This window comes from Eubalaena glacialis, chromosome X (genome assembly GCF_028564815.1).
Source record: "Eubalaena glacialis isolate mEubGla1 chromosome X, mEubGla1.1.hap2.+ XY, whole genome shotgun sequence".
Lineage (NCBI taxonomy): Eukaryota > Metazoa > Chordata > Mammalia > Artiodactyla > Balaenidae > Eubalaena > Eubalaena glacialis.
This window is the reverse complement of record NC_083736.1, coordinates 35227695-35499936: the sequence shown is the minus strand read 5'-3', so window position 1 is coordinate 35499936 and position 272242 is coordinate 35227695. Positions and strand designations below refer to the sequence as shown.

General features: G+C 40.7%; 2 protein-coding genes across 6 annotated transcripts; both read left to right on the top strand.

The window, feature by feature from the left end:
* The first annotated feature begins 25862 nt into the window (after window positions 1-25862).
* On the top strand, window positions 25863-89585 carry RPGR (retinitis pigmentosa GTPase regulator). Of its 4 annotated transcripts, none has more exons than XM_061177998.1 (17): window positions 25863-25988; window positions 27766-27891; window positions 28331-28423; window positions 29882-29944; window positions 32366-32524; window positions 33255-33404; window positions 36722-36877; window positions 40935-41090; window positions 45886-46010; window positions 48155-48340; window positions 49288-49459; window positions 57467-57564; window positions 57961-58026; window positions 71846-71989; window positions 74031-74088; window positions 75368-75444; window positions 89048-89585. In XM_061177998.1, exons 1-17 carry the CDS (start codon window positions 25961-25963, stop codon window positions 89255-89257), a joined length of 2067 nt encoding a protein of 688 aa, XP_061033981.1. In that variant the 5' UTR covers window positions 25863-25960; the 3' UTR covers window positions 89258-89585. The 4 variants fall into 4 exon arrangements, with proteins under 4 accessions (XP_061033981.1, XP_061033980.1, XP_061033978.1 ...); XM_061177997.1 differs by having other exon boundaries at window positions 36719-36877; XM_061177996.1 differs by lacking the exon at window positions 25863-25988 and adding an exon at window positions 26372-26483 and having other exon boundaries at window positions 36719-36877.
* A 40987-nt stretch (window positions 89586-130572) lies between these two features.
* Window positions 130573-235928, top strand: SRPX (sushi repeat containing protein X-linked). 2 transcript variants are annotated; one of them, XM_061177999.1, is made up of 10 exons: window positions 130573-130704; window positions 178377-178436; window positions 183119-183310; window positions 185257-185433; window positions 197270-197396; window positions 200392-200513; window positions 201177-201356; window positions 202834-202967; window positions 219858-219979; window positions 235453-235928. In XM_061177999.1, exons 1-10 carry the CDS (start codon window positions 130614-130616, stop codon window positions 235634-235636), a joined length of 1389 nt encoding a protein of 462 aa, XP_061033982.1. In that variant the 5' UTR covers window positions 130573-130613; the 3' UTR covers window positions 235637-235928. The 2 variants fall into 2 exon arrangements, with proteins under 2 accessions (XP_061033982.1, XP_061033983.1); XM_061178000.1 differs by lacking the exon at window positions 178377-178436.
* The last annotated feature ends 36314 nt before the right edge of the window (window positions 235929-272242 follow it).

The window sequence follows — 272242 nt, the reverse complement described above, 5'->3', positions numbered from 1 at the left end:
ACTCGGGGAAAAATCAAGAAGTGTCTGCCGTGGTGTGGTGGGGAATGTGGGCAGCACTGCTGAGATGCCAAAGTGACTCATAAACCCTCATCATTCTAGGGAGGTGAGAGCTCAGTTCCCCAGAAGGGACTAAGAAAAACTTACCCCCCCCCATAACCCCCAGAGAGATTGCAAGAGAGGCACCGTACCACAAGTGGGATGAGCTTAAAGGTAATTTCACTAAATCTCAAAAGACAAACTATCTCAATGGACATCTGGGTTACAGGTGGAAAAACACCATACAGGGTTTTCCATTAGTCCTCAGAATTTGTCCAGGTGCTCTTATGGACCTGCCCCATGACTCCTTTCATTCCATTTCAACTGCCTGCTTTGGCTCCCGACCTACTTTCCTTTGTTCACCCAGCCCTTCATTTACTCATTTTTCTCTGCCACCAACAACAGTAGGATGGGGCTCTGTGCTGGGCAGGCTCTGGGGGATAGAGTGATAACCAGCAATGGTGAGTCCTTTCTCACATGGAGTTCGCCATTTGGAATGACTCCGGAGCACAACTTCTGTCTCTGTCCCCTGACCCTGTGCATCCTAACCAAGAGGGTAGGGCTTGTTCCCTGCTCCCTTGCTTCAGGCCCTATGGGACCTCCAGCTTGGAGTGTCCGTCATCCAGCTTCCATCAGTGGGGGTTGGGGATTAGATGGGGCTCCTGAAGGAAGTGGCACTGGTCCTTGATGAATTGGGAAGAATTAGGGAATTGTCAAAACTGGAGGGGGTTACAAACAATATTACAGCAAAGGATAGAAGCTGTGAGTAGACCCAGAGGAAGGAACAAATAGGGTGTGTGGGGTAACAACATTTGGAGGGGTGGATTCACTCTATCATTGACCATTTAAATGAAGCCCTGCCACCACCAAGACCACTATGAAAAGCACAAAACCATGAGTGTCCATGTCCTGTCTGTATCCCCTTGGCATTTGGTCTTCACCTACATACCTGCCACTTTTTTTTTTTTTTAATTTCCTACATAAGGGACTTCCCGGGTGGTGCAGTGGTTAAGAATCCACCTGCCAATGCAGGGGACACGGGTTCGAGCCCTGGTCCAGGAAGATCCCACATGCCGTGGAGCAACTAAGCCCGTGCACCACAACTACTGAGCCTGCGCTCTAGAGCCTGTGAGCCACAGCTACTGAGCCCGCGAGCCACAACTACTGAAGCCCACGCGCCTAGAGCCTGTGCTCCGCAACAAGAGAAGCCACTGCAATGAGAAGCCCGCACGCCGCAACGAAGAGTAGCCACTCGCCGCAACTAGAGAAAGCCCGCATGCAGCAACGAAGACCCAACACAGCCAAAACTAAATAATAAATAAATAAATATATATATTTTTAATTTCCTGATATAACACTTTATTCAAAATAAGTCTACAATTGGAATACGATGTTTTTGTTTTGCTTTTTATCCCATAAATAATGATTATTATTTTTTATTACATTTACATACAGTAAGTGATTATTATTATGGTGTGATTTTAGGTACAAAATCCTTCCTGCCCCAAAAGATTTTCTTCTACCTAAAAGTTTCATCCATAGTATCATTGTTTGGGATTAAACATTAGTTCAGATGAAATTTATTATGTAAAATACATAAAACAGCAACTGGCTAGGATTCGCAATAAGACTGGCATAGAAATAAGTTTAACAGATCATTTTTCAATGTTTCCTAGGACAGAAATCATGGTGAGAGGGTAATGACTTTTGTTGTTGGGGAAGCATACCTGCTACTTCTTTCTTTTTTTTTTTTTTTTTATAAATTTATTTATTTATTTATTTATTTATGGCTGTGTTGGGTCTTCGTTTCTGTGCGAGGGCTTTCTCCAGTTGCGGCGAGCGGGGGCCACTCTTCGTCGCGGTGCGCGGGCCTCTCACTGTTGCGGCCTCTCCCGTTGCGGAGCACGGGCTCCAGACGCGCAGGCTCAGTAGTTGTGGCTCACGGGCTTAGTTGCTCCGCGGCATGTGGGATCTTCCCAGACCAGGGCTCGAACCCGTGTCCCCTGCATTGGCAGGCAGATTCTTAACCACTGCGCCACCAGGGAAGCCCATACCTGCTACTTCTTAATGCCCGTGCCCACAGCTGTCTGGCTGAGGGTAAACTCCACATACTCCTCACTCCTGTGTGGGCGACCATGAGGCATGTTTTACACGCTCCTCCAAAGGTCCCCAGTGGGACTGAGCCTCGATTGCCCACGGTAGTAAACTGTCTATCAATTCACCCTCTATGAGCTGCCTTCCCTTCCCTGTCTCACTTCCCTCACACCCCTACCAGTGCTTCCTGGGATCATCTCCCAAATAAACCACTTGAACCCAAATACCTTTCTCAATGTCTGCTTCTGTGGGAACCCAATCTTTGCCCAGGTCTACCTTCTCAAATATTTTTCAATGCTCTGCTTCTTATTCGTTTCCCCCAGGCCCTCCCATCTCTGATTTGGGCTTTTAGTGTCAACATCTTTGTATCCTGCATACCATATCGAACACTCACTCTTAGATTTGGTCCTGGTTACCCTGCAACTGGTGGTGTTCTGGTAAATATTTAATGACCAGCTCTTCAGAAAGAGGAAAAAGCTCTGATTTGTGGCATTGACCAATTTGTGTGGTATGAATGCTCCCACCATGGACAGCTTCAAGCTACCAAAGTGACATCGCTGAACACAGAGTTGGGAAGAGAGGCTAAGATTGGCTCTTGCAAGCCATTGTGAGCTGGCTCAGGTACACCACTGCCAACGACTCCCACCCAGAAAGGAGGATTCTCTCAAGATTGGAAATGAATAATGGAACCAGATTGTTGAGGGCCTTGAAATCCAGATTATGGAGTTAAGAATTTAATCTATAGTCAAAGGAAGATTATTAAAGTTTTAGAGCTGGGGCAGACGAAGGGACATATGTCATTATCTGCATTGTGTCTTGAAAACCTTAATCCAGCACCACTGTGTAAGAAGTGCAGTGGGGAGAAAATGGAGGCAAAGAGGCAGAAGTCACTGTGTTATAATAAGGGCCTGAGAGCATACTGGGGCTGTGGAAATAGAAAAGTAGGGATGGATGCAAGAGAGATTTAGGAATTAGAATCCACCTATTGGGACAATTGGTTGGATGGTGAGGGAAGGGAGATGGAAAAGTTAACGATTTCAAGTTTATTCTATCACACTTGAGTCTAAAATTCCAAATAGCCAAATGTCACCATTGGGGATATAGAAAAATGTTCATTTTCTGACATTTAGAGCTTGTAAACATCATATATGAACTTGCAATATTTCTTTGAAATTGCTACTGTGGTTCCCTAGTGAAATCTAAGCACTGAAGAGGGAATCAATGTTATGTAAAGGAAATGGGAAGGACGTTTGAAGATCAAATGGGATCTCCGGGGCTTCCCTGGTGGCGCAGTGGTTGGGAGTCTGCCTGCCAATGCAGGGCACACGGGTTCGAGCCCTGGGCCGGGAGGATCCCACAAGCCGCAGAGCAACTGAGCCCGTGGGTCACAACTACTGAGCCTGTGCTCTAGAGCCCGTGTGCTGCAACTACTGAGCCCATGTGCCATAACTACTAAAGCCCCTGCTCCACAAAGAGAAGCCACCGCAATGAGAAGCCCGCGCACGGCAACAAAGAGGAGCCCCCGCTCGCCGCAACTAGAGAAAGCCCGCGCACAGCAACGAAGACCCAACGCAGCCAAAAATAAATAAATAAATTTATAAAAAAAAAAAAAAAATGGGATCTCCGGCTGAGTCGCTAACTGATGGTGAATTGGCCAAGTGACTTGACTCCTCTAAGACCCTCAGAGTCCTCATCTGTCCAACTAAAGGTTTTATAAAAATGGGCTATTACACTGCTTGGGAAACTTTAACATGCTAACCAAACATGAGGTAGTGTCTAAGAGCCTTGACATAGCTATTGCCAAGGATCTAATGCAAATTTGAGCTCTGTACAAATAAGACATATGGCTGTTACTGCAGTGAGAAGCTCTGTTTATTTCAGAGTGTTACTAATTACATAAATACTTCTTATAGCTGGTTGTCTGGAGTCTTTAAGATGCTAAGAAACCACAGCATTTGCATGCAGTACACACATTAGTTACAAGCTCTGTGGGATTGTTGCCGGTAGTCTGTCTTCCACTGGATATGAATAAAGAAGCATGTGTCTCTGTCTGAGACCAGTAGCCATCCTGTGACCGTGAGGAGAAGCAGCCTTAGAATGGAACTGTGGTTTGGCAGAGTGAAAGAAGGAAGGAATGTTAGTCATTTATTACATAATTGAGTTGTAAAATCAATGAACCTCATGACCCTCCCTACCACTGGACACCTTGTTATGTAAAATAATAAATGTTCTTTTTGTTTAAGTCACTCTAAATTGGGATTTTTGTTACTTGCAACCAAATGCATGCTAACTAATACAAAATTTGGCTTAGGTTTTTGAAGGTTTATTTCTCCTGTAACAACAGGGAAAGAATGATGTATTTCAAAGGTGTGGGTTCTACTTCAGAACCTATCATTTATTGGTTGAATGACCTTGGGCAAGTCAGTTTCCTTATCTGCAAATGAAAACAATATTCTTTTTCTTCCTTTATTTTTTTTCTTTTGGTTAAATGAATACATATGATATGCTTTGTTGTTTTTAAATTTTTTAAATTAGCATACAGTAAATAACTTTTTTGTGTGTATGGTGCTATGAGTTATAACACATGTATAGATTCGTGTAACCACCACCACAATCAGGATACAAAATAGTTCCATGTCCCCCCAGAACTCCCCCTTAAATCCTTTTGTAGTCACACCCTCCTGTCACCCCTAATTCCTGGCATATTGATCTTTCTCCTTATACTTTTGCCATTTCCAGAATGTAACATGATTGGAATCGTACATTATGTAATCTTTTGAGACTGGTTTCTTTCATTCAGCATAATGCCTTTGAGGGTCATCTGTATTGCTGTGTTTATCATTAGTTTGTTTCTTTTTATTGCTGACTAGTATTTCATTGTGTGGATATGTCAGTTTGTTTATCCATTCCCCATTAAGGGACATTTGGGTTGTTTCCTGGTTTGGGAACTTATACACAGAGTTGCTACAAGCATTTAAGTATGGGTTTTTGTGTGAATGTAAATTTTATTTCTAGGGTAAATATTTAGGAGTAGAATGGCTGGATTATATGGTAAGTACATATTTAAGTTTTGAAAAAACTGCCAAAATATTTTCCAGAGTTGCTGTGCCATTTTGCAGTTCCCCCAGGAATGCGTGAGAGCTCCAGTTGCTCTGCAGCCTTGTCAGCACTTGGTATTGTCTGTATTTTTCATAGTTGCCACCCAGATGGGTATGTAGTGGTTTCTGATTGTGGTTTTAATTTGCATTTCCCTAAATGCTAATGATGCTGAGCATCTTTCCATGTGCCATACATATATCTTCTTTGGTGAAATATCTGTTAATACTTTGGTCTACTTTATTTATTTATTTATTTATTTATTTATTTTAAAAATTTTATTAAAGTATAGTTGATTTACAATGTTGTGTTAATTGCCGCATGGCAAAGTGATTCAATTGTACATATACATATTCTTTTTCATATTCTTTTCCATTATGGCTTATCACAGGATACTGAATATAGTTCCCTGTGCTATACAATAGGACCTTGTTGTTTATCCATTCTATATATAATCTGCTAATCCCAAACTCCCAATCCATTCCTCCCCCACCCCACCTCCCCCTTGGCAACCAAAAGTCTGTTCTCTCTATCTGTGAGTCTGTTTCTGTTTTGTAAATATGTTCGTTTGTAACATTTTTTTTAGATTCTGCATATAAGCGATATCATACGATATTTCTCTTTCTCTGTCTGACTTACTTCACTCAGTATGACAATCTCTAGGTCCATCCATGTTGCTGCAAATGGCATTATTTCATTCTTTTTAATGGCTGAGAAGTATTCCATTGTATATATGTACCACATCTTCTTTATCCATTCATCTGTTAATGGACATTTAAGATGTTTCCATGTCTTGGCTATTGTGAATAGTGCTGCTATGAACATTGGGGTGCATGTATCTTTTCGAATTAGAGTTTTGTCTGTGTATATGCCGAGGAGTGGGATTGCTGGATCATATGACAACTCTATTTTTAGTTTCTTGAGGAACCTCCATACTGTTTTCCATAGTAGCTGCACCAATTCACATTCCCACCAACAGTGTAAGAGGGTTCCCTTTTCTCCATACCCTCTCCAGCGTTTATTAGCTGTAGACTTTTTAATCATGGCCATTCTGACTGGTGTGAGGTAGTTTTGATTTGTATTTCTCTAATAATTAGCGAAATGAGCATCTTTTCATATGCCTATTTGACCTACTTTATTTTTTAAATGGGTTGTTTGTTTTCTTATTTTTTTAGTTTTGAGAGTTCTTTATATGTTCTGGATATAAGACCTTTATTGGATATGTGATTTGCAAATATTTTCTCCCAGACTATAACTTGTCTCTTCATTCTCTTGCAGAGCAGAAGTTTTAAATTTTGATCAAGTTCTTTTTGTGGATTACACTGTTGATGTTATATCTATGAACTCTTTGCTAACCCAGGGTCACAAAGAGTTTCTCCTATGTCTTCTGAAAATTTTATAGCCTTACAAGTTACATTTAGATCTATGATCCATTTTGAGTTAAGTTCTGTCTAAGGTATGAGGTTTAGGTTTAGGTTTTTGGGGGGCGGTTGAGGCATAAGAATGTCCAATTTCCTTTTTCTTAAGAGCTCTCTATGTCCTAGGTCATATCTAATTTGCTGAAAACTCAAAAAAATCCTTTTGTATTAATGTCCCTGGAGTGCTTCATAAGCTATAAACCTGCATCCTGTTGTAAGAATGTATTCTTATGTGGCTTGGATCTGCATGGGAATTGGCAAAAGAAAATAAATTAGAATTATGATAGTGAAGTAAATCACCCATCAGCTGGCTACTATTATATTCCTCTCCACTTGTAAACATGTCAACTACAGAGCTCCTGATAATCTGAAAATTACTTTTTAATTAACAGATGGTGATGGGACTTTGTCAAAATATTGATTCAGGGGTGTTTTCTTGCTATGTCACTGCTAAGTATTAGTTCAAACATTCAGGCCCTAGGGGAAATTGTGAAATCAGTGAAGACTACCTCTGATCCCCTCTCCACCCCCTTTCCCACCCTACCCTTTCAACTGAGGCATATGAAGAAGGTAGACGGGGTCCTACATGAAGACCAAAATCTGAACTAGAGCGTGAAATGCTGATCATCACATTCAAGGGTAATCTCTCTTCTCTGTTGTCTTATAAACCACGTTTCCATCGAAGTCATTCTTCTGTTAATCATTTACTCTGGCAGCTGTTGATTTTAAGCAGAGCCTAGAATTTTTCAGAGCTTAGATAGGGACAAAAATCTCAAGTTTTCAAACCTGAGGCTTTTTATTTTGTGTTCTGGTAAATGTCAGCGTTAGAAAACAAGATTGGGAAATTCACACACAATTTAGGAGGTAGAAAAAGGGTAAATAAATATGATCCAACCTTTATGTCAGAGGCAGATGAGTTGCAAAAGACGAGGTTATCTTTCTTGAGTACACTTTTGTTTGCTCAAGCTCCCACCCAGAATCCTACAGCCATCTCTTCCCCCATAGGCTGATTCCAATCCCTCCCCTTGGAAGCACAGAGGTCAAGCTGTACATAAAGGAGATTTATTAGCAGATCAGAGGCTATCAGGCATTAAGCAAACAGGGAAGTCACAGAGGTTCAAAGTTCACCACTGTCTCAACAATCATCCCTGATGCTCCCTAGGACTGCCAGATACTTCTAGAGTCTGAGTGACGTGAGGGCCCTGTGAGGCTGTGGGCATCGTTTACTGCTGCCCAGGGCTTGGTTTAGAAGCACTGTCCCAATAATAATTTCCATAGCAATATTTTCCCCTTGAGCTTAGGACACATATACTGTATGTTCTCAAAAATCACAGTTTAGTGAATGCCTTTCCTGCTCATTTCTAGTTCTTGGTGAAAGCTACAATCATCTTTGTGGTGCGTGCCTCTCTCTAGATACTACTTGGAAAGGCCTCTTGACCTGCTTATGATTGTTGTATTTGACCACATCTGCTAAGCAAGGGCTCTGCCCTCACCTTAAGCAAATAGGAAAACACAGCCTTCTTCTCTTAAGGCTGCTCCACTGGTAACAATTCTATGGCTTATAAAGATGGGACCTACTCAGGGTCCAGAAGATAAACTATGGGAATCTTGTCTCCAAAACAAGAGAGAAACAAGCCCTTTTCCTGGAACTTTTCTGAGTATTTGGAGTCTGGGTCGTGCGGACTGGGCATTCACCATTACCAATTTCATCCTCCGGCATTCTTTAACTGGAGTTCGGCATCCTTTCTTCCAGAGAACCAGGGAGTTCATGGATTCCCAGGTCATCCTCAATTGTTACACAGTGTGTTACTATTAAGGAATAAGCAAATCACCTGGAATGCAATAGAAGACTGAATCCAGCGATGTGGGAGTCACTCCATTACTGTTTATTGTGAGCAAATTCCTCAGCCTCTCTAAGCCTCAGTTTCCTCTTCTTTTAAATGGTGGTACTAGCAGCCCCTATCTCATGGCTTTGTTGTTTAGATGCAGTGTGGTAATGGATATAGAGTGCTGTAGCACAGTAGTTGGCTCAGTGTTCAATAAATGTTAGCTTTTATTAGTTACTAGCATCAGTACACATGGTGAGAGCCCCCATGCTTGTCCCAGTTGTTGGCTTATTATAGTCACTTTCCTAGAAATAGAAGTGTTGAGGTGCCCTGCTTTTTTCATCATTGTCCTCTAAGCAGAATTAAGAAAGAAACAAAAACAATGTTTCTCAGTGAGGACCTATGATGTGTTTTCTTCTCTCTTTTCCTTTTCCCCCTAAATGATGGAAAAACCAGGGACTTATTCACCCTCAGTACTTCAACTGCCTAACTTTTCAAGTTTCTAATCTTTTATTGTCTGATTGTATTTTCCTTCTGAAACCCTGCCATGCTAACCAACCTATCTCATTTGAGATGGAAACGAGATAAAGAAATTAATGATTACTAAGTGCTTTGAAAATACAAAGGACTCTATAAATGCCAAAAGTCATTATTGCCTTTCAGTATAACAAAACAGTATAATAAAAATTGATCATAAAATCTCTCTGCTACTATGGTCCCTATTCTTTTTGCAAGTTAAAATTTACAACTATAGCCTGTTTGTTCAAAGCCACGAGGGACATGAAAACAATCCAATCATTTTCTAAAGTAGGTGTCCCTAATCAATTGAACATAAAACGACTCCGGAGACATGAGCAAATCCATTTTGCAAAGTCCATATGAGAATAACACATCATGATCATCTTCTAATGATCATGATGATATTAGTAATGACATTACTGACTCTTCCCTCACCTGCAAGCTCTTTGTCTGCAATGAATGTGCTGTTCACATCTCTTCTGCATGTATTTGTTAGTTTATATCACTACCCAGTGTTTGTTCCTATGCACCCTGCGTCATAGCAGCAGGACACTGGACAGAGAGGATAAATAACCCGGGTAACCTTGGGTTAGGGAGAGGCCAAAGAGTAAATGCATTATTGAGTTTAGAAGAAACTGTTTAATCAACTTAAAGCAAAAGCTATTTGCTAGGACTTCCCTGGTGGCGCAGTGGTTAAGAATCCACCTGCCAATGCAGGGGACATGGGATCGGTCCCTGGTCCAGGAAGATCCCACATGCCGCGGAGCAACTAAGCCACCACAACTACTGAGCCTGCATGCCACAACTACTGAGCCCACGTGCCACAACTACTGAGCCCACGTGCCACAACTACTGAATCCTGCGTGCCTAGAGCCCGTGCTCCTCAACAAGAGAAGCCACCACAATGAGAAGCCCATGCACCGCAACGAAGAGTAGCCCCCGCTCGCTGCAACTGGAGAAAGCCCGTGTGCAACAAAGAAGACCGAACGCAGCCAAAAAAAAAAAAAGCTGTTTGCTAGTTTTCCTATTATGATTCCATATAGGACAGCATTTTTTTTAAAAAAATTTATTGAAGTATAGTTGATTTATAATGTTGTGTTAGTTTCAGGTGTACAGCAAAGTGATTCATATACATATATATATTCTTTTTCAGATTCTTTTCCATTATAGGTTATTACAAGATATTGAATATAGTTCCCTATGCTCTACAGTAGGTCCTTGTTGGTTACCTATTTTATATATAGTAGTTTAAACTAGCCAGGTATAACTGCCATACCTGGAAGCCCACCTATTTCTTTGTGTTTGGGGAAGCCTGGGGACTTTAGTAGGATTCTACAAATGAGTAATAGATATGGAGTGATTCAAAGAATTGGGTTTCCATTAGAGGGTCTGAACATATTCACGACCCAGGATACAGGGTTGTTTTGAAACAAAATTCATATAAAAGTGTTTAACAATTTTGAAATTGACTACAATTTTCAAAACATTCTGTGATTTTTTGTTTTTATCCCGACACTGCCCTTTGATTTGACAAAGTAATGTTGGCACCTGACACTATTCCTTAACTTTATTAAGTAAGGATAATTAAAAGTTATTTGCTTATCTGCTTCTTTGATTGTGCTTTCTCTTTTCATCAGTACCAATTTTAGTTTCATTTAATCAAAGTGTTGAAATAATTAGATAGATAAGAGATTTAAAGTAAAACTGATGCATCAACCTTGATAAGACCCTAAGGCCTCTTGGAATATTAACTTCCTTTATCACTGTTCTCCCTATGGTTCACCTTGATTTTTATATGCATTTTAACTTAGTGGGCATGGGTACTGAGGGAGCTGTTGAAATCAACATGAAATGTCAAAAGGCAAGTAAGGTCAAAATACTTGAATATCTAATATTATGGGAGGAATTCCATAAATATTATAATTTGCTGACATATGTAGAAATTTCATATACAATGAGAAACTGGGTCAAAAATGATCATTTAAAATTACTCATTAGAGAAAAGGAAAGATGTTAGATTCTGCATTTATTAAACTTTTAATGTAAGCATAATACCTTTCTTACTAGATTCTTGAGAGGTCTGAGATCATAGAGTGTTAGACATAGATGAACCGTGAATATCTTAGTCCAACTCTCTCCTCCAGAGGACCAGAGAGGTACACTGATTTTCTCAAAATCTGGTAAGGGAGGGAGTAAAGAGAGAGAAAGCAAGTGAGGGAGTGAGAGATAGAAAATAGCTTCTGGACTCTTAGTGAAAGCTCTTTCCATGACCGATTGACAGACAAGGAGGGGTTTTCACTACTCAGCATCCCAAACCCTCTCCAGTTCTCATTGTGTGAGTATTAGTGTAGAGCCTTAGTGTAAAAACCTTCCCTCCCTCTCTCCACCCCCTGCAAAAGCCAGGTCATGGGCACATGATCCAGCAGATGCTCTCACCTGGGGCTTTGAATCTTGAAGGACTAAAGAAAAAGAGCCTGGGAGGTGAGATTTATAGTGCTGTAATCTACCAGCATTTCTGGCTGTGTCCAGTGACTAGTACACTCTTGCCATGGTGACTAGGCCCAACGGTGGCTGCCTTGCCTCCCTACTTTCCCTACCTTATCCAAGCATTCCTCTCCAGACTGTCAATTCTATGAGTTTCCTGATGATTTCCCACTGTCTTTTTTTTTTACCCCAAGAACTCTGACTGATTCAGAAATTGGTACCACAAAGTGAGCTGCAGGCAACTGACCCTCAGGAAAAGTGATAAAATTGGGAATGGTTGAATGACATTAAAACTCCCCCTTAGAAATACAGTGGCAAAACAGCTGCTTAAACCATTGCTTATGGTCACCTCGAATGCTGATTGAGAATATGATTTAAGGAGAACAGTATGAAGGGCATTAAGAGTTCAGTGATGGCCAATGAGATGGCTGCTTCTTATAATGAATAGCTTAATGGTGAAAAAAGTCACCTGCCTCAGCTGATCTGAGACGGTCAAAGATAAACTCAGACTTTGGTCTGATCCTGTGTGCTGATGAATTACAGTATCAGTGGTATTCACAACCCTGACAGGTTTTTTAGGTGCATATTGTGGCATTATTGGGTTAGACTGAATGCTGGAAAATTGACATGGAAATATATGAGAGGATTTAGAGGACCCTAAGAATACTGAACCCTTAAATCTCATTGAATCTCCCTTGCCAGCTCAAGAAATCTTTCCTAGCTTGTCTAATGAAACTGTCCTTTTCTTGATTGAAGATGCTTTTTCACTTGAGGGAGTTGCCTTGCCAGATGAAGCCAGTTCTCTTCATCCTTCCCCACCAATCCCCAAGATTGTCAGATTTCAGCATGACCCTGGGAGGGGGCTGGCAATGACAAAGTCAAAAGCCAGAGAAGGCCAAAGAACTCGTGGATTTCTAGTTTATATTGGAAAAACTCTGGGAAATCTGTGTGTGAACAGAGTATAAGGATGCTTGATCGAGGATGAGAAATGTAATTTTGGATTGGTCTGGATCCAGTAATGCAAGATTCACTGTAGATTGAGCAGCTATACTGAATCCAAGGGGTGAAGAAGGGAAATGCTCCCAGGAGGCAAAACTTCAAGCCTTACACCTCCCTGGCATTTGACCTGGAGGGAGAGAAGCCCTGAGGCATGGGTCTATGCCAATTCATGAGCAGTAGTTAATGGTACGGCCAGATGATTAGGGGCATGGAAGGAACAAGATTAAAGACTGGAGACAAGGAGGTTTTGAGAAAAATGTGAGTGGGCTTCTCAGAGGAAATATTGATGTTCTTTGTGAATGCACACCAAAAAGCACAGTGTGCAGAGGCTTCTTATGTCTGTCTCATTTATTAATCTATCCATTAAAAAATGCTACACTGCATTTTACGGACATAAATATAAACACTTCCCATATAAATAGCAGCTGCAAAAACAAACAAACAAACAAAAAAAAAACACCCAACATTGTATTGAGAGAAATACATGCTCAACGAAGTTTAGGTATTAACAGCCCAAGGGGTTCTATCAGGAAGACATTGATTAGGGCCTTCTCTTGGATGGGCTGATTATATTATTTGGCGGCCCAACAGTTGAACCCTCGACTAGATTTGAGAATCTTAGTCCTGCTTTCTTGTATAAGGATCTAGAGAGGGACTTCCTTGGTGGTCCAGTGGTAAAGAATCCGCCTTCCAATGCAGGGAATGCGGGTTCGATCCCTGGTCGGGGAACTAAGATCCCACATGCCGCAGGGCAACTAAGCCCGTGTGCCACAACTACTGAGCTCGCACGCCTCAACGAGAGAGCCCACATGCTGCAACTTAAGACCCGATGCAGCCAAAAATATAAAGAAAATAAATAAATAAACAAGTTAAAAGAAAACTTAAAAAAGATCTAGAGAGATAAAGGGACCTTCCTAAGATCAGGAAATGGGGAAGGAAGGAAATGAGAGAGAAAAGACAGAGAACTGGAAATAAAAACCAAATCTCTGTACTCTTGTCTGACGGTCTTGCTGTTGCAGATTATAAAGGATATTTAGGAGGATACTTGTTAATGGAGATTTGTCTTTTTTTAGAGGAGACAGAAAACTGCCTTGTCTTTTTTTTTTAATTTATTTGTTTTTTGGCTGCGTTGTGTCTTCGCTGCTGCGCGTGGGCTTTCTCACGTTGCGGCGAACAGGGCCTTCTCTTTGTTGTGGTGTGCTTCTCATTGCAGTGAAACTGCCTTGTTTTTGAGCTCTTTCTGAATATCTAGAAATCCCCAAATGTGCGAGTCTTAAAAGAAGGTAGCAGCCCAGTTCCCATCAGGGAAGCCAAAGGAGGCAATATTTCCTGTCCCCACCCCTTGGCAAAGAGGGTAAACTAGGAAGTGAACTAGCCTCAGCCAATTGGATGCTCCCACCCAGGACTTTGCTCCCAAGAATGTAACCGATGTGGCATGGACAGATACACACTACCAAATGTAAAATAGCTAGCTAGTAGAAGCAGCCACATAGCATAGGGAGATCAGCTCGGTGCTTTGTGACCACCTAGAGGGGTGGGATGTGGGGGGAGGGAGACGCAAGAGGGGATATATGTATATGTATAGCTGATTCACTTTGTGATAAGGCAGAAACTAACACACCATTGTAAAGCAATTATACTCCAATAAAGATGTTAAAAAGAAAAAAAAAGAATGCAACCGAAAGATGAAGGCACGAGATTAGAAGCATAGTGAAAGCAGGGCTTCCATCCAGCAGTGGCGTCCTGGTCAGATTGCTCCTACTGGGTAGCTTTCCTTGATCTCTGCCTTTTTTTTTTTTTTTAGCATCTTTATTGGAGTATAATTGCTTTACAATGGTGTGTTAGTTTCTGCTTTATAACAAAGTGAATCAGCTATATGTATACATATATCCCCATATCTCTTCCCTTTTGTGTCTCCCTCCCTCCCACCCTCCCTATCCCACCCCTCTAGGTGGTCGTAAAGCACCGGGCTAATCTCCCTGTGCTATGTGGCTGCTTCCCACTAGCTATCGGTTTCACATTTGGTAGTGTGTATATATGTCCATGCCACTCTCTCACTTTGTCCCAGCTTATCCTTCCCCCTCCCCATGTCCTCAGTCTCTAGTAGGTCTGCCTTTTTTAATGAGCCTCATTCCCCAATCTTCCCACTGATTCTCTGCACCAGCTGATAGCCTCTAGTGTGAGATATCTACCCAGGAAAGTTGCTGTGCATGGGCTTCATCAATGAGCTCCCATGTCTTCTAGCTTCTGGTTGGATTTGGCCATTGGAATCCCAGCTGGAGAATGGAGGGAGGGAGTAGAGTGAAGTCAGAAGATTTATTCTCCTGGTTTCCCGTGAGGTTGCCTTGGGCGGGCTGTTCTTTGATAGAAATTCACTGCCCCTGTCAAGATGGCCTACTTTACACAACTCTCCTTCCAAGTTGTAATGAACCCTTCATCTCTTCGGACCAAGGGAGAGCAACAGTTCCCCTGCTGTTAGCCCTGGGTCCTTGCACTGTGCCTTGTGGTTGTGCCCCAACCCCCTTCCAACCCTTTGAAATTTGTTCCTTTGTAAACAAACTCTTTTCAAATTATCCTAATAAGAAGATGTTGTCTGTTTGTCAGAAATCTGACTGATATGCCTTCAAGTACATTTATTTTCTGGTTAGCTTTGTGCCAAAGAAACCCAACGGTCTTAGCATTCTGAGAGGAGGGGAAAGAAGAAACAAAAGCCCAAAGTTGGGGTCAAAGGTGAAATTTTCAGTCACTGGCAATAAATGAGGCTGAAGTAGCCAAGGAACCCTGTTAGGAAAAAGTTACCTGTGGAAAGGCACAGATAAAAATAGTTCAAAATACACTTAGAGTCTTCAAGCCCAATTCCAATCACAAAGGGCAATGGCAAACACCTCATGTAAAAGGGAACTTTTGTTCACAGACATACGATTGCTGAACAGTCAGGCCATTCATTTTTTAAGTGTCTGGACAGTCATTAAGTCCTCCCTTCCTCCCAGTCCCTATAGTGTTTTGCACAAAGGAAAATGTACATTGGTTCTTCCCCATGTCTCCACAGTTTTCTTTGCTGTCAGAGACACACAGCTGCACCGTGTTTGGAATGATGCATGAAAAAGCTATTAATCTAGCGCCACCTAGATGCACCAAGTCAAACTGCAGGGCTGCCTCCAGCTTCATTATAGGAGTACGTAGTGAAATTTTAAAAACACAGACCAAGGGACTTCCCTGGTGGTCCAGTGGTTAAGACTCCGCGCTCCCAATGCAGGGGGCCCGGGTCTGATCCCTGGTTGGGGAACTAGATCCCACATGCTGCAACTAAAAGATCCCGTAGGCAGCAACTAAGACCCGGCGCAGCCTAATTAATTAATTAAAAAAAAAAAAAAAGCAGACCATGAAGCAAATAACGGGAATTTTAAATTATGAGGGAAAGTAAATCATCTGGAAGAAGACTGCTGAAAGCCAGGCCCTACAGGTTCTGTACACCTCATCTCATTTAAACCGCACAATCCTGCAAGTTAGGGGTTATTATCCTGATTTAGCAGATGGAGAATCAGAGGCAAAGAATAAACAACTTGCCCAGATGACTCAGGTAACAAGTGGTAAAGCCAGAATTCAAAACCATGTTATTCCAAGCCTATTTTCTAAATTGAGGTGCATGACACACGCCCCCAGGGGATGCTCAAGACAATCCATCTTGTTAGTTATGTTTATTCTTTATCTCATCATTTTAAATCTTCTTTTTGTGTATATTTTACAATATGCATAATACATTGGTACAGTAGTACATGCATACAAACATGTACATACACACATATTGCTTCTGCTGGGTCGCTTTTCTCCATCTCTGCCTTTATTTTTTTCTGAACCTCATTCCTCCAACTTCTCACTGATTCTGTCACCAGCTGAGAGCTTCAAGTGCTAGGTATCGACCCAGGAAAGTTGATGTGCATCTGCTTCATCAGTGAGCTCTTATGTCTTCTGGCTTCTGGTTGGTTATGAATGAGGATATGTGATCTACAAGTTTGAAGACCACTGCTCGATGCTCTTTCAAAAGGCAGTATAGTGTAGTGATTTGGAGCATAGATTCTGGAACTAGACTGCACGTATTCCAACCTCAGCCCTAACACGTTTTAGCTAACTTTGGGTAACAACTTCTCTGTACCTCAGTTTTCTCTTCTGTAATAGGCAAATTTAAATAATTGAGACATAGAATGCTTGACCAATGTCTGGCACAAACAAGAGTATAATAATCTAAGCCATTATCATCACATAACATGAGCCTTAAAAGTAGTCATCTAGGAAATTACCTAGTCATACAAATACTGCCAAATACCCCTCACAACTCTTCTTTTGGAATTGTCTCCTGAGTTAGTGAGTCACCGGAGATCATCAAATCCATGTCTTTATAGTCAACTCTTTGTCACCCCAAATCATATTTTTTTCTTGAAATTCTTTCATATTTTTCATCAATTTAAGTTCCAAATTATTCTTCAAAACAAATCTATTTTCTAAATCTAATACAAGTACAAAGATTTAGGATTTTCCCTTCCATGGTTTTTTACAGGAACATACCTCAAGCTTTGGAGTCTCTTCCAAAAGAGTCAAAGCACTTTCCCAGCAATTTCAGCAATGCTAGACTAAGTGACCTCCCAAAGAAGGAGAAATTTCATTTGGATGTCAAAGTTCTGTCTCACAAAAATAATGCTCATATTCCTGCAAAAATAACCATTTTGTTAGAACATAGTGTAACGTAGGGATTCCAGTCACCAGTGTCAAATAAAACTAAGTTTGATTCCTGGTTCAATATTTGCTAATAGAATCACTTACAGATCAATAACATCTAAAAAGTGATTTAATGATTCCTTGTTTGTAGGTTTGGGATGGGAGATGAGCTCCGTGAGGTAGAGAGCCAGATGATGTAGGCTATTGTTAGGACTTTGGCTTTTATTTTAAAAAAGAAGGGAAGCCATTGGAGAGTCTTGAAAAGGGGAAGGCATATCATGCCCTTAAAAGGATCATTCTGTTGTGAAAACTGTTAGAATTGAAGCAGGGGCACCAATTGAGAAGTGATGGAAGTACTCCAGGTGAGAGGTGATGGTGTTTTGGAGCAGGGAGGTAATAATGGAGGTGATGAGACATGAGGAGTTTGCAGATATATTTTATAGCCAAAAGGGATAATGTAGGTAAAAGGCCTCAATCAGGTATCTGGTATACAATAAAACCAATAAAGAGACACAATCATTACTACTTTATGCTTAAAACTTATATGGATAGCCAGTTTGTTCAGGAATGTTATGAACTAGGATCTGCTAACATATACTCTTCCTTCCTAACATATTTTAATTTTTCCTAAATAGGCAGATGGCATAGTCCCAAGAGTTAGGGTCTTGTAGCCAGACAGGATGGGTTCAAATCTTGACTCCACCACTTACTAACTGATCATAAGCATGTTACTTAATCTCTCTGTACCTCAGTGTCTTCATCTGTAAAATGGAGAGACTCAATAAAATATACCGTAGAGAGTTTTGTGAGGATTCAATAAGTTATTGTATGTACTTAGAAATATGCCTGCCACATCATAAATACGCATTATATGTTAGCTATTATGGTTGTCAGCTTCTATTAGTTTTTCTGTTTATTATTTTTCATTTCAAACCTTTTTGTTTTGATTGAAAAAGCAAACTGTGTTTATTATTAAAAAATTAAAGCCATATAGATATGTATGAATTAGAAATTACAAGGCCCCTGTAATTCCACACCCCAGAGGTAACTACTACTGCATAGCACAGTAAAGGTTAGTCCATATTTTTACCTATGTGTATATCAAACCTATCCATGTATTCATATCTATTAATTTACTTTTATATAGTAGAAAAATGCTCTGCATATTATTTTGCAACTTATTTTTATCACTTAAAATTTGATCTTAGAAATCTTCCCATACAAGTACACGTAAAACTATTGTACTGATTTTCATGGTTGCATAGTATTCTGTTGTATGTAAGGGTGATAATTTACTTATTCGTTAGCTTACTGAAGTCATTTAGGTGTCTTTAATTTTTTCTTAAACAATGCTGCAATAAACATCCTTGTACATATTTTTGGTGCAAATCTGTGTATTTCTGTAAATTCTGTAAAAAAAAATTTCTGTAAAAAAATTCTGGAAGCACTTATCTACAGAAGTGGTTATGATGAGTAAGAATTATATGCCTTTTAAATATATATATACATAATTTATACTGCCAAATTGCCTTTTGAAAAGGTCATACCTTTTCGAATTCCCACAGACTGTAAATAAATGTGCTTTTTTCTCCTGCTGACTAGATACTGGCAATCTTCTTGATCCTTGCCAGCCTAATAGGCAAAATAAATAAATAAATTTTATTCTTTTATTTGCATTTTTAATAGTAAATTGCCTTTTCATATGTTTAAAATTTGGATTTTTTTTTTGTACAAGCTCCCTACTTTTGTCCATTGAGGGGGGTCTTTTTATTTTTTTTTCCTTTTCTTATGTTTCAAATTTGAAAAAGACAAGCCATAGGCGGAGAAAAAATATCTGCAATACATAAACTGACAAAGGACACTAGATGTTTACCCAAAAGAAGTTTGAGCATTTGTCCGCAAAAACCCCACGAATATCCATAGCAGCTTTGTTTTTTAGAGCCCCAAACTGGAAATGACCCGAATGTCCATCAATAGGTAAATGGATAAATAAAGGTATATCCATAAAAATGAACAAATTACCGATACACACAACATGAAATAATCTCAAAAACATTATGCTGAGTGAGAGAAACCAGACACAAAAGAAATTGTACAAAAGACAATACTAATCTATGACCGATGAAAAATCAGAATGGCGGTATTTTTCTAGAAGGTGGAAGTGGGGGAGGGAAATACATATCTGGCTTAAGGCGGTGGTTAAATGGTATAAGGGTATATACATCTGTCAAAGCCCATCAAAATATACACTTAAAATGTGTGCATCTATTTTATGTAAATTATGCCCCACTCAAGTTGACTTAGAGATAAAAAAATAGTTTTGTTTCTAACTAAAAACATTTTCATTGTGTATTAAAGTACAGAAAATAGTATAATAGTCACTCACGCACCACCACTCATTGAAAAGATGTTAACATTTTGCCATATTTGTTTGAGATCTCTGTTCTTTTGAAAGAAGCAAACCATTACTGATACTTACGAAGTTTCACTGTTCATCCCTCACCCTTCCTTCCTGTTCCAGAGGAAATGACTCTCCCTAATATGATGTTCATCATTCCCATGAATGATCAAATTGTATATGTGTATGTCTTTATACAAATATTTTATTTATCATGTATTTAAAACTTTTAAGATAAAATAGCATCATAGAGCACATTTTTCATTTTTCTCAACATTAAGTTGTTGAGAATTCCTCATGTCCATACATGTAAAACTGGTTCATTTATTATAACTGCTATATGATATTCCTCTGTGTGAATAAACAGTCTATCCATTCCTCTACTGATGGACATTTAGGTTATTTCCACTTTTTTCTTTCCTCTACTGATGGACATTTAGGTTATTTCCACTTTTTTCTTTGGGACAGGTTATCTTTTCAACTTTAGTTTTGGCAATTTTTTTTTTTTTTTTGGCCACACTGCGCAGCTTGTGGGATCTTAGTTCCCTGACCAGGGATTGAACCTGGGCCACGGCAGTGAAAGCACCAAGTCCTAACCACTGGACTGCCAGGAAACTCCCTGGCAAATTATTTTCTAATGTGATTGTGCTGATTTACACTCTCAGTAGCAAGTTGCCTGTATTCCTAAATACACTTATTAATGTTATTATTTTTGCCAATAATGTGAATATAAAATGTTATATCATTATTACTTATTTTGCATTCTCCTCATTTCCAGTAAGGTTAAACATCTTTTTATATGTTTACTGGCCATTTGAATTTTTATCTCTGTTAATGCAATACCCTTTGCTCATTTTTTATTTCTTATATTTTTGTCTTTTTCTTATTGATTTGTTGGTATTCTGTGCATGTCCTGAATACTAGATCCTTTATCCATTAAATTGTCCATAATTACATTTACCAGTCTTTTCCTTTACTGCTTCTATAAACTACTTATGCTTTTCCATGAGTTAATCCCTTGCTACACAGAGTGTGATCCATGCACCAGTAGCATCAGTATCATCTGGGAACTTGTTTTAAAAATGCAGATTCATAGGGCCCCCTCTAGATCACTAAATTAGAATCTGAATTTTAAAAAGACCAGTAGATGATTTGTATGTGCATGAAAGATTTTTAAATACCAGATTAAATGATTAAGAAAAATGCAAATTTTCTTCCTGGGGTAATAGCCCAGTAATCCCCACCTGCCTTCTGCTTCTTCTTAATAAATAAAACTTCCACTTTGGACCTGTATGTCCTCAATTCATATATCCTGGAGCTGCACTACAAAATTTCAGAAATCAAAGAAGCTATTAGAATCTGATTTGTAAATTTGGATGTTTATGGGATTTCATAGAGAGGTTTTCAAAGTGGAGACATACCTGTTTATCTGATTCCAAAGAGAGAAATAAATAGCGATGGCAGCCGCTTTATGATACAATTCAAAATGCAAGCCTTGGAAATTTTGCTGAATGCTGTCAAGAAAGGAACTAGTTCAGCTAGGATGCATAATCCATCAAATGTCTTCCTTGTTCATAGATGCCTCTCTTTTTAGTTGACACAAAATGCTCCAGAAATGAGTAACAACAAGAATTAATAGGGGAAATTGCCAAGAGTTGTATGTGTTGTCAGACTGTGATGATTTCTGTATATCAACATGATTTCCTGAGGCACGTATGAGTGGTTGGCCATGTACGAAGGGGGCACCAAAGAGCACATGACCGCAGTCATAAAATTTTACTTTCGATTTCCCTGCCTTCAACACGAGGGAGGTAACTCCACAGGTTGAAACCATCTGGCTACAGGGATGTGGCAGAGGTATTTCCTACTCACTGAATGTCAGGGGCGTTCTCACATTCCCCTACCACCCTGCAGTGCTCAGGAGCACAGAACACTAGATCTGGCCAATGGGTTGTAAGGAGGAGAAACGTGTCCCCGCTGGTCTGAAACATTTAATTCCCTGCTTCCGCTCCCTCTTGACCTGCTACAGCCACTGAAGAGGCCAGGAGTCACGTAGGGTGCAGCTACAAGATAGTTGAATTAGTAGCCTGGGTCCCTGAATGACCAGCTGGAGCACACACACCCACCCACCCCGGTCACTGACCCACATTGGACATAACCCATGAGTGAGAAAGAAACTTTTTTGTGTTAAGCCACTGAGACTTGGGTGTTTTTTGCATTGCAGCATAGCCTGGGTTACAGTAAGCATAGCCTGACTGATACAGTAAGCATAGCAGACTCTGCCTTATTAACATTGTTGCGTGTTACTCTATACCAGGCACCAAGCAGTAAGTTCTACCTGTTACCGAGCCAAGCTTGCTCTGCTCGCTGCACAACAGGCCAATAAATCGGAGACAAGGTGTTGAGGCAAGGAATACAACTTTATTAAGAAAGCTAGCAGACCGAGAAGATGGCAGACTAAAGTCTCAAAATAACCATCTTATCGGGGTTTGGATGTCAGTTTCTTTTATAGCACAGAGAGGGGGAGGAGATGAGGAAGTAAAGTAAAAAGGCCATAAGTTTTGCAAATATCCCCTGGAATCGCCAGCCTCCGGGAGGGGATGTGTTAATTTCTTCTTTCTTGCAGCCATCCACAGGTGGAGCAGGGTCCAGATGTTTTCCTAAACAAAGGCACTTTGGTTTAACATTCAGGCAGAGGGGCAGGGTTCCCCGAGGCAGGTCATTATGTATAGACAGTATCCTTTTAGTGAACAAAAGCAGTAGAAAGCAAAGGTTAAAGTAAAAGAAACAGATCCAACATGGAGTCCGATTTGGCTCTTCCCTGTTACATACCTAGTATCTCACAACAACCTTCTGAGATAGACAATAGTATTATCCTATATTACATGACATATATGATAGATAGCTATATCGTATGTATCAATAATATATAGATTATTGTCTCTATGTAGATGTAGATATATATATATATATATAGCAGTAGTATATTGTGAAAGGACGCTTTCTTCCTTTCCTCTTGTTATGCTGGAAGTAGTGTCTCTTCTTGCTAAGGCCAGTCCCTCCACATGGGATCTGGATGCCATCTCTTCCTCCCTTATGTTAGTGATTATTCCTTCACTCTCCTGAATCTGTGTTTTCTCCTCTTCTATTCAGTTTGCCCCTCAGCATTCCCAAGTCTCTCCAGCCTTTGTGAAGGCCTTCCATCCGCCTCCCTTCCTCCTCCAACTGCTCTCTCCCTCTCTCCTCTCCCACCTCTATCTCCTGTCTCTGAAGTGTTCACCCGCACTTCTTTCCCTCAGCATTCCCCACTCTGCAACTACTATCCATACAATACGGTTCTTCCTCCATCAATCTACCAAACAGCTATTTTCAACACCACTGATGATCTCTGTGTTGCTAAATTCAGTGGACAGTTTTCACCTTACTTCATTTCTCAGCATCACTTGACAAGATTGCCCGCACCGTCCTGTTGAAACCTCATGCTATAGGCTTTTCCCCTCTGGTCACTGTCTCCTTTTCAGCTTCATCATCTGTTCCTGGGTGATTACATTTTAGCCTTCATCACAACTCATCCTAGCCTCTCTTTTCTTCTCATCCTATAGTCACTTTGCCATCTTTCACCTAGCAGTCTTTGCCAAAGCTGCTATCACTATGTACACCCAGACATCCTCCAAATGGATCCCTACACCTGGAGTTTCTGCTCACCAATTGCCTGCTCAGTTCCGTGCCTCCACTTTGATGTCTTAGTGTGGGCAAGGCTGGACTGTCAAGTTCTCTCCCCTCTACTTACTTAACTTCAACCCCTCCTGCTCCTTCCTCTGCGTTCCCCGTCTCAGTAGACAGGGCCACCGTCCGCCTATTTGCTTATTTTGGAACCTGGGAATAGGGTTGCATTAATCCCTCTGGGAGTCCTCAGCAGGAAAATGTGCTTAACTATATTTTGAAATAAAAAACAAACTAAAGCATATCATAACTAAAGTAAGTCTTTTAAATTCTGATTTTCCCACAGTGACTATTATGATGCTTTAAAAAAGAATATCAAATCCTCTCCAAAATAATCTAGGGCCCCTTCTTTTGCTGTTGCTCCAAGAGCTCCTGCCCTGCGTAGGAGTCAATAGTCAAGACACCATTTCCTGTTGATTCTCCCTCCCAAAATATTTTCAAATCTGTCTGCTCCTCTCGGGCACCAATGCACTGTATCTAAAGCCAGCGTGACGCTTGTCTGAATTTCTGTAATAGACTCTGAACCCTCCTCCCTGCTCCAAACTCTTTTCCACAAAGCAGTCACGCAGAATGATTGCAGGAATACACATAACTGTTCCCATCAATCCACTGCTTAAAAACCCTCAGTGGCTTCCCATTGTCCTCAGGATAAAATCTCAGATTTGTAACAGGCCCAAGATCCTGCCACTTTGCCATGAGCCAGTGTCACCTCTTTGAGCACCTGGAAGAGCCAAGCTCCTTATGTGCCTTTGCAGGTGATTTACTCTTTGCTCAGAGCTCTCTCACATCTTCTAGCTTCTGTCTCCTCAGTTCTTAGATTTAATGTCCTCTCTTCAGATAAGCTTTTCTTAACCTCTCACATCAGGTCTATGCTCCTTGTTAAAACACTTTCTTAGTAACCCTCACTTGCTTTGTAAGTAAATGATTATTTGTATATTATTGGATAGTTTAATCTCCCCTCCTAATTTGAATGTAAATTCCCTGAGGAAGTCAGTACACACTCTAGTACACACAGGAATTCAGGGATCCTTGAATCCAGCTTAGTCTGATTTTAGAGCCCATGCCCACAACTACCATGTGTACATATATCTACTCATCCTGGAAGATGGCATTTTGCCTCTGTTTTATGACGGCCAAGTGTTGATGCACGGGAAACTAAGTGTCAACTGAAAAATAAATAAATAAATAAAGCACAACCTAAAAGTTGAGAATTCTGTTTTATTTGGCGGACAAAACTGAGGACTTAAACCCAGAAGACAACCTCTCAGGTAGCTCTGAGGGACGGCTCCGAAGAGATACTGGAGGAGCCACGATATATAGGAGTTTTGCAATGAAAATCAAAAGATTAAGTAGACATCTCAAGTTACTGAATTTAGCTCTTTTCTGTGTATGGGAAGATGCAAGAATCTGGGTTCATTGAAATCATTCCTTTGATTTGCACCTTAGCTACCTAGGGCCAGCTATTTAGGGGCCTTTTCTTTCCCATCTTGAGTCCCCTCGGGGTGCACCTTTGGGGGTGGCTGCAGTGGCTGAGACCTTGGCAGCTGGCGGCCCCTTTGTCTCCATTCTGAGTTCCCTCAGGACTCACTATTGGTGCCTGCGGGGGCTGGTAGTGCCTGATGGCTTAATGGCCATCCTTTGTTTGTTAATATGGCAGGCAATATTTTTCCTTCAGGTAAGAAACTAGAAAAATGTAACATCTCTGGCCGAATTCTAGAACAGTGATGTTCTGGTGTTGGTGAATCTCTTTGTGCAAGTTCCTGTCTGTAGCAGATTGCACACCTCAGCCTTCTCTTTCTGTGGAAGGAGGGGCGGGGGTCTGAGGGGTGTTCAGATTACCGGCAGGACTGGCTAAACTGGACCCCGGTTCTCCCACTGTATAATCTTCACATCCATAAACGGGGGTAACATTAACCACCTTGCAGGGCTGTAGCAGGACTCATTCATCTAATACGTATTTAATGGGTATCTAGTATACGCCAGGTTTTGGGTTGGATGATGGGGATACATATATGACTTAGGATGTTTAGCAGAGTGCTTATCTCATTTAGTTATACACGGTCACTGTTACTAGTATTAACACAGTTGTGTGTTGACGTTTGCCTGTGTCACGTAGCTTGAGTGAGAGGGGATGTGATATTTGTGACGTTCGGCACTATCCGGACGCGGGACCTGGGGGGCCTGGGTCTCCACCAACGTAAGCGCGTACACTCCGGGGACATTACCGCGCGGCGTGGCTGCCCCTCCTATCCGGGCCACCAGAGGGCGCGCGGCCTCTACCGCAACCGCCCCCTGCGTCTGCGTCTGCGTCTGCGTCTGCGTCTGCGTCTGCGTCTGCGTCTGCGTCTGCGTCCGCGCCTGCGCCTGCGCCTGCGCTGCGCCGGCCGCCCGCCCTCCGCTCCTCTCCCGCAGGCGCCCGCCCCGCCTCGCGCTGGAACGCTCCGCCTCGCTCTGGAACGCTCCGCCTCCGTTGCCCCTAGCGGCTGTTTGTTGACTTCCGGGAACGCGGGAGTCGCCGATGCTCAGAGGGTCGCTATGGGGGTCCAAAGGGGATCCAGGGCCCGCTTCGGGGCTGAGGCGCTGCCTTAGGCCCCACCGAGTCTCCCTCAACCCCTTCCCGGCCCAGGCGCAGGCTCCCCGTAGCGCCCTTCGGCATGGCGGAACCCGAGGAGGTGGTGCCCGGTGAGTGCACCCGCGGCGGTGGCGGCGGGCCGGGAGGGAAGGCCCGCGGGCGGGCGGGCGGCCAGGCCCCGCCTCCGGGCCGGCCCCGTCGGGGGACAGGCCCGGGCCGCGGCCGCCTGACTTTGGTCGGAGCTCTGGCCGCGCCCCCGTGGGAGACTGAGGGGAGAGGAAAGAAGGGGAGGGACGGAACGGGGGACTACGGGGAAGGGGATGCTGGTCTTTCGTCTTCTAATTCTTTTAAAATAAGTTTTCGATGAGTTTCTCGAAGGCAGGGGAAGTTTTTACCTCTCTATGAGTTTCCCAAAGTACTTCCTTCGAGGTCCTCAGAACCCGGTTGTGTATTGAACGCAGTAAAGAGTGAGTGACCAGGGGGAGTGGGGTAAAAGAGGATGGGGAAAACGACTTGGAGAAAGGAGGGAGCCGTTAGCGAGTGGTTTTTTAAGACGTTTCCTCTGAGCTCCAGAAATAACCTTTGGCATTGTGACCCGGTACCGCGTACGTATTGCGTAACAGAAATAGAAGTTTCATGAAACAGTCCTTGCTGTAGATGCGCTCAGATCTTTTCTATAATACATTCCCTTAAAAACGGTCATTGTGACCCACTAAGTTGATTTTCTGACCCACCGATGGGTCACGACCAACAGTTTGAAAAAACACTGGATTAGAGCAGAATCATGTATTCACTGAAATATGTATTGCGTTTCTGCCATGCTCTTGGGCTCAAACATGGTTAAATGCCTGCCTCAAATTCACAGCTTAGTGAGAGATACAAGAAACTAAACAAAATGACAGTATCGTTTGACAGTAGTTGCCAGGGGGCCAGAGCAGAGCCACCAAACCTTGGCTTGGGGTGAAGGTAACGGGGAAGGCTTGCTGGGAAGCCAGAGCAGGACAAAACAGTTAAAATTATTCATTCTATAAAAACTCAGAGCCTGTTCGAGAACCTGGCCTGCTAAATGTCAATTATCAGTTTGAACAGACACACCTCACAATTGTTCTCAGGTTTTCCACAGTGGCTAGTCTCTTGAGCGTTAATATTTATTATTAATACTTGTGTTTGCTATGTCTTTCTTTCTGGTACCCATTTAGTTTCTTTATGTGTGATCATCCTCCTTGAGATTTCCTCAAAAGCTGGATCTGGCCTCCTATTTGGAGGTGTGTGTGTGTGTGTGTTTGTGTGTGTGTGTGTGTGTGTCTGTGTGCGTGTTTACATAGTTACTGGGATCTAGTAGGAGTTTTTGGTCTCTCTCCAAAATGGTACTGGACTAAAATAGTTTTGAATACTCCTCCCATCAGGTAGCATTTAATGACTTAATTTAAGAATGTAAAAATCTCAACATCCTGTGTCCTCACGATGTTAATGATGAAACTCAATACTGTCCTGTTTCTGTGTGTGGAGAAAAGCCCTCAGTCAGGGGCTAGACCATGAGGGGTTCACCAGCGTGAGTGGGGCATTGAGTGTATCAGCTCATTCCAGGGAATAGATGGTCCACCTCGTGACAGCAGGACTCTTAGTCACTGTGACAGTATATTTCTTACTTTACACCAGTAAACGAATAATACATAATTAATTTATTAGATTTCATAAATAAAACTAGAGTGAAGTCTGAGGAATAAAACTGAGTTAAGATGAAAGAAGGAGAGCATAGACAGTGCTGGAGCGGAAGCCAAGCTGTCGGGAGACAAGGGATCTGTATAGATAAATTACTGGAAAAATATTTTAGTTAACAGGCAACATAATAAAAGTTGTGAAATCCAAACTCTCATATATTTGCAGATTCGGGTGCTGTGTTTACGTTTGGGAAAACTGAATTTGCTGAAAATATTCCCAGCAAATTCTGGTTTAAAAACGATATACCTATATATCTTTCATGTGGAGATGAACATACTGCTATTATTACAGGTAAGTGTTAAAATCTTAAATGAAGATAGTAATACTTAGAGAATCCTAAGTATTATAGATGTGCTGTGTTTGAAACATGTTGAAGATATACAGAAAGTGGATGTTTTTTACTTTGCCAGATAATTCTTGACAAATTGATTTATCAAGAGTGACTTCTAAGTTCCCTTAGTATATTTAAGTGTGATTTTCTATACATATTACTTTCTTAGAATAAATCTATTTGAATTTATCTATATAATCAAAAAATTATTACTGTAGAATCTTAGAAACTCTTTACACCTAACAGAATATGGCTATAGGTAGATGGGCAAGGGAGCCTGTTTCACACAGAAAAGCAATGACAGTGTTTAAGTACAGCTTTTTTATTGCTTTGTGACGACTTCATCTCACATTATGTTGCAAATGCTTCGATTTATTATTTCTTTTTCCTTCCCACCAGGAAATAATAAGCTTTTCGTGTTTGGCAGTAACAACTGGGGTCAGTTAGGATTAGGATCAAAATCGACTGTTAACAAGCCAACGTGTGTCAAAGGTTTGGGGTCTTTTCTTCTTTATCACTTTAAATACTTAAAGTATATAAAGTACTTTTATATTGATTGTGTAATTCTTTAATATCATATTATAAATAATAAAGTCTTTAGTTCTTTATTTTCTGAGATTTACTTGAATATTATTGGCATTTAACTTTATTTTTCATGTGATATTCAGAACTAGTTTTATATGTTAGGGTCTAAAAATCATACTGATTTTAAACCCAGAGACCACAAAGGAAGTAATGATTCTACAGTATTGCACTTGAACATCCTTTTTTTTTTTTTGGCCTGTTTGTAAACCAACTTAAATATTACTGTTACTGTATATACAGAGAACAAACAATATGATATGTTAGGATTTCGAGCTCTGTCTCATTTGTTCGAGTTGTGGACATCATGGTTCTGTTGGTTTTATAAAACACACTTTACCCTGCTGTGTATAGTTAGCAGCTGTGCTGAAGAAAATATTAGAACTAGGAGTTGATTAGTACTAGTGTTCTTACAAGAACAACAGGACAAAATATTTCAAATCAGGATTGTCCCAGAAAATATGAGACATATTACATCTTTACAAAGCTTTCTCGCCATTATGTGCAAAAGCTTCTGTTTGGTTATAACCTATGAACATCAGCTATACTTGAATGGTGATGGAGATTCCTTGGGATATGACAAGAGCAGGATTCTTTATCTTTGTAGCCAAATTTTTAATTTCAGCTCAAAATTTCAGTGTAATTTATCATATCCATGCTATTTATAGATATTGTTGTGGAACTGTTAAAGTATTCCACTCGGTAAAAAAGTATTTACTGAGCACAGTCTGCTAAACCCTTGGGTGTATTTACAGTGCCTATGATCCTTACTCTCAAGTATCTAATCAAGCTAACAGGATTGTCTAGACTATGAGATCCTTGAGACCAGGGACTCTGTCTTAGTGATCTTTGCAGCCCCTATGCTAAGCGCTTAGGAGATGTTCTGTAAATGTTTTTAATATGTAAATGAATGAATGAAGAACTTGAACATAGGTGTATGCCTATGAATATTGGACTTAGTGTTTTGTTGCGGCAGGTAGAAAGTAAGCTTGATGATGGTGATGGCAGATTAGGGAATAGATCAGGTTGGTGAAGAGGCAGCAAAACAATGCAGTGGATCTCAGCACGTGTTAATTACTTGTGGAGTTTTAAATAATATATAGATGCCTAGGCTTTACCTCAAACCTACTGACTCAGATTCTCCAGGGGTGGGGCTGAGCTATTTGTATTTTTTTTCAAAGCATCATTGGTTATTATGATGCACAACTCCTTGCAAAAACTTTTGATTTATTAGTTATGAACATTGACTTTGGAGTCAGACAAGCCTGGGTTTAAATCTGTTCTACCACTTGGTTATCATTTGACCTGGATTATTTGTCATTTCCATAATCATAAAATATCTTAATTGTCATATTTTTATATTTTTAGCTTTAAAACCGGAAAAAGTGAAATTTGCTGCCTGTGGAAGGAACCACACCCTAGTTTCAACAGGTATAGTATTCAATCTGTATGACTTCCTGCCCAATTTGAGGACTGAGGTCTCACTCCAGTAACAGTTGTGACTTTGTAAAATTAATAGAAATGGTAACTTGGCAACAGTAAGATTAGGATTTTTAAAAAAGGTAAATGGTTAGTACACTTGTTTGCCTATGAAAATATGCAGATAAATGTTAAGTGACTGAAGAAAAAGCTTCTTTTCTTGGATTATGTCAAGGGACAGCATCTCCTTACCTGGGTGCACACCTCAGGGGCCACTTGCTCCTGATCTTGCTCTTCCCTCTTCTTTTCTGAGCGTGAGTGGAAGCCCTCCCCAAAAGGCTATTGATATGAGTTAGCACAATTCCAATCAAAATCCAAACAGGGTGTGTGTGTGCGTGTAGAAATTCACAAGGTGGTTCTAAAGTTTATATGGAAAAGCAAAGGACCTAGAATAGCCAAAACAATTTTGAAAAGACCAAAATTGGAGGACTAGCACTACCTGATTTCAAGACCTACTGTAAAGCTACAGTGGTTAAGGCAGTGTGCTAGTAGTGAAAAGACAGACAGAGATTAATGGAACAGAATAGAATCCAGAAATAGACCCACATGTTTATGCCCAAGTAATATTTGACAAAGGTGCCAAGGCAGTTCAGTGGAGAAAAGGTAGTCTTCAACAATCCTGCTGGAACAATTAGACATCCAGGCCCTGACCACCGAGCAGTCTTTCCTACTTCCTTTCCCACAAACACAGCTTCTTCTGTCTTCAGGCTGTTCTCACTGCTTCGGCCCCTGCCTCACCTCTCTGCCCTCACTCATACTTTTCCTTTGCTGAAATGTCTTTTCTCTTTCTCTTACTCAGATTCTTGTCTCTTAAGATCCAGTATAAGTCTTACTTCATCCATGGAGCTTTTTGTGACTATTCACCTTTTTCCTTATGGCATTCTCTGAACTGCTTCAGCATACCACCAACTCTGGTTTGTTCCATATGTGTTAAATTGTGTGGTTCAATTCCATGTGGCCTTGTAGTATCTTCCATTTGAAACCTAGTCTTATTTCCTCAATTAGGTTTCATTTTTTCTAAAATAATATCTAGTTTTAAATTTTTACTGATTCAGAATGATTTTGTCCTAAGTTTCCCCTGTAATTTAGTGAGGCTTTAATTCCATGTGCATTTTTATGACAGATATAACTAATTTTAATAAGTATATTTTTTTTAAAATAAATTTATTTATTTATTTATTTTTGGCTGGTTGGGTCTTCGTTGCTGCGCGCGGGCTTTCTCTAGTTGTGGCGAGTGGGGGCTACTCTTTGTTGCGGTGCGTGGGCTTCTCATTGCGGTGGCTTCTCTTGTTGCAGAGCATGGGCTCTAGGCATGTGGGCTTCAGTAGTTGTGGCACACGGCCTCAGTAATTGTGGCTCTCGGGCTCAGCAGTTGTGGCTCGCGGGCTCTAGAGCGCAGGCTCAGTGTTGTGACGCACGGGCTTAGTTGCTCCGCGGCATGTGGGATCTTCCCGGGCCAGGGCTCGAACTCGTGTCCCCTGCATTGGCAGGCGGATTCTTAACCACTGCACCATCAGGGAAATCCCAATAAGTATATCTTTATGTATCATTACTTTAGAGCTTACTGGCAATGTTTATTATCTAGGAATGATATACTTCTTAATGTGATTAAGAAAATTGTTAACATTTATATAGTGCTTACCGTGTGCCAAGTGCCATTCTAAGAATTTTATAAATGTTAACTCATTTAATCTTCATAACACCTCTATGGAGTAGGCACTATTATTATCCCATTTTACAGATGAGGAAAATGAGACACTGAGAGGTTAAGGATAGCTTGCCCAAAGTTACACAACTGATAAGTGGCAAGCCAGAATTTGCACCCAGGAAGTCTGGTTCTGGTGTCCCCTCTCCTAAACACAATGCTATACTGGCTTCCTATTTAGCTAGAAAATTAAAATAATTACACAACATAGAATTTTCACGTTTCTAATTATATTCTTCTTGTATTCGCCTCATTTTACTTATTTGTTACCTATTATGTCTTAGCTTTCATGGGTATGGAAGGTAAAATTAATGAACCACATTTCTTTTAAAATAGTTTGATTTGGATTATAAACTAATTTGGAAATTACTTTCCTCTTTTTCGCTCTGAATTAATAGTTCTGCATTAGCAAGAAAATACATTCCACACATTCTGTGCATTTCAATTGCTACTTAAACTCTAGAATGATTTATAAAATCTCACAAAAATGTGGAGCCTTGCTTGTTTTGCTGTATTTTTGACACCGAAGTGAAGTTGTTCACCAAATTGTAGGATAATGCCAGCTTTCAGCTTTCTTCACTGGTAATAGAGGAACTGTCTGATATACACTGGTCTGCCTCATAAAGATGGTGACTATGGTATACTGATGTTTTCTTTTCTATGTGCAGAAGGAGGCAAAGTATACGCCGCTGGAGGAAATACTGAAGGACAGCTGGGACTTGGTGATACTGAAGAGAGAAACACTTTTCATCTAATTAGTTTTTTTACATCCCAGCATAAGATTAAACAACTCTCTGCTGGGTCTAACACTTCAGCTGCGCTGACTGGTAAGACTTTTTTCCACTCCAAACTGGGACATATCCCTTTTTTTTAGACCAGAATATACCAAGTCAGTAAACTGAAGACAGCAATGCTGTTTAGTTTTCTTTCATTGACCATGTGTTTTCAGAAGACGTTTAAAATAGAACTTAAAATCATGACATGTACTACAACTTTATGCTTACATACGTTTAGAAGGTAATTGTTAAATAAATTCGAAGCTGTGCTATCGATCTGTTCCTTTAGATATTCTTAAACATTATCTTCATTGTGTGTTCTGAAAGTTATATTTCAGCTTTAATGAAGTTGCTGTCAGAAACATCCTAGAAATCTGTTGGATATATGTTATTAAAATACAGTTTGTAATGGTCATTGCATCTCTCTGCCCTCCCTATCAAAAGCCCATATGAGAAATTTCTTTAAAACTTGGAGCCGAGATAAACGTGTCTCACCGAAGAAGCTGCTGGTGTGCTGCTTCGTTCCAGTCCGGAGAGCTGTGTAACATGCGGTGTTAGAGAAAGCCTGCGCGCAGCAACGAAGACCAAACGCAGCCAAAAAAAATTTAAAAAAAAAGAAATTGTACTAAGTAGCTACCTGGTATAAATGTCTTAGTAGTACTTTTCTTTCAAGATGCATACTTTTTCTAAATTAAAAAATAAATTCTCTGTTGGAAGTATAATAACTTGCCGTCCCTGCTACCTCTTAAAACCTTTTTTCCTCTTTGTGTTTTCTTTATAGAGGATGGAGAGCTTTTCATGTGGGGTGACAATTCTGAGGGGCAAATTGGTTTACAAAATATAACTAGTATATGTGTCCCTCATCAAGTGACCATTGGAAAACCTATCTCCTGGATCTCTTGTGGATATTACCATTCAGCTTTTGTAACAAGTAAGACAGAACAGTTTGGATTTCTCATGTTATCTCCCATTTCTAAGTTATTACTAAATAATAAAATGTCATAACATTCTACATTTCTACAGAAATATTGCCATGGTATTCCATGTAACGAAATAATTTTGATCTGTTTTAGGTCACAGTATTTCTTCATTTCAATAATGAGTGTTTATAATTTCAAACTATCTGACGTGTTAACTTTTTTTTTAAATATCGATGGTACTATTTTATTTATTTTTTAATTAATTTTTAATTTTTGTCTGTGTTGGGTCTTCGTTGATGCGCACGGGCTTTCTTTAGTTGTGGTGAGCAGGGGCTACTCTTTGATGTGGTGCGCAGGCTTCTCATTGCGGTGGCTTCTCTTGTTGCGGAGCACGGGCTCTAGGGACGCGGGTTTCAGTAGCTGCGGCACGCGGGCTCTAGAGCGCAGGCTCAGTAGTTGTGGTGCACGGGCTTAGTTGCTCCACGGCATGTGGGATCTTCCCAGACCAGGGCTCGAAACCATGTCCCCTGCATTGGCAGGCGGATTCTTAACCACTGCGCAACCAGGGAAGTCCCTTAACTTTTTTTAATGAATGTTAGGTCTATTAGGAAAACAAAATTTATGCATAAGAAACCCTTCTAAATTTTGGCTCTCAAACTTCTTAGACTCTTTGGCATTAAAAACAAGACCTGTGAGCCTCTTTTCTCTGGATCCACGTGTCTCTGTACTTTGACCTACTCTATTCTTGTCCTGATAATTTGCTCTTACTGTTTCAGTACATGAGTCATAGATTTTCATTGTAGGAATAGGGATGAAGATTAGATGAAAAAGGAAGGGAGTTCAGTATGGGATATGCTTTCCTTTGTTGGGACTTTTCTCAGGATCCCCCATTTCTCCTTTTCCTGGGCTCACTGGCAACCTTCTCTACCTTAGTTAAAATATTTTAAACGTTGGACTCTAACTGTTATAGCCTACATCTACACTGGTAGTAATACCAGAAGTATGATCATGGTTTTCCATCTTATTTATGGTTTTCCTAACAGTAAAAACACCCAGCAGAAATAGTTCTGTGGACCCTCTTAGATATCTCTCTAAATATTTGTTTTATACATTTACTTCCTATTCTGTGCACCTCAGATTCAGGTTTAGAAAGTGCTTATTGACCTATCCCAGTGCCCCCCAGGTTTACCAATGAATTGGTAGCAACTTGGTACCAAGAAAAGGCAAACTCTGACTTGGCTGGGTTTGTTCACTACTGGGTCAGTTTGTGTCTTGAAGAAACAATATTTATTCAATCAATAAATATTGTTGAATGAGGAGGTGAGTGAATGAATGATACATTGACTGTGTTCCTTGGGGCAATACCACATACCAACTTATTTGCAACTCCTGGGGTTGGTATAGTCTGTACTCACTTTGTTTATGAAACAAAAAACAGGGAAAAAAACACACGTGCAAGAACAAATAACCAAAAGCATTGTCTTATATTTGGGCCTTAATAAAACTCCCGGAATCAATTTTTATTTACTACTGCTTTAGCCAGTAGGGAAACAAGTGGAATTATTCGTTTTAACCAATAGGCATTACATTGAACTTTTTTGTTTTGTTTTCTGGTTTTATGCCTTTTTTAAAAAACAGCTTTATTGATGTATAGGTCACATACCATACAATTCACCCATTTAAGGTGTGAGGAGCAGCAGGAATTTATAGACAGTAGTAGAAAGAGACTTATCTGGACTTAGTAACTCCTTTCATATGAGAGGCAAGAAGCATGGGAAAAGGGGGAGCGTGCCGACTTACTGAGCACTTCTGTGCCAGTGTTTGCCGAATACTTCAGAGAAAACTGTGGTTCAGAAAACTTCATTTTTTGTACAGATCAATCTAGAAAATGAGTATAGCTGTGTTTGCAGTATTTGACCAAGTTTTAAGTGGCACATACCATGTGTGTTAGATGTCATACAACTTCCCTAAGTTCTGATTTGCTAGAAGGGCTCTCAAGCTTCAATAGCTGATTATACTCGTGGCTTAGTTTTATTACAGCAAAGGATACTGAGCAAAAGCAGCAGGGAAGATCTGTGTCCCCCAGAGAGGTCCAGTATGCGCTTCCTAGTCCTTCCTATTCCAAGGCCCCACAGGACATGTTTTCTCTTTGGCAGTGAACTACAGGGATGTGTGTGTAATGTCTCTGCTCAGGGAAGCCTACTCTATTCTCAGGGTCTGAGGCTTTTGTGTGGGTGGCTGGTGTCATGTAGGCACATCCTGCTAGCAACTAGTCATGGCAACTGCAACTCGGGTCCCTCAACAGTGAAACCAGGTGTACATCATCAGTGTTGAAGTTTGTGCAAAGCAACCCTCTCTTAGGTTCTTGCTAAGCTGGCATAATTCATTTCTCCAGGTGTACATAACAAAAACATCAATCACCAACATAAAGAACACTCCCAAGGGCCACATTCCCAGGGGTTGGTCAACAGTCAGTCAGTCAGTCAGTCATGCTTCTCTTGGAGACATGCAAATAATACAAGAGGTGCTGTGTTACCTCTTTCCTCATATCAGTGGTGATACGTTCTGTGTCATAATCTTTGGATTAGATTATGTATTTACAACAGTTTTTAAATTCCTGTTTTATAGAACTCAGTTCAGTTCATAGAAATGAATAAAAAAAGTTCCTGCTTTCAAGAAGCTCATAGTATAGTGTGGGAAGTGTGATAACAGAAGCAAATCAATAGTATTGGTATGGACAAGGCAGTGATTAAATGTCATGAGTTCCTTAATAAGAGAATCTTTCTGGAAAAAGTGCCATCTAACTGAGTAAAATCTGCTATCTTTAGTCTCACTCACCATATTTACCTCACACATAAATGGGTTTTCTACAATAAGTTTCATTAAAAGCAATTATTTATTCACCAAGTATTCATTAAATGTTTAATGTACTAGACACACTGCTAAGTTCTTGCAATACCGTAGTGAGCAAGACAAAATCCATGTCCTTATGGGGGTTTAATGTCGAGTCATTTTGCTTTATTGAAAGTAGGTAGAAGTAAGATCATCTTTTCTATGTATTGTGAAACAGGTAAAATAATTTTCTAGTTTTTACTAGTAGTGCTGGTCGTGAATTCTTCAGGAAGATTTTGGATTAGAATAATCAAGGGGAAGGGAAAATCTACCTTTATTTCCTTACCATTCAGTAAAAATATCTCAAGAAAGGTCAAATTTATTAAGTTGAGATTTTCTACATTTTTTTATCAAACGTGAGAACATGTACCAAAAAGACCAGTATTTGTTCATGTCTGTGTCATCATCGATCACTGTCCTTTTCCTTCAATAGCAGAGGGAGAACTGTACACCTTTGGAGAACCTGAGTATGGGAAGTTAGGTCTCCCCGAGAAGCTGCTGATCAATCACAAAGTGCCCCAGCTGGTGCCTGGAATTCCTCAGAAGGTGATCCAAGTAGCTTGTGGTGGAGGGCACACGGTTGTGCTCACAGGTATGTGTGCGGCTCCGTTCCCTGCTTTCTTTGGTAGCTAATGAAAAAAGCTTTTTTTACATTCATTTATTTTTATTGTGGTAGGAACACTTAACATCTGATCCATCCTCTTAACGGATTTTTTTGTTTGTTTGTTTTGTTTTGTTTTTTTATTAATTAATTAATATATTTTTAAATTATTTTTGGCTGTGTTGGGTCTTTGTTGCTGTGCGAGGGCTTCCTCTAGTTGCGGCGAGCGGGGGCCACTCTTCATCGCAGTGCGCGGGCCTCTCACTGTCACAGCCTCTCTTGTTGCGGAGCACAGGCTCCAGACGCGCAGGCTCAGTAATTGTGGCTCACGGGCCTAGTTGCTCCGCGGCATGTGGGATCTTCCCAGACCAGGGCTCAAACCCGTGTCCCCTGCATTGGCAGGCAGACTCTCAACCACTGCGCCACCAGGGAAGCCCCATCTTAACAGATTTTTAAGTTTACAATACAGTATTGTTATCTATAGGCACAATGTTGTATGGCAGGTCTCTAGAACTTTCACCTTTGCATAGCTGAAACCTTATACCCATTCATTAGCAGCTCCCCTCTCCCCCTACCCCAGCCCCTGGCAACCACCATTCAAGTCTCTGCTTCGATGAGTTTGACTGTTTTAGATACTTCATGTAAGTTGGCTTTGCATCTTTTTCCGTTAAGATCCCCACCTTTTGTTCCTATAGTTAATAAACATTTCTGGCCTGTGGAAGAAATTTTTAAGTAGAAAAAAATGAATCTTGTTGAATTATTTTTGCTAACATAATTGACATTTTCATGATCTTAACACGTTTAATGGCAGCAAATAACGTTTTTTAGCTCATTTTCAAGAACAAATTGTTTTCCTCATATATATGTATTCCATATTTATTTAAAATTGACATTATTTTTTCTGAAATACCTTATTTTGGAGAAGCTCCCTGTTAATACTGTTTTCTACTTGTCATTGATAATTCTTTTTGATAGTCACAATGTCTAACTTGGTGATTTCTTTGTGATTTTTATGTTCTGTTATAGTAATTCATTAAAAAGGGTTAAGATTTTAAATTACAGATAATAAAAAAAAGTTAGAACTTTAATAGTAATGTCACTTTTGGCTTCTGAATTTTGTATTTGGTATGACATGTGACTTCTCAGGATTCTAGTCAGTATAATTAAAATAGACTTACTACTTGTTAATATGCTTACTAAATTGATGCTCCCAAATTTGTTCAGCATTAGATTTATTTTAGATGAGTAGTATAGAGGTAATGCAGTTAGGTAGTGAATGATTATGATATATTTTGGTCAAAAAGAAATAAACAGTTTCTGAAGTCACCACTTAATCTTCAGTAACCCAAAGCTAGAAGTGTTCTAGACAAATTTTAAGTAATATCCAGTTCTCAGATGATAATGCTTAAATGTTGCAAGGTGATTAAGCAATATTTTATCTTTAGATTTTCCTCTCTTACATCGCTTTTCCTTGACTTCCTATTCTAGTCCCAGTCATGCGTATAAAGCTATGGTTTCCCAGAATTACAATTTCCAGATGGAATCTTTTCAAAGTGAGAAATAATTTTTTTCCAGGCCTCAACTCTAAATTTGGAAATAATTCTGAGGTTTAAGTTTTTTTTTAAACTTCTGCTGATAAAGTGAATTTTCATATAATTTCTAAAAGATTTATCTTAGTAATTAAACTTCAAAATTAATCTATAAATTATCTGAAAATTTATTCTATAGGCAGAAATGCAACTTATTCTTCATGTGTTATGTATTTTCTCCAGTTTATACAAAGATTGTAGAAAGAACTAATTTATTGGGTGATTGAAGGTTATTCTGAAGGACACAAATGTTGATTATATAATAATAATGTCATTCAACCATACATTATAAAATATTTTCATATAAAATATTTTCACCAAGATAATCCATGATTCTTTTAATTATACTTTAAAAATGTACCTAATGATATTTTCTTGCAGTATTATACTCATTTAGCTTTCTGTGGACTTTGTTTTGAAGTTAAAAACCATGCTGCCAGAAATTGATTGTTTTCTTCAGATTTTTGCAGACTTTGGGATCTCACAGACCAGTAAAGTTTTTATATTTTAAGTTTTTAATTTTATAAACAGAATATGAAGACCTAGAGATGGTTGCCAACTTCCAGTTTGCATTTGGCTAAGTATGGATGTTGCAAGAAAAATGCAATCTGTTTTTACCATTATATCATAAAATAAGGGCCATTTTCGAAACAAAAATTTATAAGCTCTTAATTTTATAATAAAAGACATCCCCTTAAATTGTAAACATTTATCTGTATGGAAAATTCACTGCTTTGCCTATTTTTTAAATTTCTCCATGGACCTTTGAAAGCTTTTGTATGAGCCAGTCCTGGTGAGAAACCTGTGTTCTGGAGCAGTGTGGACAGAAATATTAAATATTAAGTCCTAATTGATGAAGAAATGGACCTGAAGAGTGTATTGATCATCAGTTTGACTAAGTACTAAGTTAAATACCTAAGAGTTACAGAATACTTTGCAAGACCTTAAAGCAAAGAATAGCTAACCGTCTGTTCTAAATTGTTCCCTTCATTAAAGGAAAGGGCTTGGCCAGCTAGAGATAGACAGTTATCTTAATTTACCCAACATCCTCCTATTAAGCTGAACATTCAGAACTTGAGATATGCTGTGTGATTATTAATTAAACTAAGAGATAGTATTTTTTACACTAAAATAAAGATCTGTTTGCCATTGCCTCAGTGTGGCTTCATATCCTTGATGTACCATATTTTCTTTAAGAAGTAATATCTATATGTCTTATTCATGAAGTAAACATTAGACAGAAAAAATGTAAAACTATATGACAGTAGTTATATGTTCTTCAGTATCCTCTGTTGTCAGAATAAGGTTGAGTTGATTAGATAATTACTTTTTAGAAAAATGTCCTTTTACAACTGAATGTCCCACTGTTTTAAAATCTTCCTGCATGTTTTCTCATTTAATCGTCGCAGCAGCTCTATTAGATAGGGATTATAGCATTAGGGAATTTAAGTAGCTTGTCTACTTACCACAGCTAGTAATAATGAAGGTTTGGGCTTCTACCTGAATCCGAAGCTCTTGCTCCTGCTGTGCCTCCTAAGGCAGGGGCGGGGGAGAGTCGTGTGTCTAAAGGACGCTTTCATCACCACTCGTTTATCCTATTTTTGTGCTTTTCCGTTTCTCAAGACTATGTGAGCTAATATTCACTGTTATTGGAGTTCCTTTGGAATCACTTCAAAAATATTAATATAATATAGTATGGATAAACAACAAGGTCCTACTGTATAGCACAGGGAACTATATTCAATATCCTGTGACAAACCATAATGGAAAAGAATATGTAAAAGAATATATATATGTATAACTGAGTCACTTTGCTGTACAGAAGAAAATAACACAACATTGTCAATCAACTATACTTCAATAAAATTTTTAAAAATTTTTAATATTAATATACAGGAAAGGTTTTTCCCCTCCTTTGATTATTATTGCATTTCCTAGTAAATGAGCTTTACCTGTGAATAAATCTAGCATGTCTGATGTAAGTTTTCATTCTCATGCTAATTCTCCTCTGAAATTGTTTTCTAAAATAGGTTATTCCATTAAACTACTGTTAATAAGTAAGGACTTCTGTGGGAAACACTATTCGTTTATTTAGGGCAGTGAAAGGAATTAGCTTAATGACAATTGATGCTTTTTAACAAACTGAGTGGTAATTATAGGGACTTTTTAGGTAGTAGTTCACCGACTTTTGTGTCTTTAGCAATTCCTTCTATGGTTATATGTAAAAGATAAAATCAGGCCCATGCCATTATTGTTACAATTGTGTACCTTGTCATTTTTCTCTTCCTTTATCACTGAGGAATGTATACGTAAGTATTAGGTATTCTTATATGAGTATTTCTTTGAGAGGCCCTTAACCCTCATTATAAAAGGTGGAATATCACCATTTTTCTAGATATAATGGTGACAGTGCCTGTACCTCTGAAATCCTTTTCTTGTGTTTGCCCCTCCCCTTTCAGAGAACGCCGTGTACACCTTTGGGCTGGGACACTTTGGTCAACTGGGTCTTGGCACTTTTATTTTTGAAACTTCAGAACCCAAAGCCGTTGAGAATATTAAGGATCAGAAAATAAGTTATGTTTTCTGTGGAGAAAACCACACAGCTTTGATAACAGGTACAGATCAAAATTTCTGTTAATATACTTATGGAACTGGGTATATTTTATTACAAAATAAATACTATATGGAATGAATGTATCTAACTTAAGCAAAGGAAATAATAACTGAGAAAATGGAATTCTTTGTTTAATATGCCAACGTGTAAAGTTGTAAACTCCTTTTTCATATTTTAGTTTAATTTAAAATCAGTGTAAATGATCCAAAGGTTTAGAGCCTCAAAATGTGTCAATGCTATCAGAGGTAAGACCATAGCATTATACTTTGGCAGAAGTATAAAAAGTAAAAGGCTGGAATCTTTTCGTAATTGTATCAATTTGAAGGCTCTGAACTCTGCTCAGGCCAAAGGGAAAAGTCTCGTAAGAAAGAACTTATTTTAAAATATTCTCCCTCTTCAGTCTGACAGCTACATTCAGGCTGAGTAAATTCTTATGATGCTTCTGCCACCGGGAGGCGTTTTCAGGAGTAACTCTTTCATACTTTCTCCACAGTGGTAGACAGAAAGGTACCCCAAAGACTATTAATTAAATGAATACCTGGGTCCTCTAGCTCTTCTGCTCTGTAGTTTCTCCTTTATCCGGGGAGATGGTGCTATGGGTCTACTTCTCAACCTCAGAAACTAGGTGCTGCCAATGTAGGACTCAATAAAGGTACTTCCCTAAAATGACTGACTCACCTATAGATAATTAATATGGAGCTGGAGGAATCAGGCTCCCTGATTTCAGACTATACTACAAAGCTACAGTAATCAAGACAGTATGGTACTGGCACAAAAATAGAAATATAGATCAATGGAACAGGATAGAAAGCCCAGAGATAAACCCACGCACATATGGTCACCTTATCTTTGATAAAGGAGGCAAGCATATACAGTGGAGAAAAGACAGCCTCTTCAATAAGTGGTGCTGGGAAAACTGGACAGGTACATGTAAAAGTATGAAATTAGAACACTCCCTAACACCATACACAAAAATAAACTCAAAATGGATTAAAGACCTAAATGTAAGGCCAGACACTATCAAACTCTTAGAGGAAAACATAGGCAGAACACTCTATGACATACATCACAGCAAGATCCTTTTTGACCCACCTCCTAGAGAAATGGAAATAAAAACAAAAATAAACAAATGGGACCTAATGCAACTTAAAAGCTTTTGCACAGCAAAGGAAACCATAAACAAGACCAAAAGACAACCCTCAGAATGGGAGAACATATTTGCAAATGAAGCAACTGACAAAGGATTAATCTCCAAAATTTACAAGCAGCTCATGCAGCTCAATATCAAAAAAACAAACAACCCAATCCAAAAATGGGCAGAAGACCTAAATAGACATTTCTCCAAAGAAGATATCCAGATTGCCAACAAACACATGAAAGAATGCTCAACATCATTAATCATTAGAGAAATGCAAATCAAAACTACAGTGAGATACCATCTCACACCGGTCAGAATGGCCATCATCAAAAAATCTAGAAACAGTAAATGCTGGAGAGGGTGTGGAGAAAAGGGAACCCTCTTGCACTGTTGGTGGGAATGTAAATTGATACAGCCACTATGGAGAACAATATGAAGGTTCCTTAAAAAACTAAAAATAGAACTACCATACGACCCAGCAATCCCACTACTGGGCATATACCCTGAGAAAACCATAACTCAAAAAGAGTCATGTACCAAAATATTCATTGCAGCTGTATTTACAATAGCCAGGACATGGAAGCAACCTAAGTGTCCATCGACAGATGAATGGATAAAGAAGATGTGGCACATATATACAATGGAATATTACTCAGCCATACAAAGAAACGAAATTGATTTATTTGTAGTGAGGTGGACGGACCTAGAGTCTGTCATAGAGAGTGAAGTAAGTCAGAAAGAGAAAAACAAATACCATATGCTAACACATTTATATGGAATCTAAGGAAAAAAAAAAAAAGGTCATGAAGAACCTAGGGGTAAGATGGGAATAAAGACACAGACCTACTAGAGAATGGACTTGAGGATATGGGGAGGGGGAGGGGTAAGATGTGACAGGGTGAGAGAGTGGCATAGACATATATAGACTACCAAATGTAAAATAGATAGCTAGTGGGAAGCAGCCGCATAGCACAGGGAGATCAGTTCGGTGCTTTGTGACCACCTAGAGGGGTGGGATAGGGAGGGTGGGAGGGAGGGAGACGCAAGAGGGAAGAGATATGGGAACATATGTATATGTATAACTGATTCACTTTGTTATAAAGCAGCAACTAACACACCATTGTAAAGCAATTATACTCCAATAAAGATGTTAAAAAAAAAAAAATAATGAGCGTAAAGCTTCACAAATACATCAACAAATTTAAACTATTATTGACACATTAAACAAAAATATGTAATTTGAGAAGAATAAAAATTAAGTGAAATATATTTCATTTGAATTACAAAAATATATATATATATACTCCATAATTTTAATTACTTTGGAATAAAAGGCTCTGTGATTTCTCTATTTGTAGCTCACATTTCTATCTAAAAAGTAAAGCATTAAAAAGTCATAAATCATATAGTATTTTGAAATAATCTAGATACTGGGATTTCTTCATTTTTCCCCTTCTTTTACAAGTTTCTGCTACGATGGACCTCATCTAATGGTATCTGCTTAGGGGAACTAGGGCTCAGCAAATACAAGGTACTACTAAGTACTGTCCCTTCTTCCCCAAAGAACTTTTCAGAGAGAACTACCTGCCCATTTTCAAGTATCAGTGTCCTTATTAATGTAGCATGAAATTGAACTATATAGAATGTAAAGAATTACTATTCATTCACAGTCCCAGAAGAGTTGTTGATAGGTATGCCTTACTGCAAGTCTTAAGCTCAGTTTCTCTGTCTTTACTGCCATTTTCCATCAACTCTAAATTGCCACTGATAGTAAATACACACTTTTTATGGATCATTTAACATACAATTAGGTTATTTGGTTAAACTTTCATAATACCTTTACTCCTGATGAAAGAAGTTATAGCACAAATAATTGAACATTAACTTTATTTGACTTTTTTGCTCATGAATCCTCCCCAGGGACAGGTGTTATGAATTTTTTCTTTGTCCAGGACTAATGAGAGATATGTAGTGAGTTATCTGTAAGTTCTTGCCAGTTCCCCATTATAGCCAGTGGCTTATGTTTTAAAAAGCTCTCTGAGGTTGGAAGTGTGATCAGGCAGCTTGATCAGAGTTTATTTTTTCTGGCTAAAGATAATCAGGTTTTAAAAAAAAAAAAACCGTAACATTTTGAATAAGGATATCAGGGTCATAAAAAGGAGGAGGAAAACAAAAAGATGATAAGGAGTATATATAAAGAAAGGAAATAAATACCTAATAGTAAGAATTATAACAATCTAAATTTAGAATCTAAACGCTGGTTATTGCTTATTTATAGGGAATCTATTTGTTTTTAATATATTAATTTTTGAACTTGCCACTTTAGTGAATTATGTTATTATTTCTAATTTTTTCAGGCAGTTCTCGTGGCTTTTCTTACTATACAATTACTTTGCCATCTTAAAGTACAAGTCCCCATATATGATCTTGTCATTTCCCAGCTTAAAACCATTCATTTAGCTTATTATTGTTCTTAATATAGAGTTCAAAAATGCTTAATATGAGCTAATAAGATCCTCTTTCATGTGATTCCTTCTTCCCTCTTCAGGCTCATCTCATACCACTCTCACCTTTGTGCTCCAGACACATTGGTTGCCTTTCGGCTTCTTGACTGTGCTGTGTTTTCTCTTGATTCACAGCCTTTGTATGTACTGCTGGCCTCTGCCTGGAAGATTCTTTGCTCCCTTCTTCTTGTAACTAAACCCTAATCCTTTCAGCTTCAGTTTAAAAGCCTTTCCTAATCTCCAGGCTGGAGGGAGAGCCCCTCCTCTGCACCTATACTGGCACCCTTTCCTTTCCTTCTGCTTCCATGGCACTTACCTCACTTGAGATGGAGAGTATGAAAGAAAGGCTTGAGGAGTGAATGTACAGAATACCTGCTATGGCAGTGGGCAAACGGATTAACTGGAGAGAAGCGACAAAATTACTCATCATCATCTTGGCCCAGCTATATAGGGGACCCCAGTATTGATATAGGGACCAGCAGCTTGGTTGGTTTATGGCATTTCCTTCAGCAGCTTTCCACAACCCTGAAGCAGAAGTAAAAGAGACAGTTGGATTGATCTAAACTAGTGATTTTGTCTCCACAGGGGACACATGGCAATGTCTGGAGATGTTTTTGATTGTCACAACTGCAGAGGCAGGGTATTCTATGGGAATTTAGTAGGCAGAAGCCAAGGATGCTGCTAAACATCCCACAATGCACAGGACAGACCCATACAACCAAGAATTATCTGGCCTCAAATGTCTGTAGTGCTGAGGTTGAAAACCCCTGACCTAATCAATGACCTGAGGAAAAAAAAAAAATAGATTGTATTGGGATGTAGGAGGTCAGAATACAAAAATCTCCTTCTTGAGATGATGGTGTGCATCACAAGATCTCATGCTGGATGGCTGCTGCTCCACACAACACCTCACACACCTGGGTCTCAACTTCACAAGCCACCGAGAGCTCAGTGAGTTATTCTCGGGGTATCTATTGCCTAATGTTATGTGTGGACAACAGAAACCATAGAGAGTGTGGAAACATCAGTGGAGCAGAGTAAATTTAATGCAGAATATGAGGGGAAAATTGCAATGTAAGTTACTGTATTTGTCTGTTTACAAATAGATCCATGAAAGTAACACTTTTATAATTCTCTCTTTTTTTTCGTTTTAGATTTAGGCCTTATGTATACTTTTGGAGACGATCGACGTGGAAAATTAGGACTTGGACTGGAGAGTTTTGCCAATCAGTTCGTTCCCACTTTGTGTTCTAATTTTTTGAAGTTTATAGTACAGTTGGTAAGGGCATCACATTTCCCTGTTTACATGTTCATATTCCTATATTTGAGTCTTTCAGTATTTCATAGAAAATAAGTACTTTTCTGTTTATATGAAATATCATGGCTATATCTAGTAAATATACTTGTGTCCTAAAGGCCAAATGTCAGACATCATGGCACTCTGAAAATCTGTCCCTTTTCTAATGTTCCTCCTTTAACATCTTCCTTTTTGCCCTAATCTTGACTCTTCTACTTCATTTTCATATGTCTCTTGAGAGCCAAGACTGTGCCATGCCTGGAAGCTTTGTGTTTCCTGTAGCTCCCAGCAGAGTGCCTCACTCACAGTGGTCATCTGTAAATATTTGCTGGATTAGATATCACTAGGACTCTCAAATCCTGCACAAGAAAAATATCTGATAATAAATGAAGAGTTTTGAAATTATGTTTAATTGGTTAACTGTTATTTGGATAAGGTGTTGTTTCAGTGACATCCCCATCAGGCACCGTATCTCTGTTGTTTCTAACGCTTTTGCCAATTAAGAACTATAGACTTGAAAATTTTGTTTACTCGGTGATGATAATATCACTTGGAATTTGTTCTCCAAAGGCTCAGAGCCTCGTACTATGGAACACTTCCATTCCTTGATTTGACACCTGTTTAATGAATGCCTGCTTGGTACAAGATACTGGACTGAGGATGAGGAATACAGAGCATGCAGTGATGAGCACAGTGACCAGATTTTCATTGACTAAGCTTATAATCTTATGGGGAAGATGGTTTTTAAAAAGTGCTATACAGAAAACATATCAATTTTAACTTTGAACATACGAAGGGAAAGGTTCAGAGTATGCTCTTCTATGCCATGTAGAACACTATGAAGATACCAGAAGTCTGTGTATTGCAAACACAATGTTTTTTTAAGCATTTTACTGAAAATCAGTTATTTCTCAAAATCGTTTGGATGTTGATTTCCTTTTTCATTGTTCTATCATTGTGCGTGCTTGCGTTTTGCTCTCAGGACTTTTAAGCATTAAACTTAAAAAATCTTCATGTATAAAGACATAATTATCCCAAGAGACTGATTTATTCTTGGGTCCCTTCTTTCCAAATAGAACTTGTCTGAGTAATTTTTTCAAGTTGTTAGCATTGCTCCAGGATTAAAATAGCATTTTCTAACTTGTAAAGAGAAATATAATGTGCCAAATAGGTTTTTTTCTCTATACTGTATATTCAGTTGAAAGTAAAATGGTATGTTAAACTTGTTCTAGTTTTCAATAATAGTGTTGAAAGAATATATTGTAAGGGCTTCCCTGGTGGCGCAGTGGTTAAGAATCTGCCTGCCAATGCAGGGGACACAGGTTCGAGCCCTGGTCCGGGAAGATCCCACATGCTGTGGAGCAACTAAGCCCGTACACCACAACTACTGAGACTGCGCTCTAGAGCCCATGAGCCACAACTACTGAGCCCGTGTGCCACAACTACTGAAGCCTGTGCGTCTAGAGCCCGTGCTCCACAACAAGAGAAGCCACTGCAATGGGAAGACCGCGCACTGCAATGAAGAGTAGCCCCCGCTCGCCGCAACTAGAGAAAGCCCTTGCGCAGCAATGAAGACCCAACGCAGCCAAAAATAAAGAAATAAAATAAATTTTTAAAAAAAGAATATATATTGTAATTCACGTGTGTGTGTGTGTCTGTGTGTGTGTGTGTGTTGAGAGAGAGATTTCAGTCAGTCAGTCTAGGAAGTCTGCCGCTAAGTTAATGTTTTGTAGCTGAAAACTGTTAAAAACCCATTCGTGGGGCTTCCCTGGTGGCGCTGTGGTTGAGAATCAGCCAGCCAATGCAGGGGACACGGGTTCAAGCCCTGGTCCGGGAAGATCGCACATGCCGCGGAGCAACTAAGCTCGTGCGCCATGACTACTGAGCCTGCGCTCTAGAGCCCACGTGACACAACTACTGAAGCCTGCGTGCCTAGAGCCGGTGCTCTGCAGCAAGAGAAAGCACCGCAACGAAGAGTAGCCCCCGCTCGCCACAACTAGAGAGAAGCCGGCACACAGCAACGAAGACCCAACGCAGCCAAAAATAAAAATAAATTAAAAAACAAAACAAACCCATTTGTGTTTGAAGCCAGTGTCAATTAATTTTTCTGTGAATTTATGCTGCAGGTTGCTTGCGGTGGATGTCACATGCTAGTTTTTGCCACTCCACGACTTGATGTGGCAGAAGACGTTGAGTTAGATGAAATAAATGATTGTTGCTTACCTTCAGCTACATCTCTGCCCATCAGTGATCTGACTTCAGGAAACGTACTGCAGAGATCTTTATCAGCACGTGTGCGGCGAAGAGAGAGGGTACAGTTGTGGTCTATTCTATATAATAATGTTGTCTAGCACTGTAAAGAAAACAAATTTATTTTCTTTTTAAACCAAAGAAAGGTCTTCTTAGGTAAATTTACTAAATAAAATGATTAGAATTGACAGCTTACAAACTTTTAAAGCAAACTCAGAATTAAACTGGTAAACACACAAACTAGAAAATTGAAATGATCATGGATAACCTTTGCTTGTAGACAGTGGTACTTACCGCTATCTTATCACCTCAGATTGAATGCTAAATTGTTTTCTCAACCATCTGTGGATTGACTTTTGCTTTGCTTTCATCTTGTAAAGCTAATACCTCATGAGCAATGAAAGGTTATATATATATTATAACTAATGAAAGGTAGAAAACAAAGAAATAAGGGCTTTATTTGAGAGAGGGAATGTTCTTTCTCAATTAAATTTAGAGATTCTCATTCTGTGCTTTAAAATTATTCAATGACACTTACATTTTAAAAAAATAAAATGCCAAATAATTTTTAGAGACATTCCTTTTTTTAAAAAATTGCTTTAAGTTTCAAAATGTATTCCTTTAGTGGTAAAAAAAAGTTAAGTTTGATTTTTTATTATGAAAAAGTATATATGGAAAAATTGAGAAATATCCCATAAGTATTTGGTAGTTGTTGTTGGTTTGTGTCTCCTGAGTAACTTTTTTTTCCGGGAAGACAGAGAAAACACACACTTTTCCCCATCTTGTGAAAAACAGACTTCCAAATTGACAATTTAGAGCAACTTAGATACAGAGGCAACAAAACAAAACATTTTTGAGCCCTTGGGGATTATTAAAAAGTGAATGTTGTAGGACATTGGCCAACTTTGAAGTCTCTCTCTTCAATATTTTTAGCAACCTCAGGGTAGTTTATATCAATATTAAGTATATAACATTATCTAACAGTTTATTTAACCTGTTTGTTTTAAAGGAGAAATCCTCAGACTCTATTCAAACGACAGGAACACTACCTCCAATTGCAGGGACTCTCGTACCACCTGTTTGTTTTTCGCCTTGTTCAGTTCCTTTCTGTATGTCTACAACTAATCTGCTAGAGAAAATGATGCCTGATAAAGAGGGCCCTATGCCGCCAATGGAACCAGGTAACAGTTGATGCTCTGCCTGCTCTCAGAAGAAATGTACCATTTATTCCATTGTTTTCATGTTCATCTTAAGATGTTTTCTCTAACTAAATTGTTTTCTTCCTAGTTAGAGACTGACATCTCTCATTTGAACTCAAATCCAAGAATACTCTTACTAATAGAAAGCATCTTTGGTGACCTTAAAAATCCCATGTAATGACAGCAGCATATCTTTATAAAGCAGTGTATAACATACATATCACCTTCTCTTACATTATCTCCTTTAAACCCAGAAGCAACTCCATGAAATTGGTGGGAGTTATATTCTTCATTTTTGTATATGAGAAAAGCAAGGCTTGAAGAGATTGAGTGACTCAGGTCACTCAGTTTTGTAAGTGAACAGGATTTGAATGCAGGTCTTGTAGACCTATGTGAAGTTCTGCCTTTAGGCAATATAGCATCGTGGTTAAGAGCATGGGATATAGAGTCAAATTGATCTGGGATCCGATGCCAGCTTTGACATTTATTAACTATGTGACTGGGTTTGGGAAAGTTACTTAATTTCTCTACACCTCAGTTTCCATGTCTTTGAAATAACTTTAATAATACCTACTTTAGAGAGTGCATGACAGTTAAATGAGATAAGGCATATAAAATACTTAGCATTGAGCCTAGCGCCCCCAGAAACCTCTTCATAAATATAGGCATAGTTATTATTAACACCTCTGCCCCACTGCCTATTAGATACAGATTTCATGTTTTAAATTGTAATTCCAGCTCTTTAGCCATTATACACCTCTTCTAAATAGTTTTGTTTACAGACATTTGTGTATCTTAGGAGTGTGTTTATGTTACTACAGGGCATGTACTCAGATGATAGGGGCAGAACAAGAAACTAGGGTAGGAAATCAGAGTAAGCAGTAGGTTTGGAATTAAGAAGAAAATCTGGGCATCTGGGGTTAAGAACTGTGGCACAGATAATTTTAATATCTTTGGGCTCAGGAACCTAGATAAAAGGTTGAGGTAACAAAGGATCAGGAACTCAGTCAAGAATTGTGGGCCATGGGAATGGAATATTGTCTACATCTAAGACCTTGATAATGAGCTGGGTTTCCTACATCTCACCCACAAATTCTGTATGTTTCCTTTGGAGATAGGAATCACTGGTGCTCTTCAGCCCTGTACATGGGAAAAGTAGATTCTGGCAACAGTGTGTGCAAGGAAGAGAGAAGTTTATGGTTTGGGGCAAGTTGTTTCCCACTTCAAGAGATATGAACGTGAAGATAGAACTTTGTAGCTAGAGCAAAAGGAAAAGCCATCCCGTATCTTTTTGTGACTGTTTGCTAAAACCAACTTAATAAAAATATCTGGAAAGTTGTATCCAGCATATAATGTGACTTTTTCTAAATTATTTGCAGACTTCAGTATTTCTCATGGAGTGAAGGAGGTCAGGGAAGACATGACTGAGGAGGTGACATTTAAGCTAAAACATAAAGGATAAAAAGTAGCCACACAGAGAGAGAAGATGTGTATATCACAGGCAAAGAAAATAATGTAGGTAAAGGTTTGGAAGCAGTTTATAGGAAAAGGAAAGAAGATCATTGGGCTCAGAGAGTGAGGGAAAAGGCAGGACAAGATGGTGTTGGAAAAAGAGACAGCAGAAAAAATATCCATGGTTTTATAGGCCATGAGAGGCCTATTTGATTTGAGTGTTTTTCTTAAGTGTAATAGAAAGTCATTAAAGCGTTTTAAACAGTGGAGTGATGTGCTCCAGTGCCATTTATATTTTAAGATGATCACTTTTGCCGGTGTGTGGATGTAGGGATGCCAGACTAGAGGTAGGAAGAATACTTAAGAGCCTTTTGCAAGAGATGATGGTGTTTGCAGATTTGAAATACATTTTAGTCATAGAAACAACTGAACTTGCTCATTAATGGGTCACACATAGATGTGTAGGCAGGAGGATGGTCGACTGCTTTGAGAAAAAAAATTAAAAATTAAGCTTGAGATACCTGTGAGACATCCAAGCAGAAATATCAAGCAGGCAGTTGAAAATGAAAGAATAACGTTCAGAAGATAGGTGTGGACTAGAGATAGAAATTTGGAAACCGGCAACATAGAGATGGTATTGATAATCCATGGAAGTTGGTGAAATCACCTATTAGAGAGTAGAGTAGCAAGAAAAGAGGGCCCAGGATTTAGCCCTGAGAATGTCTAACACTTAGAGGGGAGGAGAGGAAGAGCCCACAAAACCACCTTCCCCAGCCTCATCAGCCAGTAGGGTAGGAGGAGGGACACGAGGAGGGAGTAGGGTCATGAATTCAAAGTACTGCTCAAAGGTCAAGGAAAAGGAGTTCAAAGAAGCATCCCATGGATTAAGCATCATGGAGATTTTTGGTGATCCTGACAAGAGCAGTTCCAGGGAAAGATCAGAACAGAAGGCAGAGTGTTAAAAGTTGAGGCATGAAGGGGAAATGAGGACGTGAAGAGGAGATAGAGTGTGTAGATAGTTCTTTTGCCTATTTTGGTCCTGAAGAGGAGCAGAGAAATGGGCTGGCAGGAGAGGGAGATGTGGAGTCAATGGGAAATACTAGAGCATATTTGTGTGCTAATGCAGGGGTCCCCAAACTCCGGGCCACGGACTGATTCAGGTCTGCAGCCTGTTAGGAACCGGGCCTCACAGCACAGCAGGAGGTGAGCGGCAGATGGCGGGCAAGCAAGCGAGCGAAGCTTCATCTGCCACTCCCCATCGCTCGCATTACCGCCTGAACCATCCCCCCACCCCCGGCCCGTGGAAAAACTGTCTTCCACGAAACTGGTCCCTGGTGCCAGAAAGGTTGAGGACCTTGGGGACCGCTATGCCTAATGGACATGAGCCAGTAGTCCCGGAGAGATTGGTAGCACACGAGAGAGAGGATATGACCAAAGGTGCAAAGCTCTTGAGAAGACAGGAGGAGCTGGCATACAGAGCAGTCTTTGTTAAGAGGAAAGACACATCCTACATTTTAACAGGAAAATGTAGGTAAATTTGTACATTTGTTGGTGAGAAGATAAAGCAGATCAGCTCTGACGACTTCTGTTTTCTCAGTCAAGCATAAGGCCAAGACCATGAGCTTAAATGATATACTATCTATTTTCCAAACCTCCTTTCTCTGCCACCTCCAATCTCTCCTGCTTAGTACTTTTCTATTTTAATCTCCTTCAGGTGCACTTTAGTTCCCATCTGCTCCAATGTCTTCAGAGGATCCCTAATATTTTTTTTAAATAAATGTAAATTTCCCCATGTAACTCCCACCTGCTTTTCTAGCTTCATCTCTCAGCAGCCTTTTTCTTATAACCTTATAACCTTAATTTAGGTCTCAAGTCTGCAGGCTGTGGCCCATGGGTCAAATCTGGCCAGCAACCGGTTTTTTTGTTTTTTTTTTTAACATCTTTACTGGAGTATAATTCTTTACATTGTTGTGTTAGTTTCTGCTATATTACAAAGTGAATCAGCTCTACGTATACTAATATCCCGATATCCCCTCCCTCTTGCATCTCCCTCCCACCCTCCCTATCCAACCCCTCTAGGTGGTCACAGAGCACCGAGCTGAACTCCATATGCTATGCGGCTGCTTCCCACTAGCTATCTATTTTACATTTGGTAGTGTATATATGTCCATGCCACTCTCTCACTTCGTCCCAGCTTACCCTTCCCCCTCCCCGTGTCCTCAGGTCCATTCTCTACGTCTGCATCTTTATTCCTGTCCTGCCCCTAGGTTCTTCAGAAACATTTTATTTTTCTTTTTTAGATTCCATATATGTGTATTAGCATACCATATTTATTTTTCTCTTGCTGACTTACTTCACTCTGTATGACAGCCGCTAGGTCCATCCACCTCACTACAAATAACTCAATTTCGTTTCTTTTTATGGCTGAGTAATATTCCATTGTATATATGTGCCACATCTTATTTATCCATTCATCTGTTGATGGACACTTAGGTTGCTTCCATGTCCTGGCTATTGTAAATACAGCTGCAATGAGCATTGTGGTACATGACTCTTTTTGAGTTATGGTTTTCTCAGGGTATATGCCCATTAGTGGGATTGCTGGGTCGTATGGTAGTTCTATTTTTAGTTTTTTAAGGAACCTCCATACTGTTCTCCATAGTGGCTGTATCAGTTTACATTCCCACCAACAGTGCAAGAGGGCTCCATTTTCTCCACACCCTCTCCAGCATTTATTGTTTGTAGAACATTTGATAATGGCCATTCTGACCGGTGTGAGGTGATACCTCATTGTAGTTTTGATTTGCATTTCTTTAATGATTAGTGATGTTGAGCATCCTTTCATGTGTTTGTTGGCAATCTGGATATCTTCTTTGGAGAAATGTCTATTTAGGTCTTCTGCACATTTTTGGATTAGGTTGTTTGTTTTTTTGATATTGAGCTGCATGAGCTGCCTGTATATTTTGGAGATTAATCCTTTGTCAGTTGCTTCATTTGCAAATATGTTCTCCCATTCTGAGGGTTGTCTTTTGGTCTTGTTTATGGTTTCCTTTGCTGTGCAAAAGCTTTTAAGTTGCATTAGGTCCCATTTGTTTATTTTTGTTTTTATTTCCATTTCTCTAGGAGGTGGGTCAAAAAGGATCTTGCTGTGATGTATGTCATAGAGTGTTCTGCCTATGTTTTCCTCTAAGAGTTTGATAGTGTCTGGCCTTACATTTAAGTCTTTAATCCACTTTGAGTTTATTTTTGTGTATGGTGTTAGGGAGTGTTCTAATTTCATTCTTTTGCATGTAGCTGTCCAGTTTTCTCAGCACCACTTATTGAAGAGACTGTCTTTTCTCCATTGTATATTCTTGCCTCCTTTATTAAAAAAAAGGTGACCATACGTGGGTGGGTTTATCTCTGGGCTTTCTATCCTGTTCCATTGATCTATATTTCTGTTTTTGTGCCAATACCATACTGTCTTGATGACTGTAGCTTTGTAGTATAGTCTGAAGTCCAGGAGCCTGATTCCTCCAGCTCTGTTTTTCTTTCTCAAGATTCCTTTGGCTATTCGGGGTCTTTTGTGTTTCCATACAAATTGTGAAATTTTTTGTTCTAGTTCTGTGAAAAATGCCATTGGTAGTTTGATAGGGATTGCATTGAATCTGTAGATTGCTTTGGGTAGTAGAGTCATTTTCACAATGTTGATTCTTCCAATCCAAGAACATGGTATATCTCTCCATCTGTTGGTATCATCTTTAATTTCTTTCTTCAGTGTCTTATAATTTTCTGCATACAGGTCTTTGGTCTCCCTAGGTAGATTTATTCCTAGGTATTTTATTCTTTTTGTTGCAGTGGTAAATGGGAGTGTTTCCTTAATTTCTCTTTCAGATTTTTCATCATTAGTGTGTAGGAATGCAAGAGATTTCTGTGCATTAATTTTGTATGCTGCTACTTTACCAAATTCATTGATTAGCTCTAGTAGTTTTCTGGTAGTATCTTTAGGATTCTCTATGTATAGTATCATGTCATCTGCAAACAGTGACAGCTTTACTTTATCTTTTCCTATTTGGATTCCTTTTATTTCTTTTTCTTCTCTGATTGCTGTGGCTAAAACTTACAAAACTATGTTGTATAATAGTGGTGAGAGTGGGCCACCTTGTCTTGTTCCTGATCTTAGAGGAAATGCTTTCAGTTTTTCACCATTGGGAATGAGGTTGGCTGTGGGTTTGTCATATATGGCCTTTATTATGTTGAGGTAAGTTCCCTCTATGCCTACTTTCTGGAGAGTTTTTTATCATAAATGGGTGTTGAATTTTGTCGAAAGCTTTTCCTGCATCTACTGAGATGATCATATGGTTTTTCTCCTTCAATTTGTTAATATGGTGTATCACATTGATTGTTTTGTGTATATTGAAGAATCATTGCAATCCTGGGATAAATCCCACTTGATCATGGTGTATGATCCTTTTAATGTGCTGTTGGATTCTGTGTGCTAGTATTTTGTTGAGCATTTTTGCATCTATGTTTTATCAATGATATTGGCCTGTAGTTTTCTTTTTTTGTGACGTCTTTGTCTGGTTTTGGTATCAGAGTGATGGTGGCCTCGTAGAATGAGTTTGGGAGTGTTCCTCCCTCTGCAATATTTTGGAAGAGTTTGAGAAGGATAGGTGTTAGCTCTTCTCTAAATATTTGATAGAATTCACCTGTGAAGCCATCTGGTCCTGGGCTTTTGTTTGTTGGAAGATTTTTAATCACAGTTTCAATTTCAGTGCTTGTCATTGGTCTGTTTATATTTTCTATTTCTTCCTGGTTCAGTCTCGAAAGATTGTGCTTTTCTAAGAATTTGTCCATTTCTTCCAGGTTGTCAGCCACCGGTTTTTATAAAGTTTATTAGAAGCTAGTCACACCCATTCATTTATGTATTGTCTGTGGCTGCTTTCACATTTCAGTGGCAGAGTTTGCATAATTAGGACAGAGACTGTATGGCCACAAAGCCTATAACGTTTAACATGTGGCCTTTGACAGAAAAAGATTGCTGACCCCTGATTTTAATCAAACTGAGCTCTTCGCAGTCAGACTGAGTGGAAAGGCTGTGAAGTCAAGGCAGACTTGAGATTGACAGTTGACACCAAAAGAGTCACTGAACCTTAATTTATTCATTTGTGAAATGGGGATATAACACTTAGCTCTCTTATTGTCATGACATTAACCTGACATGTATAAAAGCATATGTTCCAAGTACACGGTAAGCCTTCAACACAAGCCATTCCACAGCTTCTTTTAGCACTAGGCTTATTTTCTTCCCCATCCACCTCCATCTCTGCCTCCCAGAATTCTACTTATCCATCATTCCCTGTAACTCCTTAGTGAAACGTTTCCTGATCCCCAACATTTGGATGTGATTTCTCATTCCCCTATATAATATGTTTTGTATTCCCTTCTAGACTATAAGTTCATTAAGATTTAGTAGTTACTTAAGTTGATATCTCCTACATAATACCTCACATGGAATAAAGACAGACTGATTATTTGTTCATTTGAATTGAATGAATTTACAAGGGAGAGATCACTGTGGACTGGCATTTTTAGTGAAGACTTCATTAAGGAGCTCCTCTCAAATAAGTATATGTGTGCTACATGTGGGTATGATAATTGAGAAAAATGTGAGGTCAAATAAAGCTTGTAACTTTTAATTATCTGCTTTATGATGTAATAACCTTGCAGTTTTCTATAAAAGTTTCCAGATCCTTGTGCTAGTTTTCTGTTGCTACATAAGAAATGATCCTAAAACTTATGTTAAAACAACAAACATTTACTATCTCACACAGTTTCTAAGGGTCGAGAATCCAGGAACAGTCTAGCTGAGTGGTTCTGGCTCAGGGTATTTCATGTAGTTGTAGTCACATTGTCAGATGGGGCTGCAGTCATCTGAAGGCTTGACTGAGGCTGAAGGATCCTCTTTCAAGCTCACTCACGTGGCCATCAGCAGGAGGCTTCACTCCCTCAGCACATGGGCTTCTCCCTGGGGATGCTCACGACATGGCTTCCAAGAAAGTGCGTGGGTGTGCTCTCGAGAGAGAGAGAGAGAGAGAGGGGGGGGGGGGAGAGAACTGAGACATAAGCCACAATAGCATCAATTATATCTGCTTTATTTTATTGGCCATACAGACCAACCTGGTAAAATGTGGAAGGGAACTCCACAAAGGTATGCATAGCAGAGGATGTGGGTTGTTGGGGATCTTTTTGGGGTCTGGCCATCACAGTGCTTGATACCTGGGTAGTATTTACCCCAAAGGAATAATGTTTGCCTGTTCACATGAATGAAGCAATTGTTATCTCATCAGTGTCATAGTTTTTAAATTTTCAAAAAGATTTTAAAACCTGTTATCACTGTGAATGAATTCTGTTCAGTTCCCTTAATATGAGGTTAAAGGACCTTTAGTAAAATTATAACTGTACTTTTATATTACAGAATAATTTCTGTTTATTGTCTAGTTGTCTTTCACTTTTCTGTTGAAATCTTGTTTTCTCTTCTCTCTTTTAATCATTCAGATTATTTTCAACATAAAATAACCAAAGGGAAAGAGACAGACGGTTTTTCAGCAGAGGATTCAGAAAGCCTTGGAGAAACTACTGATGTCTTAAATATGGTAATGGTTTTCCTATTTATGTGATATAAAGTTCCTCATGTATTTGTATGTGTATGTCTGTGTATGTGTATGTCTCTGTATATGTATGTCTACTTCCTAAGCCGTTATATACATAGAAAAGCTTTTGTTTTGGTTTTGGTTTCATTCATTATTTTAAAATCAGCTTTATTGAGGTATAGGTTACATACAGTAAAACTCATTTCAACTCTCACATTATTAGTATGCAATTGAGAGTTGATTATATGACTATATGAACTGTTTTGTGTTAATTTCATTTATAATTTTTAAAAATCAATATATAATCATATATATAAATATATAATCATATGTATAAATATATAATCATATATATAGCCTTTATTCTTTTTAGAACATATTTTTTTAAATTTATTTCAGACACATATGATGAGCCTGAATTCCAATGAAAAATCATTAAAATTATCGCCAATTCAAAAACAAAAGGTATAATATAGAGAGTTATTTTCACTATGATGGGTAAGAACAGTTTAAATTATTTATATTTTTCTTGAAAGGTTTCTGGAAAGAACACAAGAAAGGTAAGCATTCACTTACTTTAGGATTTAAAAGACGGGGATACAATATATATAGCCTCAATTTGGGCTTGTTCTGTTGGTGTGTATTTTCTGTGATGCAACAAGAGTGGCAGAATTTCACTGCCGAAATTTGCTCTTTGGAGTCACTAACAAGTGACGATAGTCATACTTTGTTACCGTCAAGGCAAAAGATTTGTATTACAGTTCTTAAGTATCGGAAGAGGCTACTGTTTATGAGTGCCTCTCACACTTTGGTTGAGTATGACTTTGGGTGAGTTACCTTGCTGACCTTGCAGGATGATATTAACATCTTTTCTAGCTCTAAAATTTTGTGGTTTTAGTTGAAATATTTGGTAATTGCTTTTACAATGTTTGGAATAGGCTTTAATTTATTAAGGAATTGGTAGCATAAAAACAAGATTAGACATTTGGAAATTAGTCAGAAACTATGTGTGGGTGATAAAGAGAGACCTTTAATGAATAACAAATGAATAGCAAGAGGAAGGAATATTCTGGTTTTCACAACCCTGGAGAGATAAAGGCCTGTCCTGAAATCATTTGCTTTTTCTGGCTTTAAGGACCAGTGATGTGAAAGGACGAAGGGTTGAAGATTAGAAAAATAAATTGGAGAAATGTAAATTGAAGGACAAAGGCTGCAGAAAACATTTAATTTCTATTTCTAGTGCCTTTGCCACATTGTTAAAATAAAAATCCTTAAAATCAAAGTCACTGAAATCCAAGAGAATCTTGCTAAATTATAAAAATTTAGTGCCAATCCTCATTAGTCCTATCTATATTTTACTGAGAGCCATGGTGAATAACAGCATTCTTTTTGAATATGAGAGAGCTTTTCTCCTAACACAGTTATGGAAGCTCAGTGACTGATTTATTGACTTGACTATATTTCCAAACAGACATCTTTTGTATGTCTTTCCTTCCTCTTAGACTCTGGGCTCTGCCTCTTCTGTGCTGCTTTATTGTGCTAGGCACATACATTTAGAAGTTATTTCTGGCAGCTGGGCCTCTGTCTCTCTTAGGGCTCTTGAAAGAATCATGACTTTTTAAAGAAGACACCTAGAACAAACAGAAAAGGAAAGCACTTTCTTTTAAACTGACATATATTTTATACTTCACATAGTCCTTTTAAGTGGAGGCCCTACCAAGCCTAGGTATTTTTAGTGAATAAAAAAAGATTTATTATAGTATTTTTTATATATTAATTTTTAACTTGTGCTGTTTTAATAATTTACTTAGCGAAAAATGACCTCTTCCTAGACCTAGAACTCATCACAATTTATAAAACTTGATTTAGTGAGGTTTTACTATCTAGAGACCCAAATTCATCGACTATTTCAATCCATTAGCTTGTAGAATTTAGGTCAACAATTTGATTTTTGCCTTATTTTATCCAGCAGGAAATTAATTTCATATTCTTAATGTATCATTAAAATCTCAATGTTTCATTATATGTTTTTTATAAAAGTTTATAAAGTTTTTATAAAATCTTATATTTTACCTTAAGTATTTTTTTCTCATAGTGTTTTTTATGTATGTAAATTATTATAATTAAAGAATATAGTAGATAAAAGGAAGAGGGTCAAAAATTTGAGAACTCAAAGGATTTTGTTTAGAAAATAAAAATATATTCATTATTATCTAGTGTATTGATAAAAACATTTCATTTGTAGTTTTTTGTTGTTGTTGTTTTTTGGGGTTTTTTTTGTATTTTGGCCGTGGCATGTGGGATTGAACCTGGGCCTCTGCAGTGAAAGTGCCAAATCCTAACCACTAGGCCATCAAGGAACTTTCTCATTTATAGTTTTCATTTCAGATTTTTTTCTTCTAGAAATAAGCTATTCATGATTTCAAATTTTTAAAAATTTCATATTTTCATTTATTTTCTTTAATTTTGAGAATGTCATGGAATCAAAAGACCAATCAAAATTTGACAAAATGATAGGGAAGGTAGAAAACTGTACATTTTTTAGCAATATTTTGCAAAATCAGTCTGGAAATATATTTAAGAATTGATTCAGATTAAGAAAATGGGCAGAGAATAAATATTGATAGTACTGTGCATAATGGCAAAGTTAAGGCAGGTGGTAAATTTGAAAGTTAAACACAGATATATGTTACTAAATCAAAATTAGATGTTCCACAGACTTATCCCCCCCCAAAAAAAAAAATCTGAGCAAAACGTCTGATAAAACTGGGCATTTTTATTCTAGTGAAATTTATAATAATGCAAAATCTTGGGAGTATTTTGTAATAGATAAGTTACCTTTGTCAACTAATAGTAGTATGACGATTACTTCAAAAAATTTACAGAAACAAGAAACAATTGAGAAACTGAAGCAGCATACAGCTCATACTGAAAATGATGGTAGTAATGAATATGAAAGTGAAGAGATGTCCAAAAAGACGAAAGAAGGGAAAGCATATAAACAACTTTTGGCAAAAGGAATGTACATGATGCAAGCAGCTGTGACTATGGAAGCATTTTCAGATGAGGACGTAGGTAACGACTCAGGCCAGCAAAGGCCTCAGGCCAACACCAGTGCAGAGAGTTTGCAAAAAGGGATATTTAGACATGAAAATAAGCATGGTGTCTATCCACTTAATAGTAAGGAAATAGAAAAGGAAAGTGATGAAGGACAAAGTCAGAAGGATTCAGAAGTGGAAGAAATAGTCTCTAAGAAGGAAACTGGTCTGGTGAAAATGACAGGTCTGAATGATATAAGAAAAAGTGAAGAGAATAGAAAAAATATTGATACATTCCTTGACGACTTACCAAATAGAGACATGAATATTGAGGATGAAGAAAATAAAAACTTTGTTAGGGAAAGTAAAAGTAACAAGCAAGATATGATCTTTGACAGTGAAAGAGAATCTATAGAGGAGCCAGACAGTTACTTGGAAGGTGAAAGTGAAAGTCAGCAGGGTACAGCTGATGGATTCAAGCAGCCTGAGTCAATAGAATTTAGCAGTGGAGAGAAAGAGGATGAAGTGGAAACTGACCAAAACTTGCGGTATAGCAGAAAATTTATTGAACAAGGACATGAGGAAGAGATCGAACACAGAATGTCCAAATACATGGCAAAATATGGTTTTAAGGGTGACCACATATCAGAGGAGCAGGAAGGAGAAGATGATTCAGAAGGAAGAGGAATAGAGGAGCAAGAGATAGAGATAAATGAGGAAGTGCCTGGAGAAAAAGAGGAGGAGGAAGCAAAGCTCCTGTCAGATGACCTTACAGACAGAGCAGAGGTGAGTGAAGGTGAGGGAAAGCCAGGGGGAGAGGCAGAGCACATGCCTGAAGGCGGAGGTGAGGGAATCGGGAAGGAGGGTAATTCAGGAGTGGAACAGAGGAGTGGAACAGGAAGTGAGGAGGGGGAGGAGGAGAAAGACAAGGGAGGAGGAGAAACGGAGAGCCTGGGTAAGGGAGAGAAAGACCTGAAAGAGGAGGAGGAACGGGAGCAAAAGGAGAGGGAACAGGGCCATCAGGAGGAAAGAAACAAAGGGCTGGAGGAAGGGGAAGGGAGCGAGCAAGCAGGGGGGGAAGGAGAGGAGGAGGAAGGCAAGGAGGAAGAGGGGGGAGAAGGGAAAGAAGGAGAGGAGAAGAGAGAAGGGAAAGAGGAAGAAGAGAAAGGAGAGGGGGAGGAAGAGCAGGAGGGGAAGGGGGAGGAAGTAGAAGAGAGGGAGGGGCAGGAAGGAGAAGAGGAAGGGCAGGAAGAAGAGGGGGGAGAGGAGGAGGGAGAGGGAGGAGAGGAGGAGGGAGATGAGGAGCAGGAGGGAGAAGGGGGAGCGGAGGAGGGAGGAGATGAAGGAGAGGAGGAAGGAGAAGAAGGAGAGGAGGAGGAAGGAGACAGGGAGGGAGAGGGGGAAAGAGAGGGGGAGGAGGAAGGAGGAGAGGGGGAAGGAGAGGAGGAGGAGGGAGAGGGGGAAGGAGAAGAAGGGGAGGAGGAGGAAGGAGAGGAGAGGGAAGGAGAGGGAGAGGAGGAGGAAGGAGAGGAGGGGGAGGGGCAGGAAGCAGACGGGGAGGGAGAAGAGGAGGGGGAAGAAGGAGGAGAAGAGGAAGAAGGAGAGGGGGAGGAGGAAGGAGGAGAGGAGGAGGGAGAGGGGGAAGGAGAAGGGGAGGAGGAGGAAGGAGAGGAGGAGGGGCACGAAGCTGAGGGGGAGGGAGAAGAGGAGGGGGAAGAAGGAGGAGAAGAAGAAGGAGAGGGGGAGGAGGAGGAGGGAGAGGGAGAAGGAGAGGGGGAGGAGGAGGGAGAGGGGGAAGGAGAGGGAGAGGATGAGGGGGAGGGGCAGGAAGCAGAGGGGGAGGGAGAAGAGGAGGGGGAAGAAGGAGGAGAAGAGGAAGAAGGAGAGGGGGAGGAGGGGGAAGGAGAGGGGGAGGGAGTGGGGGAAGGCAAGGAAAGGGAAAAGAAGGAGGGGGCAGTGAGGGAGAGGAAAGAGGAAGAAAACAGCAGGAGAGAAGGGGAGAAGGAAGAAGAGGAGGACGATGAGGAAGAGGAGGGAAGGTACCAGGAGAGAGGCAATGAAGAAAGTGGAAGGCAGGAAAGACAGGGTGGAGGAAGAGAATCCAGCAAAGTGAGCAAGATGAGAGGATCTGTGAAATATGACAAAGATAAAACATATCCAAAAAAGTTTATTACTAACAGGGAAGGAAAGGGGAAACAGCATGAAGTACAGAGGTTCAAAATGCCAGTGCAGTCAAAACAACTCCTAGAAAATGGGCCACCAGGTTCCAAAACATTTTGGAATAATGTATTACCACATTATTTGGAATTGAAGTAACAAACTTTAAATTTGACCTGATTATGTCCAGCCAAACAACTTGAACACATGAAGAATAGGCACTCATTCTGTTATATTGATTTTATGTCATGGTTACCTTACCTGTGGTACGATAGAAACTGATAAAGATAACTTGAGGCACTGGTAAATTTTGGCTTCTCTTAAACTAATATTTTGGTGTATTTTCCCCCGAATTATAAATATATAACTAGAAAATATCAAAAGATCATGGTATATGATTAATATTATTATTCCTCATTAAAGACAGTTTTAGGAAACAGGAGTATATTGTAAAAGTATTTTGTGTATACAAGTAAGTCCCTTTAAAAATGGCACAGATCTTTAAGGGTTATAAAAACGTCTAATTTCTTATAACTATGTTAGCATAGTTTTTTCAGTCTATGATTACAGTTTGCCTACCGTATAGAATAATTTTATAAGAATGGGTGGTATTCTAAAGCTAAAATGAGGAATTCACATTTTTTAAAAAAATAGTGCTGTCTTTTCACCTTTTATGTGTCCTTTTTGCAGCAATCTACAAAGTGACAGCTAGGTTCAGAGCTTAGACTCTAATGTCTCTTTTAGTTACTGTTTGGTAAATGACAGAATATCTAATGAAATGGAGATGAACGTATATTGTAAAAGTATGGAAAACTTTAAATATTTATTGCCAGGCAAAGCTACTCATTGGGCTTCAGTTTCCTTATCTGTAAAATAGAATGGATTAGATGATATGATAACTATAGCCCCTTGTAACTCTTAGATTCTTTCATTCTAACGTGTTTGTTATTTGCATAAGAAAATTTTTTAAGGAAGAAAAATTATACTTTACAATTAATCTAGTTTTCTATGAAATGTTCTTTACTCTTAAAAAATTATGACAGCTTTAATGTCTTTTGTCTCCCGTAATTCTGTGCTTCTAAACTCCTGTCATTTCTGAGCTTTCACTGTACTGTCAGACCTTCATTCCCAGTACTGCCATTCCCAGTGTCTACTACTTACCTTCAATGTATTCTTCATTCACTATTCTGTAATTCTCTGTTTGCTGTTTGTCAGAATGTTTCAAGTAAAATAAAAATTAAATGTATACAGTCAGTGGTTGTCTGTGAAAAGAGAAACTAATATTAGATATTGAATTTTAGAGAGGCTAGATTTCCACTAGAGTAATTCCATTGTATGTAGTGCAGCTAGTTTGTTTCATTATTGTTTATTCATAGCTTTCCTTCCCCAGTCCTTTCTATATCTTAGACATGAGGAATTTCTTATACTTTCTTTTATCAAGGAGGACTGTGATGGTAAACATCCTGTGAATTTTGTGTAGTCTTTGCACATTTGATTTTTCATGAGTGAGAAAGAATATGAGGAGAAAGACTAGGATAGGAAGTGAAGAAATTCCTAGGAGTAGTTATAAATTTTGTCTTAGCTGCAAGGCTCTCTGGTAGCTTCCACTAACTAACCAAATATGCGGATTTGGCATTGCAGTGTTCTAGCAAATTCTACCACATTCATTAGTGTTAGTACAATTGAATTAATACTTTGATTAAAATGTATGTGCTGTGTGGTTAAATCTAGTGCAAAACGTGGTTATCTTAGAAATAGACTTAAGATTAAATAAGATGGATGACAGAAGTGGAGTTCATAAAGGAAAAACCTCCAAGGAGATGAGAAACTCTTAAACTCAAGTTACCAGTGTTAAAGGTATGGGCATTCATCTTCCACTGAAGAGATAATCAGCTGGCAATACTGAAATGATGTTCTTAAAATATGTGCATCTCAGAATTTGAACCAGTCTAGATAACCAATTGTAAACAGCATTTCTTACCCATTTCTTCACATTTCCCTGGCCAAAAAAAATTTTTGTGCTCTTTTAGAAGCAGTAATTCATGCGTGCCTGGTACTCTGGTCAAAAGAGCACTGGCCTAGTCATTTTCAGACCTGAATTAATAGTTGGTTAAGTAGATTGGAATAACTAGTTCCTTCTTTATTGTCCCCATCTGCTGGTTGATCATGCTTTTACTGTAGTTTATCAGTGATCATTTTTGAGGCAAGTGTGAGTTGTGTATGTAGAATCCATTGAATTACAGTTTCAAGTGAGGACTCTGGCAGAAAAATAAGGTAAGCTGCAAAGGAGTACCACAGAAACATCTGCTGCTGCTGACCAGCAGCACTCCAGGTGAGTGCAACTGAAATGTTTTCTATTATTTCACTATAGAAATAAATTTGCTGTATACATGTAGATTAAAAATAAAATGCTACCACGGAGAAAGGTGCTGTAATTCCTCCCTTCATTCTTTCCATTGTGAAAGTTAAATGTGATATTATATGCCCAGTACCTGACACATAACTTATAATTGGTACATATTATTCAGTCAACAAATATTTATGTACCAAGCACCAAAAAGAGAACAGAAGCTACCCCGAATCAGGTGGATCTCAAGAAGTGAGGGCTGCTTACAGTCAACTTCCTGTGCCCCTCTAACCTACCAGGGATGTTAGGTAGGTATATATTTCTTGAAAGAATACCAGGTAAAAAGAGTTCCTATGACTCTGCCTTAACTGTTGCTTATCAGTGCCCTTATATTTCCTGATACCCCCACGTTATTAGCCAAGACTGCCCAAAGATAAAAATATGATTTGAAAACAAATCTATGGCTTTCCTCCATTAAATCCCTTAGTTAATAAGAAGAAAGTGCTTTTTATAAGATATGGCTCCTGATCTCAAGGAACTCTTGGCTGTTTCTACAGGCTGACCAGAAAATTTACCAGCACAGGAGGGTGCTTCAGGGGTGGCACTTCAGCTGCCACTGGGAAAAACAAGGAAAGGGCTTCCCAGGAGTGATGGTGAAACTTGAACTGAGTCATGAAAAGTAAAACCTATCCAGGCAAAGAGGGGGCAGGGTGATGAGAGCCAGGCTGATGGAAGCCAGGAGAGTGTTTCAGTGTGACTGCAGCCTAGAGTATCCTTTGACCTGGATAGAGGGGCACAAGACCTTCTGTGTTTGTAAAAGATGTTAAAAAAGAGTAAGATGATCACGCTTGGGCTTTTGTAGCGTCATTCTGGCAGCAATATGGAGGGTGGATTAGAAGGGAACAGGACCAGGGTCAGGGATAGCAGTCAGAAGGCAGTTACAGTAGACCAGGCAGAGACTGAAGAGGGGCCGGACTAGGACAGTGGGATGGAGAGTTGCGGACATGTATTACTGACAGAGATTTGTGGATAGAATGGAGAGCTTAGTAAGGATATGGAGCTTGGAGGGAGGTAAAGTCCAAGCTTTTCTTATTTCTGGCTTGGAGAATTGGGAAGAAAGAGTGCCATTCACGGAGACTGAGAACTGAGGAGTAGGGGCAGATTGAGGAGACTGCTTGGGGGCTTGTTGATCCAGGAGATGTTCAGCAGGCAGATACACATCTGGGTTTGGAGCTCAGGGAAGATGCTAAGTATCAGCGGCTTATAAATGTAGTTAAAACTGTGGATTTGAATGAGAGGCAACATTTGTAATGTGAGAAGAGAACTGAAGAGAATTCTGGGAAACATCAGTAGGTAAGGGGAGGTTGAAAAAGGGAAGCCTGAGAAGGAGGAAGGGTAAGAACACTTTCTAAGAAACAGAGGGGCCCCCAAAGCCAAGGAAGAAGGAGCAGTGGAGGGCTGCAGAGAGGGTCTGGGGCAGGGCCCACGTTGACATCAAAGAGTGAACTCCAGGAAGTCTACTTTTCAGAGACATAGAATCAGAACTAGATTTTGAGAAATAAATATCAAAGAGCTCTACTGGCATATTTCTCAATTTAGGAAGGGAGATGTATGTTCCAGAGACTTTGGTGCTCTGGGGGGAAAAATTCTAAATTTTTATTTGCTGTTATTATATACGATGGTACATAAGAATAGGGTATTGCTGAAGTGAGCTTATCAACAAAAAGGAGGAGTATGCAATGCTTTAAATATCAGTGGGTGGGGCGGGGTGGTGAGGAAACAACTCTGAGGGCAGCCATTATGGTCTGCAAATTATTTGGGCAGAGTTGGTTCAGAGCATGGGCTCTGTAGTCCAGTAGGGCTGAGTTCCAAACCCAGCCCTTCACTGATTAGCTGAGTGGACACCTGGAAAAGTTTCCTTTTTTTTTTAACCTGTCTGAGTCTTACATCCCTCTTTTAGTAAAGGGGGGGGGGTCTTTTGATACTTACATTAGTTAACACATGGAACATGTTAGGGGTACTCAGCAAATGCTAACCTGCATCACTCTAACTATCCTCTCTGATCATACCAAGTCAGGTACAGTGCTACCCTCATGCATCTCCAAGTCACTGGCTGATGTGCATGAGTTTAATTTAGTTTCATGTGCCTGTAAACCTTACTTTTGGTTAAATACAGCGTAGCAACCCCCCAAAAATTAGCTTATGGAGGTAGATCCATGGGAATGAAATGGATAATGATAACCCTTAAATATGGGGTAGAGTGAAACTATCATTACAGACCATACATGGGTCAAATACTGCCCCTCAACATTTGAACCATGACGAAAGGCTGATGGTACTCACATGGTTAGCCTAAATTTAGATATTAGTGCTGTCACGAGACCACAGATTTCCCTCTGTATCCTAATGTTTTTATCAAATAGTTAAAAAATAATTCACACATAAAGTGTAATCATGGATCATGCATTTGTTTAGGATAAAGAGGAAGATAAATCATCTAAGGAAAAAGAGGGGGAAAAATAGAGTAAAACTGAAAACAAGAATAAAACTGTGAACCAGCAAGATGTTCTGTACCCTGAGCACTACATTCATTTTTGCAGGCCACTTATCAGAGTCAAACTGTAATATATTTGGTGATAAAAATACAGGATTAGGAATGAAGTAAGGGATTGGCACACAGAAAGAAGGGAAAGTTTAGAGATTATAAAGTAGTGTCATTAGAAGAGAAGAATTGGGAAGTCACAACTGGCAGCCCATGGGTGCAGTCTGGCCTGCAGACTTATTTTGTTTGGTGTACATAGTGATTTTTTAAACATTTGAATCAGATGTCAACATTGAAATACCAGGAGATTTTACATTGAAAAAAAAATGTCTTTCCGGACTTCTCTTGGAAAACCTGAGGGTCTAGGAATATCTTGCCCTGTGGCAACACTGGCCTATAGCCCGGCTGAGGCCACCCCCCACTTCCCTGCCGTCCAGGGGCTGCTCCTGACAGGCGTCCACCTTCTTCCCTCGCTTGCTCTGGCTACCAGGCACCTGGCAGAGAATAAAGGGATGTGTACGAGAAGGTAGAGCAAAGAAGTGTACATTTTAAGTGAACTATTTTCTATTGATAAGATCTGGGACATGGCAAAAAGCATCCAAGCTTCTTGTTTTTTGACAGTCCTCAATGCATACTTGGGATTCTATCTTTTTATAGAATGGCCTTTATAAAATCACTTACATTTATATACAAATACTTATTGTTTGCTCATATTATTTTCTCTGTAAACAATCTTTTTCATCTTGATGCAAACCCTCCTAGGTAGGTGTTGCTAATGTCATTTTTCCATTTTACAGATAGACTGAAATACATTAAGTAGGTACCTTGCTCAGGCCAAGAGTAGTAGAGCAAGGCTTTGGAAAACAGTGTTTAGGTCTTTGTATTTAGTGCCCTTCCCACTCTCCACTCCTGCCTCAGTGATGTCTAGTGTAGTTAAAACTGGAACTTACATGTTAGCTCTTCTTGTCCTAAAAAGAAAATACCTTGAAATTGAGATTTTAAAATATACACTTTCCACCCGATGACTTAGATATGAAGTTTTATGCTCTATTTAACTTGTTTGGAAAACATTTTCTACCCAATGTGACATTGAAGCATGTCATGAATCCAGAATTGTAGCACAAAATTTTACACTTTATAGTCTTTTTTTTAACTTGAAAAAAAAATTCTTTTGACGTTAATACATAGACAAGTATATATCTCATACATGTATAGCTCAATGTATTTTCCACAAACTGAACACACCCATATAGCCAACATCCAGATCAAGGAAAAGCACAGTGTCAGCTCCCTAGAAGCTCCCCTTCAATCCCCTTCCAGCTATTTCCCATCCCCCACCCCCTCCAGGGTGACCACTAGGCAGACTTCTGATAGCAATCTCTAGTTTTTAAAGCGTACAGCATACAATGTAATTGTTTCTTTTTTTTTAACATCTTTATTGGAGTATAATTGCTTTACAATGGTGTGTTAGTTTCTGCTTTATAACAAAGTGAATCAGTTATACATATACATATGTTCCCATATCTCTTCCCTCTTGCATCTCCCTCCCTCCCACCCTCCCCATCCCACCCCTCTAGGTGGTCACAAAGCACCGAGCTGATCTCCCGGTGCTATGCGGCTGCTTCCCACTAGCTATCTATTGTACATTTGGTAGTGTATATATGTCCATGACACTCTCTCACCCTGTCACATCTCACCCTTCCCCCTCCCCATATCCTCAAGTCCATTCTCTAGTAGGTCTGTGTCTTTATTCCCGTCTTGCCACTAGGTTCTTCATGACCTTTTTTTTTTTTTAAGCAAACTGAAACCTCATGGGGAACATTTGGTTTCTTGGTATTTCCCATAAGAAATGTAAAAAGTGTTGCCCTGGGCCAGACCAAAGACTGCAGCTCCCCATGCTGTGTCTGACCAATGAAATAAGGGTCCTTTGGTGGAAGCCAGGCCCATTCACTTCTTCGCTGGGGTCCTAACACCAGATGCACTTCCACTGACCACTCCAGATTACCTCTTTACATCATATGTGGTTCTGGTGACAAGAATGTATTTAAACTTTATCCTTTCTTTTTATAAAATGACAGTATTCTGCCAGTCTCTCCTAAATTGTTTCAGTTTGAAGGTAAGTGCTGTATGTGACTTAAAGTAGTTGTCCAGATATATGTAGATTAATTTTAAATGTGCTTAATTAAGTGCAAAGTGTCATGATTGATGATGTGATTTCTACTGCAGATGCCATTTTCTAAGAGCTTTCTCAAACTTAGAAAGTGATGTAGTTTATTGTTGATATAGATTTACATGAAGTTAATGAGTAAAATTGTAGTGCATTATAAAAGAGATGTTTTGCTTATTTCTAAAATAAGCTATAACTCCATGTTTCTTTTTATAATAGCATGATATCCTATGGTTACATTAATACCTTAGTAAACTAGCACAACTGGAATTGACCCAGGTCCTAGATTAGCCAAACTGTCCAAGTAATGAGGACTTTGATAGAATACAGCTCACTGACCCTCCCTCTGGGAGATAAGTGGGCAGAGTCTGAAATTCTCTGTCTCGGGAGCTCTGTTCTTTCTAGTTGGCCTTCATATATGTACATTTATGAATACATCTGTTTATCAGGCCTAAGTCTTAAATCTAGTAATCTTGCTTCCCATTCCCTTCCAAAGTAAAATGATCTCTGATCATTTTAGCTACCCGTAACGTGCATTTGGCTAGCCATGATATATGTCACTTAGAGGGGAAATCATGCAGAAGAAAAAGAAAGCTTTAGAAGTTCTTGGTAAATGGTAGCTACCTTGTTGTTAACCCTACCCAACCTAAACATGTAGCACATCCTTTAATGTAACTCTCTACCCTGGTACCCTGTTCCCTTCTCCCACATTCCCCTCCTGAGTGCACTGCCTCATGACCTTGATTAACCTAAGTTAAGCCCTCCCAGAGTAACTTCTGAAACTCTTTCTTAAATCTCAAGGCTTCACTTCCAGATTGCTTGTCCTCAGTGGGAATGCTATTAGGCCGTACCCTTAGCGCTGTTGGCCTGAGGATGCCACTTACATGTTTTACTAAGGTGTGAAATACAAACACGTTCTCTCCCTAGCCTGAACTCTCACAATTTGTATTTTTGCCAGAAAAAAAGGTGAGTTAATGATTAGAGACATTCTTTTCAAACCACCCAGTAAAGATTCTGTTGGGTGTCAGGCTTATCCTTAGCCAAATAGCCACTAGGAAGGTGACCATGAGAAGCTAGTTACAGTGTTGAAGGGATATAAAGGGCATATATGGTCTCAGGCAAATATGGCTAAGGTGAACTTTGTAAAAACATTCTTCAAGGGAGTGAATGGCACAGATTGCTTACTGCGTCACCTATTTTAGGGGTCATTATGCCTTTAGTGAAGTGCATAAATGAAAAGCATAGGAAAAAAAAAATCCAATAAAGAGTCCAGTCTCTTAATGACAGTAAATAAACAGTTTTCCACCCAAAATATGAAATGGCAAAAAAAAAAATCTCTGTATAGAATAAAGGGTAAAACTAGTATTTTCTGCCTTAATAAGCATTACATGATTTATTACCAGTCTATCAAATCCATAGACAGGCTGTTTTATAATTTGGATTAGCTGGACAGGAACCAGATGGACCAAGTTCTCCCTCTGTCTGGTTTTCCATCTGCTTTAAATAACCAAGAGCAAACAATTTAAAGCGCCTGTGTCCCTTTATCCTTTTCCCAGAATGTAAGTAATTATAGTTACCTCTATCTTGTGAATATTGGTGAATTGTACTTCTGAAGTGATTTTAAATCCTTATGTTTTGGAAAATGAACATAATATATACATATGATTATGTTATAATGCTACAGTAGGTAGAAAGCTTTTTAACTTCTCTAATATTTAAAAGCATTCTTTTGAGACAGCCCAGAAAGCATTTTGTTTTTCCATTTTAACCTTACCATAGGTGCTAAAAAGAACTTTGGGAACCCTAGTCATTGAAAATGTTGAAATAGAGTAACATGCATGAAATCCTTGGTAATATAGTAACTTGATATGCAGCATGGATTATTCAGTATTTTATTTCTTTGACTTTAATATTTGAATTCATAGTCTATATGTTCTTTGAGATGGTATAAATTACTTACGACAGCAATATCAAATCTCTGTTTTTTAAAGAAGAAAAATTTAACTCTTCCCTGATCATCAATTTTGTCACAGGATCACGAATTTTCAGAAGATGATGAGCCAGAAGACGTGCATGAGGAAATTAAGGAACATCTAGAAGGCGAGAAGAAAGCTACAGGAGACAATAAAAGTGTTCCTGCAGACGACCACAGTGAAACCGACAACTCAGTTAAAAAGGTATTGACAGCCATTGAAAAGGTATGATGATAAGTGCTTAAATCCCAAGACCCTGCCCAAGAGAAAGCATATGGGTCCCCTGGTCTCTGCAGAGGGCAGATTCCAACTTCCTTGGAGAACAGAAATATTTCCATGAATAACTTTGTTCATGTGCTATAGGACAAGCTTTGACAAATTTATGAATCAGACACCCTTTTTTCTCTAGCATTCTTTCCACATTTCTTGGTAGCATTCTGTTCTTCAAATGAATGGAAATCAATTGATATGGGCCAGTTTAGTACACTCTTGAGAAATTAACCAAGAAGTTCAGCCCCAGGTCCTTGAAATGATAAAATTACAACATTAGCAGCCCAGTACTAGTGGCAGAAATGGGATGTGTACGTGCACACATACGTGTGTATATTTACATGTACATGGACAAATGAAAGTTGTTCACAGCAGTGTTTGAGGTTGTGATCAGTTCTGCAGAGGTGTGGTATAGAAGAAAGTATTCATAGGAGGAATGGGAGGAGGCCTCACTGAGGAAGAGAAAGTCATCCTGAAAGTGGAGCTAGGGACGCCAAAAACATCTCTTCCATCTGGCAGATATACCTAAGAGTGACCCTGCTAGGAGACAGTTGGTAGGTTTGAAATCATTCGTTTGCTAGCACTACTCTGGATTCATTTCAAGAGGTATGGAATTCAGAAACCCAAACTGAATGATACTGTATTGATTCATTTTCATTTCATTTTTTGGACCTCTTGCAAAGAGCTCTGAGTTAATCCTGCCTTCTCATTGATGAAACACTATCATCAGTGGTCTGTGCAAGGTGCTTCTCTCTTTATTTAAATTGATTCCCTTTGAGCCTCATTCCCCTTTTCCCTAACATAGCCAACCACTGAAACATGCTTGTCCTTTTATTTGAATGTGTAATTGTAAAACATGTGTTGTTGTTTTTTGTGTATTTTTTTTTAATTTACAAAATGGTATTGTGCTAAAGAGGTCATTCTCTTCCTTGCTTCCTTCTTTTTCCAAGACTCCTTCCTCTCACTGAGGAAAAAATATGTTCTAGCAGTTATTGTTTTCTTTCCGAGGGAGGGAACGATGGGACTTCCCTGGTGATGCAGTGGTTAAGACTCCACGCTCCCAATGCAGGGGGCCCGGGTCCGATCCCTGGTTAGGGAACTAGATCCCACATGCAAGCTGCAACTAAGGAGCCCACATGCCGCAACTAAGGAGCCTGCCTGCCACAACTGAGACCCAGCACAACCAAATAAATAAATATTAAATGTTAAAAAAAAAGAGGGAGGGAAAGATTCTGTTTTATAAAGAACATTTATGAGTTCCAGTTATGGTGGTCCCTGAAATTCTTTAGCATAGGATTCATTAAACTCCAATTTGACATTATAAAATGTTGAGCTAATTCCTATACCAATTAATGTTCCTGAATCTTCTTTGAGTAGAATTCTTAAATATACAATTCTTGTTAATTATACGATTTTTTTTAAGGGAACTTTATTTATTTATTTATTTTTTAATCTATGGCTGAGCTGGGTCTTCGTTGCTGCACAGGCTTTCTTTAGTTGTGGCGAGCGGAGGCTACTCTTCATTGTGGTGCGTGGGTTTCTCATTGCAGTGGATTCTCTTGTTGCGGAGCACAGGCTCTAGGCACACGGGCTTCAGTAGTTGTGGCACGAGGGCTCAGTAGCTGTGGCTCGCGGGCTCTAGAGCCCAGGCTCAGTAGTTGTGGCGCACGGGCTTAGTTGCTCCGCGGCATGTGGGATCCTCCCAGACCAGGGCTCGAACTCGTGTACCCTGCATTGGCAGGTGGATTCTTAACCACTGCGCCACCAGGGAAGGCCTAATCATGCAATTTTAAGCTAGGAAAGACATTAGCAATCACCCAGCATCTAAGTCAAGAGTCCTGCAAAGGGAAGTAATTGTCACATGTTTATGTTGTTAGCTAGAGACTGACTCTAGAACCCTGCTTAAAACCAAGACTAGGTTTTCTAGCTCAGCACGAATATGTTTTTTATTATATTGTTTCTTTATTGTTTATAGGACACAAAAGCCAACCAAAAGGAACGGGCCATTCACGAATACAGTGAAAATCCAAAAGGTGTGAGCACATTTGACTTCAAAAGCATACTTTTAAAAAGGCTAGATACATAGCATACTACGTTCATATGTACATACAGATATTTATGCATATATGTGCTGTAACTAAGGAATTATGACTTACACGTATGTATTCTGTTTTACACTTTTTATTGTCACATGACCCTCATAATAAGCTATGAAATATGTGACACAGGCTTATGTGTTCTCATTGATCACCACCACAGCTTCTTCATGGCTGCTCATGTGTCAGTGTTAAGTGGTTTAGAACAGCCTTTTTACTACTTTTTTTTTTTTTCAATCAGTATTATTAAATTGGACTTTTGTCCCAGATCTTGATATATATGTCTGGTGAGCACTGCCAGACCCCATCGCTGATGTCCAGGCTGGTCTAGAGCCACAGCAGGCCATCCAGTTATTTCCCCCCGAGCCCAGACCTGAGTCTTTGATCTTACCACAGGCGTTTCAGAGGAGTCCTTTCCCAAGCCTCGCTGTTGGTGTCAGCGAACAGGTGCCACGGAACAGAGGAGACTGTGACTGCCCTTGGGACCTACAGTTTCTACACCCAGATCATTGGTGCTTTTGCTGTATGACCCCTATATTATGTTTCCACACCATCACATCACAGGGGGCCTTTTGCTGCGATGTCATTACAAATAACTGTCTGTAGTAGTGGATATCTGTTCAGAACTTAAGCAGAAGAAGGAATAATTCCCTTAATACATTTTTCCTTCTAACTTCTGCAAAAAGAGTAGTAAGTTTTAGAATATTTTAAGCAAAATGTTAAAATATTTGTCATCTCTGAGTATTCTTAGCATATAACCTAAAGTGTTAAAAAGAAATTAAATGTAAGATTTAAGTTGTTGATAATATAAAATTCGAAGAATGCATATGCTTCATGAGTCTACCTTAAAGATCATTATTCAACTATATAACATGTGGATTAATTTGGAATACCAAAAACATGACATGTCCATTTGGGTACAAATAATTTCATTACAATGAGGTTAATTTTTTTAAAAGGTAATTTATATTTTACAGAAGTCGTCCCTAACATTTACTGTTACCTTTGCTATACTTGGTACTGGTCATCTAAACATTTACAACATTGGTCAGGTCATTCTGAGATTTTTGCCTTAATTTTTCAGGAAATATGCAGTTGTCCACTACTCTTTAGTATTACCCCATAATTCATGGTTGATAGAGTTTCACTGAAAGCCTCAGGACTTTTCTTTTTCTCATTAGTTAGAAAAAATATTTCTAAATATATCCTATCATAGGAAATATGCATGATCGTGCAAAGGGCAGTTCTTCAGAAATCCTGGAAGATAGTAAATCAACAAAAAAATCAAAGAAGGTAAGTGAAATGAATTTTTCATTTTAGTGTTAAGGCTAAAGTATTGAATCGCTTCTACTACTTTCTATATGGTGATCCACATAATTTAACTCTCTTAATATGAGTTTTGATGACTCAAGAACATGTGACGAATTTCAGGTGATGTTTCACATTTTTAATGTGCATATTTACTTATTGGATTTTAGATTATGATTCAGATTGCTCTGCAAAAATGTAATAGCATGTTCCTTTCAATCATCCCATGCATACTGATTCATCATACAATAAAAGATATGTAAAAGAACTCTACTGCTTAAATTATAAGAGTATAGTATCCTGAGAGTCTAGAAGAGAGTAAGGCAAAGCCAAGAAATAGGATGAATGAAAAAATAAAGATGACTGTGCTTAGAAAACATTACAACATGCTACTCCAGTCTCTCCTAGTACCTGTTTTGGAGTTGTTACAAGTCTGATGGATACATTTCTTCTTCTTGGAAGTAAATTACTCTTTCCACTTGCAGAAAAACTTTATTTAATCATGAGATCACATTTCCAGTTAGAAGTGTTAGGAGGTAACATGGAAGACAAGAAAAATGAAAAGCCTCGTTAATTCTTATTCAACCTAGGTGTCAGCTTAAATGTCATTTCCACACAGAGGCCTTTTGTAACCAGCAGCACTTATATAAATTATTATGTCCCATTATTATTCTCTCACAGAGCACCCTTTTCTCATACTTCTTAGTATTTGTCACAGTTTGCAATTACATAGTCATTTGTATATTCATTTACTTTATGTCTGTATCTCCCCACTGGCCTTCAGCTCCTTGGGGACAGAAACTATTTTCTGTTTTGCTTTCTAGTGTATCCTTAGCACTTATCACAGTTCCTGGTACATGGTAGATGCTCAGTAAATATTTTTGGTTGACAATGAATTGTAAAATGGGAGGGGTAAGAAAGAGGAAAGGATGAAGGTAAAACCAGGAGCCGCCCTTAGGGTAGTAAACAGCCTGTCTTTTGCCATCTTTGTAGGTATATGCCACTCTGAAATTCCTTTCAGAATTACTACAGAAATTTCAGAAGTTATTTTAGCCCAAATCTCCATATTGTTATCTTTTACTAAAAATTACTTCATGACCATTTTTATCTTTATAAAATTATAAGTTTGGATTACCATACCCAAAAGATGTCTGTGACCTGGCTCAAAGGACACTTCAGAATTATTATCCTTCTTAGAATTATAACATGCATCGCTAGAACATTTCATCAAGGTTTAGGAACTTTTTAGATTCTCCGTCTAGTAGAACAGAACATTTAACAGATATCCCACCAGTATACTTCATAGTGTTCCTGTGAAAACTTTTTTCAGTTACAAAGAGCTCAGGGAAAGAGTCTGGAAAAGAAAATCAAATCTGAGGGAGAAGGATGAAAAGTAAAGGAGTCAGGAGACCTAAGAACCTAAGGGGAGGAAAAGTGAAATGAAGCAGCAGAAAAAAATATTTGAAACACACCTCTGACCAAATGAAAATGCATATTGTAGAATACGTGGTCGAGTTTAGGGAATTTTTCAGGCTCTCCCGTCTTCAGCATTGTCCATAGTTGGTAGGATTTGGATACGCAGGACAGGAGAGGCCGGAGCCAGGGAAGGCATGCTGTGTGGCAGGCACCTACTGTAGCATCAGGAAGCCCCGCCAGTCCATGGGACAAAGGTGAGGCCAGGCCAGGATACAGAGTGCCAGGCTGACAAATTCAGTCTTAGACTTTGATTCTGCTTAAATTCTCATTTATACCTAATGGAAAAATATAATTCAGTAAGTATGCATTTCCTTGGATAAAGAAAAGAAAAAGTATTGAAAATTATATTTTAAAAAGTCAAGCAGTAATAAATGTATTTCCTACTTAAAGAATAGTCTGTTATTCTATATATTTTAAAAAGTCAAGCAGTAATAAATGTATTTCCTACTTAAAGAATAGTCTGTTATTCTATATATTTTAAAAAGGAAATAGATGATTTAGATGAGATTTTTTTCAATCATTCCCACATGATATATTTTAATCTACAATGTCTCTAACCTATTTATACCATCTAAGCCAAACAAATCAAACTGTTTTGAAAACTTGGAAAATAAATGATGCATTAACTCATATGAAGATAAGCATGTGTTTGAAATTTTACATCCCTTCCCTTAATTAGACAGCCACTCCAAAGGTAATTTAAAGAAAAAAAAGAAATAAGTACACTCTTGGTCTCTACAAGACAGAATTCACCATTGAATTTTGTTTTGATGATTTTAAGTGTTTCAGATAGCCAGGTTAGGACCCATAATTTTAATTGGTGGCAGAGATCTTTTGATTGTTATATTTGGAAATCGCCAAATATTGCTTTTCCAAACTGTAGCAAATTTGAATCCACAGTTAGCCGCTAAGAAAAATGTGTTATTGGCTTAATTTCCACCTAAGTAAGCTACTGAAAAAAGCAGTAAGCTTTTAGGCTATTAATAATAATTTCTTCCCATCATGGAATTAGTTTATTCATGTGTTTATTTAGCATATATTTACTGGGTGCCTCTTATGTGCCAGGCACAAGGCTAAAGGCTGCAGATAGAGAGGTTAAAAATCCAGTGCCACCCCTTAGAAACTAGCTAGAATATGGCAGATTCCTGGATAGTTCCCCATGCCAGTTCACAGTCAATAGATTTCTTATTCATTGTCACTACCATAAATATAAGAGGCTGAGATGAGAATTTCTCCACCAAAAATTATGCCTGTGGATTCTTGCCTTTCCTGACGGCTTCCTTTTCTCTGATGCTAAGCTTTATTCACCATGGCAGCACAACTCAGCACGTTTGCCCCAAGTACACAGTTAGCTTTACTCTATTGTGAGGAAAATCTGAGGTCAATTATACATATGGTATCCTGTTGCTGTCAGTTTTTTCAGGCTTAATACCTGAGACTATCTCTTTCGGACCCACCCAATAATTACTCCCCTGCTTTTTAAAAATAGCTTTATTTAGGTATAATTGACCTATAATGAACTACACATATTTGAAGTATATAATCTGATTAGTTTTGACATACATATACAGCTGTGAAAGCATAATCACAATCAAGAGAGTGAACAGTGCCATTATCAGCAGAAGGTTCTTTGTGCCTCTCTGTGATCCCTGTCTACACCCCACATCCCCTTGCTGTACTCAGCAAATAACTGATACTGTTTTGAGATTCATCCATGCATGTATCAATAGTTCATTCCTTTATATTGCTGAGTGGTATTCTATTTTGAGTTAATTTCTTATATGGTAAAGGTATGGATTGAAGTTCTTTTTTTTGCATATGGACATCCCATTGTTCTAGCACCATTTGTTGAAAAATATTTTAAAAAGCCTGTCCTCCTCTACTGAATTGCCTTCATACCTTTGTCAGAAAGCAGTTGATTTTTTTATGTGTGAGCCTATTTCTGGACTCTGTATTCTGTTCCTTCGATCTGTTTATCTTGTGCCAGTACCACACTGTCTTGATTACTGTAGCTTTGATATAAGTCTTGAAATCAGGAACTGTTAGTCCTCCAACTTTGCTCCTTTTCACACTTGTTTTGGCTATTCTAGACCCTTTGCACTTCCATGTGAATTTTTATAATCGGTTTGTCAATTAGTGAAAAAAATGCCTGCTGGGATTTTGATTTGGCCTTGTTTTTGAATCTACAGATAAACTTGGGAAGAATTAACATTTCAACAATATTAAGTCTCCTAATTCATGAGCATGACACTTCTTTTCATTTATTGATGTCTTCTCAAATTTCCTTTAGCAACATTTTGTTGAATGTTTCTTCACATGGAAGTTGAGATCACTGATTTGAGACCTTTCTTATTTTCTATAATAGGCTTTTTGTGTTATAAATTTCCCCTGAAGTACTTGATATGTTGTGTTTTCATTTTCATTCAGTTCAGAATACTTTCTAATTTCCCCTTTGATTTCTTCTTTGACTCATGGGTTATTTAATTTCAGTGTTGCTGGAGATTTTTCCAGTGATCTTTCTGTTATTACTTTCTAACTTAATTACATTGTAATTGGAGAACATACTTAGTATGAATTGATTCCTTTTAAATTTATCGAGACACATTTTATGGCCCAGAATCAAGTTTATCTTGGTAAATGTTCATTTGAGAAGAAGATTGAGAAGAATACTGTGGTTGGGTGGAGTGTTCTATCAGTGACAGTTAGGTCAAGTTGGTTGATAGTGTTGTTCAAGTCTTCTCCATCCTTCCTGATCTTCTGTCTACTTGTTCTATTATTGAAAGAGAGGTATTAAAATCCCTGACTATAAATTGTGGATTTGTCTAATTTTCCTTGTGCTTCTATTAATTTTTGCTTTATGTATCTTAAAGCTGTTATTTGTTTCTATCATGTTTAGAATTGTTACCTGCTCTAATTAATTGACCCCTTCATCATTATGAAATGACCTTCTTTATACACAATGATAGTCTTTGCTCTAAAATCTACTTGATCTGATATTATATAGCCACTTTAGCTTTCTTTGGATTAGAGTTATCATCTTTTAACATACTTTTACTTTTAACCCATTTGTGATTTTACATTTGAAGTGCATTTGATTTAGGCAGCATGTAGATGGATCTTGCTTCTTTTTTTTTCTAATATCTTTATTGGAGTATAATTGCTTTACAATGGTGTGTTAGTTTCTGCTGTATAACAAAGTGAGTCAGCTATACATAAACATATATCCCCATATCTCCTCCCTCTTGCGTCTCCCTCCAACCATCCCTATCCCATCCCTCTAGGTGGACACAAAGCACCGAGCTGATCTCCCTGTGCTATGTGGCTGCTTCCCACTAGCTATCTATTTTACATTTGGTAGTGTATATATGTCCATGCCACTCTCTCACTTCGTCCCAGCTTACCGTTCCCCCTGCCCATGTACTCAAGTCCATTCTCTGCATCTGTGTCCATCCACCTCACTACAAATAACTCAATTTCATTTCTTTTTTATGGTTGAGTAATACTCCATTGTATACATGTGCCACATCTTCTTTATCCCTTCATCTGTTGATGGACACTTAGGTTGCTTCCATGTCCTGGCTTATTGTAAATAGAGCTGTGATAAACACTGTGGTACCTGACTCTTTTGAATTATGGTTTTCTCAGGGTATATGCCCAGTAGTGGGATTGCTGGGTCGTATGGTAATTCTATTCTTAGTTTTTTAAGGAACCTCCATACTGTTCTCCATAGTGGCTGTATCAATTTACATTCCCACCAACAGTGCAACAGGGTTCCCTTTCCTCCACACCCTCTCCAGCATTTATTGTCTGTAGATTTTTTGATGATGGCCATTCTGACTGGTGTGAGGTGATACCTCATTGTAGTTTTGATTTGCATTTCTCTAATGATTAGTGATGTTGAGCATCCTTTCATGTGTTTGTTGGAAATCTGGATCTCTTCTTTGGAGAAATGTCTATTTAGGTCTTCTGCCCATTTTTGGATTGGGTTGTTTGTTTTTTTGATATTGAGCTGCATGAGCTGCCTGTATATTTCGGAGATTAATTCTTTGTCAGTTGCTTCGTTTGCAAATATTCTCTCCCGTTCTGAGGGTTGTCTTTTCATCTTGTTTATGGTTTCCTTTGCTGTGCAAAAGCTTTTAAGTTTCATTAGGTCCCATTTGTTTATATTTGTTTTTACTTCCATTACTCTAGGAGGTGGATCAAAAAAGATCTTGCTGTGATTTATGTCAAAGAGTGTTCTTCTTATGTTTTCCTCTGAGAGTTTTATAGTGTCCAGTCTTACATTTAGGTCTCTAATCCATTTTGAGTTTATTTTTGTGTATGGTGTTAGGGAGTGTTCTAATTTCATTCTTTTACATGTAGCTGTCCAGTTTTCCCAGCACCACTTATTGAAGAGGCTGTCTTTTCTCAATTGTATATCCTTGCCTCCTTTGTCATAGATAAGTTGACCATAGCTGTGTGGGTTTATCTCTGGGCTTTCTATCCTGTTCCATTGATCTATATTTCTGCTTTTGTGCCAGTACCATACTGTCTTGATGACTGTAGCTTTGTAGTATAGTCTGAAGTCAGGGTGGCTGATTCTTCCAGCTCCGTTTTTCTCTCTCAAGATTGCTTTGGCTGTTCGGGGTCTTTTGTGTTTCCATTCAAATTGTGAAATATTTTTTGTTCTACTTCTGTGAAGAATGCTATTGGTAGTTTGATAGGGATTGCATTGAATCTGTAGATTGTTTTGGGTAGTATAGTCATTTTCACAATGTTGATTCTTCCCATCCAGGAACATGGTATATCTCTCCATCTGTTTGTATCATCTTTAGTTTCTTTCATCAGTGTCTTATAGTTTTCTGCATATAGGTCTTTTGTCTCCCTAGGTAGGTTTATTCCTAGATATTTTATTCTTTTTGTTGCAATGGTAAATGGGAGTGTTTCCTTAATTTCTCTTTCAGATTTTTCATCATTAGTGTATAGGAATGCAAGAGATTTCTGTGCATTAATTTTGTATCCTGCTACTCTACCAAATTCATTGATTAGCTCTAGCAGTTTTCTGGTAGCATCTTTGGGATTCCCTATGTATAGTATCATGTCGTCTGCAAACAGTGACAGCTTTACTTCTTCTTTTCCGATTTGGGTTCCTGTTATTTCTTTTTCTTCTCTGACTGCTGTGGCTAAAACTTCGAAAACTATGTTGAATAAGAGTGGTGACAGTGGACAACCTTGTCTTGTTCCTGATCTTAGAGGAAATGGTTTCAGTTTTTCACCATTGAGAATGATGTTGGCTGTGGGTTTGTCATATGTGGCCTTTATTATGTTGAGGAAAGTTCCCTCTATGCCTACTTTCTGCAGGGCTTTTATCATAAATGGGTGTTGAATTTTGTCAAAAGCTTTCTCTGCATCTATTGAGATGATCATATGGTTTTTCTCCTTCAATTTGTTAATATGGTGTATCACGTTGATTGATTTGCGTATATTGAAGAATCCTTGCATTCCTGGAATAAACCCCACTTGATCATGGTGTATGATCCTTTTAATGTGCTGTTGGATTCTGTTTGCTAGTATTTTGTTGAGGATTTTTGCATCTATGTTCATCAGTGATATTGGCCTGTAGTTTTCTCTCTTTGTGACATCTTTGTCTGGTTTTGGTATCAGAGTGATGGTGGCCTCGTAGAATGAGTTTGGGAGTGTTCCTCCCTCTGCAATATTTTGGAAGAGTTTGAGAAGGATAGGTGTTAGCTCTTCTCTAAATGTTTGATAGAATTCGCCTGTGAAGCCATCTGGTCCTGGGCTTTTGTGTGTTGGAAGATTTTTAATCACAGTTTCAATTTCAGTGCTTGTGATTGGTCTGTTCATATTTTCTATTTCTTCCTGGTTCAGTCTCGGCAGGTTGTGCATTTCTAAGAATTTGTCCATTTCTTCCAAGTTGTCCATTTTATTGGCATAGAGTTGCTTGTAGTAAACTCACATGATCGTTTGTATTTCTGCAGTGTCAGTTGTTACTTCTCCTTTTTCATTTCTAATTCTGTTGATTTGAGTCTTCTCCCTTTTTTTCTTGATGAGTCTGGCTAATGGCTTATCAATTTTGTTTATCTTCTCAAAGAACCAGCTTTTAGTTTTATTGATCTTTGCTATTGTTTCCTTCATTTCTTTTTCATTTATTTCTGATCTGATCTTTATGATTTCTTCCCTTCTGCTAACTTTGGGGTTTTTTGTTCTTCTTTCTCTAATTGCTTTAGGTGCAAGGTTAGGTTGTTTATTCGAGATGTTTCCTGTTTCTTGAGGTAGGCTTGTATTGCTATAAACTTCCCTCTTAGAACTGCTTTTGCTGCATCCCATAGGTTTTGGGTCGTCGTGTCTTCATTGTCATTTGTTTCCAGGTATTTTTTGATTTCATCTTTGATTTCTTCAGTGATCTCTTGGTTATTTAGTAGTGTATTGTTTAGCCTCCATGTGTTTGTATTTTTTTTTAAACCAGGGTCTTGCTTTTTTATCTAATCTGAAAATCTCTGCCTATTTATTTATTTATTTATTTATTTATTTATTTATTTATGGCTGCATTGGGTCTTTGTTGCTGCTGTGTTTGTATTTTTGACAGATTTTTTTCCTGTAATTGATATCTAGTCTCATAGCGTTGTGGTTGGAAAAGATACTTGATACGATTTCAATTTTTTTTAATTTACCAGTGCTTGATTTGTGACCCAAGGTATGATCTATCCTGGAGAATGTTCCATGAGCCCTTGAGAAAAAAGTGTATTCTGTTGTTTTTGGGTGGAATGTCCTATAAATATCAATTAAGTCCATCTTGTTTAATGTATCATTTAAAGCTTGTGTTTCTTTATTTATTTTCATTTTGGATGATCTGTCCATTGGTGAGGGTAGGTTTTTAAAGTCCCCTACTATGATTGTGTTACTGTCAATTTCCCCTTTTATGGCTGTTAACATTTGCCTTATGTATTGAGGTGCTCCTATGTTGGGTGCATAAATATTTACAGTTGTTGTATCTTTTTCTTGGATTGATCCCTTGGTCATTATATAGTGTCCCTCTTTGTCTCTTTGTAGTGTCCTTCTTTGTCTCTTTATTTACTATAATAAAATATATAGTCTTTTTTTTAAAGTCTGTTTTGTCTGATATTGCTACTCCAGCTTTCTTTTGATTTCCATTTGCATGGAATATCTTTTTCCATCCCCTCACTTTCAGTCTGTGTGTGTCCCTAGGTCTGAAGTGGGTCTCTTGTAGACAGCATATATACGGGTCTTGTTTTTGTATCCATTCAGCCAGTCTGTGTCTTTTGTGTCTAACATTTAATCCATTTACATTTAAGGTAATTATCGATATGTGTGTTCCTATTACCATTTTCTTAATTATTTTGGGTTTGTTATGGTAGGTGTTTTCCTTCTCTTGTGTTTCCTGCCTAGAGAAGTTCCTTTAGCATTTGTTGTAAAGCTGGTTTGGTGGTGCTGAATTCTCTTAGCTTTTGCTTGTCTGTAAAGGTTTTAATATCTCCATCGAATCTGAATGAGATCCTTGCTGGGTAGAGTAATCTTGGTTTTAGGTTTTTCTCTTTCATCACTTTAAATATGTCCTGCCACTCCCTTCTGGCTTGCAGAGTTTCTGCTGAAAGATCAGCTGTTAACCTTATGGGGATTCCCTTGTATGTTATTTGTTGCTTTTCCCTTGCTGCTTTTAATATTTTTTCTTTGTATTTAATTTTTGATAGTTTGATTAATACGTGTCTTGGCGTGTTTCTCCTTGGATTTATCCTGTATGGGACTCTGCGCTTCCTGGACTTGATTGACTATGTCCTTTCCCATACTAAGGAAGTGTTCAACTATAATCTCTTCAAATATTTTCTCAGTCCCTTTCGTTTTCTCTTCTTCTGGGACCCCTATAATTCAAATGTTGGTGCGTTTAATGTTGTCCCAGAGGTCTCTGAGACTGTCCTCAATTCTTTTCATTCTTTTTTCTTTATTCTGCTCTGCGGTAGTTATTTCCACTATTTTATCTTCCAGGTCACTTGTCCATTCTTCTGCCTCAGTTATTCTGCTATTGATTCCTTCTAGAGAATTTTTAATTTCATTTATTGTGTTGTTCGTCATTGTTTGTTTGCTCTTTAGTTCTTCTAGGTCCTTGTTAAACGTTTCTTGTATTTTCTCCATTCTATTTCCAAGATTTTGGATCATCTTTTACTATCATTGCTCTGAATTCTTTTTCAGGTAGACTGCCTATTTCCTCTTCATTTGTTTGGTCTGGTGGGTTTTTACCTTGCTCCTTCATCAGCTGTGTATTTCTCTGTCTTCTCATTTTGCTTAACTTACTGTGTTTGGGGTCTCCTTTTTGCAGGCTGCAGGTTCGTAGTTCCCGTTGTTTTTGGTGTGTGCCCCCATTGGGTGAGGTTGGTTCAGTGGGTTTTGTAGGCTTCCTGGTGGAGGGGACTGGTTGCCTGTGTTCTGGTGAATGAGGCTGGATCTTGTCTTTCTGGTGTGCAGGACCACATCCGGTGGTGTGTTTTGGGGTGTCTGTGAACTTATTATGATTTTAGGCAGCCTCTCTGCTAATGGGTGGGGTTATGTTCCTGTCTCGCTAGTTGTTTGGCATAGGGTGTCCAGCACTGTAGCTTACTGGTCGTTGAGTGGGGCTGGGTCTTCGCGTTGAGATGGAGATCTCTGAGAGAGCTTTCACCATTTGCTGGAGCACCAGGGTCTTACTTTTTTATCTAATCTGAAAATCTCTGCCTATTTATTTGTTTATTTATTTACTTACTTATTTACTTATGTATTTATGTATGGCTGCATTGGGTCATTTGCTGGAGCACCAGGGTCTTACTTTTTTATCTAATCTGAAAATCTCTGCCTATTTATTTATTTATTTATTTATGTATTTATTTATGTATGGCTGCATTGGGTCTTCGTTGCTGTGCGCAGGCTTTCTCGAGTTGTGACGAGCGGGGGCTACTCTTCGTTGTAGTGCCCGGGCTTCTCATTGCAGTGGCTTCTCTTGTTGCGGAGCACAGGCCCTAGGCACACGGGCTTCAGTAGTTGTGGCATGAGGGCTCAGTAGCTGTGGCTCGCGGGCTCTAGCGCCCAGGCTCAGTAGTTGTGGCGCACGGGCTTAGTTGCTCCGCGGCATGTGGGATCTTCCCGGACCAGGGCTCGAACCCGTGTCCCCTGCATTGGCAGGCGGATTCTTAACCACTGCGCCACCAGGGAAGGCCCTGCCTTTTTAATTGGAGCATTTAGACCAGTTTTATTTAATCTGATTATTGATGTCATTAGGTTTAAGTCTATTATCTTACCATTGGTAGTATTCTTCTTTGTTCCTAAAAAAGTGCTACTTTATTTGATCGAATATTATCATAGCTATACTAGTTTTCCTATGGTTAGCATTTTCCTAATATATCTTTTTTCTTTCTTATACTTCTACTTGTACTTTAGATGTGTCTCTTGTAAATGGCCTCTAAGGTGGATTCTGACTTTAAACTTTTTAACATGTACCTAAAATCTAAAGCTAATCAATGTACCTTTTTCCCAAATATTACCAGGGTCTTAGAAGAGTTTTCTCTGCTATCACTCGTTTTTTTCCCATTTTACATGTTATTGTATCGAGTATTCTATTAATTTTTTTAACCTCATCAATCAAATATCATTATTTGTTATACCACTTTCTTTATTCACCATTCGTTTTCACATCTCAGATGTCCCTTCTGGAATGTTTTTTATTCTTCCTGAAGAAATCCTTTGGAAGTTACTGTCATAAATTTCGTTCTGAAGTTAATTTTTGCAATTGCTACTCACTGGAAAATTAATGGTGGTATGGCTGGTTGACAGTTATTTTCTTTTAGTATCTGCTCCCATTGTGGCTATTAAGAAATTTGCTTTAGTATAATTGCTGGTAACTTCACATATAATCTGTCATTTCTGTCTGGCTGCTTTTTACATTGTTTGTTTGTCTTTGATGTGCTTCATTTCACTATGAGTTGCCTAGATGTGAGGTTTTTTTATTTTAACTTTCTTCTAATTCGTTATGACTCTTGAATCTGAGAATTCATCTCATTCATCATTTTAAGAAAATTCTCATCCATTGTATATTTGAATATTTCCTCTCTCCTCTTTGGAGCTCAAATATAATAAAACTTTTTATTCTGTTATCTGTGTCTTTTAATTTTTACTTTTATATTTTCTGTATCTAAGTGATATTTGGGGAAATTTCAGAGCTTGTCTGTTTCATAGTGTCTTTTCATCTGAGACTAATCTGCTATTTAACCTCCTTATTGAGTTTTAATTTCAGTTATGTTTTTCACATTTTGAAGTGAAATTCTATTTTGATTCTTTTTCAAATCAATCTGATCTTTTACCTCGTTTTGTTTACCTAGTACCTTGTTTTGTGCTCCTGTTTTTTATTATAGTCCTTTAAATAATTTAAGCAAACTTATTTTATATTCTGTATTTAGTTATTCCAATGTCAGACATCCTCCAAAGTCTAAATCTGTTTGTTGCTTTGGCTGGCTTGCTAATGGTGTCTTGTTTCCTTCTGTGTTTTGAAATTTGGATTGTAAATTCATGTTCAACCAGGACCTTTTGTGGAAATCCTTTAAAGCTTAGATTACTGTAAGTCCATCCATAGAGAATTTGTATAAAATTCTGTTAGCTCCCCTGGGTGTTACCATTTCGGGATGGCTTTCAGTCAATGTCTCAGCTAAGGGTTTTCCACCAGTACTGTACATGTGAACCCCAAACTGACATTAGGAAAACATTATTAGGCTGAGAGAGACATGTTATTTTGTTCTCTTCCAATGTTTGTAGGTGGACTTACATTAAAGGCCTAGTCCTCAGAGGGTCCCCACTTTACATAGGAGTCTCAGTTCCAATTCTCTATATTTTGTGAGATCAAATCTGTTAAAATCCAAGAGTTGAAGTTATGAGATCAATAAAAGCTATTTCAGTACTCAACTCACCCCTGAGGCTTCCTGCTCCCTCTTTTTTCGTCCCACAGGGATTTCCTTTCATTTTATGTGAGCTTACCTACACATTATAAAATTATATTTTGTATACTTCTTCAGCATTTCTTGGCATTTTGTAGTGGCAGAATTTTTCAAGATGTGTATTCCTACGCAATAGCAGGAACAGGAGTTCTCCCATTTTAGTTCATAGACTCTTTATCTAGACTGACTTTTTGGGTTACAACTTTTCATTCTAGTTCCTCCATTCTTTAAGGCTAAAGGCAAGCTATTATTATTAGCACCATTTTAATTTCTGAAGGAGCCAGATCTTCAGCTGTTCTTTGGTTTTGGCATCTTGTCAAAACCATTATTTGGGTTGTCATTCTTTAGGAATCCTGTTTTCTCTCTGGCTAAATCCTCAAAGGGCTTAAATCATTTGGAACTTTTCAGTTATCATCTTCCTTGATGTCTCCTGCATGTGCCTTGTTGGCAACTCTCTTCTTGATATTTTCCTCCCCTGACTTCTGAGTTGCCTTTTTTTCCTGATTTTGTTCCTACAAAACGCAGTCCCCAGTGCTGGCTCCTCTTCCTCTGCCTACCTTTCACACTTGGCTTTTCCTCAGTCTCTTTTCTTCTGTTTTCTCTTCTGCCCACCTGGAATCCCTGGGTTATGGGGTCTACTTTCGTCTCTTCAGCTGTTATCTGCATTCTGCCTGTCCGCAGCCCTGGCCTCCCTTGAGCAGCAGGTCTGTATATCCAACTGCCTACTCAGACCCCTGGGGCTCCCACCCCCATCATTTGGCAGCACTAACACTTTGCCAGAAGTTCTGATCTACAGGAATGGGGAGGTATGTCCTCTAGAAGATGCTGGTTTTCATCTTTTTCTCTTATAACAAAACAAAGTGAAATACTAAATTTGTTCTTTGAAGAAAAATGTTAACATATGACCAAAGCACTGATAGTGTTGAAGGGTAAACCCTGAAAGGTCTTGTTTTAGGGAAGAATCATGATTGCAATTGGTCAAAGAAAAAAGGCTGGTGGATGCTAAGAATGTACCATTGTGGTGCCTCATAAAGATGTGATGAAATAATGTTAAGACTTGTTGAAAATTATACCCCCTAAATACTGTTAAGTGACTGTTTCACTTATGAAATGAATTCTCTGCGTGTGTGTTTTTTTTCTAGATTTTCCTCTTTAAAAGGATGTCATTGACGAGCCAGAAAAGTAAAAAGCAGAATAATAATGAGCCACTCCCAGAGATAAAATCAATAGGAGATAAAATAGCTTTTAAAAGGAATAAGAAAGATGCCAACAAGAACCACATGGGGCAAAATCATCAGGATACCTCACCCCCAAATATGGAGAGAAGGTCAAAATCTTGTATAATACTATGAATATATGTTTATGTTTTCATGGTCACCAAGCCCATTGTAATTTATACTTGAAAAACATTTGAGTTCTGACGGAAAGTTTCTAATAACAAACTTTTAAAGATATAACTTAAGAATATGTTTTATTTGGTTTGAATAGTACGACCAGTTTTGATATTTATTTAAATGCTGATATTTTTGACAAGCAATTTCAGAATATGTGTATCTCAGACTCTCCTTCAAGTGTTGTGGCCTTAACTGTTCAGTGTTGCAATATGAAATATACTTTTATATGTGAAACAAATTAAGATATTTCATAGTTTTTACTAAATTTTACTTCTTTATAATTTTATAAGGCAATATTTGCAATCTCATGACACAGTTTTTAATGTATTTGCAATTTTCAAAAACTGAGTCAAAATTGTTTTTAATGAACATATTTTAATAAACTATAGCTGGTCGGTTCCACTGTTTAAATGGGTGAATATTAATAAAATTTGGAGGTACTTGGAGTTATCAGTTGACAAAACAGGGGCAAAAGAAATCTCATTTTAAAATATTGAAAGATGCAAAATGCATTTACCTTTGAGTAAAGAAAGTATCAGGGCAACTGTATAAACAGGACATCTTTGTGGAGAAACTGTGCTGAAATTTCTTTGCTTCCCGCTCCTCTCTTTAGGGAGGTGATTTGACATGAAAACATTGCAGATTATCTGCACTGTTTGACCATGCCACAGATCACCAGTCTAGGAGAACCGGACACAGCCAGACTGGCTCATTGCAGCTGTCTCTAGCATTGACAGTGGTAACTAAGGTTGGCTGTGTCGCACAGTGCTCTGCCACAAGGAATAGGAAGGGTAAAGCTGCTAAGTCTGCTCTACTAGAAACATTGCTTTCCTATGCTCACAGATGCTACTTATTTAATTGATCAAACTACCTTCATTTTTCCCATTCTAACTTCTGACTAAAACATTTGCTTATTCAATCACAGTGACCATTGCCCCATTTAAACAAAACAAAACAAAAATACTCCATCTTTGTGTTTCACGTACAAGGGCTGTAAGGATGTTAGTCTAGAATAGATGTGATTTTGAAATCTTACAAAATAGTCTCCTATATTACATTTAGTGGAATACTAATTTTATTAAAGGTAAATTTAATAAAAATTTTTGCTATTGCCACTATAGTACTAGTACAGTATTGTAAAAATACTTTGCCAAAATATAAACTATAGAAGCCAAGTGGAAGTGAAACTCACAGTAATACTAAGACATGCCAGTTGTGATAGGCAGGATCCTAAAATGGCCCCCAAGGTTCCCGCCTGCTGGTATACTTGCCTTGAATAATCCCTTCCCCTTGAGAGTAGGGGAGACCAGTGAATATGATGAGCTATCACTCCATTGCTTATGTTATATTATGTGGAAAAGATGAAATATTTTGCAGATATAATTAAGATTCCTAATGAGTTAACTTTAAGCAAAAGAGAGATAATCCCAGGTGGGCCTGACCTAATCAGGCGAGCCCTTTCAAAAAAGATCTAGATGTCAGAGTTGGAAGAATTCAGAGCAATTCAAAGCAGTAGAGATGCTCTCCTGTTGGCCTTGAAGAAGCAAACTGCCATATTATGGAGAGAGCCATGTGCCAGGGTGAGAAGCCTCTAGGGTCTGAAGGCTTCTACTCTACAACTGCAAGGCACTGAATTCTGCCAACAACCAGTGAGCTTGGAAGAGGAACCCAATCCTCAGATTAGACCATAGCCCTGGCTGACACCCTGATTGCAGCTTTGTGAGGCCCTGAGCAAAGGACCTAGCTAAGTAGTACCCAGGCTCCTGACCCATGAAAACTATGAGATAATAACTATATGTTGTTCTAATCCACTAACTTTATGGTAATTTGTTATGCAGCAGTAGAAACTAACATCAGTTTTATTCTGGGAAAGGGCCTCTCTCAAATCAGAAAGTTGGAAAGTCTTCATCTCAGGAATGAGGGGATATTTTATTAAATTTAACAAAAAATACATTTAAACCAGGGATCGCATAACTGAAGTATTTTCAGAGGCTAAACAGATAAGCGTAATGGAGCTGCTGCCAATCTGTTCTACCTGGTAATTGCTGTTTCTCAATACTGGGCCCAGTGTTGCCAGACCCTCAGCCATTTTAAGAGTCTCATGCTCTACCAACTGAGCTAGCCGGACGGCTTCCCCTCAGCCATTTTAAAAAGAAGGTGGAAATGCGGGTTTTTATATAGACAACTCATTCGTGTACATGTCCATATGTGCATGCATGTACATAAACAGGGAGAGCCAAACCATAGCTGCAGGCCCAATTTTGCCCACAAAGGGCAAATTGTGACCTCTGTTTTTTTTTTTTTTTTTTTTAAATATACACAGGCAAGCCTGCACTGTTAAGAGCTTTTTTTAAAAAAAATTTATTTATTTATTTATATTTTATTTTTGGCTGTGTTGGGTCTTGGTTTCTGTGCGAGGGCTTTCTCTAGTTGCGGCAAGCGGGGGCCACTCTTCATCGCGGTGCGCGGGCCTCTCACTATCGCGGCCTCTCTTGTTGCGGAGCACAAGCTCCAGACGCGCAGGCTCAGTAGTTGTGGCTCACGGGCCCAGTTGCTCCGCGGCATGTGGGATCTTCCCAGACCAGGGCTCGAACCCGTGTCCCCTGCATTGGCAGGCAGATTCTCAACCGCTGCGCCACCAGGGAAGCCCCTGACCTCTGTTTTAAACAAAATACATTATTTTGGCAAGAGAAATTTGTTTACAAGGAAAACATGTTGAAATAATTAATTAGGCCCTGGATTCATCTCAATTGTAATCTTCCCTAGTTTGGCCTCAGATTTTAAGCAGGAAATGAGAGTTAAAGGATTAATTAGAAAAGAGATGATTCTACTAAGAAGGTAATTTTTTTGTTGCATACAAATTCATACTAAGCCTTCTTGGGAGTGTGGGGAGTTGGGGGAGGATGATGGAGTATAACTATATTGAATACAATAAAGTAAGATGTTTCTGCTGGAAGAAGCTACATTAAAGTTAAGAGACAACAGACAAACAGGCTTAATAGCAGTCCCTCCAACAATTGTGACGGATGACTACTTTGGCATAATGTTAATACACAGTCCTAATCACTGAAACGTCAGGAAATGTTATCCTAACCCTAAAATTATTTACGAAAACTACAGCAGGAAATTTTATCTGACCAGGCCAAGCTGCATTCCCAAATAGTTCCATTTGCTTTCATTTTCATCTGGTATGTATAATATATATATTATGATAAATGAGATATCTTAAAGGTAAGGTTAGCAGTGGACTAGAGAGCTATATCTAACTTTAAATGACATTAATATGTTTTTATTTTAAGAAAAATCTTATCTGATTCGTGGTTAACATCTATCCCAAGATGAAACAAAAAATTTTTTTATATTCGAGAAAAGCTTTTGAAGTTTCTCAGAAGTAATCTTTACAAGTACTTTGTTTAGAATTTGTCTAAATAGTAGCACAGTACTTCTAAAAGTTACAGAATTTTCCCTATGAGTGTGTTTATTACAACAGAAGTTTTCTATTATAATGTCTCAGTCTATCAATTGCTTAAAATCATTAAAGTTCTGTACATAGGAATATTTGATTTTATATTTTTAGGTAACTTATAATTTCCAACTTAGCATCAGATTTATATTAACTCCTTAATTGGTATAATTATGTAATTTACTGCATATAGTTATTAAGAATTACAAAAATTATATAAAAGCATAAACTAATTTGGGAAAACTTTTTAATTAAATTGAAACTTTCATTTTTGAACTGAATACTGATTTACAATAGTGTGTTAGTTTCAGGTTTACAGCAAACTGATTCAGATATATATATGTGTGTGTGTGTGTGTGTGTGTGTGTATTTTAGATTATTTTCCATTATAGGTTATTACAAGATATTGAATATAGTTCTCTGTGCTTATAGTAAATCCTTGTTGCTTATCTATTTTATGTATAGTAGTTTGTATCTCTTAATCCCATACTCCTAACTTATCCCTCCCCTTCTCCCTTTCCCCTTAGGTAACCGTAAATTTGTTTTCTAGGTCTTTGAGTCTGTTTCTCTTTTGTATATAGGTTCATTTGTATTATTTTTTAGATTCCACATATAAGTGTTATCATATAGTATTTGTCTTTCTCTGTCTGACTTACTTCACTTAGTATGATATTCTTTAGGTTACTCCATGTTGCTGCAATGCCATTTTTTCATTCTTTTTTATGGCTGAGTAATATTTTGTGTGTGTGTGTGTGTGTATGTGTGTGTGTGTGTGTGTATAAGAAGATACATATATCTTCCTAAACCAGTCATCTGTTCATGGACACTTGGCTTGTTTCCATGTCTTGGCTATTGTAAATAGTGGTGCTATGAACATTGGGATGCATGTATCTTTTCAAATTAGAGTTTTCATCTTTTCTGGATATGTGTCCAGGAATGGGATTGCTGGATCATATGGTAGTTCTATTTTAACTTTTTAAGGAACCTCCATACTGTTCTCCATAGTGGCTGCACCAATTTATATTCCCACCAACAGTGCAAGAGGGTTCCCTTTTCTCCACACCCTCTCAGCATTTATTATTTGTAGACTTTTTGTGTGTGTGATATACTTTTTTTTTTTAACATCTTTATTGGAGTATAATTGCTTTACAATGGTGTGTTAGTTTCTGCTTTATAACAAAGTGAATCAGTTATACATATACATATGTTCCCATATCTCTTCCCTCTTGCATCTCCCTCACTCCCACCCTCCCTATCCCACCCCTCTAGGTGGTCACAAAGCACCGAGCTGATCTTCCTGTGCTATGCGGTTGCTTCCCACTAGCTATCTATTTTACGTTTGGTAGTGTATATATGTCCATGCCACTCTCTCACTTTGTCCCAGCTTACCCTTCCCCCTCCCCATATCCTGAAGTCCATTCTCTAGTAGGTCTGTGTCTTTATTCCCGTCTTGCCACTAGGTTCTTCATGACCTTTTTTTTTTTTCCTTAGATTCCATATATATGTGTTAGCATACTGTATTTGTTTTTCTCTTTCTGACTTACTTCACTCTGTATGACAGACTCTAACTCCATCCACCTCACTACAAGTAACTCAATTTCATTTCTTTTTATGGCTGAGTAATATTCCATTGTATATATGTGCCACATCTTATTTATCCATTCATCCGATGATGGACACTTAGGTTGCTTCCATGTCCTGGCTATTGTAAATAGAGCTGCAATGAACATTGTGGTACATGACTCTTTCTGAATTATGGTTTTCTCAGGGTATATGCCCAGTAGTGGGATTTCTGGGTCATATGGTAGTTCTATTTTTAGTTTTTTTTTAAGGAACCTCCATACTGTTCTCCATAGTGGCTGTATCAATTTACATTCCCACCAACAGTGCAAGAGTGTTCCCTTTTCTCCACAACCTCTCCAACATTTATTGTTTCTAGATTTTTTGATGATGGCCATTCTGACCGGTGTGAGATGATATCTCATTGTAGTTTTGATTTGCATTTCTCTAATGATTAATGATGTTGAGCATTCTTTCATGTGTTTGTTGGCAATCTGTATAACTTCTTTAGAGAAATGTCTATTTAGGTCTTCTGCCCATTTTTGGATTGGGTTGTTTGTTTTTTTGTTATTGAGCTGCATGAGCTGCCTGTAAATTTTGGAGATTAATCCTTTGTCAGTTGCTTCATTTGCAAATATGTTCTCCCATTCTGAGGGTTGTCTTTTCGTCTTGTTTATGGTTTCCTTTGCTGTGCAAAAGCTTTTGAGTTTCATTAGGTCCCGTTTGTTTATTTTTGTTTTTATTTCCATTTCTCTAGGAGCTGGGTCAAAAAGGATCTTGCTGTGATTTATGTCATAGAGTGTTCTGCCTGTGTTTTCCTCTAAGAGTTTGATAGTGTCTGGCCTTACATTGAGGTCTTTAATCCATTTTAGGTTTATTTTTGTGTATGGTGTTAGGGAGTGTTCTAATTTCATACTTTTACATGTACCTGTCCAGTTTTCCCAGCACCACTTATTGAAGAGGCTGTCTTTTCTCCACTGTATATGCTTGCCTCCTTTATCAAAGATAAGGTGACCATATGTGCGTGGGTTTATCTCTGGGCTTTCTATCCTGTTCCATTGATCTATATTTCTGTTTTTGTGCCAGTACCATACTGTCTTGATTACTGTAGCTTTGTAGTATAGTCTGAAGTCAGGGAGCCTGATTCCTCCAGCTCCATTTTTCGTTCTCAAGATTGCTTTGGCTATTCGGGGTCTTTTGTGTTTCCATACAAATTGTGAAATTTTTTGTTCTAGTTCTGTGAAAAATGCCATTGGTAGTTTGATAGGGATTGCATTGAATCTGTAGATTGCTTTGGGTAGTAGAGTCATCTTCACAATGTTGATTCTTCCAATCCAAGAACATGGTATATCTCTCCATCTATTTGTATCATCTTTAATTTCTTTCATCAGTGTCTTATAATTTTCTGCATACAGGTCTTTTGTCTCCTTAGGTAGGTTTATTCCTAGATATTTTATTCTTTTTGTTGCAATGGTAAATGGAAGTGTTTTCTTAATTTCACTTTCAGATTTTTCATCATTGGTGTATAGGAATGCAAGAGATTTCTGTGCATTAATTTTGTATCCTGCTACTTTACCAAATTCATTGATTAGCTCTAGTAGTTTTCTGGTGGCATCTTTAGGATTCTCTATGTATAGTATCATGTCATCTGCAAACAGTGACAGCTTTACTTCTTCTTTTCCGATTTGGATTCCTTTTATTTCTTTTTCTTCTCTGATTGTTGTGGCTAAAACTTCCAAAACTATGTTGAATAAGAGTGGTGACAGTGGACAACCTTGTCTTGTTCCTGATCTTAGTGGAAATGGTTTCAGTTTTTCACCATTGAGGACCATGTTGGCTGTGTGTTTGTCATATATGGCCTTTATTATGTTGAGGAAAGTTCCCTGTATGCCTACTTTCTGCAGGGCTTTTATCATAAATGAGTGTTGAATTTTGTCAAAAGCTTTCTCTGCATCTATTGAGATGATCATATGGTTTTTCTCCTTCAATTTGTTAATATGGTGTATCACGTTGATTGATTTGCGTATATTGAAGAATCCTTGCATTCCTGGAATAAACCCCACTTGATCATGGTGTATGATCCTTTTAATGTGCTGTTGGATTCTGTTTGCTAGTATTTTGTTGAGGATTTTTGCATCTATGTTCATCAGTGATATTGGCCTGTAGTTTTCTTTCTTTGTGACATCTTTGTCTGGTTTTGGTATCAGAGTGATGGTGGCCTCGTAGAATGAGTTTGGGAGTGTTCCTCCCTCTGCAATATTTTGGAAGAGTTTGAGAAGGATAGGTGTTAGCTCTTCTCTAAATGTTTGGTAGAATTCACCTGTGAAGCCATCTGGTCCTGGGCTTTTGTGTGTTGGAAGATTTTTAATCCCTTTTCAAATTCAGTGCTTGTGATTGGTCTGTTCATATTTTCTATTTCTTCCTGGTTCAGTCTCAGCAGGTTGTGCATTTCTAAGAATTTGTCCGTTTCTTCCAGGTTGTCCATTTTATTGGCATAGAGTTGCTTGTAGTAATCTCACATGATCGTTTGTATTTCTGCAGTGTCAGTTGTTACTTCTCCCTTTTCATTTCTAATTCTATTGATTCGAGTCTTCTCCCTTTTTTTCTTGATGAGTCTGGCTAATGGTTTATCAATTTTGTTTATCTTCTCAAAGAACCAGCTTTCAGTTTTATTGATCTTTGCTATCGTTTCCTTCATTTCTTTTTCATTTATTTCTGATCTGATCTGTATGATTTCTTTCCTTCTGCTAACTTTGGGGTTTTTTTGTTCTTCTTTCTCTAATTGCTTTAGGTGCAAGGTTAGGTTGTTTATTTGAGATGTTTCCTGTTTCTTAAGGTAGGATTGTATTGCTATAAACTTCCCTCTTAGAACTGCTTTTGCTGCATCCCATAGGTTTTGGGTCATCGTGTCTCCATTGTCATTTGTTTCTAGGTATTTTTATATTTCCCCTTTGGTTTCTTCAGTGATCACTTCGTTGTTAAGTAGTGTATTGTTTAGCCTCCATGTGTTTGTATTTTTGACAGATCTTTTCCTGTAATTGATATCTAGTCTCATAGCGTTGTGGTCGGAAAAGATACTTGATACGATTTCAATTTTCTTAAATTTACCAAGGCTTGATTTGTGACCCAAGATATGATCTATCCTGGAGAATGTTCCATGAGCACTTGAGAAAAATGTGTATTCTGTTGTTTTTGGGTGGAATGTCCTATAAATATCAATTAAGTCCATCTTGTTTAATGTATCATTTAAAGCTTGTGTTTCCTTATTTATTTTCATTTTGGATGATCTGTCCATTGGTGAAAGTGGGGTGTTAAAGTCCCCTACTATGATTGTGTTACTGTCGATTTCTCCTTTTATGGCTGTTAGTATTTGCCTTATGTATTGAGGTGCTCCTATGTTGGGTGCATAAATGTTTACAATTGTTATATCTTCTTCTTGGATCGATCCCTTGATCATTATGTAGTGTCCTTCTTTGTCTCTTGTAATAGTCTTTCTTTTAAAGTCTATTTTGTCTGATATGAGATTTGCTACTCCAGCTTTTTTTTTATTTCCATTTGCATGGAATATCTTTTTCCATCCCCTCACTTTCAGTCTGTGTGTGTCCCTAGGTCTGAAGTGGGTCTCTTGTAGACAGCATATATACGGGTCTTGTTTTTGTATCCATTCAGCCAGTCTGTGTCTTTTGGTGGGAGCATTTAATCCATTTACATTTAAGGTAATTATCTATATGTATGTTCCTATTCCCATTTTCTTAAATGTTTTGGGTTTGTTATTGTAGGTGTTTTCCTTCTCTTGTGTTTCTTGCCTAGAGAAGTTCCTTTAGCATTTGTTGTAAAGCTGGTTTGGTGGTGCTGAACTCTCTCAGCTTTTGCTTGTCTGTAAAGGTTTTAATTTCTCCATCAAATCTGGATGAGATCCTTGCTGGGTAGAGTAATCTTGGTTGTAGGTTTTTCTCCTTCATCACTTTGAATATGTCCTGCCACTCCCTTTTGGCTTGCAGAGTTTCTGCTGATAGATCAGCTGTTAACCTTATGGGGATTCCCTTGTGTGTTATTTGTTGTTTTTCCCTTGCTGCTTTTAATATGTTTTCTTTATATTTTATTTTTGATAGTTTGATTAATATGTGTCTTGGCGTGTTTCTCCTTGGATTTATCCTGTATGGGACTCTCTGTGCTTCCAGGACTTGATTAACTATTTCCTTTCCCATATTAGGGAAATTTTCAACTATAATCTCTTCAAATATTTTCTCAGTCCCTTTCTTTTTCTCTTCTTCTTCTGGGACCCCTATAATTCGAATGTTGGTGCGTTTAATGTTGTCCCAGAGGTCGCTGAGACTGTCCTCAGTTCTTTTCATTCTTTTTTCTTTATTCTGCTCTGCAGTAGTTATTTCCGTTATTTTATCTTCCAGGTCACTTATCCGTTCTTCTGCCTCAGTTATTCTGCTATTGATCCCTTCTAGAGTATTTTTAATTTCATTTATTGTGTTGTTCATCGTTGCTTGGTTCCTCTTTAGTTCTTCTAGGTCCTTGTTAAATGTTTCTTGCATTTTGTCTATTCTATATCCAAGATTTTGGATCATCTTTACTATCATTATTCTGAATTCTTTTTCAGGTAGACTGCCTATTTCCTCTTCATTTGTTAGGTCTGGTGTGTTTTTACCTTGGTCCTTCATCTGCTGTGTGTTTTTCTGTCTTCTTATTTTGCTTATCTTACTGTGTTTGGGGTCTCCTTTTCGCAGGCTGCAGGTTCGTAGTTCCTTTTGTTTTTGGTGTCTGTCCCCAGTGGCTAAAGTTGGTTCAGTGGTTTGTGTAGGCTTCCTAGTGGAGGGGACTGGTGCCTGTGTTCTGGTGGATGAGGCTGGATGTTGTCTTTCTAGTGGGCAGGTCCATTTCTGGTGGTATGTTTTGGGGTGTCCATGGCCTTATTATGATTTTAGGCAGCCTCTGTGCTAATGGATGGGGCTGTGTTCCTGTCTTGCTAGTTGTTTGGCATAGGGTGTCCAGCACTGTAGCTTGCTGGTCGTTGAGTGAAGCTGGGTCTTGGTGTTGAGATGGAGCTCTCCGGGAGATTTTTGCCGTTTGGTATTACGTGGAGCTGGGAGGTCTCTTGTGGACCAGTGTCCTGAAGTTGGCTCTCCCACCTCAGAGGCACAGCCCTGATGCCTGGCAGGAGCAGCCCTTTCATCCACACGGCTCAGAATAAAAGGGAGAAAAGGAAGGAAGGAAGGGAGGGAGGAAGGAAGGAAGGAAGGAAGGAAGGAAGATAAAATAAAGTAAGATAAAATAAAATAAAGTTATTAAAATAAAAAATAAAAAATAATTATTAAGAAAAAAAATTTTTTTAAGTAAAAAAAAACGTACAGACAGAACCCTAGGACAAATGGTGAAAGCAAAGCTGTACAGACAAAATCTCACACAGAAGCATACACATACACACTCACAAAAAGAGGAAAAGGGGAAAAAATAATATATCTTGCTCCCAAAGTCCACCTCCTCAATTTGGGATGATTTGTGGTCTATTCAGGTATTCCACAGATGCAGGTACATCAAGTTGATTGTGGAGCTTTAATCCGCTGCTTCTGAGGCTGCTGGGAGAAATTTCCCTTTCTCTTCTTTGTTCGCACAGCTCCCGGGGTTCAGCTTTGGATTTGGCCCTGCCTCTGCGTGTAGGTCACCTGAGGGCATCTGTTCTTCCCTCAGACAGGATGGGGTTAAAGGAGCAGCTGATTCGGGGGCTCTGGCTCACTCAGGCCGGGGGGAGGGAGGGGTACGGATGCGGGGCGAGCCTGCAGCAGCAGAGGCCAGCGTGACATTGCACCAGCCTGAGGCGCACGCCGTGTGTTCTCCCGGGGAAGTTGTCCCTGGATCACGGGACCCTGGCAGTGGTGGGCTGCACAGGCTCCTGGGAGGGGGTGTGTGGATAGTGAGCTGTGCTTGCACACAGGCTGTTTGGTGGCGGCAGCAGCAGCCTTAGCGTCTCATGCCCGTCTCTGGAGTCCGCGCTGATAGCCGCGGCTGGCGCCCGTGTCTGGAGCTGCTTTAAGCAGCGCTCTGAATCCCCTCTCCTCGCGCACCAGGAAACAAAGAGGCAAGAAAAAGTCTCTTGCCTCTTCGGCAGCTCCAGACCTTTTCCCGGACCCCCTCCCGGCTAGCTGTGGCGCACTGCCCCCTTCAGGCTGTGTTCACGCCGCCAACCCCAGTCCTCTCCCTGGGATCCGACCTCCGAAGCCCGAGCCTCAGCTCCCAGCCCCCACCCGTCCCGGCGGGTGAGCAGACAAGTCTCTCGGGCTGGTGAGTGCTGGTCGGCGCCGATCCTCTGTGCGGGAATCTCTCCGTTGCCCTCTGCACCCCTGTTGCTGCGCTCTCCTCCGTGGCTCCGAAGCTTCCCCGCTCCGCCACCCGCAGTCTCCGCCCGCGACGGGGCTTCCTAGTGTGTGGAAACCTGTCCTCCTTAACAGCTCCCTCCCACTGGTGCAGGTCCCGTCCCTATTCTTTTGTCTCTGTCTTTTCTTTTTTCTTTTGCCCTACCCAGGTACATGGGGAGTTTCTTGCCTTTTGGGAGGTATGAGGTCTTCTGCCAGTGTTCAGTGGGTGTTCTATAGGAGCAGTTCCACATGTAGATGTATTTCTGATGTATCTGTGGGGAGGAAGGTGATCTCCGCGTCTTACTCTTCCGCCATCTTCTCCTGACTCCGATATACTTTTTTTTAATTGAAGTGTAGTTGATTTACAATGTTGTGTTAATTTCTTCTGTACAGCAGAGTGATTCAGTTATATATATGTTCTTTTTATGTTCTTTTTTATGTTCTTTTCCATTATGGTTTATCTCAGGATATTGAATATAATTCCCTGTGCTATACAGTAGGACCTTGTTGTTATTTGTAGACTTTCTGATGATAGCCACTCTGACTGGTGTAAGCTGATACCTCATTGTGGTTTTGATTTGCATTTCTCTAATAATTAGTGATGTTGAGCAGCTTTTCATGTGCCTGTTGGCCATATGTATGTCTTCTTTGGAGAAATGTCTATTTAGGTCTCCTGCCCATTTCTTTATTGGGTTTGGGTTTTTTTGATACTGAATTGTATGAGCTGTTTGTATATTTTGGATATTAACCTCTTGTCAGTTGCATCGTTTGCAAATATTTTCTTCCATTCCATAGGTTGTCTGTTCGTTTTGTTGATGGTTTCCTTTGCTGTGCAAAAGCTTTTAAGTTTTATTAGGTCCCATTTGCTTATTTTTGCTTTTATTTCTTTTGCCTTGGGAGACTGATCTAAGAAAATATTGCTATGATTTATGTCCTAGAATGTTTTGCCTATGTTGTCTTCTAGGAGTTTTATGGTGTCATGTCTTATATTTAGGTCTTTAAACCATTTTGAGTTAATGTTTTAATATGGTGTGATGGAGTGTTCTAATTTCATTGATTTACATGTAGCTCTCCAGCTTTCCCAATACCACTTGTTGAAGGGACTGTCTTTTCTCCATTCTTTATTCTTGCCTCCTTTGTCATATATTAATTGGCCATAGGTGTGTGGGTTTATTTCTGGGCTATCTATTCTGTTCCATTGATCTCTGTTTTTGTGCCAATACCACGTTGTTTTGATTGCTGTAGCTTTGTAGTATTGTCTGAAGTCTGGAAGCGTTATGCCTCCAGTTTTGTTCTTTTTCCTCAGGATTGCTTTGGCAATTCTGGGTCTTTTGTGGTTCCATATAAATTTCAGGATTATTTGTTCTAGTTCTGTCAAAAATGTCATGGGTATTTTGATAGAGATTGCATTAAATCTGTAGACTGCTTTGGGTAGTATGGCCATTTTAACAATATTAATTATTCCAGTCCAAGAGCATGGGATATTTTTCCATTTCTCTGAATCATCTTCAATTTCCTTTATCAGAGTTTTGTAGCTTTCACCATATAGGTCTTTTACCTCCTTGATTAAGTTTATTCCTAGGTATTTTTTTGACGCAGTTTTAAAGAGGATTGTTGTGGGTTTTTTTTAAACTTTCTTTTTCTGGTATTTAATTGTTAGTGTAAAGAAATGCAACAGATTTTTGTATATTACTCTTAGATTCTGCTACCTTGCTGAATTCATTTATTAGTTCTGATAGTTTTTGTTTGTTTGTTTGTTTTGGCCATGCCACACGGCTTGCAGGATCTTAGTTCCCCAACCAGGGATTGAACCTGGGCCACGGCAGTGAAAGCACCAAGTCCTAACCACTTGACCATCAGGGAATTCCCTAGTTCTAATAGTTTTTGTGTGGAGTCTTTATGGTTCTCTATATAGAGTATCATGTCATCTGCAAATAGTGATAGTTTTACTTTTCCCTTCCAACTTGGATACCTCTTATTTCTTTTTCTTGTCTGATATCTGTGGCTAGAACTTCCAATACTGTGTTGAATAGAAGTAGTGAGAGTGGGCATCCTTGTCTTGTTCCTGAATTTAGTAGGAAGGCTTTCAGCTTTTCACTGTTGAGTATTATGTTGGCTGTGGGTTTGTTGTAAATGCCTTTTATTATACTGAGATATGATCCTTCTACCACTTTGGTGAGAGTTTTTATCATGAATGGACGTTGAATTTTATCAAATGCTTTTTCTGTGTCTATTGAGATGATCATGTGGTTCTTTTCTTTTGTTAATGTAGTGTATCACATTGATTGATTTGCATATGTTGAACCATCCTTGCGACCTTGAAATGAATCCAACTTGGTCATGGTGTATGATCCTTTTTATGTATTGTTGGATTTGGTTTGCTAATATTTTGTTTAGTATTTTTGCATCTGTATTCATCAAAGGGATTGGCCTGTAATTTTCTTTTTTTGTAGTATCTTTGTCTGGTTTTGGTATCAAGGTGATGGTGGCTTCATAGAATGAATTTGGGAGTGTTCCTTCCTCTTCGATCTTTTGGAATAGTTAGAGAAGCATAGGTATAAGTTCTTCTCTGTATGTTTGGTGGAATTCCCCAGTGTAGCCATCTGGTCCTGGACTTTTGTTTGCAGAAAGTTTTGTATTACAAATTCTATTTCACTTCTAGTGATCAGTGTGTTCAAATCATCTATTTCTTCTTGACTTAGTTTTGGCAGAAACTTGTTCATTTCTTCTAGATTGTTCAATTTGTTGGCATATAACTGTTCATAGTATTCTCTTATGATTCTTTTTATTTCTGCGGTGTTGGTTGTTATTTCTCCTCTTTTTCATTTTTTACTTTATTTGGGTCCTCTCTCTTTTCTTCTTGGTGAGCCTGGCTAGAAGTTTGTCGGTTTTGTTTATCTTTTCAAAGAAAAAAACAGCTCTCGGTTTTATTGATCTTTTCTATTGTTTCTATATCTCTTTTATTTATTTCCTCTGATCTGTATTATTTCCTTCCTTCTGCTGACCTTGGGTGATTGCAGTGGGTTGGGGTAGGAGGAGAGTGTGACTACAAAGTGATAGTAGGAGGCAGTGTTTTTGGAGTGATGGAACTGTTCTGTATCTTGATTTTGGTGGTATTGCCTAAAACTATACATTGTAAGAACTGTACACCCAATAAAGGTCAGTTTTATTACATTAATTTTTATAATACCATTGAATATACTTTTTAAAAAAGCCAATTCAGTCAAATAAATTATATGGACCTAAGACAATGAGACTTGAAAATCTAACTTTTGATCTAAAGGTAAAATTTGGGTTATCTTAGAGTAGTAGTTCTTAGCCAAGGCTATATGTAAAACACAGGGAAATTTTTCAAACGTAACTGCCTATGACCTACCTGGTTCTGATTCACTAGGTCAAGGCTAGGGCTGGTCATATCTTTTAAAATAGCTTCCAAGGTAATTGTGGTATAACATCAAGTGGAGAATAATTTATTTGAACTGACAAATTACTACAAAACTTCAGAATGTTGTCTCTCACAAGCAAACTACTATAATAATTAGAAGAAATTTCCACATTGTTTTCTCTGAAAGATACTAGTTGTATTAGTCTAGGTAGATTAACTTCTGTAACAAAGACTCTCCAAATCTGAGTTAACTGAGTATTTATTTCTTGGACATGTCAAAATACACCAGTGGTATCTACATACCACTTGTGTGACCTTCCTCCACACAGTAATTCAGGAATCTTGTCTCTTATCATTTGGTGGCTTTAGTATTCCCTTGGAGTCTTGCCATCCTCCAGGCCTGGAAGTTGTATATATCACTTATGCCCACATTCCACTGGCATTCAATGGCATGGGCCCAACTTACTGTAAGGAAAATTGAAAAATGTAGGCTAATTGTAAGCCTAGGAAAACAAGGGCTCAACACAATTGAATATACTTACTCTGTGTGCCAATGGAGGGCATATCCATGTACTTTCACAATTAAGAGTGAAGGAGTATGGAATACTTTATACTTTTTATAATTTAAAACTCATTTTAAGACATTGCCAACAGCACAAAAAGCCAAGTTTCCAAAGCATAGTTGTGTGTTACTAAGAATACTGGAAAATACATAAAAGTTTAATTTGGGCTTTGGAGGCCTCCCACCCTATTCTTGCTTTTGATCACAAGGACCTGCTGACATCACCCCTGATTGTTTCCCTTGTACCCTAGTGAATGGTCTTGTCCTCTAGGTTTTGTTTATCACCTCTGTTCTTCTCCAGAGTATTCAGTGAAGATCCACACAGGTGTGTTTCCTCCCTTCCTACTTCCCACACAGATAGTCATATAGACTTGAGAAAAATTCACTCATTACACATTCATTATTACAGTGTATAAAAATATTATCCATAGCCACAACATGTGTACCATATGTCTTAGCACATATGATAAATTGGATGTGGTCAGTGGGATGAGCATCACAGAGGTACTCCAAGAAGAATGCACATATGGAATATAACCTTATCCCATTCTTCATTCTCCACTTAAGTGCTAGAAAAGTGATTCTTTGGCTTGTGTGGTAGTGATGGCAGCAGCATTTGTACATGTGGGAAGAGGTAGAAAAAGGAGAAACAGAAAAATAGAAAGTGTCAATGATCTACTGATACAGGAATTTATCCCCTATTTTCGTAGAAGGGCCTAAACATTAAACAAATGAAATAATCAATACATTTTGTCTGTTTCCTATGTTTGTAACAGACTGTATTTGCATTGATTTGAAAGCAAGTTTTGTTTCCAAGAAGAGATGGCTTACAAGGGATTTTATGCCTCCTCTTTCCTGAAAAGCTATTCAGTAACATAATTGGATAGTATTTTGGCCATCTTTCACAATCATTAATAAAGGGATTACTCCAGCCACAAAGGCATCAAAGTAAGTACTTTCAGGGGTCAGAAGAGAAGGTACTCCAAAAGACCACACCTCTGTCTTCAGCATGAGGTCAGTGTCAGAACTCCATTGTAGGGTTATGACTTCTTAGTAGCAGGATTGTTTTATTTAGAAAACCAGCAAATTCTTTACTTCCATCAAGAATTGAAATATAAGACACAGGGCTCAGACAGTTTGTGGGTGAAGCAATAAGAAAAGGAGTAAGAAGTATGTGTAAACTGATAAAATCAATGTCAATTAGGCAATGGGTGTTTAGTTTCCAAGCCTATATGTCACTTGTTCCCTAAAATTCCCAATCCTGTAGATTTTGAATCCTCAAAAGGAGGCCTAGCAGCACACTTTCCTCAGGATTGGTATCTAATACTAAGGGGAATGATCATAAAAGAGAAAATTGAGAAGTTGGAAGAAATGTGACATTTCATAAACCATAGGAGACAGTAGAAAGAGGCCTTGAAGGGATTGAAGTAGCCAAGGTTGAAAGAGAAATGGAAACCCAAATAACACAGGGAAACATGGACCCTCCCTCTGAACTATTTGGATTTAAGCATAGCTGAAGAAGCTGAAGGAATTTGGTTTTGTAATACAAGCACAGTACATTTTCCTTTGAGCAACTACCTGCCATGTTTAAGTTTCTGAAAATAATATAAATGATTTTATCAATGATAAAATAGCCTACCAAACCCTCTAAATCTTGGGGCAAAAATCTGACCTCCCAAAAACCACTGCCAGAAAATTTCTTCGTATATTTGTGTAAGGCTCATTGGAAGTTGGCAAATTGTTTTAATATTTCAACAATTTGTTATTAACTACCTCAAAAGTTTCCAGAGAAAAAAGGAAGTAGAAACATAAGCACCATTGGAAAATAATTTTCTCTGCCTTTTAGAAATTGTCTATGTTTTAGTAGGAAAAGACTAATAATTTATCCTCTCTAACTACCAAAAAATAGAACTTAAAGAAATTGACTAAACTGATATTTTAAACAGCTTTGTTAAATTTTTCATTTCAGTTATTGTACTTTTCAACTCTAGAATTTTCATTTGGTCCTTTTTTATGATTTTTATTTCTCTATTGAGATTCTCTATTGACTCATTATTAACATATTTTCTTTTAATTCATTAAACATAGTTTCCTTTAATTACTTGAACAAATTTATAATACCTACCTTGAAGACATTCTCGGCTAAATGCAATATCTGGGTCCATTCAGAGTCAGTTTCTATTGACCACATTTTTCCTGAGTCTGGGGTACACTTTTCAGTTTCTTTGTATGTCCAGTACTTTTTGGTTTAAAAGTGGACATTTTAGATAATATTTTATATAATATATTCTAATAACTCAAGATTGTTTTATTTTTCTGGAAGTTTTTTTTTTAGAATTTTATTTATTTTTTTATACAGCAGGTTCTTACTAGTTATCCATTTTATACATATTAGTGTATGTGTGTCAATCCCAATCTTCCAATTCTGGAAGTTTTTTTATAGTTGTTTTATTTGTTTGATGTTTAGTTACTTGTCTGAACTTAAACTGCAGAATCTGTCTTCACCCACCTCCAACCCCCATCCTCCCACCTCATTCCCAGTATCCAGCTGCTGATGTCTCTGTTCAGATTTTTAATTAGTTTTGTATTTTAGCCCAACTTCCTAAAGGTTGCCTCTGTGTCTGAATAGCTCAGTTGGTTAGCCAGTTAATTTGGCTGAAGTTGTGTTCAAACAGTTGTGCTCATAAGGCTTCCACCCTCTGCTGATTGAACTGTGCATAGTTAAGGAATGCATTCAAACTTGCAGCCAGTTCTTATGTTTCCCTTGGCTTTCACTTTTCCCCAGGATCTTTTGAGTCTCCCTCATGTTTTTAGTTTAGCAGTCCATGAGCTTGGTATGGACTTATCTCAGCACTTCTCTGGTTCAGTGGTTTCAGGATCTCCCCATTAAATATCTGGCTATAATCAACCTCAACCTAGGACCTCAGCCTTGGACTAGCAAAGCTGGGAGGGTTTCCCCCTTCTGTTACAAACCAAATCCATCACTTCTGTCTGGCAAATCTGTGGGTTTTCATCCTCTCCCCTTTATCCCTCACAGGTGTTACCCCCCCAATAAATATCCTACACATCTAATTCACATTGGCACCTGCTTTCCACAGGACCTAAACTGACACAATGGGTGGCATAGTTAAATGGGCCATCAACTTTGCAGTTTTCATTGAGGAGGTGTTTAAACTAGAATTGGATGATCCAGAACCATCCTCATTCATAAAACTGAGACTGCTCTGGAGCAAACAACTGGTCTCTCTGCAGGTCTGCTAGCTGAAATCAAAGATACCGCTCAATGCTTGAAGGAACCCAGGGGTTAAATTACTTATTAGAAAGGAATGAGGCAATCATATAGGAGAGGATTCAATAGCCATTGGAATTTAGTCAGTTGTCACCAACCTGAGGTGAGAAAGCTAGATTAAGAGCTGAAGGAGGATCCACCGGGGGTACCATCCTGGCAAAGACCTCAGCCAGGAGGTAAATAACCTTCTAAGTTTTCCTAACTGTATCAATATTTGCATTTAAGTACTAGTAATAGAGACCTGAATATAGTAGCTAAAAACACAACAGTTTATTCTCTTGCATAGAACAAGTTCACAGGTAGACAGTCTTCAATTGTTATGACAACTCCACAAAATCATCAGGGATCTACAATCATCTTAACTTTTGCTCAGCCATTCTCACCATGTGGCTTCTTCTGTCCTTAAGGTCACCCCATGTCCCAAGGTAGATGCTGGAATTCCAGCCATTACATATGTAGTCTAGGAAAGAGAATGGAAGAAAAGCAACCCCAACTGAGTTAGCTCCTTTAAACAACTTTTCCCAAAGTTGCTTACACCACTTCCGCTAAATCCCATTGGCTAAAACTTGATCATATTTCCACAACAAGGGGTTCAGAGGCAGAACATGTAGTTCTTTATTCTGGGAAGCAATGTGCCTAGCTAAAAATCAGGTTTCTGTTATTAAACAAGTCTTTGCCACAGTGATCCCTCAGTTTAAAAAAATCCACAATTGATCTAGGTTAAGTTGAACAGTGTGGACAGAAAGAGACAGGAACTTGGGGAGATATTTTTCCTTACGGGCTCCACTAGAGACAAGAGGACAGAGTCAACCCCTTTTGTGAACCGTGGCATGGAATCATCCATAACCACCAGGTACTAGAGAAGAGCCCTGCTCACTACCCTGGAAAGACCCCAGACATGAGATTCATTAGGACGCAACTCCATGATATTTTATATAGCATTAGAGACTTCTTTGGGCTAACAGAAATTGGAAAGGCTCAGCCACATCTAGGTTACAAAAAGGAGAAGGTTTTATATAAACTTTCTTAACCAGTTTGGTCTTGCATAATCATGCCTCCCCAGGCCTTCCTCCCAAAAGGTACTGACTGTTTTAAAATAGCAAAATAAAATCAACCAAATTGGCTGTGAAAATCTACTAAATATAAACTCTGATTTGGTAACAGCCTCACACACACACACACACACACACACACACACACACACAAGTACACACATTCTAGTGAAAATCATCCCAGGTCCAGAATTGAGTCTGGTAAACTGCAGTTGTACTTGATTGTTACTTTGACTTTACCTGAGAAGTCTTCACTGAACACACAGGGAAGATTTTAGAAGAGTTTTTTTTTTTAAGTAGACAGTTTTTGCCTTCTCTCTGATTATTCATGGAATGAATATATCATTTTCCTATGTCAGAACTCCTCTGTTGATGAGATATATAAATATATAGAAGTGATAATAATTCATGTTAATGAGGTATATAATATAACAGACACTTTCTTGAATGGGAAGCATTCAGCAAGAGAGAACTGCACAGTTGGTTTTCTCCATTCTGGACACCAGAATCTTGCCTACAGCTGTCAGGCAGAGACTCCCATTCCAAGTATCTACCTTCCATAACACATGGAGGAAGCAATTCATTGAGAACTTCATGAAGACAATGAGAATCATAAAGGTATATATTTCATTACAAAGTTAAAGCATGATTATATACAATAATTATAACAATAACATTTAATAAGCATTGATACACCACACACTGTTCTAAGTGCTTTCTCTTTATTAAGTCATTTAATCTTCACAACAAGCCTATGAGAAGAGTTATTATCCTAATTTTCAAATGTAGAAGTGAGTCACAGAGAAGATAATGAACTTGCATCAGAACACACAGCTTGGGCTTCCCTAGTGGCGCAGTGGTTAGGAATCCGCCTGCCAATGCAGGGGACGCGGGTTCAAGCCCTGGTCTGGGAAGATCCCACATGCCGTGGAGCAACTAAGCCCATGCGTCACAACTACTGAGCCTGCACTCTAGAGCCCACGAGCCACAGCTACTGAGCCTGCGTGCCACAACTACTGAAGCCCGCGTGCCTAGAGCCCGTGCTCCGCAACAAGAGAAGCCACCACAATGAGAAGCCCACACACCGCAACAAAGAGTAGCCCCCCTCGCCACAACTAGAGAAAGCCCGCGCACAGCAATGAAGACCCAGCGCAGGCAAAAATAAATAATGAAATTTTTAAAAAATAATAAAAATAAAATAAAAGAGATGATACTTAAAAAAAACAACAACACACAGCTTGTAAATGGATTTCTAACTTTACAAAACCCGTGTTCTTAATCACGACACTTTAAATTGTGTACAGTAATTATTTCACTTCCACATTAATTTCCTTTTTTCTCTCTGAAGAAATGATGAATATCCTTAGCCAGGTGTAGCTAATAAAATGCTCTTCATTTTGATCCTGTCTTGTTTTACTTTGTTGTGTTACTCAAGTTCTGTTGATAATTCCTCTTCTCGGTGTCACGTTGCCATATCCGCTGGGGTCTGTGTTGAGTTAGGCTACATTTATTGGCTTTGTACTGTGTCAGCTTAGCTAACCCCGGAACTGTGTTTCTCAGAATTGCCTTCCTTGTGTGGTTCTGGTTTCTGGTTGGCCACAAGAGATTGTAGAAGGTAAAGATTCAGTAGTAATTATTCTCTGAAGGTCAGTGTAAGGTACCAGGCAATACTGCAGAGTGCACACATTGCCACTGGTATGCTGGCTTACCTTGTTAGCACCGGATAGCAGCTGGGCCCGCAGGTTCTTCAGCTCCTGCCTGACCTTCAACTTCAAGTTCTGGGCCACTTGCATATGCAGCTGCATAACAAAAGATGCCAATTTCTGCAGATCACCCACATCACTGAAGCTGGAGATGGTAATGATAGATGGTTTCCACTTTGTGAGTTCCAGTTTGTCCTTGCTCTCTCCCACTTCACATTCAGCATTTCTTGCTGACAGCTAGCCCTGCTACCTACAGTGACTTCAGGCTCATCACCATAAGCAGAGACAAGTTTTTCATACAGTTCCTCACCGGTTCCCACAATTGCCTAAGGTCTAATCCTTATGATAAATTTCAAATTCCATGTGGCTTACAGTGGTTCTGCTTTCCTAATTGAACCCTGATGGAGAAACCAATTTATCCTATGATGACGAACTAACTTCAAAGCCAATGGCTTAACAAAGGTTTATTTTGAGCTCAGGTTACAAATCCAGTGTGAATCAACAAAGTGGGTTAGCCAGCACTTGGTACATATGGTAAGCTGTTTCAACTGTAGCCGTTCTAAAAGGTATATAGTGTTCTCATTATGGTTTTAACTTGAGTTTCCCTAATGATGTTGAGCATCTTTTCTGTGCTTATTTGCCATCCGTATATCTACTTTGGATTATCTTTTCCAAATTTGTGAGGTGGTTTATTTTCTTATTATGGAGTTTTGAGAGTTCTTTATGGATATGTGATTTGCAAATATTTTCTCTCCATCTGTGGCTTGCCTTTTAATTTTCCTAACACTACCTTTTAAAGAGCAGATGTTTTTAATTTTGATGAAGTCCATTTAACATTATTTTTTTATGGATTGTGCTTTTGATGTCATGTCTAAGAAATCTTTGCCTACCCCAAGGTCACTAAGATTTTCTCCTATGTTTTCTTCTAGATATTTTATAGTTTTGTTTTATATTCAGGACTGTTATCCTTTTTGAATTAATGTTTGTCTTTAATGTGAGGTATGGATCAAAGTTTTTTATTTATTGAGATATGGATGTTTAATTGTTACAGCACTAAAGGAAAAGACTATCCTTTCTGTGCTGCATTGCTTTTGCACCTTTATCAGAAATCAATTGTCCTTATATGTGTGGACCTATTTCTGGACTTTCTATTCTGTTTCATTGATCTATTTGTCTACCTCTATGCCAACACCACTGTCTTCATTAATGTAGCTTTTTAATAAATCTTCAAGTCAAGGAGTGTTATTCCTCCAAATTTTTCTTTTCTTCTAGGCCCTTTCATTTTTATATTCATTTTAAAATCAGTCTGTTAATTTCTGTTTAAGAAGCCTACTGAGATTGTGATTTGAATTGAACTGAGTTTAATGTATAGAACAGTTTGGGGAGAATTGACATTTTAACAATATTGAGTCTTCTGATCCATGAACTTTAATTTCACTTAACAATATTCTATTGTTTTGGGTATTCAGATCTTACAAGCTTTTGTCAGATTTATACCTAAATATTTCATATTTTAATGCTATTACAAATGGTACTATATTTAAATTTCAACTTCCAATTGTTTATATAATTTACAGTATAGGGAACTCACTTATCAGTTCTAATTGTTTTTTTGAAGATTCCGCTGGATTTTCTACATAGACAATCATTTCATCTTTGAATAGACAGTTTTACTTTTTCTTCCCAATCTGAATACCTTTGTTTTCTTTTTCTTGCCTGATTGCACTGGCTAGAACTTCCAGTACAATAATGAATAGGAGTGGCAAGAGTGGACGTCATGATCTTAAGGGGAAAACATTCAGTCATTCACCATAAAGTATGATATCAGCTGCAGTTCTTTTGTAAATAAATGCTCTTTATTGGGTTGAAGAAGTTTCCTTCTAGTTTCAGTTTGCTGAAAATTTTTACCAGGAATGGATGTTGAATTTTGTCAAATACTTTTTCTGCATGTATTGAGATTATCATCTAGTTTTTTTATGGTCTGTTAATGTGGTGAAATATAGTGATTGAATTTTGAATGTTAAAACATTTGTATTCCTATGCTAAACTCTTTTCATGATGCATTATACTTTTTATGTTATATATTGTTTGATTCAATTTGCTAAAGAATTTTTACATCATGTTCATGAGGGAAATTGATCTGTAGTTTTTTTGGTGTTTTTTGTTTTTTGGTAATATCTTTGGTTTTGCTATCAGTGTAATGTTGGCCTCATAGAATGAGTTGGGACTTATTCCTCCTCTTCAAGTTTCTCTAAGAGTTTATGAGAATTGGTATTATTTCTTCCTTAAATGTTAGGTAAAGTTCACCAGTGAAGTCAACAGGGCCTGGAATTTTCTTTGTAGGGAGGTTTTTGACTACACATATTGACTCTTAAATGCTAAAGCCTAGGAATGATGCATCACACTTATAGCCAGAACCAGTGGCATGGTTCTGCCTAAGTGTAAGAAGGCTGGGAAATGTAGGGGAGCACATAAATATTTAGTGGTCAGTAAATATCTGTGCCATAGGGTCTTTGGAAATTTTATAGAAAATTAAGTCTACTTTGAGTAATTGTTCAAAGTTTACTTTAAGGTTGTGAGATGTAGCAACTATGTTACTAGGCAGGTTTGTCCCCTTCAGCACTGCAAAAAACACATTGCTTTTATCGTACGACTCTGGAAATAAGATCACATTCTCTGTGCTGTGGCTCTGTTCTCTTCAGTGGAAACTCAGTTTTCTCCTCCTATGGCTTCTGCTCCACATTGGTGAGGAGAGGATTTTATCCAAGTTAGGCTTTGGCAGGAAAAATAATTTCTAGATTGGATCCAAGATGAAAATGGTTCCTTGGCCTTATGGAAACACAAATACCATGACTCGTCCTGTCTTACACTATAAATATTCCAGTGTCTGCAGAAGCTTCTCTTGGCTGCCGAACTGTTTAAATATTTCATGTGCACCAATATTTAGGATACAAAACCCCACAAAAGCTTGAATTTTATTAAAACTTTCATATTCTTAACACTAGTTTCTTTGGTGTGTCAGATAAATATATTTGATCATAAATTAAGAACTTATTGGAAGTTATATCACGCAGGGCACATGTCAAGATGCTGCAACAGAGAACTACTATTCAGTGGCTTATTCAGGGTATACGTTTCTCTCTCAGATCACAGTCCAGAAATGTGCAGTCCAAGGCTAGTAAAGCTGCTCTGCCATCGTCAATATAGGGCTTCCATTTATTTCATGGTTCAAGATAGCTTGGGTCCAGTTCGCATCATCTCCCAGCCAAGATTAAAGGGAAAGGCTCAGGAGAGCACATGAACCTTCCCTTGTAGGGGAACAAGTTGGAAATAGCATACATTACTTCTGCTTCGCTCCAATGACCAATACTCAGCCTCATGACCACACCAAATTGCAAACAAGGATGAAATGTCATCCTGAGCTGGGAATCCAAGTGCCTAGGTAAAGCTTGGGAATTCTGGGGGGTTTTTTCAGCTTTTTTTTAAAATTGAAGTATAGTCAATTTACAGTGTTTTATTAATTTCTGCTGTGTGTGTGTGTGTATATATATATCCATTCTTTTTTTAAAATATTCTTTTCCATTATGGTTGATCACAGGATATTGAATATAATTCCCTGTGCTATACAGTAGGACCTTGTTATGGGAGTTCTGTTGTTAAAGAGAGAGACTGGATATTGGTGGGAAGTGAGTAAGCTTTCAGGAGTGCACAGTATGGGCGGGAAGGCAGAAGAAAACAATTTGGAAACAAGCAAAAGGAGGCCAGCTTTGAGTGGGGGCAGGGTGCACAGGAAACAGGCACTATAGGAATGGTCAGGGCACTGCTATTGGGTTAAAGAAAAAAGAAAAAAAAACTCCAACCGTTTTGTCATTTTTCTGTCACTTGTTCTAGATTCAAGATCCAAATGACCAAGAAAAGATACATACCTTACTCTGTATTGGGGAAATAAGGAAGAATCAGATGAACATGACCTCCTGAAACTCCATGGGTGTCCACAATTGGAGGGGGAGCTATTTGGATTTCTCATACTACCAAATTATTTATAATAGGGAGTGGTAGGTCCCCAGAAAGAAATTGGGGTACCATTTGGAAAGGGTGTTGGGCTATCACAAAACGCATATCTACCATATTAACCACTTTAAATATTTGCCAGAATATTGGTACCATCTAATTTATTTGACCATCCCAAAAACAAAGTTGTGACAACTATAAAAAAAAGAAATCACCATCATATCCCATATGCTGCCAGGACCTCGGTTTTACTGGTGCTTTCTTTGTCATGTTTCTTCTACCTATCCCTTCTTTCCCATTCTTTTTGTGTTTTTCCAAACCTTATTATCTGTTGCCTGAACTACCACTCCTTGGCTAGGCTGCTTGGGATGCAAGTAAGAGAAAACCCTAACTCAACTGTTACAAACAGTAAGGACATGTCTTACCACTGATATCAAGCAGTCCAGAAATCCAGGTAGGCTACAGGTACCGGAGGTCTGGGCTCTGGTCCTGTTTCTCTTGTAGTTTTCTTCATTTCCCCCTTCTCCATGTGTGTTTGCTCCAGTCTCAAGCTGGTTGTGAAATGGGTGATGCATTCCAGGCATCACATCCATACTTAACAACATCAGTGGAAAAGAGGGACTTCTCTTGTCTGTATAATTGTTTTAGGAGTAGAGTGGATGCTGTGATGTACTACCTATATCCCTCTTCAGGCTTTTTTTTTTTTTTTTTTTTTTTTTGGCCGCACCGCGCTACATGTGGGATCTTAGTTCCCCGAGCAGGGATCGAACCCATGTCCCCTGCAGTGGAAGCACAGAGTCTTAACCACTGGATCGCCAGGGAAGTCCCCCTCTTCAGGCTTAAAGGGACTTATTTTCCCAGCTGCTGAGGGTGTTTCCTTCAGAGAACCTGCAGCTGTCAGCCCGTTTGGAAATGCTCTTTGCTGACTATAACTGTCTTCCCAAGTTCATGTTCCCTTCCTGGGAGCAGCCCATATCCAATGACTGTTTCTCACAAACATATAAGGGCCCAGCCTCCTCAATCCGACTCAGAACAACTCTGCAAGACCATCTTCAAAGTTCCTTGTTGGGTTGACTGAGACCTTCACTGCGGTTACATCATAGCCCAACTTCTCCCTCTGCCACATCTTGCTGCTTTCTCTTTCATCTCACAGGTGTTGATCCCAGGTATACTCCTTCATGACCCTTCTGTATGTTCATTGCCATCTCAGAGTCTGCTTTTTAGGGAATTTGATCTGCAACAAGAAGTGAATAAATCTTTCTCAGGTATCCCCTCAAATCTCAATGTGCTGCTGTGTCTTATGCACTCCCTTAAACAGATTCCTGGTAGGGAGAACAGGACTGTCATGATTGGCTTAAACCAAATAGGATTTGCCTCTCGAGCAGGGGAAGGGATCAAACTCCCCTAATTCTTGTGGAGCGTGAATGAGAAATGAACAAAGCTGGGGCTCTACCAGCAGTGAAGATGCAAAGGATGGATGTTGGGTTGGCAGCCAACAGTGTCTGAGGCATCAACTTCTGCCTCTAGATTTTCCTTCTTACTCATGGTGCCCTCTGCCATAGTCCTCTTCCTCAGAGACTGCTTTATTTCTATCACTTTCATGCTTTTAAAAAACCCTAAATGTGTATCTACAGATCATATTATAGATACTTCCAATCTTTTATTTTTTCTTGCTTCAACCTACCCAGAGAAACAACACATGCCCATCAGCCACAGGGGCTTGTTACTTACTGTTTCACTACAGAAGGGATCCTGGAAAAGAAGGAAAGGAAAAGAAGGGCAACCCTGGCAGTGTGGTGCAAATCAGGCTCTCCAGAAGCAGGTGTTTTTGACAACCCTAAGAGGCCATATTGCATATTCCTTGAGAATCACTTACCTGTAGGTTCTAGAATCAAGTGCGTAGCTTTTAGCTGCCCTTCAAGAACCTGCATAACTTGGCTTCAGTTTTCCTTTCCAGCTGCCTCTCCCACTGTCCCGCTACATCAGCGGTCCCCAACCTTTTTGGCACCAGGGACCTGTTTCGTGGAAGACAATTTTTCCACAAATTGGGAAGGGGGTGGGGGGATGGTTTCAGGATGATTCAAGTGCATTACACTTACTGTGCACTTTATTTCTATTATTATTACATTGTAATATATAATGAAATAATTATACAACTCACCATAATGCAGAGTCAGTGGGAGCCCTGAGCTTGTTTTCACTTGCCACTCACTGATAGGGTTTTGATATGAGTCTGCAAGCAATTGATACATTATGGTCTCTGTGCAGTCAGACCTCTCTGCTAATGATAATCTGTGTTTGCAGCCGCTCCCCAGCACTAGCATCACCGCCTCAGCTCCATGTCAGATCATCAGGCATCAGATTCTCATAAGGAGCACGCAACCTAGATCCCTCGAGTGCACAATTCCCAGTAGGGTTTGTGCCCCTTTGAGAATCTAATGCTGCCACTGATCTGACAGGAGGCGGAGTTCAGGTGGTAATGCGAGCAATGGGGAGCGGCTGTAAATACAGATGCAGCTTCGCTCACTTGCCCGCTGCTCACCTCCTACTGTGCAGCCCAGTTCCTAACAGGCCACGGACCGCTACCAGTCCATGGCCTGGGGGTTGGGGACCCCTGTCCTACATGACCGTTCTGCTCCTGGCTTGTTGCAATGCACAAACCCACTTCTGTGTTTCTGGTTACATTGATCTCTCTTCTTCAAAATCTACCTTAAGCCTCACCTCTATAATGGCTTTCCTGACCTCTCCAGTCTACTGTGACCTCTCATTGACCACACCACCCATAGGGTCACTCAGCAGACACTCAGAATTCACAAAGGCTTTCTAAACCACTAAAATGTCAAATACAGATATTTCTATATGCATTCCTAGCTTTTTTTCTGATCACATTTCAGTAGAGTCGAGTGATTCCTAGATGTGACCACACTATAATTTACTGCCACAGAGACACAGAGGTTCAATCACTTCAAGAACATTACCAGATAGAAAACAAAATTCTATCAAGATCTTGATGCTGGAGAGTCAAGACCCATTACTTACCAGCAGAGCATCAGAACTTTTGAGATTCAAATAAATGCCTCAGTAATTTCTCACAAAAATAAACACAAAGAATGTGGAATCCTTGAATGCCAATAGTCTCTGGTAAATTCTTGAAGCATTTCATGTATGAGCAACTGCAGTGCAGAAACCCCGTGGTGTAACTCTTGGTATTTCTAAAGTGCCTTTGCACATAGTCAAATATTTGATGAATGGGTGTTGAATCATCATTCATCATACTTGGAGCAATTAATTCTATAGTGAGAAATGTCACCTCAAATAAGCATTAAGAGATTACACAATTAGATGTATTGAATTGTTCATTTAAGCTCTCATGTGGGAAAGTTATTAAACCTTGTACAAACAATAGGAAGTCATTCATTTATTAATTTAAAAGTGTTTTTTAGTACCTACTGTGTGCTATTTGTTAGTGCTACAAATACAACGATGAAATCAGACACTGTCCCAACTTGTGTTAAAGAAGTCATAGTCTGTCAGGGAATACAGATATTAGTTGAGTGATTTATACAAATAAATACTATGATGAATTCAAACAATTTACACAAATAGGTATATGCTATGAATCACGTCTTATTTTTTTAATTTTTTTATTTAAAAAAATTTTATTGGGGTATAGTTGATTTACAATGTGTTAGTTTCAGGTGTACAGCAAAGTGATTCAGTTATACATATACATATATTCATTCTTTTTTTAGATTCTCTCCTCATATAGTTTATCACAGAATATTGAGTAGAGTTCTCTGTGCTGTACAGTAGGTCCTTGTTGGTTATCTATCTTATATATAGTAGTGTGTGTATGTTAATCCCAAGCTCCTGATTTATCACCTCCCACCCCCACCTTTCCCCTTTGGTAACCATAAGTTTGTTTTCAATATCTATAAGTCTGTTTCTGTTTTGTAAATAAGTTCATTTGTATCATTTCATTTTTTTAAATTAAATTCCACATATGAGTGATATCATATGATATTGCTGACTTAACTTCACTTAGTATGATAAACTCTAGGTCCATCCATGTTGCTGCAAATGGCATTATTTCATTCTTTTTTATGGCTGAGTAATATTCCATTGTATATATGTACCACATCTTCTTTATCCATTCTTTAGTCAATGGACATTTAGGTTGCTTCCATGTCTTGGCTATTATAAATAGTGCTGCAGTGAACATTGGGGTGCATGTATCTTTTCAAATTATAGTTTTCTCCAGATATTTGCCCAGGAGTAGGATTGCTGGGTCATATGGTAGCTCTGTTTTTAGTTTTTTAAAGAACCTTCATACTGTTCTCCATAGTGGTTGTACCAATTTACATTCCCACCAACAGTATAGGAAGGTTCCCTTTTCTCTGCACCCTCTCCAGCATTTATTGTTTGCAGACTTTTTGATGATGGCCATTCTGACTGGTGTGACGTGATATCTCATTGTGATTTGCATTTCTCTGATAATTAGTGATGTTGAGCATCTTTTCATGTGCTTTTTGGCCATCTATATGTCTTCTTTGGAGAAATGTCTATTTAGATCTTCTGCCCATTTTTTTTTGTTCCAATAAAACTTTATTTACAAAAACAAACAGGGTGGATTTGGCTGGTGGGCTATAGTTTGCTGACCCCTGGTCTAGTCCAAAATGACCACTCCAGCTTCATCTCTCTCTACTCTCCCCTCTGTTCTCTGCACTGACCTGTTCTGCCCGTTTTTTGATTGGGTTGTTTGTTTTCTTGAAGAAGCACATGTTTTAGTTATCTATTGCTGTGTAATGAATCAGCTCAAAATTTAGTGGCTTAAAACAATGAGATATTATTTATCTCACAGTTCTAGGGGTTAACTGGGTTCAGTGGGCAGTTCTCAGCCAGGGTCTCTCATGCAATTGCAGTGGTACAGTGACTTGAGTTGGAGTCATCTTTAAGGCTTCCTCACTCCCATGTCTGGCAGTTGATACTCGCTCTTGACTGGGATCTCAGCTGGGCTCTGAGGTGGTTCATGTACACACGACCCCTCCATGTGGCTTTTGCACAGCATGGCTGCTGACTTCCAAGAGCAGCCATCTTGGAAAATACACAGCTCATAAGACTTAAATTTATCTATTAGGGAGTCTGGGAAAGCTTCCCTGAAGTGTTGTTTAAGATAAGATCTGAAAATAAGGAGATGTTACCTAGAATAAGCAGTAGAAAAAGTAAGCAGAAGAAAGAGTATGTGCAAAGACCCTGAGACAGAAAGGAACAGAGCACAGACTGAAAGAAAATCAGGGTGATGGCAGTACTAAGAGTGAGGTAAGGGTCTTGAGAGTTGAGGCTGGATGAGCATAGACAGGGTCCAGATGAAACAGAGCTTTGTATGTTACGCTCAGAATCTTGTTCTCTCGTGTACATGTACCGGTAATCCAGCAAAGGGTTTTAAGCCTGTGAGTGATGGTTTGGTCTGACTGCAGCAAATGGAGAGGATATTGAGGTTGCAGGAGATACAGGAGTGGATGCAAGGGACCACTTAGGAAATCATTGATAGGGGTCCAGTTGAGAAGTGATGGGATGGAGCATGGGCCAAGTGGGTGGCAATGAAGACAGAGCAACATGGCTGGATTCAAGCATCATAAGGAGGAAAATACAGGACTTAGGGATGGGTTGGCTGGAGGGGAAGGAAGGAGTCAAGGATGAATAGTGGTGCCAGTCACGGACACAGAGAATGCTGGAGGACAACGAGATTTGCAGGTTAGAGGTTCTGAATCTATTCAGTATGTGTGGAGTTGGAGGTGCATTTGAACAATCAAAAGAAGTTATATAGTAAGGTCAGGCACCCATAGGAGAGTCTAAAGGTACATATTTGTGAGTTCTTAGTGTTTAGCTGGTAATTAAAGCTCTGAGTGTGGATGAGATCACCTAGGGATAGAGTATAGAGATTCCATGGAATTCAACATTTAATGGTTGCCCCGAGACTGGTGGGTGGCCAGAAACACTAAGAAGCATCCAGAGATGTTGGAGGTATGATAGTGTGGTGTCCTGGAAGCTAAAGATTGTTCAAGTTACTTGAAGCGATAAGTGGCCATTAGTATTGAATGCTTCTGAGAAGTGTATAGAAATGAGGACTAAAACATGTCCACTGATGCAAGCAACACACAGGTCATGACAGCAAGAGTTATTTCAGAGGACCAATGTGCACAGACCCAGATTGGAGTAGGTTGATGGAAGCAGAGAGTTCAGGCAACTTTTTTGAATGGGGAAAGAAAGAGTTGGAGGAAACTATGTAATATGACCATCATGCAATAGCATCCATTTGAGAATAAGATATACCAACATTGGGTTTCATTGTACCAGATCATACATCCTCCTTTTAAAAAGAACAGAGCATGAGGCAAGTGGGGAAAGTACCTATATCTTATATGTTCCAGACAAACAGAAATTGGATCCACTCTGGCAGAGGGAGAGAAGGACCAGAGCAATGCAGGAAAGTTTCAAGCAGTCACTTGAAAAATATTACTGTAGAATCCCAATGCTGATAGCTCAGAATCTTTATTTGCTTTGGGTGTGTTAAACTCTTGTGGACCTTTGTGCAAGTCTTGTAACTTTTCCTTGCATCAACTTTTCTTTGGCTATTTACCAGGGTCAGAGAAAGGCTGATCCTTGAAAGGCAGATGGAACAAAAAAGTCCAACAGGATTTGACTAAATGAAGCCTTTGATTAGTTATCACTAATAGCACGATGCAACCCACAAAGGACTATTAACTCATTGTTTCTAAACTTGACTTGTTTTTGTACTTGGCTGGAGCCCTCATACCTCTGGCCAACAGCAGGGTTTCTGCATGTGCTCCAGCCTCCCTGAAGACCTCACAATGAGCCAGAAACTCTCGAGATCCAAGAAAGGTCTTTAGGAACAGGAGAAAGGGCATGGGTACAGCCAAAGGGAGAGGCAGCCTACACTGTGCACACACATACAGGGGATGTATGTTAGCTGTTCCTCTTGCAGCTGGAAGCCCTTCTTTAGCTGCCGGGACTAATTTTCCAGCCCAAATCCTTGCTGTGATGCTGACGTCTGGGTTGATTACAAGAGAGTAAATGAAAGCTTTTCCTCTCCTCCAACACATCCTTCTGTGACTTGAAACATGTGACAAGGCTGTTACCTCCAGCAGATGCTTTCTGGATGAATCAGCATTCTAAAAGGCAGAGGCTCCGGGGATGTGCCAACATCAACAGAATCAGCAAGGATTAAGGGGAGAGTGGGGAGACGGTTCGATGGATGCAACCTTCTGCAGGGGTCAGTTGCACAATCTTCAAAGTTGGCAGCCCTAGAATCGTGTTTGGAATAAAGGGTGAAAGGGCCCGAACTATCTCCACAGGGCCTTGAGCAGACCCCACTGGGCCAAGGACTGGGGTCTTCTTCAGGCAATCAATATCATCACAGTTGGATGCAGGTACATATCTGAGGATAGTCTTTTGGCAAAAACATGCCAGTCTCACACGAGTTACACTCCTTTTCAAGTGCATAGCCTCTGGAATACCAATCGATTGTTTCCTGTTGCCACATTAAAGTATTCCTGCTTCAGAAGTGCTCTGGCCCCCTCCTCTGCTCCTCTCTTACGCTGCCACAAACCGAGTTATGACCCAAGGTGAGGGCTTTGAAGTTGTGAGACTCAGTCCTAACAGGATTGATATTTAACTACAGGATCTAACTGACGTTTCCTCACTGGGTTCCATTTTCTGTCAGCCTCTAGAACTGGGTCATGTTCCCTTGTACAGAATTTCTACAAGTTTTATCTGGCAAAAAAAAAAAAAAAAGGCCTTTTCCCCCTTGGGACTCAGATGTCCCTTGTCAAGATCTGGAAGCTAATGTTTGCTATGGCTTCCTTCACTCTTCCCTGTTTGACTTGCATTCTCCAAGCCTCTTTTTCCTTTTCTTCCTTTTTCTCCAGTGTCCTCAAGGATCTCATCCACTGCAGTGACTTCCGCTTTCACCTCCATGCAGGCATTTCAAATCTATACCCCTCTCCTCCTCTCTCCTACTGAATTTCAAATTATCTTAGCACTAGACAGTCCCCACGTTGCTGGTTCCCCCCATACTGCAATCTTCACATGTTCTAAACTAAACTTATTTTCACCCCACACTCGCTCCTCACCTGTATCAGTCTGAGTTCAACCAGAGAAGCAGATATAAATTGCGTTAAGTCCAATATGAATTTGTTACAGGGAATCGCTCTTATGCAGTTGTGGGCGCTTACTAAGCAGTCTCTCAATGGCTGTTGTCTCTGAGTCTAATGCTGGAGCTTGAAGTTGAAGGAGCAGGCAGTAGGGAAGGAGGATGTAACGTGGAGGGGGGTAGTTCAAAGGTAGGTTAGAACCAACAAGCACAAGCTAGAGCCCCATGAGGAAGAACTGGAACTCATGTTCTTATTGCCTCTGACCTTGGCCATGAGGCCCTCCAGCGGAAGTGGGGCTCCTCATCACACAGCAAAACACATACACCTGGCCTAGGAGTTGAAGAAGCCAAAGGAGGATCAGGGGAGGGTAGAGCAGTTGCAAGCCCAGCTGCTGCTTCACACCAACGAGGTAAGTCAGCAAATCGGCAACATATGTGAGCTACAAAATAGCCACTGCATCTCTTCCAGCCTCCAAATCTCCCGAGAATCTCCCCTAACTGGAAACAAGAGAGTGAATTCTGGGAAATGTAGCTCAGCCTAGCCACGTTGACGCATCACGAAGCCATTAAAATCCACCCCTAGTCAACTTGGCATCCATACACGTCTCCTTAAAGTATACTTAATATCTGAATCAAAACAATGCCAAAGTCCGCCTTCTGCCTAGCATTATACAACTATTCCACATACAACCAAAAAATGCTAACCCTTTCCCCAGAAGAGAATACAAAGGTCCTTTTTTTGTCCTTGGGTGATGTTCATTCTTTTCCTTTGATATCTTTGAGATATAAAATATTATTAATATATTATTAATATATCTCACATCAGATGATGAGATGAGAAAAGAAAGAAAACAAAAACATCTAGTTAATATATATATACGAACATATCTGTATTAAAATTAGGAAGAAATATTTATAACTATTGCAGTCTGTCTCTGCGAGGGTCAAATGGTCACAGCTGATATTTATAACTACCTTCCCATAGTCTACCATTTTGTATTCCTTTTTGCTGTCAACAAGCACCTCAGCTGCTGGTCGTGGTTCTTTGTTTGGTGAAGTGTCGCAAACTTTCATTCTTGAGGGTTCTGGGATATTAGCAGCCCTGCCTGAATTGGGTTGTTGTAATTTTCTGTTGACGTTTATCATAGGACATGGGAGTATTAAGAGGGACTCTTAAGGATTTCCTGCTTTCCAGAAAAGCAGGAAATGGGGGTACCCATCGTGTGGCAGTAGCAACACAATTTCTCCCTGATAATCACCTCTCAGGATTCATCACCCTAGTCAGACAGTAACCTCCTTCTCTGCCTGTTCATTCAGTGGCACAAGGCACCCAGAGTGTCTGGGCAGCAATCTTAACTCCCATTTCAGTAGAATCATTGTTGGGTGCCTTGGTGGAAGCATTCCTCTCTTTGGAACTCAGACCTCTAAACCAGCAGAGCCTATGTATCACAGGGATAGGAAATAACATCTTGCTAATAAATCACTAGAGGTAATAGCGAACGGTGCCGCTCCCATTTCCACGGCTATGCTCAGGGATCTATGAAGATTGGCTATGGGATCAACAGCATCATGTATTGGATGGCAACTCAAAGCATATACAGCATCCAGGACGACCTTGCCCAGCCCTGCAAGGTGTTGCCACTTAGCTGTGCGTTAACTATGTCTTCAAAAGGCCTCTCCACTTCAATCAAGCTGCTTCAGAATGATAGGGAATGTGGTAAGACCAGTGAATTCCATGAGTCTGGGCCCATTGCCTCACTTCATTTGCTATGAAGTGAGTTCCTTGATTGGAAGCAGTGCTGTGTCAAATACCATGATGGTGGGTAAGGTATTCCATAAGACCACAGATGAGAATTTGGGCAGAAGCATGTGGACAGAGAAGGAAAATCCATATCCAATATGTCTATTCAAGTAACCAGGTAGACTACTCACAATCCTGCCTACTGGGAGGATTCCCCCTCACTGCTGTTCTTCAGGGCTGTGAGAGAGTAGGGCGGTAATGCTGCCACTCTCCACTTTAAGGCAGTACCTACATGCCAGGCAGAACTATCTGAGGTTTTTCTTCCTCGGTCAACTGGCCATTGGGAACGCTCCATCAGGCCAGAGATGGGGGCTGGAACACAGAAGGTGATGTAGCAGAAGTAGGGGCCATAAGTATATGGGCCACTTCCTAATGCAACTTACTTATGCCTTCCAGGCCTGCACGAGCCTGATTACATATGTATCACTTCCATTTGATGGTGGAGTGCTGCTATGAATACCCAACTGTATGGCTTGGCTAGTTGGACAACACTAGTTCAAGATGAGTGGCTCAGGCTACATGGTAACTTGGTGGTCCACGGTTAAGCATTTCATCTCTATGAAGGCCCAGTAGCAAAAAGCCAAAAGTTGATTCTGAAAAGGGTCGTAGTTATCCACCAAGGATGGCAGGGATTTGCTGCAAAGTTTTAAGGGTCGGATCTTGCTTCACCTAGAGGGGCTTGCCAAAGACTTCAAACTGCATCTCTATTGGCCACTGACATATGGAGCACCAGTAGATCTCCTGGGTCACATGGCCCAAGTGACAGAGCAGCTTACAAAGTGGCCCAGACATATGACAGGGTCTTCTCTTGTTATGAGCCTCACTCAAAACTAGCATTTCTTAGGTCACATTCATACAATGTCTAACCAAAGAGGAAAATAAGAGGAATTCTTTCAACTGGGCTTTGTTTTAAAGGTCTCTGAGCGAACCTGCTGTATTTAAAAAAAAAAAAAGTCTCTGAGCGAGCCTCTGACTGGCCAGCCTGAGACCTGTACTTACCCCTCTAATTACAGTGGCCTGGGGCTCAAGTTCTACTGACTCAGCCTGATTCATGGAACCACACCTATGACCGAGATTTGGAGTATCTGTGGTTGGCAGATCCCTCCAAAACCATACGAGCAGTTCCTCAAATGATGTTTTTCCGGAAATTCATCACCAAGCCCTTCTCAGAGGTGAGATAAGGCTCTGGTAAAGTCAAGTAGCCCTTTTCTCTGGAGAAGTCTCTGAGCATATTTCAGAAGGATTACTCTTCCCCTCTCCCTGCCAGAGCAGGAGGGGGCTTTCTTGGACCTTCACCATGAAAACCTGGTAGGGTTCTTGGAGTTAAAGCCTACAGCAGTGTGGGAGTCTCTGCTATGACTTCAGCCCCCAGGAGTTTCTCACTCTCCTATTAGTCCGCACTCAGCCCTCAGCAATTTTTCTAAATTGCCATTTCAGTGTTCCTACCAATGTATGGCTCCCGCACGTCTTCTGCTAGGTAAGCAGATCTCAGCTGTGACTGTCTGGATATGCCTGTCTTTCCAGATAGTAATGGGTGGCGATTTGCCCTGAAAACTCAGTTTTTTGTTGAGTCGGAGAAAAGTCATGGATTTTTCTGTTTGCCCAGCTTTATCTTGTTGTCAGGACAGGAATGATAACTTCCAAGCCTGACCACTGAAACTGAAAGGCATTAATTTCATTTTTGAATCTCTGCATTCTTATATTTCTCAATTCTCTGTATGACCCCCTATTGCTACTTTATAAAAGCATTCTTCTTGAATCTTCTACTGAATACACCAAAGAGATATTTTCTAAAACTGCTTTCCCTTTTCTGTAGCTGATTATTTTCACAAACAAGGTGTTTTTCCTTTGAATCTTTAGAGTCAAAGTATTCCCTTTCCCTTAATGCTGCAGAATTTTTTCATCCCTTAGAGCTTGTGTTGTTTCATTCTGAATATTTATTCTAGAAAGGGAAGAAATCTCTTTAAGCCAGGGGATTGTAAATAGATACTATTCTTGGACTGCCATTAGCTTTTTTTGATCTTGACCTTGAGCACTCTTACCTTAACCCTCTCGGATCTAGATTTTTAACAGATACCAGAGAGCAAAAGTACCAGCCCAATTCACCCTACCCTTCTGGCATTCATTTAGCATGATTCCAATAGACTGAGGTCAGATCTCCTTGTCCTTTGAGTCTTGAGTTCTCGGAAACCTGGAGAGTTTAGTGTGGTCTGTAGTTTGTATAAGTACAGGATGGAAAAGACTAAATCCACTATAACTGTGCTCCTCTCTGACTTGTTCCCATTTTATTTTTCTAGTGAGTCACGTTTATTGATTTTAGAAAAGCCTTGATCAAAAATGGATTGGGAATTTAAAAAAATTTTTTATTTTATTGAAGTATAGCTGATTTACAACGTTGTGTTAATTTCAGCTGTACAGCAAAGTGATTCAGTGATACATATATATATATATTCTTTTTCATATTCTTTTCCATTATGGTTTATCACAGGATATTGAATATAGTTCCCTGTGCTATACAGTAGGACCTTGTTGTTTCTCCATCCTATATATACTAGTTTGCATCTGCTAATCCCAGGCTCGGACTGGGAATTTTTGAAAAACAGTCCTTTGCCACAGATAGTTTGAGAAGCACTGTCTTAGGTCGCATCACTCCTGAGTGTCTCCTCAACTTTTATTCTACTGCCAACCATTTCCCAAGGTACAGTGAGCCACCAATGTTCCCCTTAAACTTCAGGTCCTTTACTCTGGAAGGATGTGGGAAGAGAAGAACTGGTTTGCGAGGGTGGGGGGATGAAGAGGTGTGGGAAGATGGTAGAGGCACATGGAGGGAAGGGCCTTGACTGACGTGCTCGGGAAATCTCTCGCCTGCAGTAGGTAGGGGGCTGCCAGGTTCTCCTTCAATGGCGTCTCGGAGTCTACAAGTTCCAGAAATATAGTGGAGGGGCGGGGAATCCTGGGACTCCTTTTCCTTCCTTCTCCACTGTGGGTCATTCTGCTCTGAGTCAGGGGTAAAGGCTGTGCTGTTTAATCCAGCCTCCTCCACACTGTACACGGTGGAAAGATACCTGCCCCCCCCCCCACAACCCCGCCAGACCTTGAGGGCTGTGTTCCCTTCTCCTCACCTTGGGCGCTTTGCCCAGCGCTCGGAATGCTTCAGAGGACAGAACAGGCACTGTCAGTAGTGCCCTGAGGTGCCTGGGAAGTCTGTTGTAGCCTGTAGGCAGCTAAGTATGGTAGGTACTGCTGAGAAGCCACGTTTCCCGTACTCTGCATCTGTGTGGTTGGATTTTGAGATCTAATGTAGGGCATCATATTTATCCTTATTACCTTTTAACGTTCAGAGTCAATATAGCATTCCTGCCTATAGAGATGCTTGGAACCTATTTCTTGCCTATCTTTGTGTCTCATGCCAACAGCATCTTTTCCCAATTCATTAGTAGTTAGGACCAGCAGGACAGGAAGAGATCAGAGCTCTGTGGCCCTCCCTGAGTGGCTTCTCTTCCTGTTTCCATCCACTCATTACCCCATCTTCTGGGTTCAGTTGTTTGATAGATTGCGAATCTACTTAACCATCCTATTGTCTACCAAGATATTGTGGGATGGATGGATAATCTCTTCTCCTAAGCTTCCCTCTGCCCTCATCCCTTCTACCAGAGAGGCCTGGTAATAATAATTATTATAATAAATAAAAATAATAGTTATTGTAACTATTATTATAATTATTATTATAAATCTGATTGGAATTTGCTCTAAAGTAGCAAAGAAAGCAACTCCTAACATCGAATGTGGTGTTGCTTGTAATTCAGCCAGATTCAGGGGCTAGGAGAGAGCCAGGTGTTCCTTGTCAGCCCAATAATAGAATGTGTGCTGCGTTTTGTGAGCAAAGCTTGCTTCAGAGGTGATATAGGAAAGGAAGGCCACTGGACAGACTAACCTGGACCTAGAATTTGGGGTGCCCATTAACCTTTACTCATGGGCCTACAGCAGTGGTTCTTGACTGGGGCCAATTTTTCTGCCAGAGGACATCTGGCAGCTTCTGGAGACATGTTTTGGTTGTTACAACTGAGAAAAACGAGGGCTTGCTACTTGCTCTCTGGGGCATAGAGGCCAGGAATGCAGCTAAACATCCTTCAGCGCACAGAGCAGCCACCCTCCCCAACCAAGAATCCAGCCCCAAATGTCAACAGTGCCTGGGTTGAGAAACACTGGCCTAGAATTTATCCCGTTCTAAAACCTGCACCACTGAGCATGGGGGCACAAAACTATCCATCTGTTCAAACGCCAGGCCACATCCCTAAAGATTCTAGTTTCATTGGTCTGGGGTCGAGTCCAGATAGGGTATTTCTATAAGGCTCCCCCAGGTTACTCTTGTGTGTGCACAGGATTGAGAACCACTCCCTGGAGAGTCTGGTGTGATGGAGGCCACAGAAGAGCCTGACCTCCCTCATTGTCCTGTGATTAGAGGGTTATTGAGGGGTTGTTGGCTTCTTGAAGAGGTAGCAGTAATGGAGAAACCCGCAGGAGATGGAGAGAAGCTCCCCAGGCACTGGAGAGGATAAGATGGAAGTTCAAGGCAGAGGTTTTTGTGAGAATTGGGAAAAGAGCACACCATCTAGATTTTTTAAAAAAAATCGAAAACCTCTGGATGGATGTTCCCAGGGCCCTTAGCCTAGCTAACAGACCAGACTGCTGAGGTGAGGAGAAAGCTGCCCTTCCACAATGAACGTGGCCTCTGCCAAGGCACAGGCTTCTTGTGACCCCAGAGGCAGCTGGATTTTGGCACCCACTTGCCCCTTCCTCCGGGGCCTTCGTGCAGTGCCCATACTACACGACCAAACGCAGCAGCCCTAGTTGGAATCTGCCTTAGCTAAGATCTCCTTTGGTCAGGAAAGGGGCGAGGTCCTGCCTTAGGGGTTTACCAAAAAAAAAAAAAAAAAAAAAATTGATAAAGCCTTGAAGAAGAAACCAGATCCGTCCTGCAGGCACCTAGAAACCCTATCCTGACGCCAGGCCACAGGGTGGAGGCTCCAGGCTGATCGTGGTGTCCTAGGGGTGATTGCGAACAATCCAGGAAATGGGGAAATCTGGTTGCAGGAAACTACAACAGCTGGATTCCCGAGGCTGTGGGTGAGACGGGGAACTTTCTGGGCCTTGTGCTCGCCCATCAGCCGACCCTAGAAAGAGTACCTCAAGCCCCGCCCTAAACTGCAGTGCAGCCGGCACGAACTCTTGATTCATTCCCTTGCAAAAGAGAAACCAAAAAGCCGTAGCAAGGATGTTGGCGCCGGCAGAACCACACACCTAAGTTCAAATCCCCGCTCTGCCCGTAACCATGAACCTGGGCAAGTTTCTAAGCGTCGTTTCTTCTTGGATAGTATGGGCATAATGACGCCGAACTTGGGGCGTGGTCCGAAGGGTCAAACCCGCGAACTTGGCGATAATAACCTGCCGCGGTGGGCCATTCTTCGACCCCCTCGGTTATCCCTTCTCTTTCCGTGCGACTCACGCAGCTTTCTGCACAGATGACATTGTGGTAGGGGCCCCGGATCTGGGAGGTGTTTGGGCCACCAGTGTGTGTATTCGTGGTGAAAGGGCGCGCAATTGGGGAACAAAAAGATATTTTAGGATAATCCGGTTTGCTAGGGCACGCCCCTGGCGCGCTCAGGCCCCCAGAGGGGGTGCGGGAGTGTCAGCCCCGCTTCCAGAAGAAGCGCTGGCACAAAAGGAGGGGTGTGGGTCGGAGCCCCAGCCGCGCCAGCGCTCCGGGGAGGCGGAGGAAGGAGGGCAGGCCCCGGGCGGGCTGGAGGGGGGGAGGGAGGGAGACAGGCGAGAGGAGGAGTTTTCCAGCTTGGCCTCCGCCGGCCGCGCGCAGCCCCTCGGTCGGCTTGGTCTCCTCCCGCCCCCGGGAAGCGCGCCGCGCAGCCGAGCCGAGCGCAGCGCCGGGCGCGCCATGGGGAGCCCCGCACTCCGGCCCGCGCTGCTGCCGCTGCTGCCGCTGCTGCCGCTGCTGCTACGAGTCCCGCCGAGCCGCGGCTTCCCAGGTAGGGTCGGCGGGCCAGCCTCCCCAGCTGGGCTCCAGGACCCTCGGCTCGGTCCGGAGGGTGGTGCGGGGGCGCCCTTTGTTTGCGCGGACTTCGTCTTTCGCCGCCCGGGGGAGCGGGGGACGCGGAGTGGGGCTCGCGTCCGTGCACCAGGAGGGGAGAGCCGACTGCCATCCCGTCGCCGGGCGCCGTGAGCCGGAGGACCCTCTGCGTCTGGGGTTCCAGGGGGACCAATCAAACCCTCGTTGGCGCTGGAGGCGACCAGGAGAAGTTTGGCCGCGGGTTACTTTCTCACCCCGCCGGAGTTTTGCCTCTCACACAGTTGCCTGCGGCCGGGGACCAGGTGGCTGGCAGCTTGTCCAGGAAGGAGCCCCTACCCCCTCCCACTCGAGGCCCCAGGCCACCCCCTGGGGCTGCAGGGCACGAGCCACAGTAGAAAGACTCTCGTGGAAGGCCCGGGCGGAGCCTCTCCCGCATCCCCCAACCCTCCCTGCCGGGGATTCCGAGAAAGTCTGCACCTCTGGGAGAGAGGTGCCAGCTGAGAGCGGTGACATGTGGCAGGCGCTTGGTTAGCCCCAGGGAAAGAGGACTACACACGCGGGCTCTGCTAGACAGGGGGTGTGGCTTCTTGTTGCTGGGGGGCGTGGTCTGTAGCATCTAAGGGGACCCTGGTACTTATTAGGACTCTTCTGGTGTGGACAAAACCTGCTTTGGAGATGCCCTTTAAAAAGCTCCAGCTGACTCCCTCATCCGAGAGTCTTAAGATAGCAAAGAGCTTCGGGGGAGCTGGGTAACATGGATGCACCCCTGTCGCCCCGGAAAGGAGAAGAAATCCATGGGCACATTTTAGTTTAGTGTTAATGGGAAAGTGGGTGACGTGGTGGGCAAATATCTGGCTTTACTTTCAACACTGTGGGCGGTTTAAGTCTGAGGTCTGAGAAACGAACCTACCGAGTTCTGGGTGAAGGATGGAGGGGGAGGGTTCCCAGATAGCACGCTTGGGAGATGTAGGGATGGCTGCTGGAAATTCCTTGCACATCCCCTTATGAATGAATGAATCAAACAAACGTGTAAAGTGATAAACAGGAACATTTGCGTTTTGAACTGTTGTAAGTGTTAAGCTTTTTGGTAGGAACTGATTCAGGGCGAAGTGGAAAGGAGACTTTATCCTCTGTGCCAGGCAAGTGCCAGCCCCCTGTTCCCCGGGCAGGTTAGTGCCCCCACCCCCCACGCAGGAGTCGGGTTAATATGAACCTAGAGGGGAGGGGGAAGCCAGTACTGGACAGGGAGCAGGGGGAGAAGTTGAGAAGCTAGAAGCAGCCTTTCCTGCTGAACTGGGAGGCGTCTCTAAGCCGCCTGTACATCTATCTGGCGGAGCCTTTCTCAGTCAAGGGGCCTCTTCTCTTTTTCCATTTGACCTTCCTCCCCTCCCTCACCCTGCCCTCTGCTCTCCTTCCCTCAGCTTCTACCCTTATACAGCGTAGCTTGCTGCCAGGGCCCAGCCACCCACAGAATCGTGGGTTTCCAGCTTGGGCGCTCACTACTTTTGGGAACCGGCCCTGGCTGGCCCCGCTCCCTCTGGCGCCAGCCTGCAGGCTGCCCCCAAGTTGGCACATCCCAATGGGGTCTTTCAGGAAATGTGCTCTGCTGGGGCTGTTGATTCCAACGGAGGGGATTTCAGTCCAAGCCAGAGGTTTCGGAAGGCTGGGGAGGGGAGACTCTCTAGGCCCGTGGGTCCCGAGGCAAATCATGTCAGCTGAGTTCACCCTAAGGGCTGGGTGACAGAGAGATTTTGAAGATCATTTCAGAGGCAGTATCTTAGCAAGTGGACATTGTGTCTCTGGTAAGAGGCCTGGAATCAGGAACCTCTGAGAGAGGGAGATGGGGATCTAGGGCCCCATCGGCATCTCCCCTCCCCCACTTATATAAACATCTGAGATTTAATAGCAAATCTGTCAGAGAGAGAGAGTAAATCGTTCCCATTCCCACTTCTAGAAGGTCTCTGGAGTTCTTCCATCTTTGAATTTGACGCAGCTTTTCTGGCTCTCTGATTTATTCTTTGCGGCCTAGCAAAGACGCAGTGTCTATAAAAACCCACATGAAATGTATGGAAAATTCATAGCAAAGTTGTCTGTGTTGGATTGCGTTTGTATGCCTATAACATAGGATTCTTAACTCTGTTCTTTGTTTTTGCTTTTATTGAGGTATAATTGACATATAACACATTGGTTTCCCGTGTACAACATAGTGATTCGATATTTGTATACACTGCACAATGATGACCACAATAAGTCTAGTTACTATCGGTCACTGTACATAGTTAACAAAATTCTTTTTTCTTGTGATGACTTTTAAGATCTACTCTCAATACAGTATTATTAACGATAGTTACCATGCTGTACATTACATCCCATGACTTATTTATTTTAAAGCTGGAAGTTTGTACATTTTGATCCCCTTCACCCATTTCGCCCACTCCCCACTCCCCCTCCCCTCTGGCAACCACCAGTCTGTTCTCTGTATCTATGAGCTTAGGTTTTGCTTGTTTGTTTCATTTTTTAGATTCCACAATATATTAAGTGAGATCATATGGTATTTGTCTTTCTCTGACTTATTTCACTTAGCATAATGCCCCCTAGGTCCATCCATGTTGTCACAAATGGCAACGTTCCATTCTTTTTTTTATGGCTGGATAATATTCCATTGTATGTGTATACCACATCTTCTTTATCCATTCATCGGTTCATGGACACTTAGACTGTTTCCATAACTGGGCTCTAGTGAATAATGTTGCAATAAACATGGGGATGCAGATACCTCTTTGAGATCCTGTTTTCATTTCTTTTGGATAAATACCTAGAGGAGGGATTGCTGGATCATATGGTAGCTGTATTTTTAGTTTTTTGAGGAACCTCCATACTGTTTTCCATAGTGGCTGCACCAATTTACATTCCCACCAACAGTGCACAAGGGTTCCCTTTTCTCCACATTCTTGCCAACACTTGTTCTTTCTTGTCTTTCGGATAATAGCCATTCTGACAGGTGTGAGGCGCTGTCTCATTGTGGTTTTGCTTTGCATTTCCGTTTTATTATGTTCTTAAATGAACTCTTTTTATTTATTTATTTTTGGCTGCCTTGGGTCTTCGTTGCTGCGCACGGGCTTTCTCTAGTTGCGGCGAGCGGGGGCTACTCTTCGTTGCGGTGCACAGACTTCTCATTGCAGTGGCTTCTCTTGTTGCGGAGCACAGGCTCTAGGCGTGCAGGCTTCAGTACTTGTGGCACGTGGGCTCAGTAGTTGTGGCTCGCGGGCCGTAGGGTGCAGGCTCAGTAGTTGTGGCACACGGGCTTAGTTGCTCCGCGGCATGTGGGATCTTCCCAGACCAGGACTGGAACCTGTGTCCCCTGCATTGGCAGGCAGATTCTTAACCACTGCGCCACCAGGGAAGCCCTGAACTCTTGAAGCCTCATTTACATCTGAGATTTTGGAGGTTCACTGCACCTCCTTCTGCAAGCAAGGCTGAAGGTGGAGAATGAACGCCATGGCCACTAAGAAAGGCTCCATGAATCTGATGCCTGGAGAAAACTGGTAAAGTAGTGTGGTTTCACCAGCCAGGAAAACCGAGTGGGGTTGGCTAAAAGCCAAACCAGACCACACCAGCCAAAGCAGTCTTTTAAAATGCCACATTTGGAGATAAGTATTAGGAACTGAACACCTGGCTCAGGATATACAATTAAAGTCACATCAGGAGCAGGTTAGGCTAGAAATTTCTATTTGGGTTTAAAACATGTAATCAGCTGACAAAATTCCTCTGCATTAAAAAGGAGAATGCTGGGGAGAGCAGGGCATTTTCAACTGGCATTTTCTTATTGGTAACACTTTCAGTGCGGTATCCTGCTATTACTGTTTCTCATTTCCCAGATTTGTGAGGTGAAAGAGACACCGGAAACCATCGCTAAAGCACCGTCTTCAAACCTTCCTCACACCATAATTGAAATATTGCCCTTTTCTTTTCGGTGATTTCTATAACATTCTCACTTTTAGTCTCTCTTATAACAACTCATTCTACTTTTTCTGGCCAGATACTGCTCTTTTAAGTACAGTTTTACTTCAGTACTGGTTTTTTTTTAACATTTTTATTTTATTTCTAATTTTTAAAATTGAAGTAACTTTAGTACTGTTTTGATCCCATTGCTCTCCTACTCAAAAACATAGAGCAGGACTTCCCTGGTGGTGCAGTGGTTAAGAATCCGCCTGCCAATGCAGGGGACACGGGTTCGAGCCCCGGTCCGGGAAGATCCCACATGCCGCGGAGCAACTAAGCCCGTGCGCCACAGCTACTGAGCCTGCGCTCTAGAGCCCGCGAGCCACAACTGCTGAGCCCGCGTGCTGCAACTACTGAAGCCCACGCTCCTAGAGCCCATGCTCCACAACAAGAGAAGCCCGCGCACCGCAACGAAGAGTAGCCCCCACTCGCTGCAACTAGAGAAAGCCAGTGCTCAGCAACGAAGACCCAACACAGCCAAAAATAAAATAAATAAATAAATAAATTTATAAAAAAACAGGGCAGCAAGTTAACTAGGAAGTTCTCTGATGTTTTCAGGGAACTATACAATTTGCCTGCAGCCTAATTTTCCAGTCCTTCTCTCCTGGCTTCCTAAAGTCTGGCTAAAGTAGACTACCTGTTTTTATAGACCTGGAGTCCCATTTTCCCTCTTTTTGGTGATTACTGCTTTCTGCACCTGGAATGCTTCCCTGCAGCCACATGTCTGTCTAAATTCTGCCCGTCGTCCAGCGACACCCCCCAGTTCGATGAAACTTTTACTTGATCCTTTGATTGGGAAGCTTCTGCCTTCCTTTAAACACCCACGGTGTTTCATATCTCTCTTGTGATATTTATCATACATGCCATACATTACAATGAGCTGTGCATTCCTTTACACTTCTAGATTCTGAGCTCGTGAAGGTAGGGCACTGCTCTGTCTTACCCCTCTGTATTTCCCATGGTGCCTAGCCAAGACCCTGGAGCCAAGTGGATATTTGTACTTATCGAGTTAATAGTTCCCCGCAATTCGGGTGATGGACCATTGGCCAGAGGAGCTGAGAGAAACACGCGTGCAGGTAAACAGGGCTCGTGCCACCATGAACCTACATACACAGGGACGATGCCTTGCTGGCTGTAGAGGTTTGCTTTTAAATCCGTGAACACCCTCCCTTTGAGCAATAACCTTCTCCGCTGGGGGTTGTAAGATGAGAGACACTGCAGCCACAAGCCGGAGTTTGCATTTATTATTTTTGTTGGCCGCTTTGCTAGAGCCCCTTCCAAAGGGGTTGAATGGTTTCCTTAGTCAACGCAAATATGTGTGCTACATCAATTCCCCTTTCAGAGAATGCAACTCAAATGGGTAATTGAAAGTGAAGATTGAGTTTCACGAGAAGAAGGTTGACTTTTGCCAGGTTGTAACATAGTCTGAAATTCTAGCAGCCAAATTACGATCAATACCCAGGTTAAGGATTCATTTCCAAATAGCAGTGTGAATAATCGCCTTGCCTGGGTTCCAGTTCATAGGGAATTTCTCAAGCCAGCCCTTCAGTTCTTTTTTTTTTTTAATTTTTATTGGAGTATGGTTGATTTACAATGTTGTATTAGTCCTCAGTTCTTGATTGTGTGATTTCTTGACTGTCAGCTTTTATTGGCCATTGTTTATGGGGTCTTTTAAGCCTGGATCTTTCTCTTGGATATTTGAATTCTGCCTTCTCTCCTGGAACCTTGGCTCTATCCAGAGACTTTCTTTTTAAAGTGGACATGGAAGGATGGAGTGCACGGGATACTAGGATGAAAAAGGTAGGGAATTCCTTCTGTCAATAGCTTTCTGTCTTGTAGGGAAGTAGACACCAGGTTATCCATGGGGGTAAATATTATAACACAGATGGGTTGACAAGCCCTGGGAAGCATAGAGAGGAGCCACGCAGGAACCCTGGGCCCGGAGATTGCAGAATGATGTTGAGTGATGCTGATGCCAGTGCTAGTGACAACTACAGGCCCAAGGAAGGTTAATGCAGGGTGTCTCTGGGCTTCCTTCTCTAAGAACATTTTGAAATTGGAAACAAAAATCTGTGTGGGTGTTCTTTTTCTGGGGAGAAGGCCCTATCCCAATTCAAAATCACTACTCACCAGATACTTTTGTGAACTCTATGAGAGAATGTGCACTTAATGGGCACAAAAGTCAACATAGAAAGTACGATGAAGTTGCCAGAGTTGGGAAACTTTGAACCAATGATCAGTTGGCCTCCTGAATTATAACCAGCGGTACAATTTCCCATTCTCCTCATTTAAAAATCGACACCAAACAAAACAGTCATAATCATAGGTGGTAATTACCTGCAGGCCTGGGCTGGCAACTTGTACCCCTCACTTAGCACAGTGTCTGGGACTTGGGGCAGGATCTTTAGTGGATATTTGTGGGTTGATTGAATGATTGAGGTAATTGTGACAGGGAATCAACACATTCTATTTCAATATCCCTGCAGGATTTAACCAGAATTTCCAAGCTGCTAATCCCCAAAGAAAAAGAAATGCGAGGTATCAGAGGCAATTTGCAGGACTCTGAGCGAAAGATCCATTTGGACAGGCAACAAGTCGGGGCATAGTTAATTGCTGAGGCGCTTGAATTTCAAATCACCCTAAGACAATATTCTAGGAGACTTAGAAACACCAGGGACTTTGGGGGGAGGGAGCAGGATTTTTCAGATAAAAGATGTAAGGATAAAGCTTGTTTGAGAGAAAAGTCACTGGTAGCTTTGCTAAGCTCCCAAGTTGCCCAGATGATAATTGGTTGCACCTGGGTCTTACGGGCACACTCTAGCCTCAGAAACTTCTGGAGCCGTCATTTCCCAAGCTGAGTGATTCACTGCCCCGTAATCCTTAGCTCATACTGCATGCCTCTTTCTACGTTGTTCTCCAGGGAGAAGATAAATGGGTTTGGACATAGTGGCTTGGATTATCCCAGAGGTTTGGTGTTGTAAATTGAGTATATGGGTTTTAAAGCTTTTTTTTTTTTTTTATGAGTAATAGACAGATCCGAACATAGAATTTGGGGGTGGACTTTCTGCCTTGGCCTTGAAAGATCGTTGCCCTGTTTCTTCTGCCCTGCTCTTACAGTGACCTGTTGTGTGATGGTTTCCATGCTCTTTCCCCTGTCGTCACTGGCTCTTTGCAGCGTCTGCCCAGTTATGGCTGATGAGCATCTATCTCTTCCATACCGAGCGCAGCCCAGGACCCTCTGCTGAATGCCTCTGGCCTGCCACTAGCTGTGTGGGTGGCTGAGCTGATGACCCTACCAGCCCCAGGGATTCGAGAATGTTCCAAAACACTGGTTAAATGAGGGCCACGGGGCGAGCGAGAATTGAGCCGAGCTTTGGCAGGCCCCTGGTGGAGTGGTGAGGAAGCGGTGGCCTGGCCACGTCCCCGGCCTTCTGAGACTCTGCCCCCAGTGTGGCCGTTCCATATAGGAACTCTGACAGACTTGTTGCCACTGACTCAGCATTTGTCACACAAAGGCTCCGGTTCCTTTAAATATCTGAGGTTGAAATCCTGTTTCCACTTCAATTCGAAGTCCGCTTTTCAAAGCAGAGGATCATACTGTTTCACCAGGAGCTACTCACGGACCCGACGGCCTCAGCCACGTGGGCAGGCACTGGGGTCTTGTTCATTCTGTGTCCTTGTGGCCGAGCAGGGAGCCTGGCCCCCGGGGGACTCTCGGTGGGTCTCGGTGAAATCTGCAAGGGGGCACACCTCTGGCCGGGACTGACCTGCTGATTGGGTGTCTCGGGCTCTATCTAGACGCCCACAGGAGTTTCTCATCCACATCCAGGCTCCCCTGCGCGGGCCACCTAATTCATGTGGCATCTCAGCCTGGGAGGGCGCCCGAGACGGAACTCCCCACGTCTCAGTGACGAGTCTCTGCGGTTCAGCAAGTGGAAGGGATTTGTCTGGGGTCACAGCGGGAGTTAGAAGCAGAGCTGGCCTTAGAACTCAGTCCGCCGACTCCAGGATTCCCTTTCCTCCACAGGCAGGGACAGAGTTCAATTTCTGAGCGGCCACTACACATGAGGCACCGGGCCGGGCACCAGGGATAGTTAGGCAAGGATCAGTGGCACCTCGGGCACTCACGGAGCCCTGGTGTCCTGGTGTATTTCCACGTGGTTGTTCACACCGACACTTGGCTGCAATCTCAGAGTCTCACACCCGGGGCTGCTTCGGTGTTCCTCAGGGTTCTGAGAAGCTGCTGCCCCAGAGCTAGCCCTCGCCCCCTCTTGTCGAGGTCCCAAAGGCTCCCTCTCTATGCCACTGGCTTTGAGCACCCCAGCTGATATGTCATGCTGTTTTTAACAGCTTTATTGTGATGTTATTCACGTACCATACCATTTCCCCATTTAAGCCACTTCAGTGACTTGTAGTATATTCACAGAGTTGTGTATCCATCACAGTTTTAGAACATTTTCGTTACCCGCCAAAGAAACTCCACACCCTTTAGCCATCGCTCCCCACCCCCTCTCCGTAGCCCTAGGCAACTGCTGAAGTACTTTCTGTCTCTATAGATTTTCCTGTTTTTAACGTTCCATATAAATGGAATCACACAGTATCCTTTCGTGTCTGGCTTCTTTTGCTTAGCATAATGTTTTTAAGATTGATCCATATTGTAGCAGGTATCAGTACTTGACTCCTTTTTTATGGCTGAATTATATTCCATTGTATGGACAGACCACATTTTATCTGTTCATCAGTTGATGGACATTTGAGTTGTTTCCACTTTTGGGTTATTATGAGTAACGCTGCAGTGAATATTCATATACAAGTTTCTGTGTGGACATATGTTTTCATTTCTCTTGGGTAGATCCTTAGGAGTAGAATGGCTGGGTCATATGGTAACTCTATGTTTAGCCATTTGAGGACCGGCCAGTCTCTTTTCCAAAGTGACTGTACCCTTTTACATTCCCACCAGCAGTGTGTGATGGTTTTGATTTCTCTACATTTTTATCAGCTCTTGAGATTATCTGTCTTTTTGGTTAAGTGATGTCATGAAAGCTCAGTTCATTAACAGCATCCACTCAAGGGTTGAGTGACAAAGCAGTGTCTGTGCTGCCAGCTGTGGCAGCGTATTGGCGAGAGTCATCTAAGGATGCCTGCCACCCTCTCACTGCTGGCTGCAGGGCACGGCTAGTCCATAAGGTGCCTTTGGGTGGATTAGAAAAAGATGCCTTGTCTAGGCACGTGTAATGCGTGGGCACAGGGCTTGGTCAGGGGACAGACTTTGTGCTGAGTAGGAAAAGGATAGAGAGGCAGGCCTAGAACTCAAGATTTAAAGAGTGGAGGGCAGCACGGTGTGAGACCCCGCCTGCTCTTTGGATGGGTGTGATGGTGGGTGCTGTGGTGTAGACAACTCCCTGGACACCCATCTATGCTGCAGTCCTGGGTGTCAGTAGCTCAGCCCCAGGTGGGAAAGAGCTATGGGCGCCATGTGCTTTGACAGCTTGCTTCTATTAAAAAGAAAAACAAAACAAAAAGCTGTGCTTGTGTGTCAGCGGCATCCTCGCGAGCTTGAATCCTTGGGTCACCTGGGAGCCAAGCAAGCAAGTCAGAAGCTCAGGCCCCACCCGAGACCTAGTGAATCAGCATATGCATTTCAACAAGGTCCCGCCGATGACTCTTATACACAGTGAAATTTGAGAAGGACTCGTCCGCTGGGTGAGTTCAGCCCTTTGCCAAGACGGGGTGGCTGGCCTGTTTATAAGGGCCGCCCCTCCTCTTTCCCTTCTTCCCTTGGCTTTGTCCTCATCATGGCATCTTCTAGACTTCCTTTCCTAAGTCCCCGACATTCCTGAGATAAGCGTGTACAGACTTTCGTTTTCTGCTCCCGTTTCTAACTCAAAAACAAACCCAACTCTTTGGGGGGCCCTCGACTTCATCTCCTTTGAAGTCCTCCTGCCTGGAGTGCGGCCAGCAGTAGCAAAGCACATCTTCGGTGATGGGTAACGGGGTCCTCACATGCCTTTGCCCAGCAGCTCAGCTGTAGCTTAGAAATAACTGCAGCTCTTTAAGAAAGGTCACACGAGTGTGATTAGGGCGGTCCCTGCCTCTCTAGCAAAACCCTGTCCTGGGATTGAGAATTTCTGCAACTGACCAACCCTTAAAGACACGGGCTACACATCTTTGTGCCGGAGACCGACGCCGCCGGGCTTAGGGAGAAGGCAGCCCCTTGGAGGATGGGTGAGATTGATACCAATGGGGAAGTCAGGAGAGCACACCCCACCCCTCACGTGAAGCCCCCCAAACCCCCCCGAACTGGGCAAGTCAGGAAGACTGAACTGTTAGCACTAAAAGGGGGGCCCTCCCACCGTTTCAGGGCTTTGAGTGAATAAGTAGTTCCCAGCTCAGCAGTGGTATTGGCTTGGCCCAAAAGTTCGTTCGGGTTTTTCCATAAGATGGTATGGAATAACCCGAACGACCTTTTGGGCCAACCCAATATTTGGATAGGCTGCATCGGGATTACCCAGGGAGTCTGGTGAAATGAGGTTTCCCTGATCCCCCCTCCTCTGTGTGTTTTGCTTTGGCAGACCTGGGGTGGGGAGCGGCAATCTGTGGCAGGGGTCTGCAAACTAAGTCTTGCCAGGCCAGATAGCACCCCAACTCCTGGTTTTGTATGACCAGTGAGCTAAGAATGGTGTTAAAATTTTCAAGTGGTTGAAAAAAATCAAAAGGAGAAGACTACTTCATAACACGTGACAATTATCTGAAGTTTAGATATCAGTGCCACTGGAACCCAGCCACACTCATTTGTTTGGGTGTTGTCTGTGGCTACTTGGTGATAAGTGGCTGAGTGGAGTAGTCGTGACAGAGAACATATGGCCTGCAAAGCTGAAAGTATTTACTCTCTGGCTCTTGACAGAAGAAATTTGCAACCCCTTAATTAGGGCCTTGCTACTTAGAGTATAGACTGAGACCTGCTTGGCCTGGGAGCTCTACAGACATGTAGAAATCAGACCTATGAAATCAGAGCCTCCCTTTAACAAGATCCCTAGGTGTTTGGGGCTCCTGCTCCTTCACCACGAGGCTCAGCTCAGAACTCATCTCGGCCTTAGTCAGGGGGTCTTTTAAGATGCCTAGGCCAGCATGCTATAACTAGCCCTGTACACATTTATCTGACAGATAACTGGGTGTTTCATTCTCTCTGTTTGAGGCTTGGTAACCTCCTGATAGCCTCTAGAAACTGGGACCCCGTTTATTCTCACCAATTCTTGGCCAAGGCCTAGGGTCCTCATCCAAAGCTGTAGGCAGACTGGCCTTGGCTACCTCCTGAGACTTCCTGGACGCTGCATGGGTTTCTGGACCGCAGGCTCGGGGCTCTCCAGACCTGCTGCCCTGCTACAGTCCTGCTATATGGTGTGGCCTGAAGCCCTTCACTGCCCCTTACCCCGATCGCTGCTGAGGCCTTGACTTGGCTATCTGTCTCTTGCTGGTGGCTGTTCCTTCAGGAGCCTGTGATCTTTCTGCTGGTCAGGACCATCCCTAGTAGAACATTTTCCCAAAGTGGCTTCCTTGAAGCGCTGCTTCCCAGAGAGATTCATAGATGTTCTATGGGCAGCAGAATGCGTGGTAAATAAGTTCCGTAGGTTTCTTTACTGCAGGACGGCTCAGGGTCATCGATATGCTAACGTAATTGTTCCCCTCCGGGAGAGAGCGAATAGCAAGGACCACAGAATCTCAAAGTGTGGTCCTCAGACCACCAGCAACAGCAGTACCTACAAACTTAATAGATGCATAAATTCTCATGCCCCACCCCAGAGCTGTTGAATCAGAAGCTGGGCCTGGGGGAAGGTAGGCCAGCAACCGTGTTGTAACAAACTCTCTAGGTGCTTCTGAGGCCCGCTCGAGTGTGAGAACCACTGGTGTGGACATTTCCAAGTTATTTTCTCACAGCATCTTAATAGACTAGTGTTTCTTATTTGTTGTTTTTAAAGGGAACTGTGTTTTGGGTTTCAGGACAGGACCTTTGGGAAGATGACATTGAATTGCCTGAAGCATTTACTGGTGGCAGTGAGCACTGCAGGCTAAAGAGGGGAAAGAATGAAAAAAAAATCTTTGGGTAACACCATCTGTCCCACTTCTGGCCTGCTAGGCAGTTGTGTGCCTACTTGGTTAAAAGAAGTTTCCTCCAGTTGAAAGCTACCAGCGTTTGGCTGTTGTAAACGTTGTGTTCTTTGCAACGTTTTTGTGTATTAAAATGTGAAGAAAGCAGGGAACAGCCATTGGGATGTATTTCTCTCCTCCTCTAAACATTGTCTCCTTTCAGAATACTCTTCTTTCCTCTTCTGCAGAATTTCCTCGTGCAAATCCCAAACCCATCTTTCCAGGTCAGTCAGGTCCAAGTGGCTTTTGCTGGTGCCCTTGCCCACAGTGAGTGGCCCTCTTTCTGTCCATGGAAAGTCTCAGGAAGCTTTCAGATCTGAGGAGGTGGTTTGTCCCCAGACAGAGCCTCTTAGCCCAGGGTAGCTGTGCGTTCCTTCTCAGAGCTCAGCTCCCTCCCTTTCATTCTAGAACTTTCTCCTTTGCTATCAGGGCCAGTGGTGTCACAGCCTTGGACCTGCAGGTGAACGCTTTTCATTTCTTTGCTGTCAGAGAGTTTGTAAATGCTGTGCTGTCACTTAGTTTGAAAATCCCAGTGACAGTGAGGCTCGAGCTTGAAGGTGAGAGGAATCCCCCGAGTTCTCTTGCCCAGATCTTTTCTCTGTCTTTGTTTAAATGGAGGCGAGGCCTCAGGACCTCACGAGCTGATGTGGATGGGCAGGTTCTTGATGTGGTTCCACCTTCTGAACAGAATTGTAAAGAAGCAGAATGACATCATTTGCCAGGAAACAGAGGTGATTTGATGGCCCCCCAATGTGATTATGGAGCAAGAGAGAGCTCGAATCCAGCTCAGAGTCTCCCTCAGCCAGTGCCTCGATCAGGAACCTTCTGCTGAAGGCCTCGCTGCAGCCTCCCTGCCTTCTTGGATTTTGACTGTGTCTCAGTTGACCTCTGTGGAGGACAGTTGAGCCTTTGGAAGACCATACGCTGTTGCTTTTGTTCCGCTGTCTGGTTTTACTTTAAAGGCTAGATCTTTTTTGGTTCTGGCTGTGTTGAATGCCAACAGTCAGCATCCAGGGCTTCGGGAATGCCCTTGGTGGGAACCGGAGTTGGCATTTGTTGAGGGCCTTTGCTTTGTGCCCATCTCCACAGAGTTAGGTGCCTGACTTTTTCCTGTTTTGCCTCTTTTCCAGCTTTAGACAATGAGCCGAAAATTAAATAATAGAAGGAGACTAAACTGGGGAAAAAAAAAATTTCCCTTGGACAAGGGTAATGCCTTCATTTATAAAAGTTATCCTTTTAACTTTCTTTTTGTTAGCTGTGTAAAATATGACCAAAATTAAAATTGCACAAGCCACATGCTGTTTTAATTGTCTCTGCTAATTCAAGGCGGAGGGCCTGGGGACGGTGGGTACCATCAACTCTGCCTAAAGTTGTCCCTATGGGGTCTTGTGCAAAAGAGCTTGAATGGAGGATGGAACATTCTCTCAGGTGAAGCAGCTGTAGAAGCAAGGACATCTCTGAGACCTCATGCCTGGCGGGGGTCACTCTCTTACCAGCCCCCCACCTTACCACTATTATTTTCTTTTCCTGGATGAAATAAAGTTAAAAGTGGAAGAGTAGCCTTAATGGGGAAAGAAATTACATAAAGCTGAGGTTTGGATGCAAAAGAGGGAGGAAGAGTCCCCAGTAGGATGGAGCCACGGTTGCCCAGCAAGCGGTACGTTTATTGAGTTTCCTCCCTTCCCTGCCTCTCTTCCCCAGTCTGTCATTGTGATTGTGCCTCCCGGGATGCCTCCCAAATGAACCACCTGCACCTTATCTTAGAGTCTTCTGGGGGCATTCACACAAATAATGGCTCAGCTGGAACTTAACCCAAGATTCAAAGTTCTTTCTACTGCTGAATTGATGCCTGCTGAATAGAGCTGTCTAGGTTAGGAAGCGAACTGTAAGGCAGACTTCTACAAGGAAGCTTGAGGAGTGTTTCAGTTAGCTATTGCTGTGTAAGAAACCATCCTAAAACTTAGTGGCCTAAAACAGCAACCACCATTTATTTGTTCATGGTTCTGCAGTTTGGGCAGGGCTCAGTGGGGATGGTTTATCTCTGCTTAATGTGATGTTGGCCGGGCCAGCTCATATGGGGCTGGTGCATCCAAGATGGCTCCCCTCCCATGTCTGGCACTTCATCTGGGATGACTGGAATGGCTGGGACGGCTGGTCCTCTCTCTCTACCTCTTTACAGTCTCCTATTCTCTATGTTCTCTCTCTCTCTCTCTCCCCCCCACCACAGTTGCCTTTCTCCCCAGCAGAGTAAATGGACTTTTTAACATGCAGATGGCTTCCCAGGGGATGAAAGCCAAAGCTACCAGGCCACTTAAGGCCTAGGCACATCACTCCTGTCACATTCTATTCATCAAAGCAAATTGCAAAGCACACCTGCTTTCAGAGTGGTGGTGGTAGTGGATAGATTCCACCTCTTAAGATGGGAAGAGTGGTATACATGTGCAGGATGGGAGGAATTGTTGGTGGCCAACTTTGCAAGCAATCCACTACAGAGCTGGTTTGGAAGAGTGTATTGGAAATGTGAGCTTAATTTCCCAGGATGTTTCCTGGGAGCATTCTGGTTAATTGCTGGACCCCAGGTTAGCTATCCAAATGTATTAGGCTGTTTAGCTACAGAATGTGGCATGCCCAGATTCATTGCAAGTCCATAGAACTGAGTAAATGTGTAGTCCTGGGAACATCCAAGGTTCATTTCCCAATGCTGACTGGTACTGGCATCTCCTTCTTTCTTTACTCCCTGGTACTTCTCTCTCTTATTTTCATCAAAGGCACACCTTATTAAAGAAGAGGTAACTCAAAATAGATCATAGATTTAAATATAACACTACAGCTATAAAACTTCTTGATGATAATATGGGAGAAAATCTTTACAAGCTTGAGTTAGACAAGGCTTTCTTAATTATGACACCAAAAGCATGAGCTATAAAAAGTAAAAAAAAAAAAAATATGTACTTCATCCAAATTTAAAACTTCTGTTCTTTGATAGACAAAGTTAAGAGAATGAAAAGACAAGCCACAGACTGGAGAAAATATTTGCAAAGACATATCTGATAAAGAATTTTTATCCAGAATATATAAAGAGCTCTCTAAACTCAATAAGAAAACAGGTAACCCAGTTTAAAGAGTGGGGGAAATATTTTAACAGACACTTCACCAAAGAAGATATATGAAAAGATGCTCAACATCATTATTCACCTACTAGCTGGATAAACTTGACCAACCCGGTTCCTGCTTTTATCTGCCAAATGTGAACAATGCCACCTGCTCTCCTAGGGGAGTGATCTGTAATGCACTGTGCAAATATAAGTTATGGTTAGAACTCCGAAAAAACAACTTGCACACATTTCTGTTCCTTGTAGAGGGCTGACTAGCCATTTTCTCTCTCTCCCTCACTGGACTTTATGTGACAGACACCCACAAATTGCTGACCATGACTGTTAGGTAACCACTGGCCACTAGCAATTTGAGGCAGGTCATTTACTGTAAGCTCAAGTGGACGTGGGTGTCTCCCACCATGCTTTTCCAAGCCAGCCTGGTTTTTAGGTCTCCCTAAAAAAGTCTCCCACTACCTACTTTTTTCTGCCCTCAAGTGTCCTTATGTCCTTTCATTTCAAGGAACTTGCATCATTTGTGCCCCTTAACAAAGGGCTTTAGTTGTTCCTTGGCACTATCAATACCTAAGAGATTTACTTTGACCTTAATTTTTTCTTTGAATTCATTTGTAATCTGAAATGGATTATTTTATATTTTCATATATTATTTTTTCTCCAGGACCTAATGTTAAATTCAATGCTGAATGCTTAATAAGGACACTGATTACATAAGGAGTAAGTAACAGAATATTTTTCATCTAGTTTCTAAATGTGGATAAAGAAGCTTGGATGAAGAGCTGCAGTATCAAAAATAATTTTCCATTTCTATGAATCCCAAAGGCCCCCTTCATGCATTTAACATTCCTGAAATTCCTAAAATGAAAAAAAAAAAAACAGTGAGAGGACTACACAGGTTTGGTTTTGTTTTGTTTAAATTTATTTATTTATTTATTTGGCTGCGCCGGGTCTCAGTTGCGGCACGCGGGATCTTCGTTGCCGTGTATAGGATCTTCTCTGTGGCGTGTGGGATCTTTAGTTGCAGCATGCAGGATCTTTAGTTGCGGCATGCAGGACTGGATCTAGTTCCCAGACCAGGGATCAAACCCGGGACCCCTGCATTGGGAGCGTGGAGTCTTAGCCACTGAACCACCAGGGAAGTCCCTACACAGGTTTTTTTTTTTTAAAAACAAAAAACAGCTTTATTGAGGTATACTTGACATATAATAAGCTCCATTGAATTCACTTTGCACATTTTTCAAAAATTAATTGGCAGGTTTTTTGCTGATTTGTTTGTTCTTTATTCTGGTCCATTGATCTGTGTGCCTATTCCTTCAGCAATACCACGTTATTTTGATTACTGTAGCTTCGTAAATAGTCTTAAAATTGGGTAGTGTGCTTCTTCCAGCTTTATTCTTCTTTTTCAAAATTGTTTTGGTTAAAAATTCCATATAAACTTTAGAATAAGCTTGTCTACATCTACCCAAAAAGCCCACTGGGATTCTGATTGGAATTATGTTAAATCTATTAATCAGTTTGGGGAGATATAACATCCTTACTATTTTGAATCTTCTAATCCACCAACACGGTTATCTCTCCATTTATATAGATCATTTTTTATTTCTTTCATCAGCATTTTGAGATTTTTTGTATACAGGTCTGGTATATGCTTTTTTAGATTTATACAGTCATCCTTTGGTATCTGCGAGGGATTAGTTTCCAGAACCTGCCGCTGATACCAAAATCTGTGGATGCTCAGGTCCCATAGTAGGCCCTCCGTATCCGCAGAATCCGTATCCATGGATTCAACCAACCACAGTTCAGAAACATAGTACATGATATGGAGTTGGTTGAATCAGCCAATGTGGAACCTACAGATATGGAGGGCCGACCATATATTTATTGAAAACAATCTGCATAAGTGGACCCACACAGTTCAAACCCATGTTGTTTAAGAGTCAACTATACTTAAGTATTTTGTTTTCTGGAGCTATTGGAAATGATATTTTTAAAAAATTCATTTTCTAACTATTCTTTGTTAGTATATAGAAATACAAGTGATTTTTGTGTTTTGACTTTGTATACTGCAACCTTGCTAACCTCAGGAGTTATTTCATAGATTCTTTAGGATTTTCTTTATAAATAACCATGCCACCTGTGAATAGGGACACGTTTACTTCTTCCTTTCCAATCTATGTGCCTTTCTTCCTTCCTTCCTTCCTTCCTTCCTTCCTTCCTTCCTTCCTTCCTTCCTCCCTCCCTCCCTCCCTCCCTCCCTCCCTCCCTCCCTTCCTCTTGTTGCACTGGCTAGGACAACCAGTATAATGTTAAATAAGAGTGGTGAGAGTGGATTATTATTTGCATTTATTTTTGCATTATTCCCAATCACAGGGGGAAAGCACTCAATCTTTCATCATGAAGTATAATGTTAATTGTAGGCTTTTTGTAGATTTTCTTCATCAGGTTGAGGAAGTTCTCATCTCTTCCTGGTTTGCTGGGAGTTTTTGTCACGATGTTAAAATTTGACAAATGTTTCTTCTGTGTCAATTATATGATCATGTGAATTTTCTTCTTTAGTCTGTTAATGTGGTAGATTACATTGATTGATTTCTTTTATTGATTGATTTTTTAAAATATTAAGCCAGCCTTATGTTCACAGTGTATATGACACTTGATGTTGGTATATTATTCTTTTTATGTACTGCTGAGTTTTATCTGGTAATATTCCATTGGGGACTTTTGTATCTATGATGATGACAGATATTGTCCTGTAGTTTTATTTTCTTGTAATTTCTTTATCTGGTTTTGGCATCAGAGTAATGCTGGCCTTGTAAAATGAATTTGGACATGTTTTCTCCTCTTCTACTTTCTGGAAGAGATTCTGCAGAATTGGTGTTATTTCTTCTATACATGTTTGGTAGAATTCACCAGTGAAATCATCTGGACCTGGAGATTTTAACTACAAATTTACTTTCTTTAATATTTTGGAGACTATTCAGGTTATTGATTTCATCCCGGGTGATTCGTGGTAGTTGGTGATTTCCGAGGAATTGGTCCACTTCATCTAAGTTGTCAAAGTTATGTGTAGAGTTGTACATAGTATCTGAAGTGATATCCCCTGCTTTATTCCTGATATAGGTAATTCCTTTCTTTCTTTTTCTTTGTCAGTCTTGCTAGAGTTGTATCAATTATATGAATATTTTCAAAGGACCAACTTCTGGTTTGATTGATTTTTCTCTATTGTGTTCATTGATTTCTGCTTTTACCTTTATTATTTCCTTCTTCCTTTGTCTTTATTTTGTTCTTTTTAATCTAATTTGTTAAGGTGGAAGCTGCGATTATTGTTTTGAGACCTTTCCTTTTTTCTAATATGAGTGTCTAATGCTATAAATTTCCCTCTAAGTACCGCTTTAGCTGCATCCTGCTGCACTCTTTCATCTCTCCTTCTTGAACTCTGATGCCTTGAATGTTAGACCTTTTGATCTTGTCCTACAGTCCCCTGAACAATAGAGAAAAAAGCTTGAGAAAAATAAACCAAGCAAGGGGAAGACAGAGAAGGGCAAAAAGCCATGGGTGATCTCCCCACCCTCTTGAGACCACAGCTTCTCCAATAAGAAAAGTTCCCCTTACCCAGAGTCTTAGGTGCCTGCAGGCCCATGTTGCTACTGCTATAGCTGCCCATTGCCACCACAAGATTACCTGGGGACTGGGACACAAGAAAACAAAGACAGCAAACAAGCAAACACTGGAGAATTTTCCCCACTTTCTCTGAGCATTAGGAATCCTCTTTCCCACTCTTTGAACCAGAGATAGAGAGATTCTTTTGGAACTCTCTCAGCATCCAGTGTCCACTTCTGTATTTGGGCTGACTTGAGTTCTTCCCAGGGGAACATCACCACCAATTCAGTGGTACTTCAAATTCTGCCTTCTTCTCCAGTCTGCCTGCTAATGTTTACTTTTCAGAGTCCTCAGATAGCTGTTCAATGCACTTTGTTCAGGTTTTTTAGTTGCATTTGGTAGGAAGGACGAGGTGGAGTGTGATTACTCCATCTTACCTGGAATTGGAATCTTGTGACCTGTTTTTCTAAAGTTACATGATCATTTTCATGGTGGTCAAATAGATGATTTCCTTCCTTCTTTCTCTCTCTCTTTTGTTTCTTCTTTTCTTTCTTTCCTACATTTTCTTGACTGTGGTACCAAGTAGATTATTAGACTGTGATAAATAACTTTTGACTTGACTTTGTTGCAGATGGTGAAAATTCTTTTGCATGAGGTTTTATAAATATTATGAATTAGAGAAATGATTGGAATGCTTATCACTGGAAAACACTTTCTGCTTTCCAAAGATATATCTACCAGGATGAGAGAAGAAAAGAATCATAATTTAAAAAGTGGAGAATACTGATGTTATGGAGTCACACTGAAAGTGCAAAAGGATCATGTATCTGTATCTGACACAGGTATAAGTTACTTTTGTTCCTTTAAGCAAACCCAGTTCCATCCAAAGCCTTTTTCTCATGAGGTAATGCCAACAAATGTATGTTAATAATTAAAGGAACATAACCATGCAGAATGATTATGCATCAAATGGTATGTGTCCTTCTTTTGCTTTATTATATAGTTCATCTGAGCAGTGATTGAACAATCCTGCCTTCAGTCTGAGAAATGGAAATTGTGGAATTGGGAGAGAGTCAGTAAAACATAATCTTTCATGCAGATGAGGCTTTTGGTAAACTTTTCAATTAATTGCTTTTCTTTGGGCACTAGTATTGGTAAGCAGCTTTAAAACACAACTGAAAGTATAGACACTTATCTATAAGAGTGAAGTATGAGGAAGTGTGTGGCTTCTCTGTGCAGGTCATGTACGAGGTGGCCCTAGCACAGTAATTAGCTCAGCTTCCTACACCACCCAAGCTATTTCTAATCACAGATGAACCAGTCACACGTCCTTATTTTGAGCAGACGTCTGAAAATGACTGCAGCATAATTCCTCAGTGATAGCTGAGGTTCAGAAAACAACATTAGTGTTAACATCCAAGTTCTGTTGAAAATATCCACAAAGCCAAATCCCCCAATTTAATAGGCTCTTTTGAAGTCTTGTCTTGTGAACCAACAATGTTGACATGTGATTCATCATTAGCTTAGAAAAACACTTTCGGAATATAAATCAGGCTTAAAGTCTAAGATGGAATGATGCTTCTTTCAACTAGAGCATCCAACCCTGGTATCTGAGACCCTTTCTCCTTTTCTCCAGCAACTGTCATTTATCAGTCCCATCTCCCTCCTCACCTGTACCCTTTTGCCCACACTATTTTTTTTTCTTTTTTAAAATTTATTTATTTTTGACTGCATTGGGTCTTCATTGCTGCACGTGGGCTTTCTCTAGTTGCGGCGAGCGGGGGCTCCTCTTCGTTGCGGTGCGTGGGCTTCTCACTGTGGTGGCTTCTCTTGTTGCAGAGCATGGGCTCTAGGCACGCAGGCTTCAGTAGTGTGGCATGCGGGCTCAGTAGTTGTGGCGCATGGGCTTAGGTGCTCCGCGGCATGTGGGATCTTCCCGGACCAGGGCTCAAACCCATGTCCCCTGCATTGGCAGGCGGATTCTTAACCACTGTGCCACCAGGGAAGTCCTACCCACACTCTTGAAATCAAGTCTTTCCCTCTGATACAATGCCTGTGTCTTACTTTGAAAATCTTCAATAGAACGCACCAACCCCACGTTTAAACAGGAAGAACCCAAAGCTCTGAGAGGTGGTGGGGCTGGCCACAGGCACACAGCTGGGTGGTAGCAGAGGTGGATGAGGCTTCCTAGCATCCCACTCCATTGTTTTACTCCAAGTCTTCTAGAAAGGCACTGTGCTGTTCGCAGAACCTCACCTCTGAAGACACCACATTGGATTTTTAATCCACTCACAACCAAGGATACCACACTGAGTTTTTCATCTGCTCTCAACCTTCTTTCCACACTTTTCCGTTTTTTCTTTTTTCTTTCTTGGCTGTGCCACATGGCTTGCAGGATCTTTTTTTTTTTTAATTAATTAATTAATTAGTTTTTGGCTGTGTCGGGTCTTCGTTGCTGCGTGCAGGCTTTCTCTAGTTGTGGCGAGCGGGGGCTACTCTGTTGCGGTGCGTGGGCTTCTCATTGCAGTGGCTTTTCTTGTTGCGGAGCACAGGCTCTAGGTGCGCGGGCTTCAGTAGTTGTGGCATGTGGGCTCAGTATTTGTGGCTCATGGGCTCTAGAGCGCAGGCTCAGTAGTTGTGGCACACGGGCCTAGTTGCTCCACGGCATGTGGGATCTTCCCGGACCAGGGCTCGAACCTGTGTCCCCTGCATTGGCAGGCGGATTCTTAACCCCTGTGCCACCAGGGAAGTCAGGCTCGCAGAATCTTAGTTCCCTGACCAGGGATCAAACCCGTGCCCTCTGCAGTGGAAGTGCGGAGTCCTAACCACTGGACCGCCAAGGAAGTCCCTCTTTCCGCACTTTTTTTTTTAAAATTTATTTTATTTATTTATTTATTTTTCTTTTTCTTCTTTGGCTGTGTTGGGTCTTCGTTTCTGTGCGAGGGCTTTCTCTAGTTGCGGCGAGCGGGGGCCACTCTTCATCGCGGTGCGCGGGCCTCTCACTGTCGCAGCCTCTCTTGTTGCGGAGCACAGGTTCCAGACGCGCAGGCTCAGTAGTTGTGGCTCACGGGCCCAGTTGCTCCGCGGCATGTGGGATCTTCCCAGACCAGGGCTCGAACCCGTGTCCCCTGCTTTGGTAGGCAGACTCTCAACCACTGCGCCACCAGGGAAGCCCCCGCACTTTTTAAGTATATGAAAGGAAGTCACCTTGTGATGCTGTCAGAAGTTAGGACAGTGGCGTGATCCTGGTCATAATCCATTCCTTGATCTGAGCGCTTTGACCTGGGTGTGTTCAGTTTGGGACAAGTCATTGAACTATGCACTTTTCTTTAAATAAAACATTTATAAAAAGTCTACAGAATAGGGATGACTGGTGGTGGACAGGTTGGGAAAAGCATAAGAGGAGACCAGCAGCATAGGGCACGAGCCCTGATTTTGTGCCTGGGCTTCCAAACTTAATATTCTACTAATACCCTTCATTGTACAACAAGTCACCTCTCTCATCCATCTTAAAAATTCATTTTCCTCTTAAAGCCCTTTTATCCTGTTCTCCAGGGTACTTTTGCTTCCTGGCGCCTGCCTAATCTTTGTACCATCAGCACTGCTGAATCCTACTTAAAAAGAGGCATTGGCTGTAGCCAAAAATCAGACCGATAATCATGCAGGGATCTTCGCCCCATCCTGGGGTTCTCGCTTGTTTAATATTTGCTGTGCACGCTTCTAACAAGCCAGGACACATCTGGATTTGTAGTTTTCCTGCACATCTGTGCTCTGAGGCTCTAACAATATAATATGTGTGAGAGGCTGTAGCTTATTTTTTAAATGGCAGCGCTGAGACCTCTTGTTTCTCTGCTTTTACTTTGGCTCTGAGATATAGGAAATGCTTACTTGTTGAGGCTTCTGTCTCTCTCCCTTCCCCACTTTTCTTTTACAGCAGCAGAAGGGGCAGGAGCCCAAGTGTGTAACCAATCGTGGATTGAAAGCCATAGATCCATCCCTCCTCCCCAGAGCTGATGGAATGATCTTTTGTAGGTGTTCAGCACTCTGCCTTTTAGTATTCCTCTCTCTTATGTTTAGAGTCTTTTTTTGTCCCTTCCTCCATCTTTCTGCCCATCCCTCCCTCCCCAAAGGTTGTTCTTCAGTGACATAGGCTGATCCGGGGATCTGTGTGGGAGACATCATTGCTGCGCGCGGGCTTTCTCTAGTTGCGGCGAGTGGGGGCTACTCTTCATTGTGGTGCGCGGGCTTCTCAATGCGGTGGCTTCTCTTGTTGCAGAGCACAGGCTCTAGGCGCGCGGGCTTCAGTAGTTGTGGCACGTGGGCTCAGTAGTTGTGGCTTACGGGCTGAGTAGTTGTGGCTCGCGGGCTCTAGAGCGCAGGCTCAATAGTTGTGGCGCAGTAGTTGTATCAGAGGAGACATTCTCTTGAGTAAACGAAGGAAATGAGGCTAACCAAACCTGATTCCAAAGTATCACCATTTAAAAGAATTTAAGAAGATACATGCACCCCAGTGTTCATAGCAGCAGTATTTGCAGTAGCCAAGACGTGGAAGCAATCTAAGTGTCCATCAACAGAGGAGTGGTTAAAGAAGATGTGGTACATATATACAGTGGAATATTACTCAGCCATAAAAAAGAAGGAAATAATGCCATTTGCAGCAACATGGATGGACCTAGAGATTATCATGCTAAGTGAAGTAATACAGACAAAGACAAATATCATATGGTATCACTTATATGTGGAATCTAAAAAAAAGATACAAATGTACTTACTTACAAAACAGAAATAGACCCACAGGCATAGAAAACAAACATATGGTTACCAAAGAGGAAAGGGGAGGGGAGGGATGAATTAGGAGTTTGGGATTAACAGATACAAACTATTATATATAAAATAGATAAACAACAAGGACCTACTGTATTATAGCACTCAATATTTTGTAATAACCTATAAGGGAAAAGAATCTGGAAAAGAAAAAAATATGTATGTTTGTGTGTGTATATATATACACACACACATATATATATATTATATAACTGAACCACTGTGCTGTACATCTGAAACTAACACAATGTTGTAAATCAACTATATTTCAATAAAAAAAAAAAAAAAAAAAAACCCCAAAAAATTCTTCCTATTTTTCTGTTTAGTAATATGTTCTAAAATAAAGCCTAGGGTGGAATTGAAATTTTTCATGCCTATAGTTTCCACACTCCATATTTCTACCTGTTTGAAAATTGCCCATCCTTAGTCTTTGATACTTCTTTGGTTTTCTTTGATATTTCCGTGATTGTGAGCGATAATTCCAGTCTGTCCACTACATTCTTTCAGGCCCTGAGATGTAGTTTCCCTGGATCGGGACATTTGAGCTCAGGTAAAGCACCAGCTGGGGTCTCACTGCTCTTGTTTCAAGGCCCTCGTCCTAATGTGTGGCTTTTCCTAGTCTGGTGATGGTTCATCTGCGTAGAGGTGACAGATGCGCAGCAGGAGTTGAGAATATCTGGTTTTAGTCTGCTAATCAGTTCATGTTTCCACCGCTTCTCAAGTAGTGTCAAATTCATCTTGATATTCTCATCACTTTAAAACTCCTCATTTGCACGAAAATATATGGAATCTGGGCAGTTTGTGTCCTAACAGGATGAACAAGATGTTGCCCTGGTCTCGTGACTCATTCAGCAATTCTGTCACATGACTGTGGGAATAGCAGGAGATGTGGGAAGCTGCCAGATTCCTTGGAGGCGTGACTGCGTTTAGGGCCGGGGTCCTGAGAGCCGCCTCAGCATCAGCAGAGGGTCCGGACCACCCACCTGGGCTCTGGGCTTGCTTGCTCTCTGCCTCACTCCCAAACTAATCCCCTTCCTGCCTTCCATTCTTGATACTCTCTAGTTCTTTTCTCTATTGTGTTTTTGGAAATAACTTTATGAAATAATTGTAGAAGTAACACTGGGCCATAGAAAGACATCTGAAAAGACTGAAAAGCATAAAATACAAAAAGAAAAGCTGATCGCCTTTAATCTACCACCTGAAGATAACCACTTTTGTTTGTTTGTTTTGTTTTTGTTTGTTTTTTTGGCCGCCTGGCCTGTGGGATCTTAGCTCCCTGACCAGGGATTGAACCCACGCCCCCTGCAGTGGAAGTGGGGAGTCTTAACCACTGGACCGCCAGGGAAGTCCCAGAAGATAACCACTTTGAATATAGTTGTTTATAGGCTCTTCTACATACACATTCACACAATTAAAATGATGTTATTTATCCATCTATTTTGGAGTCTTTTTGTAAACTTAAAATTCATGATGGACATCTTTTCATTCCAATTAATATTGTGTCAACAAAATTTATTGACAGAAATTTCAAACACATTGAGAAGCTGAAAGCATTTTTATGGTGAACCATCATATGGTATCAACTAGATTCTACAAAGAACATTTTACTGTACATGCTGCATTGCATATGTATCTATCCCTCCAGCCATCATCTAGTCTTTTTTTTTTGCTTTTCTTTTCTTTTTTCTTTTTTTGGCCACACCGCATGGCTTGCAGGATCTTAGTTCCCTGACCAGGGATCGAACCTGCACCCCCGGCAGTGAAAGCACTGAGTCCTAACCACTGGACCGCCAGGGAATTCCCTCAATACATCTAGTTTTTAAATACACTTCAAACTTATAGACATTAGCACCCCCATGCTTTCATCTGCATACCAGTATCATCTCAATTACTATTTGTGTCATTGATTTTAATAGCTATACACAATTTATTTAACTAGTCCCCTTTTGATGGACTAGTACAGTATTTTCAACTTTTTGTTAGTATAAACACCATCACAACAAGCATCCTTGTTTATGCACACTCACCTGATTGTTTCCTTAGGATGAATTCTGGAAGTGGCTGCCTTAAGGTACATGTGTATTTTTAAGGATTTTCATGTGTGTTGCCAGTTTGCTTTCCGGAAAGAGTGTTCCCAGTTGTCCATCTGTAAGCAATATATAAGACTATTTCCCCATACTCTAACCGACACTAGATATTACCAATCTTTTAAAGTTTTCCTAATCTGTTTGGGAAAATATAGTTTCTGGATTTAATTTGTTCTTTCCCAGACTTCAAATCCCTTCTCATCTTGCTGTGGTGATCAGTGCTTCCTGGTCCTCCTCCCCGGTCAGTCTAGATTCAGAGGCCCGTCTTCCCATTGCAGAGATGGGAAGTTCCATCGTCTGCTTGGGTGACTTTATGGATTAGGCCCTGCCTCCGTTTGACCCAGTTTTGTTGCCTGAGCCCCGAGAGGGCCGTTCTTTCCACTTTGATATAGTGTCATCCCCCCTTTCCCAGGTTTATCTGACCCACACAGAAAGCTTCTCCTCAGCACTGATCGTGGCAATGGTAGGATACTGGCATACATAGCAAAGCAAGAAAAATTGTAAGTGGGCTTTAAGGAAGAACTTTAGACCATCATAGAGATAAAAGTTGAGAGCTTCTTGATACTAGGCTGGGATGTCTACGTCTCCGAACTTTGACTTTTCATTGGGACGCTATCAGTCCTTGAGGCTGCTGTCTGCATCAGATTGTCTTCTGAGAGCATTTCCAGATCGAAGGTTCTCTAATTTTATTGGCAAAGCATGCCTTTTAGTTGAGGCCAAAACAGCCATTCTTCAGAACTTCAAGGATAAACAAGTTCTTATAATTGCAAACAAATGAGAAGCCAGTGTAATAGAACAAACTTTTTACATCATAGACATTATAATTGCTGTGGTTTAAAAAATGTTTTAAAAATTAAACATTGAGTAGAACAAAAGAATATTTATATAATATGGATAAAGTAATAAAAAACCAAATACTTCTGTGCTTACCAGCCAGTTAAATAAGAAGAACATTACCAAAAAAGAATATAAGGGGACTTCCCTGGTGGCCCAGTGGTTAAGACTCTGGGCTCCCAATGCAGGGGGCCCGGGTTCCATCCCTGGTCAGGGAACTAGATCCTGTATGCCGCAACTAAGAGTCCGCATGCCGCAACTAAAAGATCCCACATGCGGCAACGAGGATCCCATGTGCTGCAACTAAGACCTGGCACAGCCAAACAAACAAATTAATTAAAAAAAACAAAAAACATAAATGTTACCTTGAAGTCCTTGTTATGCTCCTCCTGGATTCTAGCCTTCCTGTCTCTTCAAAGTAACCAATATCCTAACTTTGGGTTTATCATTCCTCTGGTGTTCTTTATGGTATTACTGGAATATGTTTATATCTATAAAATATATTATTTACATTTGCACGGTTTTGACCTTTGTACAAATGGACTCATACTGAATGTATTCTTCTGCAACTTGCTTTTTTCACTCAATATTAGATTCTTGAGATTTGTTCATATTGTTGCATGGAGTTATAGTTTGTTTAGTCGCATTACTATATGAAATCCCATGATATAAATATGCCATAGTTTATTCATGCTACTCTTAATGTGCATTTGGGTTATTGCTAGTTTTATGTTATAAGAAACAGTGCTGTTGGGACGATCCTTGTTCATTTCTCTGGAACAATGTGCAGGAATTTCTCTAGGATAAATACTTAGGAATGGAATTGCTGGATCATGGCACATATATAACTTTGACTTTCTTCAGTAATACCAAATGATTTACTGAAGAGATTGTACCCATTTAAAGCACCAATGTGTGTTTCTACTGCTCAACATCCTTATCAGCACTTGATCTTGTCAGCTTTTCGAATGTTTGCCAACTTGGTTTGGTGTGAAATGGTATCACTGTGGTTTTCATCATTATTATTGAGATTTTAGTAATAATATAATAGTCATAATAATGTGGCTATGAATTCTCATGGGAAAGTTTTTTCATCCTCCACTCAGTGCCCATGTACAAGACAAGAACTTATCTTTGTAGCCCTAGTACACGGGATGGATTTATTTCTAGTTCATTCTTTACACTGAGTGTGTAGACATTTGGAATATCAGCTTTGTGTAGGGAGATGGTGAGGGGAGGTGGGACATCTCCTTTTTTTAATTTTTTTTTAGGAAGACAATCATTGCCACCATTTATTGAGAACTCTTAAGAGTAGATCTTGGCAGTTTCTCTATGTAAGTAAGTTTAGTTTTCATAGTTTTTATTTTTTTAAATTTTTTTTCTTTTATTTATTTCTTTTATACAGCAGGTTCTTATTACTTATCTATTTTATACATATTAGGGTATACATGTCAATCCCAATCTCCCAATTCATCACACCACCACCACCACCCCACCCCTGCTTTCCCTCCTTGGTGTCCATACGTTTGTTCTCTACATCTGTGTCTCTATTTCTGCCCTGCAAACCGGTTCATCTGTACCATTTGTCTAGGTTCCACATATATGCGTTAATATACGATATTGGTTTTTCACTTTCTGACTTACTTCACTCTGTATGACAGTCTCTAGATCCATCCACGTCTCTACAAATGACCCAGTTTCGTTCCTTTTTATGGCTGAGTAATATTCCACTGTATATATGTACCACATCTCCTTTATCCATTCATCTGTTGATGGGCATTTAGGTTGCTTCCATGACCTGGCTATTGTAAATAGTGCTGCAATGAACATTGGGGTGCACGTGTCTTTTTGAATTATGGTTTTCTCCGGGTATATACCCAGGAGTGGGATTGCTGGGTCATATGGTAATTCTATTTTTAGTTTTTTAAGGAACCTCCATACTGTTCTCCATAGTGGCTGTATCCATTTACATTCCCACCAACAGTGCACCCTCTGCAGCATTCGTTGTTTGTAGATTTTCTGATGATGCCCATTCTAACCGGTGTGAGGTGATACCTCACTGTACTTTTGATTTGCATTTCTCTAATAATTAGTGATGTTGAGCAGCTTTTCATGTGCTTCTTGGCCATCTGTATGTCTTTTTTGGAGAAATGTCTATTTAGGTCTTCTGCCCATTTTTTGATTGGGTTGTTTGTTTTTTTTAATATTGAGCTGCATGAGCTGTTTATATATTTTGAAGATTAATCCTTTGTCCATTGTTTCATTTGCAAATATTTTCTCCCATTCTGAGGGTTGTCTTTTCGTCTTGTTTGTAGTTTCCTTTGCTTTGCAGAAGCTTTTAAGTTTCATTAGGTCCCATTTGTTTATATTTGTTTTTATTTCCATTACTCTAGGAGGTGGGTCAAAAAAGATCTTGCTGTGATTTATGTCAAAGAGTGTTCTTCTTATGTTTTCCTCTGAGAGTTTTATAGTGTCCAGTCTTACATTTAGGTCTCTAATCCATTTTGAGTTTATTTTTGTGTATGGTGTTAGGGAGTGTTCTAATTTCATTCTTTTACATGTAGCTGTCCAGTTTTCCCAGCACCACTTACTGAAGAGACTGTCTTTACTCCATTGTATATCCTTGCCTCCTTTGTCATAGATTAGTTGACCATAGGTGAGTGGGTTTATCTCTGGGCTTTCTATCCTGTTAGATTGATCTATATTTCTGTTTTTGTGCCAGTACCATATTGTCTTCATTACTGTAGCTTTGTAGTATAGTCTGAAGTCAGGGAGTCTGATTCCTGCAGCTCTGTTTTTTCCCCTCAGGACTGCTTTGGCTATTCGGGGTCTTTTGTGTCTCCATACAAATTTTAAGATTTTTTGTTCTAGTTCTGTAAAAAATGCCATTGGTAATTTGATAGGGATTGCATTGAATCTGTAGATTGCTTTGGGTAGTATAGTCATTTTCACAATGTTGATTCTTCCAATCCAAGAACATGGTATATCTCTCCATCTGTTTGTATCATCTTTAATTTCTTTCATCAGTGTCTTATAGTTTTCTGCATATAGGTCTTTTGTCTCCCTAGGTAGGTTTATTCCTAGGTATTTTATTCTTTTTGTTGCAGTGGTAAATGGGAGTGTTTCCTTAATTTCTCTTTCAGATTTTTCATCATCAGTGTATAGGAATGCAAGAGATTTCTGTGCATTAATTTTGTATCCTGCAACTTTACCAAATTCATTTATTAGCTCTATTAGCTTTCTGGTGGCATCTTTAGGATTCTCTATGTATAGTATCATGTCATCTGCAAACAGTGACAGTTTTACTTCTTCTTTTCCAATTTGTATTCCTTTTATTTCTTTTTCTTCTCTGATTGCCGTGGCTAGGACTTCCAAAACTATGTTGAATAATAGTGGTGAGAGTGGACATCCTTGTCTTGTTCCTGATCTTAGAGGAAATGCTTTCAATTTTTCACCATTGAGAATGATGTTTGCTGTGGGTTTGTCATATATGGCCTTTATTATGTTGAGGTAGGTTCCCTCTATGCCCACTTTCTGGAGAGTTTTTATCATAAATCGGTGTTGAATTTTGTCAAAAGCTTTTTCTGCATCTATTGAGATGATCATATGGTTTTTATTCTTCAATTTGTTAATATGGTGTATCACATTGATTGATTTGCGCATATTGAAGAATCCTTGCATCCCTGGGATAAATCCTACTTGATTGTGGTGTATGATCCTTTTAATGTGTTGTTGGATTCTGTTTGCTAGTATTTTGTTGAGGATTTTTGCGTCTATATTCATGAGTGATATTGGTCTGTAATTTTCTTTTTTTTTTAGTATCTTTGTCTGGTTTTGGTATCAGGGTGATGGTGGCCTCATCGAATGAGTTCGGGAGTGCTCCTTCCTCTGCAATTTTTTGGAAGAGTTTGAGAAGGATGGGTGTTAGCTCTTCTCTAAATGTTTGATAGAATTCACCTGTGAAGCCATCTGGTCCTGGACTTTTGTTTGCTGGAATATTTTTAGTCACAGTTTCAGTTTCATTACTTGTGATTGGTCTGTTCATATTTTCTGTTTCTTCCTGTTTCAGTCTTGGAAGGTTATACCTTTCTAAGAATTTGTCCATTTCTTCCAGGTTGTCCATTTTATTGGCATAGAGTCACTTGTAGTAGTCTCTTAGGATGCTTTGTATTTCTGTGGTGTCTGTTGTAACTTCTGCTTTTTCATTTCTAATTTTATTGATTTGAGTCCTCTCCCTCTTTTTCTTGATGAGTCTGGCTAATGGTTTATCAATTTTGTTTATCTTCTCAAAGAACCAGCTTTTAGTTTTATTGATCTTTGCTATTGTTTTCTTTGTTTCTCTTTCATTTATTTCTTCTACTCCGCCATCTTGAACCAAATGTGAGATCTCCTTTGAAACTGCCGATCTTGAGTGGTCCTTGGAGTTTGTCTTCTGTTTCTGAGTCTTCACCGGTCCATGGATATCAAAGCTCAGTTTTGGCAATTGTCCTTGATGCTGAAATTCAGCCTCTATACACAGGTACCAAATTGAATCTTGGAGACAGAGTTTTGGGTGAAGTAGAAAAGAATAGCTTTATTGCTTTGCCAGGCAAAGGGGGCCACAGCAGGCTAATGCCTTCAAAACTGTGTGTCCCCAACCTGGGGGCAGGGGGGAAGGGGGTTGTGAGGAGTTTTATAGTCAAGGGGCCTGGTTTCTGATAAGGATCAGCATGAATGCAGGACCTGCATTCCGTCAATCTAGAGATCTTATGGTGTCAGGTGGTCTTGTGATTTGTGGTTCTCAAAGTTATTGAATTGTGACCTTCTCTCTGGAACATCTTTCATTTGGTGGGGGTTTTAGTTCTGCAGAAGAGCTCAAAGATATTGTTATGTACATCCCTTGAGGAGGAACCAGGACCCTGCCCCAAGGCTGCACTATTGTTTCTTGACTTCTCCTCCCTTGTCTCTGCATCCCCTCCCTTCCCTGATTAGCAACTGTTTGAACCTGCCCTTTAAAACTCGGGGAAGGTGTTAGGGAGTGTTCTAATTTCATACTTTTACATGTACCTGTCCAGTTTTCCCAGCACCACTTATTGAAGAGGCTGTATTTTCATTCACTTTGTTATAAAGCAGAAACTAACACACCATTGTAAAGCAATTATACTCCAATAAAGATGTTAAAAAAAAAAACTCGGGGAAGGGGACACAGAAGGGCTTTGGTGCCCAGGAGCCCCACAGGGTCCTGCTCCATTTCATCCTCAGAAAGAAAGGTGAGCCTCAATAACTGCTTACCTGACCAGGTTCCCACTTTTACAATGATTCTGGCCTCTGAGTATCTGTTACTTTCTTGAAAGCTCAAGGTGGATACCCCCAAACAATTTTTAAAATTTATCCAGAATTTTTATTTGATTTTTGTGTGAGCACAGTCAGGGTACAATGGCTCCCATACTGCCAGACGTAGAGTCCTAATTGCTTGACTTTGAAATTGCTTCCCTTTCCAAACTATAGTTACTTTCAAATGTATTTCATGGAATTTAAATGTATTTCATGGAATTAGACTAGAGCAATCTGGTAATTTGATGAGTTGAAGGACACTCGTACCTCCTCAATCCCTGCTCCCCCTCCTCAGATTCACAAACTAGAAAATTCTCAGTGGAGATGGCTACCCCATCACTTGTTCAAGATTTTACAATGAAACAAAGAAGTTGTCATTTGCTAACATTCGAGAATTTTTGTATGTGTTTACCAAGGGAAGAGAGGAAAAGACTGCCTAGGATGTTTCCCATTTTCTGCTTGCCTTAATTTTTCATTTGCAATCCTTCCTCAACATTTCATTGAAGAGGGATAGTTCTAGGAGACGTCAGCTTTCATGCTCTAAAAATGCTCATGTCTTACATTCCCTGGGCATCCTTAATGATGAAAAAGATCCACAGCTGCTTTGATTTTGCTGTGTAGACTTTGCATATGACTACCATACATTTAGAAAAACTTCCAAAGACCAATACCAATCACAACTTTTGTAAGGGATGCAAAATAATGTGTTTGCATTTTTCCCTCTTTTTGGATAGGCTCTGCGTGACTACATGGATTAAATGAAATCCTTTTTTTGCTTATTTCTTTTCTTCTTTTTTCTTTTTCTTTCTTTTTTTTAAAAATTGAAGTATACTTGATTTACAACGTTGTGTTAATTTCTGGTGTACAGAAAAGTGATTCAGTTATACATATATATTCTGTTTTATAGTCTTTTCCATTATGGTTTATCACAGGATGTTGAATATAGTTCCCTGTGCTATACAGTAGGACCTTGTTGTTTATCCATCCTATATATAATAGTTTGCATCTGCTAACCCCAAACTCCCACTCCATCTGTACCCCCCTGCCTCCCCATTGGCAACCACAAGTCTGTTCTCTACGTCTGTGAGTCTGTTTCATACATAAGTTCATTTGTATCATTTTAGATTCCACATATAAGTGATATCATGTGATATTTGTCTTTCTCTGTCTGGCTTACTTCACTTAGTACGATAATCTCTAGTTCCATCCATGTTGCTGCAAATGGCATTGTTTTATTCTTTTTTATGGCTGAGTAGTATTCCATTGTATATATGTACACATCTTCTTTATCCATTCATCTGCTGATGGACATTTAGGTTGCTTCCATGTCTTGGCTGTTGTGAATAACGCTGTTATGAACATTGGGGTGCATGTATCTTTTTGAATTATAGTTTTGTCTGGATGTATGCCCAGGAGTGGGATTGCTGGATCATATGGCAAGTCTATTTTTAATTTTTTGAGGAACCTCCATACTGTTTTCCAGAGTGGCTGCACCAACTAGCATTCCCACCAACAGTGTACGAGGGTTCCCTTTTCTCCACACCCTCTCCAGCATTAAATGAAAACCTTTATGGAAATCGCCCAGGGTAGCACCTGGGGTAACGTATGTCCACTAAATAGGAGGTCCTGCTTCCCTCTTACAAGCTGTAGACACCTGCGTTGGGACTCACTAGTGTCTACAGTAAGGCCGAATAAGGTGGTGCTGCGCAGAGCTGCTTCTGATTAAAGGTTGGAGGAATCACTGCTACTCCATTTACCTTTTATTTGGCTGTTTGCTTCTTACCCCGGACTTGTATCTGCTCATCGGGGTACTGGAAAATTGCTCAGAAAGACATGGCTTGGCAAAGTTCGCTTCAGGGTGTACACTCCCTTCTTTATTGGCCCATGGTTTTGCCTTATCTCTGCAAATAGTGACTTAACCAGCTCCACCAGTCCCCTCCCTCCAAACAGTCTTGCCTTGACCCTGGGGCTTACTGATGACTTGAGGTTCTGGAGGAAGAACAAAGGGAGCTTGTCAGTACAGGCCCTTCTGCAGCAAGGGGCTGGGAAGGGGCCAACATGCCCGCAGCCTCCTGTATTGACAAGTTGAAGCATCGTTGAGAGCAGCCAAGGCATTAAAATGGTCATTTGTGTTTGCATCTGGAATTTCTGAGCTTTCAGTTCTTGGACCAGAGGACTGTCAATAAGAGGAACCAGGACACACATATAAATATCCATATCCATATTAGTCTCTTTGTTAGACTGTAGGTCAGCACATCAAGACTGCCAACTAGCAGGATGGTTGTACTAGGAATAGAAGGAGCCTGAATGCTGTGTCCCAGAGTGGAGGTGGGGAGAAGCAGATATGGGATATAATAGGCTCTGGAGAGAGGAGAATGTCCTTCATTTTTAGTGGGTACTGAGTCACCCCCAGGCACATCTAGGGTTCAACTACATTATGACCTAAAAGAGCTTTTATGGACTCTCCAGGGGATCTGATCACCATTTATTTTTTTATTTATTATAAATTTATTTTATTAATTTATATTTGGCTGTGTTGGGTCTTTGTCGCTGTGTACGGGCTTTCTCTAGTTGTGGTGAGCGGGGGCTACTCTTCATTGCGGTGCGCAGGCTTCTCGTTGCGGTGGCTTCTTTTGTTGCGGAGCACGGGCTCTAGGCATGCAGGCTTCAGTAGTTGTGGCACGTGAGCTCAGTAGTTGTGGCACACGGGCTTAGTTGCTCCACGGCATGTGGGATCTTCCCAGACCAGGGCTCGAACCTGTGTCCCCTGCATTGACAGGCGGATTCTTAACCACTGAACCACCAGGGAAGCCCTGATCACCATTTGTAAGATGGTTTCTAAGGGAAAGCCAAGTTCAAGTTACAAGCAGCTGATTTACAAATGCACTTTTGGGACACTGCCAGCTGTACGTGAGAGGTACTTGGGCTCCCCTGTCATCAGTGCCTTGAAATCCTGGCAGCATTACCAGCCATCCTGTGCTTCTCTGGGTCTCTCTGTGGGCAAGGGCTGCATGAGGTACTTGTTGAGTAACACTAGAAGCCCACTGATCCAGTGTATTACCCCCACTTGCCTGTTCTGCTATCTGAAGTTTCCCCTGTGAGGATCAGGAGGTTTCCACAATGAGAAGGAAGCTATCTGGGGAACCCTTTGTATAATTGGTTGTGTTAAGGCAGCAGTCCCCAACTGTTTTGGCACCAGGGACTGGTTCATGGAAGACAATTTTTCCATGGATGGGGGGGTGGGGATGGTTCAGGCAGTAATGCGAGCGATGGGGAGCGGCAGATGAAGCAATGGGGAACGGCTGTAAATAGAGATGAAGCTTCGCTCACTCGCCCACCGCTCACCTCCTGCTGTGCCGCCCGGTTCCCAACAGGCTGCTACCGGTCTGTGGCCTGGGGGTTGGGGACCCCTGTGTTGAGGCATTATGTAAATATGAGAGTGGATAAATGCCTTAGTTGATATGTATAGCAAAGATTACTTTATCAATTTTTTAAAAAATTCCTTTATTAAATCAAAGTTGATTATCAATTTGGAATCCCTAGGTAAGTCGTGTAATGCACTTATTTTCAAATTCTTTCTATTGCTACCAGGAGTAAGAAATATATTTTACACCGCAGTCCAGAGCACACAGATGCACGCGCGCACACACTAACACACACACACAGTATGTCATCACATCTAAGCCTCCAGTGGTTGTCAAAGGCATCGTTATTTTAAGTACCACTAAGAAAGAAAGAAGTGATGCCAGTTAAATTACGCCATTCCATCGATTATAAAGGTCATCGTGAGTTCAGAGAAATTAAAATGTAAAAAAATGCCTTTTTAGAATCAATGAAATATTATATATATAATATACATAATTATATTACTGAGCCAGAAGTTTCATAAACCTTTACTATATACAGTGACTGTTTTTTCTCATTCTGATCTAATGTATTTTATTAAAAATAAAGCTGATCCCCCATAAAAAGGAATGAAATAATGTCATTTGCAGCAACATGGTTGGACCTAGAGATTGTCATACTGAGTGAAGTAAGTCAGACAGAGAAAGACAAATATCATATGATGTCACTTATATGTGGAATCTAAAAAAAAAAGGGATACAGGGACTTCCCTGGTGGTCCAGTGGTTAAGAATCCTCCTTCCAATGCAGGGGACACGGGTTTGATCCCTGGTCAGGGAACTAAGATCCCACATGCCATGGGGCAACTAAGCCTGCGCGCCACAGCTACTGAGCCCGTGTGCTGCAAACTACAGAGCCCACACGCTCTGGAGCCCGCGCACAGCAACTAGAGAGAAGCCCACACGCCGCAACGAAAGAGCCCACATGCTGCAATGAAGATCCCGCAGCTAAGACCTGATGCAGCCAAAAATGAAGTAAAAAAATTTTTAAAATAAGGATACAAATGAACTTATCTACAAAAGAGAAATAAGAGTTACAGATGTAGAAAACAAACTTATGGTTACCAGGGGGTAAGGGGGGGGGAGGGATAAACTGGGAGATTGGGATTGACATATACACACTACTATATATAAAATAGGTAATTAGTAAGGACCTACTGTTATAGCACAGGGAACTTTACTCAATACTCTGTAATGGCCTATGTGGGAAAAGAACCTAAAAAAGAGTGGGTATATGTATATGTATAACTGATACACTTTGCTGTACACCTGAAACTAACACAACATTGTAAATCAACTATACTCCAATAAAAATTTTAAAAAAAAAGCTGATCCCACTAAATTTGTTGAACAGCACACTAAGCTGTTTTAAATCTGAGCTACACTATTGTTTTGAAATAAGGAATTGGAGGTGATGTTCTGAGACTGATTTCTTATCCCAAATCAGAGGTCGTACCATATCATTTGGTCATTCATTTCATTCAAATGTGAATTGATGGCCTGCTATTTAAGTCAGACCTCTTGATGGTAAGTGACAGAAATCCATCTTGAACCAGCTTTGGCCAAAGGGAGATTTTGTTTTCTTTAAGGGCAGGGGTATGCTGGTGGGCCCAAGGCATACTGGAACCAAGGGCTCAAACACTGTGAGATCGCTCTTTCTTTCCCTCTATCTCTGTTTTGTCCCTGCTTTTCTGTGATGATTTCATTCTCTCGGATTAGCATTCTCTACGAGACTTAACCTTTGTCATTGGCATTTACAGGGATCATAGCTTCCTTTTACCACTGTATTTTCCTTTTACCATATTTTACGACCAGAGAAAAATCCTCTGAAGGATCTGATTGTTCCAGCTTGAGTCCCGTGATTGTCCCTGTGGTCAGGGGTTAGGAAAAAGCCATCTCCACTAGAAGCATGTGGGTAGCATGGGGGAATGGTGCAGTTCTCGAAAAGGAGGGGTCCTGTTTCCCTCAGAAGAACACAGTGGATGTCCATCACACCTAGAAAGGGGTAGCACCAGGCATTGTGTATTGGAGTTTAGCCATCCCAAGAGGTAGTACGCAAGACCTGCTGATTATCATTTTGAAACCCAGAATTGCCATCAGTTCAGTTCCACCTTCTTTTTTCCCCAGAGCTTGAGCCTCCCAGTGAAGATAATAATAACTGACAGCAGCCAGTGTGTGACTGTCAGTTCAAGGACACTGGGTGGAAAATCATGCTTTCAAAATCCAAGAGAGAAACTACCCGGAAAAGAAACCATTCTACTTCTCATCACAGCAGAGCATGAAAGGCTTCAAGTGAAGTCCAGGTTTTCATCCTTGGGTGCTGGTGTTCCATCCTCTGTCAGGGAACCAGAGAATGTTCCAGAAGGACGAAGCCTCAGGTTTCAGCTGAACAGGCTGCAGCCTGTCACAGACAATCCTATGATGTTTATTTAAGGGATGTTTTCTGGCAGTGTCTTTCCTCACTTCTCTCTTTCTTTCTCTCTCTCTCCCTACCCCCGTCCAGTCTGTCTGTCTGTCCGTCTCTCTCCCTTTAATCTACATTTTATCATTCTACAGCTATGCAATTAGACGCTTGCTGCCTACTATCCTCAGTACACACTGCTGCAATTTTATTTTATTTTCTTAGTATCTCTCTTTCCTGAACCCTGTTCTTCTCAGTTTTGCTACAATGTGCCAGAATTTTGTAAATTATACCACTGGTTTACTGCCAAGAGCGATGTGCCAATTGCAGCTTTATTTGGGCAGCTTTTTTGAATCTTAAATACAGTATCTGTTTCTGTAAGTATAGCCTTCACTCAGGGAGATGGTGTCTCGCTTTGATGCTGGTGGAACAGCTCCAGCAGATCAGGGGTATGTAGACAAAAGTCTCAAGGGGAAGATGCCTTTTGAGGAACTCTGGGTAGAGCGGTGCTTTGTTCACTGAAGCTCTAAGAGAGCAAGGATGTGTCTCCCAGATCCTCTCAATCAAACAACAGACAAGAGTTTATGTCTATGAGATTTGTGGATGTGGCTTTTGTCTAATGGAGTGAACTCCAAGAGATTCACAGGAGACCCACAAAGTTCTTAATGAGTTATATATTCAGAAATATTATCAACATAACTTCCCTGAGAAGTTTTATGTCTACCTGGGAAGACAGAACCTACACACATCTGAAACAACTTCTGAAAAATCCAAACCCATATAAGATCAGTGCTAATTCAAAAATGGGACAGAGCATGTGAATGTGAATAGACTTTAAAGTGAAGATTAGAAAAGACCAACTAGAGGAGCTAGGCTTTGAAATAGCTTTTAAATCAGGAAAGGGGCTGAGAGGAGGGGAAGGGCTTTTCAGGTGGGTTGTGTAAAGGCAGGAAGACAGAAACAAGAAGTTGTGAAATGGCACAGGATTTATGATCAGAAGAGTTCAATCCTTGTTTGCCTTGTACTTGATATTCACTTCGTTCTCTGAGCTGAGATCAGAGCATGAACAAGGTTGCAAAGGGTTGCTGCCCTCCCCACCTATACGTGCTAGTCCCTGAATGGTACCTCCCTCATGGGATTGCCCTAGGACTTACTTAAAGAGGCAATGAAAATGAAAGAATCTGGCGAAGTTGAGTCATGCACCATGCTCATTGTTTACTACCAGTTGGAGGAGAAAGAGGAGGGCATGTCAATTTGCTTGACTACCATGATCCCAACTAGAGGTTGACTATAGGAATGTTCAGAGGGGACATAATTTGAAAACATGTACTGCACTCTTCTCCCCATTACTGTCACTCCCTTTTACAGATGAGCAAACTGAGGCTCAGGAAAGGAAAGTGGCTTCGTCAGTCAATACCATAGAATTAGTGGAGGAGCTGGAACTTAATCCCAGGGCTCTTTCAATTGCATCCTATCAGAGAGGATGGCCATGCGTGATTGAGGAAGCTCAGTCCCTGCTTGGCGTTTCATGGGCTAGAACATCCATGTCCTGAACAAATCAGGGCAAAGCAAAGGCTTCCATTACTGCCCCCAGAAGCCTTTCTCAGATAGTCAGGTATCTTCATTTGGAGGGAAGAAACAAAGAATTAACTAGACAAGACTCTTATTACCTACGGGTGTTTCAAAATATTCTAAATCACTATTTTTCCAATTATTTTGACTAAGACCCGTAGGAAGAAATATATACTGTGACCTATTATTTGGGTTAATATAGTATTTATTGTCCAATCAGAACACTTTTGAGTGTGAGGGAGTGCTAGTGATAATAATGCTGGGACCACAGACACAAAATCAGACTGTCTCATGCAAACTGGGGACACCCTACTGCACGTACACCTATATAATTAAAACATAAGTTGCACAAAGTAGTATTTATCTTTAATATGTGCAATGAACCCTGACATTTTCAATTCTGTTCTATTTCACTATGAAAATACTAGTTATGACATTAAATTGGGTCAAAAGTTTGAAACACTACTCTAGTTGATTGTTGGTACATGTGAGGGCTTTGGGATGGTGATGGGGAGGGGAAGAGAGGAGGGTATAGTGAAATGAATGTCTGAGATGTACTGTAAACTTGTCCCATTTGAATATTTTCGTGGATGTTCTCCTCCAAGAAAAATACTGGTAATAAACATTGCCTTCAGTCTACTCCCCATGATTAGCAAAAGGTTTATTTAGATCCATCTTTCTGGATCCCCTTGTTCCACTTGGGACGGGCATCGTCTCTGTGTACTTCCGCCACCCCCTTTTCTTACCCTTGGGCTTTTATCTGTTAGTCTGCCCCTGATTTAGAGGTGTAAAACTTCCAAGGAAGAGTGTCTCATTTACAGTGTCTGGCCCTCTGTGTACTCGCTCCTGTATCTTGGAGTTGAAGCTGATGCTCTTGAAAAGCTAAATTGTCTTCTCTGCTCCACTCCTTCAAACACACACATTTATACACAACTCCTGGACATCTCTCCTCTGTCTCAAAACTTTGCCAAGACATAACAGAGCAAGTCTGGCCTGCCAGTCGGGCATGTGAGACTCACACCTGGGCTTCTTCAATCAATGGTCCCCCGTATATTAGGACTAGCTAAGAAGCCCTTGCAAATTTACCCACGGAGGAGAGAAGGGTTACCACTCTACCCTCTGTCCACCCTTCCTCAGGCTCTCCCAAAATGTTTGAACACTTGTAAGTGTTAGCAAAAGCCACAGAATGCGAGAGACTCAGGAGTAATGCTTCACAGCAGTAAAATAACTTTCTGTAGGCTCCCATTTTGTAAAGATCTTTAGGACATGAAGGCATAGAGAAACACAGGGGTTTTCCTGCCTCAAAGGATAAACTGTGTAATACCTTGAGACTGAAAGTCACTTATTCCTAAAGCAGATTTTATCACCCAGTCATACGAATTCATGGACTAAACTTGACAACAGTTTATTTTACTAGAGAGGATTGAGTATGTGGCTTTTCCTGGTGGTTATTAAATTGAGTGTGTATATATATATTTTTTTCCTAAATCATAAATCATACAAGATGGTTTAGACAGAGGAATTTAAAAACACACAGAAAAATTTGGTGGCACTAAGACTCCTGACTATGCTTAATGCTTTAAAAGATTCTTGAAAAACATATCAGCCCAGATATGTTTGTCTTATTTTAATATTTTTACCAGAAGCTCATTTACATGCATAGCAGTTCAAGGTAGTAGAAGCCTAAAATATATACACACTAAATTAAATAGAAAATGTGATTAGGAACTATCAAATGAGAAGTTTGTAAAACAAACCAAGAATAATAATAATTATTTTAATATAGTATTTTAGAAACATATACCTATGCCATTTAACCTTTATGGCAACCCTGTAAGGCATGGCCAGTTGGGGTATTTGAGTTTTAGGGAGATTCAGTTGCTGTCTTACCTTGGTTCCCTAGAAGCAGAGTCTGTGACTTGCAGGGGGGCTGCTCTCAGGGAAAAGATGTAAGTGAGGAGGGGAAGGGAAAAAGACCCAAGCAAGGAGACAGTCTCAGGTAAAATCTAGCACCGTCAGGTGCTCAGTCACATAAATCCTGCAGGGTTGTACTTCCACCCACACCCCCTTTTTGTTTTTAAAACAAATACTGCTTCTTATATCAGAATTTGTGTATATTACAATCTGGTCATGGCTTAGCTGGCTCAGGGTTTCTCATGAGGTTGCAATCAAGTTGTTGCCTTGGCCTGAGGTTTAATCTGAAGGCTCGACGTGTGTGTATGTGTGTGTGTGTGTAGATCTTCCAACCTTATTCACATAATTATTGGCAGGCTTTGGTTTCTCGCCACATGGGCTTCTCTATATAGGACTCCATCAAGACTTGGCAGCTGGCATGCCCCAGGATGAGTGATCCAAGAAAGACAGTAAGAGAACGTCCAAGATGGAAACCACAGTCTTTTTATATCTCAGAAGAGATATAACATCCCTTCTGCTATATTCTTTTCATTAGAAGCAAAGTCAATAAGTCCATTCCAATAAGGGAGAGTTATACAAAGGTATGAATTCCAGGAGAAAGGGATCACTGGGGGCCATCTTGGAGGCTGCATATCACAGTCTACCCTCTGGCACCCAGTGATCCATGTCCTTCCCACATGCAAAATACACTCACGCCCTCCCAAGGTCCCTAAAAGTCTTATCCCATTGTAGCATCAGCTCAAAGTCCAGAATCTCATCATCTAAATCAGGTCCAGGTGGGGATGAGGCTCCTTCTATGTACTTCCTTAACTGTAACTGCTTGAATACAGTTCTTCTCTATCTGTAGACCTGTAAAACCAAAGAGGTATCTTCTCCCCATGTACCCAACCTACAATGGTTGAATAGCCATAATATAACTGTTATAGAGATTCCTGTTAAAAATGGGGTTAAATGGGAGGCATAAAGGAGTCACTGTTCCATAGAAATCCTGAAATCTTGCTGGCCAAGTTTTGGTAGTTCTTTCTTCAGGCCTCACAGTCTGGAAAGAATTCTTTGTGGTTCTCTGCTCTATTCTCTAGGCTCTTGATTCCACCCTCTAAGCAGTCTTTCCTTTTCCAGGAAGGGTAACACCTATCTACAGCTAAGCAGCTCTATGAGCCTGTTTCCTGACAGTAGAATTCTGGGAGTTCAAAGGGCTCTCCTCATTCTATAATGTCTCTGTCCCCCTCAGTCATGTTGGTAATATTTCTGAATCTATACCTCATTAAGAACTTTGTGGGTCTGCTGTCCATTAGACATTCTGTCCATTAGACAGAAGCCACATCCACAAATCTCATAGACATAAACTCTTCTCTGTTGTTTCATTGAGAGGATCTGGGAGACACACCTTTACTCTCTAAAGGGACTCTTGTATGACTGAAAGTACTCTGAAGCACCACCTTGACTTAACAAAGGATTTGACGGTCATATCCTTGGCTTTATCTGTAGGCTGTGTTTTCCTGGCAGTGCCCTGGATTTGATCTTTGTTCAGAAGCCATTCAAATGTCCTTTTGACTTTACTACAGCTGCAGTGTAGCCACTTTGGCAAATCATTTGCTAGCACTAAATCATCTGGTTCCTGTAAATGAATACCCTATGGCTTCCAATAGTGCAAAATACCTTTTCCTTTTTCTTAAAATTTATTTGTTTATTTTAATTTATTTTTTTTGGCTGTGTTGGGTCTTCATTGCTGCATGCAGGCTTTCTCTAGTTGCGGCCAGCTGAGCTGGGGCTACTCTTCATTGCAGTGCATGGCCTTCTCATTGCGGTGGCTTCTCTTGTTGCGGAGCACAGGTTCTAGGCATGTGGGCTTCAGTAGTTGTGGCACGCAGGCTCAGTAGTTGTGGCTCGCGGGCTTAGTTGCTCCACGGCATGTGGGATCTTCCCGGACCAGGGATCGAACCCGTGTCCCCTGCATTGGCAGGCGGATTCTTAACCACTGTGCCACCAGGAAAGTCCCCAAAATACCTTTTTCTAAACATCCAAATCTTCAGTATTGTCACTGTTCAAATTTATATCCTGAAGCTGTACTGAGTGGGATAAAACCATTCCAGACATATGAGCATAATGACACATGATTTATGTGTCATAAGAAACATGAGGCAGATTTTTCTCTTTTCTTCCAACATTTGTCAACTACCAATTCTGAATCATATGCTAGGTATACAAGGCAAATTAGACATGGTTCTCACCACTGAGCAATTTAGAGACATGATTTATCTCCACAAAATATATATTTTTAAATGAAGTCTAGACCTATGCTGTCTAGTATGGTAACCACTAGCCACATGGCTGTATAAATTTAAATTAATTAAAGTTCAATGAAATAAAAAATGTATCCCCCCAGTTGTACTAGCCATATTTCAAGTGCTTAATGATCACACGTGGCTAGTGGCTATCCTATTGTACAGCATAGATATAGAGCATGTCCATCATTGCAGAAAGTTCCATTGGATAGCAATAATCTAGAGAAGAAAGCAGTAAGATCTAATAAAGATAAACACTTATCCTTGTTTTAAATATATTTGTCTCTCCTCTCCCATACTAAAAAGTTTCAAATATCAAGGAGATACTACATACTTCTTTAGTAAATACTCTAACATGCTTCATAATAAAGAATGCTGTAAACCCATGATTCTTAATAATTTTTTGGATCACAGACCCTTACTAAAATCTACTAAAAGTTAGCAAGTTTTTCCCCAGGAAAGTATATTCATGTACCAAAAAGCATGTCCAATTACAAGGGGTTCATGGACTCCCCCAAAGCACTTCCATTGTTCCTCTAGGAGGCCAGGGACTCAGGTTAAGAATCTTTACTGCGAAGTGAGTTTGATTTTCCCATTGACTTTCAGTATAAAATTGATGATGCAGTTTACTATTAAATATAATGACTCCTGATAGTAATAAAATTAGAATAAGGATGATGAGGGGGAAAAAGAAAAATTTCTGACAAAAGTTAAGAATGTATAGCTATCTTCAAAATAATTAAAGAATAAACCCAACCCTTTGAGCTAAAACTTTAACACAGAACCAGCAAATCTGTCAACTTGCATCATGTATCACAGTCAATACAGGAATGTAGTTTAGCAAATTGGCTACATCTTCCATTAGTTTCAAATGCTCCCTCTACCCACCAGCGTCACAATGAAAAAACTTTTAGAGTGATGAAAGGAGCAGTCTAGCCTTCTAAATCTAAATTCCTGGTGTAATTCTAATACATTTAATAGATATTTTTTAAGAGTGTGTTGGTTGCCTCAATGGTGTTAACTACCTGGACATACTGGGTGAAAGGGTGGGATTCAATGGGCCAGGAAGACCCTTCTTTGAACTTTGGAAAAAAGGAGTGACTATTTCTTTGCAAATCTGTTGATTTAGATGAAGTTTCTGCAAGGAGAGCAGAATTATAAATGGAATTGGCTCCAGGTATGGCTGAGGGACAGAATCCTATATGGCACTGAGTTTCTGATTTCTGAGCCAATGTAGAATTTGTATTTGTGTAGAAGAAGCACTGAAGCATTCTTTCCAAAGAGTGGTAATCTGAACCACATGAGGACTGATTAATGGTTTGCACGATAAAACCTCAATTAACCAGAATTCTAAAGGGATGGCCTTTTGTAAATAAAGGAGAGTTTGTTAGGAAACCTCCCTCTCTCCTTCCCTGCCAACTTCTCTCTCTCTTTTTATTCCTTTCTTTCTATTTTAACCCTGTGGAAAATCTTTCTCTAATATGTGTGAATTTCCTTTGCTGCTTTAATAAGTACAGTCTGCTGAACATAAGTTAGTCAGTGGTCTTTGATCTTATTGTATCCTTCATGATGTCCATTTTGTAGACTAGTCATCATTTTTTATAGAAGTTGATATATGAGTTTAGGCTGAATATAAACTGGGATTCTGGGGGAAGGGGTAGCTAATATCCATTTATTTTGTATTCTCTTATCTCCTATCAATAATAGGCAGTAAATTTCCTGTTCATTTGTGAATCAGTTTGGATGCATTAAGCTGCAAGTGACAATGCTATCCACAGTGGCTTAAATTGAAAGGACATTTATTATTGACCTAGCAAGAAGTATGGAGGTAAGATGTCTAGGGTTGATTTAGTAGCCCAATAAAGTCATCACAGACCCCAGGTTCTTTTAATAGTTCCACTCTACCATCCTCAGCCAAAAACCTTTTGTCCTGAGACATCTTACCTCATGGTTGCAAAATGGCTGCTGTAGCTTCAGGCATTTATCCTTACACCATAGCTTCCAAAGCAGGAAGGGAGAAAAGAGGGCAAAAGAGTTTTCTTGTGCACTTTTCTCTTTTATCAGGGGGAAAGTCTTTTCCATAAGCCCTGTTCCCCCAAAGCAGACATATTTTTCCTTGTCATTGGCCAATACTGGGTTTCATGCCTACCCCTGGAACAATCATTGGCAAAGGGGAATTTCTGACTTAGAGTCATCACAGTTCAAGATAGGCAGAGAGAGATAATGAGTGGTTGTGATCTAAGTGGAGGTGGACGGACCAATATAAGTGAGCTACTAATCAAGTTGCTAATCAAGGTAACCTCTTGAGATCATCTGAACTGTCTGCCTTGCAGGCTCTAATTTAAGTAAAGGCAGTAGTGAGAATGCCTGGTTTTGGGTTTCAGTGAGCTTTCCAAAGAAACAACTGAGGGCTTCCCTGGTGGCACAGTGGTTGAGAATCCGCCTGCCAATGCAGGGCACACGGGTTCGAGCCCTGGTCCAGGAAGGTCCCACCTGCCGCGGAGCAACTAAGCCCGTGCGCCACAACTACTGAGCCTGTGCTCTAGAGCCCGTGAGCCACAACTACTGAGCCCGTGTGCCACAACTACTGAAGCCCGCATGCCTAGAGCCCACGCTCCACAACAAGAGAAGCCACTGCATGAGAAGCCCGCGCACCACAACAAAGAGTAGCTCCCACTCGCCTCAACTAGAGAAACCCACGCGCAGCAACAAAGACCCAACGCAGCCAAAAATTTAAAAAACCCCAAAGAACTGAGCAAGCCAAAACAAGATGGAGCAATAGTTAAAAAAAAAAAAAAAGAAAGAAAGAAACAAATGAACAGAAGAGCTGCTTTACTCTGCCAGGGACGCCGCTACCTTGGGGGTGGTGATGCGAACCATCTTTATATCTCCTTTTGACTCATTATAAAGACTTGTCTCATGGTGTAACCAGGAGGGTTCCTCTCTTTAGGCAAACATTTACCACTCTTCAAATGACACCAGAGTTGAGCTTGTGGTCTTGAGTTGAATTTGTGGTTTAACAATGCATGTAGTTTATTCCTGACATGCCTGGAGGCAACGAGCAGGATCAAGGCTCACTGTAGGAGTTATGTGTACAGGTGAAGGCAAATGGAGAAAACTCAGAACCCAGAGTATAGAAATCCAGTTTCTGAGAGTCGGCCCTGAACTTGTTTGTGTAGCAATCCTCTTAGATGTGTAACAAGGCTGTGGCATGTGAGGACTTGCAATAACCTCATAGAAGAGAATGTTCTTATCTGTGACGGTTGCAGTTCCTGCTGGTAAATGTGTGATCAAGATGGTGTTAACTCAACAGTCAGTGGTCAGACTAGGAAGGCTAGGAGGAAAGATCTCTAAATTTAAGATGATCGCTTGGAAGTTTGGGGCCTGGTACTGCTTTAAAGATTAAGCATCTACCATTTACTGGAATTCAGTATTTAACATGTTAAAAATGATTCAGTTCCAACTTCCAAATGAGTTTAAATTTTAAAATTAAGCACAGACTTCCTCTATGAGGCTGTGGTTTTCAAGGGTAGCAAGACTCATCATGAAATTTGACCTTAGCCATGCCTTGGTGAAGAGGTTTTGAATAAACATCCAGATCATCAATTTCAACACTCATTTCCTACAGATATACCAAGGCAGCTTTATATTTCTTTGTCATTAAGATAAGACATTTGATTTTCCTCCTTATCCTCCACCCAAGTTCATTTCATAAAATGGACTGATTCTCAGGTAACATAAACACCCAGTTCTACCAGGTTTTCTTTGATTGCTGGAGAAACTCTGGGCCGTATCTGAGTTATACACATTTTACTGCGTCTCCTCTGGCATGAGATTCATATCCATTGGCCTCTTCTCAGAGTGAAGTTGACTTTCTCTCAATCCCGAGTCCAGAATTTCAGTTGGCATGTGGTAATTGCAAAACCATTTGAGGCTCATCTTGATTGGCTCTGGCAATCTCAGCCCAGCCAGGTTCACTCTGAGAGGTCCCCTGTCCCTTCATGAATGGCCACAAAAGCTTTTACTCTTGGCTCTGCGTTCTAATAGCCCCTCTTGCATGGACTGTGCCAAAGCAGTGCTTCAAAAATATTCGTCCGTATCATGTGGCTTTTCTTGCTGCAGTTTCTGTTCTTTTTTATTGTAGGATCTGGAGACTCACCGCTAGAAGACGATGAAGTCGCGTATTCACACGCTAGATATAAAGGTGAATGCTTTGCTTATGTGCTAATGAAGACCTGCTGATGCCAGGAGGACTTTCCTTTTTGCCCTGCAGAGCAGACTATAATAAAGTGACCAGACAACACATTTTAAGTTCTAATTACCTGTCGAGAAAACAAAATTATTTAAAATTAATATGCACATGCTCCCATTTGAAAGAAAATACAGAAAAACAAATGAAAGAAAACAAAAAGCATTTGGAAATCTCTGAAGTGCTGTCCTTCAGCACCCCAGTGGTCATTTTATTCTCATCGGTTTCTTTACTGTCCTTACTTCTGCAAAGCCAAGCTCTAGCTGATGAAAGTGAAAATCAAGCCATGAGTTCTACCTGATTCAGACATTACAGCCAGAATCGTCCAGAGTAAACCATCCAAGGTCAGATCTGGACCCAGTGCTGCTAATGTACTGAGATGAATGAGGAATGAGAAAACTTGATTTTCATAAGCTCATTTCATTGTGCTCTTTCTGAGTCTGGCTTGGCTCCTGAAATGATGAGTAAAGTGTGTTGCCCAATGAAACTTTAATGATAAAGAACTCCATCTCTACACATTTCCAGCAATCCACCCCCTCCAGCAGGTATAAAAAGCCTAACCAAGAACCTTCTATGCAGGCTCAGGTAAGTATGTCCATAAATATTTTCTAATGGTGAGTCGTTTCTCTGAAGCTTTGGGAGCCCTGAGAAAAGTGAGGGTAAATTTAGATTATTTCTCTCTGAATCCAGTTCCTTTTACAGTTGAGAAATAATTTGAAGAAAATTGATTAATAAAGTTCTATTGTGGCATTTTGCCCAGGAAATTTGTCTACATTCTGGCAGGAGGACACTCCCCTGCTCTGTCGTGATATGTCTAAGTTATGAGAGTATCAGGGTAGTACTGGTCAGCCTTTGGTTGGAGAGAGTCCTTCAGTTGTTTTCCACACAAGTGAACAACCTTTCTAATATAATGACTGGTGTCTATGTCCACGTGTTTCCCACCATGTTCCACGTTTGCTTATGACCTGTGAATACAAATACTCATTCCTATCCACAGCTCCTTTATTACTGCCTCATGAATTAACCAATCCAGCAAAGCACAAACTTGTTAATTAGATGTTTGGGGTAAGGTGGTATTCTGATTCCTAACACTTTTTTTTAACATCTTTATTGGAGTATAATTGCTTCACAATGGTGTGTTAGTTTCTGCTTTACGACAAAGTGAATCAGCTATACATATACATACCTAACACTTCTTCTTAATTGAGAGTTTTGAAAAATCTTTTTTTTTCGAGTCCCTTATTGAAAAATCTTCCTAAAACACATGCGTGCACATGTGACCCTCAGATTATTGTTCCCAGTGTTCATCCTTACTTCGCAGCACTGCAAGTGTGGAAGGTAAACCAGATGCACGAAAATATGTGCCTGGCCTAGAGCTTACCCGGAATGTTTAAGAATAAATACTTCTCAGGAAATTGTTTTCATTGTCATTTTTTTTAGTTTTAAAACTTAGAGGCAAACCATTGTTCATTGGGAGATTAGTTCTAGATCCTTAGGCCCCTACACAGTGTCTGGCACAGTGTATATACTCAGTAAATGTTTTTTTGAATTAAATTGATAATTTATAAAATTTATAAAAGAAAAAAGAAAGTGAAGTGTAACCAACATTTAATGTGGCAAGCATTGCTTTTGATTCTTTTACTTGGAATGCCATCCTGTCTTCACACTAATTGAGGGAAGGAGGAAGGCGTGTAGAGATATGTTGTTATTACTTATTTACAGGTGAAGGAACCGCAGATTAGAGAGGGGAGGTGACTTGCGTAGACTCACACAGCTAGCAAACATTATGTTTGAGTCTGAAATCCAGATGTTTTAGCTCAACATCCAGAGTTTACTAGTAGCTCCTCCTTAGTCTTCTACATGACACTGCTTACCCCAGGAGCTCCACAATGGCCCAGGGAGATGAAAAAGTTTTCCTGAATAATCGATTTAGATTTCTCCCTAAATAAACCCTGTCTTAATTGAAGCAGCATAAGAGCTTCCTTTCTCTAAACCTCTATGTTAAATGTTTCGCTAATTCACTTTTAACTCATGGTATTTGCATGCACTTCAAATTCAAGTCACTCACTGAATTTTTAATTACTATCACTGCAGGGCTGTTAAAATGTCAAAATATCTTCCAAAGGTTTGTCTTGGAAAGTAATCCAAAAGAAATTCCTTTTGCGAATAAATAAAAACAAGATATTTTTCCCCCCACATGTTGACAACAGCACAGCTCTTGGATGTGTAGGCAGCTCTGCTGGAAGGATTTGAAGACTCAAAATAGCTGAGTAAAAAAAATCTGCTAATTGCATGGTTGTACTGAAATATGCGAATTTGTAATATATGTATATGCAGGTCATTCTCTAATGGACCTGCTGCCTTAAATATTTGTCCTGGGCACATTTGTGGAAAAGACAACCATAATGTGTGTGTGCTAAGAATTGCGGGTCTGCTGCCTCATATTAGTTTACTCTAAAATCGTGCCCCTCGGGCTTTCTTGGTGGCGCAGTGGTTAAGAATCCGCCTGCCAATGCAGGGGACACGGGTTCGAGCCCTGGTCCGGGAAGATCTCACATGCCTCGGAGCAACTAAGCCCGTGCGCCACAACTACTGAGCCTGCTCTCTAGAGCCCACGAGCCACAACTACTGAGCCCGCGTGCCTAGGGCCCATGCTCCGCAACAAGAGAAGCCACCGCAATGAGAAGCCCGCGCACCGCAACGAAGAGTAGCCCCTGCTCACCGCAACTAGAGAAAGCCCGCGTGCAGCAACAAAGACCCAACAGCCAAAAATAAATAAATAAATAAATTTATTTTTTAAAAAATTCTTTTATACTTAGAGGAAAATAATGGAGATATGTATGCTGTTTTGTACTTTACTTCAGGGTCCAGATTTTTCTCATTTAAAAATGTTAGTATATACAGACTAGATGTATAAACCCAAGAGGAAGGAAACTTTGTTCAAGGAAGGCCTGGAGGCCTAGCGTAAGCTCTTGCAAGACTGCATCCAAGAGATCAAACTTAATCAGCTCTAGGCTAAGCGTGGGGCATCACTTCTCCCCAGAAAGTCCAGGAAATACTGCTTGAGTCCCGACGGTAGCACCCATTTGCAGCTGTCTGCAAAGCATTATATGATGAAAATATTAGGCAAAGGAGATGTCAAAGCACATAAGTAAAAAAAACAAAAACAAAAAAAATAGTCCATGCACGAGACCTGGACAGAACTGTTGGTTTTCATGGCTGAGAAGCAGCCAGAAACACATCATCAGAAGAGAATTCCTGGCAAAGTCAAACAGGGAATTTCCTCCTTCTTGGCCACATGATGGCGCACGAACTTCACTCACTGTCAGCTCAGGTGCTGGGGTGGAGTGAGGAGCTGGCAGCCCTAGGGAGGGGGCTCCTGTGCGAGGCGTGGAGAGCCTGACAGGCTTGAGGGAGCTAGTCTCTGGTCCCCATTGACTGTGCGGTGGCCACTGTGGGAACTTTCGAGGAGCTAGTCTTGCCCTACTAATCTTATGGCCCTCAGCGACACCTTCCAAAGGCCCAGGGGAGAGGTTCTGATTTAACAGTGTCATCCTAAGCTGTGCTCTGGGCAACTACGAGACCAAAATCAAAACACCCTGGGGGGCTTCCCTGGTGGCGCAGTGGTTAAGAATCTGCCTGCCAATGCAGGGGACACGGGTTCGAGCCCTGGTCTGGGAAGATCCCACATGCCGCGGAGCAGCTGGGCCCGTGAGCCACAATTACTGAGCCTGCGCGTCTGGAGCCTGTGCTCCGCAACAAGAGAGGCCGCGACAGTGAGAGGCCCGCGCACCGCGGTGAAGAGTGGCCCCCACTTGCCACAACTAGAGAAAGCCCTCGCACAGAAACGAAGACCCAACACAGCCAAAAATAAATAAATAAATAAAATTAAAGAAGAAAAGAAAAAAAAAAACCACGCTGGAACTTTGCCATTGGAGAAGGGTGTCATCTCTTACCTAAATGGGGCTTAACTGGGGACATCTGAAAAAGGAGGTAGCTTCCCAATGGGGAGAAATTGTTCTGTGACGTTAAGCCCAAATTATATCCTGTGGCAAAACCCTGGAAACTGTTGCTTCGTTCACATTCATTAAGATCGTATTAAATGCTTTTACAGTGAATATGATACAGACTTGGAAAAAAATCTAAATTAACCAATTATTGACTCCCCCGCCACTCTGTATGGATGGCTGGGGTTAAGGTTCACAATGGTAACAGTTGCTCTCAAGGGAATTATGTATCTAGTTAAGGGAAATATTAAAAGGAACAAGCATTCATTGAATGTTTACTACATGCTAGTCACTGTGCTAGACGCTTGATATGCATTTTTTTTCAGTCCTTGTAAGAGGACTTGTAAGAGTCCTATGACATAGGTAGAGGTATTGACTCAGAGAGGTTAAGTAACTTGTCCAAGATCACACAGCTACTAATGGAGGAACCTGGACCCATATTCGTATATGTCTGACACCTAGTCCCATGATCATAACCTCCCCACCCAGAGACAACTTAAAAGACATGGGGTACTATTTGGAGGTCCAAAATCTGGAATGCAGCCAGCCAGGGACTTCGAGAGTGAAGAGACACATTTTCTGAAGATGTCACTTGCTATTTCTCCTCTCCTTTGTTTCTGCTACCTGTAGACACCCCGTGGTGCTCCCCCATCAAGGTGAAGTACGGGGATGTGTACTGCAGGGCCCCTCAGGGAGGATACTACAAAACAGCCCTGGGAACCAGGTGTGACATTCGCTGCCAGAAGGGCTACGAGCTGCATGGCTCTTCCCAGCTGATATGCCAGTCAAACAAACGGTGGTCGGACAAGGTCATCTGCAAGCGTGAGTAGCCCGGCCCCATGTTGGGGCCTCAGGGCCATTCGGGGCCAAAGTTCTTTTCCTCTGAGATCAGGGATTTTTACTGAATGCTTTGTGGTCTTTGATGAGAAAAACTCCCCTTGTGAGCAGAAGCCATGCGTTCGTTCCTAAGATATGGCGGAAGTAAGATGACACATTTCAGACAGAGGGGTGCGATCAGCTGTTTGGAAAGGGGGAGAGAACAGAGGTCTGTTTAGCAAAGTGCTGGCCCCTGCAAAGGGTTTGGGGATTGAAAAACAAACAAGACACACAGGTAAAGACACACTCTGCCATCAAGGGTCATCTGCCATCAGGGGTCCCACAGAATAGCATTAGAGACAGACGTGTAAACCCAACAGAAGTATAAGAATGGTGCTCTGCCATGGACTCCTGTTAGTAGACACAAGCGTCCTCCCAAGGAGTAGAACTTAGGGAGGCAGGGAGAGAATTACCGCGGAAGGATGCTTATTCCATGAAAGGCGCTGTGCCTCAGGGGAGAAGGTTGGAAGCACATTTCAGGGGCTGACTTTTAGCTTCCTGGAAAGTCATCTCATTTGGGAAACTGCAGGTGACACAGCATCATTGAAGTGCATTTTAGATGCCATTGCTGTTCAAAAAAGCTATCATGATGGAGCGCCTGTTGTGTGCCAAGCATTTCACATATATGCAATTTTTGCAACAATGCTATTGATATGGGTGCCATTACTTTATTGTTGGGAAACTGAGGTTGGGGGCTGCAGCCTTGTGATCCAGTCTAGGCAGACTACGCCTCTGGGTGACTATAGTGGACACTTTGAGTGCTTCCCCCAGATGTCCCTGGATGCCCTGCTACCAGTTCTGTGTGTCCATCCCCCAGCTTCGGGGCGCTTTGCTCTTAATGACTTGCACCTTCGATTGATCTTCTACCAAGGAAGAAGAGGCTCTGCGCCTTCAGAGGACTGCTTTCTTCGTTCTGACAGGGAGAGCATTCCCCATGGGTAGCCTGTAGCTGCCCAGTACTGACTGGTAAAGGATTATGAAAGCCCAGCTGCCCTGCCTGGAGGCAGGGCAGACTCAGGCATCACTCACGCTCCAGAGCTCCCCTGTGGAATCAGGCTGAGGCTGACTTTGCCTGAGTTGCTACCTTGCCCGGCTTCTTCCCCTCCCCCGTCCTGCTTCCCCCACCCTTCACTGGTCTCCCCTGGGAGCACTTTCTTAATCACTTGCACACAAATCCTGGTCTCAGCGTCTATTTCTGAGGAGCCCAGCATAAGACCGTGGTTTAGCTGGGATGCCAACCCAAGCCAGTCTGGTGTAAAACTTTGTGTCCCTTCTGTGTGACATGCAACCATTGTTACCAAATGCAAGTTCATGTGCCTGATGCACAGTGAGGCCAAACAAATCGAAACATCGGAGTTTGGAGCAGAGAAAGGTTATTGCAGGACCAAGCAAGGAGAACGAGTGGCTCGAGCCCAAACCCACCGCCCCACCAACTCCTTGAAAGGGTTCAGCACAGCATTTTTAAAGGCCAGGTGAGGGAGGGGGGTTGCAGGGTACGTGATCAGCTTGTACACAGTTCTCTGATTGGCTGATGGTGAGGAAACGGAGGTTAACATTCTAGGCGCCAGAAGGTCTGGGGGCCACAGGCTCATGATCATCAAGTAGTTAATTTCTTCCATTTGGTGGTGGTTTTAGCATCTGAAAAACTCAGGGAATATGCATCAGATGCTATTATCTGGGTCTTCAGAGAGGAGCTACAGCAGGGGGTATGGGGGAGGGGTCTGCCCCGGGAAGGGCCCATAGGGTCCTGCTCGGTTACACCATCTATCATTTCTCTACGTCTATCAGTTATATTTCAATTAACTTCACCCTATGCTTTCGGAGTTTCTGGACTCTGAAACTCCATGAACAAAATCTAAGTAATACTGAATCTCTGGGTTTCTCTTTTTCAGAAAAGCGATGTCCTACCCTTGCCATGCCAGCAAATGGAGGGTTTAAGTGCGTCGACGGTGCCTACTTTAACTCCCGGTGTGAGTACTATTGCTCGCCAGGATACACACTGAAAGGCGAGCAGACAGTCACGTGTATGGACAACAAGGCGTGGAGTGGCCAACCAGCCTCCTGTGTTGGTAAGAGAATATCACCAGCCCTCAGGAGGCGCCTGCTTTGGGAGGAAGCATCCATGTCCCGGATATAAAGCATAAGCACCCAGTTTTGCTTTCAGTGGTTCTCTTCATCCCTATTTCTCTGGCTCAGCGCAGACCTAGCCTCAGTCTCTACGCTAGAGTTGACTTCACAGCTCATGGCTTTCCTCTGACTTTTGTCTCTTGCTTGGATTGCGATTGAGGCAGCTGGAGGCTGGCAGAGGTACGGGGTAATCCCGCTGCTTTAGTTCCGGGATCTGCCCTGTAGCACTGAGCAGAGTTTTTGACATTGGCCGGACATTCCTGCAGAGAGCATCTCTGTGTCTTTCAGCCGGCAGACGTAGTTCCATTGTCATCGACTCCGGTAGTCAGCAAACACTCAGTTTGCTAAACTGGAAGGGATTTGGCTATTTTACCTTAGTCTGGATTTGTTGGGCAAATAGTAGTTCTTAGTTCTTAGTTGTGGTTCGGGGTGCTGGAACTCTTTACAAATGCAAATTCAGGGCTCCACCCCAGACCTGCTGAATCAGAAACTCTGGGGATGGGGTCCAGCATTTGGTGCTTTAATGAGCCTTTCAGGGCATTTAGAAGTGCTTAAAGAGAGAGCCGCTGATCTAAGGCAGTGCTTCTCCAACTTGGGAATCACCTGGGAAACTTGGTAAAAATGCAGCTTCTGATTCAGTAGATCTAGGGCAAGGTTTCTGAATCTTGGAACAATGGACATTGGGGTCAGATAATTATTCGTCCTGGGGTCCTGTCTTTTGCACTCTAGGATGCTTAGCAGAGCCTTGGCTTTTACCCACTAGATGCCAGTAACATCTCCCCCCAACTCCCACTTGTGACAACCAAAAATGTCTTCAGACATTGTCAAATGTCCCCTGGAGAGAGGAGGAGAGGAAGGAGAAAAATCACTCCCCCCCACTCCTTGAGAATCACCCATCTAGGGGCAGTGGGTCCCTTCTCCCCACCCCTGCCCCTGCTACTTATTAAAATCACCTGAGTATCTTTTAGAACCTAGCCATGCCTTGGTCCTACCCTAGAGATTCTGATTCAGTTAGCCTGATGTGGGACAGCTGGAGGAGGTGAGTGGCATTATAAAAGCTTCCCAGGTGGTTTTCATGTGCAGCCAGGACCCAGGACTGTTGTCTGAGAGCAGTGGATCTCAGAGTATGGTCCCCTGATCAGAAACAGCAACATCAGAAATGCAGATTTCCGGACCTGCAGGATTGCTGGATTCTGATGCTCTAAAGGTTGAGAACCTGCCTTAGAAGATCAAATTTGGGAAGAACTTTAGTACCTTTTTACTCAAAATAGTGTCCAGCAGTTTCAGCACCAGCAGGAAGCCTGTTGGAAATGGAGAATCTTGGCACCCATCCCAAAGCTGGCAGATCAAAATCCACATTTTAAGAAGATCCCCAGGGGATTCCTATGTCCTTTAAACATTGAGGCAGACTGCTCTGGGACAGTGGTTTTCAACTCTGGCTGCCATTTAAATCTGAATATCTGGGGCCCTGGTATTTTTCCAAAACTCCCCCAAGTAGTTGAAAACCACTGTCCCAGGAGACTGTTTACTCATAAAGTGTTAGAGCTGCCAGGACCCACCCCAGCAGAACATCCTAGTCCAATCCCCCATCTACGGATGAGGCCTGAGAGGTCACCTGACTTGCTTGATGTTGTGTAGAGCCAAGCCTATGTCTCCAGGCTTTCAGGCTCAAAGTCCCTGAGTCCAGAGACAGCTCTGGCACTGAGGTGCCAAGGCAGCTGGCCACAGGAGCCTGGCTCCTGCCCTGCTTGGGTCTGCCCATCCTCCAGAGAGTCGTTCAGCTCAGTCTGACCATGTGCTTTACCCCAGGGACTCCTTCCTGACTGCTCAGAGCCTGGAGCAGGTACTTCAGGAATGAGACTGAAACTGGATGCTACCCTCTGGGGGCAGTTGTGCAACAACTCCTCTGGCCTTGGTCCCCAGGGTGTGTTCGTGATGGTACCACTGTCCACTGTATCCCTTGGCAGCCTCAGCCGTTCTTACTCTGCAGTTATGTGGTTAATGAGCTATAGCCGGGGGACCTGGCCAAGATATTGTTGAAGGAAGGGTGACCCCTTCCAGGGTCCGAGCGTGGGCTCTTGTCTAACACCTGGAAATGAGTTGTCCCAGGAGACACACGTGCTGACAAAGCAAAAGGCTTTATTGGGGAGGGGCGCCTGGGAGGAGAGCAGGAGGGTAAGGGAACCCAGGAGAACTGCTCTGCCGCGTGGCTCGCAGCCTCAGGTTTTATGGTGATGATGTTAGCTTTCCGGGTTGTCTCTGGCCAATCATCTTGCTCGTGCCCATATTTGGTCTGACTCAGGGTCCTTCCTGGTGGCGCACGCATCTCTCAGCCAAGATGGATTCCAGCGTGAGGGTTTCTGGGAGGTTAGGGCAGGACATATTGTCTCCTCCCTCCTCCTTTCGGCCCCTCCCGAATTCTTCCAGGTTAGTTTTTTTTTTTTTTTTTTTTTTTTTGGCTGTGTTTGGGTCTTTGTTGCTGCGCGCAGGCTTTCTCTAGTTGTGGCGAGCGGGGCTACTCTTCGTCGCGGTGTGCGGGCTTCTCATTGTGGTGGCTTCTCTTGTTGTGGAGCACGGGCTCTAGGCTCGAGGGCTTCAGTAGTTGTGGCACGTGGGCTCAGTAGTTGTGGCTCCTGGGCTCTAGAGCACAGGCTCAGTAGTTGTGGCGCACGGGCTTCGTTGCTCCGCGGCATGTGGGAGCTTCCCGGACCAGGGCTCCAACCCGCGTCCCCTACATTGGCAGATAGATTCCTAACCACTGCGCCACCAGGGAAGTCCCCAGTTTAGTTTTACAAACATACTATGGGCTGGCATGTCTTGTCTTCCCTCCTTTTGGCCCCTCCCGAATTCTCCCGGTTAGTTTTCAGCGGCAGCGCTGCGTTCTTTGTCGGGACCTCCTGCTGTGAGACAACTCAGGCAAGCGGTTGTCATCGTGCCTGGCCAAGGCAGGCAGTTTTGGGCAATGGTTCCCTAACAATGCGAGCAAAAACCTTCTACATCAGAGTCACAGCCTGGACCTTACCTTGTATGCATCTGACAAGAGCACCAGGTCCAAATAATTACTCAGATAACCGACTCAGATTTATTCCGAGCTTCTCTTTTTCTAGGATTTAGGTAGGAGTTTGAATTGATCAGTAACTGGGAAGACAGAAACCATTCTAGGTATTTCCAGCAGAGGAGAATTTAATAAAGGGGCATTGGTTACAAAAACATAGGAAGAGCTGGAGGAGCAAAAGAGGAAAAACATTGTTACGAGGGATTAGTTAGAGCAGAAATCCATACCAGCCAAGGGCTGGGGGAGCAGAAGTGGCCTGGTAGTGTTACCCCAAATCCAGAAGCTCACGCTGATGTTGACATGTCTGTACCTGACGCCATCATGGATGAGAATGAAGTCAGGAGCCCAGGAAGCCCTCACTGAAGCCCCTACCAGAAGCATAATGGCTTCCATCTTCTTCCTGCCTTCTAGTCTCATGAGAGTGCCTCCCACTGGCAAACTTAGCTGGTACCCAGCTGGCAGAAGGAGTCCAAGAAATGTCATTTCGTGACTTTTAGTGCAGGCAGGGAAAGGGAGATGATAGAAAAACTGAGCACCAGCAGAATCTTTGGCACAGCGACCATTTTCTGAGGTCTTAGACATCTCCCCGTGAATCACTGTAGTTCTCGCAAGGAGGAGCCCGCAGAGCGGTCCTGCTCAGGCAGTGCAGGTAGGATAGCGCTCAGGCCGCGAGCTCTGGACACGCTCCTTTGGAAGGACATGACTTGAGGCCAGATGTTCAGGTCAGAAGAGCCCCTCACGGATGTTGCTTTCACTCTCTCCCCTATGACTTGGTATGTGCGCAAGCTAGCTCTTCAAAACAACCCCTCCCCCCCATTTTGGACTCTCTCTTTCCTCACATTGGAAGGGCCAGAGGTGATGGGAGGGGCGGAGATACAAATCTTCATGCTGAGCAAGCTTTGGCAGAATCTTCTAGGGATCACACTGTTCAGATGTCCAGATTGTGTGCAGCAGTGGAAAGAAAATGCTGATTATTCTCAAAAAGCAACAAGCATGTCTTAAGCCAGACCAGATGGGCCTGGAACCTTCCCAGAGGGAGAGACAAAGAACTAAGAAATGAACCCCAGTTTCAGGGAATTTATCTTAGAGCGGGCCAGGGCAAGGTTCAGGCATCTTTGGGGGAAGGGGAATTTGTGTACGCAGTGAGGGGGGCGGGTAATGGTGAAAAGGGGACCCGTGAGCCACAAGAGAGCAATGAGCTCCCAGGAAAAAGAGAGAAATGGACAAAGCAAGCAGGCGATTCTTTCTTAGGTTTTGTGACAGATAAGCTGGAGCTTGTCCCCGGTGAATTTTACTGCAGGGATGTCATGGACACTTTTGGCTTTAAATGTATTATTAAATTCGTTGAATGACTTTGTTTGCGTGTTGGCAAGGCTCAGGGGTCCTTGAGCACAACTCAGAGCCTCAGCCTAGTTTAGGAGCTGACACATGGTGGCCGAGCGTTGCCCAGATTTCCACACAGCCTTGAACAGTGCCTCTGGGCCAGAGCTGTGGTGAGTGCTGAGGAAATCGTCTCAGTTCCCCTCCAGATCTGGAGGGGAGAGAGAACACTGGGCTTACTTTTCACTCTGAGGTGGTGGTCTTTTCACTTCTCACTCTGTGGTCTGGCTAATTTGAAAGGACTGCAAGTTAAAATTCATTCTCTTATGCAGCCCACACTCTGGCAGTGGACTCAAATCCATGGTTATTTCAGAAACAGATATACATAGAAATCAGTGTGGGAGAAACAACATACTGCAAATTGCAGGAGGGTAAAATATTTAGAGAGCCGCAACTTCCATTGATATAAAAAAAAATAAACCATAGTATGTAATAACTATTTTTTGGGGGGAGTTTTTTATTCTTTTTTTCCATTTTTAGTTCATTTCGGTTACATTGGCATTTAGGTAGAACAATGGACAGTTAGAATTACAAGGCCTCATGTAGAGACCGGATTTTGAGTAGACACACGATCTCTCCTTTAGACCAACAGTTTTTCCTAGGCCAAAAGAGAAAGAGACCAAAATTCAAGTAAGTTTAAAACCCATGGGCAATGAAAACCCAGCAGGTATCTTTGGACATGCAGGGAGCCCCATTTCGTTTTTTTAACAAAGGTCCACATACAAACCAACTTGGTTTTTGGAATTACTCTTTGCTTGGTTTATATTTCCTACAGAATAGAATTGGAGAGTTAACACAAATGGAAGTCTGGATTTAAAAAAACCTCTGATTTTAGATATGCAAATTGATGGAATACGTTTCTGGCTTCCCAATCATCTGACAGCTGGGTTGACCCAATGACCCACAAGGAAGTTTGCTGGGCTGAATGGTATTATTTCCAGAGATTCAGTTGAGGATACAGATATCATGGGGCTAAGAATAAATGTGTCAGTGCATTGTTGTAGATGCTCTTAAATCATATTGAATTTTTCCTGGGTTGACAAATACACATTTTCTTGCAAACTTTCAGGAAGCTAGTTTCAGCTTTGCAACAAGTTGCAATTTTTAGTTTGGTATCTTGCTTCTGATGATAGTGACTTCTAATTGTGGAGTTCTTTGCTTCTCTTCTTGACTCTTCTGTCCATTGGGGAAAGTTTTCTAATATCTCATATGGTGCCAAAGAAATGGAACCATATTCCAGAGACATCCGCAAGGAGTACACTCTAGCTGGGGGAAGCAAGCAATGGGGCAAGTTTTCCGTGTCCAGGTTTTTTCTGCCTCTGTCAGTCCCTTTCTTCCTGTGCCCCAGGAAAGGACCGCCTCCTTCCTCCATCACCAACCTGCCGAAATTCCCCATCCAAACAACCATGAAGAATAACATGGTTGTTTGAAACCACTAAGTTTTGGGTGGCCAGTTGTTTGGATGGGGAATTTCGGCAGGGCTCGGTGGACACGGCTCACCTCTGTTCCACATAGTAATGGCTGAAGTGCCTGACTGGGGCTGGAGGATCCAAGATGGCTTCACTCCCATGTCTGGCATCTCACTCAGAGGCGGCTGTACTGGCTGGCATTTGACTGAGTCTCTTTCTCTCGCCCTTCATAATTTCTCAGTTTCTCTACATGGCCTCTCCAGTCAGATAATTGGACTTCCCTTAGATGGCAGCTGGCTTCTGAGATAGTGAACAGCCAAAGGTGCCAGACTCTTTAAGGGCCTACACCTGGGGCTGGCGTAGGGTCACTTCCCTTGTATTCTATTAGTCAAAGCAAGTCACAAGCCTGGCACAGATTCAAAGGGAGGGGCAACAGACCCCACCTCTTGCTAGGAGGAGCTGCATGTATATAAGGGGGTTATGGGTGGCCATCTTTGCAGGAAATTCACCAGAGTATCCTTTGTTAGAAATCAGAGCTTAGAAATCATTAGTGAAATACATCTTGGAAGATGCCATACCAAATTTGAAAAAAAAAAGGTGTGATTGCTTATATCCCAGTTCAGGTACTGTTAACAAGGCCAAAGTCATAATGCCTTAAACGAGATAGAAGTTGTGTTCTCGTATAAATGTTTGTCCGGGGCAGTGTCCTGGACCCAAACTCCTTCTCATTTGTTCTTCCATCCTCAACTTGCAGCTTTCATCCCACAGTCGAAGACACTGTTCCGGCTCCCCACCTCATGGACATTCCAACCAGGGTGGAAGAGGGGGTGGCCACACATACTTTTTTAAAAGCACATCACTTTTTCTGACAACCCACTGGTGGAAGCCATCCCATGGCCACACCTAACTTCAGACAAGCCTGGGAAATATAGTCTTTATTCTGGAGGGCCACAGGCTCAGGGAAACTTCTTTTGTGCTAAAAAAAAGAAGGGGGATGGGAGAGCAGGTGAACAACCACTAGTCTCTGCCACATCGACTGTACAGATTGAGAGGAAGTTGGTGTAAAAGATCAAGGGAGAAAAAGACTAGTTAAAAAGCCAGTTGGTGTAAATCAACTATACTTCAATAAAATAAAATTTAAAATTCAACAAAAAATCATATACCATATATGTAAAAGAATTTATAGAAACGATTTGCATAAAAATTGAGGTTCTCATTGCAATAATCAGTTGTATTTAATAAAGAAAATGTATAAAATAGTTCCCAAACGTAAATCCAGTTGGAATGAGTTATGGAGGACATCCGAGAGGAAAGGAGCATTAAATGGAATCTGTCTGCTGTGAGCAGCTGTGATGATCCTTTACATTCTTGAGATAAGAATATCACCTTGCCTTAGAATGAGGTGGAGAGAGAGAAGAACGCGCATCCCCACCCCAGGTCACGCAGTCCCAGACACAAGTTACTGTTATGTTCTGAAGCACCTATTCTTCATACCTCTAACAGTCACGTTCAAACGCAGGTCTCCACTGGAAAACATTATTTAAGCAAACATTTTCGGATGCAGTTAGTTTATAACCTTAGTTTAAAGGGTTTTTTTCCCTTGTTATCTGTTGGCCAGAACATTGCCCTTTTCACCCTCTTTCTTATTTCCACTACCTACCACCTACCACCTACCTGGTTAGACGTGTTAAATATTCCCAGGTATATAGTTTAGCTTCTCAGATAAACAGTAGTTGATACAGTGCAATATATTTGTTTCTGATATTTTTATATGCAGAGAAGAAACTAGAGCACAGAGAAGGGAGACAGTTTGTCAGATGTCTCCAGTGAGTGGGGCAGAGGCCAGGATTTTCACGAGAGTTGCACGGTTGCCACACAATAACTGGCTCTGTGGGCATCCTGACTCAACAGGGAATCATGATTATGTTTCTATAGTAACTTTGTTTATTTCATTCATGGAAGTTTATAATAACTTAGAAAAAGCAATGATGGCCATGGCTGTATAATAATAGGCTTCAGTTCTGGAGCATCTGCTGAAGGGCAGGCCAGCTGGTCTCATGAGCTGAAAGAGAGGCCATGACGCTGGAGGATGCAACAGAATTCAGTCCTGCTGCCGCTCTTAGAGGATGTAAGGGGAAGCTGGAGCCGGCGACCATGAAAGAATGTGTGTGCAGAGGATAGAGGAAAACACTAGGTCAGCAGCAGGCACACATACAGAAGTGTTCGGCTGATTAAAATAATTGAAAAATATGCGATCATGTCTTAGACTCTCAGACCACAAAGAAATTCCAAAAGAGAGGAGATGCTTCCCAGTCTATAAGAGGGGATGATAATAACAGTACTTAGTCTAGTAGGTGGTGGCGAGAATTCAGTGAAATAATGCAGGGATAGTACTTCGCCTGGGGCGGACAGGTACGAGAGTTCAGTAAATATTAGCTATTATTTTTAGTGCTTTATTTCTTCTTGTTTCTGGCTTGGAAGAACACCACTTCTGAAAAATTAGGCCAGTTTCAACAGATCATTGTTAGCTGTCAGAAGCTGGCTTTGAGAAGCTCTGAGACTCTTCACCCAGATAACCTAATTTGGAGTGGTGTTTGCTCAGTGTCAATATGTCAAGTTTATAGGGAAAACAACCCAGCCTATCATCCAGCTGTTTAGTTTACATGACGCAGAGGGTAAGAGTATCTCTTCACTCTGACAATGTCACTCCAAGAAAATCTGCTAACACTAAGTAATTTTACAATGAAATCTATCTCCTCAGCCCCTCCCTTTTGGCTTTAAATTTTTAAAAAATAAATATGCTTTCTATTATGAGGTTGCCAACTGTATTTGGCCAGCAGGGGGCAGGTATTGTATACTTGTCTTCCTGATTCACCCAAAGCTGTGAAATGTTCATCTGAATGGTAAAGTATGTCTTCTATTACCTATCATAGTAAAACCAGAAAAAGGGGGATTATTTTTAAAAACTTATCAACTGGGCTTCCCTGGTGGCGCAGTGGTTAAGAGTCTGCCTGCCGATGCAGGGGACACGGGTTCGAGCCCTGGTCTGGGAAGATCCCACATGCCGCGGAGCGACTAGGCCCGTGAGCCACATTTGCTGAGCCTGCGCGTCTGGAGCCTGTGCTCCGCAACGAGAGAGGCCGCGATAGTGAGAGGCCCGCGCACCGCGATGAAGAGTGGCCCCCACTTGCCGCAACTGGAGAAAGCCCTCACACGGAAATGAAGACCCAACACAGCCATAAATAAATAAATAAATAAAATTTAAAAAAAAAACTTATCAACTGAAAATAGACACCTCTAATGTATTTAAAGCAGCTTCCATTGCACCATCACATTTATAAACTTTATCAATTCTAAGAAGCATATATTTTTTCACATTTTACTATCCCTGAAATTAGGATGCATCTCACAATTGATAGTGACTTAGATTCAATAAAATATGGTAGTTATTCAATTTAGGATTAGTGTATTAGGGCTGTAAATTCACATTCCATTGAAGCATGCCATAGAATGAAAATGAATTTGGATAGCTGAAGACAAAATTGTTTAACAAATTATTCATAATTTCTTACCCTAAATAAAATGAGAAGTTATTGGACAAGACACAGGAGAAAGTATATGAAGACTTTACTTGGTGCATTTAGTCTCTCAAAGATGTTTGTAATTCAGAATCGAATGACATTTCATTTCCATTCAGGCTGTAGTAGCATGTAAATAATTACCAGCTGACATGTAAAGCAATGCAAATCTACATGCTGTTAATTTACTCTGCCCTCTTTAAATACATTCTCTACCTATTCAGAATCATCAAGTAGAGTTTGCCAAAGTTTGAATTCCCCCTTCTTTTTTTTTTTTAATAGTCACAAAATTTATTTTTATAAATCATGCTTAGAGGTATGGAGAAAAAGTGATAATAAAGTTAACTTTTACAACTCCTGAGTCCATGCCAGCATTGTTCTAAGAATCCTATGTGCATCGTTCATTTAATGCGCACAAAATCCCTAAGAGGAAAGCATTGTTATTATCCCATTTTGCAGAAAGGGAAACTGAGGCACAGAGCTTTGCCCAGGATCACACAGGCAGGTGGGGCTGGATTCTAACCTAGGTATCCTGACCTTAGTTAGAACCCACTTTTTTTTTTTTAACATCTTTATTGGAGTGTAATTGCTTTACAATGGTGTGTTAGTTTCTGCTTTATAACAAAGTGAATCAGTTATACATATACATATGTCCCCATATCTCCTCCCTCTTGCGTCTCCCTCCCTCCCACCCTCCCTATCCCACCCCTATAGGTGGTCACAAACCACCGAGCTGATCTCCCTGTGCTATGCGGCTGCTTCCCACTAGCTATCTATTTTACGTTTGGTAGTGTATATATGTCCATGCCACTCTCTCACTTTGTCACAGCTTACCCTTCCCCCTCCCCATATCCTCAAGTCCATTCTCTAGTAGGTCTGTGTCTTTATTCCCGTCTTGCCACTAGGTTCTTCATGACCTTTTTTTTTTCCCCTTAGATTCCATATATATGTGTTAGCATACTGTATTTGTTTTTCTGTAATAAGATGAAATCTAACTGAGTAAGAAATTGACATCTCATTTATTTCTAGCCCTCATTATCAACCCATCCTTGATAGTGAGGGGGCAGAAATTCTATTAGCAGGTATAGAAACTATTTGGGGAACTTTGGGAGGTCTTTGGAGGGTCAGGACCAAGGTAAAACTGCTGTCCCGAAATACAGAACCATAGGTGTGGTCCAGTGGCAGTTGGAGGGCAGAGTGGAGCCAGACAGATCATTGTTTAAGATATTGAGGAGTATGTTGGGAATAGACACAGCCAGGAGGGAGAGCTGGTTCCAGGGGTAAGTGCTCTAATTTGGGTTATAATTCACATTATCCTTATTTACATGCCTGGCCTTAAATAAATCACTCTCCGAGCCTCAGTTTCCACATCTGTAAAATGAGAGCATTGGGTAATTCTTTTAAGCCTCCATAGCATTTACTTTTTTTAAAATAAGTAAATAAATAAATTTATTTATTTATTTTGGGCTGCGTTGGGTCTTCATTGCTGCGCGCGGGCTTTCTCTAGTTGCGGCGAGCGGGGGCTACTTTTCATTGTGGTGCACGGGCTTCTCATTGCGGTGGCTTCTCTTGTTGCGGAGCACGGGCTCTAGGCGCGCGGGCTTCAGTAGTTGTGGCGCATGGGCTTAGTTGCTCCGCGGCGTGTGGGATCTTCCCCGACCAGGGCTCGAACCCCTGTCCCCTGCATTGGCAGGCAGATTCTTGACCACTGCGCCACCAGGGAAGCCCCCATAGTATTTACTTTTATGTAGCCTGGGGCAGTGTCATTTTATACCTCGTGTCATATTTCACATATGGTAACATAATCCCCCAGCAGACTGTAGACTCTCTGAGAAGTACGTGGTTCTCTTGCCTTTGTGCCCGCCCAAACCCAGCAGCTGGAATGATGCCTTGGGGAAGACAGGTACTCACTAAAGATTTGTTGACTTGAATTGAATGGAACTAGATGATACCTAAGGCACCTTTCTCTAGTCTCCTATGATGCTGCCTTTAAAGCAAGAGGGACTCACAATGGCTGAATGACTTCTAGTTGAGTAACTGCCATATTGCCAAGTCAGCAGGCAGAGTTTGGAAGCCTGGGGAAGAAGTTGCTGTAGCTAATAAATTACCCCACGAGACACCTAGCAAGGCCAGCTGATTGCAGGTTTAGCCATGCACAGGTGAGTACTCAATCTTTAAAACTCAGCAGGCAAGAAGGGGCAAGATGAAGGCAGGGAAGAGAAATACAGAGGGGTGAAGAAACCCTTCAAAAGTGGGGAGCACCTAGACCTTTGGGCATGTCAAATGCTGGGTGTTGAACCCCAGGTTGATGAGATATTTCCTGCTGATGGCGAGAATATTCTGGTTCTGTTTGCAGATATAGAACCTCCTAGAATCAAGTGCCCAAGTGTGAAGGAACGCATTGCGGAACCCAATAAATTGACAGTCCGGGTGTCCTGGGAGACCCCTGAGGGAAGAGACACAGCAGATGGCATTCTCACTGAGTAAGTGCAACTTGGCAGCTGGAATGATGCTGCCTCTTTTATGTGAGACATTCAATACCCAGAGTGAGGAAGTGTATCTATGCTGGTCAGTTTATGCTTTCAGACTCAGTACAGCACTCTTTCAGCCATTCCTCATTCATTTCTTTATTTTTCTTCACCGTCTGACATACTATATTTTTCACTTTCGTATTTGTTTATTGCCTGTCTCCACTACAGTATGTTCGCTGCCATATCCCTAATGCCCAGAACCATGCCTAGCACATAGTTGGTGCTCAGTAAATATCTGTTGAAGGAAAGAAAGGAAGTAAGACGACGGGGTGGTGGGAAGAAGGGAGGAGAAGAGACAGAAGGAGGGAGAGGAGGCCAGCTGGTAAATTCAGGGATAGACTCACCCCCATTGCCTGCCAGGGGGCCCCCCCCAGGCCTTCCTAAGCCACCGCCTCCCTGGGAACCTCTGTGTCTCCCAGGTGGAGCCCGATGTTGCCCCCCTTGTGCTCTGTGAGTGTGGTTTAGTGCAGAACTTTTCTACCCCTTGTGTTTTGGCACCTGCTTCTTTCAAAACATTTGATTTTTATTTTTTAAAACTTGCAAGCACATTAAACACTTAAAGAAGCAGCTTATAAAAAAAGAGATGGGTCTTCTGCCTTCTTCCCCACCCCCATTCTCCAGGGCCAACTGCATGAGTAGTTTGAAATACATCCCAAATGTTTTTAAAAATGGGTGGTTCCCTTCAGTGAAGTTCAGCCACATGTTGTTCTAATCTAGCATATGGGCCTGTGCCCCTGCGGCTATTTGCTGGGCCTCCACCTTTCCTGAAGGCCACTACTTCATGTCAGCACGTTCACATCCATGCCTTAAAGTTCGTGGTCCTGCTAGACCTCCTTACCGAGTTTCCATCTGTGGGCAAAGAATACCTCTGACTTACCCCTTGGTGAGCCATACAGCAGGGAAAGACTTTCCGGAATCCTATCAACCCAGGCTGGGCAAGAGGAAATGTTTTTAAGCAATTATTAGCCATAATAGAACATCTTCTACTAGGAAGAGCCTGAGTCTCTCACCCCTAGCAGGACATTTTGTTCCTACAGCCTGATAATTATCTCCCCGTGCACCATCTAGCTTAGATCATATTTGTTATGTTTCCCCTTGTAACTCCTCAAAGATAAACTTTGAGTATTAAGAAAATTATTTATTTGCTGTTGTATACACATGTCACAAACCCCTAAGGAGAAACTTTAGGCAATTGGGATGAAAAAATAAATCACAGTTGATAGAATCAGGGATTGGGTTTTAACTATCATTGAATCTTTTGGGACCCAGCACAATGCCTGGCTAACCCCTAGCCCATAATAGGTTCTTAGGTTTTTTTCACAGCTGTGATTGCTATCGAAATCTGGTATAATAAACACACAATATCAGGTCATCAGATGACTCTATCTAGCAAGGATATTCACCTTGGCATTTCTGTGGGTAACGTGTGTGTTATGGTTAGAAATGTGACATTTTGAGGGCGCGTCTTAGTAGCCCCGACGCCTCTGTTCAGAGCAGCTGTCGGCTTCCTGAGCTTTACAGCTCAGAGCCGGCGGAGGCGTGGAGCCCTAGGACGCTTCCTTGGGCAGAATGAGGAGTTCAGAGAAGGCCGTCTTGTCCCCTTTTCAGCTCTTGCTTGGCCTCCTTGCTTCTCCGACATTTCTCTTCCCCGTGTCTTTTGGAAGCTCCTGTTATATAGTCCCGTTCTAGGAGGGAAGGTTCTAGCGTCAGGCACTGAGACAAGTGCTTCCTGTGAGCTCCCTTAGTTACTCCTTATGACTGTTATTTGCATGTCACAGATGAAAGAGCGTCTCCAAGAGGTGAGCAGGCACTCATATTGGAAGTCTGATTCCTTTCAGGTTTATCTGCTTTTAAATTGTGCTTCTTGAGGACCTTAAAGCATCTAAGGTTCAAAGTGACACGTCTCTAATGGTGGGATTTCTGGCACTTTCCTAACACCCCTCACTTCACCCTTTTACAAGTAAACAGCTACCTTGTCCACCTACGTGGAAGGTTCTCCTCAATAGTGACAATGATAATTTCACATGCCTGTTATTAGCCAATATTCTCATTATTTCTAAGAAGTATAGAGAGAAGGGAAATTATCTATTGAAAAACAAACAAAACCTGGCATTTGATCATGTTGTACCTACTGATGTTCTTGTCAGACAACCAAGAAGAAAGATGCAGGAGTCACCCTTGCTGTGTGACCTTGGGCAAGTCCCTTGATCTTTTGGTGCCTCAATTTCCTCATCTGTGAAATGGGGATAATAATGCCTACCTCGGGTTGTTGTGAGGATTAAATAAACTAATATATGTAAAATGCCTAGAACCATGCCTGACACGTATAAGGTTTATGTACGTGCGAAGAACAATAATAATGATAATAACTTATTATTAATAATAATAAGTTATTATTATTATTAGGATCACCAAGGAATCACAGTGAACTTGCCTTTTGCTCAGGAAAGGTCTCCACCCAGATAGAAAAGGCAGAGAAAGTTCTAGCGCCCCCTGCAGGTATTGCCAATGAGTGCTTGGACTACCCTCTCAAATGATTTTCCTCACAGAAAATTCCCTCATTCTCCCAACAGGGAGGCAATTCAGGTCCCCCTTGGAACAAAGGAAGGAAGAGTTGGGCTCTGGGTTCTGAGCATCCCCCATCCTCTGTTCTACATTCCAACGAGAAAAATAAATCTGAACTTCCCAGGAATTGGGAACTTCCGTTTTTCTGGTCTCAAACCGCTCTTCCAAAACAGAGTAAAGCTCAGGAAATTCTATTCTTCGAGAATTAAAGTAGTAAAACTGGTCTAATGGCTGTCCCTTGGAGTCTCTGTATCTTGGGCAGAATGGGTACTCAACAAATGCCCGTGATGGTCCTCTTTGATCATTACGCCCATCATGGCCCAGTTGTTGTTAGGCCTACAATGATCATCTTTGGTGTTTCTGATTTTTTTTCCCCTTTAAGTGTTATTCTAAAAGGCCTACCCCCAGGCTCACATTTTCCAGAAGGAGACCACAAGATCCAATACACAGTGTATGACAGAGCTGAGAACAAGGGCATTTGCAAATTTCGAGTTAAAGTAAGAGGTAAGATGACTGGTTCTTGGCTTTTTTCTCTCCTTATAAAAACAAAGGGAAACAGAGCCTTAAGCAAGAGGGAGACTTGCCAGCTCTGGATTAGCCTCTGATCATGAGGCTAGGGGAAGGGTGCCATCTTAACGCCTGAATTTCACAATTCCAATCCGGATGAGGTCCAGTGCTGGCAGGTCATTGAAGGAGTCCGAGAGAGCAGTAAGTTTGTCTCACGTGAGCCCACAGCTGGCTGTCCCAGAAGAGTGTTATTCACTAACTTTTCCACCCCTGGGCTTCGGTGACCAGCTAAAGCCTGTAAGTCCTTCTATTGATATGAAGGAGGTTAGGAGAACCCCCCGCCCCAGCTGGGGTCACCAGGAGACCATGTTCTTGGTGTTCTAGAACTTTTGGTCTACCTGAAAAAAAGGCTTATTTTATGCCTCGGTGGCCAGTTACTTACTAACCATCCTTCCTCCTTATTCTTCTGAGTTCAGCCTCCTCATCTGGGACCCAGGGGGCTAAATCAGTTCACTGACCATCCCAAGGCCCGCCCACTGGCCAGAGAGCCATGCCTGCCCCCTCGCTCGTTTTCTGGTGCTTCTGAACCCTCCCCTTCCCCGGTTACTTTGTGGCGGGGAGCTCAGCACTGAGCCCCCTCTGGGCTTGTGTCCCACACAGTCAGACGCTGCGGCAAACTCAACGCCCCGGAGAACGGCTACATGAAGTGCTCCAGCGACGGCGATAATTACGGGGCCACCTGTGAATTCTCCTGCATCGGAGGCTACGAGCTCCAGGGCAGCCCTGCCCGAGTGTGTCAGTCCAACCTGGCCTGGTCTGGCACAGAGCCCACCTGCGCAGGTACGAGGGCAGCCCTCCCTCCAGCCAGCAGCAGACCCTGAAGACCCTTTGGCCCAGATTTCCAGTACAGGGAGGAGGGAGGGCTTCGTTCTATATCCCGTGAAAGATTCGGTGCCAGCCCTCTTCATCTGATGGGTGAAAACAGTCCTCGAATCCCTCCCTGGGCAGCCCACCTCACCTGCCCTCCTCCTGTGCCTCTGCCTATCTTCCGATTTCTCTCTCATGTCCTGTAAGGAGGAAGCTGGAGGCGGGAGCCCAGAGCCCATTATGAATCAGCGGCATTATGAATCAGCAAAGTCTGTACCCTTGTTCCTCCCTTCTACAAATGTAAGAATCTTTTTTACAAAGCCAGTACACTGCTGCGCACAGATGATAGAACGCCTGCTTTGCAGCACTGGCTGGAAAGTCCCGCAGACCTTGGGCATTTGGAATCTTTCCTCCTAATGTCAAATGAGGAAGATAATACTTTGCCCACTCCTGGAGTGGTTGTAAGTATTAAATGAGGTCATCTATTCAACAGTGGAATTGAGCGGGACCTGGCACAGGGTAAACTCTCAATACCTGTCAGCTGTTATTACTGAGGAACAAAAATTGGGCTGGGTAGTGATCATAGTGTGAAATTGGGACTAGCCAGAAAATTCCAGACATGTCTTTTATTTCTATACTTCACTGTTTTCTCGTTTCCTGGTACTTTCTCATCTTTATGCTTTCCCTTTAATCCCAGCCATTCAGAGTTAGCTGAGAGACAGAGACAGAGAGACACAGACACATACATCATCAGCTAAATGCCTGAGGCTCTTCAGTTTCATACATCAAAGTACAAAGAACATCCCTCTTTCCTTCCCTGTCTCATTTCCTGAGGCAGGAGAGGAATGCTCACCCCCCAGGCCTAGCAAACATACCCACATCCTCATCCCCAGAACCTGTGAATATATTACCTTACGTAGCAGAAGGGACTTTGAAGATGTAATTAAGTTAAGGATTTTGAGATGGGGAGAAGAGCGTGGATTATCCAGGTGGGCTCAATGGAATCACAAGCGTCCTTATAAGAGGGAGGCAGAAGTGCTCTCAGAGTCAGAGAAGAAGATGAGGGAAGCGGAGGTCAGAGAGGAGAGAGGCTGGAAGATGTTGTGCTGCTGGCTTTGAAGGTGGGGGAAAGGCTACGAGCCAACAATCTTGACTTTACCCCAGTGAAACCCGTCCCAAACTTCGGACCGCCAGGATTGTAAGAGAATGTGTGTTTGTTAAGCCACGAGGTTTGTGGTGACGAGTGACAGCAGCGAGAGGAAACTAACACACTTCCCCACTCCCCAACCCAGTGCTCCTTGGGACCACCTCCCGAATAAACTAATACTTCTAGATGAATCTTCATCTCAAGGTTTACTTCTTACACATATGGTTCTGTGTCTCATCACAGGCTGTGTTGAGCCAGAACCAGTAGAGAGTTTCTGACCTGTCTGGCCATTTCTGATTACAGCCATGAGTGTCAATGTCGGCGTCAGAACAGCAGCTGCGCTTCTGGATCAGTTTTATGAGAAAAGAAGACTGCTCATTGTGTCCACACCCACAGCCCGAAACCTCCTCTACCGGCTGCAGCTGGGGATGCTGCAGGTGAGTCCTTGCAGCAGGGCCAAGGCGGGAGGGAGACCTCTGAACAGGAAGGGCCCAGTCATTTCATTAAAAGCAAAGGCCAGGTTCAGTGCCTAATCCATTTCCCGTGAGCTTCAGGAACTGGCACTTCAGAACTCCCACCATTCATTTCTGCATCTGGGGCATAACCTAATTAACATTGACTCCCCAGAGCTAACCCAGTCGTTTTCCAACTAATGAGGTTCGGTTGTCTTCACTAATAAGCCTAATTGACATGCTGTCCAGGTTCAGCCGAAGAACAAATTGTCTTTGCCGAACCCGTCCAGGATATGCCTGCGAGGGAGGCGATCAAGCAGTTGTTGGCCCTGAAGCCTGGCTCAAGGGATGAGAGGGGTCTAGGAGCCCTCAGGCCCCACATCCTGCTGCAGGGAGCTTCCCCAGCTCTCACAGAGCTCCTCAGAGAGGCATAACCATCCTTTAGAAAAGCGGTTCTCCAAGTGTGCTCTGTGGACCAGCAGTATGACCTGGGAGCTTGTTAGAAATGCAAATTTTCGATCCACATCCCAGGCCTGCTGGATCAGAAACTACCTTTTAACAAGACCTTCAGGTGATTCCTAAGGACTTCAAAGTTTGATGGGGGGCGCTTTTCTAGGGAATGTGCCCTTTTTAGCTGTGTAAGTTTTGTAGCTACAGAATGAGGCAACCAGTGTCTTGGGGAAAAACCCAAACAAGCTAGAAACTGAAAGGATTGAATTAGAACTTGTTTGATTTCTGTCCTGAAACGTGTTGTCAATAAGAGTGGCCAGTCTGGTTGAATGCTAAAGAGGTAGGATGTTATGCTGGGTCATGGACACGGTGCTGCACATTTTTGGAGGAATGTTTCATTCATGTATTACAGTGAATAGAACTAGGTTTTTAGAACAATCTTGGTTTTATCAAAGGCTACAATTTAACTTCTCATTTCAGCATTAAGACAATGAATAATGATAAATCTTTGTTTATTCTCCCCATGTACTTGGACTTCCCATGAACTCTGAAGAGCCATATAAAACATTTTGGGCTTCTTTGATAGGAACCCAATTCATCTCGTCTTTAACTCCAATCCCTGCCACCTGACCTCCACCTTGTGTCGCCTCATCCCAGCTAGGGAGTTGCTCTTTGGGTAGCACAAGCCCGCACCGCTCCATTGTGTGGGAAATTGGCCTTGCAGGCTCTATTTCACAACCATACGTTTCCTGACCTCTTCTTTCCCTCTCTCTTTTTTTTTTTTCTTTTGGCTGCATTGGAAATTCGTTGCTGCATGCGGGCTTTTCTCTAGTTGTGGTGAGCAGGGGCTACTCTTTGTTGCGGTGCGTGGGCTTCTCATTGTGGTGGCTTCTCTTGTTGCGGAGCACGGGCTCTAGGCACGCGGGCTTCAGTAGTTGCAGCATGCAGGCTCAGTAGTTGCAGCACGTGGGCCCTAGAGCATGTGGGCTTCAGTAGTTGCAGTGTGTGGGCTCAGTAGTTGTGGTGCGTGGGCTCTAGGGCGCACGGGCTTCAGCAGTTGTGGCTCGCGGGCTCTAGAGTGCAGGCTCACTAGTTGTGGTGCACGGGCTTAGTTGCTCCACGGCATGTGGGATCTTCCTGGCCCAGGGATCTAACCCGTGTCCCCTGCACTGGCAGGCGGATTCCCAACCACTGCGCCACCAGGGAAGTCCCCTGACCTCTTCTTAGTTCCATGGAAAAATGAAAAAGCCAGACAACTTGCTTTTCCTCTATTTGGCGAACTATGGCTTTTGTCAGTAAAATTTTATTGAAGCACAGCCAAGGCTCATTCGTTTGTGCGTTCTCTATGGCTGCTTTAAATGCGCTTTTTTTTCTTTTGAATTTATTTATTTATTTATGGCTGTGTTAGGTCTTCGTTTCTGTGCGAGGGCTTTCTCTAGTTGTGGCAACAGGGACCACTCTTCATCGCGGTGCGCGGGCCTCTCACTATTGCGGCCTCTCTTGTTGCGGAGCACAGGCTCCAGACGCGCAGGCTCAGTAATTGTGGCTCACGGGCCCAGTCGCTCCGCGGCATGTGGGATCTTCCCAGACCAGGGCTCGAACCCGTGTCCCGTGCATTGGCAGGCAGATTCTCAACCACTGCGCCACCAGGGAAGCCCCTTTAGCACCACAAAGGCACTGTTGAGTAGTTAAGACAGAGACCATCCAGCCCCATGAAACCTAAAATCTTTACAATCTGGCCCTTTACAGAAAATGTTGGCTGACCCCTGCCCTAGTCTATCCCATTCCTTCTGGTACTTGCTAAATTACTAATCAACTAGTTGGATAAGATATTTGCTATCAAGGTGTTTATATGTGACCCCCCCAACATATTTACATTGGCATTTTAAGCAGAGCCTTCAAGGAAAGGTTTGATTGGCTTATGTGATTCAGTTAGAATAATAAAAATGTATATTTCTACCTTTTCTAACTTGTCTACCAATTCTGTCACCCTGGAGATATTTCAGTGGAACTGTAATAAAAACTTGGTGTTCTAATAATTCAGCAGTTTAAAATTTCTTTTCCCATTTAGTCATATTCATCTTAAATTACTTTTTTGTTCCCTTACTGCCATTGGCACTCCTGATGAGACTTCCTGGCATATGGTTGAGTGGGTCACATTCCCGAGGCTCTTGCCAAGGGCCAGCTCTGGGGGCTGAAACATTTTCATTTTTAAAAAATTGAGGTATGATTGACATATAATATTAGTTTCAGGTGTACAACATAACGATTCAATACTTGTATATATTGCAAAACGATCACCACAGTAGTCCATTTAACATCCATCACCATACCTAGTGGCAAAATTTTTTTTCTCGTGATGAGAACTTTCAGGATCCACTCCCCTAGCTACTTTCAAATATACAGTACAGTATTATTAACTAGAGTCACCAAGCTGTATATTACATCCCCATAATTTTTTCATTTAATCAGTGGAAATTGTACCTTTTGACCCTCTTCACCCATTTTTGCCCAACCCCCAGCCCCCACCTCAGGAAAACACCAATCTGTTCTCTATATCCATGAGCTCAGTGTTTTTCTTTTTTTATTTTAAGATTCTACACATAAGAGAGATCATATGATATTTACCTTTTCCTCTTTTACTTCACTTAACATAATGCCATCAAGGTCCATCCATGTTGCAGATGGCAAGATTTCACTCTTTTTTGTGGCTAAATAATATTCCATTCTACCTATCACATTTTCCTCATCCATTCATCCATCAGTGGACATTGAGATTGTTTGCATAGCTTGGCTATTGTAAATAATGCTGCAGAGAACATGGGGGTGCTTATATCTTTTCAAGTTAGTGTTTTTCTTTGGATAAATACCCAGCTGTGGAATTGCTGGGTCATATGGTAGTTGTATTTTTAATTTTCTGAGCACCCTCCATACTGTTCTCCATAGTGTCTGCACCAATTTACATTCCCACCAACAGTACACAAGCTCCATCCATGTAGAGCAGCAGTGCTGACTGTTATGTGTCTTTTTGACGATGGCCATCCTAATAGGCATGAGGTGATACCTCATGATTTTGATTTGCATTTTTCTAATGACTAGTGATGTTGAGCATCTTTTCATGTATCTGTTGCCCTTTCATATATCTTCTTTGGAGAAATGTCTATTAAGGTCTTTTGCCCATTTTTAAATTAGAGTATGTATTTATTTGCTATTGAGTTGTATGAGTTCTTTAGATATTTTGGATATTAACCCCTTATCAGATAAATGGTTTGCGATTTTTTCCCCCATTTTGTAGGTTGTCTTTTCACGTGTTGTTAGTTTCTTTTACTGTGCAGAAGCTTCTTAGTTTGATGTAATCCCACTTGTTTGTTTTCTTCATTTTGTTGCTAGTGCTTAAGGTGTCATATCCAAAAATCATTGCCAAGACCTATATCAAGGAGCTCTTTTTCCTGTTTTTTCATCTAGGAATTTCATGGTTTCAGATCTTACATTTAAGTCTCTAATCCACTTCAAGTTCCTTTTTATAAGTAGTATAAGATAGGGGCTTTTTTTCATTTTTTTACATGTGAATATCCAGTTTTTTCAGCACCAATTATTAAAGAGACTGTCTTTTCTCCATTGAATATTCCTGGCTCTTTTGTCAAATATTAGTTGACTGTATATGCTTGGGTTTATTTCTGGGCTGTCAATTCTGTACCATTTGATTTTTTTTGTTTTGTTTTTAGGCCAGTACCATACTGTTTGAAATACCATAGCTTTATAGTATAGCTTGAGATCAAAGTGTGAGGCCTCCTGCTTTGTTCTATTCTCTAAGGATGGCTAGGTTATTTAGGGGTCTTTTGTGGTTCTATACAAACTTTAGGATTGTTCTTTTTTTCCCTACTTATGTAAAAATGCCATTAGAATCTTTCGGCTTTTCACCATCGAGTATGATGTAAGCTGTGGGAGGTACCTTCTTTCTATACCAAAGAGTTTTTTTTAATCATGAACAGAAGTTATATTTTGTCAAATGCTTTTTCTCCATATATTGAGATGATTTTTTTCATTCTATTAATCTGATGTATCACATTGATTTGTGTATGGTGAGCCGTCCTTGCATCCTAAGTATAATTCCACTTGGTCATGCTGAATTATCCTTTTAATATGCTGTTGAATTCAGTTTGCTAGTATTTTGAGAGTTTTTGCTTCTATATTAATCAGGGTTATGGATCTGTATTTTTCTGATAGTGTCCTTTTCTGGCATTGGTGTCAGGGTAATGCTGACCTCATAAAACGAGTTTGGAAGTGTTTCCTCCTTTTCTATTTTTTTGGCAGAGTTTGAGGATTAGTGTTAATTCTTCTTTAAATGTTTGGCAAAATTCACTAGTGAAGCTATCCGGTCCTGGGCTTTTCCTCACTGGGAGATTTTTGATTACTGATTTAATCACCTTACTAGTAATTGGTCTATTCAGACTTTCTATTCCTTCATGATTCACTCTTGATAGTTTGTATGTTTCTAAGAATTCTTCCACTTCTTCTAGGTTGTCCAGTTTACTGGTGTAGAGCTGTTCATAATAGCTTCTTATGAACTTTGTATTTCTGTTGTATCAGTAGTAATGTCTTCTTTGTCATGTATCATTTTGTTGATTTCTATTTTCCTTGGTTAGTCTAGCTAAAGAATTGTCAATTTTGTTTATCTTTTCAAAGAACCAGCTCTTAGTTCGGTTAATGTTTTCTATTGTTTTTCTGTTCTCAATTTCATTTATTTCTTCTCTAATCATTATTTCCTTCCTCTTGCTAATAACTTTGGGCTCAGTTTCTTTTTCTAGCTTCTTAAGGCATAGTTAGGTTGTTTATTTGGGAAATTTCTTGCTTTTTAATGTTGGTTTTTATTGTTGTGCACTTCCCTCTTATTATTACTTTTTGCTGCATCCCATAAGTTTTGGTATGTTGTTTCTCCACTTTTTGTCTCAAGATACTTTATTGCCCCTTTAATTTCTTCTTTGATCCATATGTTATTCAGGAGAATGTTGTTTAATTTCCATGTATTCGTGAATTTCCAGTTTCCTCTTGTTACTGATTTCTAGTTTCATACCAATGTGGTCAGAGAAGATACTTGGTATGATTTCAGTCTTCTTGAATTTTCTAAGACTTATTTTGTGACCTAACATATGGTCTATCCTAGAAAATGTTTTGTGTGCACTTGAGAAGAATGTGTTTTCTGCTGATGTTGGATAGGATATTCTGTGAATGTCTGTTAGTTATATTTGGTCTATAGTGTTGTTCAAATTTGCTCTTACCTTATTGATTTCTCTGTCTGGATGATCTATCCATTGTTGAAAGTGGGGTGTTAAAGTCCCCAACTATTACCGTATTGCTGTTTACTTCTCCTTTTATTTAGCTCTATTAGTTTTTGCTTTATGTATTGATATTTCAGTTTTCCAATGTGGGGCACATCAATAATTATAATCTTTATAACTTCATGATATAGTGATCCCTTTGTCATTATAAAATCACCTTCTTTGTCTCCTTTTACCATTTTAAAAATTAAAGCCTATTTTGTCTGATTTAACTACCCCTGACTTTTTTGAGTTATTTGCTTAAAATATTTTCCCATCCATTTACTCTGCCTATGTGTCTTGAAGGCTAAAGTCATTCCTGTAGGCAGCATATCATTGAATCTTTTTTTAAAAAAATCCATTTAGCTATTCTGTTTCTCATTTGGAGAACTGAATCTGTTTACATTTAAAGTAATTATTGATAAATAAGGACTTATGCCATTTTGTTAATTGTTTTCTGGATCCATTTTTCCTTCTTATCCTGCTTTCTTTTATTGTGTTTTGATGTTGTGAGGTATTAGTATGCTTTGACTTTATCTTATTCTTTGTAATTCAGGTTTATCCCTTGTTACCATGAGGCTTACATTCTAAAAAATCTTAAAATTAAAACACACTATTTTAAACTAATACCAACTTAACTTCAATAAAGTCTTAAGCTTTATACTTTAACTTCTCCTCCTTCACATTTTAGGTTATTGATGTTACTATTTACATATTTTTAATATTGTGTACCTAATAAATTACTGTAGTTTCAGTTATTTTTACCATTTTTTTTTTACTAACTTACCTTACCTTTTAAAAAATTTTTATTTTATATTGGAGTAAAGTTGATTAAAAATGTGTTAGTTTCAGGTGTACAGCAAAGTAATTCAGTTATACATGTATCTATTCTTTTTCAAATTCTTTTCCCATTTAGGTTATTATAGAATATTGAGCAGAGTTTCCTGTGCTATACAGTAGGTCCTTGTTGGTTATCTACTTTAAATATATCAGTGTGTACCTGTCAATCCCAAACTTCTACTCTATCCCTCCCCCCTACTGTTCCTCCCTGGTAACCATAAGTTCATTCTCTAAGTCTGTGAGTCTGTATCTGTTTTGTAAATAAGTTCATTTGTATCATTTTTTTTTAGATCCCATATGTTAGCAATATCATATGATATTTGTCTTTCTCTGTCTGACTTACTTTACTTAGTATGATAATCTCCATGTTAGTGCAAATGGCATTATTTCATTCTTTTTAATGGCTGAGTAATATTCCATTGTATATATGTACCGCATCTTCTTAATCCATTCATCTGTCGATGGACATTTAGGTTCCTTCCATGTCTTGGCTATTGTAAACAGAGCTGCAGTGAACATTGGGGTGCATGTATCCTTTTGAACCATGTTTTTCTCCAGTTATATGCCCAGGAGTGGGATTGCGGGATCATATGGTAGCTCTATTTTTAGGGTTTTTTTCTCCTTATAAATTTATTTATTTATTTATTTATGGCTGTGTTGGGTCTTCATTGTTGTGCGCGGGCTTTCTCTAGTTGTGGTGAGCGGGGGCTACTCTACGTTGCGGTGTGCGGGCTTCTCATTGTCGCAGAGCACAGGCTCTGGGCACGAGGGCTTCAGTAGTTGTGGCATGTGGGCTCAGTATTTGTGGCTCGCGGGCTCTAGAGTGCAGGCTCAGTAGTTGTGGTGCACGGGCTTAGTTGCTCCGCAGCATGTGGGATCTTCCTGGGCCAGGGCTCGAACCCGTGTCCCCTGCATTGACAGGCGGATTCTTAACCACTGCGCCACCAGGGAAGCCCCTACTTTTAGTTTTCTAAGGAACCTCCATACTTTAAGTTCTCCATAGTGGCTGTACCAATTTTACATTCCCACCAACAGTGTAGGAGGGTTCCCTTTTCTCCACACCCTCTCCAGCATTTATTGTTTGTACACTTTTTGATAATGGCTATTCTGACTGGTGTGAGGTGATATCTCATTGTAGTTTTGATTTGCATTTCTCTAATAATTAGTGATGTTGAGCATCTTTTCATATGCTTCTTGGCCATCTGTATGTCTTCTTTGGGGAAATGTCTATTTAGGTCTTCTGCCCGTTTTTTGATTGGGTTGTTTGTTTGATATTGAGCCGCATGAACTGTTCATAAATTTTGGAGATTAATCCCTTGCAGGTTGCATTGCTTGCAAATGTTTTCTCCAATTCCGTGGGTTGTCTTTTTGTTTATTGTTTCCTTTGCTGTGCAAAAGCTTTTGAATTTAATTAGGTTCCATTTGTTTATTTTTATTTCTATTACTGTGGGAGACAGATAGAAAAAAATATTGCTGCAATTTATGTCAAAGAGTGTTCTTCCTCTATTTTCCTCTAAGAGTTTTATGGTATCTGGTCTTACATTTAGATCTTCAGTCCTTTTTAATTTTATTTTTGTGTATGGCATTAAATAATGTTCTAATTTCATTTCTTTTTTACATGTAGCTGTCCAGTTTTCCCAGCACCATTTATTGAACAGACTGTCTTTTCTCCATTGTATAGTCTTGCCTCCTTTGTCGTAGATTAATTGACCATAGGTGCATGGGTTTATTTCTGGGCTTTCTATACTGTTCAATTTATCTATATGTCTGTTTTTGTGCCAGTACCATACTATTTTGATGACTGTAGCCTTGTAGTATATAGTCTGAAATTAGGGAGCCTGATTCCTCCAGCTCCATTTTTCTTTCTCAAGATTGCTTTGGCTATTCAGGGTCTTTTGTGTCTCCACACAAATTTTAAGATTTTTTTTGGTTCTAATTCTGTGAAAAATGCCACTGATAATTTGATAGGGATTGCACTGAATCTGTAGAATGCTTTGGTTAGTATAGTAAATTTTTTTTGAATTATTTATTTATTTATTTATTTTTGGCTGCATTGGGCCTTCATTGCTGCACGTGGGCTTTCTCTAGGTGCGGTGAGCGGGGGCTACTCTTCATTGCAGTGCACGGGCTTCTCATTGCAGTGGCTTCTCTTGTTGCGGAGCACGGGCTCTAGGCACACGGGCTTCAGTAGTTGGGGCACACAACTCGAACCCGTTGCAGTTAGTTACTCCACGGCATGTGGGATCTTCCTGGACCAGGGCTCGAACCCGTGTCCCCTGCATTGGCAGGTGGATTCTTAACCAGTGCGCCACCAGGGAAGCCCTAGTATAGTAATTTTGACAATATTATTTCTTCCAATCCAAGAACATGGTACACCTTTCCAACTGTTTGTGTCATCTTTAATTTCTTTCATCAGCATCTTATAGTTTCCAGAGTACAGGTCTTCTGCCTCCTTAGGTAGGTTTATTCCTAGGTATTTTATTCTTCTTGATGTGATGATAAGTGGGATTGTTGCTTTAATTTCTCTTTATGATATTTCATTGTTAGTGTATAGAAATGCAACAGACTTCTGTGTATTAATTTTGTATCCTGCAACTTTACTGAATTCATTGATGAGCTCTAGTAGTTTTCTGGTAGTGTCTTTAGGATTTTCTATGTATAGTATCATGTCATCTGCAAACAGTGACAGTCTTCTTTTCCAGTTTGGATTGTTTTTATTTTTCTTCTCTGATTGCTGTGACTAGGACTTCCAAGTCTATGTTGAATAAAAGTGGCAAGAGTGGGCATCCTTGTCTTGTTGCTGATCTTAGAGGAAATGCTTTCAGCTTTTCATCATTGAGTATGATGTTAGCTGTAGGTTTGTCATATATGGCCTTTATTATGTTGAGGTAGGTTCCCTCTATGCCTACTTTCTGGAGAGTTTTTATCATAAATCAGTGTTGAATTTTGTCAAAAGCTTTTCCTGCATCTATTGAGATGATCTTATGACTTTTAATTCTTCAAATTGTTGATGTGGTGTATCACACTGATTTGCGGATATTGAAAAATCCTTGCATCCCTGGGATAAATCCCACTTGATCATTGTGCATGATCCTTTTAATGTATTGTTGGATTTTGTTGGCTAGTATTTTGTTGAGGATTTTTGTGTCTATGTTCATCAGTGATATTGGCCTGTTATTTTGTGTGTGTGTGTGTGTTATCTTTGTCTATTTTTGTCTAGTTTTGGTATCAGTGTGATGGTGGCCTCATAGAATGAGTTTGGGAGTGTTCCTACTTCTGCAGTTTTTTGGGAATAGTTTCAGAAGGATAGGTGTTAACTCTTCTCTAAATGTTTGATAAAATTCATCTGTGAAGCCAGCTGGTCCTGCACTTTGGTTGTTGGGAGTTTTTAAATCACAGTTACAATTTCATTACTTGTGGTTGGTCTCTTCATATTTTCTATTTCTTCCTGGTTCAGTCTTGGGAGGTTGTACCTTTCTAAGAATTGTCCATTTCTTCCAGGTTGTCCATTTTATTGGCATATAGTTGCTTGTAGTAGTCTCTTATGATCGTTTGTATTTCTGTGGGGTCCATTGTAACTTCTTTTTCATTTCTGATTGTATTGATTTGGGCCCTCTCCCTTGTTTACTTGATGAGTCTGGCTAAAGGCTTATCAATTTTGTTTGTCTTTTCAAAGAACCAGCTTTTAGTTTCATTGAACTTTTCTATTGTTTTCTTCATCTCTGCTTCATTTATTTCTGCTCTGATTTCTGATTTCTTTCCTTCTGCTAACTTTGGGTTTTGTTTGTTCTTCTTTCTCTGTAGTGGCTTTAGGTGTAAGGTTAGGTTGTTTATTTGAGATGTTTCTTCTTTCCTGAGGTAAGATTGTATTGCTATAGACTTCCCGCTTAGAACTGCTTTTGCTGAGTCCTGAGTAGGTTTTGGATCATTGTGCTTTCATGTGTCTCCAGGTGTTTTTTAATTTCCTCTTTGATTTCTTCAGTGATCCATTGGTTGTTTAGTAGCATATTGTTTAACCTCCATGTGTTTGTGTTTTTTTATAGTTTTTCCTGACGTTGTGGTTGGAAAATATGCTTGATATGTTGTCAATTTTCTTTAAATTTACCGAGGCTTACTTTGTGGCCCAGCATGTGATCAATCCTGGAGAATGTTCCATGTGCACTTGAGAAGAACATGTATTCTGCTGCTTTTGTATGGAATGCTCTATAAATATCAATAAAGTCCATCAGGTCTAATATGTCATTTAAGGCCTGTGTACCTTATTGATTTTCTGTCTGGATGATCTGTACGTTGGTGAAAATGGTATGTTAAAGTCCCCCATGATTATTGTTACTGTCAATTTCTCCTTTTATGACTGTTAGTATTTGCCTTATATATGAGGTGCTCCTATGTTGGGTGCATATATATTTATAATTCTTATATCTTCTTCTTGGATTGATCCCTTGATCATTATGTAGTGTCCTTCTTTGTCTCTTGTAACAGTATTTTAAAGTGTATTTTGTCTGATATGAGTATTGCTACTCCAGCTTTCTTTTGATTTGCATTTGCATGGAATACCTTTTTCCATCCTCTCACTTTCAGTCTGTATGTGCCCCTAGATCTGAAGGGTGTCTCTTGTAGACAGCATATATGCGGGTCTTGGTTTTGGATCCATTCAACCAGTCTGTCTTTTGGTTGGAGCATTTAATCTGTTTATGTTTAAGGTAATTATTGATATGTATGTTCCTTATTGCCACTTTCTTAGTTGTTTTGGATTTGTTTTTGTAGGTCTTTTTTCTTCTCTTCTTCTTTTGTTCTATTCTCTTGTGATCTGTAGATTTTCAGTTTGTGGTTCCCATGAAGTTTTGATATAGCAGTCTATATATAAACGAGATTGTTTTAAGTTGCTCCTCTTTTAATTTCAAATGCATTTCCAGTATCCTGCATTTGTGCTTTCCTCTTCTCACAATTGCTGGTTTTGATATATTTGTGTGTATGATTTCCTACCTTTACTGTATGCTTGCCTTTACCAGTGAGCTTTTCCATTCGTAGTTTTCTTGTTTCTAATTGTGGCCTTTTCTTTTCTGCCTAGAGAAGTTCCTTTAGCATTTGTTGCAAACCTGGTCTGGTGGTGCTGAATTCTCTTAGCTTTTGCTTGTTTGTAAGGCTTTTGATTTCTCCAAATCTGAATGAGATCCATGCTGGGTAGAGTAATCTTGGTTGTAGGTTCTTCCCTTTCAGCACTTTAAATATATCATGCCACTCCCTTCTGGGCTGCAGAGTTTCTGCTGAAAAATCAGCTGATAACCTTATGGGGATTCCCTTGTATGTTATTTGTTGCTTTTCCCTTGTTGCTTTTAATGTTCTTTCTTTGTCTTTAATTTTTGTCAATTTGATTACTATGTGTCTTGGCGTGTTCCTCCTTGGGTTTATCCTGCCTGGGACTCTCTTCACTTCCTGGACTTGGGTGACTGTTTCCTTTCCCATGTTAGGGAAGTTTTCAGCTATTATCTCTTTAAATATTTTCTCAGGTCCTTTCTCTCGCTCTTCTCCTTCTGGGACTTCAATAATGCGAATGCTGGAGCGTTTAATGTTGTTTGGCCTGAGGTGTCCCAGCACTGGAGCCTACAGGCTGTTGTGTGGGGCCAGGTCTTGATGAGAAAATGGCGTCCTCCATGAGGGCTCACGCCAATGAGTACATCCCAGAACTACTGCTACCAGTGTCTTTGTCCTCGCAGTGAGCCACAGCTGCCCCCTCCCACCCCCGCCTCCGCAGGAAACCCTGCAATACTAGCAGGTACATCTGGCCCAGTCTCTTATGAGGTCACTGCTTTTTCCCCTGTGTCCTGGTGAGCACGAGACCTCGTGTGTGCCCTCCAAGAGTGGAGTTTCTGTTTCCCCCAGTCCTGTGGAATTCCTGTGATCAAACCCCACTGGCCTTCAAATCTAGATTCTCTGGGGGCTCCTCCTCCCATTGTCAGACCCCCAGGCTGGGGAGCCTGATGTGGGACTCAGAACTTTCACTCCTGTGGGAGAACTTCTGTTGTATAATTATTTTCCAGTTTGTGGTTCACCCATCCAGTGGGTATGGGATTTGATTGTGCCCCTCCTACCATCTTGTTGTGGCTTTTTCTTTGTCTTTGGATGTAGGGTATCTTTTTGGGTAGGTTCCAGTGTTGTTGTTTTTTTAAATTTATTTGTGCTGCATTTGGTCTTCGTTGCTGCGTGTGGGCTTTCTCTAGTTGCAGGCAGGGGTTACTGTTCGTTGCGGTGCGCGGGCTTCTCATTGCGGTGGCTTCTCGTTGCGGAGCACAGGCGTTAGTAGTTGCGGCATGTGGGCTCAGTAGTTGTGGCTCGTGGGCTCTAGAGCACAGCTCAGTAGTTGTGGCACACAGGCTTAGTTGCTCTGTGGCATGTGGGATCTTCCTGGACCAGGGCTTGAACCCCTGTCCCCTGCGTTGGCAGGCGGATTCTTAACCACTGCGCCACCAGGGAAGTCCCTCCAGCATTTTTTTTTGTCGATGGTTGTTAAGCAGTTAGTTGAGATTTTGGTGTTTTCGTAAGAAGGGGTGAGCTCATGTTCCCCTACTCTGTCATCTTGTCTCCATTGACCATGTTTGTTTTGTAACTTTTAAACTAGAGCTGTAAGTGAATTACATACCACTATTACCATATTACAGAATCCAAGTTTGACTGTATTTTCCATAGCAGTGAGTTTTACACTGCCTTCTTATGTTTTTATGATGTTAATTATCATCCTTTTATATTTATCCCTCAGTATCTGCAGGGAACTGGTTGCAAGACTTGCTGCGGACACCAAAATCTGTGGATGCTCATGTCCCATTGTCAGCCCTCTGTATCTGTGGGTTCCCCATCCATGGATCCTCCAGTTGTACACATAGTACGTGGTCCATGGTTGGTTGAATTTGTGGATGCAGAACCTGTGGATATGGAGGGCTGACTGTACTTCCACTCAAAGAACTTCCTATAACGTTTCTTGTAAAGCATGTCTAGTGATGATGAATTTTCTCAGCTTTCGTTTTTTAGGGAAAGTATTTATCCCTCCTTTATTTCTGAAGGGGAGCTTCACTGAGTGTAGAATTTCTTGGTTGACAGTTTTCCCCCCAACATTTTTTTTTTAAGATTTTTTTTTCATGTGGACCATTTTTAAAATCTTTATTGAATTTGTTACAATATTGCTTCTGTTTTATGTTTTGGTTTTATGGCTGTGAGGTATGCGGAATCTTAGCTCCCCAACCAGGGATTGAACCCACACCCCCTGCATTGGAAGGCAAAGTCTTAACCACTGGACTGCCAGGGAAGTCCCCCTCCACCCCCAGTATTTTGAATATGTCCTACCATTCTCCTCTAGTCTGAAAAATTTCCATTATGAAATCCACTGATAGTCTTATGGAGGTTCCCTTGTATGTAACTTCTCTCTTTTCTCTTGCTGCTTTTAAAATTCTTTGACTTTGACTTTTGAAAATTTAATTATAATATGTCCTGGTGTAGCCCTATTTGGGTTCAACCTATTTGGGATCCTTTGGGCCTTTTGGATCTGGATGTCTAGTTCTCTCCCCAGGTTTGGGAAGTTTTCAGCCATTATTGACTTAAATACACTTTTTGTCCCTTTTCTCCTTCTGGAATTCCAAAAATTCAAATATTTTTCTTTGTGTACCATAAGTCCCTTAGGCGCCCTTCAATCTTTTTTCATTATTTTTCCTTTTTGTTCCTCTGACTGGATAATTTCAAATGTCCTGTTTTCCAGGTTTCTGATTCTTCTGCATGGTTGAGTCTGCTTTTGAAGCTCTCTATTTTTTTTTTTAAATTAGGCTGCATTGGGTCTTCGTTGCTGCGCATGGACTTTCTCTAGCTGTGGCAAGTGGGGGCTACTCTTCGATGCGGTGCGCGGGCTTCTCATTGCAGTGGCTTCTCCTTGTTGGGGAGCACGGGCTGTAGGTGCGCGGGCTTCAGTAGTTGTGGCACACGGGCTTCAGTAGTTGTGGCTCACGGGCTCTAGAGCGCAGGCTCAGTGGTTGTGGCTCACGGGCTTAGTTGCTCCACAGCATGTGGGATCTTCCTTGACAAGGGCTCGAACCCGTGTCCCCTGCATTGGCAGGCGGATTCTCAACCACTGCACCACCAGGGAAGTCCGAAGCTCTCTATTGAATTCTTTGGTTCAGTTATTCTATTCTTCAGCTCTGTGATTTTTTTCATGGTTTATATTTCTTTGTTGAACTCATTTTGTTTACTTCTCTAATTTCATTTAGTTGTCTGTTCTTGTAGCTCACGAAACCTCTTTAAGATGATTATTCTGAATTCTTTGAAAGTTCATAGCTCTCCATTTCCTTAGGGTCAGTTATTGGCCCTTTATTACTTACCTTTGGTGGTATCATACATACTTGCTTTTTCATGATCCTTGATTCTTTATACCAGTGTCTGTTCATTTGAATAAGTGATCTCTTTTTCCAGACTTTAAGGTTTACTTTGGCAGAGACAGTTCTTCACCAATCAGCTCTGTTTAGGTTTCTGGACGTGTCTGCTGGTAACATCCTTGGGCAGGTGGGGCCTGTTATTAGGGTCAGTTTGGGCAAGGCATCTGTTCGAGCTCTGAGGTTAGGGGTGGGGGCGTGCCACTGGCTGAGAACAGCTGGATAGGACTGCTATCTTGGTTCCCTGCCCAAATACAGCTGTAGGGTGGGCTTCATGACTGTCTGGATTCTGGTCAGGCTTACTAAATGCTTTGGAGTGGGTACTACTAAACCCAGCAGTAGGTGGGGCTATGAATTAGCTTCCCTGCCCTGGCAAAAAGCAGCAGGATGGGACCCAGGGCCTGCGTGGCTCATTGTCTGGGGACTCAAATCAGGCAAGAGTGTGCACTGAATATTTTAGTTAGGTGAGGCCACTAGTTTTCCTTTGCAGACAGAGAAAGCCATGGGCTGTACTCTATTCAAGCGCCACTGTAAGCAGGGCTGTTAGATGGGCGATGCAGCTTCCTGTGTGTTAGGGTTAGGTTCCTTGGTCAGGTGGTCTGAAGGTAGTATTCAGTAATAAGTGAGGTTGTGAATCAGCTTCCTTTCCTGGGCACAGCAGGAAAAACACCTCAAGTGCCACTAATGCTCTTTGTTGGTGGTCTTGACTCAAGCCAACTCATGCCGCAAGTTCCCTGGCTGAACAGGGCCAGTTTGTTTGCCCTGGCAGCCATCAGCTCTGCCCACTCTCCTCTCAGCTTAAGAGTTGCTGGGTTACACAGCTTCCAGGTGTTCTCACAAACCCTTCCTATCAGATGGGGGCCACACTCCACAGTGCCTAGGGCTATAACTTGGGCTCATGCCTGGGTGGCACTGGGAGGGCCCACTTCAGGCAGCTCTCAAATTTTCCCAAACAGGCTTTCTGGTCTGGAAGGGCCAGGAGCCTCAATCTGTAGTGGGTGGGGCCACGTATCACCTCCCCTGCCTGGGTGTAGCAGAGGAAATCTCCAGAGGGAGAACACAAAGATGGCATCCCTGGCCTACGTTCCCCGAGGGCCTCTCTGTAGGCCTCTAGATGTATGCCAAGCCTGAAGCCTGCCCATAAGGTTGATGATCCAGGACAAAAAATGAGGTCTCTTCCACAGAAACTGGGGGTGTGTTTCAGTCTGCTGTCTGTGCAATGCCCCAGGGGTGGTAGCCCACCAAGAACTGTTAGAGTCGCATGGGACCCAGGAATTCCAGCCCCTCTGGTCACCAGAGCCAGGCCATCAAGGGCTGTCCCTGGGTGGCAACTGCTAGGGCCAGGTCACCAGATGTAAAAAACCAGGGCATCAGATGAGGGTTGGAATCGCTTATCCTTATTTCTTCACCATGCTCATGTTGCGGGGGCTTCGGGAAGGCGGGTGTGAGGGGTGAAAACAAGGGCAGATTGTGGGACACTGGAAATATTCTTTTGTCCTTGCAAAGACAAATTAGAATCCTCTGGGGGTGGTCTTGGACACTTTTTAGGAAATTTGGCTCATGCAAAGTCTCAGCCCATCTAGAAATACATACACTGCCATTTTGCTTAGGTTTTCAAAATCTCATTGCCAAGCCATTTCTGAATGATTCCTCTAGGAAGGTATTTAGGTTTTATAGCCACTAGTTGAACTTGAATTTCTCAGCTATCTTCAGGACAGTTTGGAGTGGGCAAATAAACTTCCCCAAACAGAACAATACTGCTCCTGTGGGTCTGTAGTTTGACATGGAATTTTCTTTAACCGTGCTCACACCTCCCTGCTTGGGTTTTTTTTTGTTTTTTTTTTGTTTTTTTCCAGCAAGCACAATGTGGCCTGGATCTTCGACACATCACCATAGTGGAGCTGGTAGGTGTGTTCCCGACCCTCATCGGCAGGATAGGAGCAAAGATTATGCCTCCAGCCCTAGCTCTGCAGCTCAGGTAGGGGGAAGTTCTGTTCTTAAGTGTTATTACCTATAAAAAGTGCTTTTTTTCTGATCAGGTTCCCTGATTTCTCTCTATTCATTCTTGATTCCAGGCAACCTTCAACCTTTAATTACTTTTATTCTGGGAGTATTATAACAATATTAATTGGCATGTGGCTGCTTGTCCAAATACATGATGCAGTGGGTAATTACCAGGGTTCCTTCCCCCTCCAGGTGTTTTTGCTTTGTCTTTGTTTTTTTTCCCCTTGGTGGGAGTGGGATGGGAAGGGGACAGAATGCAAAAAGGATTTAAGCAATCCTTGGTCTTAAGAGGGCAGGCCTCCAATTTAGCCTTTCCAGGCTTGGCCTCTTTTTCCTCCATGCTTCCAGGGCACTTGTCCATAGTCCCATTTTAACAACTTTTGGTAACACTTAAAAAGCCAGAATCATGGTGTTCAGACTCTGAGTAATGGTGCATTAAAAAAGCAGAATTCAACAGCCAAAAGGTAATTTCAGAGCAACCCAAATTTTTACTTGTATCTTTTGACCACTGTGAAAAGGACAATTAGCATAAAGCAGAGCTCCTCAAAATCTTCCTTTCTCACCTTTTTCTCTCACACTCTGCAAGGGAGGGGGCAGATCTCTGTTCTATATAATCTCATGGTCCCAAGCTCTTGGTGGCTCCACCATCTTGTAGCATCAACATCCCAGAATACATTACTTTCAGGTTTCTGCAAAGGGGGAAAAGAGTAAAAACAAACCATGCCACTTTTTTTTGGCTTCATATTGGAAACATAAAATTGCTGTCTCTCAGTCCCTTGGCCAGAACTCATCACATGATTGCGATCAGCCTTCAAGGGAGATTGGGAAATGTAGTCTTTCTATATACCCAGGAAGAAGAAAATGAAATAGAATGTGGTGAACCCTATCACAGATTTTCAAAGAGGTTCACAGAAATTCCTTGAGAGATTATGATAGAAATATGTCCTTAGCAAGTGATGTTACAGATTGACACAATAGCTTCTTTTTTCTAACTTCCTTATTTTCCATCTGCCTTCTGACCCTCCACATGTTTGATTTATACCTCTCTCCACGCGAAGAGAGTCTGCCCCATCTACACCAGGGTCAAAAACTCAGAAGGCGAGGGATGGAAAAACAAAAATAGGCCTGAATTCTCTTTAGTTGGCTGAAGGAAGGAGAAGCCTGGGAATACTCAGAAGCTTTTATTTATTCATTTTTTATCCTACTGCATTTGCATCTAGTACGTCCCTAGGGGTAACACTTTTGAGGTCAGTACCAGATGTTTTCAAGATTTGCTACCTAGTACCTAGCACAGTGCCTGGTACCATGTTGGTGCTAAGTAAGTAAATGACTCTAAATGGAAACAGCTTTACTATTTCCAGGGGTGATAGTAGCCTTTAAGAGCATATTTATAATTACCAACACTCCAATTTGAAGATAAGAAAACTTAACAGGATTGTTGACATCTGAAAAATTTTATTGAAAATTCTCAAAGTAGGTTTCATGAAGCTATTGCTTATTTAGAACTAACTGCTCATATGCTATGTCACTGATTTTTTTAAAAACCTGTTGCAGAATTGACTAAAGGGTTTTTTTCTGAATTGCAGATATATAGAGAATCTTAATGTGATTTTTAAATTGTTTAAATTTGAAGAATAGAAAAGTCTGATTTAAGAAAACTGCTATCATTCAGGTTTTATATGTTGGGGCTACTGTAGACCTCTGTAGGCTGAGGATGATTTAAACAAATAAGTTGTATAAATGAATTATGCAGTGGTTCTCAAGCTTTAGCCTGCCTCAGAATCTCCAGGAGGACTGTTAAAACAGAGTGCTGGGCCCCACCCCCAGAGTTTCTGACTCAGTTGGTCTATGGCAGGGCCTGAGAACTTGCATTTCTAGCAAGTTTCCAGGTGTTGCTGATGCTGCTGGTCTGGGGATCACAGTGAGTGAACCACTGGCCTTGTGGTTTTACCAAAGGCTTCACAGGTTTGAACTGGAATGTCCTATTGTTTTCAGTGTACACGTCTTTCAACTCCCTGGCTAAGTTTATTCCTAGGTATTTATTCATTTTCATACAATTATAAAAGTGATTTTTCTTTATTTCTCTTTGTTACTGTCTTATTAGTGTATAGAAATGCACGAGATTTTTGTATATTTATTTTGTATCCTGCAACTTTACTGAATTGGTTTATTAATCTAACAGCTTTCTGATGGATTCTTTAGGGTTTTCTATGTATAATATCATGACATCTGCAAATAATGACAGTTTTACTTTATTTTCCAATTTGGATGCCTTTTTTCCCCCTTTTTCTTGCCTACTGAGTCTGGCTAGGACTAACAATATCATATTGAATACAAGTGGCAAGAGTGGGCATCCTTGGCTTGTTCCTGATCTTAGAGGAAAAGCTTTCAGCTTTTCACCATTGGGTATGAAGTTAGCTGTGGGCTTGTTTATATATGGCCTTTATTATGTCGAGTTATGTTCCCTCTATACCCACTTTGTTGAGAGGTTTTTATCATAAATGGATGCTGAATTTTGTCAAATGCTTCTTCTGCAGCTATTAAGATTATATGATTTTTATCATTCGTTTTGTTAATATGGTATAACATGGTGATTTGTAGATGTTGAACCATCTTTGCATCTCTGGAGTAAATCTCACTTGTATGATCCTTTTAATGTATGTTGAATTCTGTTTACGAATATTTTGTTGAAGATTTTTGCATCTGTGTTCACCAGGGATATTGGCATGTAATTTTCTTGTGTCCTTGTCTGGTTTTGGTTACCAGCTAATGGTGGCTTTGTAAAATGAGTTTTGAAATGTTACCTCCTCTTCTAGTTTTTGGAAGAGTTTGAGAAGGATTAGTATTAATTCTTTGAATGTTTGGTAGAATTAATTCTTCTTTGAATGTTTGGTAGAATTCACCAGTGAAACCATCTGGTCCTGGACTTTTTGTTTGTTTGTTTTTGATTACTGATTCCATCTCCTTAATAGTAATTTGTTCAGATTTTCTATTTCTTCATGATTCAGTCTTGGAAGATTGTATTTTTCTAGGAATTTATCTGCTTCTTCTAGGCTGTCAAATTTGTTGGCATATAATTGTTCATAATAGTCTCTTATCCTTTGTATAGCTGTGGTATCAGTTGTAATGTCTCTTCTTTCATTTCTGATTTTTATTTGAGCCCCCTCTGTCTTGGTGAGTGTAGCTAAAGGTTTATCAATTTCACCTTTTCAAAGAACCAGCTCTTGCTTCATTGGTCTTTTCTATTATCTTTTTAGTCTCTCCTTCATTTATTTCTGCTCTGATCCTTATTATTTCCTAACTTCTACTAACTTTGGGCTTTGATTTCTAATTCTTTCAGGTGTAAAGTTAGGTTATTTTGAGATTTTTGTTTCTTGATAAGTATTTATTGCCCTGAACTTCTCTCTTAGAACTGCTTTTGCTGCATCTCATATAAGTTTTGTTGTTTTATTTCCATGTTCATTTGACTGAAGGTATTTTTTTGACTTCTCTTTGACCCACTGATTGTCCAGTAACACCTTGTTTAATCTCCACATTATTTATGAATGTTTCCAGTTTTCTTCCATATTTGATTTCTAGTTTCATACATTGTTATCTTAAAAGATGCTTGATATGATTTCAATCATTTTAAATTAAGACTTGTTTTATAGCCTAACGTGATCTATCCCAGAGAATGTTCCATGTGCACGTGAAGACTATATATTCTATTGCTTTGGATGGGATGTTCTGTATGTATCTGTTTAAACCTATGTGGTATAACGTGTTAAAGGCTGTTTCGTTACTGATTTTCTGTTTGGATGATCTATCCATTGTTGTAAGCTGGATATTAAAGTCCCCTACTATCATTGTCCTACTATTTCCCTTTTAGGTCTGTTAATATTTGCTTTATACATTTAAGTGCTCCTATGTTGGTTGCATATATATTTACAAATATTATACCCTTTTGTTTGATTGAACTCTTTATCATTATGTATTGCCCTTCTTTATCTCATTATAGTCTTTGTTTTAAAGTCTATTTTGTCTGATATAAGAACAGTGATCCAGCTTACTTTTGGTTTCCATTTGCATAGAATATATTTTTCCATTCCTTCACTTTGTGTGTGTCTTTACATCTGAAGTGAGTCCCTTGTAGGCAGCATATAGATAGGTTTTTTTTTTTTATCCATTCAGCTACTCTTTCTTTTGATTAGAGGACTTAGTCCACTTAAATTATTGATAGGTAGATACTTACTGCCATCTTGTTAATTGTTTTTTGGCTGTTTTATAGTTCCTCTGTTACGTTCTTCTCTATTCTCTTCCTGTGTGATTTGATGAATTTAGTGGTATGCTTAGATTCCTTTCTCATTATCTTTTGTGTATCTATTATAGGTTTCTGGTTTGTGGTCACCATGAAGCTTACATTTATCAACTTAAAATGGACCATTATAAATATAACAACTTAAGTTTGAAGGCATTCTCAAGCTCCACACACGTTTTGTTTTGTTTTGTTTTGTTTTGTTTTTTAATATTTTCTTCATTCATTCTTTTTTTTTTTTTTAATTTTAATTTATTTTTTTATGGCTGTGTTGGGTCTTCGTTTCCGTGTGAGGGCTTTCTCTAGTTGCGGCAAGCGGGGGCCACTCTTCATCGCGGTGCGCGGGCCTCTCATTACCACGGCCTCTCTTGTTGCAGAGCACAGGCTCCAGACGCGCAGGCTCAGCAACCGTGGCTCACGGGTCCAGTCGCTCCGTGGCATGCGGGATCCTCCCAGACCAGGGCTCGAACCCGTATCCCCTGCATTGGCAGGCAGACTCTCAACCACTGCGCCACCAAGGAAGCCCACGTTTTGTTTTTGATGTCACATTTTATATCTTTTAATCCTGTGTATCCCTTAAGCAGTTATTGTAGTTATTTTACCACTTTTGTCTTTTAACCTTTATATTAGCTTTATAAATCCACTACTTTTACTAATACATCTACCTTTAAAATTAAAAATCTTTTTATTTTAACCATTTTTAAATTGAAGTTAATTGACAATTTTGTTAGTTTGAGGTGTACAACAAAGTCATACAGTTATACATATATATATGTATTCTTTTTCAGATTCTTTTCCATTATAGGTTATTATAAGATATTGAATATGGTACCCTGTGCTGTACAGTAGGTCCTTGTTGTTTCTATTTTATATATAGTAGTGTGTATGTGTTGATCCAAAACTCCTAATTTCTCCCCCTCCCCCCCACCCCCTACTGTCCCCTTTGGTAACCATAAGTTTGTTTTCTATGTCTGTGAGTCTATTTCTGTTTTGTAAAAATAAGTTCATTTATATCATTTTTTTACATTCTACCTATAAGTGATGTCATATATTTGTCCTCCTTTGTCTTTCTTCACTTAATATGATAATTTCTAAGTCCATCCATGTTGCTGCAAATGGCATTATTTCATTCTTTATGGCTGAGTAATATTCCATTGTATACGTGTACCACATCTTCTTTATCCATTTATCTGTCAATGGACACTTAGGTTGCTTCCATGTCTTGGCTATTGTAAATAGTGCTGCTTTGAACACTGGGGTGCATGCATGTTTTCTTTTTTTTATTTTATTGGAATATAGTTGATTTACAATGTCATGTTAGTTTCAGGTGTACAGTAAACTCATTCACTTATACATATACATATATTCATTCTTTTTAAGATTCTTTTCTCATAGAGGTTATCACAGAATATTGAGTAGCGTTCCCTGTGTTATACAGTAGGTCCTTGTTGATTATATATCTTATATATAGGAGTGTGTATATATTGATCCCAAGCTCCTGATTTATCCCTCCCCCCCACACTTCGCCTTTGGTAACAATAAGTTTATTTTCAATATCTGTAAGTCTGTTTCTCTTGTAAATAAGTTCATTTGTATCATTTTTTAAAAATTAGATTCCACATATGAGTGCTGTGATATATGATATTTGTCTTTCTCTGACTTACTTCACTTAGTATAATAATCTCTAGGTCCATCCATGTTGCTGCAAATGGCATTATTTCATTCTTTTTTATGGCTGAGTAATATTCCATTGTATATATGTACCACATCTTCTTTATCCATTCTTCTGTTCATGGACACTTAGGTTGCTTCCATGTCTTGGCTATCGTAAATAGTGCTGCAGTGAACATTGGGGTGCATGTATCTTTTTGAATTATGGTTTCCTCTGGGTATATGCCCAGGAGTGGGATTGCTGGGTCATATGGTAATTCTATTTTTAGTTTTTTAAGGAACTTCCATACTGTTCTCCATAGTGGCTGTACCAGTTTACATTCCCACCAACAGTGCAAGAGGGTTCCCTTTTCTCTACACCCTCTCCAGCATTTATTGTTCGTAGATTTTTGATGATGGCCTTTTTGACCGGTGTGAGGTAATATCTCAATGTAGTTTTGATTTGCACTTCTCTGATAATTAGTGATGGTGATTATCTTTTCAGGTACTTTTTGGCCATTTGTATGTTTCTTTGGAGAAATGTCTATTTAGATCTTCTGCCCATTTTTTGATTGAGCTGTTTGGGTTTTTTTGATATAGAGCTTCATGAGATATTTGTATATTTTGGAAGTTAATCCCTGGTTGGTCACTTCTTTTGCAAATATTTTCTCCCATTCTGTGGGTTGTCTTTTCATTTTGTTTATGGTTTCCTTTGCTGTGCAGAAACTTTTAAGTTTAATTAGGTCCCATTTGTTTGTTTTTGTTTTTATTCTCATTACTCTAGGAGGTGGATCATAAAAGATATTGCTGTGATTTATGTCAAAGAGTGAGTGTTCTACCTATATGTTAGTCTAAGAGTTTTAAAGTATCTGGCCTTACATTTAGGTCTTTGATCCATTTTGAGTTTATTTCTGTGTATGGTGTTACAGAATGTTCTAATTTCATTCTCTTGCATGTGGCTGACCAGTTTTCCCAGCACCACTGTTGAAGAGACTGTCTTTTGTCTATTGTATATTCTTGCCTCCTTTGTCATATATTAACTGACCATAGGTGCATTGGTTTATCTCTGGGTTCTCTATCCTGTTCCATTGATCTATATTTCTGTTTTTGCGCCAGTACCATACTGTTTTGATGACCGTAGCTTTATATTGTAGTCTGAAGTCAGGGAGCCTGACTCCTCCAGCTCCGTTTTTCTTTCTCAAGATTGCTTTGGCTATTCGAGGTCTTTTATGTCTCCATACAGATTTTAAGATTTTTTTTGGTTCTAATTCTGTGAAAAATGCCACTGGTAATTTGATAGGGATTGCATTGAATCTGTAGATTGCCTTGGGTATTATAGTCATTTTGACAATATCGATTCTTCTAATCCAAGAACATGGTATATCCTTCCATCCGTTTGTGTCATCTTCGGTTTCTTTCATCAGCGTCTTAAGTTTTCGGAGTACGGGTCTGTTTATTCCTAGGTATTTTATTCTTCTTGATGTGATGGTAAATGGGATTGTTTCCTTAATTTCTCTTTCTGATCTTTCGTTGTTAGTGTATAGGGATGTAAGAGATTTCTGTGTATTCAGTATCCTGCAACTTTACTGAATTCATTGATGAGCTCTAGTAGTTTTCTGGTAGAATCTTTAGGATTTTCTATGTATAGAATCATGTTCTCTGCAAACAGTGACAGTTTTACTTCTTCTTTTCCAGTTTGGACTCCTTGTATTTCTTTGATTGCTGTGGCTAGGACTTCCAAAACTGTGGAATAAAAGTGGTGGCAGTGCGCATCCTTGTCTTGTTCCTGATCTTAGAGGAAATGTTTTCAGCTTTTCACTGTTGAGAATGATGTTAACTGTAGGTTTGTCATATATGGCCTTTTATAATGTTGAAGTGTGTTTCCTCTATGCCCCCTTTCTGGAGAGATTTTATCATAAATGGGTGTTGAATTTTGTCAAAAGCTTTTTCTGCATCTATTGAGACGATCATATGGTTTTTATTTTTGAGTTTGTCAATGTGGTGTATCACACTGATTTGCAGATGTGAAAGAATCCTTGCATCCCTGAGATAAACCCCACTTGATCATGGTGTATGATCATTTTAATATATTGTTGGATTCAGTTTGCTAGTATTTTGTTGATGATTTTTCCGTCCATGTTCATCAGTGATATTGGCTTGTAACTTTCTTTTTTTGTGGTATCTTTGTCTAGTTTTAGTATCAGGGTGATGATGGCCTCATAGAATGGGCTTGGGAGTGTTCCTTCCTCTGCAATTTTTGGAATAGTTTCAGAAGAATAGGTGACAGAATTCGCCTGTGAAGCCATCTGGTCCTGGACTTTTGTTCGGAAGTTTTTAAATCACTGTTTTGATTTCAGTAGTTGTGATTGCTCTATTCATATTTTCTATTTCTTCCTGGTTCAGTGTTGGAAGGTTGTACCTTTCTAAGAAATTGTCCATTTCTTCTAGGTTGTCCATTTTATTGGCATATAGTTGCTTGTAGTAGTCTCTTATGATCCTTTGTATTTCTGTGGTGTCTACTGTAACTTCTCCATTTTCATTTCTAATTTTATTGATTCCAGTCCTCTCGCTTTTGTCCTTCATGAGTTTTGCTAAAGGTTTATCAATTTTGTTTATGTTTTCAAAGAGTCAGCTTTTTAGTTTTATCTTTTCTATTGTTTTCATCTCTATTTCATTGATTTCTGCTCTGATCTTTATGATTTCTTTCCTTCTACTAATTTTGGGTTTTGTTTGTTCTTCTTCCTCTAGTTGCTTTAGTCTCTTAGACTGTCCTCATTTCTTTTCATTTTTTATTCTGTTCCATGACAGTGATTTCCACCATTCTGTCTTCCAGCTCACTTATTCGTTCTTCTGCCTCAATTATTCTGCTATTGATTTCTTCTAGTGTATTTTTCATTCCAGTTATTGTATTGTTCATCTGTTTGTTCTTTAAATCTTCTAGCTCTTTGTTAAACATCTCTTGTATCTTCTTGATCTGTGCCTCCATTCTTTTTCCAAGATCTTGGATCATCTTTCCTATCATTTTCTTTTTCAGGTAGGTTGCCAATCTGCAGTTATTTACTTGTTCTTGTGGGTTTTTATCTTGTTCCTTCGTCTGGAACATTTCTCTGCCATCTCATTTTTTATAACTTCCTGTGTTTGTGGTCTCTTTTCCACTGGCTGCAGGATCGTAGCTCCTTTTTGCTTCTGGTGCCTGCTCCCTTTGCTTCTGGTGGGTGAGTTTGGTCCTGGGGCTTGTGCAGGCTTCCTGCTGTGAGGGACTGGTGCCTGCACACTGGGTGGGGGGGTGGAGCTGGGTCTTGTCCCTCTAGGGGGCAGAGCCATGTCAAGGGGTGTGTTTATTGGTGGCTGTTGGCTGAGGACGACTTTAGGCAGCCTCTCTGCTGATGGGTAGCACTGTATTCCCTCTCTGCTGGTTTGTTTGGCCTGAGGCGTCCCAGCACTGGAGCCCAAAGGCCGTTGAGAGGGGCCAGGTCCTGATGCCAAAATTGCGACCTCTAGGAGAGCTCACGCTGACAGTATTCTCTGGAGCCTCTGCCACCAGTATCCTTGGTCCCCCCCCCCGCCTCTGCAGTGAGCCACAGCTGATCCCCGCCTCCCCAGGAGACCCTCCAAGACTTGTAGGTAGGTACAGCCCAGGCTTATATGGAGTTCCTGCTTTCTGCTGGGTCGCAGTGTACGTGAAACCTTGTGTGTGCCCTCCAAGGGTGGAGCGTCTGTTTTCCCCAGTCCTGTGGAGCTACTGCACTCAAGCCCCACTGGCCTTCAAGGCCAAACGTGCTGGGGGTTCTTCCTCCTGATGTCAGACCCTCAAGCTGGGGAGCCTGATGTAGGGCTCAGGACTCTCACGTTTTTTGGGAGAAACTCTGCAATATAATTATTTTCCAGTTTGTGGGTCACCCACCTGGTGGGTATGGGATTTGATTATGTCGCAAAACCACCCGTTACTGTTCAGTTGTCATTTCTTCATTGTCTTTGAATGTAAAATATCTTTTTTGGTAGGTTCCAGTGTTTTTTTGTTGATGGTTGTTCAGCAGTTGTGATTTTGGTGTTTTCGTGAGATGAGGTGAGCTTAAAGTTTTCTCCAGAGATATGCTTAGGAGTGGGATTGTAAGATCATATGGTAACTCTATTTTTAGCTTTTTACGGAACCTCTGTACTGTTTTACATAGTGGCTGCACCAATTTACATTCCCACCAACAGTGTAGCAGGGTTCCCTTTTCTCCATACCCTCTCCAGCATTTATTATTTGTAGACTTTTTTTTGAGAAAATAATATTCATATTTATTTTACTTAGTATAACTGGAGAATACTGGCCATTATCATTTGCATTTCTTCATACTGTTCATCTTCAATACATTTGATATTTTAAGAACTTTGCTAAATCATGGCCTAAGAGTTTTATAGATTATAGGGTACAATTGACATACAATGAACTGTACGTACTTAAAGCATAGTGTGATAAGATTTGACATATGTATACACCCATAAAACCATCGCCACAATTAGAGAGTGAATGTGTCTACAATTTCCCCAAAATTTGTAGACTTTTTGATGATGGCTATTCTGACTGGTGTGAGAACTCCTTTGTAGATTTGATTTGCATTTCTCTAATAATTAGCGATACTGATCATCTTTTCATGTGTCTGTTGGCCATCTGTATGTCTTCTTTGGAGAATTGTCTCTTTAGGTATCCTGCCCATTGGGTAGGGATATTGGGTTGTCTTTTTTGATAATGTGTTGTATGAGGTGTTTGTATATTTTGGATATTAACCTTTTGTCGGTCGCATTGTTTGTAAATATTTTCTCCCAGTCCATAAGTTGTCTTTTCATTTTGTTTGTGGTTTTCTTTGCTGTGCAAAAGGTTTTAAGTTTAATTAGGTTCTATTTGGTTATGTTTATTTCCATTACTCTAGGAGACAAATCCAAAAACATATTGCTGCGATTTATGTCACAGTGTTTTCCCTAGGAGTATTCTCCCTAGTGTTCTCCTCTAGGAGTTTTATAGGATTTGTTCTTACCTTTCAGTCTTTAATCCATTTTGGGTTTATTTTTGTACATGGTGTTAGAGAACGTTCTAATTTTCCTGTCTTACGTGTAGCAGTACAGTTTTCCCAGCACCATTTATTGAAGAGCCTGTCTTTGCCCCATTGTATATTCTTGCCTCCTTTATCATAGTATACCTACCTTTTAACAGTGAGATTTGTACTGTGATATTTTTTCTTATTACTAATGAGTACCCTTTTCAGCTTAAAGAAGTCCCTTTAACATTTCTTGTAAGGCTGGTTTATTGGTGGCCTTCCCCTTAGCTTTTGCTTGTCTGGAAAACTCTTCATCTCTCCAATTCTGAATGATTTTGTTGGGTAGTATGATATATTCTTGGTGACAAGCTTTTATCTTTCAGGAGAATAAATTGTTTCACTCCCTCTGGCCTGCTACGTTTCTGCTGAAAAATCTGATATTTTTATGGGATTCTCTTGTACGTAACATGCTGTTTTTTCTCATTAGATTCTCTCCATGACTTTAAGCTTTTTATATTTTAATTATAATGTGTCTTGGTATGGGTTTGTTTAGGTTCCTCTTTTTTGGAACTCTCTTGGCTTCCTGGATCTGGATGTCTGTTTTTCTCCCCAGGTTAGGGAAGGTTTCAGCTGTTACTTCTTAAAATAAGTTTTCTGCTTCTTTGTCTATTCTCCTGCTAGGATCCCTATACTGTGAATGTTAGTGTACTTGATAGTGTCCCATAAATCTCTTAAGTTATCTTAATGAAAGAAAAAAATTCTTTCTTCTTTTAGCTCTCTGGGTGAGTTCCACTGCCTTGTCTTTGAGTTTGCCAGTACTTTCTACTGCTTCACCTGCCCCTGAACCCCTCTAGTGTATTTTTCACTTTAGTTACTGTATTCTTCAGCTCTGTGACTTCTCTTTGGTACTTTTTTATATTTTCTATCTCTTTGAAGTTCACCATGTTCACCCATTCTTCTGAGTTTGGTAAGCATCTTTATAACCATTACTTTTAACTCTTTATCAGGTAAATTACCTATCTTTGTTTTGTTAAGTTTTTTTCCTGAGGTTTTTCTGTTCTTTCATTTCCTTTTCCATTATAGGTCACTACAAGATATTCAATATAGTTCCTTGTGCTATACAGTAGGTCCCTTTTTATCTATTTTACTTGATATGCATTTATTTTGCTGAGAGTGAATTGGTAATAGAAAGACATCTCATTGCATTAGGAATTGTAATTAGCTATTCCTTGACTGTCATATCCTGGAACTTGAGGTTGGCTTAGCATGGTTTCATTGTTTGGAAAGATTTGGTGGACTTGTAGACCCAGGGCCGGTTTCATGGGTGTGTGACCTGTGCAAGCACACAGGTCCCACACTGAAAAGGGTCTTGTGTTTGGTTGAGTGGTGTGCTGTCACCATCTTGACCTTCTTAATTTTGGTGGGGGGGGGCTTGAATTTTGGCCTGAGTTTTTATTTAGCCTAAGTTTTTTTGACAATTGCCTTATCTTTTTACATTTTAATTTTATTGGCATATAGTTGATTTACAATGTTATGTTAGTTTCAGGTGTACGGCAAAGTGATTCAGTTTTATATTTATATATATGTGTGTATGTGTGTGTATATATACATTCTGTTTTAGATTCTCTTCTCATAGAGGTTATCAGAATATTCAGTAGAGTTCCCTGTGCTATACAGTAGGTCCTTGTTGGTTATATGTTTATCTATTTTATATATAGAAGAACATATTCGTCTGTTTTTTCATTTTACTTGGCTTTCTGTTGGTTTCTGTGCATTAGAATATGCAACAGCCGCTTCTAGTCTTGAAGGAGTGGCCTCAGGTAGGAGATGAAACTTATTATTTAACCCTGCCCTAACTCTTGTCTCTCAGACCTTTGTGATTGTCTATATAGCTTATTTTATTTTTAATTAGCTCCCAGAGTTTCAGGGTGAGCCAAGACCTGTTAGTGCTCCAATGGGAGAGGATCAGTCAGCACCTAGATTCAGGCTGATTGGAAGGCAGACCCTCAGGCAGCAGCTTAGCAAGTAGATACAGTCCTGAGGGTCTGCAAGCATAAGGCCTGTTGGCCACTGGACCAGGCGAGAGAGAGAGAGAGAGAGAGAGATGTAAGGTGCTGCTGGCTTTAGCAAGGCAGAAGGAATGCAAGAAGATGTCTCTGCTAGATGGAACGTAAAGATGGCAACCTGCTGGAAAAGAAGAGATAAGAGATGGTTTCTGCTGGCTTTAGCAAGGTGGAGGGAGAGTTTGAAAACTGCTTCCACTGGCACACCCCTGCCCCTCACTGTGATGCTTTAAGGTTATTAAATGAGCCTATTCACATAAAGTGTGGGTACTTTTCAAACGGATGCTTCTGCACTGTCTTGGGGTGTTTCTGCGTTTGCGACAGCCCAGCAGATCTTGTGGGCGTCAGCCCCATTGGTTTTCAAAGTGAGATATTTTGGGGTTTGTCTCTCAGGTGTGGGTCTTAAAAGCTGGAGTGCCTGATGTGGGATTGGAACCCTTTGCTCCTCAGGGAGAAACTCCAGGTTTCCAGTTCCCTCCACATGGGTGGGGGCTGTGACTGGGGCTGGAGGTATTGCTAGGTGTTTGGACAAGATTGTATCTCAGCCTCTTCTACCCACTTTGGTGTGATTTCCTTCTCACTTGCCTGATATGCAAGAGTCACTATCCTAGTTTTTCGCTTTCTGGCAGAGAAACTTGTTCCATATGTAGTTGTAGATTTGGTGTGTCCATGGCAGGAGGGGGGGGTTGTATTTTTTTGTCTAGTTCTCTAGAAGATTCTCCAGGAGTTCATTTCAGTGTGACATTTGTGTAACTCTGAACTATGGCTGGTACCATCTCTCATCCTGTAGGGTGTGTATCCATCCCCCGAATTTCTGTGGTCGCTTAGCCGTGGCGGATGCATTTCTGTACCTGTTGGTAGCCTGCTGCTCTGACCACTCATCTCCTCTCATGGCAGTTTTCCCTCATAATATTTTGTTAGTCAAGGCACAAGGCTCACAGGAGGAACGTGTGTGGTAGATGATGGCACCATGGGGGGATTTCTATCCTGACTTAAGTACTGGACCACCCCACGCTCCAGTTCCTTTCCCACAGGTTCCAGCCACCACAATGTTGCGTAGCCTTTTTTTCCCTCCAGACTTTCCTATTTCTCTGTTTTCCTGGGTCACCCCTCCCCTAGGACTTCCCCCCTCCTCCCCCTCCCTCCAAACTCTAAATAAATATTCCTCTTCTTAAAGAGGCAGAGAAGATTAGTTCTCCATTCTCACCTCACTTTCATGCTTTACGTTTACATGTTCAAAAACTCATTAATGCACTTCTTGAGGTCCCCTCTTTTTACCACAAGAAACCAGTGCAGACACTGTAATGCTTTTATTTCTACTCACTAGAAGTGGGTTAGCAATTTAGTTTCCCACTGGGATAAGATAGAAAGTATTCCCATCTTCTCTGAAACTCCCTCTTAAAAGGCATAAGAAAGTGTCTTCTCCAGATTTTGTTGTTCACTTTAGCTGAGTGTGCTCTTTTTCCCCTTGGGCTCAGCTTATCTGTTTGTTTGCTTTCTCTGGCTTTTTTAATCTAAACATGGTACTGAAATACATTCTTTTTTACAGTTTAAATTCTAATGGGGATAGAAAAAAGAAACCAGGCCATTGAAACCACTTGAAATGCTTTTTGAAATTACTTGAGGTATAAGAAAATTATAATTAACCAAGTCCTTAAACCCAGGGTGAAGAGCCAGTTCGATTCCCTCTATGCAGTTGTGAGCTGGATGGGCCAGAACTACGGTGTTTGGAACGTCATTTCAATCAGCTTCACCTAGGCCAGGGTTTCTCAACCTTGGCACTATTGACATTTGGGGCCTGATCATTCTTTGGTGGGGAGAGGGCTGTTCTGTGCATTGTAGGATGTTTGTTAGGCAGCAGCCCTGGCCTCCAACCACTAGAGGCCAGTAGCACACCCCCCCTGCCATTGTGAACACCAAAACTTGTGTCCAGACAGAGCCAAATGTTGATAACCAGTGACTCTAGTGGGTATGTGGTTGTGCAAACCTAGTCTGTGAATGGGGGTTGACTCCAGTTTAATACAAAAAAATTCTGTTAGCATTTGTTGTACATGCCTTGGAGCACCTATTGGTACATAGCACCACTGCAGGTCTAAAGTCTTCCTGGCCACTAGAATCTAAAGCCATGCTACTCAACCTGTCACGTGCATACCAGTCTTCGGTGGACCTTTCTTACTCATCATACAGATTCTAATCCAGTAGGTTTGCGGGGGAGCGTGGGGTTCTCCACTGCTAACAAGTTCCCATGCGATGCTCCTGGTCCACGTACCACACTTTGAGTAGCAAGGGTCTAAAAGGTAATTCAGTCCTTTGTGGTATTAAGCCTTTCTCTGCACACAGTGTTGTTATAGGACTCTAGTTGGTCCACCAGAGGCCTCGGGGAGTCAGTTTTGACCTAGTCTTCTTTTCTTTGCCCTAGGCTGTTGCTGAGAATCCCACTCTATTCCTTCAGTATGGTGCTAGTGGATAAGCACGGCATGGACAAGGAGCGCTATGTCTCCCTGGTGACGCCTGTGGCCCTCTTCAACTTGATCGACACCTTCCCCTTGAGAAAAGAGGAGATGGTCCTGCAAGCTGAAATGGGCCAGACCTGTAACACCTGATGTGATGGGTCCTCTCTCGGCAGTTCCCCTTCTCTTTCTATATCCGTGCTATGCACACAGGAAGGCCTGAAGAATATCCTTGATGTACAGATTTTTATTTGTAATTTTTAAAGTCTATTTTATTACAAGCAAGCTTTCTTTGCACTTAAAATATTAACAGTGCTTTTTGTACTTTGAAGTATTCCAAAAAATATGAATGATATTGACTCTCTTAACTCCATCATGGCTGGTTAATTTGGTAGAGAAAATAGAACCTACAACCATACACATGCTTTCAATGCCTTTTATACAGTGTGACACATTTATCTATCTAATCTATCTTGTTTTTTATATAAAACTTTTATTAATAAAATATTTGGGAGCAAATTTACTAAAACTCATTTTCTTTTTCAAGCACTAGCCATCCTTGCTCACTGTGGTCACGGGTTTTAGGACTGTGATTCTTGGTGTTTTGGGAATGGAAAAATGAGTCTTGTCAGGAGGAGCTCAGTTGAGCTGGGAGAGCTGAACATGGAAGGGTCAGAGGAGCCAATTAAAGCAACAAGCCGAAAATGAAAGAGGTAAGAATTTAATCACTTACTGTGATGGTATAACCAAGAAGCTAAAACTGGAAGTTCCATTGTATATTTCTCCATCTTCTATTTTCTCCAATGGACCAGTGCACCAGTTGAAGGTCATGTGGATCACCAAAGACATGGTTGTTACACTGTTGAGGGAGACCCACCTGTGGCAGTTTGATGCACCCTGGGGTCATGGAAGGGTGAGGGTCTACGAGTGGAAAAGTACTGGATACTGAATCAGTGGGGGAAAGTGTCTTCAGAGTCCCCTCTTCCTCCTATAAGGTCCCAGCACAGGAGCATGAAGACCTCTGCCCAAGGCCTCAGAGACCTAAGAATAAAAATCACGTGGGCTAGGAATGCAGGTATGTGAAAGGACATGAACAGTCCTTGGCTACAGTTCCAGCCAGTGACTGTGATTCATTGACTGTATACCAGTCTGTGGTGGGAGAGCAGCTTTCCATTACGAGACCTTCCAGGCGAAGCCTTTGTAACTGCCTAAGGTTGGGCCTGAAAAAATCATAGTTTTATAACCAGGAGTTGGACTCTTTCAGCTTTCCCAGCCAAACATTGAGGGGAAATGTCAATCTATTCCTGAACAAATAACAAAATCAATGATGGAAAGTCCAAATTCCAACAGGAAGGTTTAAAACTAGAAGCAGATTTGACACTTCTGAACATTAGGCAGTGAATGCTATCCTGTGAATAGGGTTATATTTCATTTACAAATATGCTTTTTCCCCACAAAGCACACTAGTAGGTGCTTTGACCTCTGTCTCCCTCAGATGCATCAGATAAAAGGTCACTGACATGGTTGGAAGAGGAATGTTAACCAATGACTAGTTTGGAAGCCATGAAAGTTTCAAAAGATCATTTGTCACACAATTAAGTAAACATAGCAGCCCACATTAAAGCGCTCCTGTCTGTGAAAAGCGAGCCTGTGCCCTTTGGCCCATAACCTGAAAGCTCCAAGCCTTGAGGATGAGCTTATGATTAAGGAACTGCCCTGATGTCTTCAAACAAGTCTTCCTGATGAACTTAGAATATTACAGACACTTTGCCTAATGAGATACAGACTATTTGAAGAATAAGTATACTGTGGTATTTAAAAAAATACATATCCAGAGTCATGTCAGCATCATGGTTAACATGAGCCTTTCCTTTTTTCCTCCCCTCTAACAAACATGTAATTGGACATCCATAAACGAACAGAAGTGCCTCTGCACAGCACACCAGGACACCCGAGAACTCCATCTATCTGTGCATACAAAAGTGGGTGGATAGGACCTCAGAAGAGGCTACAGAGCTAAGGGAATTGCAGAAGCAGTAGTGGCAGCACCAGCAGTGAGCTCTCTAGCAAACGAGGTGAAAAGTAAAAGGGGGTGAGCGAAAGGCTGTCAGTCCCTGTGGGCTGCAGCTGGAGGGTCCCGTTGCTCTTCAGTAACACCCTGCATAGCTGAAGAGAGATATCAATGACTGTGGTGAGGGAAAGGGAACTGAAGGAATATATCTCCTGCTGTCTGCCCTGAGATGCCAGCAAGAGGTCTGCCCATGGACCTCTGGGATCCACCCCCCACTCGAAGAACCCCCTACCAGGCCATGGGCACACCCAAAGCCCCAAATTTTAAGCACACATCCCCTCACACTCTGCTGCCACCTTTTAAAAAAAATCCCCCCCCCCATTTTTTTTCCCCATATGTACATTCCCAACCTTAGCAGGGAGTCAGTGCCCATAGAGAAACCAAAACGTTTGCTCTAGTGCCACCTTCTGGAAAACAAAAGGAAGGCTCTTAACTACCAACCTCCTGAATTGAAGTAAACAAAACCTTACCTAAATAAGACAGGTGCTCCCTAGCTCAAACGCAGCAGTAGAGGCACATTTTATCAAAAACTATGGAAAAAAAAATCATAGTAACATGGTATCACAAAACGAAAATGACAATTCTCCAGGAACTGAACCCAAAGATACAGAATATTGGAATTGAACAGATAAAGAATTCAAAATAGCTGTTATGAACAAATTCAATGAGCTACAAGAAAACTCAGAAAGGCAATTCAGTGAACTCAGGAATAAAATTAATGAACAGAAGTAGTATTTCACCACAGAGATTGGTTATTTTTTTCAGAATTTCAAACAAAAATTCAGGAGCTGAAGAACTCAATAAATGAGAAAAAGAATGCATTAGAAAGTATTGGAAACAGCAGATCAGATGGAAGAGAGAATAAGTGAGCTTGAGGATAGGAAATTTAGAAATGATTCAAGTATAAGAGGAGAGAGAATGAGAGAGTGGCATGGACCTATATACACTACCAAACGTAAAACAGATAGCTAGTGGGAAGCAATCGCATACCACAGGGAGATCAGCTCTGTGCTTTGTGACCACCTAGAGGGGTGGGATAGGGAGGGTGGGAGGGAGGGAGATGCAAGAGGGAAGAGATATAGGAACATATGTATAACCGATTCACTTTGTTATAAAGCAGAAACTAACACCATTGTAAAGCAAGTATACTCCAATAAAGATGTTAAATAAATAAATAAATAAATAAATAAAATTAACATTTCAAAAAAAACAAAAGAGATTAATGGGTATACCAGAAGGAGAAGAGAGGGAGAAGGGGGCAGAGATCTTATTTAAAGTAATAATAGCTGAGAACTACCCAAATCTGGGGAAGGAACTGGATTTAAAACTCCTCGAACCTAATTTACACCTTATCGTCTCAATGCAAAAACACCTTCTCCAAGACATATTATATAATAAAACTGTCAAAAGTCAATGATAAGAATTTTAAAGGCAGCCAGAGGAAACCCTCCATTAGGCTATCAGGAGAAACAATGGAGAGACAAAATAACCAGAAGTCAAAAGATAAAATTGGCAGTAGTAAATCCTTACATATCAATAATCACCTTAAATGTAAATGGATTGAACTCACCAATCAAAAGGCACAGAGAGGCTGGATAAATTTTTAAAAAATAAGACCTAACTATATGCTGCCTACAGGAGACTCTTTTTAGCTCTCAAAACACACATAGGCTCAAAGTGAAGGGATGGAAAATGATACTCCAAGCAAGTGGAACCCAAAGGAAAGCAGGCTTAGCCATACTTATATGAGACAAAATAGACTTCAAGCAAAACAAAATGGTAATAAGGGACAAATAAGGTCATTATATAATGATAACGAGGTCAATACATCAAGAAGATAAAACAATTGTAAATATATATACTCCCAAAACCTAAGTTCTGAAATATATTAAGCAAATACTATTATGTCTTAAGGGATAAATAAGAGTAAAGCAATAGTGGAGGGCTTCAATACCCTGCAATCAGTAAAGAATAGATCTTCCAGACAGAAAATCAATAAGAAAACATTGGAAATGAACCATACTTTATAGAACAAATGGACTGAAAAGACATATACAGAATATTCCATCCAAAAAGAGCAGAGTATTGATTCTTCTCAAGTGCACATGGAACATTCTCCAGAATACATATATGACAGGACACAAATCTTAGCAAATTTAAGAAGACTGAAGTCATACTAAATATCTTTCCTAACCACAATGGTATGAAACTAGAAATCAACAAGAGGAAAGTGAAGAGCTCTACAGATATGTGGAAACTAAACAACACCCTTGTAAACAACCAATGGGTCAAAGAAATCAAAAGAAATAAAAATTATCTCGAAACAAATGAAAATGGAAATACAACATATCAAATCCTGTGGGATGCAGCAAAAGCATTTCTGAGAGGAAATTTTATAGCAACAAATGCATAATGCACTCAGTCCCTTGGTATCTGCAGGGGATTGGATCCAGGACCCCACTTGGATACCAAAATCCATGGATGCTCAAGTCCGTTACACAAACTGTCATACTATTTGCATATAACCCCTGCATATCCTCCCATATGCTCTGTCATATCTAGATTACCTATGATACCTAATATGATGTAAATGGTATGTAAATAGTTGTAAATGCAATATAAATAGTTGCTGGCATGTAGAAAATTCAAGTTTTGCTTTTTAGAACTTTCTGGAATTTTTCAAATATTTTTGATTTACGGTTGGTTAAATCCCCAGATACAGAACCCATGGATACAGAGAGCTGACTATATTAAGAAATTAGAAAGATCTCAACCTAACTTTACACCTCAAGGAACTAGAAGAAGAACAAATTAAACCCAAAGTTAGCAGAAGGGAGGAAATAATAAATATCAGAGTGGAAATAAATGAAATAGAGACCAGAAAAACAATAGAAAGGATCAACAAAGCTAATAGCTGTTCTATAAAAAGATAAACAAAATTAACAACACTTTAGCTAGACTTAACTATGAAAAAAGAGAGTAGACTCAAATAAATTAGAAATGAAAGAGGAGATATTGCAAAGGATAGCACAGAAATACATATAATCATAAGGGATTACTGTGAACAATTATATGCCAATAAATTACATAAACTAGAAGAAATACATTTTTAGAAATACACAACCTACCAACACTAAATCAGGAAGAAACAGAAAAACTGCGCAGACCAATAACAAGAGATTGACTCAGTAATCAAAAAACTCCCCAAACAGAAGACTCCAGGACAAGATAGCTTACCAGTGAATTCAACCAAACATTTAAAGAAGAATTAACACCTTTCCTCCTCAAACTCAAATACTGAGGAGAAATGAACACTAACAAAGTTATTCTACAAAGGCAGCATTACCTTGATATCAAAACTAGATAAGGATACCACAAGAAAACTATAGACCAACATCCCTGATGAATAGAGATGCAAAAATTCTCAACAAAATATCAAACTGAATTCCAGAACACATTAAAAAGATGATATACCATGATCAAGTGGGATTTATCCCTAGGATTCAAGGATGGTTCAACATATGGAAATCAAGAAATGTAATATATCACATCAATAAAATGAAAGATAGGGGACTTCCCTGGTGGCGCAGTGGTTAAGAATCCACCTGCCAATGCAGGGGACATGGGTTCGAGCCCTGGTCCAGGAAGCAACTAAGCCTGTGCGCCACCAGGGAAGTGGCGCAGAGCAACTAAGCCTGTGCGCCACAACTACTGAGCCTGTGCTCTAGAGCCCGTGTGCCACAACTACTGAATCCCACGTGTCTAGAGCCCAGGCTGCGCAGCAAGAGAAGCCATTGCAATGAGAAGCCTGCGCACTACAATGAAGAGTAGCCCCCACTCACCGCAACTAGAGAAAGCCTGTGCACAGCAGTGGAGACCCAACACGGCCATAAAGAAATAAATAGTAAATAAATAAAAAGAATAAATAAAATGAAAGATAAAAATCACATGATTACTTCAATAGATGCAGCAAAAGCATGTGACAAAATATAACATCCTTTCATGATAAAAAACCTTTAACAGACTGGGTATAGAAGGAACATACCTCAACATAATAAAGGCCACATATAACAAACCCACTGTGTGGAAGAGTGAATCTGAAGTGGTTCAGTAAAAACATAAAAAAGATGTTTTTGCTGAAGAAGAAGAAGAAAGGAAAAAGGCCACTCCAAAAGAAAGCTAGTAAAGAAAAAAGAAATCCTGTCCTGATAATGTAGTTTCCCTGGCTTGCTCATAGTGGACTGTGGAGCAGGAATGGCTCTGGAGATGTTTCAATTAAAAAATATTCATAGCCGAAAAAAAATTATACTCAATGGAGAAAAACTGAAAGCTTTTCCTCTAAGATCGGGAATAAGACAAAGATGTCAACTCTGAACACTTCTATTCAACATAGTAGTGGAAGTCCTAGCTAGAGCAATTAAGCAAGAGAAAGAAATAAAATTCATCCAAATCAGAAAGGAAGAGGTAAGTGTCACTATTTGCTGTTGATATGATCTTATATATAGAAAATCCCAAGGAGTCAGTTTAAACTGTTGGAACTAATCAACGATTTCAGTACAGTTGCAGGACACAAAATCAACATACAGAAATCAATCGCATTCCTTTACACTAATGAAGCAGCATCTAACAAAGAAATAAAACTATCCCATTCACAATAGCATCAAAAGCAATAAAATACTTAGGAATAAATTTAACCAAGGAAGGGAAAGTTCTGTATAATGAAAACTACAAGACTTTGCTGAAAGAAACTGATGAAGACACCAACAAATGGAAAGACATCCTGTGTTCACGGATTGGAGGAATTAACATTGTTAAAATCTCCACACTACCCTGAGCCATCTACAGATTCAGTACAATCCTCATCAAAATACCAAAGACATTCTTCACAGAAATAGAATAAACAACCCTAAAATTGGTGTGGAACCATGAAGACCCCAAATAGCCAAAGCAATCCTGGAAAAAAGAACAAAGCTGGAGGTATCAGACGTCCTGATTTCAAACTATACTACAAAGCCATATTAATAAAAACAGTACGGCATTGGCACAAAAATGGACACATAGACCAATGGAACAGAATAGAGAGCCCAGAAATAAATTCCAGCATATACGGTCAACTAATATTCAATAAGGGAGCCAAGAAGACCCAATGGGGAAAGTATAGTCTCTTAAAAAAATGGTGCTGGGAAAATTGGAGAAACACAAGCAGAAAAATGAAATTGGACCCCTGTCTTACACCACTTGCAAAAATTAACTTGAAAAGGATCAAAGACTTAAATATAAGCCCTGATAACATGAAACTCCTAGAAGAAGATGTAGGGAAGAAACTTCTTGATATTGGACTTGGCAATGATTTTTTTCAACATGGTGCCAAAAGGACAAACAACAAAAGCAAAAATCATCAAACTCAAAAACTTTTTCACAGCAAACGAAATCATCAGCACATTGAAAAGGCAACCTACTGAATGGGAGAAAATAATTGCAAATCATATAGTTGATACGGGGTTAACATCCAAAATATATAAAGAACTTACTCAATAGCAAACAAACAAACAATCCAATTAAAAAATGGGCAGAAAATCGGAATAGACAGTTTTCCAAAGAGGACATCAAGATGGCCAACAGGCACACAAAAAGATGCCCAATATCACTATTCAGCAGGGAAATGCAGATCAAAACCACAAACAGATATCTCACACCTGTTAGAATGCCGATCCTCAAGAAGACAGAGACAACAGGTGCTGGTGAGGAGGTGGAGAAAAAGGAACCCTTGTACACTGCTGGTCCGAATGTAAATTGGTCCAACCCTATGGAAAACAATATGGAGGTTCCTCAAAAAATTAAAAATAGATCTATCATACAATCCAGTAATTCCCCTTCTAAGTATATACACAAAGGAAATGAAAACAGGATTTTGAAGAGATATAGGCACTCCTGTGTTTACTGCAGCATTATTAACCATAGCCAAGATACGAAAATAACCCAGATGCCCATCAACAGATGAAAGGAAATAAAGATATGGCATATATACATAATGGAATATTATTCAGCCGTGAGAAAGGAGGATATCCTATTTGTGACAACATGGATAGACCTTGAGCACATTATGCCAAGGAAGATAAAACAGAGAAAGACAAGTACTGCATGATATCACTTACATGTGGAAACTTAAAAAGTCAAACCTGTAAAAAACAGAGTGAAATGGTGGTTACCAGCGGATAGGGGATAAGACTGATGTTGTTTAAGGGTACAAACTTGCAATGAGTAGTAAATAAGCCACAGACATCTAATTCACAGTATAATGAATATAAGCCATACTAAAATTATGTAAAGTCATAAATACCACTACAATTGCAATCATGTTGCAATATATAAATATATCATAGCACATTATACACCTTAAATCCACAAAATGTTACATGTCAAATTTATTCAATAAAAAATACATATATATATATATGCATGCATACATACATACCCTACACCAAAATTTGGGGCCATTTCAAAGATTAATAGGCTCTCTTCTAGAGGACTGGTTTTTCACTGCAAATCTTACAGGACTTTTCTATGTGCCTTTTGGACCCCATAAAAACAAACAAACAATCCTCAGTTCTGCTTGGTCATACTGTTTGGCACAGCAGCACTTTTACATGTGCATGCGTGTGTGTGTGTGTAATGAAGCAGCAGGCAATTAAATTGGCGGAACTCAAACTCTGTTTTGGTAGACAGCAGCTGGAATCTCAGTTCAGTTCTTTTAAACTTCACTGGGCTACTTGGAACCTGCCCCTTACTCCTGGCCTGCACATGAGTGGTACAGTGACCAGTGAGAAATTTAGGTAGTTTATATACAGAATCTGGAGCTCCCCTTCTCTGCTGCCCACTTCTGGTTATCTCCTTTCTGGGATTTCCCTTCTGACTTTTCAGTTGCTATGGTCGCTCCTACCCTTTCCTCTGGTTCTTCAAACCACTAAGACTATCTTCATTTAAGCCTCCTCCCCAACCCCAGCATGGTGCATACTGCAACCTGCCCTTACACAAAACCCAGCAAACCCTAATGATTCACCTAGCACACGTGCCCTCTTCCAAGTGATGACCGCCCTCTGGTATCTGCGTGTTTTTTGGTCGCTCTTCAGTACCTTCAGGTAGTTGTTTTCTTTTATATTTTGTCCACATACAGTTGTCTGTGGGAGGTTGGTCTAAGAGGAACTGCTTGACCATTATCAGAAGGCTTAGTGAAGGCTGAGCCAGAAGGTGGAAGAGTCCAGGCCATACCCAGAGAACTGCAGATTTCACCTCTACAAGCCCTCAACTCTTGGGCTTGAACTTAGATGAATGGGGTGGGGAATAAAAAAAGGCAATGAGATCATCCAAAGCACACTGAAGAAAGGATTAATGTCCAACATGCTGGTAACTATATTATGCATCTATGCATTAAAAATTACCCCAAAGCTTAGTAACTTAACTAACAATAAACATTTATTATCTCTCACAATGTCTCTGGGTCATGGATTTGGGAGCAGCTTAGCTAAACAATCCTGGCTTGTAGTCTCTCATGAGGTTGCAGTCAGATGTTGTCCAGGACTGCAGTCATCTGAAGGTTTGATTGGGGCTGGAGGATCCACTTCCATGGCGGCTCACTCACATGACTGGCAAGTTGGCAGTGGTTGTTGGAGGAGATCTCTGTTATTCCCCAAGTGGGCCTCTTCACAGAGTTGCATGAATGTTCTCATAACAAGGTGGTTGGCTTCTTCCAATGGAAGTGATCCAAGAGAGAACAAAGTAGAAATGACAATATCTTTTATGACCTAGCCTCAAAAGAAGGCGGTTACTTCTATAGAATCCTACTCATCACATAGGTCAGCCCTATTCAGTGAGGGAGGGGAGTATACAAGGGTATGGATACCAAGAGGTGAGGATCACTGTGTGTGGGGGGGGGGCAATTTGAAGACTACCTTCTACAGCATCTAAAATCTTTTATATTAGAGAATCATTCAATGATCTTTAGGACAGGGGCAGTGTGGTCGATAATGTATATAGGTTTGCTTAATATGTATTCAACCCTTTTTAGCATGTAGATGATGAAAGACATACAAACTATTATATTCCCCAGATTCCTTTGCAGCTATAATCTGAGAAGTGATTAAGATTCCATCAGTCAAGGGGAGGTTGCGGGAGGGATGGATTGGGAGTTTGGGGTTAGCAGATGAAAGCTATTATATACAGGATGATAAACAACAAGGTCCTACTGTATAGCACAGAGGACTATATTCAATATACTGTGATAAACCATAATGGAAAAGAATATGAAAAAGAATGTCTATATATATGTATAACTGAATCACTTTGCTGTATAGCAGAAATTAACACAACACTGTAAATCAACTATACTTCAATAAAAACATTTAAAAAGAAACAAAAAAAGATTCCATCAGTCAGATGCACTCAAGTGTGACTTGGCTTTGAAACTAAATCAATGTGTGGAAAGAGAAGATAAATGCAGAGCATGCACATTATTGGAGATTGTGGCTGAGGCAGTGTGGGGTTTTTTTGCCAGTAATTGATGGCAGCTTCTTAATTGGGACCATAGCTGCTGTTTTTTTTTTTTTAAACATCTTTATTGGAGTATAATTGCTTTACAATGGTGTGTTAGTTTCTGCTGTATAACAAAGTGAATCAGCTATACATATACATGTATCCCCATATCTCCTACCTCTTGTGTCTTCCTCCCACCCTCCCTATCCCACCCCTCTAGGTGGACACAAAGCACCGAGCTGATCTCCCTGTGCTTTGCAGCTGCTTCCCACTAGCTAGCTATTTTACATTTGGTAGTGTATATATGTCAATGCTACTTTCACTTCCTCCCAGCTTACCCTTTCCCCTCCCCTTGGGACCATGGCTTCTTGATGGTAGCAATAATGGAGTAGTTCTAGAACAAGCAAATCTAATGGTAGCTTCCCAATTTGGTAGGCAAATTCCTGATCTTATAGCTTCTTGGCAGCTCCCTTGGCAGTCCCAACTGGTTTAGGGAGGTGTTCTCCGAGTTCAGCATAAAGTGTATTTCTTCAGTCTTTCACCTCTAGATAAGGAGGAAATCCTTTCTGTTTAACTCTAGCTGTAGTAGATTCTATTTTCTGAAATTAGATCTTGAGTGATACAGCAAAATAAAAAGTGTAGTTTCCAGGGACTTCCCTGGCAGTCCAGTGGTTAAGACTCCACACTTCCAATGCAGGGGGTGCAGGTTTGATCCCTGGTCAGGAAACTAATATCCCGCATGCTGTGCGGTGTGGCAAATAAAGAAAAAAAACAAACAAAAAAACCTGTAGTCTTCAAACACTAGATTTGTTGGACTTTTCTTCCTTGAAATTCTATAGTTAATGGAGATATTCAAGTACCTCTTGGAGAAATATCACACAAGCCATCATGAAACCAATCAGCACAGATGACCATTTTTCTTCAGCAATGCTAATCATCCAGGTGGAGGAAGAGAGAAGGCATGTTGGGGAACTGATCTAGGGGTGGAAGGTTGTGCTAAAGGTGGCAGGACAAGGTTGGGGGAGTTGACTGTAGGACTGAGAAAATGTGATGACCCAACGAGGTCCAGGATCAGTCTAAAAAGAAATAAGGACAGTAATGGGACTAACATATTGAAAGAATACAGGGAAGGGCTAGTGATCCCCAGGTGGTGGAACACTGAGTGTAATGAGTATAAAGATAGGAGGCATTTAGAAAATAGGTGGTGACAGCCAAAGAATGGAGGAAAACAACCTTGGAATTGGGATGTTAGAGACTCGGATGGGTTGTCCACATGGATGATAAGACCTCTTGGCAAGAGTTAAGGCAGAGAAGATAAATGAGATTCAAGTTCCAAAGGCTTATATAAGTGTGGAAGAGAGAACAGAATGTAGTTTGGTGGCTGTAAGGGGAGGTTGATGGAAAGTCATATGCTAGGGGGCAGGAATCTCAGACAAAGTCTTTCGCTTAGGTTAGGTTAAAAGTGAACAACAATTGGAAAGCACAGTGGAGAACTGGGAAGATATTGGCAGTACCCTTCAACCAAGAAATATTGGAGTATGAAAGAAAGAACAATATCCTCTTTGAAAAGTGATGCAGGAGAAAGTCAGGATTTACTTAGGATTGTTCTGAAAAGATACCAAAGATATAGGAAGGTTAGCTTACTATGAAATGTGTGTGTGTGTGGCAGTGGTCCAGAAGGCATCACAGAAAGCTCTGGGAGAGAGTTCAGCTGGGGCATACTCAGAGCAGTATGAGAATGACAGGACAACAGAAGACTAGTGAGAGGACTGGCAAGACGTCTCATGCTTATAACTGAAGGATTATAGAAATCAGCATGGATGAACTTGACAGGCTTTGAGGTTCCCATTTTAGGGTACAACGTTTTGGGGCCAGAACTGACTCTCATGGTGATTTCTAAGTATCCTGTCCTAGACTTCAAGGCAGGAAGATCTAGGTCCAGCCCCCCACCCTGGTCAGAACTGGCTCTATGGTGAGGGCTGGGCCCGGCTCTTCTTGTTTCAGGGTCTAAGAGAGGTTACACAGATTATCATCATGAGTTCCACAAGAAGGTGACAGGATTCCCTAGAGAGTACAGCTGACTCTTGAACAATGTGGGAGTAAGGGGTGCTGACCCCCCCCTCCACAGTTGAAAATCTGCACATAACTTTAAAGTTGGCCCTCTGTATCTGTGGTTCTGCATCCATGGATTCAACCAACCTCAGATCATGTAGTTCTGTAGTATTTACTATTGAAAAAAATCCACATATAAGTGGACCCACACAGTTCAAATCTGTGTTGGTCAAGGGTCAACTGTAGTTGGTTCCATGTGTGGGGCAGGAAAACTCAAAAGGGAGCCTGAGACATCTTGTTGTTTTCAGAAGGTCAGAATACTTTCAGAGGTAACTGAGGTAATATTTTTTTAAAGTGAAGATAAGGAGCCCCTGCAAGTGAATAATAAAATACAAGTTAAAAAGTAAGCAAAAGATTTAATCAGACAGTTCAAAAAGAAGACATATGAATGCCCAAAAAGCACATGAAAAGATGTCCAACATCTTTAGTCATCAGGGAAATAAAAAATGAAAACCACAATAAAATACCTTCAGAAAAACCGGTAATTTCTTATAAAGTTAAACATACTTCCCTAAGACCCAACAATTCCACTCCTTGGTATTTACTTAAGAGAACAAAAAATAAAGCTTCAAAAAGGCTTGAAGCTTTATTCATCATAATCCCCACTGGAAACGGCCCAAGAGAATATATAAACTGGCAAGATGGAATACTGCTCAGCCATAAAAATGAACTAACTACTGATATGTGCAACATATAGATGAAATTCAAAATCACCTTGAGTGAAAGAAGCTTGACCCAAATGAGTACATATTGTATAATTCCCTTTATATGAAATTTGCAAACAGACAAAACTAGTCTGTAGTGACAGAAATCAGCACAACAGTGGTTTCATCTATCAGGGGAGAAACTGATTGGAATGAAGCATAAGGGAAACATCATGGGGTGTTAGAAATGTTCTATCTTGATAGGGATGTGGGTTGCATGGCTGTATACATTTTTCAAAACACGTCCAACTGTGCACTTTAAATAGGTACATTTCATTGTAGGTAAATTATACTTCAACAAAAAAAAGTAAAAAATGAAGGAATAAATAAGTTAGTCTGAAGAAAGAGCTAATAAAGGCCAACTGCTTACAGTTTGAATACCAAAAATATGACAATGATTAATGTCAACTGGAACTATAAGTCCACAATGATGTAAAATGGTCAAAAACCAGAAAGCATGTTTTAAAAAGACATATATAATGATGTGAATCAATAACAAAACGCAAGTACGAGCAAAGGATGTTAGATAGATGACCATCTACCAAGGATGAAGGGGTAGTCTGCGAGAAAATGATGTTGGCCCTACATCAGAAGCACATAGATAAGACGATATAAAATTAGAGTCAGTATGTGGATTGTGGGAAAACAGAGTTTCTAGAACATGGCACAGCTGGAGGAGGACATGTTTTTCAAGGACATGGTATTGACTCTGCTGTCTCCCCACAGATGAGGACATGGCCTTGCTGATCTTGGTTCAAATATGAGAAAAGACAGTAATTCCATTTCATTTAACAGCAGTGTAGCTCATACCATACGAACTCTCCTGCTGATAATTATAAATCTGGAAAAATAACAACAACAAAAAAAGTCGCCTGAGTTCACTGGAATTCAACCAAAAGCAGGCAAAGACTACAGACGATACGACCCTCAAAGAATGGAAGCACACTGGATGAGATCCACATTTAGCGGGCTTTTCCTCAGAAGCCTCCTCCATTTGCTTGGTGAATTGGACATGGAGCTCAAGCAGAAGGATGCAGTCTTACTGAGCTAAGGATTCGGAAGACAGAGGTAGAGTGGCTAGAGAGGCTAGAAATTGAGGAGGAGACATGAGAGAGGAGAAAGCCACAGGGAGGGAGGCTCCAAATATGCCTATAAATTCATCTCAAATCCTTAACTAACCCCTGAAGTGTGCATGTGCAGAGCAAAGCTCCAAGGAGTCCAGGGGCAAAAGAACAGCTGAAAAAACAGTTGAACAGACATCTCAGTAGCTGATCGGTGCCGGAGATTGAATCAAGCAAGGTAAAGGGGCTCTTTGAACAAGTTGGGCTTCCACTGAAAACCCAGAAGTAAAGACTAAGCCTCTGGTCTAAGGTAAACTGAAATAGATCTGCTCAACAAAGCCTAAAACCAAACCTCCACAAGATGAAACTGATGAATTAGTAATTTAACTGTGCAATAACGAAAATGAGGCTAGCCTATGTGTGTAAACATTTCCTTAAACCAGTAGCTCTCAAACCTTTGGAGGACTCCAAAGCACTTTCATTTATGTTGGTTACATCTACCAATATTTACTGTGCTAGAAATTAAAACTGAGAAGAAATCAACCCCATTCACAATTGCACCAAAAAGAATAAAATACCTAGGAATAATTTTTTTTCATTCATGTGTCATATTTATTGAGCACGGCACCTTTTTTTTTTTTACTTTTTTAAAATTAATTTTTATTGGAGTATAGTTGCTTTACAATGTTGTGTTAGTTTCTACTGTACAGCAAGCAGACGAAGGGGCAAGGTAAAATCCCCCAAGACCAAATAAATGAAGAGGAAATAGGCAATCTACCTGAAAAAGAATTCAGAGTAATGATAGTGAAGATGATCCAAGATCTTGGAAAGAGAATGGAGGCACAGATCGAGAAGATACAAGAAATACTTAACAAGGACCTAGAAGAACTAAAGAACAAACAATCAGCGATGAACAACATAATAACTGAAATGAAGAATACACTAGAAGGAAACAAAAAGATCCTAGGAATAAATTTATCCAAGGAGGTGAAAGACCTGTACACTGAAAACTATAAGATATTGATAAAAGAAACTGAAGGCACAAGTAAACAAAAAGATATTCCGTGCCCATCGATTGTAAGAATATTGTTAAAATTTCCATATTACCCAATGAAATATACAGATTCAATGCAATCTCTATCAAAATTTCAATGTAATTTTTCACAGAAACAGAATAAACAATTCTGAAATTCATATGGAACTACAAAAGACCCTGAATAGCTAAAGCAATCTTGAGAAAAAGGAACAAAGCTGGAGGCATCACACTCCACTCCCTGATTTCAAACTACATTACAAAGCTATAGTAATTGAAACAGTATGGTATTGGCCTAAAAACAGACACACAGACCAATGGAACAGAACAGGGAGTCCAGAAATAAATCGATGCATGTATGGTCAATTAATTTACAATAAAGGAGCCATGAATATACAATGGGGAAAGGACAGTCTCTTCAATAAATGGTGTTGGGAAAACCGAACAGCCACATGCAAAAGTATGAAACTAGATCACTATCTTACACTGTACACAAAAATCAACTCAAAATAGATTAAAGACTTGAATGTGAGACCTGAAACCATGAAACTCCTAAAAGAAAACATAGGCAGTAAGCTTCTTGACATCATCTTGGCAATGATTTTTTGGTTCTGACTTCAAAAGTGAAATCAACAAAAGCAAAAAGAGTCAGACTAAAAAGCTTCTGCACAGCAAAGGATATCATCAACAAAATGAAAAGGCAACCTATCAAATGGGAGAATATATTTGCAAATCATATATCTGATAAAGGGTTAATATCCAAAATATATTAAATCATACAACTCAATAGCAAAACAACAAGCAATCCAATTAAAAACAGAGAGAAGATCTCAATAGACATTTTTCCAAGGAAGACATACAGACGGCCAATGGTACATGAAAAGATGCTCAACATTACTAATCATCAGGGAAATGCAAATCAAAACCACAGAAATATCACCTCACACCTGTTAGAATGGCTATTATCAAAAAGACGAGACAGATAACAAGTGTTAGTGAGGATGTGGAGAAAAGGGAACTCTGTGCACTATTGGTGGGAATGTAAATTGGTGCAGTCACTATGAAAAACAGTATAAAGGTTCCTCAAAAATTTAAAAATAGAACCACCATATGATCCAGCAATTCCAGTTCTGGTTATTTATCTGAAGAAAATGAAAACACTAATTCAAAAAATATATATTCACCCCCATATTCATTGCTGAATTATTTACAATAGCCAAGCTATGGAAACAACCTAAGTGTCCACCGATGGATGAATGGATAAAGAAGCTGTGGTATATATAATACAATGGAATATTATTCAACCATAAAAAAGAACAAAATAATGCCATCTGCAGCAACATGGATGGACCTAGAGATTATCATACTAAGGGAAGTAAGAAAGCCTGAGAAAGACAAATATTATATGATATCTCTTATATGTGAAGTCTAAAAAACAAACAAACCCCAAGCTCAAGAACAGATTGGTGGTCACCAGAGAGACAGAGGTAGTTGGTAAAATGGGTAAAGGGGGTCAAAAGGCACAAACTTCCAGCTGTAAAATGAATAAGTCATGGAAATATAATATAACAGCAAGGTGACTATTGTTAATAATATTGTATTTCACATTGGAAAGTTGCTAAGAGAGTGGATCTTAAAAGTCCTCATTGCAAGAAAAAAAAATTTTTTGTAAATATGTATGGTGACAGATGTTAACTACACATATGGTGATCATTTCACAATATATACAAATATTGAATCATTATGTTTTACACCTGAAACTAATATGTCAGTTGTACCTCAATTAAGACTCAAAAAGTTTTAAATAATTTATATTTCAATTCATTTAGGAAAAAAATAAACTCATGTTAATGTAGATAGCACATTTTTTAGAAAAACTACATATGCTTCTCAAACTTTTAAAAAAAAGCGAGATGTGTGGCATTATTTTGCATGATTGCAAGTCTCTTCAAAGTGTGCCATAAAAGCAGACTTCTAGATTTTCATATATGCTTTTCCATTCAGTCTGTTGCAATATCAATGTTGTTTTGATTGAAGTATATGAAGATCTGATTTCACAGAATTATACATTTGGAAAAGAGAGAAATAGTTTAATAGCCTTATTTAGATAACTACGGATAGTTTTCTTTTACATTTCGCCAGAACTCAGCAAGTGGAAGTTCCTTAAAGATTAATGTCACTATGGAAAACTTCGTATACTGTTTTGCATTAAAATCCATTGGTCTATCTTGCACTTTGAATGGATCTTTTACCCATGCACGATTTTGTATTCAATAACTGATGCATTGGTCATTTAGAACATATTGGTTCACTGAGTCAGGAAGATCTTCCAAAGGTCGATAAAATTTTGTTATACAGTATCAGAAATTCACCTTGATTAATGTCATCACCAGTCCTCCTACCAGAAATGTCTCTAAGTATTGGGAAGCTGTTTTGCTTCAAAGCTGAAATTTTATCATTGGCAGCACATAGTGTTCCTTGAAGTGACAGGCTCACTTTGTTCATTTTTGAGAAAATGTGTGCCCAGTTCTCAAGCCTGAATAACTATAGTTTATCTGTCATTCATTCTTTAAAATAAAAATAGTTGCAAAATGCAGCCAGTTCAATATGCAACTCCAATGCACTAGTGCTTTTCCTTGAGACAACCCTCAAACTTGGGCACGCATAAAAAATCTTAAAAATCACATGTACTTAAAGGTCAAGATTTAAAGACATTAATAATTTTTACTGCTTCATCAGGACTTTTAAAAATGAAAGTGGTGTTTTATTTTCTTACTGTGTGTGTATTTAGGGAAAGAAACTGAAGTGCTTGCAGTTTTACTCGCCATTGCTTCTGGACCATCGAAGCAAATGTCAACACAGCGGGAAAAAGTAAATAAGGAAAATAGCTTTGGCCTTGCCGACCCCTCGAAAAGATTTTAGGATGCCCAAGGGCCTGCAGACCACACTGTGAACTGCTGCCTTAAACTGAAGTGCACTGATTGTAAATATAATTCTGGAATGGTGACAGAGGCTTGAGTAGGAAGGCATGTAAGAATAACAAAAATTGGGCTTTTTTCTCAACTCTGGCAGGAGTCATGGACAGTGTGCCTTGTAGAGACCCAAAGCGCAGGGGAAAATCCCTTCAAATTTACTGCATCTGTTCCTGTTGTCTGCAGCTGTCTTTCTTTCTTTCCTTTTTTTTTTGGCCGTGCCATGTGGCTTGTGGGGTCTCAGTTCCCCGAACAGGGATTGAACTTGCACCCTCGGCAGTGAAAGCACGGAGTCCTAACCACTGGACCGCCAGGAAATTCCCTGCAGCTATCTTTCTATCAATAAATTCTATAATCCTTCACTAATTTAATCAGAAACGAATAGCAGGGATGAACGGACTCTTTTGGCCCATCGAGAATCCAAACACTGCATACACATTATCTCATTTAATCTTCACAAGAAATCACGAATATTTCCTCTCCTTGCTGCTTTACTTGCTTTTTAACAATATTAAATTTGGAACCTGGAGTCACAGAAGAGATACTGGAAGGTTCCCCTTAGCTTAGTGCCCTAAGGGGTGTGTCTTTTTCAGCAAACATCATACTTAGCCTACCAGTTCTCTCAACACCATTTGTGTCAGTCTTTCTTAACCTCAGATGCACAGTGGAATTACTTGGGGAGTTTTAAAAAAGACTGATGCCTTGGTGCCATCCCCAGAGATTATGATGGAAGTTCCCTGTGCAGACAGGGCCTGGAGAGACTTTACAACGGGATTCTCATGTGCAGCCAAAAGTGTAAATCACTATTTTGGATGAGGTGTGAAGGATGCCGGTATAACCATTGAATAAACACTTACCAAAGTCATTGCTTCTCTGCCTATGGCCAATGTTTAGAGTTTGCATTACAAAGTTAGAAGCATGCTTATCTCATCTAAAATATAGCACTTGTTTCTCCTTAGGAGAAAGACATAGAAATGATGCAAGGCAACTATCTTTGTTAATCAGAATCAATTTTACTGGTGAATGTGCAGCGTGAAGATGGATTTCTCGTATTTAAAAAATTGTTTTATTGAAGTATATTTGATTTATAATGTTGTATTAGCTTCTGGTGTACAACAAAGTGATCAGATACACACACACACATATTCTTTTTCATGTTATTTTCCATTATAGTTTATTACTGGTTATTGAATATAGTTCCCTGTGCTATACAGTAGGACCTTGTTGTTTATCTACTTTATATATAATAGTTTGTATCTGCTAAACCCAAACTCCTAATTTATCCCTCCCCCACCCCCTCTCCCCTTTGGTAACCATAAATTTATTTTCTATGTCTGTGAGTCTGTTTCTGTTTTGTAAATAAGTTCAACTGTATCATATTTGAGGTTCCACATATAAGTGATATCATATGGTATTTGTCTTTCTCTTTCTTAGTACACTTAGTATGATAATCTCTAGGTCCATCCATGTTGCTGTAAATGGCAATGTTTCATTCTTTTTTATGGCTGAGTAGTATTCCATTCCATTCCACAGCAAAGGAAACCACAAACAAAACGAAAAGACAACCCAAGGACTGGGAGAGAATATTTGCAAATGATGCAACCGACAAGGGCTTAATTTTCAAAATATACAAATAGCTCATACAACTGAATATCAAAAAAACAAACAACCCAATCCAAAAATGGGCAAGAGATCTAAATAGACATTTCTCCAGAGAAGACATACAGATGGTCAATAGGCACATGAAAAGATGCTCAACATCACTAATCGTTAGAGAACTGCAAATCAAAACTACAATGAGGTATCACCTCACACCAGTCAGAATAGCCATCATTAAAAAATCTACAAATAACAAATGTTGGAGAGGGTGTGGAGAAAGGGAACCCTCCTACACTGCTGGTGGGAATGTAAACTGGTGCAGTCACTATGGAAAACAGTATGGAGGTTCCTTAGAAAACTAAAAACAGAGTTGCCATATGATCCAGCAATCCCACTCCTGGGCATATAAGCAGAGGAAACCATAATTTGAAAAGATACATGCACCCCAATGTTCACAGCAGCCCTATTTACAATAGCCAAGACATGGAAGCAACCTAAATGTCCACTGACCGATGAACAGATAAAGAAGATGTGGTACACATACACCCACACACACACGTGCGTGCACACACAATGGAATACATTTCTATCATTATGTCATTTCTGAAGATGCTCAGCCTAAGGATTTGTTTTTGTTTGTTCCATGGCTGTGTCGAAGCTTGGGGGAAATTTAATTTCCGTGCACAGAGTTGGGAATTTTGTTTTGTTCGTCTGTCTCTCTCTCCATCAGAAGTGACAAGTTTCCCTGTAGGATGATGTTGTACTTAGGCAGTAGTGCCCTGGGACTAACAAACTGATTTCAAATGGAACTGAAACACTATCATCTGTCTGACCACAGATCAAATCTGAATCCTTCTCTCTGAGTATCTTTCGATGCGTCTGTGAGTCTCATGGAATTCCATTTGACTCCTGGGCAGGCTATTAAGTGGGTTTCTGATGCCCTCTGAGAGTAAGCATGGATTCAAAGGCTTGGAGAAAATAGTCACCTCTTTCTTGGAAAATTGGAATGGGAAGAAATACTCGCATTTCTCAATAAGTGGCAGCAATTTAGAAGACCATCCTGTGAAGGGACTGATTTCCAAGGCCCTCTAGAGGAATGCTCCTTGGAGGATAGTCCTCCTACTGGCCACTGGTCTCTGGACCATTTGTTAGTGGTTCACAAAGAGATAGGGAACTGGCCCCAGAATGTAAATCAGTAATGTCAATAAATGCATTATTTAGTTTGATATTTTTTGATAGCAAAACTTTCTCAGCAAAGGAAGCAGCACATTGATTTACATTCTGATGTAAGCTCCTTATTTTATCATGGACCAGTGCTCTGAGTTGCTTTGCTCCAGAGGAGGGCCAGAGGAGAGACACTTGTTTCTTTCTCTCTATGGGAACAATTAGGAACTTAAGAATTAGAAAAAGGAAACACAGCAGACTTTTCCAAAGGCACAGTAGCTCTTGTACTAGTCTGAGTAGCCTCAGTTATTGCTAGATTTCTGTAATCAGACAGCCTATGCAGATCGGGTCACTAGTTTTGCTAAAGAGTTGGTAAGTTCTAGACAGGCAGCCTAGACTAAGTCATGTCTTAGGCCGTAAAGAAGGCCCATGGCTGTTAAAATAGGCTTGGCCAGAACATATGCCAGTTGTCACGTAGGGCAGTGAGTTAACTGCAACTTGTGAGGGCTCTGATGTGTTCCCGGACCATTCTCTTCTTGTAGAAAGCTCTGAACTCAGTTCATGAAGAGTCACAAACAACAGTCAGTTGGCCTGCTTCACCAAAAACCAAATTGTACCCAGGTCGGTAGCTGTTTCTTTGGAGTCATCTCATTTCAAGAGAAATGGAATGACTCAAGAGCATTCTAATGTTTTGGCTCTGGTGTAACAGTTAGAAGTCCCGGGCAAGGACATGACCTTGCCACTGATTACCCGTCTCAAGACTAAGAAAGAGCGTCTAAGCACTTAAGAAGAATCAATGTTGATTCTGATTTTTGAAGTTCATTCTGAATAACACGCCATCTGTCACAGCACTCCACTGTATCTGTCCTTTGAGGTGAGCTGCACTGTGAATACTAATCATTCATTGGTTCATTCATTCACCAGGAGTATATTGCAATTAGCATACTTCATTGATCCTGAGATGCACTTTTTCCCCCCACATTTTAACATCTCTGAAGTGAAGAGTGTCTTACAATCAATGACATTTTTTGAGTCTAAGTCCTGGTGGGAAATGGATGGCAGATTCTAGTGGGAATTGAAGATGACATAATGAAAGGATTACTTATAACGGGTGAGCATGGTAAAAGGAACCATTAAGGGATACTGAGGCACTCCAAAGCTAGTAGCATCAGAGGACATTTACCACCCTAGGCCTGAAGGGCAAGCGGAGGGAGTGATTACTGGAACTCAGAGAGAACTCCATGTATAGTTTTAGGACAGACCACCTAAGCAGAGCTGTGATAGAGGAACACAGCCTTTAACAACCCTCAGCTCAGCAGGGAAGGAGCACGGGGAATAAATACCCTGAACCTTCTCTCCTCCTGTTCTCTGATCTCCCACTATTGCCTCCAGTTGGCCAAACCCAACTGAAAACCAGAGGGTGAAGGAGCAAAGCACAGTTTCGAAAACTGCAGAGAGGGACTCTGGTCGGGCAGACAGAGATCACCCAGCACGGTTCATCCCTTCTACCCTCAGCATCTACTCTTTTGTCTGAATAAAAATCTCATGTCCCCATCACCTACTGAAGTCAGCAAACTAGAGCCAACAGCCTGGCCGTTTGTTTTTGTCAATAGCGTTATTGGAACACAGGCACACACATTTTTAACATATTGCTTATGGCTGTTTTTGCTCCACAATGGCAGAGATGAGCAGTCGCAACAAAGACTGGACGGCCCATAAAGCCTGAACTATTTACTATCTGTCAGATACTATCAGAACGTTTCCCGACTGTCGACTACTGGATCAGTTCTCTCATATGCCCACCTGAAACTTAAAATCTTAGCTACCACCAGCGCTCTTCCCAGAAGCTAGTTGGAGAAAAAGGGTGGAAGAAACAGTTAAGCAAGACCAAACAAAGATGCTTCAATCCCACTTATGCAGCTGGTCATGAGATCTGCGTTAATAATCATTTCAAATTCTCCTGACTCTCTGCCAGCACTTCAGCTGAATTGTTTTACCTGGAGGATTGACCCAAACCTTCATTCGGGAAGGATCTGATTCCTTAGTGGCTGTTTTTATTGGGTTGCTGCAGTTTTCCCCTGGCCAGGATGACTGAGCAATGGAGTACTGAGAGATGCCTCAATAAATCCCCCGAGCTCTGGCCATAGTTCTCCTCGTAACCATTGCGGATGAGCAACGCAATTTCCTCTTGATAATCACCTGAGCTAGTACAGGTAACCTCTTCTCTACCTGTAGGTTTAGTGGTGTGAGGAGCCCCAGATATTTAAGAGGCATTCTCAGCTTCCAATATAATAGAACCATGACTGTTTCCCATGTAAAAATGCTAGTGCCTTCCTTGGACACCACAGCCCTTAGGCTCACTGAACCCAAGTTCATGCAGACATATAGGAAAAACTACTTAAGTAGGCTATTAGGTATAACAACGAGAAGGGCCATCCCCCTTTGCACATCTTTGTCCCTTAACCCATGGGTTTTGGCTACAAGGGCTACAGCACCATATTTTGGCTGCTGATTTAAAGCATATACTCTATCACGTAAGATTCTCTCCAGCCTCGCTAAGCATTGTATATCAGCTCATTCTATAACTGAGCTTTGAGTAAACCATTCCATTCTTCTATCAAACCAGCTATTTTCAGGTGCTCAGACACATGGTAAGACCAATGAATTCCATAGCATGAACTCCCAGATGCACTTTCTTCACTGTAAATTGAGTTTCTAGGTCAGAGGAGAGACCATGTAACGTCTTCTTTGAGTCTAAGTATAATGGTGCATTCACGTGACAGAGAACAGTTTATCTTTACTCTCTTATCTAAGAAAAGATCACCATCTCTCTGGTCTTTGCTATAATGGGCTCCAGAGGAGTCCTGATTGTCTTTACGTATGGAATAGCAGACTCATCCACCATATTGATGGCATTCTTGCTATTCCAGATGTGCTGTCTTTACCAGAGCAAAGCAATAAAGTCTCTAGTACCTGGTACCCAAATACTGACTGGGAAAATTTTTTTTCATTCCTATCAGCAAAGATAATCAGAAGCAGGGGTGTCTATTGTAGAGACCAAAGGGAATCTTTTTAAGGGAACACACTTCTTTCAATGACCATCTTTGCACATTCTGAGAAACCTAAAAGAGAAATCCCTCTTAATTTCTGGCTACATGGTTTTTTTCTGGGTATTAGAGGCACAAAGATCGGAAGATCATTTTTTTCCCATTCATTCCAACAGACTAACTAAGCATCTATTACTTTGCCACATGCCTGTAACGCTCCTCAAACACAGAGCTAAAATTCTATTTTGAGAGCCTACTTCTTAAGAACACCCCAATACCAATTACTGTATCAATTAGGGTCCCAGCCAGAAACAAATGGAACACGGAAACTGTGACTGTGACATTGAGGAAAAATTAATAAAAAACTATTTATAAAGGTGTGGTCAAGGTTAAGGGAAAGTAATGAGGGATGGTGAAACTGGCCACAGTCGAGGACTTTACCACTCATAGGCCTGAAGGGGTGAAGGGAGGGAGTGGTGACCGTAGGTCCAGCTGGAGGAGAAGGCCACCTGCCAGGGGCTATAATCCTGAGCAGAGGAATGTAACCCCTGGCACTTTGTGACCCAGCAGGAAAGAGCCAAGGGAAGAACTGTATCAATCTCACTTTCTTCCCACCATTCAATCTCCTACTGGTTCCTTCCTTTGGCCAATCCCAACCCAAATCCACAGGGCAAGACAGCCCTAATGAAGCAGTTCATTAAGGTTGGCCTCTTGGGGCATAGAGCAGTGTGAAGAAGGGCAAAGAGAAAAAAAAAAGCAGAGACAGAGGTAGAACATCCAGAACAACATCTTACAGTTATAACTGGCTGCATTTTTTAGTGGTATCTGAAGCCCTGCTGCACCTTACAATCAAGTCAGTGAATTTCAGCATGCACAAGGTATCAGAGAACTTTAGAACTAGAGGGAATGTTGGATTGCACTTAGTCCAAGCCCCTCAGTTTATAGAGGAGAAAACTGAGGCTCAGAGAGTAGAAACATCTTGCTAAAAATCCACAACAAGTAGCAGAGCTATTACCCTCTTTCATCCTTTTGCAGGATAAACAAAAATGTATTCCTGACTCAGGCCTCACATTTTTCACTGGCCTAAGCCAAGCTGGTCTCCAAATGCTTTTCTCCATACCTGATTAACATCAGCCACACAAGTGCTAAATATTGACTGACAGTAGAAGAGACATCATCTAGAAGATGTCTGTCCGACTGGTATTATGGAATAGAGCTTTTATGGGCTCTACTTCCTCAGGCTTAGAGGAGACTGTATCTGGGTTCAGTCGGTCCTCATTGGATTCAGCAGGTTGGAAGACTCATCCATAATAAAAAAAATAGCCAGGTCTTCATTGCACGTACTCTGAAATGAGGTCAGCTACACACTGGGGAATGTCTTCAGGATAGTAACAGGAGAACACAAGAAAAAAAAGGATGCTAGTAAGCATGCATGTGTTTATGGGGAGAAATCAAAATTGAGGAAGAGAAAGGACTCAAAGAAAAGACTGATTGCAAATCAAAACTACAATGAGGTATCACCTCACACCTGTCAGAATGGCCAACATCAATAAGTCTACAAATAATAAGTGCTGGAGAGGGTGTGGAGAAAAAGGAACCCTCCTACACTGTTGGTGGGAATGTAAATTGGTGCAGCCACTATGGAGACAGTATGCAGGTTCCTTAAAAAACTAAAAATAGAGCTATCATATGATCCTGCAATCCTACTCCTGGGCATATCTCCAGAGAAAACTGTAATTCAAAACGACACATGCACCTCAATGTTCATAGTAGAACTATTTAAAACAGCCAAGACATGGAAGCAACCTAAGTGTCCATCAACAGATGAATGGATAAAAAAGATGTGGTATACACACACACACACACACACACACACACACACACACACAGGAATATTACTCAGCCATAAAAAAGAATGAAATAATGCCATTTGCAGCAACATGGATGGACCTAGAGATTATCATACTAAGGGATGTAAGTCAAAGACAAATATCATATGATATCATTTATATGTGGAATCTAAAAAAATGACACAAATGAACTTATTTACAAAATAGAAATAGCCTCACAGACATAGACAACAAACTTATGGTTACCAAAGGGGAAAGGGGTGGGGGAGGGATAAATTAGGAGCTCGAGATTAAAATATACATACTACTATATAAAAACAGATAACCAACAAGGACCTACTGTATAGCACAGGGAACTATACTCAATATCTTATAACAACCTATAATGGAAGAGAATATGAAAAAGAATACACACACACACAACTGAATCACTTTGCTGTACACCTGAAGCTAACACAACATTGTAAATCAACCATATTTCAATAAAAATTTTAAAAAAAGAAAAGACTGATAAACGGGGTGTGTCTTAGGCCAATGTTCACATCAACTACAACTAACAGTCTTTTAAGTATCAAGTACCTTAAATATCAAGGTTCCGTCTGCCATATTCTCTACACCAGTGCTTCTTAAAGTTTATTGTGCTTGCAGATCAACTAAGGACCTTGTTCTAATGAATATTATGATTCATTCTGGCTTGGGACCCAACATTCTTCATTTCCAACAAGCTCCGAGGTAAAGCTAATGCTGCTGGTTCATGAATCACACTTTGAGAAGCAAGTCTCCAGCTCATAACAAGCACAGAATTTCTATCTGGGGTACATTTTGGTGAAGAACAAAGAGCATGGGCTTTGGGATCTGAAATGGGGAGCTCCACGTAAGGTGAGGCTCTATTATACACTAGTTGGGTTACTTAACCTCTCTGAGACTCATGTCTCTTTTTTTTGGTCCTTTCTCTTTTTAAAACACAGATAATAAATTAGATAACAATTTGTAAAGCCCCTGACGTACACTAGGTGCTCAATAAATGTCACTTCTGATCCCTTCCCTTGCCACTACCCATGATTTACTGAGGGGAGGGCAAAGGGAGTGATGGTGTCAGGGTTCAGCTTTACAGGAAAGTAAGTGAGCAAGAACCAAAATGAGGGTTAGATTCAACAGCTAAGCACCACGAAGAGTTGTTCAACGTCATCCTAGCCTTAGAAACAGACACCAGATAGTCATCCAATCTGTGTGTCTCAATTCAGCAAATGAGCTTCGCTCCAAAGACAAATAAGTATAAAAACAGGAGGAATAGGTGACACACAATGCATCTTCAAGGATATGCATCTTCAAGTACCCAGGAATAACTTGCAATAGAACACAGGAGAGATCTTAGGAAAGTGAATTTAATGAAAAAGACATTACACTTTGCAGTAAGTACAGAGTGGCACAAAGCTTTGGCCTGGGGTACATATTCCATACAGAAGCTTAGAAGTAGGCATGTTAAGTGTTTAAGCATTGCTACTAATTTTGTACTATACGTGGCAAAACAAGTAAATAGGAACAGTCATTTGTAGCCGACAATAGAACCAAGAAAACTAGCAAAATGAATGTAGACCTCCCATCATCTCCAGGGAATTTTTGTTTGTTTGTTTGGCCGTGAGGCTTGTGGGATCTTAGTTCCCTGACCAGGGATTGAACCTGGGCCCTTGACAGTGACAGCACAGAGTCCTAACCACTGGACCGCCAGGGAATTCCCAAGGAAATTTAAAAAATATTATTATTTCTTAGATCTTTCAACCTTCTCTCTCTCTCTCTCTCTCTCTCTCTCTCTCTCTCCCCCTCCCCCCACCCCAAAAACAGTGATACTGTATCATGCACTTAAAAATTTGTTAAGAGGGTAGATCTCACGTTAAGTGCTCTTACCACAATGAAAGAAAGACATAAATGAGTTACCAAGCCACAAAAAGGCATGGAGGAACCTTAAATGCATATCGATAAGTAAAAGAAGCAAGTCGGAAGAGGCTATATCCTGTATGATTCCAACTATATGACATTCTGAAAAAAGGCAAAACTATAGAGACAGTAAAAAAGACCAGTGGTTGCAAGAGGTTGGAGCACAGGGGATTTTTAGGGCAGCAAAATGATTCTGTATGATAATGTAATTGTGGATACATGATATTAGGCACTTGCTAAAACCCATACAACTGTAAAACACCAAGAATGAACCCTAATATAAACTATGGACTTTAATTAATAATAATGTACCAATATTGGTTAATCAATTATAATAAGCATACCACACCAACGAAAGATGTTAATTACAGGAGACACTTGCAGGCGGAGGGGAGTGGTAGTATACGGGAACTCTTACTTTCTGCTTAATTTTTCTGTAAACCTAATACTGCTCTAACTTCTCAGTCTAAAGTCGATTAATTTAAAAACAAACAAAGAGATCAACTTCGTATCAGAGCAGGAGCTTAGGAGAGTAAATTGGCAGCCAAAGCAGGCGGGTGCCAGGGACAAGGCAGATATAGGTGACCTGGTCACTGGCAGAGTTTGGAAAATTACCGCTCTTGCTTCTTCCCAAGGAGAGCTGCCATTCCAATGTCCCAGTAACCCAGTGATCCTCAGCTGTTCTTAGGGTATTGAAAGTGTGTCTTCCCTCTCCACTCCACTCCACTAAACCCTTGGACTCATCTTCAGGCCCAGAGCAAAACAGCCTGCCTGTGACAACTACACTCAATCCAGGAATGGGGACCTAGCGCATTCACAGTTGGGCCAGTTCTTGCCCTGATGATGTGGTGCCCATCTCAGAGGTTCTTTAAATATTTGTACACCGTTTATTTTGAGGAATCCTGCCTGGTGGAAGGGATAAAGGAAATCTCCAATGGAGGGGAATCTCCAGTGGAGGCAAACACCCTTTTCCCTATGTCCTTAGCAATTCATGCCTGGCCCAAGTTATATCCCCCATTCAGCAAAACAGAAACCCTGTCTCTAATCAGACCTGTCTTTCATCAACCATGAATTGCTCTTCAGCTATGGGGTCCCCTCCTCACTTACCTACTCAAGCAGATATTATTTCTTCCTGCTAATACCATACTTTTCTTGAGAGGAGTTCCCCACCTCATTACCTTTTCAGGGACGTTTGGTACCCCTTAAAATTTGACACCCTGGGAAGCAGCCAGGGCAACTCCCCTCCCCCCAACCTGGCTTTGTGCATTCAGATGCTTTGCAAACAAATGACTCTAACAGAGCTGGGTTCGGAGGTGATAGGAAAGAGCTGAAAATTAATAATAACATTTCCATTAATCTAAGTGGAATAAAGCATTGAGAGCATCTCCTAAGGTTCTGGGCTGCACCCCATCAGTCAGAGGCACAATGTAAGATGATATTTAGGAATCAAGGAGGACAAATTAATTGTGGGTAGTGAAGAAGGTCAAAAGCAAGAAGATTCAGGAAAGTCTAGACATTTCTTTCTTCATATCAACTGAAAGCCAATGATCTCTCTTCAAAAATGTCAATTTATGAATATGAATATTGGAAAGGATGGAAAAGAAAATATATTCCCAACACTCAATCGCTCTAACTACAGTTCAAACATAAATGATTGACAGAAACTGTTTTGTGGTGGAATGGCTCCCTTCCTTCCTTGTTTTCAAATGTGAAAGGTTTAAAAAATTTTACTGTTAGGACTCATCAATTTCCATGGATCTGCACAAACAAGTTTCAACTTTCTGAAGACAAAATGAACCTCTGGCTAAGTAGAAAAACATGCTTAGAAAGAACAATCAGATTCCTTTCCCAAAGTAAGCAGATCTAACAATAAAGGGATAAAAAGAAAATATTTTGATTCAAATCCATATCCAGTTCTCTGCCCTTCTATGGACTTTTTTTCCTCAGCAAACGCCCATGATTTAAACTTTTGCTACAACTATTATAATAAAATATTTTACTTGTTTTATTAGTGTCTGCCTCAATCAGAGAAAAAGGAAAATGATTAGAGACGATTATCCTCTTGTGCTGAAATACTGGAAAGAAAAATATGATCTACTCCCTATATGCATATTTTGTCACTTATAGGCAATACTAACTATATATTCTACCTCCCTTTTCCAAGTATGAAAGGAACCCTCTGCTGGAACAGTTCAATAAATTCTAATGTGGTAAATGAGGTACAATTGCTAATATCTGAAACACTATGCATTCTTCATAATGACAACAGCAGTTTGTATTTCTATGGAATTTCTTTTGAGAGAATGGTAAATTTCCTTCTGTAGATAAAAAGTGTGATTCTGAACAACATCCCTGTGAAGAAGGTAGGTTTGATCTCCCTGACACAGGGGATAAGCAATGGGCCATAGAAAGAGATGGTCATTACACTGAAAGAACGTTAAGGAAAAGGGTGGAAAGATAGTTTGCTTATGGGTTCCACAACATCTTAACAAAAAACTGACCAGTTTTTCTCTCCCTCAAATTAAACACTTTTGCAAAACTTACTATCTAATCGGATGCAGTAGGAAATTCCACAATGCGTGACATAGCAAAGTTAGGGGTTTTTTTTTGTATTGTTGCTGTACACTGGAGACCACTTCATTGTACATAGAATGATTAAGACCTAGCCAAGCACCCAGGAAAAGAAGGGCCTAAGAGATTATGAACTACAGATTGCTATCTCTAGATCACTAATAATGACCTTTTTTTTTTCCACAGTGGGTTAAAATTTACAAAGCATATTCACATATATTACCTCATTTGATATCTTCAATTACTACAAGGCAGCCCAATTATCCCTATTTTACAGGCAACTAGATCAAGGTCTAGATTGGATAATTAACTTGACTGAGGTCACATGGCTGGTAAGTAGTCAAGACTTGAGCTTATGTCAATCTGAGTTCAAGTTTAGGCTCCTTCCACCTCACCATGGTTGCCTTGCAATTAATAATGTCCAGGTTAGCCAAAGCCAATCTGTCATCATGATGTAGAGTTGGTCCAAATAATATAGTCAAGATAATTTGTCCTCTAATGCAGCCTTTCTCAAACTGTGATCCACTTTATTAGAATCACCTAAGAAGCTTGATAAAAATGATGAAGTTTTCTGGAGATTTTGTTCAGTAGGTTTGGAGCAATGCTCTGGAATCAATGTATTAAATTCACACCCCAGATGATTCAGATAATCTTTTGGAATCCTTGATGTGGCCCAATTTCCACGGCTCTTGCTCAAACCTTGCAAAATCTGATTTTTGGTATAGTTTTGCCTGTATAAACTTCCTCGTCCTATTTATTTTCTTTAATTTCAGAGGCCATAAATATACCACTGTGGGAGGAAAGCCCTTCTGCCAACTTCTAAAGGCAATGCTCAGTTTAGTGTGAAATATCTACGTGGAAGAAAAAACAAACACTGATCACAGCCCAAAATGCCACAGTATTTCTTTCTGTGGTGCTTCTGGGACGTGATATCTTCCTTCATCCACTTTGCTTCTAAAAGTGGGCTTTGCCCTTATTTTTTTCCACAGGTTTCTCCTCCCCTGCACAATAGAAACCTTGGGGTAGCAGGTGACGATGCTGCTGATATTACTGTGAATCAGGGGGGTTCAATTCACCCATTAGTTATGTATCAATACTTAATGATGACTGGTCATATATTTGTTTAAATTTCTTAAGGAAAAGGACGCCAAAATAAAAAGTCCCATCAAAATATCTTTGCTGTTGGTGCTTTTGTGACCTGGAAAATCTACATCCTGATAATTTCAACAACAGTAACAACATAAGCAAAATGAGAGCTGATACACTGGATCTTCCACATATCCTGCAGGTGCTATTTACAAACTGAATGGATAAAGTCAGGCTTGTAAGGTTGCCCATGTCCCTTTACAACTTGTCTGATTCAACTGAGGGAAAATTGAGGGCTGCTCCAAATAAGGAGTAGGGTCCTCCAGGCAAGGCCATGGCCTCTTCTTCTGAGAAGCTGAGATGCTGGGCTGGAGAGCACACTCTGTGCTTTTATCTATGCCAAGAGAAGCTGGAATGAGCTGTTTAGGGTTGTAACTAAAGTACTTATAGAAACGTTGCTTTTAAAAGACCAATGGGCAATCACAGTCGGAGATTTTTCTTATCTATGTGGGTCCCAGTTTCCTTATCTGGTCTAACATTCTCTGATGTTACTTTTTTTTTTTCATTTTCACTTAATCCACAAATATTTTCAAATTACCTACTCTGAACTAAGCACAGGGGATATAGCTGTGAAACAATATAAATATAAATATTGTCTCTGCCCTTCTGAATCTTACATTCTAGGGATGTGGTGGGGAGTGAACTGACACAGGCATTAAAGGACTCATTACGTGAATAATTTATGAAAATTGCGATGTATGTAATGAAGGGGAAAGACAGGCAGGCTGTTGTGACCTAGTCAGGCAGAGGGGGGTCAGGAGAGGTTTCCCTGAGCAGGTAACATTCAAGACCTGGATGATGAGTGGAAATCAGGCCGATGAGAAGGAGCAAGCAGATTCCTTTGCAAAGGCCATGAGATGGAATAAAGGCTGGCACGACTGAGAAGCAGAAAAATGCATTGTGTGGCTGCAGAGCAGGGGAGGGAAAGAGGCATGGCCCGGGGTGAGCTGGAGAGGAGGAAGCAACCATCTCAGACAGGGCCTGGCAGGCCCTGAGCAAGAATTTGGATTTTATTCTCAGGGCAATGGAAAGCCACGGAGGGTTTTAAAGCATGATCAGATGTGCATTTTTTAAAAGATCACTCTGAGGATGTACAGATAGACAATGATGAGAAAGTATAGCTAGCGGTAGAAGTCGAATTTAGGTGGTAGGTATAAGTGCTCACTGTAAAATCATTTCAACTTTTCTGCATGTTTGAACATTTTAAGATAACATGTTGGGAAAATCTGGCCACCCTATGGAGAGTGGATTGAGGGAGGGCAAGAGTGGCTGCAAAGATAGCAGCTAGGAGACCTGTAATAATCGTAGAGAGGCATAATGGTGGCTTGTACTCGGGTGGTGGCATGGAGATGGTGAAAACTGGACAGGCTTTTGAGATATTTAGGAGGTAGAATCAATATGATTTCCTGATTGATTTTGCCTCGGGGTAAGGAAGAGGCATAAATCAAAGATCACTAATTTGAAAAGATATATGCACCCAATGTTCACAGCAGCACTATTCACAATAGCCAAGGTGTGAAAGCAACCTAAGTGCCCATCAACAGATGAATGGATAAAGAAGCTGTGGTAGATATATACAATGGAATATTACTCAGCCATAAAAAAAGAACAAAATTTTGCCATTTGCAGCAACATGGATGGACTTGGAGGGCATTATGCTTAGTGAAATAAATCAGAGAAAGACAAATACTGTGTTTTCACTTATATGTGGGATCTGAAAAATAAAACGAATGAACAAATTTAACAAAACAGAAACAGGGGACTTCCCTGGTGGTGCAGTGGTTAAGAATTCACCTGCCAATGCAGGGGACACGGGTTCGAGCCCTGGTCCGGGAAGATCCCACATGCCATGGAGCAACTAAGACCGTGCGCCACAACTACTGAGCCTGCGCTCTAGAGCCCACGAGCCACAACTACTGAGCCCAAGTGCCACAACTACGGAAGCCCGCACACCTAGAGCCTGTGATCCACAAGAAGCCACCGCAATGAAGAGTAGCCCCCGCTCCCTGCAACTAGAGAAAGCCCTCGCGCAGCAACGAAGACCCAACGCAGCCAAATAAATAAATAAATTAATTAATTAATTAAAAATAAAAACAGAAACAGGTTCACAGATACAGAGAACAAAGTAGTGGTCACCAGAGGGAAGAGGGATGGGGGGAGGGGCAAAACAGATGAAGGGAATTAAGAGGTACAAACTACTAGGTATCAAATAAATACGTTACAAGGATGTAATGTACAGCACATGAAATATTCTCAACATTTTAGAATAACTGTAGTATAAAAATATCAAATTACTATGTTGTACAGCTGAAACTAACATAGTATTGTTAAGTCAGCTATATGTCAATAAAAAAAAAGATCACTATCCAGTGTCTAGTTAGCATAACCTGGTGGATGATGGTACCAGGTACCGAGACAGGATGTACTGGAGTAGAAAGACATGGGTGTAAGAGAGAAGGTAGAATAAAGAGTTCATTTTTTACTATGTCGAGAGCGTGAGCAATCTTGGTGGAGATATCATATAGGTGGTTGGATCTGGGGCTGGGAGGAAGGATCTGGGTTGGGGATGTGAATCTGTAGTTATAAGCATATAAATAATCATAAAACCATGAGCGTACAATACATGATAATGCCGGAGAGGATGGATAAAGTGAGGAGAAAAGAAAGAACAAGCATCAAAGAATCCAATGTTAACAATCTTTAACAGAGAAGGAAAGGGAACAATTAATGAAACAGAAAAATTAGGCATGTATGATATTGCCAAAGACCTCTACTGAAGGGCTTTTGGGTTGTTTCCAATCTTCTGCAAGCAATACCCTTGTATGTACTCATTTCTCACATATGTATCTATCTCTGTAGGATAAATACCCAAAAGTAGAATTGCTGTGCAATATACACATCTCATTTTGAATTTCAAAGTGTTTATTTTTGAAAAAAAGATTGCTTAGAAAAGCCACCAAACATAGATAGCTTAGTTAACCATATTTAATGTGGCATTTGATAGGACTGGTTAAATAAATTTAATATATCCCATAATGTAATACCCTGTTGCCATAAAAAAGAATGAGGCTGTCAATATATTCTGATATGGAAGAGGAAGGGGTAGGACTTACTTTTCACAATTTTGAACTATTTGAGTTTTATGCCATTCACATGTATCACTTACATTAAAAATATTTTTTGTACTTCTACACTATACTTAAAAAAGAGTAACCTAAAGATCAATTTACCTTTTATTTTTAAGAGCCACACCAACAGGTTTCTGATGGACTTAGGCACACCTGGGTCTTGCATTATGGAAATACCCAGTTAGATGTTGGATTTTATGAAGTCACGACACAGAATTGCTCTGACCGTGGCAAAGGTCTGAATACACAAAGTTCATGCTCATCTTGAGTTCAAGTTATAAATTTTGGAATTGATTAATTTTGCCACTTTTATTATTAGTGAATAAATCTACCTCATTTTGTCTACTTTAGAGATGTCTCCAGGCTTCACCATCGCCACCCTCTCTCACCTCCCCTAAAAATGTCTCTGAAGACATACTCAGTCACATCAAGTCTGAAGACAATTTATATTTCTAATATAGGAAGTAGTGATGATCATACACTTTTTGTTTTCTGTTTTTAAGAAGGGCAACATAGAGATACGTGTGTGAGTTTAAAAAAATGTACCATATGCACTAAGCTACACTAGACTAATAACTTCAATTTTCTAGAATTAGAGAGCCTGTTTTTTTTTAATAATAATGACTATGGATTGCTTATTCCCCTTTCTAAGAATAATGATAAATATATTCTTAAACCTGTTTTCAAAATTCAAGAAGAAATTCAGAACATGGAACAATTAGCTAGAATAAGCCTGAAGATGATTCTAGCTTTCCTACTAGTAAGATTCAGTATCTATCCTTTTAAGGATTTTATCATACATGAATTCAAGTGAAAAAATGAGCTGAGGGGCTAGAATATGATTCCAGAAGAAGATTGGGTCAGGTACGTTCATACACAAATAATCACACTCTGCCCCACCTCCCTTGGTCTATGTCTTCTTGTCCATCACGATAAGCATAGGGTCACGCCAAAGGCCACAGTGCAAAGAACACTGGCCTAGGGGTCACACCCTGGATTTAAGTCTGGATACACTCACAGCTTCTATATGATCTTGGGCAAATCATTTCTGCTTTCTGGGCTGCGGATTTGGAATCTTCAAAATGAGGAACCAGGTCTGAGGTCCCTTTCAGCTTTAGCTCCCTTCATATCTAAGTTTGGTGGCTAAAGTCTCTGGAATCCCAGGTGACAGAAGGTCAGGTAGATTGAACTCCTTGCCACAATCCTTCATTCCTTCCTGCATCCTCGCTCTTGCCGTGGCTTCAATGTGAGTAGAGTACATTCCCCTGCCTCTTGATTTTGGGCTTGGCCATATGACTTCCTTTGAGCAATGGGATATCGTAGACATAACACAAGTAGGGGCTCAAAAATGTGCATCGCTTCTTATTCCCTCTTAGTTAATAGCTTAGAACATTTTATAAAATAAATGTTTACAACAGAGCTAAGAGCTAGGTCATAATTAGGGTGACTCTACATCCCAATTTTGCCAGGTCAATCCTGGTTTACATCTGTTGTTCTGGTGTAATGATTTAGCTCTCTTCACTCCCAAAAGTGGGATGATTTAGAGTATCAATTACATAGCCACCACAGAAAAACCTCAGTTCACCTTGAAAACTTACCCGGTTAATCCACAAGTTGGCTACAATAAGAGGGCCACGCCCTTGCCCCAGCGTCCATCCCCACGATGCCTTCTTTGGATCATGGGGATTCCCACTATCCCCTCTTCTTACTCTTCAAGTGGTCTACATTCCAAGTGGCCCCCCTTTCCCTCAAACCTTGAGAAAACCTAAAGTCACTCACAATTAGAAAAAGTTTGGGGACTCCCAATCTCAACTGCAGCTTCAAATAAGCATGTGCC

Coding starts and splice junctions, on each gene's coding strand:
- RPGR (XM_061177995.1), top strand. CDS start 25,961: ATGGCGGAACCCGAGGAGGTGGTGCCCG. Junction 27,892..28,330: donor ACATACTGCTATTATTACAG/GTAAGTGTTAAA, acceptor CCTTCCCACCAG/GAAATAATAAGCTTTTCGTG. Junction 28,424..29,881: donor CAAGCCAACGTGTGTCAAAG/GTTTGGGGTCTT, acceptor TTATATTTTTAG/CTTTAAAACCGGAAAAAGTG.
- SRPX (XM_061177999.1), top strand. CDS start 130,614: ATGGGGAGCCCCGCACTCCGGCCCGCGCTGCTGCCGCTGCTGCCGCTG. Junction 130,705..178,376: donor GCCGAGCCGCGGCTTCCCAG/GTAGGGTCGGCG, acceptor TTTTTATTGTAG/GATCTGGAGACTCACCGCTA. Junction 197,397..200,391: donor GCAGATGGCATTCTCACTGA/GTAAGTGCAACT, acceptor TTCCCCTTTAAG/TGTTATTCTAAAAGGCCTAC.